The following is a 256,747-nucleotide window of genomic DNA, read 5'->3' on the forward strand; positions in this document are numbered from 1 at the left end:
GGGAGCGGCGCCGCTGCCCCGGCTTGGAGGGGGTAGGAGGGCGCGGCGTCGCTCCCTTTAAAACGCATCGGTGTCCGCCCGCGGGAGCGCGCCCAGGGGCGCGGTCGGGCGCGCGTCCCACCGCCAGGGCTGGTCCAGCTGTCTGTCCGTCCCCGCACCCGGGCAGCGGCGGAGAATCCCCGGGGCTGCCCCGGGCCTCGGCCGCGCACGAGCTGCTCTCCCGGCGGTGGCGGTGAACCGGCGGTTAAGATGTCCGCGGGAACGCCCGCGGCGATGGCGAGCCGTGAAGCGCCGCGAGGAGAGGGTGCCCTCAGGGCTGAACAGCAGGGCCGGCCAGCGGATGGGCCTGAGGAGGAACAGAGCAGCTGGACCCGGGGGCACGGCGAGATGAAGCCAAAAGGAAGGCGAGACCTCCGACTGTTTCTTTCCTCGAAACACTTGGGAACTCCGAGCAGGCTACAGGAGCAAGGCAGAAATCCCCTTCAGTCCCACTGCACCTCTCCAGGCCAATGCAGCAAAAGGAGGAACCTCGTCGGCCAGAAACTGCAAGTGGTGGCTGTCATGGGCAAAAGCCTTTTGTGACCTGGAGACCATGCCCAGAGCTTCAACAGCTGAGAAGGCGTTGCAGATTAGAAAGCATGTGCAGAGCAGAGCATCCCTAGGACAGAGCTGAGGACACACCTGTGACACTGCAGCTGAACAAGTGCACTCTGTTCTGGTAGAAAGCACGAAAGTTCCCCAGTGTACCTTGCCTCCAGCAGAAGTATCTGTCTGAAATGGCTCAGAGAAATCACATAATCAAAGTAGGGTGGTAGGGTTGAGGGCTTCTGAAAGGAAGCAGAGGTGATCTGAGAGCTGCACTGAAAACTATGTGAAAGAAACAGGCAACTCAATAGTGGTCAAACCAGAAAACAAAGAAAAGCCAGCAGCTTCTGCAGGGACCTGTGCTCCTAAATGCATTTAGCAGTGACAGAGTTTTCCATGGATGCAGTGTTATTCCAGGCAGACTGTATAACATGGCTTATGCCAGTGGAGGAATTAGACTCGAAAAAGTGGCATCAGCAAAATCTTGCAAAGCAGCCTAAAACATCCATGGTTTCTACTGTCAATATTGAGTACTGTGTTTTCAAAACATTACCAGCAAACATTCTGGGGGCACCTTCCTAATACTGAATACTGATGTATCATTTGTAGTCTGTCCCTTGCACCTCTTCTTACTTGCATTTGTCAGGTCTGCTGTTGGGGTTCAGGTTGGTCAGTAACATGCTGGTAATTCACATCAGATTCCAGTTTGACTAGATGGATAATCTGAACCATCATCTAACTTTTACTTTTTGTTCTCTGCCCACCTTCCAGGCCCACTTCTGCATCTGATAAATGGCATGGGTCTCAGCAGAGTTGCCCAGACCTCCTGACTTGCTCACAAAACAGCTTCATTGCTGCTTTAATGCATTTGCTTTCATTTAAGTAAGTCATTAATGCACAAGAGGACCTTTGCTTTCACCCTTGACAGCCTTTGTTCTCTAAGAACATTTTCTAGGGGATCTTAGCAGAGGCCTTTGTGTAAGACCAGCTGGACCAAGGATGAGCTGCATTTTCATAGCATTCTGCCAATTGATGTGGAAACCTGGGCTTTGCAGCCAAAGAGAGTCACACAATGGTCATGGCCTTATTCTCAGCATTTTCACTTATCATTGTTTGACCTCAGCTAGACATCGCCACTGCCTTTCCCCAAAGCAGCTGCTGGCTTCAGAGGAGCTTGCTAAATCTAGGGTCTTGATTTACCCTGAGAAAACCCACTGCAGTCCCTCCCCAGCTGTTTGCTTTTATCCATTTGCTTTCTAGTCTGAGTCACCATTCCTGGCTATTTGTGTGATACTTTAATAGCATTGAGTGCTCTAGGTTTTCAGCAATGCCTGCTCACTTCCAGATCAGAGGCACCTTCCTTCTGAGCCCAGGGCAGCCTGCTGAGGTGACTGCCTTCCAGACACTTCCCAAGGGCTGGCAGTCCTGCTGCTCCCCCTTTCCCCCACCTTTCTGAAGGATGCCCATCACTTCCAGCCACCTCTGCTCTGCCCTGGGACTGTCATGGTTTACAATCTGTGATGCTTTCTCAGAGCTGTTGGAGCTCAGGGCACAGTCCCCAGGTCATAAATGGTATTTCCCTGTTGCAACCACCACTTGCAGTTTCTGGTTGATGAGGTTGCTCTTTTTTGCTGTTTTCCCTGGAAGGATGTTCAGTAGGACTGAGGTGCATTTCTCTGCCTCTTTCCCTCCAGCCAGTTCCCTTCAAGTACTTCTTGCAGCTCACTTGGGTTTTTTTTGCCTTCTGGCTTTTTTTTGCAGATGAATTTGTGCATTTGTTCTGAGGTTGTTTCAATATGCTTTATTTATTTTGGGGTTTGTCTACATAGCCCACTCTTCCCTTTTTTCCTGTCTTCATGTTTTATTGACTTTGTGCCTACAACATGACCTACCCACAGCTGTGTTCTTCCACACATGGTGGATTTCCCCATTCTTTTAGGTCAAAATTTTTGTGTGTTTTTCACTGCAAGTTATCTTCCAGCTTAAACAGAGGCTGATAGAGTTGTCATCACATTCAGCTGCTTTCCCAGCTCCTCTTATGCTGAGACCTTTCTGTGTGCCAGCCACCCACTGAGGTCTGCTTCGTTGTGGATAAGATCCTTGAGGACATCAGGGAAATGCTCTTCAGCATCCAGGTAACCCATTTGAAATGTGCCTTCATAAAAGCCTTTTACTTATTTTCTTTTATGTGTCACAGTTTGAAGCTCTCAGCACGGTCCCCAGGCTACTGCCAGCCTTTCTCCATTACAGCCACTGCTTGTTGTTCCTTGCTGACAAACTTCCTCTGCTTCCCGCAGCGCCCCTTTGAGGATGTTAACGTGACTGATGGATTTCTCCATCTGTCTCCCAACAGCCTTTGAGTGCATTGCTGTCGCTGCCCAAAGGGACTTTTTAGCGCCAGTGATGGGGTGAAGGTGTCATGGACAGAACAGGGCTAAGCTGAAGATACTTCTCCACCCAGGTCTGGAGCTGGCAGCAGCCAGAGAGCAGCTATGTGCCTGGGAACCCTGGTGTACCCTCTGTGGTTCCTTTACATTTTATCCATGATACAGTTGCATCCACATACCAACACTCTGGCAACCCGGTTCCAGCACTGTTTTAGAGAAGCACAAAATAATCTGTTCTTGTTCTGGCTCCTTATTTTCATGTGCCTTGTTAAAGCAGTTCTGTACTGCTTCCCACGCAAATGTTGTCACCTCTCGTCCTAGTCTCTAGTGGAGACTCAGGGGTTTTATGATTCCAGCTCATGGATGAATCATCTTGTCTTTAGCCCTATTGCTTGGTAGGTTCCTTCAGCACCTCTGTCCTGCCTCTATCATGTGGATACCTCTGTGGTGTCCCCCTCCATGGGCAGAGGCCTTTTGCCCCTCCCTGCATCCTGCAAGAGACTGCTCAGATAGTGAGAGCCAGTGCTTCTGTGTCCTGGAGGAAAGAAGTAGATTTTTGCAGTGTTGGCTTGCCCTCTTGTGCCTCATGTTGCTCTCCACTCGAGTTGCAAGGTCTCCTTTCATTTTTGGAGGTAGTTTGCTTTGGCTGCTTTATTCCGCTGCTCTTTCAGCCCTTCTGGGGATTGCTGTTTATTCCTGGGTTAGGAGAATGCTCCCACAGCCAAACTCCTTACCTTGTTGCACCTGGCTAACCCAGAGCTCTGCTCCTTTTACACAGGACCTCCACCTGCCTCCATCAACCAGTCCACCTGTGGGACACGTGAGCTAAGCTTGGATGCTTAGCTAAGCACTGGTCCAGTGCCTCCATTTGCCAAGGACACCATAGGTTAGATTTATGTGTTACTGGTGGCAGCTGAGATTCCCCCAGGGCATTAGATCCAACAGGGACCTACAGCCACTCTGTCAGCAGCTGGATGCAAGGGTTGCACTTCCCTTGGCACTGTGAAACTTGCACTTGTCCTTGCTCTCAGATCTATGCCTGTTTTTGCTCATAGCCCATCTCCAGAGGTCTTAGAGCTTCCCTGTCTTCCAAAATGTATCTACAGTGAGCATTTCAGAGAGAAAATACACTGAAAAACCTTCCCTGTGTAGCTAAGACCTACATCACTCAGAAGAAAGTTTGGAGTTAAATGCAAGAAGCTGCTTAGGCTGATAGAAGAGCAGTTGCAGAGGGGTATGTCCACCAGGGTAATCGAAACCCTTTGCCTTCCCTGGCCCGCTCTATCTGGACACAAGCCTCTGGTGGTGCCAAGCCCACCGGTACCAGAGCCCGGCGAGGCTGGGGCTCTCCAGGACCCTGCAGACCGGCACGGCTGGGTGTCAGGTCATGAGTTCCCCTGCCTTCTCCGCCCAGCAAGGTCAGGTCGCGGCCCCAGTCCCTCCTGGAGGGCAGACATCCTTGTCAGGCCAGGCTTCCCAGGGCGCCGCTGGTTCGCCCGGGGCCTCTGCTGGGCGGCGGCCCGTGGGTCTGGCAGGGGCAGGACGGGGGCTGGACACGCGTGGGGATGCAGGCGGCGGCCCCGGGGCGGCAGCGGATGGGGACAGGCGGGCGGCGGGAGCGAGCCCGGGCAGGGGCAGCGGACCCGGCGGGGCGGCGGGCGGCGCCGGGCCCGCGGGTGAGGCGGGGGCCGCCGCAGTCCCCGCCCGCCGCCCGCCGGGAGGGGCCGAGCGCCGCCGCCGCAGAGCCGCCGCCGCCGGGCCGCGCCGGGCGATGCCGCGCCGGGCCCGGGGCCGCCGCCGCCGCCGCCCTGCGCCCCGGGGAGCCGCCCGAGGTAAGCGGGGCCCGGGGGGGACGGCAGGCCGGGCGCCCGCGGCCGGCGGGCAGCGCCTGCCCCCGGCAGGCCCGGCCGCTGTGGGCGGGGGGCTCGGGACGGGCGGGGCCGGGGCGCCCCGGCGCTCGCAGGGACGGAGCTCGGCGGGGCGGCCCGGGGCGGGCGCCCGTCCGGCAGGGCCGTGCCGAGCCGGGGCCTGGGATACCCCCAGCCCCCGCGGAGGCTCGGCTAGGCCGTGGGGTGCCAGGCGGGTGAGCCCCCGGCCGTGCGGCGTGCTCCAGATGTGCCACATCCACGGGTCCCCCATGCCCGCCGGCCTCTGATCCCTCCCCCTGAGAGGCACCTGTGTCTGACAGGTTCAGGCTTCGCTGCCTCCCGCAACGTGCCAGGATGCTGCTGGGCCCAGGGATGCACGACTGCGCCGGACGCCTGCTCCCTCAGCCAAAAAGCAGGAGTTCAGGTAGCTTGTGCCCAGGGCCCTGTGCCATCAATGTCAGCACCAGGAGCAGCCATGTGCAGGGTGACCATTAACTGTGCAGCCGCCATCCCGCTCCCAGGCATTTGCTCCGTGGTCAAGTGCCACCTGTTCGCTGCTCCCTGGACGAGCAGGATGGTGTCCCGGGCGTGCACAGCCCAGGCGTGGCAGAGGCGGGCTCCGCGTGGGCAGCCCTCGTGCAGCACTGTGCCACACAGTCATCAGCCCAGTTTCATCCTCCATTTCATCCGGGGGACTGGCTCCCCTCCAGAGCAGCTGCCAAGTTCTGCCTGGTGAGGCCCCAGCTCTGTCCTCCCTCCTTGCCTCTGAAGGCAGCAGCCTGCAGCTGTGCTTGCTCAGGGGGAGGGAGTCTGACAGCCCTGGTGCCACGCAAGACAGGCAGGGTGCTTCTGGGGACAGTGCCTTGCTCTGCCTCAGCCCAGGAAATCTGAGCATCCCACAGAACTTCAGGGCCTATTGCAGAGCTCCTTGTGTCCAGGAGCTTTGGGCTTGTGCTGCTTTTTCTTGCTTTTGGTTTACGGTATTGGGGCAGGGTGGGCCTTGGCAAATAGCTCTAGGCAAAGCTCTTGTGGGGTGTGAACCTGAAGGAAACTGAATATTGGGCCGATTTTTTCCCTCCTATCCAAGACAGCCAGGCTAAAAAAAAGCCAGGCTTCATCTTGTGCTGTGCATGAAAATAGAAAGACTAAAAAGAGCAGTCCTGGATCATAGCATTTAAGGGTCTGCTTGGGTTAAACACGTAAGTCTAGTCTTGGCTTGCCTTGTGGGGGGAAAATATAAGGAGTACCACTGGCTGGGAAATCCCACAGAAAATAAGGCATGTACCCTTCATGGTGGCAGAGGCTAGTCAGTGTCATGAGCTACCAGAAGAGGCAGTGGGATCCCAAGTGCTTAGTGTCCCAGGTGTCCAGCCTGCCTGACCATGTGCTTCCTAGGAGCTGGGTTTTAGCCAGCACATGCCACCAGGATGGCCTGGTCTGTCTCAGCTCTTTGGCTAGAAATCTGCATGTTTGGGACAAACCAGGCACATAGGATGGGAGAAATTTATGAATGGCTCCCTCCTTTCTTTCAGCCACCCACAGCTGTTGAGGAGAGGGTGGCAGAAGGGGGCCCAAGGGTGGGAAAAGGAAATCTCAGCAACTCCCTGATGACCCTGCCTGTTCCTCTGTGCAGGATGGTTCCCCCACCACCTGTCAGCAAGCCCCATGTGTGCCTCTCCACAGTGCTCATCATGACCAGCCTCGTCCTCATGGATGCCTACCTGGTGGAGCAGAGCCAGGGCTCCAGGAAGTTGGGCATCTGTGTCATGGTGGCAGTGGGTGACATATGCTTCCTGCTGGTCCTCCGCTATGTGGCTATCTGGGTTGGGGCAGAGGTAAAGACAGCTAAGCGAGGATATGCCATGATCCTCTGGTTCCTGTACGTCTTTGTTCTGGAGATCAAAGTCTACTTTGTATACCAGAATTACAAAGCTGACCGGAAAAGCTTGGATCTCATAGCCCGCAAAGCGTTGACCTTGCTGCTCTCCATCTGCATCCCGGCTCTCTATGTGTTGTTGGTGGCCACAGAGCACATGGAGTATGTCAGAACATTCAAGAAGAAGGAAGATCTCCGCAACCGCCTTTTCTGGGTCATTGTGGACATGCTGGACGTGCTGGACATCCAGGCCAACCTGTGGGAGCCTCAGAAGAAAGGGCTGCCGCTCTGGGCTGAGGGCATCATGTTTTTCTACTGCTACATTTTGCTTCTGGTCCTGCCGTGCGTGTCCCTGTGCGAGATCAGCATGCAGGGGATCGGCATCGTGCCGCACCGGATGATGCTGTACCCCATGCTGAGCATGCTCACCGTCAACATTGCCACCATCTTCATCCGAGGCAGCAACATGATCTTCTTCAGGGATGCCCGGGTCTCCAGCATCTTCATGGGCAAGAACATGCTGGCCATTGGGATGAAGGTCTGTATGTTTGTGCAGTACCAGCGGCACCAGCACCACGCTCCCCCAGGGCCGGACCCACAGCACAGCACCCCGGCCCAGCCGCCCACGGGGCTGCGCAAGGCCCAGGACCAACCTGCCTGCCCCGAGGAGCTGGCCCAGGACAACACGTGACAAGTCAGCAGGAGCTAGAGCCTGGGCATCCCCATGCCTGGCCATACCTACAAACCTGGGGTAGTCTGCACAATGCCCCGCCTGGACAGAGGGCAACGACCCTGCTCCCTCCTTCCCTGGGCAAAAGGGCTCAGGGCCCTGAGGGGCGCATGGCGAGCACCCCCACAGCAGCCTCCGTAAGGCTGCAGAGCCATTTGGAACCTCAGCACCCCAGCAGGTAAAACAGCAGAGCAGGGGACAAGGCTAGGGCTGCCTGCCATGAGTTGTGTCTGGGTGAGGCCAGGCAGCCCTACCTGGTGCCAGGCTCCCCATGCAGCACTGCTCTCTGGCCAGCCAGGGTACCACATGGGGACAGTGGGTCACCCACTTTTCTGTTGTGGGGCCCTGGCTCCAGTGTGGTCCTTGGCAGCAGCCTGCTCCTCACTGTGTGAGCCGAGGTCTCCATGCAGGGGGAGCAAGGCCTGGGCCTTTCCCTGCTGTCACCCCTCTCAGCCAGCTGCAGGCCTGGGGGGACCCAAAAAGGGGTGACTGTCCTTTTTTTGTATCTCCCTCTTTGCAATAAAAGACCTGAGCCCTGCAGCCTTTTCATGTCTGTGTCCCCGCCAGCAGGCAGATCCCCCCCACTCTTCTGGGGGCCTTGTGTGACCTGGGTGTCTGTTCAGCTGTAGAGTGTGTGGAGAGGCTCACTTGGTGACCACCTAGGGCTGGGGACAGCATCCCAGGCCACTGGGTCTGGAGCCATTCGTCCTGGCCCACAGATCCCACAAAAGCAGCCCTGGGCAACCAGATCCTGTGAGCATCTGATGGGCTCTGAGGGTGTCACTGACAGGGTGCATGTGGCAGCATTGTCAGCCACCACCGCCTGTGCAACCGGTGTAGTTACATCAACTGGGACCAGTCACGCCCAGAAACACCTACAGCAAGTCCTCACACTCCAGCTGGAGGGACACCAGTGCAGGTCTGCCCAAATTGCCTTGAAAACAAGGAAAATAAGCCAAGAGCAGACCCCAGCAGTAGAAAGCTCTCTGGAGATGTTGGAAGCATCTGCTTCCCTTGGAGCTGGTGCTGTTGATGCTGCCTCCTTCCCAATACCCTGAGTGACATCTCAGCCTGGCTGAGCTGGGAAACACCTCAGGGCTTCCCCTGCTGAGGCTGCTGGGCCCAGGAGCTGGCAGGCACACGGGCCACAGGCTCACTGCTGACCACCACCGTGCTGAGCAGAAGCAGGCGACATTGCAGGCAGGCACAGGCTGCAGCAGGAAGACCTTTCATTCCAGAGGGGCAGGAGGGGAAAGCAGGACCATTCTGGGGGTGCACCAGCCTTGCATCTGCTGCACCAAACCTACAAGCAGCAGGGGATGGGGACACACCGACTCAGGAATGCTGAGGAGTGCCATATGACCCCTCAGCAAGGCCCTGGCAGCAGATCTCTAGCTAGGCTGGCACATCCCAGGTCTACTGCCTTCCCCCAGTTCCACTAAGTCCTCTCACCAGAGCAGAACTTGCGTCACCCACAGGAACTACAGTGGAGGTAAGTGGTTCAGCAACACCCTCAGGCCAGCTGAACTGCTCCTTGCTCCATGTTTTGTTCCCAGCAAGGTCTGTCCCCCAAACACCTGTGGCCATCCACACAGCACAGCTGTGCCCAGGCACTCTCCCAGCACACTCTGACCTGACCTGTCACACTGGGATTATCTGAGCCATCCCCTTGTCAGCACAGCCATGGCAGACAGGGGCAAAAAGGAAAAAAGCAAGAGGGCTGATGGGATATTAGAGAGAGGCATTGACTCCCCTAAGGTCAAACACCTTTGTAACAGGCTTATAGTGGGAATAAAGGAAAACAGGTACATATTTAATCAGTTTCCTAGAAGCTCAACCCTGTGGAGATGACCCTGAGAAACCAAGCTGCTCTAAAGGAGAGATGTGAAGCAGCAATACCTGAGCAGTCAGAGCATGCCCCTTGTATGAGGAAGGCCAGTCACACCTAGATCTGCCTCACCAGGAGCAGCCCACATGGAGTAATCCTCTCACCTTTACTCCTCTCTTGCGAGATACTGATCCATGCTGGGCCACCAAAATATAGCTGTTGGTTGTCTGGGCTGACTCCAATTGAGTATGTGAAAGGTGTCAGAGGCTGGAGCACTGCTAGGAAAGGCTGAGGAAACAGGATTCATTCACCCTTAGGAAGAAAAGACTTTGGGGAGACCTTACAGCATCCCTTTCACATCCACCCCTCAGACCTGAGAGAAAGCTGCTGAGAAGACAGAGCCAGGCACTTCACTGAGAACAAGACAATGATTATGGACTAACACCAGGCAGTTTTCCTGGATGAGGAAACAAAAAGTTCCATCTTGAGAACCTGAAGCAGTAAAGCAGAGGCCCAGAGAGGTAAAGGTATCTGTCCTTAGACATTATCAGATCCCACCAAAGCAGCCCTGGGCAACCTGATCTGAAGTCAGGGTTGCTGCTCTGAGCAGGGATTGTGCCACATCCTTTTCTGCCTCAGTGGAAGTCTGAAAGAACCTAGAGTAGAGTCAGCAGTGCAGTCACGCTTTCCTTGCTAGAGTTAGAAACGAGCAGGGCAAGGGCACAGACAGCTGTCATCATCATCAGCATCTGCATGACACACTTGTCACCACCCAGGCATGATCTAAACCACAAGCAAAGCTGATACTTCAGCTACAAAAAAAAAAAAAAAAAAAAAAAAAAAAAAAAAAAAAAAAAATTAGTTCCTTCAGACCCTGCTCTGCTGCCTTACAGCACCACTGTACAGTGGAAGGCAGATCCTGGGAAGAGGGATAACCATCCTCCAAGCCTGGCCAAGGCAGAATGAGCCAGTGCCAGACAAGAGCATGACTGTCCAACAGTCACAAGTTCTTTTGTGAGGGCAGATGGCGCTTGTCTTTTATGGCATTCCTCTTCCTCTTCTTGTTCAAGAAGCTCTCCAGCTTTCCACTCCTCTTCAGCTCTGCATACTTCTCGGCTAGTTCCAATTTCCGCTTCTCAGCTGTAGAGGAGAGAGAAGTCAAGTTTTAAACTGAAGCCCAAAACATCTCTACAGAGCAGCCCCTTCTCACCTCTCCCTCCCTGGTCCAGGCTTAGCTTGTCCTTTGAGTACCAGCACTAGAACAATTCCCCCACAGCTGTGTGGAATAGTATGGACACCTTGCTCCCAGTGCTTGAAATTCCTGCCAGCAGTACTCCCTCTAGATCTTGCTGCAGCATGCTCACACCAAGTACTTACATTTCTTTAGGAAGAAGGGTTTCTTTCCCTGCTTGGCCAATTCCCTCTGTTGTCTTTTCAAAGACAGCTCTCTCTCTCTCAACTTCTGCTGTTTTTTCTGTGCCTGTTCCTGCTGTGTCTGTACAAAAAGGATGGTCTGTGTCAGCATCAAGGCAGACCTTGGGTCACACATCCTCTCTCCTGGTGCCTCTCAGAGAGGAGATGCTGCACAGAACTCACCATACGGTTCAGGAGCCGCTGAAGTTTCTCCTTCTGTTCCATGTTCCGGCATTTCTTCAGCTGCTTCTGAACCATCTGAAGAAGATAGCAGAAAGCTGCATGACTGCCTGCCTGCCACCTCCACTGTGAAAAGCCTTTGAAGAAGTAGCCCCTGCCAAGCAAGGTTCTCCCATGCAAGGACAGGCACAGAGCATCACCTCTTTCTCCTGCTTCTTGATGCTGTCCAGGAAGCTGTATGTCTTCATAAATATTTCAGGCTTATACTCTCCAGACAAGTCATCAAATCGAGGGTCTCTCTGGACCTGTCAGCAGGGAAGGCAAGAGCTGTAACCAGTGTTACCCTGTTAACAGCCTGCTCACTCTCCCTTTGTGTATCAGCCAATTTTTTTCTCCAGCAATGTTATGCTCCCACCACTGAAATACCTGCAGCTGGCAAAGATTGAGTACAACAGTCAAGGTGGCATCCCCAAAGTCATGCCTGCATCAAGTTTATCATGCAACAGACATCTCCATATGCAAGTCTGTAACCCAGGAGTGCTGCTGTCAAACACCTGCAACTCCCAGACCAAAAGCTGGCTGAATATCTGTTGTCAAGGTGATGGATTTGGGAACTCAAACCTACCTAGATTTTCACAGATTAACTGGGTCAAGTCATGCAAAAAGGGTGGGACAAAAAGGTCTCTAACTGTGAAAATTACCGTATTCTGATGATCCTGCAATGCTAAGTCAAAAGTTACATTCAGATTGGAAAGCAGATGGACATCTGAACTTCTGGAATTAGTACTGAACAATGACCATGGTTTGCAGTGGAACTGTCATTGGTGGCTGTGACTGCACCTTCTAGAAACATCTGGGTCACAAACTCTCAAGTTAACCTGCAGCTGCTCCAACCCACCCATTGTTCTCCCCAGGGAAACACTGTCACTGTCTGCACTCCCCGGTGGTCCTCCAGAAGTAGCCTGTGCCATCTGCAGTAACCCCATTCCCAAGCGTGTGCCCTGTCAGCAGTGCTAAGGCAAGTCCTGAACTGGAAAGGGGCAGCACCCACCTTCTTCCTAACAGGGACGACTTGTCGCAGGAAAGGTACAGGCTTCTTGGCTGACATCTCCAATGGCCTGAAAACAAGAAAAATGTATTTAAGATGAGCAAATGTCGGAATAAGGCCCAAGCTAATATGCTGGGAGGTCATTTGGACCCTCAGAAGAATATTACTGCACAACAGACTCTCCCAGCTCAATCCTCACCATGATACCTATAGAAAGCAAAGAGGTGACTCAGTCGAAAGCCACAGAAGGCTACAATAACCAAATATATCAATATGTAGTTAAAACAACTCTATAAAGAACCTGGAACAGCTCCACTATATCAAGTGAAAACCCACCACCTGCATCAATAAATGTGTTGTACTGATTATTCCTCTCATGAAGTCACAGAATGGCTGGGGGTGGAAGGAACCTTTCCTAAAGCAAAGTTACCTAGGAGCAGATTGCACAGGATTGCCTCCAGGTGGGCTTTAAATATCTCCAGAGAAGGAGACTCCACAACCTAACTAGTAGCTTGTTCCAGTGCTCAGTCACCCTCACAGTAAAGAAGTTTTTCCTCATATTCAGGTGAAACTCCCTGTGTTTCAGTACTGCCCCTTGTCTTGTCACTCGATGCCACTGAAAAGAGCCTGGCCCCATCCTCATGACACCTGCCCTTTACATATTTCCAGTGATAAAGTCCCCTCAGTCATCTTTTCTCCGGGCTAAACAGTCCCAGCTACCTCAACCTGTTGTCATAGGAGAGATGCTCCAATCCCCTAATCTTTTTTGGGTTTTTTTTTGTTTGTTTGTTTTTTTCTCTCTCTCTACTGGACCCACCCTCTCCAGGAGCTCCATGTCTCTCTTGTCCTGAGGATCCCAGAACTGGGCACAGCACTCCAGACTGGCCTCACCAGGGCTGAGTAGAGTGGCAGGATCACCTCCCTGACCTGCTGGCACTGCAGTTCCCAGTGCACCCCAGGATCCATTGGCCTTCTTGTCCCTCAGGGCACTGCTGGCCATGGACAGCACCCCCAGTCCTTCTCTGCAGAGCTGCTGCCCAGCAGGTCACCCCAGCCTGTGCTGGTGCCTGGGGTTGTTCCTCCCCACGTGCAGGACCCTGCACTTGTCGTTGCTGAATTCCAGGAGGTTCTTTGCTGCCCAGTTTGTCCAGGTCTCATGAAATGGCAGCACAGCCCTCTGTGGACCAGCTACTCCTCCCAACTTTATGCTCTCAGCATAAATTTGCTGAGGGACGCCCTACCCCCTTCACCCACTGATGAAAGAGTTGAACAGTAGTGGACCAGTACTGACCCCCAGGGACACCACCAGTGACAGGCCTCCAACTGGATCTTGTGCCACTGATGATGACCCTCTGAGTTCTGCCATTCAGCCAGTTCTCAATCCACCTCACTGTCATTCATCTAATCCACACTTCCTGAGCCTTCCATACTTGCCTAAGAGGATGTTAAGGGAGTTGGTGTCAAAAGCTTTGCTAAAGTCAGGGCACATAACATCCACTGCATCCATACATACCACTTCCAAGAACCTTCTTTTCTTCTACATGCTTAAAGATGGCCTCCAGAATTAAGTGCTCTATCACCTTTCCAGGACTAGTTTGTAGTTTCCCAAGTTCTCCCTTCTTGCCCTTTCTAAAGACTGAAATGACACTGGCTTCCCTCCAGACCTTAGGCACGTCTCCAGCTCTCCATGCCCTTTCACAGATGACAGAGAGAAGCTGAGCAATAACACCTGCTAAGAGCACCCACAGGCAGCCACAACTGACACTGGGGCAGAAGCACAAACCCCACAGGCACAAATTTCCAAATCCCTCTTAGAGCAGCATTCAGTGTATTCTCACATCCCCTGAACTACAACCCTGCACAATGCTCTGGAGTCACTGCTGAAGCCAGCTCACTGCCAGAGGATTTTCCTGAAGCCCTTTCTTTAAGAAGCTCACTTCCATAACAAAAACATGAGAGAAAAAGCATGTGGGATTTACAGCAATACATTACTTAAAGGATTAGAGGAATTAAACAAAAGCAGAATTATGCAAACTGTGTGGCAGAAATAGACACTGAGAAAAGATGTTGCACTACACAAAATCCCCCAGAGTTTTGGGTAAAAAGTAAAGCAGAAACGTTATCCTAACCAACCCTTTACGGCAGGAGAAATGTATTTTGTGTTCTGTGCTTGTGCATTGAGCAGAGATTCAGAAATAAGATAGGGAGTACCAGTGTAACAGAGGAAACCGGTTCAAATCACTTGAGTGCCACTGTGAGGACTGAAAACTAGCTAAATACTGCAAATAAGGGGTAAGGGTATTGCTGTTACCAGTGGGGGCCTGTGGAGAAGTGTAAAAAGGTATGATAGCTTTTGTTGTGTTGAATACAGGGAAAAGTCTGTGATGGTGTACTGTAGAGAGGGAAAAAAGGAAAATGAACACAGACAAGCCACAGATGAGACAGCAGCAGAAGGATGAATGGAATTCCAGAACAATGGCCTGTGACTGTAACTCCAGCCAGTGAGAGCCAGGCAGAAAATACTGATAAGCTGGAAGGAGTTTAGGAACCAGCAGGGCAACTATTTCAGGTCACAGTGGACACTGTCATAGAGCTTGAGAGCCACACCATGCCAAGGGTTACAAGTGCCTTAATACAGTGTATAAAGGCATTGAGTGCTAATTTAACTGTCAAGTGACAGGTGGCTGCTGGGGATTTGGAGAGAACAGGATATTAAGAGCTCTGAAAACAGCACCAGACCATTCTCAAATGAAACTATAATGACAGGCATTATTTTCCAGTACATTAAAGGAGATCTATGCCAGCTCCAAGGCAACATCACTGCTGTGAGGAGCTCCCAGTGTAATTTCTGGAATGCAGAGAGCACATATACACATTTTTCTGATCACAGAAGAACCTCTTTACCCCTTTTTGCCCTGTTGATGTTTCAGTGTAGCTTTGGTAGGCTTCACAGTTTTCTTCCCACCAGGCACCTTCTTGCTCACTCTCATCCTTGCATCACTCTGCACCCGCAGGAGTTCCTCAAAAGACATGTCAGATTGATCTGGAAGAGAGCACAGGGTACATCTGAACTGAACAGCTTCTCAAGGCACTTCTCATGCCCAAACTCCACCAAGAGGGATGTCTCAGAGCTTGACACAGTGACACAAGCATAGTGGTGCTATCCCTGTACAACTGCATGGCAGAAAGAAAGCACTGCATCTCTCAGCCTCTGATTCCTCTCCCATTGATCACTTCAGTCTTTACCACTAGAACAGAGCAGCCTCCCCCTCTCCTCAGAGTGCTTTGCTTCTCTTTCTGCTCAACAGCACACACAAGACCAGTGCAAAGTTTTTACCTACTACAAAGAGCAGTATGAGCTCTACACTGGGCACTGCGAATTCTGAGGGATCACCTTTCAGTCCTGACTTTACCACGTTAATGTTTCTTTAATAATCCTTAATGTCAGTAACCTTTAATGCTTCTCATAACCAGAATGCAAAACTATTATAATCTCTATTATCATACTATTCTTTATTCTAGATTTATAATTCTAGGCATTCAGAACCAACAACTGGAAGTATTTCTTCAGTCAGTACTTGGATATACTCATTCCACTCTTGTGTGAGGGCAAGAAAGGGTTTGCACTGTGTCCCTTTTGGAAGGAAAAGCCTTGGCAAACTGACTTAGGTGGTGTTTGCCTGCTCAGCACCTCTGAGCAGTGACAGGCACATGGTCTTTCTGAGCCTTTGCGATACAAAACACACCAGCTGTGGCCCAGCAGGGACCATCACAGCCTGTCTGTGATACCTTGGCTGCATGCCAGGTGCCCTCCAAGCTTCTCTTGTAGCCCACTCACTCCCAAACCTTTCCTGCAGAAACACAAAACACTGTCCTGTGAGCAAGGTTTGTGTGTGCTCTGCCAATTCCAGAAAGCAACATGAGGTCAGTCACACTGGCTCAGAGCATGGATTCATCCCAAGCACTCTCATCCTGGCAATAACCAAGACTTTCAGAAACTATTTTCATCATCCAGAAAATATAATGGGTACAGCCAAGAGCTGCCTCAGTAAATGTTTTCATTTTGCTTGTTCTGAATGCTCAGGAACTCTGCTCTGATGATGCTCATTAGTGCTCTGAGGTGGGATACAGGAACAGTGACTATCCAGTCTGCTGCACAAGGGACAAAGGAAATGTGAATGCAGCATGATTTCACTGCACTGCTTCCCCTAAGCAGCCCCCCTTATCCAAATTCTGAACAAGGACAGAGAAAGGACAAAGAAAGCATTAAAAGAAAGGAAGAAAAAACCGTGGAAGATACTCTCAACACTTGATGAAGACAAGGCACCATCACTTGCACTCCAATATTCCATTTGGTTGAAATTCCAAAACAATACTGTTTAAATAGCAAAAACTTCAATGAAAATGAGATAAAGACACCATACAAAATGATGCTAAAAGGAGATTTGGTATAAATCAGACAAAGCAAAAGCATGCAGAGTTTCCATTATAAAGTATTTCATTACTGGTACAGGAGACCAAACCTGACTACTTGAAACCTAACAGGGAAATGATTTCCACATGGTAGCATCAGTCCACAAAATATATCCTACTGCCTATTTGAAGGAGACTGAATTAACCACTCACAGTGATAAAAACATCACTATAAAAAAAGAGGCACTCACTGCTGGGCAGCAGATTTGACAACTGTGCGTGTGAAAAGGCTCTGGTTAAAAAGGTAGGATTAGCTTATTTTCCTTGTTCCTTGCAATCTTTCTTGAGGGCTTAATTTCCCCATTTTTTCATTCCTTTTTCTCCCCTTAGAATATAACTTACATGTTTTCTGCTGTCTCTGTCGTCCATTTAATTTTCTCTCTTGACATTTTTCCCTTCGTCCATTATTCTGTGGATTGTTTCCTTCTTTTTGCACCTCTTGATAAGCTACTCTTACCTGCTGATAACAGGGGCATTTCCTGCTCTCAAGCACAGCCTCCTCGTGCTTCCTCTCCTCCCACAGACTCCTGTGACACATGGACCCCTTATGCCATCCTCAGCTGAACCTGCAGGGAGCTATACAACCTGCAGAGCACATCAGTGTCCAGAATGCAAGAACAGATGGTCTAAATAAATACCTGATATCTGCCCAGTTGTTCCCTGCTGGGAAAAAGTCAGTGCTGGACTCCAATATAACTACTCCTGCTCCAGAAAAAAGACCACAGAGGGCCTTGACAGATGGCAAAAGCAAAACTGCTGTTCCATTCCCATCCAGCTGTGGGAAGGATAGAGTACTTGTCAGTGATCCTCTCTCTGAGCTTTGCTCACCATTTCATCACCAGAGGAAAACAAAATGCCTACAAAAGATGGTGAGGCACCTTGCCCACCTCTGAATCCTACTGCCAAAAGCTCATCTCTAGAGATGTGCTTCGCCCATGGCCCCACACAGACACACCCTGGAGACCCTTTCACAAGGCAGTGACTCCTCACACCTGTGACAAGCTGTGTTGTGCCCTGCAGCTGACACCAATGTCCACTCCCTCACAATTCCCTTAAAGGAATTTCCTTAAAGGGAATTGTATTGTATTTTTTGTAAGGTTTTCATTCTCACTTGGATTGTTCTGAGATGAGGAAACAAAACTGTGTTTGCTGCTGTGGATGAGAACCCCCAATCTGCGACCCTCAGCCCGGCCTGTGCCCACAGCCATGCACCGCCTGCTTCTTGCACCCTCATGTCCTGCACGTCTGGCCTGGCCCAGAGCATGGTCCCGGAGATGTGTGACACCTCCCGCAGCAGCCCGGCCTAGTGCGAGGCGTGTCCCGGCCACGGCACGGGGGTGGAACTGGGTAATGCCTAAAGTCAATGCAACCCATTTTATGGTTCTGTGATTGCACGCACAGGGAAGGAGACTGGGGACAAGAGACCCTTACACGTGTTTGTCCCAGGGCCCTCTCACCCAGCTCCAGCGCAAACCCTGCTGCCGATCCTCAGCTGCTCAGCCGGGCAGGGATGCGCGAGCTGCAATACGAGAGGGCACCGGGCCGCTCGGCAGCTCCTTCCACCGAGCGAGCGCCGGGAGCCGCGCCCCGAGCTGAGGCCGCCGCCTTTCCCGGAGCCGTTCCCGCCGGGCCCCCTCACCTCTCCCGCCAGCCCCGGCCACGCTCCCGCCGTCGTCGCTCTCGTCACTGGAGCCAGAGCTGTCCTCCGCCGGCTCCAGCCTCCCGAGCGGCTGCTCCGCGGCCGCCTCTTCCTCGCTCTCTGTGGCGGCGGCGGCGGCTCGTCCCCGTCCCTGCGTCCATCCCCGTCCCGGCGTCCGTCCCCGTCCCGGCGCCCGTCCCCGTCCCGGCGCCATCGGCCCCGGGACCGGCTCCGCCCCGGAACGGCCCGCGCGCGCCCGCGGAACCGGAAGCGGGGCACGCGCAGGCAGAGGCAGTCACGTGGGAGAGCGGCGTTTATTGTTTGTTTCGGTTTTTTTTTTTTTATTTTTGGGAGGGGGGGTGTTTGGGGTTTTTGCCTTTTTTTTTTTTTTTTTTTTTTAACAAAAATCCTTCCTTTCTGAGGAATGGCTCGAGTACACAAAGGTCCTGGTAATATCCAACTAAATCGTCAATAAGTGTTTTTAAGTGCAAGCTCTGGATCTCTTTGCCCCGCTAGACTGAGCCGTCCTGATGCCGGATCTATCGCAGCCTAGACTAAGTTCCTAATACAAGCACCAAGTGTATGAAACGAAGGTTTGCCATGGCTTCCAACTGGATCAGCTGCAGCTGTTAGAAGTGACCAGCAGACTGAAAGGAGATGTGGATACATACAGGGGCCTGTATTAGGAAAGGTACAGCCGGCAGACCAAGGGGTGTCAGCATCTCTGAACACTTGACACCTGTGAAAGCACACTTGGAATGTTGCATCCTATTTTCTGTTCGAAAGGAAACCGAAGGAACTGGGGAGGGTGCAGCAGAGAGTTCCCAAGGCAGATAGAGGCATCGTCTTCGGCTTCCTCGGGATGAGGCCAGCGGCGGGGCGCGGCGGGCGGCGAGAGGCTGTCGGCCAGGGCGCGGAGCTGCTCGGCCAGCCGGCCGAGATCCCGGCCCGCGGGCGGGGCGGCGGCGCGGGGCTGCCGGGCGCGCAGGTGGGCCGCCTCCTCCTCCCTGCGGCGGACACGGGGTAAGAGACAGCCTGGGGGCCCTGGCTGAGCGGCAGGTGCCGGTGATGCAGCCGCCACCCCCCGGGACCCCGCTCACCTGAGGCAGCGGCAGGTGCAGGTGATGCAGCCGCCACCCCCGGGACCCCGCTCACCTGAGGCAGCGGCAGGTGCCGGTGATGCAGCCGCCGCCCCCCGGGACCCCGCTCACCTGAGGCAGCGGCAGGTGCCGGTGATGCAGCCGCCGCCCCCCGGGACCCCGCTCACCTGAGGCAGCGGCAGGTGCAGGTGATGCAGCCGCCACCCCCGGGACCCCGCTCACCTGAGGCAGCGGCAGGTGCAGGTGATGCAGCCGCCACCCCCGGGACCCCGCTCACCTGAGGCAGCGGCAGGTGCAGGTGATGCAGCCGCCGTCCCGCCGCGCCCACACGCGCAGCCAGGTCCAGGCGCGGTCCCTGCGCAGCACTCGCAGCACGGCGGTCCCCGCTGCCGGCCCGGCCCCGGCCCCCAGCGCTGCGGGCAAAGGAAGGGACTGCGTGAGCCGGCAGCAGGGCATGGCCTCGGGCTGCCTCATGGACTGCCGCCGGTCACTAGTCTAGCACCAGCGGGACAGAAGCAACACAGAGCAGTCAGGTCCGTAGCAGTCCTGCCCTCCCAAAGAGATAGGGTTCAGGTGGGCTTGTGCCTCTTCTGTATTCTGTGACAAAGCAGGATGCCCATCCCCAGCTTGGAAACTACTTATAGACAGTGTATGAGCTGTGCAACTACTTCCCTGCCTCATCCTTTTTGGAGGAGGGAGTCACAACAGGGAGGGCTGAATTCCCTTTGTCGCTGCTGTCCTGGATAGCCACGTTTCAGGCAGACCATGGAGCCAGGGGACAGCAGGCACATTCCTGCATATGACACTCACCCACGGCCCTGTGCTGGGCAGCTGCCAGGTCAGCATCCTCAGGGTGCAGGAGGCTGTACCACGACTGGCCGACCAACTCCTCCCGGTGGTAGCCTAGGTGGTAGGTGACACTGGGGAAGACAAGGGGAGTGGGGACTGAGTGCTGTATGGAGCCTGCACCATGTCAGGAAGGAGCAGCTGCTGCATGATGGAGGATGAAACAACAGGGGTACAGAAATAAGTTGTAAATGCGGGGAGAGGTTTGGGAGGCGTTTGTGAGAGTCTCAGTGCTCATGCAGTGTCTAGCCTGCATCCCACACACAGGCTTGGTGAAGGGAAATTATTCTTGCCAGCTGAGATGTACAGCTGGGTCTGTGGTGCAAGCAGGCACCCCTCACCTCTCCGTGACATCAATAAACGTCATGTCCAGGAGATGCATGCTCTGGAATATGTCATCCTGGGAAGCAGCTTCGCCATCGGTGGGGGACTGCACAATGGGTGTGCAGAGGGCCAGGAAGGCTGTGGTGGAGGGGGAGGGTGGCCAGTGCAGGGCCACAAAGCGCCCACACACTGCCACGACCCGATTCCCCCCATGCTGCAGCCGGAACGCCTTGGACGTGCGCATCTCACTGACAAAAGTGACTTCTGCAGGGAAACACACCATTCAGAGTGGGTCAGGAGCTCTCTTGCTCTGCTCCCAGCAGGGCTGGCCCTGGCTGTCTAATCACAGCCAAAGACCACAGCAGGGTGGCAAGATCCATGAGATTCCAGCCGAGGCCTCCCTTACCCCTGCCAGGCTCCTCCCGAGCAAGGAGGAGCTTCTTGTGCACATCCTCCCCTGCTCGCCCATCCAGGATGTCAAAGACCGTGTCCCCCTGGGCAAGCAGCTCCACCTGGCAAAGAGGGGGCTGCCCTCAGAGACTGTGTGTCTGTCTCAGTGGGCCCTGACGGGCACTGTGGGTGCATAACCTGCTGGAGCCACAGCCCAGCATCTGCTGAGGCAGCATGCTGTGCAGGCAATAAAGGCACCAGGATGGGTACAGGGACAGTGACTGCAAATGCCCAGTAAGCAGGCCTTACCACGGAGAGGCCCAGGACCTGAGCCACGTTCTCTGAGATGTAGACCAGCTTGCTGTCTGCTGAGAGCACAAGCAGAAATCCCGGGAGCAGGGAGAGTAGTTCTGTGCCAAGGGCCGGTCCCACAGGAGGAGCCAAGCCTGCAGGGAGGGGGATGAGGGTGAAGTGCTGTCTTGGATGAGGCAGGGGCAGTGCCCCCACACAGAGCCAAGCAAGTGTGGAGTACAGCAGTGCTGAGGGTACCTGGAGGGAACAGCTGAGCCCCTCGCAGCCGGAGGCACACCAGGGCCATGGTGTGGAGGTAGGAGAGCCGCTCCTTCTCCTGTGCAGAGATGGGCAGCAGGGAGCGCAGTGCCTGCAGCTCTGCATTGATCTGGTCTCGGCGAGCCTTGGAAGCACTCTTGGTTGACCTGCAAAGCCAGGCACCTGGGACATGTGTCCAGGGAGGGGAAGGGACAGCATTCCCTGCCTGTCATTGTGGGAAGAATTGTGAATTGTGAGCTTGGGGATATGGAGTGGAGATGCTCAGCACCCATGCCAGCTGCTGCCTCTAGGAGAGCAAACCTTGTGGGCACAGGCAGAGGCGCTCAAGCCTATCTGGGGCACACGCTGCTAGTATGGCTGGTGCCTCCCTGCTGGGCACTAGGTTGGATAATGACCTGTGCTTTGGTGGGGTGCCCATGTGACACAACCTCCCACCAAACCCCAACAGGATGGAAACTGCATCCAGTGCTGGAATGTACGCCCCAGCCCAGTAAAAGATACCTTTCCTCCTAAACCACCTAAAATACCTCTGCCCCTCCTCCCCATGCGCCAGCTGGCAGTTCCGCTGTGCCAGACCGGTGTCAGCACCTTGCAAGTGCCATCAGACCCTACACCAGCTATCCCGGGGTTCTGGGAGGCCATCCCAGCCCTGAGGGAAGTGGGAGAGAGCTCACCTGAACGGCCTTGAGGCGCTGGGCGCCTGCTTGGCCCTCGTGGGCAGGCAGCTCATCTCTGCCTGCAGTGGCCGGTGGCAGTGGCTGCAGAAGATGGTCATGCTGCTGGGGCTGGGATGGCCTGGAGCTGGCAGGGAACCGCTGTCTCCTTCGCCTCTGGCTGTAGCTGAACCTGCTGACCCTGCTGCTCCTGGCCTCCTTTTGTACCCTCCCGGGGTGCAGAGGCCAAGCCACTCACGGCGAGAATTACCTCTTGTGACGCAACTCCAAACAGCTCAGTGCTATTTTTAGAAGGCAGGCTGCTAAAAATAGCCCTTGCAACCAGCTGAAATTTGAGAGGGGAAGTAATAAAACGAAGCCAGGGTCTTTAAAGCAAGCCTGCCGCTCAGGAGGGGGCAGTGACAAAGGCAGCAGGGATCTCCATGTGGGGCACACATCTGCCACCAGCTCCTGCCAGCCCTACAGAACATCCTGTGTCGAGTCTGCTTGACTGGGAGCTGCTCTCCAGCATCACTGATGACTGACCTGGGTGCTGGGAGAAGGAGCTGATAAGCCAGGAAAATACACTGGAGACACCTGGACTGAGGTGGTGAGCAGTGTCCCACACCCAGGCCTGCAGTAGGTTCCTGACAGAGGCAGGTTAGAGCCACAGCACCCCTGAACCCAAGCGAACCCTTTAAGAGGAGTGGGGTGTCAGTGACCCCTCTCCCTGATGAGCCCCTTTTCTTCCCAGAGAAGACTTCTCCCCCACAAAGGTTTGCTCTCCTAGAGGCAGCTGGCATGGGGTGCTGAGCCTTTCTGGGGTCTGTTGTCTCCACTCCATGCCCCAGAGACTGTGATTCCTCTCAGTGACAGCCATTCATGGACAGAATGGAGGAGCCTCTGTGCTCAGCACCACATAACCCAGCACAGGGACTCTGGGTGCTCAGGGGGCACTTCCCAGTGCCTGGCACCCTGCAAGGAGAGTAAGCTTGGTGCTTCAGTGCACAGCAAAAAAACTCCACCATTTATTTCACAGCTTGAGAGGGTGCCTGTGGCTGAGGCAGTGATAGAGGAAGGGAGTTAGAGCTGCTGGACAACACATGGTAGATGTTCACCTAAGTCCTCTTGGTAACCTGCAGGTGCCAAGGACCACAAAGGATGAGCTGAGGCTGGGGCTGCTCCTCCTCAGCCAGATGTGCTGTCACAGCACACCCTATTTCCCTCCAGGCCACTGATGCTCATCACGGGGAGGTGCTGCCAGTGTGTGAAGAACAAGCTCTTGTCACAATTGTGGGGTCTTTTGTTCTCTTGCCACGGGGATTTCACTGCTCTCATGCCACTCCAGACTTCTCCATTGTGCTTGCATTGGCCACCTCCTGAAGGATGAGGAGCCCAGGCACCTCTGCAACCTTGTGCTGCTGGATGAGCACTTGACCCTGGCTATGTGCCAGCCCTCAGGGCAGGGCAGACAGCCTGGGCCCTCTGCCACTCAGGCTCCTGGCATGTAGCCACCACCATCTCGGCTGCCCCTGTGACTTTACATCCCAGGAAACACCCTGTGTGCTTCCTTAGCTTTCTCTGCATCAGCCCCACTACAGTTGCCACTGGAGCTCCTCTTCACATCAGACGCCTCACGTTGGTGGGGAAGGGCTTGAGCACAGTCCTCTGTGCCACCCAGGAAGGCTGTCCCAGGCATCCCTCCACCTCTAGCCCTGAAGCAGGAAGCTACAGAGCATCCACCTACCTGAGGCAGCACAGCTCAGAAGACATACACCATTTTCCTTCTGTCTTCTTGCAGGACAGCATATCTCTGGGCAGGAGAAAGGTACCCCGTGGCAGTGCTGCTGGGGGGAGCTCAGCTTCCCTTCCCCACCCCAGGCAGGGCTGTGTCTCACATCAGCCACTGCTTCCTGCTGCCACAAGCCACCAGTGGCCTGCAGCTTCAGGGAAAAGCACCTGGTTCAGTTCCCACCCACCCACCCCCCCCCTTTCTGACTTTTCTCCCTCAGTTCATCTGCTAGGACACACAGAAACCACGTCTGCCTCACCATTTATAAAATTTCTCCCAGTTGCTGTTTTACAATGGGAGCTGGGCAGTGTCCAGCTGGGCCCAGGCCCCCACACAGGGCTCAGCATGGAGCTGGGGCCTGCCATTGAGTGCCAGGAAGCTGCCAGTGCTGGCAGGAGCAGGTGTAAACATTCCTGCTCTCTTGAAGCAATGCAGGAACAGTTCAGGTTGACCGTGACATCAACCCCAGGGCCATGGCTGGTGGTAAGAGTTGATTCAGGCCCTTGGAAAGTGGCTGGACACCGGACAGCACAGCTGCAGTTCCACAGGCAAAGGGAAAGGAAGCTCTAGAGCCACCAGCAAGGAGAGGGGTCACAGATGTGCTGCTGGGGCCAGACAGTTTTTCCCTCAGTGGCCAGCTCTGCCTGTCCACTTGTGCTGCCCAAAGCATGACAAGGGCAGAGGGAGGCCTAGCTAGGGCAAGACAAACCGAGCTCACACATTCCTTGCTTGAAAGGGCTAAAAATTCATGCAGGCAGTGGAGCAAGAGGTCAGTATGTGGAGGGGTGAGGACAGGGTGGTAGAAGGGTGAGTTGTCTTCAGCCCTGGTTGGAGACAATGGGGCGGCTGATGGTGCTGTTCGTTGTCATGGCTGAGAGCTCCCATCTGTAACACACCAAGAGGATACACTGAGAGAAAGCACAAACACAGTGCCCAGGGCTAGAGCAGCTTTGAAGCAGACTTTAGCTACAGCCTCCAGCCCAGCCCACCTTAAAGGTGCACAGTGCCAAGGGCCCCAGGCAACCCTCAGCCAGGGCTGGAACACCTCAAGGTCAGGGAGCATCCAGAGTGACCTTCCAGCAAGGCACACCATACCTGATGTCGTGGGGAAGACAGGACTGGTCCAGGCTGTACTGAATCACTGCTAGCTTACACAGCGTCTTCAGACTGGGGCCTGTGAAAAGAAAGCAGTTTAGCTACAGCAGGCCTTGACTGGACACCATGGATGCTCCAGCATCATGCAATCAGTGCCACAGGAAACAGGGCAGAGCCTTGTCTGAAAGACAAGGCAGAGTGCACACCAGGGACAGGCTGGGGTGCCTTCTGTGCTCCCACAAGAGGGCTTGCGTGCAGGAGTGCACAAAGCATGGCTGCACCTCTGGCTGCTCTGCCTTAAGCCAAGCACACTGGTCAGATACAGCTGTCTGGCTCCAGGACATGGCACCTGGAGCCACAGAGGGCACAGTTAGGTGCTTCACAGCAGGGCCTGCTCACAGGGCACCTTGTGGTAAGAGGTACAGGCTGGGCAGAAAGTGCTTACGTACTGAAGTCAAGGATGTAGAGATCTGAGTGATCCATCAGGTCGAATTCATCACCCATTCCTTCCTCCGGAGATGGGCTGCAGAAACCAAGCACAGTGTGTCACTCAGGGCCAAAATTCTTATACACCAACTCGCCAAGGGCTGAGCAATCCAGTAATGTTCCTGGCCTGCCTGTCCTATGCAAGAGCCCTGTGATCCCTCCTGCCCCTCTGATGCCCCAAGCAGCACCCAAACCCTTCACTTTCTCAGCTCCTTGCAGCATAGGCAGAGCTGCACAGGGAGCAGAGACCCACACCATTTCTTCTGCAGGACAGGGGAGACGTGCCTCTTTATAATGGATGATCATGATGACTCCAGTCATGAGCCTCTCCCTCACCTCACCTGTCCATCACTCCTGTTCTCATGTAGTTAAGATCTACTGCATTTATTTCAGCTTGGCCACTGAGATACTGTAAGAGGAGTGTAGAGAAAGCAGCTAGAAAACTGCATGGCAGGGCAGTCACAGACATCTCTCAAGTCTGACTTAGGAATCACTTTGGACTCCAGCCACAGCTGGAGTAGTTGTGCCAAAATGGGGATGGCATTTCAGAAGACTGTAGCTGAGCACTGAGCAGTGTAGCAGTCATTTAAAACCTATTCCAATTTGCTGATACTCCCATTTGATGCTGGTCCTGAAATGCTAATGAGGAGCTACAACAACAGGCATTTCTAGGGAACAGACACCCTCACCTATGGTTTCCTTCCACAGTGGTCTTGATAGAACAACCAAAGCACCTGAGAGACTGGACACTACATCTCCTTGCACAGACAGATCAGCCTGTTCTGAAACAGGGGAAAACATTCCCATGGCTGTGGGTTGTTTGGAGAATTTGAAAGAAAGGAAAAGTGTTTTAAGTCCTGCTTTGGTCTGTGACAAACCAACTTAGCGTGCCCCCACTTCTTAGCTGGGACCGACCTCATGCAGTGACTCCTCGCCCCAGTGTCACTTGTTTCTCCACCCATGAGCCACCAAGCTTTACACTTCACAGGACATGAGGCAGTAACTGCTCCCCCAGGTCCCCACAACCTCAGGCCAAGCTGCAGAGCACAGCTCATTGCTGGCAAAGAAGACTTGTTGTTGATGGGACCCATCTGCCCGGATACAGGCAAGAGCCCCTTTAACTCCACCTCATGTGCTCACCACATCACAATCTAATCTCACATCCACGTCACAGGAAAACCTAGACCATCCCTTATCTATCAAAGGGAAGCCAGCAGGCACCACGTCTGTGGCTTTAATCACCAAAAGAAAGTAGCAGGGTGAGCCTGGAGTTCAAGACCAGGCAGCCCCCTGCAACTCCCAGGCAGCAGGGTGCAAGGCACACCTTTGCCAGCCAGTGCTCAGCAAAACTGCTACTTCCAGCTGCAAAACAACTCACCCTGCTTTCAGTGACAGCCCCTATCTTCTCACCAGAGCCAGGATTCCTAAGCCTTGTCAGGGAAACCACAGCCTCAAGCCAAATCTGGATCAGCATCTCTTCAGCTAAACTGTTTATAGTATTCCTTCTCCCCGCTTTCTTCCTTGTGGATGGTCTCTGCACACTGAATTGCTGGTGGGTTTGGGAGGAAACCAGACCAGGGCCTCAACTGTGACACAGCTAATGGGAACACCAAGCTTCCTGGTCCCTTAAACAGGACACAAGTGAGGGATTGCTCTTAGCCACAGTGAGGGACTGCAGCTGGGGCAAAAAGACCAAGCTCTGGCAAGAACTACCAAAGAAACAAAGCTTTTGGGTGTCACAGGAGCAAGCAGCCTGAAGAAGTGCCTCTTCAGCAGTCTACAGGATGTGTGAATCCTGGAAGGGCAGACACAAAGGGGTTTTGCCTGCCCATCCCCCAGTGCCTTCCCTAGAAAGCTGAGCTTGCTGGCTCATCCTCTGAGAATCCTTGCTGGACAGCCCATGCTGTGCGACCCCTCCCCCTTCCCAGCCAGCAGAGCACAGGTCAGGAGGCAGACCACTGGGAGTTCTCCATTACAACGACTTCCTGGAAAACTTCTTATCTCGCCAGGCAGCTCCAGAATACACCTGATAACTGCTACAGGAAGCGAGCACGGCCCACCCCCACCCCCCACTTCCCCAGCCTCCAAGACCCTTCCTCCAGCTCAAGCAGGCTGCATTCCTGGCTGCCAGCAGCTCTTCCGAGCCCACACTAGTGCTGGTCAACGTGCCTGTACTGGGGTTGAGCCTGACTTAAGAAACAAGCTGAATTCTGAAGTGGTTCATGGAGAAAACAAGGCACTGCTGCATTGCCCAGCAAAGGTGAACCAAACTCCAAAAAGCTGGTGTCAAATTTGTTGTGGTTTGCTAGCATTTCCTAGGAGTGCCAAGGTTTAACATCAAAATTCAGCTGCTGCTGTAAGACAATCTACACACAGCACAGCATCTGGGACCACCCAAAACTCCCATAAAGCCCTACCAAGCCTTCTGCTTTACTGAGCAGTACGCAGGATCTTTTGAGGAGACTGGATAAACTCAGCACCTCTGCATACCTCATCTGCACTAAGCACTCCCTCACAGTCACATGGACATCCTACAGCTAAGCACACCCCTCCTGAACACCTGGAACCTGAAGGCCCTTCACCCCATCACACACTGGTTTGGTCAGGTCACCAGCAGAACCTGTCCTGCTTGGTTCTCTGCCCCAGGTTGGCTTCAGAAGCATCCCCAAAAAACTATTGTCAAGATCCTAGAGAGAGCCCCAAAGCTTTCCAAACCATGTGGAGAGCTGAAAACATTTAAGATGTCTCTACAAGGTAGATACTGGCGAGCAGGACTGTGCTCCAGAGCTGCAATTTGTCACTCCAGACAGCACAGAGTGTGTCCTGGTGATAGGCCACTTCCTTTCTTTTAGCAGCTGTTAAGGCTCTTGGCCACATCCAGCTGCCCTGCACCCTGACAGTATCACTTCCAGTGTCTGACAGCTAAATCCATAACACCACGTCCCTGTTGTGAATGGAAATGTTGCTAAGGAACACTGGTGCAGGAGGCAACATTGACTTGTCATGTGTGTAGGCTCCTCAAACAGCTCTCAGCTGAGCTGGCATCCCACTGCAGCTTGGCAGCAGAACACACACTTGCCAGTGGAAGAAAGAAGCTGTGGTGGGAGAAGCAGGGCAGCACACAGGTGAAGATAAGTCAGTTTGAGGTCTGCTCTGGCACAGCATGTCCTTCTGACAGCAGAATCTCCTCTCTTATCCACACGAACTTTTTACCAGAAAGCTTGAGCACTGCACAGCTCCTCCTGAGCAGCCTGTTACACTCATCTGTCTCTGCATGTACAAGATGGCTTGTCACCAGCTGCTTTACAAGCTTACATGACACCTTCAGTCTCTTCCAGGGCCTTATTCCAGGGGAGCCCTGATTTACATGATTACCTACACTTGTCAGATAGGCTGACACTTGCCAAGTGCCTCTGAAGTCCATCTGATACAGCGTGGGTCAGAGCGTGAAGGGACACTGTGCAGAAGGGACTGGCAAAGCCTCTCAGGGAGCCACCTCACACAACTCACCTGGTACCTCCAAAGAGGATAATTTTGTCCCCCACTCTGCAGCAGCACTGCCGGCGGCGAGGACACGGCCCTTTTCCCTTGGGTTCAATCTTCCTCCAAGAAAGAGAAACTAACAGGAGGAAAAGAGTGCACCAGCTTGTCACAAGAGCCTGGCCAAGACCAGCTATAAGCAGGTTATGAATTTAAGCAGGTCACAAGAAAAGCAGAGGCCCACTACCCCAGACACCAACTAGCCAATATCCACCCTCCCCCTTGACCTCTTCACTAATGGCTAATGATGCACTTCTGTGAGGTTGTTACTGAAATGTCGCTTAGATGCCAGTCCTGGAGCTCTGCCTGCTGAGACAGGATTTGCAGGTCATATCATAGAATGGTTTGGGTTGGAAGGGACCTTAAAGACCATCTTGCTCCAACTCCCTGCCATGGGCAGGGACATCTTGCACTAAACCAGGTTGCTCAGTGACCCATCAAGGCCTTTCACTTGCAAAGCCTGAGCACCAAGACCCACAGACTGCCATGGCAGCAGGTCCGATATCACAAGGAGCTGTACTAGGCAGAGCTGCAGGAACAGACTTCCCTTCCCCAGAGCCTCCTGCGGTCGGGATTTGGAGGAGGGAGATCCAGGAACCAGCTCCATCTGCTGGCAGGCTGCGATCGCAGAGCACCCTGGCAGAGGTGCATCAGCTGCTGGGACAGCTCAGCTGCGGGAGGAGGGCATGGAGAACTGGACCAGGAAACAGCAGCCTTTGTTGTTCTTGCTGCTCTCTGTGGCAAGGATGCTTGGGGGCGACAATGCACAGGACTGAAACCTGCAGGAGCTCTCACACCAGCTCACAATCAGCTTGGGGAGCAGCTGGCTGGCTGCTCTCAGGTAACTTTACTATGCAAAGCAATTAGCAAACAAAATGAGTCTGGAAATGAAATGTGCCGGAGGACCCCAAATCAGCTCACATCTGACTGGTATTCAGGGTATCAGCTGAAGAACCACCCCTTGTGCTGCACAGTTTGAGCTGGAACCAAGAGATGGTGATCCTGCAGCTCAAGTTGAATGGTTTCTCCAGCTGTAGTCTCTCTTCCCTAACCCTATTGCTTCTTCATACCTTCTCTTCTGTCAGTACTTTTGCACATTTAAGAACAAGACAAAGTTTTTACAATGAAATATGCCTTTCAGCAATACCTCATTTTCTATTTTCTAACTGAGATTTGGAAACATCTCGAAGAGGAACAGGTACAGTAGCAAGTTGCTGTCAGAAGAGCCAAGAGCCATTCTCCCCCAAGCAGTACTTCCTTGGACAGTATGTTCCTCTGAGCACTCACATGCCTGAGAGCCTGGAGCACTATCACTGCAGCAAGTTAAAAGCATAAATACCTGGATTGAATTTCCAGAGGTCATGGAAGTGTCTGTTCAGGCGTGCATTGTAGCCACCAAATACATATAGTTCCCCATTGTAGCTGACTGTAGGGAGTAAGCACAGACATCAGAGAGCCACCCAGAAGGTCCCTGACCCAACACCAAACACAAAGCAATGTGGTGCTGGCTGTCCACCTCTCCTTACACCACCTTCATGTGCAGTGGATTGCAAGGCTTTCTGGGGGGCAGCAGCTTTCCACAGAAACTGGGCTTTGTGCAACCCTTTGTAACTCACAGCCCCACCCAGCAAAGCAGACACCCCTTCTAAAGCAGGCAGAAACTTCCTTCCACCATCCTCCACCCTCAGCAGACCCACACTCACAGGCTGAATGGCTCCGCCGGCCCTCCGGGAGCACGGGGGTGTGAGGGGAGTCTAGCCAGGAGTTGGTTTCTGTATCGAACACTTTAATGCGGTTACAGTAGATCTCGTTGTTAGAGTGAAATGGCCCAAAACGATCAGCTCTGCCACCAAACACATACATCTTTGTTCCAATGATGGTAGCTGAATGAAAGTCTCTCCAGCGAGCTGGAGTACCCTGAAGGACAGAGCAAAAAACAAAGACAAAAGAAAGAGTGCAGATTAGCCAGGAAAATAACACATCTTGATGGGGAAGTTGGGTGGCTGCCTTCTCCTGGAGAACTTCCCATCCTGTAGATCCCAGCCACATCAGCCAGAAGCTGTGAGACAAGTGTGGGCAGCTACCCCAGAGAATAGCAGATGCGAAACTTCTCCACAAACCAGAGGGAAAAACAGACACTGACCTTGGCAGAGATTAAGGTCCACGTCATGTTTGTGGTGTCCAGTTTATGGATATCATTTGAAAAGCAGTCAGCCTGGAAGACACATGAGCAGCTTGGTCACAAAGGGACTGAGAAGCCTGGTCGCATCCAGCCCCAGAAAGGATGCTGCCCTGCAGACCTGGAGCATCCCTTTGGATTCAGTACTTCCTAAGAGACAAGGTGCTTGCTCAGGCAGCACTTATCATTTAACAAGAGGAAAGCAAAGCCCGTTTCTTCCCAAAGGTGTCTTGTCTCTTCCTGCACATTTCCCATTTATTTGGTGCTCAGTTCCTCCCCCAAAGTCTGTCCTGCACACGATACATTCATAGTAGGAGCCTGCCTCCTCTCTATGTAGAAGCAGAAAAAAGAGGCATTAGCAGGACAAACTAGCTCTGCTAAGGCTGCCTAACGAGACACAGAGGCTAAGGTTACTTCTGGGAAGCTTATCCTGGGAACATCCAGGAGCAAATACACTCCAGGTTCTGAGGTCCCACAAAACCCATGTACAGCTGGTTGCCTGGAAGAGATTGCATTCACATAAACAATGTGGACTCCTGCTCTTCCAGACAAGGTCTTCCAGACAAGGTAGAGAGCAGCAAGACAGCCAGAGGTTTATTTGATCTTGGTTAAAAAAAAGACACATCTGAACCCCTCCTGCTGCTGTAATCAATATAATGGATTTGGCCTGTTATCACCCTCAGAAAAGAGGGAATAACCCAGAGACTTCTGTAACAGAGCCCTACCTTTCTTCCAAAAAAAATGGACGTGACTTTGCACATCTTTTCTGGAATCTGGTGATAGGCTGAAATTATATTTACCCACTTCTTAAGATTAGAGCATAAGAATTTGCTAAAAAGAGCATTAGGTACACTGACAGCTATTGCAGGATGAACTTTGGCTCAAGGTATTCTTAATGGGAAGGCACCAAGTGTTTGCTGAAAGGGATCAGCAAGATGTCAGAGCAGGAAGAGACTACAAGGAACATACACCAGACTAGGACAAAACCTCACAGCAACACTGCAGAAAGTTATTTTTCTGGCTCACTTCTGAGCCAAATTAAAATAAATGTAGATCAGTATATACTTATTTAAAAATATTGTGTATTTATGTATCTACATTTGGCTGAGAAATGCACCAGAAAAAAAATATTTTTACCTCTTTGTGGTAAATATGTTTTGTTAAAAAAAAGTTTAAAAAATCCAACATTTTTTTTTACTTGCTTTTCCAGTTATCTTCTCCACAAAACAATTAGCATAACCTGGGTCCTAATGCCATAACTTTGCTAAGTTACAAAATGACAGTGGCTAGGAAAACAAACACGCCCCCATGTCCTGCCTCTATCAGTGTCCTGGGTATCAACACCCTCTTGCCCAAGGGCTCACCAATTAACAGTCACAGAGACTACTCACCAGCTGTTCATAGCCTCCAAAGATAAACATGCTCTTGGCCAGGACACAAGCTGAATGCCCATCTCTTGCCCCTGGGACCATTCCAGACACCTTTGGCGTGAACCACCTGTGTGTGTCTGAAACAAAACAAGAGGCAATGCTGAGAAAACACAGTAGGTGTTGGAGTGGGATAGTTCTATTACCACTGTTCTTAATTTCTAAGGCAAAAATCATTCTCGTTTTCTCACACAGCACCTGCTCTGCCAGAGAGGCTGCAAGCTTTGGGCAAGGCTACCTGCCTGAGCCCCCAGAGGGACACATGACAGAAGCCTCAGCCTCTGGGCATGGCCACCAACTGCCAGACCTGACAAAGAGCTCACATTTTAAGTGTGAGTAGCACAGCACGGCTTGAACAATGTTACTTTTACTGAATCTCTCGCAGAGTGTACTTGTGAGTCACTTATCAACACAGCATTCACACTTTCTATTACAATGAAGCAATAATGCTAAGTGGCTCAATTGACCTCATGGTGTGGAGATGCTCAGTAACTGAGCATGACTGAGGAAAAACAGCTCTCAAACCCAGATAGAAATCACTTAACCACAAGCTCTCCATGTTAGCTGTTGTGCTTATCTTCACCTCTGCAGTGCAGCTCTCCCTGTCTTATCTGCTCCACTTGTTACATTCTCATCCCCTCTTCCTCACTTTCAACCCTTCACGATGCTCCCCGTGAGCCTGTACCAGACACATTCAGCCCCTTAGCCAGCACACTCTTGGGGCTGGCTTGATTTAGAAGATGACTTAAAATCCTGCCAGAGATGTTGTTCTCCATGCCAGGGCAACACAGAGCCAAGCCAGCAACTTACTGCCAAGCGCAAACAGGCACCTGCCCCAAGAGCTCCGAGAAGCACAGATAAGCCTCGAGGCTGCAGGAGACATACCCCCACCCTCCCTGACGGCCCTTGGCTGCCAAGAACAGTGCTTGTTTCAGAGAGTTGTAACACTGGAGCCAAAGCATGAGGATGACTTCCCTGAATTTGACCTGCGGACACAACTGTCCACCTATGCTCCATTTGGCACCACACAAAGGGTCTTGTAAGGTCAGCAGAATCCCTGGGGAGCCTCTACTGAGACAGCTCAGGGCTATCGAGTTCCTTTTCTCCCTGGGGCTGCTTCCAAACTCAGTCACACTGTATCAGCAACAGCTCACCCAAGTGCAGCATGTTAAATTAGAGATGGAAAAGACCTCAATTTGTGATCTGCTCAACACTGCAGGGACAAAACTGCACTCAGGCCTTTGTTTAGCCTGATATGACTCCTACAGTGGAGCTTACATTACAGACATGGGGCTGTGACTGCCAGCCTTACTTTCCAGGAATGGCAGGCCTGTGTATACAGACAGCTCCAGATGGTTTGGAGCAGGACCTTCTGTTAATTTTCACTTAATACTAAAGCACTGGAGCTGCCAGGGAGACTAGGCAGGTCCCACTACAAAGGCAGAAGTTTACTGGTGGCTTCTCAGCTGCATATGGTAGGGGAAGATAGGGGAAAACCCTGTGCCACAAGCTGTAGGACATTTCCTGGTAAAGAAGAGATCCCTTGACCAAGCAGAGCAAGCAGTTTCCTTGCAAGTTCAGCAAGACAGTTACTGGCCACTATTTAGAGGGACTTGCATCCAGAATCCAGATATACTCCTTTTCTTTCCTGACATCTGTGTCCATGCAGTTCCTTATGGCGCCTTTTTTCCAGAGGTGTTCCAGTAGTGCTGTGGAGAAGCCTACAAAAAGGCTCCAAAGGAGTTTATTTTTCAGGTTTATCTAACTTGATTCATGTCTCCCCTGATTTTGCCATCCTGTCCTGGACTACTCCTGTGCTTTATTCCTCCCTCTCCTTCATGCCTTCGGAAAGAAGGACCACAATCCTGAAGAGCCCAGCCCTTTCTTGCTTCAACTTTCAGCCACAATTAAGGAATACTACATTACACAGAGAGAACACTTCAATTATAGTTACTATCAGAGAGAGCACACAAAGCCGATAGAAAAATTAAAACCATTTTAATTGTTAGAAAAGATCAGCAATCACTGCCCAAAGCCTTTTACAGAGATTTAAGCATGCAGACACAACGGCCACCATACTCCACTTCTAAAACTGCTGAAAGAGATAATGACACCATTTCCTCCAGACTGTCACCGAGGGACAAGAAAACAAGCTGGGGAGCAGTGTGGGGGACAGAGAGGTCTGTTCAAGAACAGCTGTGACAAGGAACAGTGAGAAGCTGGAACTTACTGACATCGAAAGCATAGAGCACGTTGCAGGCTCCCTCTGTGTCGTTGCGACCACCCCAAATGTAGACGGTGTCGTCGATGAGCACTGCTGAGTGTCCATACCTCATGTAGGGCACCTCCCTCACGTGGTCCCGGCTGTTTGTCCACACTGGAGGCAACTTGATCCAGCGCAGAGACACTGGAAACACAAGTTCGAGCCCATGTCAAATGCTAAGCCTGCTAAATTGCTCACAGTTCATAACCCATCCTGCACGGTGCTTTTTACCCCATGACAGAGTGCAGAAGCAGTCAAGTAAACAAGAGAGAGCTGTGTCTGACCCTGAGCAGTAACTAGTTAAGAAATACAGTAGCTAGTTAAGAAATACAGCTCTGGAGGCCCAGAGGACAAAAACAGGCACTGTTCTACAACAATTCATTGAAAAGGTTTCCACTCTGGCTCATCCTAGACTGTAAATGAAGGATACAGCACACACACAAACAAATAGGGAAAGAAAAATGAGAAAGTACAGAGGTGACCATGAATGCAGACACTCCTTCAAGCTGGTGAGATTGCTGAAGATACTCAAAGCTAGAAGAATGGGCAGCACAGGAATATGCAAGGGAACACCTGAAGACATCACTTGGACTTGCAGAAGCACAGTTTAATTGAAACAACCCAGCAGCTTTGTAGGAACGGGGTTTGTTTGCTTTTGTTGTAGTTTTCAAGCTATAGAGGTGGCCATCTGCCTCCTTTACCCCATCTGTATTCAAGTTCTCCCTGCTAACCTTGCACTACTAACAGGAGTTCTTTGTGATTACAGGTTCCCCTTCCTGTGTGTCATATCCAGCAGCAGCCAGAACAGTCAACAGGTATTACAGGGTTTAATGACAGTGCAAGAGTCACAGCAAGTGTTACACAGCCATTACATAACAGGACCTGTCACCTTCCTTGTACCACATACAGCCTCCAGGTTTGTTTTCTACATGGAGCTGATACAAAATATAGCAGAAAACAGTCTGCAATTTGTCTGAAATACGAACATAGGGAAAGGGAAAAGTCAGGCATCTCAAAAGGTGGGCATCTACCCCACAGGCAGAAAGGGCACTGAGGAAACACATCCAATGCTTAAGTCAAGCTAGACTGGATGCTTCCTACCTAAAACATAGTCTTCATCTTTGGAAGACTGACAAGATCTGGTATTCTTGACTTTAGCACTGCCACCTGACAATGCTAGTTGAGCAAGGGCTTTGGAAGCTACTGTCACTTCCCATGTGGTGGCTGCAGCATTCTGACACTTTAATATTTGGGAGTGGTGAGAGGGAAAGACAACACAAGAGCATTCCTTTGGGCACAGTCATTATGCTTCCCCAGAAGAGTGCTCTACTTGGCACGTTCTACAACATTCAGCTGTGTTGACTGTGAAAGCCCAGTCCCTCTAGACAGAGGTGAATGTCACTGTTCACAGGATCCTGAGCTAAACCCCCTCTACACTGTGAGCAGGTCACCTTGGCAGCCCTCTGTAACCAATGCTTTTATCCCGGCTGCACATCAGTCTTAAAGGAGTGAGTTCACTGCATCTTACAAATTAGGTTTGTCTACATGTGGGTGTTTGCAGAGCATTCAGCATGCTGTCCAGTCTCCAAAACTGGTCATTGGTTCTCTGTTCTTGGATTTATTTAACTGGAGCCACCCAAGCACCAGTGCAGTTTTTTAATCACCTGCCTAATTACAGGGAAATACTTAATGGACCAGCTCAGTAACCTCTTCAGTTCAAGGAGCACTAAATCAAGAAATACACCCTGTGCCAGCACAGCCATGACTCCAACTCAGCCTCATGACAGGTACTGGCTACCCTACACAAATGGCTCTCGTTGCAGATGCTTTTCTAAGCTATGTTGTGAATCTGCACGATAGCTGTTACCAAAATGGGAAGGCCTCCCTCCTAGCCACATGCCCCTACTTACTCCATCATGCTGGCACCCGTTGTCAGCTGTCCCCACAGGGAAACAGCTCAGATGTCTACACCTGGAATCTTAACTGAGTGCACTGCTTCACACCCTTCTCCTTCCATGCTATGGGCAACTGAACATGGACATGTTGCAAACTGGAAGGGTGACTTGAGCCAGCTCAAAACCACCTCTTTGCACCTGGCTGAGTTCACAGAGAACAAGGACAAACCAAGTCATTGACTATGTGACTACTTCAGTGAGTCCTTATCCTAGCAGTCAGATGAACTACAGCCCCTCTGTATTCTGCCCCTGAAGCTGAAAATGCAAGGCTGCACAAAGAAAGAGGCTCCTACCTACTCTGATAACGTTTTAACATTTTCTGGAAATTAAAAGCCGGACAGCATGTTACAGGGCATAACATGCCAGGCAGCAGCAGACAAGAAGAGCAATAACTGAGCCCAGCAAGGAAGTCTTTGTGCCCCACAAGGCCACCTTTACCTGCGTTGAAAACGTGGACGTCGATCTGCCGCAGGGTCTCATAGTCCTCTCCAGAGCAGTACCCACCAAAGGAATAGACCTTGTGCCCGACAGCCACGGCCGCGTGGTTCACCCTCCGTGGCCCACCTTCCAAGTGCACTGCCCACCGTAGCATTCCTCCCTGCAAGCCAGGCGGTCTTCAGGGCCCCCAGTGCCACAGCCACATGCTTCCGAGGCCACCGCAATGTCACCTGGCTCTGCAACACAGACACAATGCCAAAAGAACAAGATCCATCCTGCACCTCTTCCTATCTTTCCTGAATGCCTGCTACAAAGGTTACCTTAATGTACCCTCATTCACCCGCCTCCCAACTGGAAACATTCCTCTTGGGAAGGGGACACAGAGTAGGGCTCAGAGGAGCAAGCAGAGATGCCCTTGCACACAAAATCCCCCAGGGTGGCTGCACAGGCAGCCCCAGCCAAACACCTTCAGCCTGGCCACACACACGTCACGTACATGTCACAGCCATTTGTCTGCATGAATGAAAACACACAGCGAGAGCCAACAGTGAAGGTGAAAAGAACAAACCCAGAGGGAAGAGTGTGCTCATTGGACCAGTTCTGAGAAACAGCAGAGGAAAAGATTAGAACAAAACACTCAACAAAAAACCTCCAAAGGACCACCCCTACATAAAGAAACCAACTTCCTGTTTTGGGGGTGGGTGACAACATTAGCATTTGAACTCATTGACTTGAGCTCTAGGGTTCAATCTAAATAGACAGAAGAGAGCAGAAACCCTCTAATCTAGGGAGAAAGCTCTTTGCTAATGCTCAGAAAAGGTCTTTTCCTCCCACAGCAAACCCAGGCATAACTATGAAAATTCTGTAGCATCACATCTTGTTAGGCAACTGATATTCTTCATTCCTCAAACAGATGGCTTAGATCATATCTTAGAGAAGTCACCACAGCTGATTCTTGCAGAGATTCTCCTTTGAATCTAAGAATCTAGAGCAGAGTCCTGCCTGGGTGCTCCTGAAACAGCAGGTCAGTTTGATTTTTAACAGTTTTCTCCTAGCTGAAAAACGGCCATTAGAAGAGATGTCAGTGTTTCAGACAGCACAAATAAAATTCTTATTTTATTTCTTGGTTCTAGGTTATTGAAAGATTCAGTCAGCATGTTCCCATCCCACAGTCAGTTTTAGCCTTTGCAGAATCGAAAGAAATTTGGGGATGCCTTTGAACAAGGGCTAAATCCCTACACATAAAATTCCTACGCTCTGCCCCGTTTAATTTTGGAAAGTAGTTAGTTTTGGCAAGGGGGATTTCCCTCCTGTTTCAGGTTTCTGAAAAAGCTAGAGGGCAGCAAGAGGGGCTGTGCCATGCTGCTCTGCTCCAGTTGGCCACCCCCAGCCCTTCAGTCAAATGGAATCACTGCTCACAACGGGGCCATCAGCAGCCTGACCGCCCAGTGCCCAGCCCACCCACACACTCACATTTTATCCCCTCCTGCGGGAAGAATAAGAGATGCCACCAACAGGGAGCTCCCGGTATGAAGCACAGCTTAGCCTTCCAGCTTCATCCACTGACTCCATGGACAGTTCAAAACCATTCAGTAACCAGTCACCTCATTCCAGAACTCCCAGATGTCATAAAAATTTGAGTAGCTTCTCTTTAAAATTATTTATTTTTTGAGTTGTCTTCATGCTCTGTACATGAATGTTACAGTGACAGGACATGTGCAAAGCCCAAACAGAGACCATCCTGCAGCCTTATTGTAACAGGAGTCTCTCCTGCAAACCTGCCTGTTCCTGAAGCAACCACCCTAACCTAAACTGCAGTCAGTAATCCAGAAAGTTGCAGCAAGCTTTGCTCCAGCAGGCGTGCTCCAGAAGGGCCCAGGAATAGCCCCCATCTTCTACAGACCGTGCTTAAATTTCAGATCTAGCAGGTTTTTTTCCTTAAGCACCTATTTTTTTTTTTTTTTTAAGCCAGGCAGCACTCTTGTATAAGTCCTCTGCAAATCTACAGAACAGATGAGTTTCCATGGAACCCACCAAAGTCACCTTCCAAGCTATTTTGAAGACTTCACATATCTAAATCTGTTTCCTGCCTCAGTCACAAGTTATTCCTGAAAAATCTAACCCATGTTTTCCTCACAATCTCTTCTTGTTTAAGTGATTCTGTAAAAGACTCCTCAAGGAGCTTAACTGGTCTTTATCACCAGCATCAATATGTTCAACACTCTTCAGACTGAGCCCAGTCCAGGAGGACCAAGAGGATGAATCTTACTTCCTAGTTCTCTGCTTGGTTCGTACTGAGGTAGAGGAGCACAGCTGCTTGGCACAGCAGGGAGGCATTGTACCAATGCCCCTGCCTTTTTTGTCAGAAAGGCTGGGAAGACTCTTCCTCACCCTTGGGACTTCCCTGAGCCAGGTGCAAGGATGCTGGTCCTGTCACTGCCACAGGAGCTGGCTACCCTGCCCCAGCAGTTCTGCTGTTTCCATCAGAAGGCACCTCATTCCAAGAAGTTAAGTGTGGTCCACAGCAGCTCCAGGCCCAATCCCTGGCACTGCAAGAAAGATACTGAGGTCGAAGCAACAATGTTGAAATGCTGTTTCCTACAATTATGGGGAAATTTCTTCCCCAAATGAATGCTTTCCAGGTGATTGGCAGGTTTGGAGTGGTGGCAAGGGCAATGGGATGGAAGTTGGCTGTGCTTTGCCTTGGCTCTGTCCGGGGATACCCCTTTAGAGCAAACACAGAGCTTTGCCAGCACAGCCTCCTGCCGTCCCTCCTCAGAGCCAAGAAAAGCAAACACTCATCTGAACACTTCATGAAGAGAGAATGACCAGAAGCATGAAGTAATCTTTACAGGGTCACGGGAAAACACAGGGTTTAACAAGCTGTCGGGGATTTTCCAAACCCAAGTGCTCTTCTCTACGCTGTAATAAAAGCATCCATGCAAACTCCCATCTTCCTCTTCTGCCACTGGCCACAACCCTACTCTGGAACTATGACATCTTCCTGCCATCACCAGGCATTTGTCTGCCCCTTTTCAGACACACACAGACCTAGCCTCCCCTCTTCCCTGCACAGCCTTGTCTCCTGAGGCTGCCTCCTCTACTCTGCCCCATGCTTTCTATGCCTGGCTCCAGATTCTCCTCACCTGCCTTATTTGCAATTGTTTCCTTAGACCAATCTTCTGTCCCAAAGCATTTTCCTCCTCTGAGCCCCCTCTGTGCATTACCTACAAATAGGAGCTAGACACACATTTTGGGAAAAAACAGTATTTTCTGCCCTACAACTATGGATACAGTTGAATTCAAGTTTGATTTCAACCAATGATTTTTTAATTTCAAGTTTGATTTCCAGTGATAATTTTTATTATATAAATGAGGACATAAATAAACCACTTTTCAGTCTCATTCCTATGAGGATTTCTTAGTAGGAGAAGTGCATTTGACATTAAGCTACAGCTTAGATTTCTTTACAGATCACAGAGGACACAGCCAAGGAGAGAGGGAAACACAAAATTGCTAAGATACAATTTACTAACAATTTCCTCCAACTGTACCATATTAGATTATGCAAAATACATTCTGTGGTTTCTCATTTAGGACACCAACAACAGTGATAAAACACAAAAATATTGATAAGACAGAGGCAAAAAGAACTGGGAGGGCACTGCAAGATTGAGGCACACAGAATCACAGCTTCTGTTCAAGCCACCACTTGCTTCCACTGCCTCATGTTAGATCCTCACTTCCACTCTCCAAAAACTAATAGATCTCTTACTTCCAATCATGCAGCCTTCACAACTCCCCATTTCCCTGGTCTGCCATGATCTATCCAGAAATACAGTAAAGCACAGGGGATGCAGAGAAATTTTGAAACCCTGGTAAGTCCTGTCATTAACCAGGAATAAGTGCATTTCTAAAAATCAGGACATGCTTCACTTACTGGTGAAGTACCTGATGTTGGTGATGCTGGAAATTAAGTGAGAACAACAGTGCATTGTTCCTCTGCCACAAAACATTTCACTGCTAAGCCAGGGAACAATCAGATTTAATTCAGCTCTGCATTCTTCCAATACAGCACCTGTAGACAGCACCCCCATATCTCTAGTTGTGCTCTTGCCTGAAGATGCACTTAATGCCTGCAACAACCTTCATCCCAACTGCTCCAGTTTACACCTAACAAGAGCCTAACAGCACCGCATACGGACATCTGAGATCAACAAAAATATCACTCAATCTCTCACTAGCATATCTTCCAAAACTGTTGTGGTGACTTGAGCACTGTGACACAGATAGAAAAACATCCCCAAAACAACAACAACAAAAAAAAACAAACCAGATTTTTCACTTTGTTCTATTTGCTTTAGGCTTAGTATTTTCAAACCTTACAATTAGTTATGAAAATACTTCATTCGAGATAGAAAGCTACTGAGCATCTCCAACTACAGTAGCCAGGTGATGATCTTAAAACAAACCCATATGTTATAAATGAAAGTTTATTTTAGCCAGATTAAAAAAAAAAATAATAATTTTATTAGCGGTCAAATTCTATCTGGCCAGCCACACAGAAAAGACAGAGCCGAGCCCGGGGTCGACCCTGGGTGTGCAACAAGGAGTCAGCCTCAGCAGAGGTTTTCCCCTATGCCCACACACCTCCATCCTGGCACAGGCGGTTTTTATAGGGAAAATTCTGCCTGAGGCCAAGATTTTAGCAATCAGTCCTTTCTTCTATTCGGAGTCCATATGTTAATAAGGATTTCTTTTTGGTGATGAGGAGAAAAAATTCAATGTTGAGCGTTTACGGGAAGGCTTCATTCACATGGATCTGTCTGAGTATTTCCATGATATCCATCTTGGACGATCAGCACAGATGATCAGCACAGACAATGACCCATCTCCTGGCCGAGCCACATCTGTTTACTTGTAAATCAGTTTCCAATATACACTCAGTCTCGCCCGCAAAGGGGGGGGGGGGGGGGGAGGAACTAATACAACGGGCATGATTTAACAAGCATCCCATATTACATATTTCATACAAGGAATGGCGCAAATTATATTTACTATACATAACACATATATCCTTGGATCCACTTCTTTGCTCAAAGGGAGCTCAGTGGGTTCTCTCACTTCTCTCTGCACACAAAAGGAAACCTAGAGCCATTTCTAAAAGCTGCTCAGAGTAGCCTTGCTGTATCCGATTCTCAAAGCAAGGGGGAGAAACCCATCAGCAAGTGGCCCGGATTTTCAAGGACTCATTCTGTCACCCCCAGACTTACAGCAGCACCCCAAGAAGAGCAGCCTACTCTGCAAAGCTGCTCCAGAGAGCAAATCCTACCGTGTGGCTGCCTCAGTCCCGTCTCCCAAAAGACACCAGCCACAAGGTTTAGTAACCCTTAAAATAGCCCAGCCAGTTCACAGCAGTCCATATAGACCGTTCTATTTCAAGCACATCCAACATACTGTTAGAGATAACATGAGAACAACCTGCTTTCTTCACTTGTGCTTGACATTTATCTAATGCTTGGAGCATTTGTGCTAAGGCAGTGTGAAACTGCAAGCTTGCACATTCAATAGCTCACAGATGCTCACAATGCAATTCCAGCCCCAGTAAATTAGATGGTGCTAGAACAGTCCTCGAGCTCGTGAACTGAGCCTGCTCTGGAAGCTCATGTTAGCCACGGGAATCACAGACCACGCTGCTCAGGCACAAATTTATCCCAGTGGTCCCCCTACAACCAGCCTCACCATCTCCTTATTTTTCACCAAATATTTTACCCATTGCTGACTTACTTCTGCCTAAAGCCTAGCTGAGATTCTGCACCTACTGAGCTGGCTTCTATTCTTCACCTTGTTTCCCAAACCCCAGCTTCTCTATGGAGTGTGCCTAAGCTTTGGAGATACTGCTTGACCCCTACTTCCCCATCAGGAATTTGTCTCAGCCTGTTAAGCTGTTTCCAAGGGCTGCCGCCAAGGGCAGCCCTTGGGCTGGGAAGCAGGCTCAGGAAAGCTGAGCTGACAGCCAGCAGGGCATTTCTCGCTTTACACAGGGCTACATCAGTTTGTTCTTCTGCCCCCCTGTTGCACTGACACTGATCCCCAGGCTGAGTGGTCTGCTGGGCTTGGCCACACATGGGGCAGGCTCACAGGTGCCAACCCCAGGCATGCAGCCCCACAGCAGCCACAACTGGGTGAGAGAATAAATGGTGTGAAACCACAGGAGCCCACAGGATGGAGAGAGAAGGTGCAGCAGAAGTCATGCCAGGGCAGAAGGTCAGCCTCCCTGACACAGACCTATTGGGGAGGATAGGGATATGTGGGGTCACAGAATCCTTTAAGGATGGAGACCACCAAGATCACAGAGCCCAGCCATTAGCCCAACACTGCCAGGCCCACCACTAACCCATGTCCTGAAAGTGCCACATTTACAGATTTTTTTTAACACTTCCAGGGACGGTGATTCGACCATCTCCCTGAGCAGCCTGTTCCAATGCCAAACTACCCTTTTCGTGAAGAATTTTTTCCTAATATCCAATCTAAACTTTCCCTGGTGCAGCTTGAAGCTATTTCCTCTTGACCTGCCTGTCACTTGTTACCTGGGAGAAGAGGCTGGCCCACACCTGGCAACAATCTCCTTTCAGGCAGTTGTAGAGAGTAACAGGGTCTCTCCTGAGCTTCCTTTTCTCCAAGCTGAAGACCCCCAGCTCTCTCAGCCGCCCCTCACAGGACTGGCTCTCTGGACCCTTCAGCACCTCCTCTGCCCAGCTCTGGACACGCTCCAGCACCGTTGGCCGCCGCTCCCGCCCGAGCCCCTCTGTGCCGCCCCGCGCCCCCACCCGCTGCCCGCGGGCCCGGCCGAGGGCAGCCGGGCAGGGCGGCGGCCCCGCGCCCCCGGCCCTCACGGAGGGGCTCGGCGGTGCCTACCAGCCTCGCCCTCCCCCAGCCGCGGCACGGCTCCGCCGGCTGCCCTCGCCCCTGCGGCCCCAGCCCCGTACCTGTGCCCGTACAAGGAGCTCCGACAGCCCCGCTCCGACGGGAGCTCCCGCCGCTCCCTGGGACTTGTAGTGCGGCGTGGCCCCGCCCGGGTCCGTGGCCCCCCCCCCCCCCGCGCCGGAGTAGCGCGGCCCCGACAGGCCCTTGCGAGGCGCCGGGCCCCGGCCTCCCTCAGGGAGGGCTCCGTGGGTTCCCCGCCCCGCCCGGGCCCGGCCCCGGCGCGCCGCTCGGGCCCAGACCGAGATGGCAACACTCGATGGCGACACTCGATGGCACCGGCGGCGCGTGCCGGCGGCGCCGCCCGCCGCGCCCGGGGCCCGCTTCGGGACTACAACACCCACAGTGCCCCGCGGCGGCCGCGGAGGTTCCGGGCGGCGGCGGCGGCACCTCCTCGGCGCCGCGCCCGGTGTATGGCGGTGGTGCGGAGCATGGGCCCCGAGCGCGTCTGTCCCCGGGAGCCCGGGCCGCCGGAGGGCCCTGACGGCGCGGCGGGGTGGAGCGGCGATGAGGAGGAGGAGGAGGAGGAAGAGGAGGAAGGCGGCGGGTACTTGTATCAGCCCTTGAGCCAGGAACCGGAGCAGGGCCTCGGCGACGCGGGCCCCGGCCTGCAGGAGCGGCTGCAGGTACCGCCCAGCGCCTCCCGCCGGGCCGGGGCTGGGGGCACCCGCGGCCCCGACCCCCGCTGCCCCGACCCCCGCTGCCCCGACCCCCGCTGCCCGCCTTTCTCCGCAGATGCTGAGGCTGCACCTGCCCGACCCGCCGGTGGACAGCGAGGAGGAGAATGAGGAGGAAGCAGCGGAGGGCGCCACGGCTCAGAGCAGCCACAGCTCCATCCCCATGGATGCAGGTAACCGCGTCTCCGGCAGGACGCTCCCGGGGCTCCGCCGCGGTCTCACGGCCTCTCTGTTCCCAGAGCATGTGGAGCTGGTGAAGAGGACGATGGCCAGCGTGAAGCTGCCCACCCTGGGCATCCCAGCCTGGGCTAGCCAGATCTCGGAGGAGCAGTGGAAGGACGTGGTGCAGCGCACGCTGCAGGCCCGGCAGAGCCTCGGCGGCCCCCGGCCTCAGTGGAACTGAGTGCTGGGCTGTGGCACAGGGGCTGCAAACCCCAGCCCTCCCTCCACCCTGGAAGTACCCACTGCCTCCGAGCCAGGTGCTGACAGGACTTGCCAGTATCAACCTTCCAGTTTGTCCCACTGACATTGTCTGATTTTCCTTCCCCCTCCTTTTTCTGGGTTCTGGTTGGTGAATAAGTCAATGTGATGACCTTGTGCTGGCTTCCTCTACCTCTGAGGAAGATTGCTTTCCATGCCTGGATGCATATGCGGCGATGGGGCTTGGCTGGCTTTGCCCATGGACTTGGCCCCATGCTGACAGTACCAGAGAAGTCACTCTCCAGGCTAGGGCCCCTCCTCTCAGGATAGGGTCTGTGTGTTGGAATATCACAGGTGGAGCAAGATGTGTCATTCCAAGAGATTGGTTTTATTTAGTTCTGTACATACAGGGACATCTGTACAAAATCCAACACTTTCATACTATGTAATGCTCTACTGAAAATAAAGTACACCATATGTACATATGAACTGTAAGCAGCTTAATACTTGTGTCCAGGGTGTGAATGCAGTAGTTTTGCTTTTTCCCTTGGGAGGAGCAAGCCAGGTGGAGTGGAAGAGGCAGCTCCAGTTCTGTCCATTTGGCTGATGTGGGGAAAGGCATAGGCAGAAATGAGCAGCACTAATGCTAGAAACCAAGTATTGAGCAGGGGGTAGCCGTAGCGTGGCAGATGCAGGTCTGCCTATGAGCAGTACATGTAGTGAGAGGGTGAGCACACTCCCCCTTGTCTCACATGGTCCCCTTCTGAGGTGTCCAGGACACTGGAATGAATAGGCAGCAAACAAAGGATAATGTGAAGGTACTAAGCCTAAGTTCCCTGACCCAAAACAAGACACAAAAAGCTATGGGAACATCAAAGCTGTACAGCACATAATCATGATGTGTTACAATCCTGCCCCTGCACATGGCACAACCCCAGCAGCATTCCTCTGGCCAGGGTCAGGGGCTGCCAGCAGAGACAGATCATCTGCAGGACAGTGCCAGCCCCTGCACACCACAAGATTCTGTTCCCTCCACAGGCAGAGCAGCCCACAGCGGGGAAAGGCAGCCACTGCGCAGCAGCAAGCAGGCTCAAGTGAGGGCACACCATGCTGTAGCAATCTAAAAATGAGGTCTTGGCTTACAGCGCAATGCAAGCAGCCAGTTGGAGAGCCTGTGCTCCAACAGGAAGGAGCCTCCTGCCCAGCCTGAGCCTGGCAGCCTTCATTTCCGCTGTGCTGCTCTGGCACCACCCGGTGCATGTCCACATGCTGTGCCAGGCGTGAGGTAATTGATTGGCAGCTGATCATGAGCTCAGACTAATGTTCAAAATAAGCAATAACCTCCCTGAGGTGTTTCGGAAGTCTCCTGATGAACTGGCCCGTTGTGTGAGGCGGAGGGGAGGTGGGGCCCTGTGTGACTGGGGGGATCTCACACATGCACCTGCCAGCTCCTCCCAAGAGATGGTGGCATTCCTGATAAGGGCTGAGCTGGGAGAGAGCTACACGGGGCAGGGATGCAGGATACACAGGTCAAAACAGCCTCACTGGGGTTGGAGGAAAGATGTGCTGCACACCAGCAGAAAGATTAGAGGGGGTGATCCTCTGACCTGTAAATGGTTTACTGGTGAGGACAGGCAGATACACCAGAACCTTCTACAACATCCCGTGCCATTGCAAAGCAGTGTCAGGCCAGCCCCAACCCCACAGGCTCCCTGCACTGCTGCAAACCCACTTAAGCTTATGTGTCAAGAAAGCAGGTGCAGCAGGTAAGAAGCAAGGACTCCCCCTCTATGACACCCAGCCTCTGAGGTGGCACCTTGGCCTGGCACTAAATCTGCACCACAAACAACAGGGGTGAAAGCTGGATCACAGTAGCACCCAAGTGCTGCGCAAGCCCCTGGGCTATCAGCAAGTGTTTCTAAATGCTAAGTTAGCACCCCGATGCACCATGTGACATCTAACAAGGGCCTCGGGCCACAGCAGGTGCACACGTAACAGGACAGGTGAACTTTGCTCAGAGCACCCACAGAAGCGATTCAGCAGAAGTGCTTAGCCATTGATAATAATGAGGAGACAACTGAACAATCAAACTCAGCCACACCCCATGAGGTGTAGCCACTGCTTCCACTGGCTTGCGGAAATGACTAGCAGCACAAGCTTCCTAGAAACCCTGGCCCTGAAGAGCTAAGGATGGGATACAGAGACAAAGGGAGAGCTGAAGGAGTATTTTAATTGAGCAGGTAGAGGAAGAAGGTGGAAGTCAGTGGCTGACACCTGCTACACAGCGAGAAGTTAATTCTGGGCCCACAATTAACCCGAGACATCGGGAAGGAAATGAGTCTGCACGAACCAACACAAACAGCAGAAGTAATTCACTTTCTCACAAGAGAGCTTCTAAGGATGCTCTAAAGGGAGGACTGCAATAGTATGTAGTGCTTGCACCCAGCTTAACTGGGGGTGGCAAAGCACTGAACCCCCACTCCACTGACAGGGGAATAAAACAAGGAGCTTGTAGCAAAAGAAAGGTGTAAGTAAACATTTCCTCTGCTGTACATTAAGACCCTTCAGCTGTGGAGCTGCACCCCAAGGCAGGCTGGAGAGGCAGCAGAGCCTTCACAAACTCTGCTTTTCCCCAAAGCTCAGCCTGGCCTCTGACCATGCCAGGGCTCAGCTGCACATGCAGCACAGGGGCAGAGATGGGCACTTGGAGTTTGGAGCAGCACGCTGAGCCATGCATGGAAGGCTCTGCCCAACACAGAGCCTGAGCAAGGCTCTGGCTTCCTGGCAGAGTAAGAATCAGGTGGCATCTCACACTGAAGTGAGTCCTGCCTGGACTGATAAAAGCAGAGGTCAGGCAGGCTCCCCTAATGCTTGCAGAGCCAGGTGGGAAAACAGGAGGACGGAGAAAAAGCAGGAGGACACAACAGTGGTGAGATACAAGTTATAACATAAAATCAGATCTACCCTGGAGGTATGCAGATGGAGTGGAGGACAGGCACAGCTCACCATGTTAATTCCTTACTTATACATGAGAACTGAGTGCACTTCCATGACCCCTGGAGGAAAGGGATGGGGCAGAGCTTCCTGGGCCAGCTCCTGAGCCCGTCAGAGAGCCTCCTGGCTTGAGGTGAGAAACTCTTCTGCTCTCTTGTGGGCCTCCAAGGCTTTTATAGTGTAGACGTCCTGCGGAAGCTCAGACTTCCGGCGCAGCAAAACTTTGTCCTTCTTAATGTCTTTCAGCATCTACAAACAAATCAAAGGAGTCAGGAATCAGTAGCAAACCCCTTCATGCCTTCAGCCTCTGACTCCAACTGCTCTAGGTTATGCTGAGTGGCACTGCAGCATGCTTCAGAACAGGCTGACAGCCAAATACAGACCAAAAGGACACAAGAAAGTCCCACTGGCACTTTTTCCAGAGTGAGAAGGTTAGATAAACTCCACTCTTCAGACTACAGGTTGATCTCTTAATGATGAGGGGTGAGAGTAGTGGCATTTACCTTCAGAACATTTGGAAAGAGCCAGCTCTGGCTATGCTGATGTCCTGGCTGGACTGGGAGCAACTGTGAAAGGACCTGAGTCACCTACACACCTGTACGGCCTCCGTCTCCACTGTTTTCTTCAGTAGCTGTATATCCTCTGCAGTTGGGGTCTCCGTTTCCATACAGCACACAGAAGGCAAGGGTAGAGGTGCATAATACATGGGGTACTGCAGACAACACAGACAGCTGGAGAGTCAGCACTCCATCCAACACCACACCTTCTCCCCCAGCATGCTAACACGGCACAGCACAAGTTCTCCCAGCTGCCTTCTCTGGCCCCCGGAAAGGCAGCAGTAGGGATACAGGCAGGTAACAGTATCCTCGCCTCCCCTGTCCCCTCTGACTCCCAGCACATTGCATGTGCAGCTGCAGTTCAGAGCGTGGTCCATGAACACATACATGCTCTCTATAAGGCAGTACTTAAGAGGTCAGTGCTATAGATGGCCAGCCTGATAAAACACTGCCAACATTTCTAGGACACTGGTTTTTGGGAGAGACACACCCCTGCTGCAGCAGTGTCCACAGGACTGAGATCAGAGGCCAAAACCTGCTCTCATGGGCTGAGGAAGCAGGTCAAGACCCTGCACATTCTTGCCTCATTCATTCTAGGTCCTATTGTCACTCACCTGGGGGTTCAGTCGAGCCAACTCCTCTATTTTCTGCCACATTTCTTCTCGTTCCTTCATCCTGAACCTTCCCCTGCACAGAGAGAGTGAGAGCAAGTGTGAACTCCTGAGGAAAGCGCAGCTTTCATTCACAGGATGATAAAAGCCAAGAGACAGCAGAAAAGTGCAGGCAAAGGGAAGAGCTGCTCTGTTATTCAGAGACCCCTAATTCTACCTAATTCTAAGACTACAGGTGAGATGAGGCAAGGAGAGGGGATACACTACACTAGCAGAGGGTAGGCAGGCATGCTCCTTGCTCACCTCAGAGCACAGGGTAGCAACACTGGGCTGCACAGGCACTTTTGGCCTGGCTTTGCGCTGCCAGGAGTAGAGCAGAGTGTCTGGTTTCTGGGGTAACACCATGACACCGGTCTGGATTTCAAACACACATTTTCCTGGTGCCCTCCAGATGCAGAGGGACAAACTATAATTTCCAACAGAACTGGGGTCCCACTGCCCACTGTTCCTTCTCTCTCTAACCATAACACACCAGAGAGCTGCCCTAACAGCCCAGGCACAGCTCTTGAACTTGGCACAGATTCTGGCACACATGTGAAGTGACTGTTCAGCAGGGCCACATAGAACAGTGAATGTTCACTGCAAACAGACGTAAGAATAACCCCTTGTTATTCTCTTCTACATTTTAAACATCTGCACTAAAATCATTGCTTTATTTATATTAACTACATGGTTTTCATCCCAGCTACTGGTTCTCTAGTGCCCTATGTATCCATGTTAAGGAAGTTCTTATACTCTGTAATTACATCACACTCTTTAAAGTCATGTAGGCTTAGAATGAGAATGAAGCTGCAAAGGTTTCAAGCAGCAGATTACTCCACCAGAAAACACAGGGTCACAAAAACACCTCCAACAAACCAACCCCAAAAAACCCCAAATTAATAACCCATTCAGGACAAGATACTATCTGCTCCAACTTCCTCACTGTTTTTCTAAAGGACTCTGACAATCCAAACAGTTTCAAGGTGTTTTGGACACTAGAAAGGTGCAGTCAGCTCGTTTACATTCAACAGCAGAGAGACAGCCTCACCACATGTCCCTGCAGAGTTTGTCCCTCATGACCACCCTGGCTGTGGCTGCACAGCTAGGGGTGCAGCAGTGACAGGCCTGAGCTGGCATGTCACTTGTAGGCATGTTACCTCATTAAAAATGAGGCTAAGCCATAATCAGACCTCTCAACATCTGGTTGCAGCCTACTAGTGAATATAGAACTCTCTCCTTTTCCCCATTTCCTTTTTACTGAGTTTGCACATGCAGTCCTTCCCACACATGCTGTTTTCTAGTTCACAGCACAAGGTTTTCTGAAGCCTAATTAGGCACAGAGGCACTAGACAAAAAAAAAAAATCATCTTAACATGAGCAGAAAACTGCAGCACTGCCCATCCTTTTATTGGACAGCACTGAGCTCTTTTGTTGAGCTTTTTCAGAACAATTCTCCATCAGTCACACACCAGTGCTGGGAACAGTCACCTTCAGCAGGTCAGCAGCTAAACAAGGAGAGAAAACTCCTGATGGAAACACTAGGTGGATCTTGTAGGAAATGTACTGTCACTGTGATTTAAAATATATGTGAAGTTATTGGTGGGCTTCACTAACACCCTAGAATGGGAAAAAAGAGCCTAAAAAATCCTTAATTTCTCCATAAGCAGGTTATCTATCTGAAGGTCTGATTGATAAATCAACTTATTACTTATTATCAAGTTATTTACTCCTATTTCATGAAACAACAGAATGTACCCCAGAGTTCTACACTCCCAACACAGATTAGCTCTGCTCTCCCCACCAGCAGCCCTGGCTCATCCAGAAATGAGGAGCATTTTTTTTTACTATCTTATTTCACTAAGTCAGCAGAAAATAGATCCCAAAAAAAAAAGAAGTTTCCTTCTCGCTTACTGGACTGACTCAGCTCACCAAGGCAAGCCATAGAAGCACCAAAATCAGCACAAGGCAGCAGAAAAGTGGAGTTCTTTCCTCTTTACAGCATCATGTCACAGGTACTTGCTGAGCTCAGATTTTATCCCCATCATTCACTCTTTGAAACTGCAGGAATTATTCCATCCTTATCACCGGAAAATTGAAAGCATCCTGTGGCATGAAAGATGCATTACGCCCACTGCAGCAAAGCTCTTCAGAAAAGCCCTTCTAAAGCAATAGGATTCTACTGACATCACTACAACATTTATGAACTGGTAAGTATTTCCAAGGCAGAACAAAGCTGAGTATTCTCTACCTGGCAATCTATTTCCTCATGACTCAGCAAACTCTGTCAACTTTTCTAGGCCACCTGCTTCAGCAGGACTGAAAGGGTTTTTATCAGGGCACACCTCACCCCTACTCATAGCTATGGGTAAGGAATCCTACTTTTTGACAGAACTACTTACCACCTTTCCACTTCCCCTCTGCCTACTGGCATCTACCATCTGTTACTGTACCCCAAGGAGACTTTAGGATGAGCTCAAGTTACTTGGCAAAAACCTCTTACTTCTGCTTCTCTGCCTTGTATTGCTGTGTGCAGTCATCAAAAAGCTTTTGGTTCATCTCCATGAAGAGCTTCAGTGCATTGTAGATCAGCCCGTGAATTGTCCTGCAAAGAATGAGAAAGGAGAACAAGTCATGGTGGGCAGGTTCTTACACCTGAGCTGGCACCAGCAGCACAGACAAGAGGTAACAGCAGCAGCAACTCATTCTACAGTGATGTGGCAAAAGACTCTCATACAATCCCAACTCTTACCAAGGCAAAATCCCTTCCATAAACACAGCAGAAACTGTGCAACAGGGAGAAAGAGATGGAGAAGAAAGAGAAGACCCTGGGACAGGCCTGCTGTTGTCAGATTAATGAGTGCAAAAATATACATTCATGTGTTCATTTCTTGCAGTTAGAAGTGGGAAATGAAAGATGCTAGGGGCCTGTTCAAGGCTGTTTTTGAGGGGGCTTTAGTGCCTCCCACTGTTCACACCACATACACACAATGACTTTTTTGGGCTGCCAGTATTTGTCATGAGCTTTTCCGCTGAGTTGCCCAAAACACAGGCAGGCAGCAGCCCTGAAGAGATGGGAACCAGCACATGGAATATCACAGAAGAAAAGTCAGCTCTGTGTCAGTGATTTATGGATAGCTTGCACAATGTGTGAACTCCCTATGGGACAAAGGCTCTCCTACAGAATGAAAACAAGTGTTGAAGCTGTCTCTGAAATACCTGACCCAAAGGCAAAAGATGAGATTCAGCAGACTAAGCTCTGTGTCTCTACCAGCTCTGCAAATGGATACTGAAGAGAGATGCAACCCTCCTGGACTTAAGCAGGCTGTCTGACCAAAAAGATGAAATATGTGAAGGAAGGGGAGAATCTGAGGTACTCAACCTTCCCTGAGAAGATATGGCTGTTGCTCAAAGACAAGGAGAAATAAGAGGAAAAGACTTTCAGAACTTCTTCTGAAATACCACTGGGAAGCAGACCAGAAAATACAGGAACAGCAGAATCATGAATCTTGGCTGCTGCAGGGACACGGAACTGGTGAAGAGTTTCAGACAAGAACACAAAGTCCTTTTCTGAGCTCTGGACTTGTCCAGCCTCCCTAGAATTAATTTTTAGCTAATTCACTAAAGTTAGTATGTTAAATCAAATTAATGAAACTTGAATTAACTAGATAAGGAATTAAATTAAGACGTCAGAAGAAAGGAAGTTGATAGGAGAACCATAAAACAGAGTAGCATCTACAAATCAGACACAGGGGACAATATTTGACATGGACAGCTGCCCAGCTAGTTCTCCTTTTTCTGTTTTTCCTGTACTCAAGGAGTCAAGCACTGTATTAGCCAAATTCTCTGGTCATAGAGCACATAAGGGTGGGACATTAGTTAACAAGCAGCCAGAAGTCAGATGGAAAATCTACCGCACACTTCTCAGAGACTGGCAACATTAGTGATAGGCAAGTATCAAACTCTATGCAGACTCAATGGCCCCAAGGCTGGTAAATGCAGGTTGCTCAACCCTTGCAGAAGCAAGCCATTCTGGTTTGCTGTGGCCCTTTTCCATCCTGTGGAGAGATGGCTGGGGGCAAAATTAGAGGACTCTGAAGTTATATTCACATCCTAACAGAAGCTGCAACAGTACAGGATTGACAGGGTAAAATGCAGCTACTGCTCCCTGGATGGAATGCTGTTGGTGCGCTCAAAGCCTGCTCCAGGATGGTTCCCCACAGACACAACCTGCAGCCACAGCCCCTGCTGAGGGAGATGGAACAGAGGGTGGAGTAGAGTGGAAAAACTCCAAGCTCCCTTGGAGTCCTGGCAGGGAGGGATCTTGAAGGTGCTTTGCAGCTGATAAACTGCACAGGGCCTGTCAGCCACGGGAGATAGGAGGTGCCCTGTGGCCGAGCCAAGAACTGTGGAGAAATCACTCTCCTTGGGTGAGCTTGGTTCACTACCACACAAGTAGTTGAGCAACACAAAGTTGGGGATGTCCATTAATGTGTATTAATGCACATCCCCAAGGCAAAATCACCCTCCTCAGGTGAGCTCAGTTCACTACAACACAATTGTATTAACACATATCCCCTTCCCAAAATCACCTACCCCGGAGTGTGACCACCCCTCACAGGGCACATGCTCTGTGTTTTATTGACTACACCTCTGAGCAAAGCAAGAAACTTTTACACCAATCAATAACAAAGGCATGTACAACTAAGAGTCACTTGAGCTTCACCTAAACATAAAGAAATAGTATAAAAGTAAGCTGAGAATAGGAGTAAGTTAGGGAAGACTCCATTGTAACTACTGGCATCAGTCAACAGGTTGAACCCATGTTCTTCCCCTGCGGGTAAGAAATGTACTCTACATGCTGGGTACTTTTACTGGGAATTAGAGCTTCTCTGAATTGCTTTGAATATGTTTTTGCAGTCAGATACTTTCACTGGCAGACCTTGAACCTTAACCTGTCACAATTTTATGTTCATGAGGAATGTTATTCCATGAACTGTCAGTGCAAGTCCTTCCCAGGCACTGGCAGCCACCAGCAACAGGGAACATAATCAAATAAAATGGATGATCTGCTGAGTGGTTTCTCTTATGCTGTTGGCATATTTCCCTGAATAAGTCAGTTGAACTGACACAGCAGGACTGTTCAATGAAGGGTCCCCCTAATAGGACACTGGCAGACTGGCTGGGCACAAGGCTCTTGGTTTTCCTGGGGTGCTGACAGAAAACTCAGAGGGTTCAGGAAATCTCCTTTTTTCAGGATACACATTGATACCACCACCAACCCCCTGTCTCAGCAGCTGCTGTCACAAAGCACCATGCATTGCGGCACTGCAGCAGTGTGCCCCAAGACTGCCAGTGGGTCAAACAATCCAGTAAGTGTCAGAGCATGGGGGGAAAGACCTACTTGTTCCAGTGACTCTTGGAGTTCTTGTAGAGCGCTGGAAACATGATTGGGAGGATTTTGGCTGCATTATCGCTGATCAGGCTCATGATATATTCATTGTTCCAATAGTACAGCGCTCGCTCTGCCACCTGCAGCGGGAGAGAAAGGCATCCTTGAAGAGGCTCCTACCAGTAACACCTGTGGTGCACAGGGAAGCCACCACCCAGCCAAGGAGCCCAAATGCTTCCCCACAGCACAGGGCTGACCTTCATGAACTTCTATTCATCCTTCCTTTACCTTAGCCTCTGCCAGACACTTCTCACTTTTCTGAGACAAACCTCATGTTCTTGAATAGACAAGCCTACTGTCAATATACCGATGATTCCAACATCCTTTACACAACTCTTAAGGACAGTAATGTCATTTACTCCAGGTCCCAATTCAGATTAGCTCCAAGCCTTCTTCATTTCCTCAGACTGTCCTCTGTAAAGTTTAATTCCTTCCTGGCTTTCCCACAACAAAGTCTCTCAGGGCTTTGAAGCATGCTTCAGTTACCAGTCCCACAATTCAACCCCCTGATTTAGTAAAAGTGAAAATATGGAAAATCTTGGGGCAGCCATCCTGCTCTAACAAGACAAACAAGTCTAACAAGTTTCTACAGTGACAGACAACGCAGATAATTTCTGCATTTAGTGGTAGCTTGAAAACCTAAAAAAAGAGACATCCAGACTCAGTTTTACATTTCAGATAATGCAAAACTTGCTACATTCCCTTAACATACTGTACCACACAAGTAAATGAAATTAAACTCACTTTGTGTTCACTTACTTTTAGTTTTCAAGATCTGGTTAAGTCTTTTTCGCTAGTTTAACACACAATCCACTCAGAGAAAACTCATTCCCACCAAGGTGCTCAGACTCACCAAGAAGTCAATTCCTAATCTTGCTCTTCAGACAAGCTGTAGACTGTTCAGCTTGACTGTATGGGACACCTCTGGGGTTAATTCTCTTAGGTTTTAAAGTTTTTACACCTTCTCCAGGTTTCTCAGTACTGCTCTTCAGAGTTTGGCAAAAGATGAGGGCTGCTCTCAAGTACAGGATGCCTCTCCTCCAGCCTTTACCCTATTTTATTCAAGCTCCTTAGTTCCTTCTGGTAGCTGCCTCCACACCCAAAGGTCACATTAGTCCTTTGGTTCCCACCACCACACTAGTAATCCATGTCCAGCTGTTTTCCATCATACTCCCCTAGTCCTTCACAAAAAAAAAAAAAAAAATTACATATATGTGTGACCTAGACTGACTTTATTTTTGGCTTGTAAACACATTATTTTGTACCTCTCTATACCAAAAGACTAACTGAAGCAGCCTGCCTCACTGTAGAGTCACTCTCACTGGGAAATGGCTGAGTCATTTCTTCTTTAACACTCCACCTATATGTGGGTCAACCAGTGTTTTATCAGCAAGCTGTCTTCTTCCTGGGCATGCTTCATGGCAGTCTAAAACAGTGAGCCAAGAACACCTGCTAGGAGCTACTAGCAGGTCCCACCACCCTGTACATTTTAAACCTAAGACAACCATCCACAGAGATGATAAAAGCCAGCTACTACAACCAGTTTCCCTTCAGTGCAAACAAGGAAGAAACAGACTCCAGCACTTCTCCACTGAACCTCTTTACTACCTGTGCCAGAATAAAACAGAGGACTTTCCCAGCACAGTGTCTTTGGTTGGCCTCTCTCCAATACTGCAGAGTGCTTGGTTTCACTTCAACGAGGTGACCCTGGATCGATCTCCTTTGTCCTTGCTAGCCAGAACAGGAGGTAGCAGATCACCTGTGCCCCAGCCTGCTGCAGTACACAGTGCTGAACAGCACTGAGCAGCAGGAGAAGCTCCACAGATCCACACTGTTTTCTCTTTGGATGAGCTCACACTGTGGTTGTGCTGAGGATTCTTCACTGCTTCCCACCATGTGTCACCCCAATACTCACCCTGGTCACAACTCCACATGCCAAATACAAGCCCAAAACTGGGGTGTCACTCTCACATGCCAAGTGGATTACAAGTCAATACTGTATCTCCTCCCTGAGCTGCAACCTACCTGGAAGTGTGGGCTGGAGACGCATTTGGCCAACTGCCTGAACAAGGGCTCCATAACTTTCACAAACTCAGATGGCTCGATCACGTCCAGGATCTCCTCCAGCTCATTTAAAAACATCACCTCTTTGGGACTGTGAGTTTTTGGCCAGAACTTCAGCAAGCCAACAATCACCTGACCAGGAAGAGTACAGAGACAGTTAGAAGCTCAAAGTCAACACCAGCTGCAAAATAAATTTTTAAGTGTCTGGTCACAACAGCAAGAGGGGAGGAGGAAGTAACAGAACAGACTTTCTCAGTAAGTCAGGGTGGGTGACCAGCTAAGAAAGAAGAAAAAAGCCCAAACCCTGTAAAGTTACACTCATGGCAGCAGCTCTACCTAGGCTGCTATGATTTCTTATTACAAGCACACAACTTACAATAATTTCTTATCCCCATCACAGAAGGGTGAAACTGGAGTGGGCAGCAGCTGGCAGACAATGCAAAGTAACCATAGAAGTTCAACTAATAAAACTGGAAATGCTATAGAAAAGGTCTCTGAAGAGTCATTATTCAAAACACTACAGAGCTTGAATACTGGGGAGCACCAAATAAATAAAGCCATGGATAGGTTTGGGACAAGGAAAGGAAATACTACTTCACAGAAAAGCAACTGGATTATGGAACTCATTCTTGCAAGACTTTGTAGAGACTCAAAATTGAAACAGACTCCAGAATGTAACACACAAGTTTATGGAGTTTGCACCTAATGGTTATAATTAAATATGACAATGCAGATGCAACTTCTAGCTGAGTAAAATGATTGCTTACAGGAATAGGGAAGGGCTACATCTCACTAGATTTTATTTATTTAGTTTTAATACTGCTTCCTGTCCTACCCATCTGCTTCTAGACAAGCTAAAGGCAAGATACACGATGCTGCAGACCTACACTCTGTTGAAAGAAGAGATGCTTACTCTGTCACACACAGCTGGCCATAGGAGCTGCCCTTTCAAACCTCTGTACTTCAGCTACTTGATCCTGAAGCCAGCACTCGAGAGGAAGTTCAGAGCAGCAGAGGGACAATAGTGGGCAATGCAACAACAGGATTGGAGATATTCGAACATTATGTTTCTGCCAACTCAAGGCTTGAGAAACCAGCAGTCCATTATCCCCAATGTTTGTCATTATTCATGTCTGCCATTCAGGCAAGAGTTAGCTTCAGTGACTCAGAAGTCATTTCACCTACAACTAAGGTGGTGTGAGGTGTGTGGAGTCTGTGTTTGCTATTACTGAGCACATCTGAGCCTTGCTCACTTGGCAGTCTTTCAGACTGCTGTTGAGGCAAGAGCTACCATGTCAAGCCCTGCTGAGCAAGCTTCTGGGAAGCCCATTTGAGGCAAGTGTGGACCCGTGGAGTAATGTGGCCTCTTTCCAGCACTGCTGGTGACATCTCAATGTGCATTCAGATTCTTGCTGATGCACAAGCCCTGTAATTCTTCCAGACTTCAGTAACACCAGTCATCTTGGGGGTCTATTCAAAACTTTCCCAAGCAAGGCACTTCAACAGAACTCAAGTTGTGGCAGTATGGTCTTGGTGTGTCTGGTTGAAACACAACACAACATCCACTGGAGGTAGTGAAATTGGGTCATTCCACTGTTTTCCACAAGCACCAAGCCAGACCTCGGTCTGTAATCTAGGGGCAACTAAACAGTTATCCAGAAAAGCATGATGAGCTATGGCGCTTTACTGTCTGAATAAGTTGCAAAGTGAAGCCTAGGAATATCAACAGATTTCTATTTCTCTCTTCTCCCTCAACCTTTGAGGTGCTTTGGCAGGAGGCTGTAGGACTGGATGTCAGCCACAGGAAGTACTCAGCATGATCAGGAAGCTACTTTATGCGGTTTGTTTCAGAGCAGGCTTCTGGGAACAAAGGAAATGGAGGACCCAGGTTTAAAGGGAAAGCTAGGAAGTCTGCTTCAGCACTGCTGGTGTCAGAGCTATGGAGCCAGAAAGCTGACAACAGCTGACCAGCTTCTACCCAGTACAGGCAGGCTCACCATGAGCACACACATTTGAGCCAGAGAACAGAACGACCTCAGCCAGCATTACTCATTAAAACACTCACACTTTTGGTGCTCCCTGCTACAGTGACAGAAGTGTGTGTTCTCTGCCCATCTGCTGTTTTGAGCCTGTGAAGCTCAGCTCTGTAGAAGACATTTCCTGGCCTGTAGTGGGTGGAGAAACACTTGTCTCCTTCTTGCACCCTCTGCCAAGCTGGCATTTAGCCTGGTTAACACTGCAGGTTCATCAGCCAGTAACTAGAATATGTGAGGTCACCATTTACACTGCTCACGTTTTAGAACCTGCTGTTTCCCAGCAATGTATCCTGAAGGTAAATGTATCTACAATGTGACTTACCTCTACAAAGTAGCAAACTGATGCTAAAGCTGGAAGGGAATACTTTCATGAAGGAACAGTGGCATGCCTAAGTAGATGTTGTGTCCCAGGTTCCTAATTTCATCCCCACAATTCTGCAGCCAACTCCAGCAGCTCTGGAGGAGCTATTACTATTTCAGGCCCCCACAAGCCCTGGTTCATCAGATGGTCATGTATTTTGTCTCTGCAATATCTCTCATTAGCCAGAAGCTCTGCCCTGGAAGAACAGCTTGGTATCCTGCTCCTTCTGCTACACCAAGATCTGAAGCATAAATGAAGATTATAGCTCGTCCTGAAGCTTTCAGGAGAGAATGTTAAAGGCTTGCACATGAGCAGTACAGCCCCTTCTACCCCCAGGGAGCCAGGCAAATGCAGTAAACAATCCCACTGACTCCCAGCCTCTTTACAGCAAGGGTGAAAAAAGGCTGCTCTAAGGAAGCTGTGAAGCTTTTTGGGATTTGACTGTCACACAGAAGTGAAGCAAGATTATTACTCACTGGCTCTGTCAAGCTGCTGTCTTTCTCCAAGAACTGTACAACACAGTATGCCAGCTGTAGGAAAGAAACATAGCAAGATTAGAGCTTCCTCAAGTTACCCAAGACTATGTGCTATCACCTCCTAGGCTGGAAGTAACACCATGACCATTATATTGCAGCTCTAAACAAATCCAGTTTACTGATGGCAAGTGAAGACTTTAAGACTAAGAAGACAGGGCCTGAGCTCAGGACATTAATGCAATTTAAAGGACAAAACTTCAGTCACCCAGAGCAGTTCACAGCCAATGCATTCAGATGAAAGCACAGCTGCACACAATGGGGAGGAACAAACCTGAGTGACACAAAGCCCTGCCCCACAGAAACAGGGCTGAGAGCACAGATATCTCTACTTAGTACCCGTATTTTTTCACTTCCTATCCCAAGTTCTCATCTTCTCTATTCTTCTGTTATGTACTCAAAATTGGAAGAAATTAATCTCTAAACCAATCTAGCAGACTAACGAGCCAACATCTCCACATATCTCAGTGGTGACTAATAGCTGATACACCACATGCACAAAGCTGATGACTGCAGCTAGGAAATTTACCTCTCTGGTTTCAGCAGGCTCCCAATATTTCACAAGCTTCCAGCACAGAAAGACAAAGCAAGCCACAGCATTAAGACACTGGGAAATGTCAGGATACTCTCCTGTCATCCAGTGGCACAGGCCCAGACACCACAAGAATAGAACAACTCTTATAGTATGGGACTAGCAGAGCCCAGAACATCTCACAGCAAGAACTTTGTACAATGTGGCCTGGTAGATAGCTATAAACTAATACAGATATATAGAGCTTTTAATAGCTATAAGCTTTTGCCAAATCCCAATCTACCCTGGGAAGTTGAAGCACTTCTCACCTGTGGATGGTACACACTGAGAGACTTCACTTTGTGCAGTGGTAACAAGACTCTGATGAGGAACATCTTGTGCTCTTCCTTCAGAGGCAAAGCAAACCCATTGATTATGCTGAGAAGAAACAAGAGCCTAGTTAAAATTTTGACCCAGCAGAAATACAGTATCTCTCACCTCACAAGACACACTAGCTCTCAACAGCCCCTTGAGGAAGCACCCACCAAAAGTGTGGTCACTGCAGCCCAGCCTGCGCACTGAGCTCAGCAAGAGTGTTCTTGGCAGGCACTACAGGGAAATGCCTCTGATGAAGCCTGGACTCTGCTCTGCCCCTGCCAGGCTGAGCCCACACACACTTAGGCAGAACCTCTGGGGAAGGCCAGCTCAAGCAGCTTAGTGCTTGAGTCTTGTGCTTTACAGAACAGAGGATGGCAGCACAACAGGGACACAAACAAAAGGGAAGCTGAAACCTGGCAGAAGGCTGTCTATTACTAAGGCTTCTCAGAGCTGTGAGGAGCTCTTTTCTTTCACTGCCTGCTGAGGGAAGATAACAAGTGTGACTGGACTCATAAGAACAGGAGACAGATCTGGGGAAGAGAAGGCTACCACTGTATTTATCAGCATGCTGGGGAGTACTTTATGCTCTGTCAGACAGATTCCCTGGAAGAGGTGCCTCCTGCAAGGACTGCTGAAAGAAGGCACTGCCTTTTCACACAGCACATTGGGCTGGGAGGCCACTCTCACTATGGGTGCTCGGGTTCTCCCAAAAGTGGCCCTACCTTCCCAGGATCTCCAGTAGCTCTGCAATCCCATTGTGGTGCTCTGTTTCATAGATGAACCTAAAGAGAAGGATGAGAAGTCATTGCCAAATGCTGGATACAGTTTGATAAGCAAGAGGAAGGAAAAATGCTGGAGACAGGGAGTCTAAATGGTACTAAGAAAGACCTCACCTGTAAAATATATTATTGATCTGCCTCCTCACATATGCTCTCAGACCCAGGAACTTCCCATAGATCCTGTGCAGAATAGTTTTTAGGAAGTCTCGTTCTCTGGGGTCTTCACTGTCAAAGAGATCCAGCAGCTGTGGGGAGAGAAATTCAGTCAGTTCCTGCATACTGCCTGTCTGGGCAAAGCTACCAGCAACACCAGGCACTGCTCCTGTTTGGCCAAAAACAGCTCTTTCAGTTGAGTGATGCTTCAGCACCCTGAGCAGAGAGGTCATTTCCCTGAAACACGTGAACTCCTAATCACAAGCTGGAACCATCATCATTTCTTTCACCTTCAGAAGCACAGTGAAGACCTGCACATTCTAAAAAGCTGCACTTCCCCAGATTTCCCCTGTGAGACCTCTGTGCCCCTTTCCACCTGTACAATGAGTTATGAGTTCCAGTGACTACAGCTTGCACACAGTCTTGTCCTGCACAGAAAATTCTGTTTACTCATTCAGGACAAATAAAGAAAAGTCACATCATTAAGTACCAAAATCTGCTGCATGTCCTTCATAAAGGTGATGCACACTGGCAGGGGCAACAATTACTTACAGATAGCACAAACTTCTGGTCAATGTATTTCTTGGCTACATTTGGTTGAAAGTCAGGCGACTCCAGGAACCTGAGGAAGAACTCATACACCAGCTGTTGGGGGAAAATGAGAAATTACTTAGAAATCCCCCTGTCCTCTCACCAATGTTTACTTCAGATTTTATGTTTTCCTCCTCCTTAATGATACAGGGGAAGGCTGGGAAGCCCAAACAGGAGTATAAAACCCAGTGTTTCCTTACCCAGTAGGATCAACTCAGCTGCCCTTGCTTTAATGTGCAGAGGTCTCTGGTGGCACATAGCTGCCCAAATCTGCATGAGATCTTATCATCTCAGGTCCTCCCAAAAGTAACATCCACCTACTCAGATTAAGACATTACACCTGGGAAATTCTTCTACTCTTCTCCTATCTTCAGCACATATCCCTACAGAGATCAGAAATCTCCAGAGACGGCAAAGGCTTAGACTCACTGGATGCCCTTGAGACACTCCAACGAATAACGGAAGAGCAGAGAAATAAAACAGACCCCAGAAAAATAAGAAGTGTCCTCTGCCTCCTGGGTACTGACTCAAGGTTGGCTTGGTCTCACTGAGCCAGGGTAGCTGCATGCTGTGTCCCACTTGGAAAACAAAGGGCAGCTTGCTTTAGGAAGGCTGAAACATCAGTGCTGAAACATCAGCTTCTGGTCCTGCTGTTCTCTGAGAGGACTGAGCCCACTCTCATCCCTCCTAGTGGTTCTGAGGGGCCACTAGGCCAAACAAGATCAATGCATTTGAAAGGTCTGACTTGGAATGGATAGGACCATGCATCTACAGGTAGGGCCTAGCTGCCAAGGACAGCAGTAAAGAAAAAACTGAGGTGCTGACCAAAAGGCTCAGCATTCAATTGCCACAAATCCATTTGTTTCTCAATTCTGAAAAACAAATGCTGCCTAGCATTCACAGCACTCTGGTGCTGAGGACACGTTATTTCTGTCAATGCTCACATCCCTATGTCAACTGCAGCAGTAAGAAGTGATTAACCACTGCTGCAGAATGACACCTTATTTCTCCTCTGTATTTTCTGCTTCATTCTGCAGTACCTGCCTCTTCTTCTGCCTTTGTCTGCTTGACAACATACCCCTGAGCAAGTGTCTCGAGCTTTCCTCCTGAATTCCATTGCTGAGCTCTGCTAAACCACGCTCACTGTAACTTTCTTAACCGTTTTTACCTAGTCTGTCTAAAGCCATCTGCAGATGAACGTTGCATACAGGCATCAGCCAGTTCCCAGGACATCCTTGCTTCCTGCACTACATAAGAGCCACCACTGACCCCTGGGTGGCAGGCCTGGTCTTTCCCCAGCAACCCTCGCAGGCTGATGAAACAGCAGTGGCAGGGCTGGCAGCCTCCAGATCTACATGGACTCTCAACTTTCCGGAGATAAATTCACCAGATCTATATCCCCCACCTCTCCTCACCTGAAGGTGTGGCCAGGCAGCCTCTAATGTAGGCTCATCTTCTTCAGGATCAAATTCTGCTCCTGTGGGATTGGACGATGGTGGGAGTGTCCGGAAGAGGTTCACTGAAAACTGAGGCAAGTGAAAAAGTTGTGTGAATGACATTCTGACACCTCATGATGGTCCTCCACACAGCAAATCCTTCACTGCAGTGCTACACACTGTGATTTGTCACAGCTGTGCCCACACGCTGATCCCCTCCGTCAGGCTGTAGGGCAACAGTCTGCACAGGACCTCCCCAACTGCAGTCTGTGCCAGAGACAAGAGCTTCCACCTCTCCCCACAGCAGGCACTGTCACTACCACCACCCCCACACACACTTCTCTTTCTGCAGTTTGGTAGATAAGGAATGGGTAGGACTGGGGTCACACTCCTTTCTGACAAATCCTCATCCCCTCCTCCTCCCACATTTCCCTACTTCTTTGGCACACAAGCCACACAAACACTGGCTCCATGCCCTACCATGATAACAGCTTCAGGATAGATGGCCTCGGTGACAACATCACGGTTGTGTGTGATGTATTCCACCATCTCATTGAGACCTGCTCGCTTCACCTCCTTGAACTTCAGGTCACTGAGGGGGTCAGAGATGAAGTCAAAAAGAACGCAGCACTGCCGTAGCTTCTGGATGAAAAGCTCTTCTCGTTCGTGTGGAGGAGCATCTGTCAGAGAAAGCAGGGACATCTGTCCTTGGAGACAGGCAGATCATCTTCCTGGTTTACCCAGGGAGCACTGTGATTTACTCCCCGTGTTTTCTCCCTCCCCTGCCACATTGCCCTTGAATTGTTGGAGGGGAAGAGGGAGAGGTAGTGTTATCCGTGCTATGGACATGGGGCAAGGAAGACAGAGAGGCTGCCAGGCCTCTGAAGCAACTGTGCCATGAGGGGATTTAAAACGTGGTAGCAGTTTCTAACTTGATAAATATTGATCTCTTCCATGTACAGAGTACACTGAAAAAGGAACTCAACCAGCTCCCATCACAGGCCGGTGACAGCCATGTCCTGCACCCCAGAGACACAAAGGGAGCTGGGCAGCACACACTGTAGCCTAACCCTCCTGCCAGAGAACAGGGTGGAAGAGAGGGGTGAGGATGGCAGGAGCTGTACATTAACAGATTCTCTTTTTGATACAACTGGAAACTACACAGTGCCTCCCTTCCCCAAAGGCTTGTCTGTGTCTGTGAGCAACACTAAGCAATGGCTCTGCCTTAATGACTGCTGAAAATGCTTTCTCCTTGTCCATACTCATGTTTAATTGCAACATAATGTACACTAAGTGATAATACCATGCTGCCCTAACATTGACAGGTTCATTTGCACTATCATAATTAACATTGAAACAAAAATAGGAGGAAGCTTGGTCCTTCCCCAGGAATGGGTGGATGTAGGAACCAAGGACAGTCTGCACCAAGGTCTCTGCACAACCTCCTGAAGAATCTGAGGTAATCCTCAGTACACAGAAGGAGGTTTAAATACCTCAACTGGGAAGGTAAGTATGAAGTTTGCATTGAGAATACTCTGATTATTTTAGACCATCCATCAATTCTCTACCAGCTAACAAGCCAAGCACCTTTCCCAGAACCATCCTTGCTGCACTGTCCATGTAACTAGCTGGACACTGGAAGGGTTGCTTTGGGAAGAGCCTGTACACCACTCCATTCTGTCTGGAGAAACTTCAGCTTGTCATGCAGGTCACTTCCACCCCATGGCCTCTTTACCTTTGAGGGCTGGGAGTTTTTGCAGTTCCCGGTTTTTGCTCAGATTGAAACGGGAAGAGCTGTGCCGGCGCTCCTTCTTCACAATCTGGGGTCCCCCTGAGTACTTGATTTTATTCAGCTGGGTTGGGGGGGGAGCGCTGTTACTGGGCCGCTTATTTGATGTAGGCTGCTGTTGTGTCTGCTGCTGTGGCTGCTGCAGCTGCTGTTGAGGCTGCTGGGCCTGCTGCAGGAGAAAAGAATAAAACAACTCAGAAGCTTTTGCCTACAAGCCTCATAAGCAGATGCCATCAGCATCTTCTTGGCATGAAGAAACCAGGCAGGTTTTTCACTGTTGCACTTGCAGTTGAGTGCGTCTCACCAGCTCTAGAGCTGATGGTTGCCTTTGCAGCATACCTGCAAAGTAAACATCAGTTTTACTCATGTCTGCAAAGTAGCACAAAGATACCAGAGCCTCTTGGCACAGCCATTGCTATGGATATGGAAAGCAAAGTCACATCTTGTGACAAATTACAAGAAGCAGAAATAAGAACTTTCTGTGGTCCAAACAGAAATCTCAGCATGCTGCTGTCTCTGCAGTACTCTGTACAACACACAACAAGCAAGCTTAGAAAACCAGCAATTTGCTTCCTTGTCCTTGTGCAGGAACTCACCTGTGAAAAAGCAAAGCATGCAGTACAGAGCAGACATAAAGGCCTTGGAAAGAAAATAGGGAAGACCACTACAATCATTGCTGCATTCATGGTCCAGGAGCACAAACCACATAGACCATACATACAAACATACATAACCTTAGATCCCAGCCTGTGGGCTCTACCAGCCTATCCTGGCTGCCCTCTCCCATCTCTGCCTCACTGCTGTCTGGACTTCTGTAGATGGGCTTTTCCCACATCACTCCTTTTAGCCACACAAACTCTTTGCCTGCATTCTCCTCTCCCACTGCACTCTAGTTAAACTGAACTAACAAAAGCACTTTCTCATGTTCAGCATGTGACCAGAAAACTCAAGCCAGTGTTTGCTCAGCTCAGCTCTCTTCTGACCCTGCTGAATCTCACCTGGTTCAAGTCCCACTTGGACCATAATGACTCAATAAATGACCCTTTAATGGAAAACTCAGCACAAAAGAGGGCAACATCCTGCCAGGAAGCAGAGAGATTAGCTGGAGCCAGCACACAGCCTACCCTGGCTGTGCTGTATGAGCCACCTCCTTCCTGCTGGTACATGAAGCCAAGGAGCTGCAGGATGAATCTGTTTAGGATACAGCAAGAATAGCACATTGGATGGGGAGCAGAGGTGAGTGAAATTCTTGGACATCACCTCCTTCTTTCCCCTTAATTCTCAGCTGTCACATAGAGCACAGTGCTGGTCACCAGAACAGCGACCAGCAGTGTTTTAAAGGAGTGCAGGAGCTCAGCTCTCCATCCTCCACATGGCCGATCTCTTCCTGGCTGGGCTGCACCTACTCTGCACAGTCCTTTCTTTACCTGAATTGGTTTCCAAAGAGGTGCAGCACACTACTGCACTGCAAAAGCAAGAGTTACTGCACCTGCAGCATGTGGGAAGGCAGCAAAGTAGGAACAGGGAAAGATGTCCACAAGGAGATGCTGCTGTACAGATCGGGATCTGTAGAGCAAGTGTAAAGACTCCCCGTGGACAACAGGGCCCAACACACAACATAAATTTTTTTGCCAAGCCATTACTTTGAATGAGAAATCAGAAAAATGTTGGTTCTGGTCTGTCTCTGTTTGAAGGAATCTTGAGTGATTCTGTTTCAAGCTCAGCTACAAGCCAAGGTGGGGGGAAGACAACAAGATTTGAACTCCCTACAGTTTATGTTTGTTTTGATTCCCTTCATGGAGCAGCATTGTCCCATGATGAGAGGAGGGAGCCAGATGAGCTTGTGATAAAAACAGCAGTGTCTGTCAAACAAAGTGGGCCCAGACTACAAACTGCAGGCAACTTGTCCTAAAGAGTAGTCTCTGCTCAGTTAAGCTAGGACAAAGCCTTGCTGGACAGCCTCCAAGACTGAAAAGTTAATTCCTCACCCTGAATACTTAGGTATCAGGGCAGTGTGAGCCACTCAAAATATTGTCCAGATGCCTTTAGGAATCCTCAACTCTGCATCACTCTTCTTCCATGGGGAAGAATGGAAAAATGTGAATGCTGAGCCACTACAGAGCAAAGATGGTAGAGAAGCAGAAGATGCACTGGTGGCATCCCAGGTAACACTGAAGGAAGCAGGACACATGAGCCCTCCTAGCTGAGAGGACATGCCTGTGTACTCCTCCCCCACCCAAAAACACCACAGGCAAATGTTCAGAGCATGGTGTGTTTACTGCATGTGAACAGGCTGCACCAGGGGGCTGGAAAAGTCCACCACTCTTCAACAGTCCACAGTCTTCAACATCTTGCATAGAGACAAAAGATAGTTTCAGGTTTAGCTGCCAGCTATTTAATAAACGGTCGTGCACATGCCAAAGTCTCACTTTTGATTACTAGAGAAAATTTGATGGTTGGAGAGGTCAGATACATGCTGCAGTGCTCAGAGGGTTTATGATGGGCTGCTTATACAGGCACTTTCTGGGATCAAGTTGAATCCCTGCTTTCAGGAGGTGCTTCCTGTGGCAGGCCTGCTGTCCTGCTGCCTTCAACACCTCCTACCTTGGTCACATGAATCAGTAGAGGCTTATTTTAAGTTTCCTAACACCTTCTTCTCCGAAGTTTCCATCCCTGAAAGCAGAGCAGACTACTGAACCTGAAAGCTTTTCTCTTCACATACAGACTCTTTCCCTGACACCAACACCAGCCAACTGCTCCATGGCTGCAGGCATCTCTCCATCTGAACAGGTTCAGCCCCCTCATAACAAGCAAGGCTCACACACCATGACAAAGCCAACAGCTTGGGGGACACTGTTTGCTGTGGCTGTTACATGGCTCACACTGAAGTGACCAGAAAATAGCACAAAGGTGTTTGCACCAAGCACAGTGGGGTAGCTCCACTTTCCCCACTGCAGTGGAGCAGCTCCTTGTGCCAACAGGACAGGCCACCCCTGTAGATATTCTCAGTTCAGTCAGAGAGAAAACGAAGGTTTCTAACCAGGCAGAAGCCTGGGAAACAGTTGAGAAAGAATGTAAATTCTTTATCTCTCGTATTGTTCACATTGTTTATAGGTAGGTTCTGCCACTGTGCATCATTCACTGCACACCAATGGTGTGATATGGTTTTACTTTAGGATCAACAGAACTGGGCTGGACAATATTCTCTATAAAACGAGCAATGTATTTCAAATAAATCAGAGTTCTACTCTCAAGTCTTCTGAAGTGAAGTCCTTTCATATCATCCTGCCCCAACAGCGTCACACCCCTAAATGAAAATGAATTAGAACTCCTGCACACAGGCTCCCTGCCTCCAGAGCACTTCCTCCACACTGGTTCCCACCACCTCTCCTCCTAGTTAGGAACTTGCCCGCGCAAGCCAATGAGCCCCAGGCCCTGAGCTTGCTCTGTGCCATTCCTCTTCACCCCAGAGAACAGAGATCCTCTTTCCCCTGCCACTCTGAGCTGCGCTAGCTCCTCCTGCTCTCCCCTACCCATGCATGACCTCACCTCTGCAGGCACTGCTACTGCAGCTGGGTGCATCGCCACTCGGGAAAACCTTTCTGCCTCACTGGTCCCTTGAGCATCCCCTGCTCACTACGCTTCCCAGCCCAGATCTGCTCTCAGCTCCTCCTCCTCAGATGACTTTTCCCTTCCCATCCCTCAAGTCAGTACCTGCTCTCTTTGTCTGCTGTTACACAGCTTCCCTATTAAAATGAGGCTCTCTGCCTCAGAAGTAACATGAACACACTGTAATGCCTGTCTCTGAATAATGAAGTCCAGGTACTGCAGTAGCAAGCCCCATGGAGATATGTGCAAAACATGAAAATACAGCAGCTCACTGAAAAGGTACACCCTCTCCCAGAGCTGCAAATCTCATCAGCAAGGCTCCAAGCTGCCCTTGAGGCTGCAGAGCAACTCCCATCTTTACTGCTGCTAATGCCTGCTCCCACTTCCAGGTCATTAACTCTTTTCCCCACCCAGCTGCCTCTCCCAGTCTTTCTGGCCAGGAGGAGTAACTCTTTCTCATCCTCTCATTCAATGCTGCCTTGTTCTCTGACATTATTTATTTTTTCTCCTTAAATAGCTACACATAAATTCTCTGCATTCACATACTCATTATGTTCCAGAGAGACTGAATTAAACATACCTTTCATTTCCCACTCCCTGCTCTCATGTTTTAGTCCACTGCTCCTTGTCTCTTCCACAGCAAACTGCCCCCCCAAAAGCCAGGGGCTGGCCAAGCTCTGCTGGCTTGGAGTAAAACTAAGAGCACTGCAGTACCCCTGTACTTAAGAGAGAATCGAACACCTTCCTTCCCTTGTGGATATGCCTGCTTTTCAACATATCTGCCCTTCCAGATCAGCTCCACTAAGAGCTCCTTTACTGCAGAGAACAAAGCACTTTGCTTAGGGGGTTCTGGACTGGCTCCTACCCTCTTAGTCTCCTCCACAGAGATCCCCATAGGAGCTCTCTGTCCACTGCATTTGCCCAGATCCATCAAAACAGAGCTGCTCTGCAACAAGGTTTACTCATCCCACCAGCCAGACAAGCTGCCTGCAAAACAAATCACAACTTTCTGGTACCAGGATAAATTAAAGTTGATTCTTCCCTCTGCTCCATGGAGCATGGTGTGAGAGAGAAAAGCACAAACTGGAAGAGGGCTGCCCACATGCTGCGAGCCCATTAAGCATCTACTGAGATATGAAGAAAAATGAAAGATCTCTTTAGTGCACCCAATTTTCACCCTAGAACAGGCAACCAACCAACCATAACTCCAAAAGGGAATTCACAGGGCATGAAACTCTGACAGCAGAGGTATCCATGCTGGGCTCAGCCCATCAACCCCACCAGACAACACCACTCCCAGTGTTTCACAAGTCAAACCACCTCTTGCTTCTGACATAAAGAAGGAGTTTTGCTCCCAGCACATATTACCTAATTCTTCACACATTGTGAAAGTCAAAATACCTTTTTGTGTTTCCTGAAGAGCAAGAAAATCGCATTCAAACTGGTATACATTTCTTCTTATCAAGCAAAGAGCTCTCTTCCATTCTGCAGCAGAGCACTCCAGAGATAGGAAAACACTAAGAGGGAACAAACTTCACTGCAGACTCAACAGAGAAAGGAAGAAGAGATTGTGGCAGTACACACTGCAGAAGTGTCTCCTTTCTGCCCTGCTCTCTGTTCCTATGATCAAAGGAGACACAGCTTTCCATCTAAAAGGAGGGCTGGATTTTGTCTGGAGTATGAGGAAGTGGCTGGGTATGTTTTGTGGGAGGGAATTTTAGACACATCACTTCTAAGTTTCTCCTGCACCCAGGTAAATATTACATGCCATTTCAGGTCACAAAAGGAAGCTTGTCACCTGTGACATTCTTTCCTTCTTACTGCACCACTTGTAACCAGGAGAGCAGTGCCATAGCCCACTGCTGATTTGGATGGGCACATCAGAGTGACCTGCTTTGCTGGCTATCCATTGCAAGACCCAGACTTTCCTACACCTTTCCAGAGCTGTGAACTCAGCAAAGAGTTCCACATAAATAAAAGGTCTGACCCCATAATGCCAATGCAGGAGCTCTCTCACTTCCCTGGAGTCTGCAGGCAGCTCTCCCACCAAGCTATTTTCAGCTGTATACACAGAACAAAATGGATAGAAGCAAAGGCCATGATGGAGCATCTACAAAACTGCTCCCTGCTCCAAGGCACACAAAGTAAGACTCTGACTCCTTGCTGGCCACATGGCAGGTCAGGCATGAGCACAAAACTGAGTGGCTTGAAGTAGGCTGATTTTCTGAGGCTCTGCAATGCAGATCTATGCTTTGGAGAAGACTCTAAAATAACATTGACTACAACCACACCACTGTACTACACATTTCTTCCTAGCCCTGATTAGGCCTACATCTCTCCCATGCCCAACCCTCCAAATTACAAGTGCAATGTGTTCCAGACAAGACCAGAGCACACAAGCTTCTATGAATGTAGAAGTGGCACAGCTTGTTTGCTAAATTGCAGCTTTAAAATAAATAAACCACACATACATGCATGCATGCTTCCTCAGACATGTATAACATTCTTCTGAGACAAATTCTCAAATTCCACAACCACTGCCTGAATGACAGACAAAATCAGGACTATGAGAAAAGTTCCACTGAACACAAATTTGCACTAATTCTAAGGACAGCTTATCATACTATCATATTCTGCTAAGGCCATTCTAATGTATCTACCCTGGAAACATCCAAAATGAGAGTGAGACTGCACATCTGGGAATACAGACTGTGCCTTCTTGTGAGGAATGCTGCATTCAGCAACAAGGCTGTTATACCAAAGGAGAGACATTGAATCTCTAGCAGTTTATTCTTTCAAGTGTTCCTATCCATTACTTCCTAATCTCACTCCTCCAGAAAATGCCTCAGAAGAAGAGATCTTTTCCTATTGCTTCTCACTACTCTACCACTCTGACACAAAGTGACAACAGAGTTGATTGCACTTTGCTCTGACAAGAGCATAGAAGCTGCTCCCATCTGTCAGGCTTCCACCTTCTTGATAATCATGTCATGTTCCTTTCTGCAGCCAACTTTGCCATGCCCTGCCCACCTCTGTGAGCACCACTCGCCCTCCGCTTTGTGCCAAATGTCTTTTTGCAGGTCTGCAGGGTATGAGACTCAACCAGTCTCATCCATAGTCATTGCTCCCTTTAGGCCAATTTTCTGCTCTGACTTCTTAAGATCCTGGTGACATGTGTTATCTGGTGGAAGAGCTTGAAACAGCTAAAATGAAAGATTTAATTCCTCCCCAAAAATGAGTTTGCACATGCACACTGCTGTACCCAAGGTGAAAGCCTTACCTCTTCTGAATTCTCTGCCCCACCATCCTTCCCGCTACTGCTGCTGCTGCTGCTGCTGCTGCTGCTGCCACCAGGCTTTGTGGTGCTTTTGGTAGACTTTGGAGACTCCTGAAAGGATGAGAACACATTCAGAGAAAACTTCACCTTGTTCTGAATTTTAGCATCTCTCTGCACAGAGATGTGTGCTGCCATAGACCACTCCTGCAGCACGCCCTGCTCCGGACATCCACTCCCAGCCCTTTCTCCCTGGAAAAGGCATCCTCAGCGGCTCCCGCTGACGCCCAGGACGAGGCCAAGCTCCCGAGCCCAGGAGCAATGCTGGCATCTCCCGTCCCGGTCACCGCAAGCTGACCCCGTCGGGTCACCTGCGGGTGACAGGGCCCAGTGCCCACACAGCCCTTCCCCGGGGCGCGGCCTCATCGCAGATACGCGGTGCCGGGGCACCCACGGCCCCGGCCCGGCCGCCCTGGGCGGCGGCAGAGGCGGATCCGGGCCCTCAGCCCGGCGGCAGAGGGAGCAGCGGGGCCAGGAGGTGGGTGCGGCCGTACCTCCCCCACCGGGAGCATCCCCGCGGCCGGCGGAGCGCAGGGCAGGGCGGGCCGGGCCGGGCTCGCACCGCGGCACCGCCGGCCGCCCCTCGCGCCCGCCCGCCTCCCCGGGCCCGCGCGCGCCCCCGCCGCCCTCCTGCGCCACCCGACCCGCCCGCCGCGGGAGCGCGCCCGCGCCCCCGCCCCCTGCCGGCCACAGCCCCGTGCGCGCCCCCGCCCGAGGGCCGAGCCGAGGGAAGGCCGCGCCGGGGAGGGGCGGCGGGAGCGAGCTGTCGGCCGCGGCGCCGCGCGCGGGAGCTCCCCCGGCACCGCCGCCGCCCCCAGGGCCGCACCTTCTCCTTCTTCAGCTTGTAGGGCATGGTGAGCGCCGGCCCCCAACCGCTCCGCGCCCGCCGCCGCCGCCGCCGCCTGCGCCCGGGCCCGGCCGCAGCGCCCCGCTCCCATTGGGCCAGGCGCGCCGGCCTGCCTAGCAACAGCCTCCGCCGCCGCCGCGTGCCGCTGACGCAGGGCGGCTGATTTTTCTGATTGGTTACAGGGCGCGCGGGCGCCGGGCACGCCCTCGGGGGTGGGGCTGCGGGAGCGGCTCTTCCGGGGCAGCGGCCTGGGCGCGGGTTCGGGCTCGGCTTCTTCCCGCGGGAGGGACCCGGGCGTGCGGGGCTCCCCGGGACATGGCAGGCGCCTGCCCGGGGTTCTCGGGTCCCCGCTGCGTGTTTTCCTCCTCGAGAGCGGGAGGAAAAGTGACTAGGTTCCTTGTTCTGCCCAGCTCTCCTCTGCCTCGCTCGAGCAGGAGGAGCCCGAACAGCTTGAGCTGGCCCCAGGGTCTGCACTCCCGCCTTGCGAGGTGCTTATTAGTGCTCCGATACACAGTTTTGGGGAGGCTGCCCGTGGGAATAAGGGAAGCTGGTGGATCTAAGGGTGAATGGAAACGTGCGTGTGAGCACTGCGAGGCCCAGCATAGCCAGAGCTTTGTGGCTGCTGATAAGAAGGCTGTTACTGGGACATGGGGTCAGGACACTTCCCTGCTCACATGGGGCAAGGCAGCTCGATTAGCTCATTAGCAGCTGGTCCTACATCCTTACAGTGGGATGATGGTGTCCCAACAGCCTCCATGTGTCACCTTCAAGCCCACCTGTTTGTTGGTCCAGGTGGGCAAAAAGCAACCAGCAGGTAGCAAGCTGTCCTTGATTTCATGGACTTAAGCAGGACCTGCTGGCAAAGGGGCACCTCATTAGGGTTCATGATGTCTCAAAGGTCTAATGTCAGTCCTTCCTATCATTGTCCTTAAGGTGTGTCTGCTGGTTTGTTGCTAGAGGTGCAAGAGCTCCCATTCACTGCAGCCAGGCCAGTGGTAAGGATCTCATGGAATGTGGCACATGAATGGGGAGAGAAGCAGGGGACTGGGTGGTATCAGAGGTGCTTCAGCAGGAGCACAGTCTTTTCAGCTAACCTGGTGTGGCATGTGGGGAAGAAATTCCCTAAGCGTGTTTTGAAAGAGCAGTGCATCAGCCTGTTGTTAGTGTGGTTATCATCTTCATTGACCTGAGTCACTGGCACTCCATAGGATACCCAGGAGCAGAGCAAGGTCCTGGTTTCTGTTCTTCCTCTGTCATGCACAAGTGACCCTGGCCACAGCCCCAGCACAACCATCTTGTGAGCAGGAAACTGCCTGTGTGAGCAGGTAAAAGCCACTTAGTTGAATAGTTTGTAGTTATCATCATTCCTTGTCATAAGCTGTCACATGGAATTCTGGATTGGCTTTCCTTGGTCCTGGAGGTTGGTGAAACTCAGCTTCAGTGAACTGGTATTTAGCCCCTGACTTTGTCCAGGTGTCAAATGACTGATGTTTGGGCCTAACTTCCGTCTAACACCGTAGCACAAGGTGGCCATCAAGGTCATCTCCAAAAAATTCCTGCCCCACTGGATGCAGGCAGGGTAAGAAGGTGGCATTATCAGGGGCAGCAGGAGAAGCCCCTGAGCATCACAAAGTTCTGCAGGGAAGGGGGTGTATCTGAGGGTCCTCAGGGCATCAGGGGCTAAGGGGGAAATGGGAGCACCTTTGGGTTGCTTCGTGGGCAGCAGTGCTACTGGATGGCTCAATGTGGCAAGGGTTTTTTGAGGTTCAAAGGAGCAGGGAGTGGTTGGGGAATTCCTGGGCACTGGGGGCACTGTGAGGCAAAGGGCAGGGATTCTGAGGGGCAGGGAACTCTTGGGAGCTTCAGGAGGATGGAGGCATGGTGGGCACTTTGTGGGGGACTGACAAGGGTTAGGGGAGCAGCAGTGGGCAAAGGGGATGGGGGTGCAAGGCAAAGGGGAGCCAGTGGAGGGCAGGGCCATCTGATGCCAAGCCCATGTGTCCACGGATCCTGAAGGGCTCATCCCGCTGAGCCAAGGCATGGAGACAGCTTTCATCTCCTCATGGACCGGCCCCCTTGGGGAGAATCCCAGAGCAGGTGCTTGGGGTACCCAGCCCAGGTAATGAAGAACTTCCTGGAAGCCTCTTTTCGTGTCCACACCTGACTGCAGCACTGCATCCTTACCTATTCTGCCTCCACACTACTGCTTACCGTCCAAGCTCTCCTCCCTGCCCTGGCCTCCCATTTACCCACAGCTCCTTTCTTGCCTCCTGACCTCCCTGGCCCAGCATCTGCCCACCTTCCATCTGCCCCTGCCTGCCCACAGCACATGCTACCTATTCTTGGCAGAAGCTTAAACCTGGAAAACATCTTCCTGGACAGAAAAAAAACATGAGGGTCCCCATCTCCAAATTTTCCAGAAGGGTGATATGGCATGATGTCAGTGGGGAGTCCCTCAGGGTCTCCCCACATCAGGGACTGCCCACCAAGGCAGCAATGAGCCAGAGCTTCTGCCAATCCTATGCTTCTGCTTGTACTGATATCCAGCAGGAGAAGCCCTGTGACCTCTTCCTGGCAAACACATGGAGTCCTGAGGTCATCTTCTGCACCCTGCTCTGGGGCCACAAGCCTTGTTATGCCACCAACCTGCAGCACCTGCTGGGCCAGACCCAGCAGTCTTGTCTTGCCACAAGTCAGCCCCTGACCTAGGACTGCAAGGCAGGGGACTGGGAGCAGCTTGGGATGGGGGGCATGTGAATTCTCCTGCCTTCAGGAAGGATGCATTCAGCATGGAAGTATGGCTCCACTTTCTATCTGAGCTCTTCATAATTTTCTCTACATGGTCCAGCTAGGAAACAGTTGGGTGTCCCAGGCACATTCTTTTCTCTTTCAAGACTTTTCATAGAGGAACACAGAAGAAAGAAACAGAAAACAATTTATATTTCTGCTCCTTATTTTCCCCATGTAGAATGTGTTTAGAGAATTGTTTACCTAGGGTAATTGCTTAATTAGATTCTGGTGTGAATTGATTGAGCCTGATGGCTAATCCAATCCACTTGTGTCTAAACTGTCAAGAGAGGATCACAAGTTGTGAGTTAGATAGAGTAGTTAGAAAAAGTAAATATATAGTTTTAGTATATCCTTTAAATAGTATATTAATGTATTATAGTATAATTAAAAATTAAAAAAAAATCATTCAACCTTCTAAACTAGGGTCAAACATCATCATTTCTTTCCACTAAATTCACCTACATTTACAATAGTTGGGCAAGCAGATGAAGAAGCCCATGGTGCTGAGGAACAGAAAGCTGTCCTCCTAGCAGGCCTCTCTGCATTGCCAGAGGCTGCCTTTAGCACTTGCAGTGTCTGTTCTGCCTTGAATTACCTCACCTTGGCTTTTGTTCCCCTTTCAAGTACCATCTCAAAGAAGATGGCTCTGCCCCTTTTCTGATTTCTCTGCTGCTTTGAATATCTTTGTGCTCTCCAGAGACTTTTCTCACAGTGGTTTCCTAACCAAAACTTTCTCCTGGTCTTTCCATGTCCCTTCAGTATCTCCTGCTCTGGTTTCTGTCTTTTGAGATTTGTTTGAGCTCATCCACAGCCAAAAACAGCTCTCATTCCTTCTTTTGAAAGTGTTACTAAGGATCAGTACTCATTTGCTGCCCTTTTCTTTCCATCAGTCTTCCTCTTCTCCAGATCAGGCTGGTGAATCCAGGTGCAGCTGCCTCTGAAGAATACAGGATGGGAAGGAGGTTGACACTGGTGTAGTCCAGCAGGCTGTGTCCTTGCCCCATGGTGTCTCCAGACCTATTTGGGATCACTCCACACATACAAAAACTCTTTGGAATGTGTCCTTGCCCATAGCAATAGTTTCTACTATTGCTCTATTGTAATCTTTGTTCATGCCTTGAGCTAAGAAATCCCAGATTCTTTCCCAACCTTTACTCTGACTCGATTTTCCTGTTCTTCCTGTACATGTTTTGTAGAACTACATGAAATTACTGACTGGTAAGAAATCCTGTGTCAGCACATTTCCTCAGCTGTTTTGCATTGTTCAGATACAATATTTGTTGACCACAGATGGCAGAATTTCACCCTGGGTTGCTTATACCAGCAGCAGAAGTAAGGTTTGTAGAGGACTATTGCCTCAACAATCTCTCAAGTTGACCAGAATTCCACCACGAGGGTTAACTTGGAATTCAGAATGGATCTTGTGCATTGATTCCTGGGGATGTGTGTGTGGTAATATCTGAGGATAATTCACAGAAAGGCCCACTACTCTCTTTTAGTTCATCAGAAGGGCAAGTACTGATCCCAAATGGAAGAACCTCTTTGTACTGGTGGGATGACTCACACAGCTGGAGTGCTGCAAGGGGTGACTAGAAACTCTTCAGCCTGGAGAAAAGGAGGAGATCTTGCTCCTCTCTACATGTTCCTGAAAGGAGATTGTAGTGAGATGGGGGTTGGCCTCTTCTCCCAGGTCACAAGTGATAGGACAAGAAGTAAGAACCTCAAGTGCCATTTTCCCAAGGGAGGTTGGGAGTAGGAAAAATTTGTCACTGAAAGGGTCAGACTCTGCCCAGGGTGGAGTCACTGTCCTGGAAGTGTTCAGAGAATGTCTAAACGTGGCCTCTGGGGACATGGTTTAGTGGTGAACACGGCAATGCTGAGCTAAGGGTTGGACTCAATGATCCTGAGGGTCTTTTCCAACCCTAATGATTGTATGGTTCTACAACTCAGTATTCTGTGCATCAGCAGAACAGAGAACATTACACTAAAAAAAAAAAAGAAGTGGTGATTCCTTAATCTTAAATATCTCCTATGATGGGAGAGCCCAAGCAAGCACCTGTTTATACACCTGTGTAGTTAAGGAAGGGAAGCATTTAGAAACGGTGAGGTTAGCTTAAGGGGTCCACAAGAAAATACTTGTTTCTTTCTAACACAGAGAAAAAGCCAACTGGTAGTAAGACTCACCCCACAAAGATTCACTTGCAAGTAGTTTTCCTTAGTTGTCCTCAGTGGTAAACTTCACTCTGAGGCATTTCAGAGGATTTATGGCAGCTGAGTCTATTCTCCCTGTTTCACAGCCTGTGGAGCAGCTTGTAAATCCCTCCTCACAGCACTGCTGCTCCCAAGCCCCATACAACCTTTGCTTTTGAAGTGACCACCACTCATGATGTTGTCACCAGACAAAGCTCCTGACAATGCTCAGTTGCAGAACTCAGTCTTCCCAATGAGACCTAGAAAATGGAACAAAATCAAATAGACAAGAACATACCTCTTGCTGCTCAAAGCATGCAAAAGTACAACCAGTCTCTCTGAAATCCTGGCTGAAAGTTTTCGCAATTATGATCTTATCAAGAGAAAGTTTCTGAAAATCTCAACTGTTAGAAGCTTGTAGAAACAAGATAAAACACATATCAGTTCATTATACATTACTTTCTGCTAGTTATCTGTAACTGCTAGATACTACAGGCTGGTATTAGAACAATTGCTTCCTCCTTCTTGGTTAAGTACCTCCTGGGATTATTTAATTTATGTATTTCGCTGGAATCTGGGGTACAGGATCACTTGGCAACAATTCAGAAGAAATGCTTCTCATGCTAACTAGCTTGTACACCCACTCTTCTTATGGATGTCTGTCTTTCTTGAGCTCGTGGTGGCCACAGATGTAATTCCCTGACAGAATTACATTTTACCCAGTTGCAGTTGATCACAGGACAATTGCTAAGTTTGCTTCATTAATTTCTTCCTTACTTCCTTTGGGAGTTCTACCAGGTGTCTTTGTGGCCCATAAATTGTGTCCATTATCAGTGGGTATTCTTTTTCCAAATCTTTGTTAACCTCTCCCTAGGTCTGAGATCACTGAAGCACCTCAAGACCTAAACTTTAACAAAGCAGCTAATTTGTTTTTCTAACACATGGAAAATTGTCTTTCTTGCTGACTAGGCTTAAAAGTATACAAAGATCAAATATCTAAGAACTTCCTTTCTTAAGAAAAATTTGACATATTCCACACTTTGCAACACCCACGCAGAGCCAGGGAAGCTCTGTAACTTCCTTGCCCTGCCTATGTGGCGCCTCTTTAGGCATAAGTCAAATGAGGACCTACTCTCCAATATGGTATCAACACTTCTGCGCCACAGAGGGCTTCCTCCCTGTCTCTTCCCACCGCCGAGTCTATCAGTAGGCCTGCGCTGACTCTCCCCATCCCAGAACCAGCCGTGCCCAGGTGCGCACGGACGCTCGAAGCCAGTCTCGGGCCCTTCACACGCGGGCAGCCCCGGCGGGGCCCCTTCTCGGGCTCCCCGAGCTCCCGGGCTCCCCGGGCTTCCCGGGCTCCCCGAGCTCCCGGGCTCCCCGGGCTCAGCAGCGCCGCCCCCTCCGCCGCGCGGGGCCCCGCCCCGGCCCACAGCGAAATGGCGGCCGGGCTCCTGCCCGCAGTAGAGATGGCGCCGCGGCCGCTCCGAGGCGCTGGCGGGCGGGCCGGCGTCGGAGGCGGGGATTGGTGGGGGCGGTGGAGGGGCGGGGCGAGGGGCGCGGCGGGGGGCGGGGATTGGCGGGCGCGCCGGCGGGGCGGGGCGCAGGGCGGGGCCGGGCAGTGCCGGGCAGGGCGCGCGGCGAGCGAGCGCGGCCCCGCTCCGCTGCCGCCGTCTTCGCCGCCGCCGCTGCCGCCCCCGCCCCGGCATGAGGAAACGCAACGAGTCGGTCACGGTGGAGCATGAGCGCGCCGCCTCTGCCGCCGTGCCCGGGCCCCTCGACAAGGGCTGCAGCCTGAGGCGAAGCCTGCGCCTGCCTGCCTCCGCCGCCGCCGAGGGCATGAAGCGTCCGCTGGGCAGGTGAGCGCCCCGTCGCTTTGTTATCCCTGTGCCGCCGTCTCGGGGGCACCGGGAGCCTGCCGGGGAGCGGGACGGCCGCGGGGCTGGGTTTTGCGGGCAGAGGGGAAGGGCCGCCGCCGGCCGGCCGAGGAGCCCGCGGGACGGACAGGTACGCGGGCCGGGATGTTCCCCAGCTCAGCCTGCGCCCCCGGCTTGCCCCGTGTGCCGGGAGGGCAGCGCCGGCCCCGCCGTGCCCGCCGCTCTCGGGGCACAGAGCTGGTCGGGGAACGGGGACCGGCGGAGCCAGCCCTGGCCAGCCAAGGGTGGGAGGGGTTTGGTGTTCGTACCTGGGCGCTGCTGCCTGCAGCTCCCTTTGGAACAGGCAGGCGTTCTCCCGAACAAAAATGGCTAGCACGGAATCCTTCCATCAGAGAGCGTATGTGGAGCAGCAGGGCCCTGCAGGTAGGATGTCTTCTGCGTTTTTGGAAGAAGCTGGTGGCTGTCAAAGTGATCTCTTTCCCATAAATGAATCAGATTTAGGGGTCAGTAGGAGAAGCTGACATGTGTGACTGTTGGAAGGAGTTTAGCACTGGCTTTTTGCCAGCTGTGTTAGCGTTTATTAAACGTTTTGTGTATATTTATAGTGGGGAAATGTTTGTGTACCTTTCTAAAAAGACCGTAACAATAGACGGTGCTTATCACCTGGACCCCTCATATCGTGCAAGGTTTTGGGAGGCTGCAATACACGATGAAGACTTGCCTCCCTGGCCCTCTGCAACTGTGAGTCAAGATACAACCTTTTAATTTCACCTAAACCAGTATGGTGTTGTTCTTTGTGTATTGAAAATGTGAAGAATGTGTAATGATCAAAATAGTTGTATGATTTGGGCAGTGAAACCAAATTGCTGTGCTTCAGGAATACATCAGCCAAATTAAAAAAAAAGAAAGGTGCTTATCAGTGCATTTCTAGTAAATGAGCTATTGTGGATGTTTCTCTGCTATATTTTCTGAGATTTTTTTCCTGTTCTCATAGATAAAATTAGCATCTGAAAAGAGCTGTGGATACTTGCCATTTCAAAGACAGAGTCTTTAAAATGTGATTTCTCACATTGGGTAATAGCTATTTAATTTTGTGCCCTGGAGGTAAATCTTTGGGATGCTGTCACTGCTCTGTACATGTTATGACAAGCTTTTGGTAATTGAAAATGGCGCTGAGTTGGTCTCTCAGTTTCCATGACTGTGCAGTGGATCAAACTGCGACAGTGCCCTGCTTTTATAACATTTTAAAATTTGGCATCTCTATTCTCTTTGTCCAAGTGGATGTCTCCTAGACCAATGGCACTCGAATGATGGCTTGCTGGCTTCTTCAGCCTTATGAATGGCACTCAAGTACCTTTTACTCAAGTGGAAATGCTGTCGGTGGTGAGCATTGAGTAAGCCCTAAGAGCACTGAGTGCAGGCTGTTGGCTTGGTCTGGCAGGCAGGTGCTTTGTGGATCCCAGACACAGCACAGCTGTATTGCAAGGGCCAAGCTAAAAATAAAGAAAGCACATCCTGTCTGTGAAAAATGTAGTTGCATTTATTTCTCCATTTACACATTTAAAAGTGATCAGCAGTCAAGCTTTCCTTGTTTTTCTCCATATTCTGCTTTTGAAGCCTGTTTCAGAAATTCCTGAAGTCCTAAATGGATTCTGGCCCTTATCCCTGGCTTTCTACCCGCCACCTCCCCCTGTCCTTTTTGGGTCAGGTACGGTATTTCACACAGCAGTGTTTCTCAGACTCGTGACATTGTAGGGGAACCTTGTTTGAAGCTGACTTTTTCCCATTTTGAAATATCTGTATTTCTATGATTTTTTTTTTCTTTCATGCTGTCCTGTGTTATCTGGCTTTCTTACTGACTTTCAGTGGACCTTCTCTGACTTCCTCACCTTGTGAGCCTTCAGACTGTGCTTTGCAGGCTAAGTATCTGTCTGCCAATATCTTCCAGCAGTGTTACAGGATAGCAAACGTGCTGCTGAACTGTGAATCTGAGGGTGCAGGAAGGGGAAGTCCAGGCAGAAGAAGGTATGATGTCCAAAGATAAGGTTCTTGTCCAGAACAATCACCCTGAGTCGGGTCAGACAGCCTTCTAGCTCCATGTCCCACCTTTGGTGGACAGCAGGGAGTGTTTAAGGAACAACATGAGGGTACGCATGCAGTGACCTCCCCAGGGCAGTTACCCTGGCTGTGGTCAGTTATGTGGCCAACAAGTTGCTGTTAACACCATCTAGATCATCATATTTTAATATTCAAGGTCATGCTGTTATTGCAGCATTCCTTATACTGCTGGAAATAAAAATAGTGTTTGATTGTTGTTTTCAATGGGTTACATCAGTTTTACTCCCCAGCTTGCCAAAGCTGTAAGGTGAAAATTCAGCTGCAAGGTTTCTGGGATGCTGGAGATGACATCTGAAATTGGAGATTTATACCACAGCAGACTATTCTTATCTTTCTCCTTGATGAAACAGTTAAAATCAACACGTGAATGCTGTGTTAAAGGGGAAGTTGGGCTGTCTGCATTTCATGCTGCTGTTCTTCAGCCTCTGCAGGCTTGGGGAAGCAGCACATGTGTTTGACTTAACCGTGTGGGTTTCCATCTCTTATTTGTAAATTATACAAGCCACTGGCTGGGAAGGCAAACCAATCCCCAGTAGTGTGGAGTGGCTGTCTAGTTGTGCAGCCAAGGGCTGATCATGTGGCATATTCCGTGGGTCAGGAGCACGGGGTGGGGGGGGCTGCAGAGGCAGCTGGGTCTAACTGCAGTGACCAGGAAGCTGTGGAGCAGCAGCAGGGCTGGTGTGTGCCCTTCTCCAGCACAGCTTTTCCTGCTCACATCCAGCTCATCAGCAAAGGCTAAATAGCACCGTAGATGATGTTTATGGAATATAGTGCTGGCTTACTATAGGCAGCAGTTTGTTCCTGCAGCAGTATTTTTGAATTTTACCAGCACTGTGTTTGCCCCTCAGTTTTTGTTCAGTCATACCATCACAATGTGCTCATTCATCCATGAGCTGAAACTCATTCTAAAGAGGTGGCTGTGCATTTTGACTGGCAACTCCTCTGTTACAGAAAGTGCGTGCATGTTCTTCAAAGTGTAATGGAGATGGATATCTGATAAATAAGATTTATGCGGCTTTGGTTAGTCAGTGTGGCTTTTCTTAAGTAGTTTACAGACAGAAATGAACAAATATAGGTATTTCCATTTTCTTCCATAGATAGCAGTAATGCCTACTACAATGGTTACCTAAGCACTTTACAAGTTGCTCATTTAAAAGTGCGTGATTTTTTTAAAGGAGTTGTTTTGTCTGAAAATATTAAATGCAATAATGCAGTAAATGAAGAAATAATGAGTGCTTGCTTTTCCTGGTATGTGTGTTTTGTGTGGATAGCCATTCTTCTAATATTTCTGTTGTGAGGTATTTTCCAGGTGACAATGTTGGAAGTGCTAGATAGATATTAGGGTAGCATTGTGTTTTGGGTACTTGCCATGACTCAGTTTTGTGGTCGGTGGCTGTGATGTTCTGAGGAAATGTGTTTGAGCAGCCATAGATCTGGAAAACCTTTATGTGGGAGTACAGAGAATAGAGAAAATCAAATGAGCTTAATACTGGCATTAGATACCAGAGCAAATTCTCCTATCTCATTTCTACTGAACCTGGATCCTGGTGATAAAAGGTCATGTGCACGTTACCCTCACTTCTGTGACCTCATGGTTATATGATCTTCATTTAATCCCAATCAATAGTCAGACTATAGATGTGAAGTGTGAATTTTGCCATTCTCCAGTTCTCCTTCAAATACTTGTTTGCTGCAAATGTTAGAACTTGTTGTTGTTTCTCTCTGTGTTGTGGAGCAGTGAAGCTCTTCAAATCCCATGTGTGTGAGCTTTGTTCTTGATACTTCTTCTGCCTTGCTGGAGAATCTTCTGTCCCTTCAGCTGTCCCTGGTATCTTTGCTGCTGGGGACCCCCAGCTGCTGGCACAAGTCCCTGCAAAGGGTAGTTTTGGGACCCTCTCACTGGCTGTCCAGCCTGTGCACCCCACAAGCTGGATAGTTTTGGGCTGACACTACAATATGGTCTAGTTTCAGTTCCACTGTAGTCAGCCTTGTTCTTGTTTGTTGTGGTGCAGCTTGCTCTTGGGAGGCAGAAGGTTGCTTTTACAGCATTTCCTGGGTGTTTTATGAAAATGCACAGAGGTGCTGAAGGGAAGAGGGTGCAGCAGCCTGCTCGTGTCTTCCCCTCTGATGCAGCTGAATCTTCCTGGAACAGTAAGCATGTCAAATGCAATGTGTGGTGACCCTTGGTGCCATCCTGCCCAGCAGCTGAAGTGCTTCATGCCTTCTCATGTCTCTTTGGATTTAACCAGGGGTATCTTCCCTCTGACAGAAAACTTGGCTGTCTCTATTATCTGCCCCTCTGTCCTCTCAGTGCCCCATCCTTATATCGCTAGACCTAGCCCCCTTTCTTCTCATGTTACTTTTTTAGAAGCATTTTCAGAGTCTTATATGATTATTCCAGTTTGTTCCATTGTAGCAGAGATGACAAATACTTGAATTGTTCTCCTGCAAGTCTTCATCAATATATTTAAGGTTTTTTTTTTTCTTCAAGTGAGTTTTATGCTATTGTCTGTCTTAATTGCTGTCTTCAGGTTAAACCAATTACTTGTCAGGGCTTTCAAAAGAGGAAAGAGGTTGCCTGCATAGAGATATTTCATCAATCATGCTGCTTTTTCACCAATTCCACCTTCCTTCTGGATAACTGCCTCTATTTCTGTTGTTCTTGAGCAGAATTCACAAAGGAACTGTGAAATGGTTTCCAGTTGCTTGCCTGTTCTTTTTTTCATAGTAAATACAGGTTGAATCACAGTCCCTCCAATGGGTAAAATATGAAAAAAAACCAGTTTCCTTTGTTTGAGGACTTTTTTTTAGTGTGTGAGGCTCTTTTTTGTTGGTTGTGTTGGGTTTTTTGTTTGGGTTTTTTTGGTTGCAATTCTCTTGAAGAGCATGCACAGTAATATTTTGCTCAGATATGTCAAAAATGGGGTTGTGTAACTTTTTCCACGTGTATGTCTGCCTTTTTTTTTTTTAATTATTTATTTGAATGGTATCACAGTAACTCTGCCTCCTGTTTTGTCCTTTGCATTGTCAGCCATTCTGGCAGCCTATGGCTGGGGAATGCTTCTGAATTGCTCTCAGGTTACCAATATGGGGCATTAGGTATTTGTTCTCTGAGCATCTTCCCAGTTTGTTCTTTTCCAGACATTATAATTCTCTTTCCTTGTGCTCATCTTCTCCCCACTCTTTCTCAATGACACATTAGTCATTTGGCAAAAATAGCAATATTGCCTGCAATGTGGGGAACTATTAGTTTTCTTATTGTGGATTGCTTTAATTTTGTAATTTTTGGTTTTTAGGATTTAAAGATTTGTGAAGCCATACTGTTGACATGTAGCAGTTCTGTGCCTCAGTGTGTTATTGTTACAGTCTATATTTTTTCACCATTTTCATCACTGACTTTGGGGTTTTTTTTGGTGTTAACTAGGTATGGTTTACTCTCTTGAGCATCCCTTGAGACTCATAGCATCCTCCTGCAGGACTAAAATTTCTTTCTTTGGATCCAGTGTACCCATGAGCCTCTCTGGATTTTCTGTAATAGAGCACAGCACTTTTTTCTGCTGCAACTGCTATGTTGTGTTTTTTAATCTCTGACCAGTTTCCTCAAGTCCCCACATTTCTCACAGAGGCTTCTGCTCAAGCAGGTGTGTTCAGGCTGAAGAGAATTTGCCTCTGGTTGTGTGTTGGTCTCCTTGAGCTGCTGATTTCCTTGTAGTGCCATATTTCTGATATCATACTTGCCCCTGGGTTTAGTTGCTCTGCTTTGATGGCTTATGTTTGAATTAATAATTACCATGGCATTGCTAATTGCTGCTGCTTTACAATATTTTCTACTTGGGACCTGTATGAATTGCCTCTGCTTGTTAAGTATACCTAAACTTCCTTTGGGTTTGGTAAGTCCTGGGACCACCAAGGCTTCATCTGTTAGTCATCTCTGGAGTGAAGGTGCCTGTGGAGATCAGGGTCTTCACAGCATTGTCACGTTCTGTCCTTTCTGGCATGTGGTTGCTGAGCCAGAAATCAAGTTCTCTGCAGATGCAGTCACAGGCCACTGCAGTGAATCTGTAGTTTTCTCCAGGATGCAACGTAGGTGCATTTCTTTTTGGTGAAAACAACATTGTGGTGTTTTTATGAAAACTAATTATGGTGACATCATTTCCTCTCCAGAATACCCTTTCTCTGCTGCATGTTCAAGAGTCCTGGTGTACCCCAGCAGGACTCCTGCTGTAGTTGAAGAGTGTGGCCTGCTGAGTCTGGGCCCTTTGAAAGGAGCAGTGGTGGCTGCTTAGGAGGCTGCAGCCAAGTTACTTTATCCTCCTAGGCCTGAAGGGCAGGTCAGATTATTTTGGTAATTGTGTCAGGATGTGAAATTAGTGAATAGGCTTCTGCAGCAATTCTCCTATAAAACCTGGGGTTTTGTAAGCTTAGTGGGTAGCTGTGCTGTGTCCTGTTGTTGGAGCTCCAGCAGCGGCTGGCTTCTGACATTGGGAGTGAGTGACTCTAAGCAAGGGAAGTTTACTAAGGGTGTAATGTGAGAGCTCTATGTTAATGTAGCCGTGACTGAATCAGTACCACAAGAAGATTAAAAGAAAGTGCTTCAGCTGCATTAAAAGGGTAACAGGAGACCTAGGAGACTTTAAAGCCATTAGTTTGAGGTGGAGTCTGTGCAATTAAAATTGCAAGAGTTAATTTGAAATTCAGTGGAAGAAGATTTAACAGCTAAATATATATACTAATGAAAGTAGATTTGTCCTGTAGAAGGACACTGTAAAATGTGACAGGTTTGACAGATTACAGCGTGGTTGATCAAAGTATTAGCAGTAAAATTGTTTCTCCAAAGCACTTGATTTTGTACTGTAGTTTTATTGACATTGCTTTCACTGCTAATGGAAAGCATGATATCTCTATTGAAAATTGGCTCAATGACGAGAGAAACAACTGGGAAATTAGAGTGGGATTGATGCTTGGATTCAGAGGTGTGTAATTTTGTATATCAGTCATACCAAGGATGAGTTGGTTATCAGTTACTATTGATAAACATGGGAGCAGGAGAGGATTGATAAGGGTTGATGGATAGAGGAGTCAGCAGTTCAGAGCAGATGGCCAAATAGTGAAAAGGTCAGCAGGACACAAGTAAAGCTGGCAGGATGGTTTGGGAGAGAGGGTAGGGGTTGTAACAGGGATAGGAATGGTGACAGTGTGTGAAGCTGTTCCAGGTGAGTCACCTCTGTAAGCTGTCATGTGTCCCTGAATATCCCTTATCCAGACAGTGAGGCTGCTGTCTAGGCTGTGGACTTTTGCCTTGCTGGCACGCATCTCTTCCCTTCTCTTTCTCTCCCTCTAAGCAGCTGGTGAAACTAGTGCAACACTTGGCTTCAGAAAGCTGCATCTTTCTTATTGAAGGCAATTCAAACTTTAAAGCAGAATTTCCTAATTTTAGACTCTATCAAGTGTCTTGATCATTCACTGAGCTAACAGGAACCATGACTATTTACTTTCCAAATCAAAGTGTTTATTTAACCCAGATTTATGTCAAGATTGTAACTCTTACTGAGGAATAGAGCAATAGAAAAGACTGTTAGACTAGAAGATTAACTTCTAAAGCACAAACACTTGGAAACCTTAGAGATAAGTCTCACGGCTGCCCTTGTTCAAAACTATCTGTCCAATTTGTACCCACTTAAGATGATTGTTAATTCCTCTTGAAAAAGAGATTAGTGTTGAGTAATAAGGACCAAAAGATCATGTGAAACCTCGTCTCCCTTTTTACTTAAAGTGTGCAGAATAAAGGATTTCATGTGGCATAACGGAAGAAATGAATAAACTGAAGAATGCGTGAATAACTGAAGAAACCCTTTCGGAAGGGTACTCTTCAGTGGCATTGTGCAGGCTCAGAACAGAGAACAGAAAATGCATTTACCCTATCCAGAGCCTCCTGGTTTCCCTTCCCCTGGCAGTAAAGCTTCCCCTGGGATGACTATTCTGAGATAGAGGAGCCTACCCTAATGAGGATGATGTAAACTGGAAACTTGGAGTCAGGACTTCCAGGCTGCAGCATCCTTGCTTGTGGAGGAAAGTGTGTTCAAGGTGTTTAAGAACTGAATAGATGTTAAGATTTCTTACAATGCTCAGGAAGGGAAGCCTGGCACTTTTTTCTCCCCTAAAGCAGTCCTGCTTCACTTTTTGTAAAGTTTTGATTGGTTTCAGAGCAGCTTCAGGAAGCAGGAATAAAGCTGACAATACAAGTCTTATACTGCTGAATGTGAAAACTGTGAATTGCACACAGTCATTGGAAATAGCCCATTCTCTTGTTCTTGCAAATCCAGCAGAAATGCAGTGACTGACCTTTGCTTTTAGTTTCCGATAGCCTTGTGCTGTCTCGCATAAAGCAGTATTTTCCCCTTTCACTACCAAAGAAGGGACCACAATTTGTTTTAAACTTGGCAGGCTGATGTACAAGTGCTGCTTAGCACAGTTGGTCAGAGCATGGGCTAATGACACCAAGGTTGTGTGTTCAGTCCCTGTATGGGCCATTTGCTCAGGAGTTGGACTCAATGGTCCTTGTGGGTCCCTTCCAACTCAGAATATTCTATGGATCTGTTTTATTTCCCTGCAATTAAGTAAAAACTCCAACACCTGCCTTTCACCTTGGAGTTTGTGTTTTCTGGGTTGGTTCTTGAAGTTTTGTAGTGGTAGCATTTGCTTTGGTTTTAATTGCACTTAATTTTTTTTAAGCCTTTGTAATTTTGGAGTTCTTTCCTCCACAAGACGATAGCTAGAGCTGGAATCCCTGAATAAAACACAGATGAACATAGAAATAGATTAATCTGCCTGGCTATATGCAAAATGACCCCCTGTTCAAAGTATGTCAGGGCCAACAGCAGTTCTGTATCTGCTCATACATCTGTTCTTTAACTATGGCTGTTGTTTTATGGCCATGCACTGTTTGTTAAGCCTCCCTTTTTAAACGGGTCACAATTACAGGGGACACAGTGACTGCCAGCTGAATGTAACTGTGCTGGGCTGACAGTCAGCATATGTAATGTTTTGGCATTGTTTAATGTTCTTGTTTGCTTGTATGCTTCCAACGGGGAACAGTTGGCCTATTGTAATCAAAATGTATTGCTAACGATGTGTTCTGAATCTAAAAGGTGGCAGTATCACTGCTAACACAGAAACATTCTTTTACTTCAGGCTTCTGAGAAGGAATCGCTTCTGATCTCTGCCAGCAAACGTAGAGCTTTTTCAGCTGGAAAGTATAAGATGTCCATTTTCATGTATTTGGAAGGAAAAATGTCTACAATACACAAATTAATCTTTTGCTCAGATGATTTAGACAAAAGCCAGAGCCACGAAGCCTGCTACTAGGGGTAATTCTTGGACTGCCTCACAAGAACTGCTATGTGAAAAGAGGATTTCATGCTTACAGAGTTGTGCTGCTTGGAAATACAGATCTGCTTCCTCACATGTATCCACAAGAGCAAAGAGTGAATCTGGATTCTTGTTCTCACTACAAGGTTAACTCACGCATGCGGGTCTGTCGGGCTTACAGCACGTTAACAAGTGGTAATTGGTGGTGGGGGAATTGGCTTGGCTGTACTGTGTGCTGCCTCAGATATGGTATGCATTCAGCAGGAAAGTGGCTTTAAATGCAGGTTAGGATCTGTGGTGGAGCATTATGTGTCTGAACTAGTTCTGCTCTTGAACCTCTGCACCTTGATACTCCTCCCCATGAAGGTGAGTGTGGTTGGGAGAAATGAGAATTTCCTGCTCCAGTAAAAACCAGACTTGGCTGGTCTCAAGCTTCTGTTTTGCACTTACAGTGCTGTTTCAGTCTTTTGTTGTTTATATTCTGTTTTTTCCTCTTTCATTAGCAGACAGCTAATGTGTTCTCCAGCTCACAGAGTAGCGAGAGTGCTGTGCCTTTAATATAAACCAGCTGTCAGCTGTGAAATGATTAAAAAACTTAAGAATTCGGTAAACACTGTGGAGGGAATGTACTTGCCACTGCAGTTGTATCCCAATGCCAAGCTCGGCTAAAATCTAATGTGGGTGACTTCAGATTTGATTAGTGTCAGCAGCATTGCTGGTGAGCTCTGGAGAAAGTGTGTTCTTAGAATTTAAACAAGGGCTTGTACCAAAAAGGTTTGGGCACAAACTAAGAGGGTGTTGCAGAAGATGCATTCAGGAAAAGTCAACAGCCTTAAAACCCTAATCCCCAAGCCTAGTCTTCTGTCCCAAAAGTCAATTGTTCAGTTGCTGAGGGTTTAATTATTTGTTGTTTACTACATACTTAAAATGACAGTAGCATCTGCCCCTTCCTTTTTAAAATGTAGCTTTCAGGTTAATCTTGTCACATGCAGTTCACACTAATGCTAATAACCAGTGTACCCAAAACATTGAGAAATAACATAGTTGCTACTTAGGCCATGCTGTCAGCATACATTTTATATAAATAGGTGCTGTGTTGCCAAATGTTCAAACATTCTTGTCTCCTGGTCTGTGAAACATGTAGATTTCATGCAATTGGAATGTTAAGTTATCAAGACTAATGTTCCAAGCTCCTGTCCTTCAAAGGATGAGCCAATGCATAGTGATTTAATCAGAAAAACTGTGTTATTGCTGCATTTAGCGTAGTCAGCTTAGAGAGTGATTGTGAAGAGGAGAGCCCAAGCCATGGCATTGGGAAGGAATGGGGTGGTGATGGGGGAAAAGTCAGATGATCTATGTCCCTGTTCTGTGACATGCTTGTGAGAGCCTTTCTTGCTTAATTTGTTCTGCTTTTTTGAAAGTGTGTTCAATGGACAAAGACCCATACATTACCTGCAAGCTGCTCTGTTATTTCTGCTCATTAATGCTGTACACTGACTTGCCTTTCTCTCCCTTCATGGGCTTGTTTTTGTTTTTTCCTGCAGCACTCTGAGTCCTGGCATAACCTTTGCTGGCATTTCAGTGCTATCGACCTGATCAGCAGTGCTTTCCTCTTACCCTGAGTGTTGATGCCACATTTCCCCCTCTTGATACATCAGGATCTTGATTCTTTCAGTTCTTACCCATGATCTTTACTTCTTCTCCAAGCTGTAATGTGTTTATGGGTCTCAATAGCTGGAGCTTGATGGCCCCTCCTGAAAAACTCAATTAATTGAGTTTACTTTACTTTGCAGTTAAATCTCTTGGAGGGACTGAGCTAAATTCTTGACTGGCTAGATGGCTTCCTTCTTGCTGTTTACTGTTTTAAATTAATGCTTAATCACTTGCTATTAATCTGAAGGAGGCACAGAAGCAGGCTGGGCTGTAAGAGGGGAATGAGGTAGTGAAGTGGGGCACTGTGGAGGAATTTAGGAGCTTGAAGTTTCAAACCTCACCTGCATTCAGGTAGGTGGAACAACACTGAAGCTCTTACCCCAGCCAAAAGGAGATGCTTTGTAGCTTTGTGGGAATAGATAGTTTGCAATAAAGGGAGGGAAAGGAATGTGTCCAAGGCAGCAGTTGTACAATCTCTGTAAGATGATGCCATGGCCAAAATGAAAAGGTCCTGGGGGCTCCTTCTTTGGAACCTTCTTAGGTGTTTCTACTACAGCTACTAAACCATCTCCACAAACGTACCTATTTGAAAAGCTAATTTTATGTGTATTTGCATGTGTCTGTTACAATGCAGATACAGGGTTGGGTCTTTACTACAGTGAACTCCATGTTGTGGCCCCACTAACCAGTGCTAGCTTCAGGCTGCATAGGTGTGGGAGTGAGTGGAAGGTGGGATAAACTGCATAGTTTACTCATGGAGAGCTTGTCAAAAGAACTGAGGTACCTTCTCTGACTTCTGCAAGTGATGTGGGGGGATTTTTAAAGATGATAGAAGTCCAGGGGGTCTAACTGAAAGCAGCATCAGTAGTAATTTGATTGATGTTAGATGGGGTGTTTTAAATGGAAAGTAAGGGGTGAGGTGCTTAAAGTGCTGGTTAGCATATAGACCAAGTATTGTGGTTCTGTTTTCTAGCATGCAACACTTCTTTGGAGCTGTGTATGAAGCTTTCATGGTGTGTCTGTGATACTGCTATAAACAGAGAAATAAGTTAGTGCTTATGATAGCTTTCTGCTGTGCTTTAGACATACAACATCCTAATCAGAAAAAAAAAAAAGTCTATAATAGTAGCAAAGAATAATGAATTTCAGTAGCCAGCGGTGTTTTTTGTTGTTAGAACTTTCATTAGCACTTGGCAGGAAATTTAAAGTTTTATGGGTGTATTGACATCTTGTAATTTCTGGGTTTTGAATTTTTTCCTCTGTTGAGACACCTTCCCTTTCCATCACTGATGGTGGTGTGTCTGTTTAAAAAATAAGTTGTCATAATATTCTGAGAAACCTGAAGGTAGAGCTTGCATGTCTAAAAAGATTATCAAAAAGTTCAGCTTGTTTTTCTTTTGTCTTTTTGGTTATTTTTTAATGAAAACCCATAGGCTTTAAATTTGTTGCCTTTTCCCCACCTTATTAAGCCCATTATTTCTGTTAATTTGTCTTTTAATTTAAATAGAAATAGCAGAACGTCCCAAATCTTTGCTTCTGGGTACAGTCAGACTATGGAGTGCTGTAGCTTTTCTGGGGCTGGGTCTCTGGTGATGGAGGCTTGAATACCTTGCTTCATCCTAGTTTTTATAGTGAATATTTAAGAAGGTTTACTTACTGTTTTATTCACCTGTCTCTCCCACTTTTCCGTTGATACAAATAGGAACATTTAGTAGCTTTATCCAGATTTTGAGATTTGGGTAGCTTTTTCTGTTTCTGCTTTGTGGGCAAATTATTCAGCTTTCTATGTATTCTGGTAGCCTTTTTTTTTTTTTTTTTTTGCTGTGAAAAATCACTGTTCAGTGAGAATGCAGCTAGTCTGATTTGTGGCATGAACCTGGCAAGCTTTAGCCCATTCAGCTCAGCTCTGGGTCAGCAGAGGGAGTTTGTGAAGTGTGGGCTGTCACAGTTTGCCAAGTGTTTGTGGCAGGAATTAAGCAGACAGCTGTGTAAGGTAATGTGTTTTTCTAGGATGAGGAGAACGGACTTCTTGGGATCTCATGTAGCCTTTCTGCTGTTCATGTATCTGGGACATGACTAAAACAGTCCCTGACTTAAAATGCTTATTTTAAGTTAAGTGATGAACATTTTGGTTGCTACAGTGATGACAGCAGTAGCATCAGGTATTAACTTGCCTGTTACATCTTCTGTACCTTTGATGGCATAGAATAATAGTATACCTTGTATTAATTGACTGATACTTCTACACAACAGATCCAACAGCCCCTAATGCTTGGATTTACATGCAGATGGATTAGTACTTTAATTATAGAAGCTATCAAAGAACAAATAAGGTACCTGGACTTCCCTACCTCATCCCAATAGCTGGAAAATCAGATTGTCTTTTGAAACATCAAAAAGCAAATTGTGTCTTTCACAGACATGGTATGTGTCAGTAACAATTCCACTGCTGGATGCCTGAAAAATTGCTGAGTCCTTTATCCTTATAAAAATATGTTCTAAAATATGGCTATATGCAATAGAGTACCTTCATTATTTTGAATGAGATACTTGTGTTTTAGCCCCAGCTGTTGACTCAGCACCATACAGCTGCTTGGAATAATCACATTTTAAGACTAATAGTTGTCTTCTTGAGCAATCCAGTGATTATTTAGGAAAATAAGCACTTTGAATATCCCTCCTTTCCTACTTCTTTCCCCAGCTGTGTATGCTGATCCATGATGCCATATGGTCTGGAATATCCCTTTGGTCAGTTGAGGTCAGCTATTCCAGCTGTGTCCCCTCCCATCTTCTTGTGCACCCCCAGCCTCCTTTCTGCTCGGGTAGTGCTATACTGCAGTTTAGTTTTTGAAAGGGAGACTAGAATATTTCTTCAGAAAGAGCAAAGGTTCAATATTTTAAAGAACTTCTTGTAAGAGATGGCAAAGGAATCCAGTAGAGCTAATTTTCTTTTTATTTTCCAGATCTTTCCAGGATCAAAAGTTTTCAGGAACTGGTTGAAACTAAAATTCTCTGATAGTGCAGTTTACCATGCAGTTTTTGTACATGATATTTTATTTGTTTTATGAGATCAATGCCTTTATACTTGTGTCTTATTTCCAGGATTTTTTTTTTGTTGTTGTTTTGGTTTTTTTGTTTTGTTTTTATGTTGTGAGGGTTTTTTTAGGTGTTTGCTTAATCCTTAGAATAGGAAGATGTGTTTGGAAGATTTTATTTTTTACTTTGTGTTGTTTTGCAGTGACTTCATCCTCTTAAAGGGATCTTCAAGCCAAAGGGGAGGGATCAGTCACTCAGATGCTAAGAGTTCTGGCAAATACTACTGTTTCCACTGGCTTTCATGGATTCAGGGAAGATCTGTTTTCAGGATTGGATGAATTTTCTATAATTCAAGCTCCCTTTTCTCTATACAGTACCTACAATGAAGCAGAATTAAGAGTTGGCTGCAGCTTTCATTGAGAATTCCATATAGCAGTGCCCAAATTAGCCCAAAGTAAGTCATGTGATTGCCTGTTTGCCCATGCAGGTTTGTTCACTGTGCACAAAAACCAGGAGAGGGTAAACCTCTGGACATGAGCATCTTTTCAGTTTGCATTGAGCTGCACATAAAGCAGGTTTTGCAGCAAACCCGTAGGGTAAAGAACTCATATTAATCTTGTAGTGGAAAATGATGTTGTTGAGTGTTGCTGCTCAAGCTGTTCAAAAGCTGCTGGTACCAAGTTCAGATGGAGAGGGGAGACACTGCCTGTGAACTCAAATTCAGGAGCTGAGAGGCTGTCTCTGTGTGCAGCTGAAAGGCTGATGGTTTCTTCCTTTTCTTTTTTAACTTTTTGACAAGGAATAAGTGAAATAAAATGAAAGCTTAATTGGATTGGGTGGGTCAGGTGGTAGAGGGAAAGGAGACTGGATGATCCTTCAAGACCTGCAAGAGGGCCTGTGCAACACCACTGTCCAGGCTTTCTTCAGAAAAGGAAGTTGAGTGTTCTTAAGGATCCTACCTGGGCAGAAACTATTTCTTGTTCAGAACAAGGCTAGCAAGGAAAGCTGAAGGCTTGCCAAGGACCTGATCTGTGGACTATCCTGCCTTTTGCATGGCTGCTGTATTACTTCTTTGTGACCCTCTATGTCATGGGACTCGGTTGCAGTTTCCAAGTTGTAGAATAAATTGTTTAGGGTGCAACTCTGTTTACCCCCAAAAAATCATCACATTCCTTTAAATTTCCTTTGGCCCACATTTTTTAGACTCTTTTGCTCATTTTTGCCTGATTTTATGCTCTTGATCCTCGTCTGAGGAAACAAATGTATTGATTTAAAAAAAAGAAATCTGTTAGGAAAGTGGGGGGATATGTTCTTGTTATGCCATATATTTGTTTTTTTTCCTTCCATCACCCATAAAGTCACTTCTGTCACCTGGTGATCAGGAGATACCTTGCATGATCAAGGTCTTGGCTTTCTACATCCTGTGCTCTGAGTTCCTGCTGGGAGAGCTCTGCTGGTTTGCAGTTTGGAGAGCTGGGGACATGAGGGACTCCAGGGCGAGCTGGAGTGACAGCTGTGAAAAACAGAATCTCATGCTCTGCAGGCGTTTCACTCTTGCCCCAGGCAGATCACAAAGGGCACATGGGCTGTGGGTGTGTTTGCCTATAGATCCTTTAGGGACTGCGAGCACAGCCTGTGTGTGCTTCTGATAAATGTTGTCCTTGCTTTGCTGCAGCTTTGACAGCATCAGTTTTAGTCTCTTGTTTCACCCTTGGCCTGCCCTTTCACCCTGCTAACACATCTGATCAGATGCTAATTGAAACACTCCTGATGTAGAAATGATTCAGATGATCTGCAGGAGAAATTATTTTAATCTGAATCTGGATGCAAGAGCATGCCACAGGTTTGTGGTGGTTGGACATTGTTCGTGAAACCTCCCAAGTTTGCTGGAGAGGAGGGAGCTGCATTCAGGAGAAGCTGTCACAAGAGGACCCCCAGCTCCTCCTCACCAGCCAGATACTCACACTGTACCCAAATGCAAAATGTTCTTGTTCTGGGTGAATGTGGGACCTTCATCCAGGTGTAAGCTATGAGGAAAGCCACCTGCTTCTGATGTCACACTTCCAGGAAAGACTTCCTTCTGTCTGTATGTCTGGGGAGGGAATGTACTTTTCCATGTTCACTTCAAGAAAGTGCATGTAGCAAAAACTACTTCATGTTTTGCCTGTCTTTGGACAGAACCCAGTTGTTGGGAAAAAGCCTTTAGTAAATGCAGGGGGGGAAATGTGATGTTGGGGATTTTGTTTTATTTTGGGCTGACTTGGGGTTGAGTGTTCTGTGTTGTGTGAAATGCTATGTTGTTGTGGGGTTTTTTTAAACATTGCTTTTATTGTTCCAGGAAATAAATTTCTGATATTCTTAAATATCTTCAGTTTGCAGCTGCTTATTTTCTAGTTACTTGTATTTTCCAACTAAGACCTGCTGAGTTTTCTGGATGAAAGGTGGTGACAAGTATGTTCCTTTCATCTGAGCACACTAAAATTTCCTCTTGCAGGGCATATATTTCCTGAAATAGCTTTTTCTACCAAGCAATAGGAGTTTAATTTAGCAAAATTACTCACTGAAGGTTTACCTGATAATTTCATGATGTCTGTACTTTAGCATATATTCTTTGATTTATCAGGAGAAAAGCTGTCTAGTGGATAGAAGCTTTGCCCTGGTTACATTGTAAGTAGACATCTCCCTGGAGATGAGGTGTAAATGTCATGTTGCTGATTAGCATCTGACATGGGGCATGGGAGCAAAGAAAGGGATGCCTCAGTTTAGTCTCCAAAAAGGAGAAATGAATAATTCCTGAGCTCTGACAGCATTACTTGGCCAATGTCCTCCTCAGTGTTTTCTGTTCCTGGTTCCAGCTTGTGGCTGGGCTGTGAGAAGTGCTTTGCCACCCAGATCTGTGAAGAGCCCGTTTTTATGTGCTCTGGTTGTGCCTGGAGGAGTTAAGACCTGGTTCTGTTGTCTTCCTAAGTGAGTGGGGTTTTTGTTCTGTAGGAGTGAAATCCTGGCATATGCACAATTCCCCTGGGAGAGCTCTTGTTGGCTGCAGCAGGATCAAGGCCCCAGGCAGGAAAACTTGCTGGGAATCCCCGTCCTACCTGGGTGCTCACCTGTACTCTGGTTCTTACTGGGAAGGCAGTGAGGACAGAGTGTCTTGGTTTAAGACAATTGTAGGCATGGACACTCCAAAATTAATTACCTTCTCTTTTAGCTTTAACCCCCCCCCCCCCCCTTTTTGCCAATAAGGAGAGATGAATGGGAGTAGATCTAAGTGAAAAAATAACTATACAAAGTGTTCTAACAAAACCACACACTTTTCTCATTGAAGAGAGCTAAGTTACATTTCAATTGCTCGGCAGTTAAATGTCAGCTATCCTTTAGTGATGTCCCTTTGTCTTCCACAAATCCATTGCAGCTGTGAAAACAGGTGTTAGGTGCTGATGCAGGGGTGCCTGTGGGAAACTGGGTTTAATCTGAGAGTAGGGAGCAATGATCAGCTCAGTGATTAGCCCAAACAAAATGTTGTGTGGTTTTTTCCCCCAAAGTTGTGGTCATAGGTGGGTTGGTCTGAGGCTTTGGTACTCACTAATGTTCTTCTAAAGCCTCTGTTTTGTATCATTTCCTCTGCTAGCTCTTGGTTGTTTCTGCTGTTCTTACTTTAGGAAACTGGGCTTAAGTTGTGGAAATGTCACTGGGAGCCTTGGAGTTCTTTACCTCTTCATTATCAAATTTGCTGTGGGAGGTATAAAAATCTGTTGATCCTTTCAATGTGGGCTTGTTGCAGCCACAGCTAGGTGACAGTGTCTTAGTAATACATTTTTCCCCTTCTTGGAAAATGACAGTTACTTTAGCCTGTGAAAAAAAGGGCTTTAATTTTGGTAGTACATGTTTCTGAAGTCCAAAATGTAGTTCCAGGGTGAGAGGAGGCAGACAGGCACTTGTAGGCATGTAGTAGTGTGGCGAAAGCATGTTTTGGATGAATAAGGGGATAGCTTCTTCCATGTGAGCACCTTAGCAATCATGCCAAAAACTTAGGGGGAGTGGGGGAGATTGGAATGTCTCCTTTTTTTGCTGTGCTGAAAAAGTGTTCCTGAGAATTTTGGCTTTTGGACCACAAAAGCTATTGAGATTTCTAAAATTTTGGTCCATGATTAATCTATTTCTATCCAAGTTCTGTGTGTACACTCATTTTTCTTGTACAAATGTGTAAAAAACCAGATCTTTAGGCTCTCTATTTGACAATTTCAACTAGCTGACAATGGCTAAACCCTCTTAGCTCTAGTCTAGAGCAAGTTTAGTGTTTCAGCTCCAAGAATTGCCAAATGGGAGATTAATAATTTCATGTCTTTTGGAAAAATTGTTCTCTGATTTCAGCTGCCTGCAGTTCCCAACCCTGAGAACTGTTTGCTCACTGGCATGGAACATGATTCTTGCTCAAGACTGTCTGCTGAAAAGGAACAGAAATTGAGTTGCCTGGAGGCTTTCCATGGATTTTAGTTCTTGATTGCAGGGCTGGTTGAGAAACCTCAGTGCACATGAAATGTTGGCCAACTAAATAATTATACCTACACCTTTATGTAAACATATGTGCTTACATAGACCCACATATGAGTGTGTATTTGGTAGTTATTCTGATACAATAAAGGGAATTTTGAGATACATTGCTTAACTACCTGCTGTGTATTACTTTTTTGCTTGGTTTTTTTTTTTTGCTGTTGGTTAGGATTTTTTTTTTTTTGGGTAGCTTATTCTTCCTAATCAGAATGTTCAAGAGAAAATCGAGATACAGTGTTGGGGCAATTCTTAGAGAATAATGCAGCAGATGATGAAATTTATTGTATTTTATAACTTAGACTTGCTTTTCAGGGCATTGAGAGGTAATCCTTTCATCTGGACAAGGCAGAATGTCTGCTCCAGTCTGTGCATGAGATCATGTGTAACTTAGTCAATCTCATTACACATAGTTCCTCAAAATTCATGTGTAACTTAGTCAATCTCATTACACATAGTTCCTCAAAATATGTGAAAATCTAACTGACCAAAATCTGATCTAAATGGGAAGTATGGTTGGGCTACTTTTTGGAGATGAGCATGTGATATGCATTCTAGAGATTCTGAAATCTGTTAAGTTAGCAGGAAAAAAAAGCTCTTGTTATAGAGTCTTTTAAAATGTAATCAGTAGGGAGTTTCTCTTCCCTTTTTCTAAGCTGTATGTCATCAGCTGGTATTTTGGTTACTTCTACTTCTCTCAAACAGCTGAGGCTACACAAACTGTTTGAAATTAGGTTTTGTTTAAAGTGTAAATCACCAGATTTTCAAAACCACCAAGCATGCAGATCATTGTGAAAATTGTTCCATAAAAATTCTGCTGTATTCAGCTCTGTATTTCTATTTTTTTTTTTTTTCTTTTATACAGGCGATATGGATTATGGTTTCGATTGAGGAAGTTAATACTCTGGTTGCTGGGAATGTACATAGCCATTCCATTTCTAGTAAAACTTTGCCCTGCTATTCAGGCAAAGCTGGTCTTCCTAAACTTTGGTAAGTGACTCAGTGGGTGGGTGAGGGGACGAGGGGAGGGGTGTCTTCAGTTTGATTGCCTTCACTTTCACCCTGCATGTGAACAGCTTGTGAAGGACATGAACTTTCACAAGTTGTAAACTGCCCCAGACTGTGGTTTGGAAAGCATTCTGTGTGGCCCTGGTAGATGCTGTAGCATGTCTTTACAATAAACAGAGTGACCAAACTGAAGCAAATTTTCAGCCAAAAGAATTTTCCTTCAGGAAAACTGCAATATGTCAGATGTATTTTTCTGAGGGGTTCCACACAGTTGCGTGAATAGACAGCAAGCAAATGAAATTAAACCCAGCAATCTAAATTTGCATTTAAACCTCACTTGCATTTATAATAAAATTTTGAAAAATATTTTCATCTCTGTCGAAGCTAGAAGGACCAACTATGGATACATTGTTTTTTATATAACTTGTCTAATTTTGATTGCATGCTTTGCATGTTCTCACACCTTGGATCACAGTTGCTGTGAAGTGCAGGGCAGCTCCTGTGTTTTGATATTGAGAATTGACAGCCACGTAACCTGAATAGTGCAGGTTTCAGTGATTTTGCTTTTGCAGAACTTTGTTAGGTCTCACTGAAGTTCCTGCCTCTGCTCGCTGACAAGTGACCAAAATAATTGTCCTGTAGCATGTTCTTGTTACTGTGTTCACCAGGTTTCCTCAGTATGGTCTACACCATGTTTAGAGTCAGGAGAGAGATTTCTAGGGAAATTGTCCAGAAACCTGCCTGTGGATAGTCATGGGTAGCATGGAGAGTGGGAGAAAATGGGCTAACTTTTAAAGGAGTATTCTACTCCAGTGGTTTTGGAAGTTCACCCATGAACAAATACAAGGCCTTGGTAAAGTAGCAGAAAATTTGGAAGAAAATCACCATGGCAGTTCCAAAGAGGGGGAATTTGCTGCAATTTGTTGGGCCCTGGCTGCTAATTGTTGGACACTGCTCATTACTGGACATCACCCTCGGGGTGGGGGAAGGAAAGCAGGGCAGCAGGCACTGTGGCTGCTCAAACTGCAGCTGAACCAGAGCTGAATCTGTGCCAGGAGCAGTCAGCCCTGCACAGAACAAGAAATCCAAGACCAAATCAATTTGTGTAGTCAGTGATAAAGATGAAGCAGGGCCCTCACAACCAAAGGAAGAGGCAGGGCCAAAGATAATCACCTGGTCCCTACTCCCAGGTGAGCTGGGAGGTGAATCCCTGGTTACCTGGCTGCTCCAAGGAAGCCAAGCAATTAGGCTTCCAGGCACTGGTTGGGGATTGGGAAAAGACCAGAAACTCTCAGCATCTGGAAGTGGCTCCTGTCAAATACGAGGGAAAGATATCTGCAAGGATGACCTTTTAGTGCACTGAGACAAGTGGGACACCATGGAGCAAGGTATCCAGTACCTGAGAGAATCAGCTGTGCTGGAGGTGATCTGTAAGGATTCAAAGAGGGAGCAGCTCCCTGGAAACCCAGATGATATCCAGTGTGCACAAACCATGTGTTGGAAGTTCCTGTGGAGCACACCAGTGTCATGTGTCAGCTCATAGGCACTGTTGTCATGGAAAAGAGGAGACCAAAAGGTGGACAATATGGTTCCCACACTCTGGCTGTATGAAGAAACCATCTCCTCCCTGGTATGGGCCTGAGTGTCATCCATGGAAAGACTGTCCAAGGAATTAAAAAGTTTAAATTAAAGAAGAAATTTAAGAGGATCAAATTAAAGAGGACCACTGGCAATTCAAGGAGGAAATGTCCCATGTCCTGCCAATACAGACCAGAGTCTTTGCTATTTGGAGCAGACACTTTCCTGCTTGGGAGAGAGGGTTCACACCACAAGGCACACTGTGGTTTGACCTGCCATGGTGGTAAAATATCAGTGATGCCACCATAATGCAGGTTTCTTAATTTCTTCAGCAGAAGAGTGCAGGCTACAGTTTGCCTTTACCTGGAGAGGTGTACACCTGGAATTGACTGCCCCAGGGGTAGAAACACAGTCTCACCATGTGCTATGGACTGATCCAAACTGCACTGGAAAAGGATGAGGCTCCAGAACACTTGCAGTGCATTGATGACATGATCATTTGGGACAATACAGCAGAGGAAGTTTTTGAGAAAAGGGAAAAAATAATCCAGATCCTCCTGAAGGCCAGCTTTGCCACAAAATGAAGTAAGGTCAGGGGACCTGCCCAGAAAATTCTGGTTTTAGGTGGCAAGATGAACATAATCAGATTCCAATGGACATGGTCAACAGAATAGCAGCCATGTCCCCACCAACCAGCGAGAAGGAAACACAGCTTTCCTAGGAGCTCTGGGTTTTTGGAAGATGTATATCCTAGAGGACAGCCGGACTCTAAGCTCTTTCTATCTTGTGACATGGAAATAGAATGGTTCTAAGGAAGGCCTTGAACAACAATAAGCACAGACTGCCCATGCAGTGGCTCTTGGGCCAGTCAGGACAGGACAGGATGTAAAAACTGTGCTCTGCTGCTGGGGAGAATGGTCCCTCCTGGAGTCTCTAGCAAAAGGTACCTGGAGAGACTCAAGGACAAACCCTGGGGTTCTGGAGCTGGGGATGCAAAGGATCTGAGGCCTGAATTTCTGGCTGATGTTAGACCACTGCAAAGGCACAGAGAAGTTGCATGATTTTCCCAGAGAACTGGTAGAAAAGACCTGTGTGCCTGTCCAGACTCAGCTGCAGAACCTGCTGTCCTCTTGGAGGATCCAGGGCCCTCCTGAGATGCAGCAGGTTGTGGTGCCATGCATGGCTTGTCTGGAACTCTCCCATATGCTTTTGCATAAGAGCAGACACTTGCACAGATAAAGATGTGCAGTCTGGGGGCCCACATTTGTCAGGTTAACATTGGCTGTTGTCTGCATTGGTTTTTATGTCTGTGTGAAGTTTAACAGTTTTTTAGGGGGTAAGTGAAATGGGATTTGGCTGTCACCATTATCAGGATTTCTTTTTGTGTCAATAGCACAAAAACTTTGGTGTGTTAATTGCTGTACTGCTAAATCTCAAGGAGACAAATTTCCTGGTTCTGCTGTAGTGGAGTTCCATTTTATGCTAAAAGACTGAATCCCAATCAGCTAACCCATGCCACTGATGTGCAGAGATTTATAAAGCAGACCAGACAGAGATGGTTAAGTGTTTGTCAAAGGAGGCTTTGTCCATCTTCCCACCTTCTCTTTAATTTTAGCCTGTTCCCTGTTTTTTTTGGTGGTTGCCTCTGTCTTCTCACCTTGCTTTCTTTGCTGTTCATGTTTTAAATCACAGCTGTAGTGAATTCATCCTTCTACACAAAAACGTCTTCCCAGCACAGTGGACCAGCTAGTACAACCCTCCAGTGCTTTCGTTAAGCAGTTTTGTAAGAAAATAAATTAAAATGCTTTTTTTTTCTTTCTGTCTTTTCATTTCAGTGAGAGTCCCATATTTCATTGACTTGAAAAGACCACAGGATCAAGGTTTAAACCACACCTGTAATTATTACTTGCAGCCAGAGGAGGATGTAACCATTGGAGTCTGGTAAGGAATCCAGTTTTGTGCAGTATGTGCCATGCATCTTTATCCTTCTCTTTGTTCTAGATGTTGCCTATTCAGTCTTTTTGCTGTGCATGCTCTCATTTGTGGATGTTTGTATTTTCCTCTGCCAAGTGACTGAGTTGAAAAGTATGCAAATCTCTGGGGCTCATCTGAGCTAGGTTCAGTAATGCACAAAACACAATCAGACAACCTGTGCATTTAGAGAAATATCAAAATTTGGAATGATAAAGTTTACAGGTCTGCATCACTACAAAGATCCTGCCTCCAGATCAGACCAGACTCATGGAGTTAGATGTTTTGTCATTCAACTCTGATTTGTATTTTGTTTTGCAAAATACATGTGGGGGAAGATAGGAAAACAGATCAAAGTGTTCAGTAGGAGGAAGAAAATTCTGTTCATAAAACATATGTAAGATTTGGAGAGTGGGTGAGAACGGAACACACAGTTTACACTCTTCACAAAACAAGTGACAGTGTCAGAGCTCATTTGTCATTTCTTTCTCACAAAGATGATTTTCTGGTCACAGGTAGGGACAATTCATTTTAGCTCCTTGTTACCCAGGATGGTGTCAGGCATGGAGGGAAGGGGGTGTTCCTTTAATACAGGCAGTGATGTTCAGTCTGTGAAGTGCAGGATTTGGAGTTTTCAGTTGTGTGTGTAACTTAGATGTGTCCTTTAATGCAGTAGAGATTTTCTCTTCACTGGGTACGTAACCTTTAAATGGGATAGAGATATTCTTATAACTATGATTAGGACACTTTATTTCCTTTAGGCAAATTTTAGTGAATGATCCATTTAGAAACTTGAAAACTTCAGTCTTTCCAGGATAGGCTGATAAAATAGTGGTTTGATTCTTCACTTGAACAATTAAAATTCTACCTATTAATTTGTTAAAATAAGTTTTTTTGCAGTCTTGAGATTTGTATTTTGTTTCCCTTGCAAATGTACTGTGTATCTTTGCTAAAGCAGAACTTCCAGCTTGTGGTGGCAATTCAGAGGCTGTCATTTGTCTTGATATTTGTGGAAGATTTTCACAAAACTTTGGAACCTTGCTTTTAAAAGCCAGTGTAAGGTGTTATGTTTGGTACATTTGTGAAACAAAGTCCTCAGCCTGCTTTGTTCATAAGTTTGCAAAAGTCTTGGGGCAGAACAGTTGAATTTTTGAGTCTTAGTTACTGAGGCTTTTTACCTCTTCAAGACCTTGGTGTCTGCTGGCTGCACACAAGTAGACTTTCTACATTGCTTTCCCCCTGTTAGTTTGTCCTTTGAGCTTTACATCTGGGGAGGATTGGTGTGGTAGGTGCAAGCTTGTCTGCCTTTCAGGTAAAAAGACATGTGAGTACTTAAGCTACTTCTGATGGCTGTAAGCCATCCTCTTTCTCAACAACTCAGATGGTTATGGGCATGTGCTTGCTTTGTGTTTGTATTCTAATTATCCAGTTTAATTGAGTACCTTCTGTTCAGTCTGTCATTCCTCTTTCTGTTCCACCAGTGTTGAATTCTTCCTTGCAGGCCACCTAGGTACATTATCTGCAGAAGAACTGCTGCTAGTTAAAAATTTCTGCCTCTTGTAGATTTTAACTTTTTCAGCTAAAATGTTACACCTTCAAGAACCTTGTGCCTGAAAACAAAACATACTATCTTCTCCTCGGTGCCTGGGCTCATCCTTTCCCTCAGATTGGCTGTAAAGTCAGATATGCCTCTTAATCACTGAACATTCTTTCCAAGCCCAACTGCCTTTGATTGTTCTATACATCTGCTGACCTAGCAGTGAATCTTGTTTATGGTATATAAGTATGTTAATTGAAGTAATTAAGTGCCATAAAAGCTGAGGAACTGTGATTATTTTGCCAGAGCAGCAGGAAGTTCAGTAATTGTGCCTTTGAAGTTCGGTGCCTTGCACAGACAGCCCTAAGTTTTGAAGGCAGTGGTGTTGGAGGTGAAAATGTAGAAATGAGTCTAGCCACTGCCTTTACAATTTGCCCATTTGTCAGCTAATCAGGACAGATTTATAAAAAGTGTGTGTGAGGTGTGTAATCCTGATGAAGGAGTCGAACAGAAAATCTCAGAGTTCGAGTGGCAGACACTTGAGTGTTGAATAGCAGCAGGACAGTGTAATTTTTTCTTCTGTTCTTAGGCACACGGTCCCTGCAGCCTTATGGAAGAATGCCCGAGGAAAGGACCAGCTGTGGTTTGAAGAGGCTTTGGGCTCCAGCCACCCTGTAATCCTTTACCTGCACGGCAATGCAGGAACAAGGTGAGGCACAAAACACTAATGGCTTTGTTTCAGGATGTGTTTTCCTGGCTTGTCACAGCTTTAGCACATTAAGAAAGGCAAGAAAAACTCCTTAGGGGCTGTAGTGATAGGACAAGGGGCAATGGTTTTCAACTAAAAGAGAGTTGATTTAGATTAGATACAGGGAAGAAATTTTTTACAATGAGGGTGGTGGTCAAACACTGGAACAGGCTGTCCAGGAAGGTGGCAGAGGCCCCACCCCTGGAAACATTCAAGGTCAGGCTGGATGGGGGTCTGAGCAAAGTGATTTGGTTGAAGATGTCCTTGCTTGTTGCAGGGGATTTAGACTAGATGGCTTTGAAGGTCTCTTCCAGCCCAAACTATTCTATGATTAAACGAAAATAAAATCTAAAATTAGTTTAGTGCTTCTCCTTTTAAAAGAAGGCACATATATTTTATGGAATGATCCCTCTCCATTATTGAATGTGGGAATAGATTTATTGCAGTTATCAGAGATATCTGATATTATAGTTTACCTTGTATCCTCTGCTAGAAGCCAGGAGGCTGTGACCCTTCCTGAATCAGGTGATGAGAAATATTTCTTTACCGTATAGTAGTCTCTGAGTTGAGACATGGGATGGTATTAGTGCTTCTGTATATGTGACTCACAGGCATTAAATAAACCTTCCAGTTTCTTTTGTGAGGTTATTTTGGTAATTAACACATTCTGAGGAAGGAAAATCAGAAGGAAAGAGGAAGCTTATATGCTGATCTTGTTTCATTATTGCATCTGTCCAGGACATTTGTCTGGACCAGGAGCACTTCTAAACATTGTAATTTTATAGTTGACTGTTTATTGGCTAAAGTAGTAGATTACTTCTCCGTACTTTGTTGCTGGATGCTAAAAACCATTAATGCAGTGTGAAGATATTTCTCAGGATCATGTTCTTCCTTGCCACCTCTCCCCATGCTACAGTGCTTTTGTTTGCTTATTAGAACATGATCTTTTCTCTTAAAAATATACATTTTACAAAAGAGTGTTTCCCCTGCTGAGTTCTGAGTGCCAGTTCTTGGGATGTTTTTTCTTGATGGCATGTTCTTTTGAAGCTGATATCTGCCCATAGATACTCTGCAAGAGCAGGAACATTGCAGGAAAACAAGCTCCATGACGTAAAGAAAAGAAACTGTTTTAGGTTTGCTAGCTTCTACATCACAAGAACATTTTTCACACCAATTCTTGTCTCAGCAGTGTGCTTTTCTTGGTACAAGGGCACTGTGCAGAAGGTGTGTGCTGCAACCCAAGAAATGCATGAACAGATGGGTTTTTTGCAAATTGCCCTTGCCTTCTTGTGCTGATGCATTGCAAGGTTTAATCAAATTGTTGCATTGTTTTTCAAATACTTCACTTTTTTTTTTTGCCTTGATTTGGTGTAGCAAATGATACTAAGGGAAGCTGTTCTGCAGCTTAATAGTGGCTGTTTGGGGCCAATATCTCTGCTGTGTGTGTATTGATTAGATTTCCTTTTCAACTCCCCCAAGTGCTGCTGAGATAAAGGATTGAACTAGGGATCAGTTACATATTTCCTGTTTCTCTGTGCTGTGGAGGAGCTGGAGGTGTCCTGGCTTTGCCATTTCAGATTTAATGTGTGTTGATGTATGTTTGTTTCTATGCTGCACATTCAGTTGTTTGTACAAGGGCTGCTTTACTGCTGCAGGCTGCATTAACTATGAGTATAAGGCACTACCTTGGCTTCCTGGTTTGACTTGAGTGATCTGGGGCTGAGGCAAAAATGTTGTGTACTCAATCCCCTTAGAAAAAATTCCTCTGTTACACTTCAAGGAAAGCAAGAAAAAGCACAAACATGTGCATATGAATGGTGACTTTTCAAGCAAGTGGATCATCATCTTCAGGCCTGTATGATTCAAAATGACTTACAAGCAATCCCTTGCATTTTGCCTGGAGTGTTTTTGTGACTGGATTAGGTATTTTGTAGCATGGTTAGAGCTGACAGCTTTTGACTGGCAAGTGCATGTGTTCTTAGAGGGAGGTCTGGTATTTTGCTTTAGAGACTGCACTGACAAAGCCAGTCATAGTATGAAAGTTTCAGAGTTTTTGTAAGTGCAAGAGTACCTTTACTGTAATTTCAATACTAGACTGAAGTTTGAGTATGGATTAACCATGTCATGTTGTGTATATATTTTAAGGTATGTAATAGCACACTCATATTCCTTTCCATTGTCTAGGTTTCATTTTATATTTACAATTAAAAGCATAATTCTTTCCCTGGGCTTATTTACAGTGTTCAGTTCTGCTTTTCTCTGCTCATGTTTTTGCACATGTCCTTACTTTCCCTGTGCTTGGAGCCAGGTGGGAAAATCTAAGGGCCACCTACTTGGCTTAATGTCATTATTTCTGCTGGGAGCATCAAAGTTTTGAGAGTCGGGACTACTGGCTGGGGCAGCACTTGTGGCAAGAGATCAGGGTAGGCAGAGCAAAAAGGGACAGGCTGTTCTGGATGTATTACAGGCTTTGGAAAAGGCAGACAGCAGGGTGTATTGAAAAGTTCTTTTTTACCTGCTGTGAGGCAAGATATACATGGAGAAGTTGACTTCAAAATTATGTCCTGCATAGCTCCACAAAGCCTGACTGTCTCCTTGAAGCCTGTGACAAAGCATTTATGGTGTTTCTTATGTCTGGGATGTTTTTGTTAGATTGCCTGAGGCAATTGGGAAATATGTTTCTGGAAACTTAAATGCTCAAATGTGGTTGGTTTGGGGATTTTTGGTGTTTGTTTCTTTTTTGTTTATGTTTTCCTTTTTTTCCTCTCCTTTTTGCTTCATCTGTTGCCAGAGGAGGGGATCACCGGGTGGAGCTTTACAAGGTAAGTGGTTGCCTGTGTTGTCCAAACAGCTGCATTAACACCTCAGGTGTGCACAGAGTTGAGAAGACAGCTCAAACAGCCCACAGCCAACAGGCACAGCCCTTGGGGCTCTTAGTGGCCTTCCAATAGGAAGCCTGTGCATGGGAAAAGGCTCTGTAAGCTGTGAGCAAGCACACTTCTCCCATTTTCAAAGATGTTTGAAAGGCTTTTATTTGCTGTTGTTAACGGCCAGCTCCAGCTGAGCCAACTAATACTTTCTGGGGAAAATCAAAAGTTTTATTTAATTACAGCCCAAATTTGATTGATTAATGTGCTAATTTAAGGTACCATTTAAGAGTATTCAGTCTGGATTTCCCCTTTACTCAAGGTACAGTGCATTTGTATGAGTGGTGGCATCCCAAATGCAGAAGGTTTTGTAGAAAACCCAATGAATTCCCCAGGTGTAGCACTATGGTGTGAGTTATGTGAGAACACAGCTGCTTTGAGTGTTTCGTCTAATGATTTTTGGAGTAATTTATTTTATTAAACTCTCTTTTGGTTGAAATTCCCACACATAATTTCTTGGTCTCATGTCACATGTTTCTAAAAGAGACATAATTGGTTTTGCTGGTTCATTTCAGAGAGGTCTGAGTCTGTTCTCTTTATTTGTGTTAGTGTTGGCACTCCTAAAGCTTTATTGCAATTCAATGCAAGATCCTCTGCTGCAAAATCTTTTAAATTCAGATTGCTTAGAAAGTAGTGTTTAGCAACCCCAAGGAGGCAGGTGATACTTCATTTCCTTTAAGAAAAGAAAGATGAAATAAGTTGCAGAAAACTGGTTGAGGAGACTGTTGTGTATAGTAATCTGTTTTTTCATTTTTCTTGGAACCAGCCTGTACTGTGATGCATTTTGTGCTGGCCAAGACAGGCAGAGGAGTTGGTTTTGATTTGATGGACAAGAGTAGCAGTGCTTCAGGCTATACAGACTTGGTGTGTTCCTGTGTGTACAAACACAGAGAACACAGTTTACCAAAACCCAAGGTTTCTGTTCCTGGGTCTGGTGTTCTTTGCTTCTGAGAACATCCAGACAAGATGCTTAGTTTGCCTTTTTCAGTCAATGTGAGCACACACATGGGCTTAGCAGAACCACTCCAGAAACTCCAGGTTTGTGTTTATTCCAGCAGAACGAACCAGTTTGGGATACTGTCCTTTTTGCTGGTGCTTTTAATAGGCCTTCAACGCAGCCAACACATGAAACATTTTTGGAACACAGGTGAACTCTCAACAGATTAAATAATTTTTACTGGCCTGGAAAAGGTGAGATTGTGTATGATATCTTAGCAGTAAAATAACATTGTAAAGCTAAAACCCAAACTTTTCAGGAAGAAACTTCATCTTTTGCATGTCCAGTCAGGGAAATCAGTGTGTGAGTGAACATCTAAAAATATCATATAGTGCTTCCATTGGAAACAGCTGTCCTGCAGCATCTAATTTGTCTGGTGGGACAATGGAAGTGCTCTCTCCCTTTCCAGTCAGGTGCCAGTTGACTGTGTGAGCTCCACTTGATACTGTGTGCCTCAAAATTGTTTTGAAATGTTTAATTGTTTATAAATATACCCAGTATAAGTAATCTCTTAAAATTGTGCTACAAGTAATGCTCAATTGACAGGTGTCATTTCACTTGTAGACTACAATTGTCCCAGTACCACTAGGAAGGGTGTTGGTTTTGTATTTCCTCTTTAGAGTATAGTGTAATACTAATATTGCTTTTTTTAAAAATCATGTATCATACATTACAAGAGAAACATTTTAATCCTTTTGTAACTTTTTCTTGATTTTTGTTTACCACAGAGCTGTTAGATTCTTATCGAGCAATGGTACCTTAGAATGCTTGTGTTGGTTTTGCCAAGGCACTTTTTCTAAGCAAGTTGGTCTAATGTGGTTTGGTTTTACATACTTATTACATATTTTGTTAGGATTACTGTTGGCTATAACATGAATATTTCTAGTAGTGCTACTGCACATTTTTGAGCTATACATTTAAGCCTTCTGTCATGGTCTCCTATATGTTATTCTTACATTTATGCCAATTTGAGTAATATAATTTGAAGCAGTTGTACTCTTTCACTAGAAAACATGAAAGTCTTTGTAGGGGAAACAGTAGGATATTTGCAGATCTTAAGGTCAAAGCTGTTAAAGAGATAATCAAGACCTTAGGTAGCCTGATACGTGGTTCAGGAAACAAAAGGAGCAAAACCAGTGGGCTGAGATTAGTGTTTGGAAAGCTCTGTGCCTGCTATATTGAAAAGCTGTAAATTGGCTATTTAACATGTCAATAATTTTATAAAATGAATCCCTGCATCTTGGCCTGATGCAAGAACATGGCTGGTATGCAAGACTCTAATGGGTTTCTGAGTGTTTCTCTGCTTCCAGGTTCTCAGCTCCCTTGGGTACCATGTGGTGACGTTTGACTATCGAGGTATGTGGGCTTCTTTTACAAACCCTTGCTGCCAGCTAATTAGGTGTGATTATTGCTTCTCTTTTTTTCTCCTCATGGGTATCTAGAGAATTTCCAGAAATTTCTTTCCAGTGCCTTCCTGGGTAGCAGTGCTTCCTGATGTCCAGTTGGGTGGGCTCTGGCTCCTGTCTGTCCTCATGCACAGGGCTTGTTGATTTTATCAGAACTGAGGAACAGAGAGTGAGTCAGGCACACAGTTCTATCACAGCATCCACTTAAGGCACCCCCAGGTGCACATAAGGAAGCTGGTGGGCTTGCCTAGGTGTAGTCCTTTTGGATAAGATCTAGTTGACTTTCCTAAGGTCACACATGGAACTGAACTTGCACTTACTTCCTTCTAAAAGCTCATAGGTGAGATATGACAGAGTAAATTATTTGCTAACAATACTTGCCAGAAGCCATGACTCCTTTGCACCTCTGCACCCACAGTCAGGCATCTGCTGCTTCTTTTTTACCTTCTTAGTATTTAAGCCATGGCTGCAGTGTAATGCCACTGCTGATAAAGGAAAGAAATTAATCCATTGCATTTTTGTCAAGAAGACACCTGGGAGAAGTTTATTTGTAGGAGCTTGCCCTGTTTTTTCAGTCCTGCTGGCAGCTGCTTCTCTGGCTGCCTATTGGGTATCAGAAGGGATGAGGGGTGCTGGCTGCTAAGAGCATACAATGTGTGGATGTGCTGCAAGAGTGATGGAGCCAGAACAGTCAGGAGGGTGGAAAATTGCTGGCGGGCACTGATTGAACAGCACAGACAAATTGATGTTGCAACAGCTCTGTGAGACACGGTTGGATTTTGGCCCTAAGCATCCAATCCTGTGCTGTCAGAGACTCCTACAAATTGGTTACATGCATGCAGAAGCAGGGAAGGTTTGGGAGCTGAGCTGTTGCAGGTGGGTACATGCGAGAATGCTGTTGTATCAGTGTTTGAGATCCAATCTTTGTTTTGTTGTTGACTAAATCCACAAAAACTCCTTGGCAGACAGCAGTCACCTGGATTAAATGACTGAGTCAATCAGGGCTTTCAACCCCAAATCATAGAGGTGCACAGTGAAGTGAACAGGAAGTATCCATGTCCCAGGCCCCTTTGGAGTCGCAGATGGGCTGCATGGGAGGAGCTGGCTGGTTCTGCTGAGCAGTTGGAGCGATTCTCAGCAGGACTCTTTGTGTTCCAGGCTGGGGTGATTCAATAGGCAGCCCTTCAGAGAGGGGAATGACCTACGATGCCCTTCATGTCTTCGACTGGATAAAAGCACGGAGTGGAGACAACCCTGTCTATATATGGGGACACTCCCTGGGCACAGGGTAAGCATCTAATCTTAGTGGCACTTCTAAAGAAGCAGCTTCTGAAGAACATTAAGCACTGACCTTGGATGAAGGTGCTGTTTTGCAATAATCCCTGGGCTGGCTTGGCATCTGTGGCATAATTTCTGGAGGGTGGCTTCCCCCTTTATACTGTACAGAGTGAGAAGGGCTACAGTGAATGACTGCAGCAATGGATCTTGAACCTTCATTGTCCAGAGGGTTCACACTAGAAAGACACTTAGAATAATAGATTGCAGGTTGTCTTTCAGAGCAGAACATCAGGCTTCTCTGGTATTCTAAAATACCACACTTGTGTTTGCCTTGTCCTTTCAAAAGGTTTTCCTCCTGTCCTGATGAACATGCTGTATGTAATCAGTGTTTGGGCAGATGCTTGCATGACTACACTGCTGGCCACCTCTGACATTTGCATGGTCAAGCCTGACACAGGCAAGTTCAAGGTGTCAAGTGCCTTTGCCTTCATGTTTTTAACTTTTATTTCCTGCTTCCTCTCTTTCCATGGCTGTCTGGAGGCAAGTCATGTTCAGCACCACATGCTCTTACCCTTGTGATTGGTGGAGGAGGAGCAGTGGGCAAACACAAGAGTTACCTTTGAGTTGAGCTGTGTACAGATAAACTGTAAGACCACAAAGACCGTGAAACACATGCTGGGATAGGGAGGTATTTCAGTGAAGTGGGTCTTCATTGCTGTGGCACTAAACACCCTGCTTTGTTTGAGAGAAGACAAAGACTTTTTCTTGGCTTGTCCTCTATATTTTTTGCCCTGTTCAGAATCCCTTTCTGCGTCAGAGCATACTTGTGATGTTTCCCAACACTGCAGTCAAGAGTGTCCTGAGACTAGTCCCCAGCTGAGTTCTGTAGTGACCACAGCCAGTCTGGAGTTCAATGTTTGTGAAATGTGCTGTGCTTGGAGAACTTGGCAACTTTGGAAATATCTCTGTCCCCTTAGGGTGATGCATAAGGGAGACCTTGCTGCTTTCTGTCCCAGTTAGGGAAGCTCCTTGCACTGTAGCCCTGGGATGCTGCACTCCAGCTGCCTGGAACACAGCACCCCTCTGCCTATACCCCTGCCTTCCCCTCTTGCTCAACCCTTGTGGTCTTGGAGGTAGGAGGCTGTGTCACACTGCATGGATGTGTTGGGAGCCTGAGAGCCACCCAAAAGGAGTCCAGCCGAGGGGCTGCCTGGTGTGTTTCTTCCTTGGACTTGTTCACTTGAACACAGGCCCCTGATGTCACCTGGGGCAGTTGGGTACGTGAGGCTGATGGGGACACAGGTCACTGTGGGCCAGCAGCCTGGACCTCGAGCAGTGTGCGGGATCGACCTCGCGGTAGTTGAGTTGTACCTGTGCCACCTGTGGAGCTGCTGCTCTGCAGAGGGCCTGTGCCCATTCAATGCTCCTTCTTCTTTCCAGAGTCGCAACAAATCTGGTGCGGCGTCTCTGCGAGAGAGGTAAGTGTGACACATGGATGTGCTTCCCAGCAGCCTGCTGCTGTCCCAGATTCCTGCAGATGTTTGGGGCAGTGTCAGAGCTGTCCTTGGCGCACTGGTGGCAGCTGCTCTCATGAGGCAGACCCTGACCTTGCTGGCTGTCTGCACCTTTGACTTTTCAGAAACGCCCCCGGATGCCCTGATCCTGGAATCTCCATTCACCAACATACGGGAGGAGGCGCGGAGTCATCCCTTCTCTGTGGCAAGTACACAGTGACACTCACACCGGTGGCATGGAATTGTGTACATGGAAATGAACCTTCAGAAGTGCTGGAGCTGAGCTAACTGCACGACTTGTGGGGCAGTGCTGGTATCTGTAAACATTGGGGGATAAAGAATAGACTTGAGACAGCTGCTGGGAACACACAATAAGCAGTGCCAGAGCCATGTGCATGGGAATGAACTGGCTCTGAACTGAGCACACACCCAGTCCAAGCTGGTGAGGTGCCCTGGAATAAAGCTCTTCCAGGAATAACTGCCAACAGTCCTTATGATACCTGGACACTTTGACCATGCAAGCACCCACAGGGCCTGTTCCTGAGTAGGGTGGTAAGATAGACCTGAAGCAGGGGAGAATATTCATGCTGGTGGAAACAGGGGCAGTCTTACTGCAAGGAGCATGGTCAGCAGCCAGGGGATGTTATGGGATGGCAGTGGCCTGCCCTGTTAGTGCTTTTTGTATCAGTGGCCTGCTGGTGCCTGCCACTAACACACATTTTCCCTTTCAGATATACAGATACTTCCCTGGATTTGACTGGTTCTTCCTGGACCCCATCACAACAAGTGGAATTAAATTTGCAAACGATGAGAAGTGAGTTCCCTCTTTGCTGGGGTTTCAGCTGTGGCTGCACTAAGCCACGGCAAGCATCAATGAGGATAGACATGAGACTGCACAGTCTGGCTTCTTTTCTTGCTGCATTGCTCTCACTGGAATGATTTCAATTAATCTCCATAGGCCTGAGAGCAGCACAGTGGAGCTCTGTCTTTTTTAATTGTTCATATTAAGAACAGATGCAACAGAGGAAACAAAGATTACTCAGGGATATGCTGATTTGGTCATGCCATTTATGCTTTTCAAGTGTACCTTGCATGTTAAACCAGTAGCACTGGAACATGGAAGGAAGGTTTGAGAAGATTTCTTTGCTGTGTATTTGCCTAAGCCAACCTTGCCTGCAATCACATGTCTCCTTTCACTGAGTCGTTCATTGAAGAGCCTGAGCATTTGTGAGTTTCCAGTATTGAAACCAAAACAGACCTGGGGGGAGGGGGATTGATGATTTACAGTGGAGTGAGCCACATTTCTCTGGTCTAAGCAGTAAGAAAAATTTATAAGCGTGTCTTTCACTGGTAAATTTTCTATAGATCAAATGAATGGTGCCCAGATCAGGTTTTAAATTGTAGTTAATAACCCACAGGACATGCTTGTCATTCCAATTTTCTTTAAAATGTACATGTGTTGGTGTTAGAGAATGATGGGATTGCTCTGAGCCTTTGTGATATTGTTTTCTGTTTTACAGTGTGAAATACATTTCTTGCTCCCTGCTCATCCTTCATGCTGAGGATGATCCAGTGGTACCATTTCATCTGGGAAAAAAGGTACACATGTGGCTTTGCAAACTTATCTGGTGGGAGGAGCTGGTGTGGACAGAACAACATCTCAGCCAGGCAAGAAGTTAGTAATGGGAAGGTGTAAAACTCCATAGGCCAGAGGGACTACTGCAGATTCTGTAGTGTTGGAGGTGGCAAATCAGTAGTGAAATGAGGCAGGAGCTACCAAAGCTGCTCAAGCCAGGGCCCTTCACCCATGCCTGAGGGGGCTGCAGGTTTGGCAGGGGGAGCTGGGTTGGAGTAACACGAGTGTCTCACCTGCTTCCCCTTGGGTTCAGCTTTACAACATCGCAGCAACGTCGCGGAGTTTCCGGGACTACAAGGTGCAGTTTGTGCCCTTCCACACAGACCTCGGCTACCGGCACAAGTACATCTACAGGAGTCCAGAGCTACCTCGGATACTGCGGTAACTGTGTGCGCTCGCTGGGCAGGGCTGGGCACCTGGGCACCCTGTGCTCTCCACACCGGTGGAGAGCCAGGGCTGGCTTAGCACAGGAGTCAGAGCTCTCCACCTCCTTGAACAGCAGGTTTTGGGAAGGGGAACCACACTGGGAAATCTGGGAGCACTTTCTGGCTCATCTCTGCTGTGAGCTGGATGCTCTGGAGGAGCTGTTTGCAGAGTGGGAACCTCTGATGGGTGTGAGAGCAAAGCTCAGTGCTGTTCCCTGTAGCTGCAAATGCTTGAGCCATAGTATTTGCCAGGGAAATGGGAAGACTTGCAGGCTATAGCATGCACCAGAGTATAGGAGAGCCAAATGTCAGTGCTTTGTCATTTCCTTTTCTAGGGAATTCCTGGGAAAATCTGAACATGAGCATCATCACTGAAGACTGCTTGTCAGCACAGAGAATTTAATTTCCTTCCTCTCTCTTTTTCCTCCCCGCTCCCTGTGGGTCAGTCTGCCGTTCTTCCATCCCTGGCACTAGAGGGGGTCAGGGATTCCCATTCCAGTCCTGATGTGTACCCTTGGCAACTCCAGCTTCTGGCATCAGCATCTGTGATGGCAGAAGGAAGAAGTTGTTGGCTTCTTTTTGGACTTGGACAAAGGGGTGGTAACAGCCCAGGAGCCAGTACCAAACTGTGAAAAATGTAAGTGCAGCAAAGTCTCACCCGTCCCTCATGGTACTGCTGAGGACAGATGTTGCTAGGACACTGTGTCATGACCAAGGATGTTTCTTTCATTTTTAAACACTGCTGCTGTTTTTGGATCATGTAGAGATACATTTGTAGGCAACTGGCTTTTGCCACATTTCCTTACCGCAGGTGTCTTGCTTGAGTTTGAGGTGTTCTCTTTCTAGAAAATACATGTTTGCCTTTCCTTTTCAATCAATGGCTGTAATTACAAATACATGGAGGATCCAGGTAGTGAGAGGTATTTTTATTTAGCTCTTCAGTCATAGTGTGCTGCAAGTGTTGGCGTAATTACACACATTTGGAAATAAAGTGAAAGATTTTTTTTGTTCTTCCTTTTGAAACATCTATTTAATGGGAAAGGCTAGTGCTCTTTTATCTTTCCTGTACCTTTTTCCTTCTGAACATAATTTTTTACTCCATTCCCTGCTATCCTCTGTGGACCTCCTGCCCTTCTTCACAAGTACTTCCTATTAGGATGGGAATGACACACGTGTATAAACTGCAGACATGGGCATTTCAGCCAGAAACTATGAGATTACGTTTTTTTGCTTGATCTCCTCTTCCATGAACAGTGTGTACCCATGCTGCTAGAATGGATGTCTTTAATTACCCCTGTACAAACCCAGACAGCCATGTGCTGCTTTTTGGTAAGAAGAGCAAGAGGTTTTTTTCCTCAATTACTTTTTAACTCCCTGGGTCAGGTTTTCCTGTTCCTGGTGGCAGTACTGTTCCACTGTAGTTGAAAGCAGGCAGTGATACAGTTTTTGATGCAAAAACAAGTATGGGGTGTCATTCCCCATCTTTGCCCCCCTGCCTTCTGTGCACTTCCAGTAACACATCTTAGCCCCTCTGACAGCCATTATTCAGGAGGCAGAAGTGGAAATGAGCTTTTCCCACAGGAAGAGGTTATGGAGATGTCCTTGCCCTGCTTGGGGCTAGAAGGGAGTCTGGTTTATGCCATTGAAGAACTCTGCACTGTAAGAGGAGTCAGTCACACACTGCCTCACTGGGGTCCTGCCCCTTGTCAGTCCATACAGACAGTACCAGGTGCTGTAGGTTTAGTCACTAGTGCTCAAAGGGAATTATGCTGCCCCAAGGGTCTGGTCAGGGGTGCACAGCAATAGTAATAAACTGCTCAGCATGCATCAGAGTTACAGCTGCAGGCTCATACTAGTTGCAAAAGAGACAGTAGCTTGTTCTTGTACCAAGATTCTTCTGCCATTAGCACAGTTGTCCCTGAGGTTTCTGACCCCTGATACTCATAAAGTAGCTGTGCCACTTCGATACAAGTGCGTCAACCTTAAGTTATCGTACTGACAGATGAGAAATACTTACCTGGCCCTGAAGAGTAACACATTCCAGTCAATGCTGCTGCTGGCAGCTGGCTTGGGGCAACGTGCAGCCTGAGCTGGAGCCTGGCTGGCTGCCTTCCTCCTGCTGGGACAGAGCTGGGAGTCCAGCACGAGAACTGCTGCTGTTGGTGGTCCCACCACCACCATTCCTGTTAGCAGCCCAGTGATACGCTTGGAAATTTAAACTGAAATGTTTATCTAAAAGTGATGTAGTTTTAATAAAGGCATTGACTGCTGATCACTTTAACTTTACCAGTCTTACCTGGCAGTTTTTGGGACATTTTCCCCACACTGAGCAAGTCAGCTGGGTGTGGGGTTGGGCTGCACTAGGGTTGTGTGGGAGGTGAGCTTGCAGCTGGAACTAGGCAAATCTTTGTGGCTGCTGCCAGTTCTAGGGGAGCAACTCTTGTGGAACCCGGAGGGTCTGTGCCTGTAGCTTGGCAGCAGCTGAGGCTATACTTCTCCCCTGGGAATGCAGGAGATGGGAATTGCTTGTGTGACTTCTAGTTCAGGAGCCCTGTGTGCCATTTGCAGGGCAAACCCAACACTAACCCCTACCCCAATGCATAGATCCAGCCTGTCATGGGCATGTTGCCCCCCCCCCCCCCCCCCACGGTGGTGCCAGCACCCTGCCAGCTGCAAGGGACTACAAACCACAGCTGGGGAAGGACAGCAGTGATTCAGGCATTGTGGCCTGAACTTGTTGCAACCTGAACCCAGAGGCATGGAGTAGTCACAAGTCAGTCCAAATCAAACCAGCAGATGTTTGGGTTGTTTTAATGAGTTGGTGTCAAACAGGGCAGTACTGGTGCACTACACAGCACTATGGATGTTAAACTGTGACGCCAGCACTGGGAGGCACATGTGGAGCAGCATGACCCTGCTATGGAAGAGTGCCAGGGATGTGATCCATGTTCACCCCCTGAGTAGCACCGGCACACAGCTGTGTCTGCAGAGCCAAGAGCCAACAGGCTCAGCTACCCAGCTGGCAGTGGCAGGTACTGCCCTCCCTATGCAGAGATGGAGGCTAAAAATCCCTGGAGTGGCTTGGTTACTGGGCCTTTAGTTAGGTAAGAGGTGTGGTAGGAGGCTACAGTGAGCTCTGTGGCAAGGAAGTGGCTGATCCCAGGCTCTCCTGCCTGTGGCACAGTGTTTGACACTGGTGGCTGCCCTGGGGCCAGCTGCTCTCACAGCCAGCCCCCCCTTCTTTAGGTGATACGGGAAGGGGATGGGCAGGGATTGGCCTCTCTCTCTCCCAGCTTTGGGCCTGGAAGACCCCTGCAGGAGAAAGACACACTCTGTGGTGGCTAATCCTACTTGTGGGGCAGGATCAAGGAGGCCAGGCCCTTGCACACAGTGGGAGGGGAGGGTTTACTTGGAAAGCCCTTGTTAAGCATGGAGCACAGCCATGGAAGACTTATCCATGGTCATCTCACTAAAAGCACTATGCAGCACATGCAGGCTAGGTAGGTGCAAACACAAGGTCCTTTCTCCTGCCCCCAGCTCTTGTTCCTTAGTCAGGGCTCCTCCTCAGAGCATCCTTCTACCCCTCTGAGGGAAAGGCCTTAGTTCTGCAGAGCTGAGCCCATCTGACTGGTGGTGAAATGCAGGTGAGGCCTCCTGCAATGGGAGCATATTCCTCCTTCCTTCCCTTGGTGCTTGCATCAATTTCGGGGCAGGTTGGGTGGGGGGATTGCTGTGGCAGAAGGCTCCACCCCCCAGATCTCCCGGGCGTACTCCGTGATGGTTCTATCACTGGAGAACTTGCCCGAGCACGCAATGTTCCTGATGACTTTCCTTGTCCATTCACGGGGATCCTGGCAAGAGGAGAGGCAGTGTCAGTAATCAGTTGCTCACCCAGCTCCATCCTGGTTTGCAGCCTTGCAGGGCACTGGCTAGTTTAAAACACCATGGTGTGGGGCTGCTGAAGCTGCCAAACCTGCCTCACCCTGCCCCCAGGGCACCCACATGCTGTGGTGTCCATAAGAAGGGCTCCACTGGAGCACACTCATCCCAGTCACCCCCAGTCTTCCCACTCAGCAGTGGGCAAGTCTTACCATGAACAGCTGGTCCACTTGCCCTTGGCACTTAATGTAGGCCTCATAGTCTGCAAACACCTTAAACCTGAAACCCAAAGCAGAGCCTGGCTGGGGTTTGCCTTCCAGGCAGGACAGACATCTTCCCATGAGCAGGCACGGCTCCCCTCTGCACAGGGATACTTCCCAGGACTCACCTGTCGTGGTACATGAGCATGTTCACAACATCCTTGAAGCAGCCAGGGTCTCGAGGGGAAAAGAAGCCGCTGGCGATCTGGTCGATGGCCTGGCGCAGCTCGGGCAGGCTCTCGTAGTACTCCCGGGCGTTGTACCTGTGCCAGCAGAGACAGCCTCTAGGCACTGCTGCTCCTCCTGGGCCCTCGTGTCTGGGGCAGGGAGGGCAGGCAAGGATGTGGTACAGCTCCTGAGTGAGGGGCCTGGCTCCCAGGGCTCTCATCAGAGCACCCTGCTCGTGGCTCAGACCAGCAGCAGTGTCTGATACACTTTGTATGATGTCCCACTCACAGCTACTGTGCTTGGGCGAGCTGAATGCTTGCAGCCCAAGGCAGAGACAGCCTCTAGCCCCCTGCTTTTTCCTGCTCCAGAGCTGCCCAGAGAGGAAGGTGTCCCTCCCAGAGAACATGGTTCTCCCGGCCAGAGCTGAGAGCCAGAGCTCTCTCCCTGCAGCCTCATCTGACAAGCCCTGGCATTCACCAACCCTTTCCGATCCAGGGCCTCCACGTCCTCCACCCGCATGCCAAATATGAAGAGATTTTCTTCGCCTGCCTCCTCAGCCATCTCCACGTTGGCCCCGTCCATGGTACCAATGGTGAGGGCCCCGTTCACCATGAACTTCATGTTGCCAGTACCTGAGGCCTCTGTGCCAGCTGTGGAGATCTGCTGGGAGAGATCCGCTGCTGGGATCACTGCCAGGTGCAAGAGAGGTAGGGGTTAATCCTTGGCACATTGCAGCTCCCCACAACCAGGACTGGCATTTGCCAGTGGCCCTTCTGACCTTGCCCTCAGCACAACTCTGGGGCCAGGTTCAGCTTTGCCATGCCCCCAGGCAGATGCTGCCACTCCTGCATGAAGCTGGATTCCCTGTGTGGAGCCTTCAGGCTCTTCCTAGGGGACAGCCAAGTGTCTTGCCACAACTGCCTCTTAGGCCAGCCCATTCCTGGGCTCAGGTGGGACCTGCCCAACTTCTGACACGTGCTTACAGAAGACCAGACATACCCTTCTCAGCCAAGGATACCCGGTAGTTCTCCAGGAAGATGACCTTGAGCTTGTCCCCCACAAAGGGGTCGTTGTTGATGACCTCACCAATGGATGTGATGAGTTTGATGATCATCTTGGCCATGTGGTAGCCAGGGGCTGCCTGAAGAAGAACAGTCCAGAAATGGGGAAGGCTTTTAAGGAAGGTAGAGCAGTGTGGGGTTCTCACTGCAGTGAGTCTGAGCTTCCCCTCTGCTGTTCACATGAAATCACAGCATGGTTTGGGTTGGAAAGGACCTTTGAAAGACATCTAGTCCAACCCCCCTGCAATAAGCAGGGACATCTTCAACTAGACCAGGTTAGTGTGAGCCCCATCCAACCTATCTTGAATGTTTCCAGAGATGGAACATGTATCATCTCAGGGCAACCTGTTCCTCTGGGTCACCACACTGATTGAAAAAATGTCCACCTTAGATCTAATTTAAATTAACCCTTCTTCAATTTAAAACCACAATCGCTTGTCCTATCACAGCAGGTCCTGCTAAAACATTTGTCCCCATCTTTCTTAAAAGGCCCACTTCAAGCACTGAAAGACTACAATGAAGTCTCCCCAGAACCTGAACAATTCTAATTCTCCCAGCCATGAATTAAAAACACCCTATTGGGAGGAGAAATCCTGAGCCATGTGGTAATAGTGATGGAGCCTTGCTCAGTCCAGTTAGTCCATGGAGGTGTTCCCTGCTGCTGGCTAATCTACAGCAAGCGCAGCAAAGCCACAGAAAGGAGACAGGCCCTTCCCCACCCACCCCTCAGCCATGCATGCACTGAGTCTAGAATGCAGGTTACCTTTCCTCCAATCATAATGGTCCTGGGCACAAAGGATTTGGATGGATTACATCTGATGCCTGAAAGAGCAGGGATCTTTCTTCAAAATTTTTTCAAATTTGAAAGCTCAAATTTTGATCTTAAAAAAAAATTTTAAATCTTCAGAACTGAAGATAAACTGGGCAGAGTTTACTGCCTGTTCAGAGGCAGGCTGGGATCTCAGCCCATGTCACAAGGACCCATCAACCTTGCAGGACCCTGAAGCCCAACCAGACATCTGCTGCAGCTGTGGTGGGCAAAAAACAGCCACAGAATCCTTGGGGATTCAGATCCTTGGAGAATCACTCAAGCCAGAACTATGCAGAGCTCCAATCACTTGCCTCCCTTTGGGAATGGGCAGGGGCCCCAAGTATACAAGGGGAAATGGGCTCTTAACTTGCACCACGTCAGTCTCGACAGCTGCAGAACAGATGTGGAGGTCACCCGGGCTGGAGATTTGGGCTGTGCACTTTTACCCAGAGCTCTGTATGAGCCTTCAGACACTCTGTCTTCCCTCCTGGAGAGAAGCCCTGGCAGCGAGAGGCTGGGGGACTTACGGTTGTAGAGAGTGATGGCGTGCAGGCAGTTCAGCAGTTGCCGCTTGTACTCATGGATTCGCTTCACCTGGACATCAAACATAGACATAGGGTTGATCTTCACCTTGTACTGCTCCTCCAAGTAGGTTGCAAACTTCAGCTTGTTCTCCTGACAGAAAAATTTGAGGAACAGGCATGAGTTAGCAGGGCTTGCATCAGAAGTGAGTATTTGCTGCTGGGATGTTCCTGGCAGCATGGTGCTTTCAGCCTTCTTCCCCCAGGCCACCTCCAGTGCACGTTACCTGCTTGACTTTTGCCACATCCCTGATAAAAGTCTCATTATCGATGAACTCCAGTAGCTTCTTCAGCTGGCTCAGATCTGTAATAAAGCCTTCCCCAATTTTCTAAAACAAAAATTCAGGAATGTCATGAGACACTTCACCCACTCCACAACTGCCCTTTCCCAGCAGAGGTGCCACAGTCCCCTTGGGAACTGGAAGAGGCAGTGTGGCCAGGAAAGGAGGCACAGTTTCTTATTGTGAGATTATTTCTCTGCATCACAAAGAAGCCAAATGGAAACAGGGCACTTGCAAAAATGCAGACAAGCCCCCCTTTCTCAAGGACTTTTAGCAGGAAGAGGGAGGATGTGTGCACATGTGCCATGGCCTCCTGGCAGCTGGAGAAACCAATGGGCAGGATATGAAGATACATTTAACTGCAGGATGATATTCAGCCATGGCATGTTGCAGTGTGATGTAAACCTGTCCTAAAGGGCCTGGGAAATACAAGGGACAGAACTGGGGCTGGGCCTCCATGGGAGAAGCTCATTTGTGCCTATGAAGCTGAACACTTGTCCAGACACCCTGTGGTTGTGCCTGTGTGCAGTCCCCATGAAGGCAGGGACCAGATCCAGATTTCTGCAGCTTTTTTTGCCCAACTCTTCATGATCAACTTTAGATCCCAGCCAATCTCACACCTACATGTACCACAGCATAGTCCTTGCAGGCTGTCCCCACAGAGCTGCCAGGTGTCACCCTCAGGGCTGACCAGACCACGAGAAGTGACCAAAGGGATCACACTCAGCCCCTCACTTCACATGCTCACCACTCACCTCAGCAATAATGTCAGCCAGCCCTGGGTTGCACAGCAGGAGCCAGCGCCTCGGCGTGATCCCATTGGTCTTGTTCTGAAACTTTTCTGGCTCCAGCTCATAGAAATCCTTGAACCTGGAACACCAGGGAGCTCTGAGCCACCCACCACCACCCAAGCTACACTGGGCCCTTCCCAGTGTGTGCTCCTGACTCAGGGCAGGCTATGTCAATCTCCCTGTAACAGCTGTGAACTCTTTGCTGCATCTCACCCCCTTCCTCAGCTGTACTGCCAAGAGTTTCACCAGCTCCAAAGGGAGTCTCCCCAGCAAGGCAACCAAAGCAGACCTGGACACCCAGCTGCCCCAGCTAACCCTTCCCAGCAGGCAAGCAAAGCCCAGTGAGCAGAGACGGTGCATGCCTGGGTGTGTCCCAACTCACACCGAGTTCTTCACGATGTCGGAGTGGATGCGGGCCACGCCGTTGATGGCGTGGGAGCCAATGACGCAGAGATGAGCCATGTTGATCCGCTTGCAGTCTCCCTCCTCGATCACCGACATCCTCCGCAGACGGTCGATGTCCCCTGGGTACAGAGCGGCCACACGCTGCAGGCAGGGAGAGGGACACGAGTGACACAGCCACAGGACCTAGGAGTATCCTAAAGGTGGTCACACTAAGATCCCCAGAGTTCCCACAGCCTGGGACCAGTCCCTTACATCGAGGTGCATTTGGTTAAGGGCATAAATGATCTCCAGGTGCCGCGGCAGCAGCTTCTCAAACATGGAGACTGGCCAGCGCTCCAGGGCTTCAGGCAGCACAGTGTGGTTGGTGTAGGCACAGGTCCTTTTTGTGATCTCCCAGGCCTGCATTACAGACAGCAGGTTAATGCACGTGCACCCAGGCCAGGAGGAATAGGAAACCTCACAGGTCATTCCCCTGCAAGGTTCAGCACGGTCCTCCCAGCTCTGCTCACCTTGTCCCAGTCCACTTTCTCCACATCCACCAGGATCCGCATGAGCTCCGGTATGGACAGGGCAGGGTGGGTGTCATTTAGCTGAATAGCCACCTGCAACAGACTTGCTGGTCTCAGCTGTGGCAGTGACAGGACTGTGACAGTGCCCTGCATTGCATGGGGTTGGGGTAAGGGTCAGCCCCAAGGCTCTTCTCATTACTCACAACCCAGAAACAGACAGACCTCTCCCAAATGGAGCTATTCTGACTTTTCAAGTTTTGCTCCAAATTACAATTTTTTCCCTAGGAAAACAGGCCTGGAGATCATCTGTTTTATAACCCAAATTGCCAGGCTGTTTGTATAAATGCCCCCATTTAGTCCTGAGCGTCCCGCTCTCCCTCATGAGAGGCTGGTCTGGCTGAAATTTCCCAGTGCCTCTGCCCATGGACTCACCTTGTCTGGGAAGGTTTCAAAACATGTTCTCACAGGGTCTCGGCAGCCGAATTTGGAGGACTTGAAGCGGCGGATGATGTCCTGGAGGGTGGCAGCCACCACAAAGTACTCCTGCTTCAGCCGCAGCTCCTTGCCTTCAAAGAACTGCATGTGGGGACACCACATCCATCAGAGCTGCAGCTGCCATCCCCACCTGGCAGCCAAAGCCCGGGAGATGCTCCTCTCCACCCCCAGGGGCTTCCCAACAGGTTTCACATGTTTGGCTCTTCACCAGAGCAAATGTGGATGCTTCTCATATGTCTCTGATGTGGACAGCAGCTGTAGGGACTCACAAGGGGCTTGGCATCCCAAACAGCTGCTTCCAAAGACAGCAACAGAGCCTGCCCCATCCATGCTACTCCTTCAGAGGCAGCACAGTTCCCTCCCTCATGGCAAAATGCTTTGCAGGGTCTCCGGACAAAGGATTTTGGGCTTCCTGCAATAGCCAGGGGTGTCTCTGGACACACCAGCTGCCTCACACACACACCGTGCTTTCTGCTGGTCTATTTTAAAACACCAGCAGGTTTAATAGGGCATGGGGATTTGCTTTTCCAGAACAGATGCCAGATATGAGGGTTCTTCCTTGGACCCAGAGCCCAGTGAGTGCTTGGCCTGGGACAGCACTTGCAGTGAGAAATCCCTTGAACTGGGGAAGGAAATGAGTCCCCACTGTGCAAACTGGCAACTACCTTGAAGCTGAAGGAGTAATGTCTTCCCCGCCCTGTAGCAAGGAATAGAGCAGCTACATCATATGGGCCGGACTCTTAACTGCCAATCAGCCAGCAAAGACCCTCTGGAGCTGGCAGAGCCATACCTGTTCACTGGGAGTTATAGGGACAACCTACTGTATTAAAGCAGAGCAAGAAGCATCAGATGGCCATGACCTTCCAGTGTTTGCAAACAAGGAAATACAACTGCATGAAGGATAATTCTGAGCAACAGGGAAGAGAGGCAAGCAAGTCACTCACGTTATCATTTGGGTACAGGACTCTGGATATGTTTTCTGCCAGGTTTCTGTCCAACACTGCCTCGATGTAGTCACCCATATTGACTGCAGGGAAAGAAGTACACACAGCACTGCAGCAGCTGTAGAGATTCAGGCAGATCCCTGACACCACACTTACCCATCTTCTCTTGTAGAGAGGTTTTGTAACAGGAATATATTCAGGCTAGTATTAATGGAACAGGATGGGAATGTACATGTGTGAAAGGCACTAGACTGACAGGAGGAGATGGGTGGGTGTCCTGCTGTATGAGGGCTCTGGAAGCAGCTGGGGAGTAGTGTGAACCATGGATGTGCACATAGTGCTTTGCTTTGGAGATAGCTATGAGATAAACACAAAGCAGGCCAGATGTGAAGTGCTGTGCCAGGTGCCATGCACAAAGGGACAACTGTGTCCCAGCCTGGCCAGAGGAGAGGCAGTGGAGGGACAGCACTTACACTCCTGGAGGTTGAAGTCATTTGGTGCCTTGGCAGACCAGAGTCTCATGGTATTCACGGTGTTGTTCTTGTATCCAGGCACTGGGGTGTCGTAAGGCATGGCAAGGACAACCTGAAAAGGACAGTATTCCCCCTTAGTTATAGCACAGTGACCTCAGAGAATGTGGGACAGTGGCTGAAACCTCTGCAAGAAGAATCCAGAGGACAAAGACAAGTCCTGTCTGTGGAAGAAATCTCACTTCACTAAAATACACCTGCTGAGCTTCACAGGCTTCCCTGCTGTCATGGGCACTTCCACCACCTACTGAGAAAGCATTCATAGAAGAACCAGAGCTGTCTGGAGCTTTACTGACCAACTTGATTTTCAACCCCATCAATGACATGCACGAGAGAGTTGCAATAAACCTGCTGACCTTCCTGTACCAACTGGGGTACCTATCAGAGCACTGGAAGCACTCTCAGCTGCCCACTGTGATTCTGTCTGTGCTGGGGTAGAGCCAGGGCAGCTTGGACTTTTGTGTTTCCATCTGGAATTAACTCCACAGCCTGAATCCTGCCCATTAGCCTTCTGCAACCTGCCAGGACCAAACCCTACAACTGTAGCACCATTTCCAGAGCCATCCACCCAATATGCAGGGTTTGTTGAACCTGCCTGGATAACTCCACTGAGATCTCCAGCACCTGAACTGAACATGAGTGTGAAACTCCTTGTGCAGTTTGCAGATGATGCTTAAGCCACAGGAGGCTGTACACATGGCTACAGGGAGTAACCCTAGACCTCCCAGTTCACACGGCAGGGAAAACCTGAGCAGATCAGCATGTTGGTCCTGAACAGCCTCTTTGTGATGGCATCAGCAACAGCTCCCCTCTGGGGAGAATCTGCAAGAGCTCAGGCTCTCCAAGCTGCTGTTACCAGCTCCGAACATGGAAGCAGGCAGGGAGCCTGCCCAGGGACTGGGGCACACATCACATGAACTCAGCCATGCTATATTTGGAGACCGCATCTTTGGATTTTTTGAACCTTTCCAACTTGTTTCCTCAGCAGCACTATTTGAAAACTCACCTCCTTGTAGGAAGCAGTGTTTGGGATCCCTGAAACCCCAGACTACCAGCAGGATCAGAAGAGAGACATGTTGAAATGCAATAGCACTTGTCCCCCTAATGGATGCCTGCTGCACTTGGGGGCCAGAGAGCTCTGGCACAGTGCTTCCAAGATGTTCACTGTGTTGGGGCTGTGGTGTTGAACCTGCACTGTTATCCTGGCAATGGCCTAGGTCACTGCACTGCCTCTGACAACCAGAAAAAAAATAGTTATTTCTCCTCTGAGCAGGCCTAGGTGACTCTGTAACTGAGCTTCAGCTCTTGGTGCTGAAGAGAATGGCTGGGCTTTGGGACTGTGAGGTCCTCAGATTAACTGAGCTGGTTCATCAGGCTGAGAGACCACTGAACATTATGGGAACAAGGATAGGTCATCTCCCTGAGTCACAGAGAAATTAATTGTCCTTCCTTCCTCCACCCTGAGCAGTGCTTACAGAGGAAAGGCTGAAGCATCTTCAATCCTTTTAATAAACCTGTGCCTTCGTTAGCAGTGAAATGAGAATGCACCTACAATGCAGTAGCCTGAACAAGCACGAGCTCCTGAAGTACAGCATTACCTCCTCAACTGTGGGAGAGGTTGAAGGAGTATTTGTACTCCATGATGCCACAAAACAAGGCCTCCAGGCAGACTGGAATCCACAACTCCAGCTTCCTCTGACAGCACTCTGCCCATTGGGCTGCTCTGGGAAAGAGGAACTTACTCTCACAACAAGAGCTGAACACCCACAGGATTGCTCCATGCCTCTGCACAGCAGCAGCACCAGAACCAGCTGAAAATCCATAGGGTGTGAGTGAGCAGTGGCCAGGAGCAGTGTGCAAGGAGCCTACAGTTCTCTTCCAACATAAATCCATATCCTTGGAGATAAATAGATCACTCTTTTTTCTCAAATCCTGCTGCAACAATTCAACAAAAGCTTTTATCTCCTCCAACCACATAAGTCACCTTCGTAACTGCAAGGGTAGCAGAGGAAGGCCTGGGAGAGCAGCAAAGCCTGAAGACCTCAGGCAGCCCAGGGTTGCCCTGCCTGGCCCTCCCCAGCCCAGCAGGGAGACTGACGGTGGTACCTGGGTGTCGATCCACTTCACGCCCTCGGCAGTGTGCTCCACACGGCCGTAGAAGTGCACCGGGAGCATGTACTCGGGGCGGGCCTTCTCCCAGGGATTGCCGTAGCGCAGCCAGTCATCCGCCTCCTCCACCTGCAGGAGGCACACGGGATCAAGGAGTGCCTTGTGGCTCCACGGGAAGGCTGAACATGCTTCTTTGAAGGGAGATCCATTTAAAAGCACAGCTTCAGCAAGCTGGCTTTAAAAATGGATATGCAGAGGCCTCTAGAGGATAGCTGGGCTTTCCAAAACTTGGATGACTGCATCCCAGTTGGTATAAATAAATCAGCCTCTATGGACCTTTGTTAATGTTTAAGCCATGCAAACTGCACAGACCACTGCGCTCGGTCTGTCTCCAGGCCTTTACATCCAGTTTGACTGTGGATATTGTGGAATATGTGGGATGTGGCACGCCGTGGCGATGTTCCTGGTCACAAGCTGCACCCTGTAAGCCAGGTCTTGTTAACTGCTCTGCCCTCTGCCAGAGGGGGTTTCTCCTCTCACCTCACAACTGTGGCAATGGGAGCAAAGTGAATCCATCAGAGCCACCCAGGCTGGTGTTATCCAGAGATGCTTTGTGCCTCCACGCATTTCTCTGCTGTAGGGGAAGGGACTTAAAGGAAGGGGGAGATAGTGGGACAAGGAGAGGCAAGGCAGGGGGAAGGGCCACAGCCCAGCATGCCACCACCCCTGTTCTTTTTTAAGAAACATGAAGTCAAATACAGGGGAAGCTTTCCCCTCCCTGTTTTCACCATTTATGGGGCCTATCATTGCAGCTTCTTTGTGGAGAAGCAGGAAAAAACAACCTTCAAGACTCTTACCATCCCTGACTTATGGAGTGGTATTTCAAGGGGAAAAAGATACTTTATACTCCAAAGCAAGGTGAGTCACCTAATGAAAACCATTTCCAGACACACACTAAGGAAAACTGCCAGCTAAGGCAGTTTTTTAGCCTATTTTCACTGGAAAATAGTATGATTACTCATGCTATAGGAAAATTCCTGTTTAAGCCCTGTCTGCCACTGACCAGGGAACCCACAGGAGCAGCAATCACCCCAGACACTTGCCTGTGCTCCATAACAATCAAACACATCCTTTGCCAGACACCTTCCTGAGGTATTTAGGCACATCTCCATCCTTAGTCTGACTGTTTTGCTGACTCACTGCCAAGTTGTTGCAAGCACTGTGGAGACCCAGGCAGGCAGACCTCTGGTCTCAGCCATGCCCTGTGGTTCAGCTCCCACATCAGCTTGCCCAGTGAAAGACTCAAATGCCCAGTTTAAGAGCAGCTCAAGGCACTGCAGTGGCTTTTACATCCAGGCCTTATCCACAGTGTGAAAGAGAGGGAGAAAGAAGGACCTGAATTTTCCAAGTACCTGCCAGCCGTCGACAATCTTCTGGTTGAAGATCCCAAACTCGTAGCGGATGCCATAACCATACGCTGCCAGCCCCAGTGTGGCCATGGAGTCCAGGAAACAGGCTGTAAGGGTGAAGGAAACAGGCTGTAAGGGTGAAGGAAACAAGCTGTAGGAGCAGAGTATGGGCACTCTGCAAGGAACCTCACTCCTTGCTTGCTGCATGTGCTACAGCATGCTATGCATGGAGATGAGGAGCTGCCACAAGAGTGCTGCTGGAAATGTTTATTGCTCAGAGGAAATCTATGTGCAGAAGGGAGACAAGGAGACAGTCTGCAGCAGGACTCTATGCATGTCCTGCTGAGTGACCACAAACCCCCAAAATTGTTTGTGACAAGGAGAGGTCACCCAAACCCTACATCTAGCTTTGTTGCAGTGAGAGCTCTTCTAAACTTGCCTTGCTCTAAGGCTGTTTGCCCAGTAAAGCAGAGATTCTGACCCCGACTTGCTGCACCACCAGCTACTTAACTATTATTGCTTCCAAAGGAAACCCTTCCAGCCCTCAATCCAGGCAGTTCTGGTAAAGATCAGCCCCAGCATTACTCGATGCTGGGGAGTTCTCGTCTCCAGCTGTCCCACCGGACAGGCAGACTAAAATAGCAGCCAACAATCTGCCTGTGTGAGAGCTGTTGAGTGCCTCTGAGAAGTGAGAGATTTCACGGGGAGGTGAGGAGAAAGGCTCCAGACAGCCTCTTCCAGCCGCAGCCCTGCCTGCTGCACTGCGGAACACACACCTACAGCTCTGGGATGCTCTCACTGGGAAGGGGATGATTCTGGCCAGTCAGGAGCAGGCAGGAGGGTCCCACATTGCTGAACCCTATGAGGCAGATGCCAGTGGTGAGTGTGTGACAGCCACGCCACCCTCAGTCCCCATGCACTCTGCATGAGGAGGGAATCCCCTCCCCATGTATTACCTGCCAGGCGGCCCAGGCCTCCATTTCCCAGTCCAGCATCTTCTTCAATTTCTTCCAGCTCCTCCAAATCCAAACCCAGCTATTGGGGAAGAGCCACAGCAGAACATGTCACCAAACAAACCCCATGTCCTGAGCTGCTCTCCAAGGAGGACAAACACATTCCAAAACCACCCACACTGAGGGAAATGAAACCCACAAGGTCTCTACATTCTCCCCCACAGAGCATCTCACCAAGCCCTAGTCCTTGGGCAGCCAAATTGATTTAGCTTTAATTTTAATTTAGCTTTACAGTTTTTTGATTTAGCATTGCCAAATGTCACTTTCCCATGAAGAAGGTTTCCTTAGAGAGTTCAGACAAAACTCTCATGCCCTAGCAGCCACTCAGGTCAGGATGCCCTTTGACCAAACTTGACACTGAAGAGAGTATTGGGTAATGGTCAAGCCAGTGTGCAAGGGACCCCTGAGTCCTGCCTGGGCAGGGGAGGTCATCCCTCTGCTCCTACACTGAGTCCTTGAGGAAGGGCATGGACAGGCTGGCAGCAGTGACTGCAGCATTCACCATCACTCTCTGTGCTTCCCACATCCTGCCCAGCCTGACACTGAGCTCCTTGGCTGCAGTCCATGGCTGGAAGTGGTTGTCTGCATCTCCTGAGCCGTTTGTTCTATGGCCTGGGGGCCCCTGCCAGATGAAGGCTAAGGCTGCCAGCAGCAAGGACTCTCCAAGAGTCCAGAGGTGCAGACTCTCAGGGGGCAGCAGTATCTCACCCTACTGCCAGGGGGGACAGCAGGGTGTCAAGCCAACAGCATGGCTGCTCCCCAGACTGTTTTCCCAGCATATCAATGGTCTGGAACCACAAGATGGGAAAGCCCCATGCACAGAGTGATGGGACACAAAAACTGAGATGAATTCTTCCAGCGACAGAGCCACGTTAGATACAAGACCTTCAAAGCAACCTGGCCATGGGCCATGATGAGCTCCACAGGCTGGAAGCTACAGCAAGGGAAACCTTGGCATGTCAGGCCAAATCTGCACTTGGAAAGTGTCTTGCAAAGGAACTTAGAGGATGCTCCTGAAAAAAGCCAGCCTGCTCTCTGAGGCACAATACCTCAGAGAGGAAACAGGTGTCTCCCTGGAAATCCCTTCAGGTCTCTTGACGGGGACAGTGCTTGCCAGGATGTTTCAGCAGCAACTGTAGCACCTCATTTAGAGAGACAGTGAAGTGCCCAACTTCTGCTACCAAGTGTAACATGTATCAATCTGGTAGGGCAGAGGGTGGGGAGAGGGGAAGCTGGGAGAAATAAAGGGTTTGGGTGAGAAAGTCAAAAACCTCATTCTGTCAAAAAAGGTCACTATGCTCTTGCAGAGGTGTCTGCAAATAACCATGTAAGTAAGTAACAATGACCTCACATTAGTGATTGCCTTGGTGACACCCAGCTAGATTTTTTTTTCAAGATGGAAATCATCTGAAGACACTTTATTTCCAGCAAATTATTTCCCTCCTTTCTCCTTTCCCACCAATTAACTTCTATCTGCCAGCACTGCTGCTGTGCCTTGTGTACCTCAATATATGAACTGTAATTTGAGGTTTTGCTGCTCTAGTCCCAGTCTCTCCTGTGATAAACCATCATCTCCCCCACTAATGGAAAGCTCTTTGCGGCCTGTGGCTCTCATGTAATTTTTGATACCGGGTGTTGATTTCAGTATACACTTCTGGGTTCTCCCATTCACTACAGGGAAATGATGGTTTGGAAAAAAATGTACTCAAGGCCTCCCCATTGTCTTCTTTAGGGAATGAAAAACACTAAGAAAGAGCCAAGCTTCATTTTGTGTAGTCCAAATAACACAACTTTCTCAGGCGAAGCCCTGAGAAATGAAGATACTCAGGTATCTGAGTGGAAAGCTTTAGCCTCAGGGGGACCCTGGTATCCCCAAGACTTTACCTGGTAAATGGCTTCATCACAAGCATTCTGCAGGCCCAGGTTCACCATGGTGTTCTGCAGAGTGCGACCCATGTAGAACTCCAGGGACAGGTAGTAAATGCGCTGGGGAGGCAAACAAGATGCTTACACACAGCACAGCACTTTGCTTTCACCAAAGCTGCTTAAAATCAAGAGCAGACCCAAGCATTTTCCAGAGTAGGGATGTCTTCCAGACTGGCTTTTGGCGCCTGCTTCTGAACACCACGCACCAGAGTTGTTTGTCAGAAGAATTTCATGTGGGACGCTGGCCAAGCCTCTACCACGCATCTCCCTGCCAACAGCCTTCTATAGAAAAATCTCACTGCCTGTTAAGTGTTTCCCTAATTAACTCAGGCAACTATTATCTAGGATGCTGAATGATATATTTATACACTGTCAGGCTCAGCTGAGGTGATGTTTACGCTGGGCTTTTAAAGTTTTCCTAGGCTGAACTGATCCAGTCTCCCAAAAGCCAGAGCAAGCCCCCTGCCCCATGCAGGCCAGCTGGGCTGAGGGCCAGCACCTTCCTGTGAGTAATTTTCCAGCACTCCCATCTCATGGGTCCTCCTGCTCACCCCACACTGAGTTTCGCTCCCATTTCACCCTGTTGAAGAAGTAAATTGTCCCATAGGTGGCAGGGTTCCTGGCACAACTGTGCAGTGACCTTCCAAGTTTGAGAGGAGCCGTGTATGTGCTGCAAATGCAAACGAAAGTTTGTGGGATGAGAAACAGGCTGTGCAAACTTTTGCCCTTACTCAGATTCATCACTATGGATATTTTTATAAATAAACCAGAATTATTAATGGAGCAATTACCTGACTTCAAATTGTGCTTTCCTCTTTCCACTGTAGTGTGGATCTTTCCCTGCTAAGCAGCAGGATTCCCCAGTCTGCCACCTCTGCTGGGAGTCTGAAAGGCTCAGGACTCATCAGAAGGATCAAAATCATCACACACAAAGGCTCTGCTCCTTTCAGCCTCCCACATGGGAACATTTCTATTGAAAATGTAAGTGTAGAGGACAGTAAACAAACTCACTCCAGGCTCCTCTGAGCCTTTATGGGATCTGTGCAATCCCTTCTGTTGGTGCTGCAATACAGATCAGGGCACATTTGTGTGAGTTGGGACAAAAGGCAGAGTCCCATGCACCAGTGTAACTCTCAGTGCACATGCAGCCATTCTGTCGTGAAAGTGTACCTTGTTTCTTGTGTCAAGGCAATATTCATCATCTTAGGAAAAGAGCTGACTCAGGGAGGTGGTTGCCTCCTGCACCCTGGGAAGGTATGTGCCTTTCTCAGTACATACCTGCTTTATACGGCTCTCTAGTCAAGTGCCGGATTTGGGCTTAATTCAAAAGGATCAAGTCTGAGTTATATCTTGCAGTCCGCAACACCTCCAGCATCACTGTCCTGACTTGGGAAGTGGGGAGGAACCCTGGGGTTTGGTGACCTGGGAGAGCTTATCTGGTTTTCACAAGGCAAGAAACTCCTCTCCAGCCTTAAAGCTGAGCTGACTGCATGCTCTGCAGGAGTTAAGTCAGGACACAGCTGTGCTGAGCCATGGAGGTGATGATGCCCACAGGGCACACCACCTCAGCAGAGTGAGGGCAGGATGTCACCGTGGTGGAGCGTGCAGAGGAGATGGCAGCAGCAAGTACCTGCTCTGAGTGGGACCACAGGGGATATGGCTGTGACAAGGTGCAGGGGGACACAGTTATGAGGGTGTCTGACGGGGGACAACGCTGCAGCAAGGTTCAGTGGAACAGGACTGCAGAAGTTTGTGGAGACACAGTCATGGCAAACTGCACAAGGGACATGGCTGTGGTGATGTCCGTGGGGACACAGGCATGGCAGGATGTGTGTGAGGAACACAGCTGAGGCAAGGCTCATGGGGACACAGCCACACCCAGGTGTGTACAAGGGACACGGCCATGGTAATGCCCCCGGGGACACAGCAACAGCAGGGTTCGTGTGAGAGCTACAGGTGTCATGATGCCCTCAGGGAAGAAATCGCGGTGGGATGCTGGCACGGCCATGGCAAGGCGCCCCACAGCCAGGTGCATGCAGGGGACAAGCCCACGGGTCACAGCCACAGTGATACCTGCCAGGTAGACACGGAGACACCCTTGGTGAAGGCACAGCCGCCCAGCCCCAGTCCCTGGTCCCGCCGGGGCTCACCTTGGGGTCCCGCTCGTAGTAGTGCTGCTGGGTGCGGATCCAGCGGCCCACCAGGTGGTCGCGCACCGTGTGGGCCAGCGCGAAGTAGTAGTCGCGGGGGGTGGCGACGTTGCGGTCCTTGACGAGGGTGAAGTGGAGGTGGCGATTGAAGCTCTTGCGCACCTCGGCCACGTCCCCCAGCCCCGCGATGCCCCGCACGCTGATCTGCTTCCGACGGTCCCCATCGCTCAGCGGCGCCGCCATCCCGCCGCCGCCGCCTCCGCCGCAGCCGGGGCCGGGGCCGGGGCTGGGGCAGGGCCGGGGCCGCCGCGCCTGCGCCTCCTCCGCCCGCGGCGAGGCGGGGCCGGCGCCGCTGCCGGGGCGGGCCGAGGGGAGCGGGAGGGCGGCTGCGGAGTGCGGCGGTGTAGGGGGCCGGGATGGCACCGCAGGGCTGGGATGGCGGAGTGACTGATGGCACGAGGGGTCAGGGATGGCGTCAGGCCAGTGATTCCTCACCCCACCCCCCGTGCTAAAAGCGTCCTAGTCACCACGTTCTGTTTCAAATTGGGAGTTTATTGTCGGCACAGCGAGGTTCAAGTGTCCCTACGCAGAACACCACCATCTCATGTACTGCTGCCCTGAGCCCATGAGTCAGGATTCTCAGGAAGCTGTGCTCTTTTGCACCCCCAAAGGACCACTTGGGTCTTCTCTATACATTCATTAAATGCATCACAAATCCACAATTAGATTACAAATAGCACAGCATATCCCCTCCAGCCCCTGTGATCACTTTGTGCTCACATACCAGGCACTGTTAGAGCGGAACATCTCAGCTACCCTGCCCTGGCTCATTGCAACCACAATACATTCATTTAGCACAGATGTGTTTGCAGGAAAAGACATCCAAAATACCATGCAAATGCATTCATCCCCAGCCCTGCACAAACCTTGCCAGGGTGCAAAAGTCTGCAATGTCCAGTAAGCAATACTCATGGTCTATTTTTGTGGCTGCACCTTATTCATTTATCTTCCTCTGACCAGCTCTAGAACTGTCCCTGTACCCAACTCCCAGGCCTTGCTCATTCAGCATATCTGATGTTGCCTTCCATCATCCACTTCCCAACAGCCAGGGAATCAACATTAGGCTTTAACCTACAGGGCACACAGGTTCCAACTCATGCCTCCAAGCCTGTATCCAGTTCTAGAGTCTTCCTCAGCTTTTCTCCTTCAGCAACTGGAACACGGAGCTGTGACTTCCATGCTGCATTTCAAAGCTGCTGCCTGTCAGCAGCATAATGTGTAAATGCACCATTTTTGCACACACACAAGTTTACCTTCAAACACAGGAGTAGTAAAATAAAAATCATCACTGAAAACTGCTAACAAACAGGAAAAAAACACCCTGAAATCAGGACAGTAAAGAGTTCCTTCTGGAGTGACCATTCAGCAACTTCAGCACACTGTGAGCACATAGAACAGGCATATTCCAAGAAAGGTGTGTTTTTCTCATAGAGATCATAGATGTCGTGCAGAGTCCTGGTTTTCCTTCCAAAAGGATCAATTTTTACATTAAGCTGACAGCACATGCTGTCAAATCCAGGGTTTTCCTCTACACTCTGCACTGTAAAAAGGAGCTAGTGATGGTGGGGACTTGGCAGTGGGTGGGAGGAAAGTAGTATAGTTCACTGTGATCTTCTAAAGGACTCTGGAAGCCAAAAGCACACCCTTCAATAGGGTCTCCCATGCTGGGCTTCCAAAAAAATGGGAATTCGAAGAGGTCACCTTCTAGAAGCATTAGTACTGCAGTCTATTCAGTGAGTCAATGTAATGGAAAGTGGCTCCCAATGCCCAGCTCGTTTCAACATTGTCAATTTTCCGGGCAAGCTGGACAAAAAAAAAAAACAAGCAGAAAAGTTAAAACACAATTTTTTGGGAGAATCTGAAGCATGCAAGGTGGGTACAGTGCTGAAGATTATGACAAACAGTTACCACTGTTGTGGGAAGAGTGTTGCTGCACCCAGATTGCAGACCATGTGTTGTAGCAAGAAGGTAAATCAAGAACCAAGCTCCTGGCAGGATGACTCCTGCCTTGGCACCCTCCTGCCCACTCTCCCCACAAATCCACTTTGAGCTTCACCTTAAAGCCTTGGCTCTTCGGGAAGCCCAGTTCCTGCAGCAGGAAGGTGATGTATGTGAGGTCCATGCAGAGAAAAGGGTTGTTTCCAGGGCTGATTTCCATGGTCTTACAAACTGAGAAGAAAGAAAGCAGTGTGTGAATGCACCTGTGGGCTCAGGTCTAACAACAGCCCCGCTGTGAAAAATCTCAAATGAATCCACAAAACAGCTCTTGTCGGTGACAGAACCTGTTATAATGGGGCTGAAATGACATATACACATTAGGATAAGCACATAAGCTTTGTAAGGAAGTCAAGACATTCTGTCTCTCCCCTGAGACAACAGTTTCTTATACCTCTCCAGGAAAAGAGCCTTTTTTCTATCTACTTCAAGTCTTTGAATATCTGAGCAACCTCAGCTGTGTTATCTTTCTTGAGCACCAGCATTTAACAAATGTTGACAAAACCAAATTAAAAAAAGCCCAACAACACAAAAGAAAAAGAAAAGAAACTCAAAATAAAACCCACTGCAAAAGCAGAAGTTAATATAAAAATAGGTGATATTTTCAGAAATAAGCAGAAATGTTGGTTAGATGCTATTTAGAGGGACTCAATATTTACTTAAAAGCATCAGACTTCTTAGTGTGTCTCACATTTGCCACCTAGGATGAATTTACACACAATTTCTAGTGTATGTTTGTATTTTACTCACCATATTTAGCTGCAATTTCAAAGTCACTGACAGTTAAGCTTCCTCCTTTTTCTTTATCTAAAATAAAAATCCACTTTTTTACGATCTTTGTAGAAAGGCAATTGTAGACTCAAATCATAAAAGTTGTTTGGAAATCAAACCTGGAGCCACTAAAATCAATCTCAAAATTCAGACTGCTTTTAAAGGTAAAAGAACCTTCAAAAGATTCTCAATATAAGTCCAAAAATCTTGGTTTATGAAGAACCTTTAGACTTGTTTCCTACAGAAACAGAGCTTACAGACCATCTCAGCTGACCCCCATTTCTGCACTGCCCTGTCCTGTGGTGCCTGGACAGTGAACACCTGTGGCCAGATCTGACAGGGCAGTGCTCTGCAACACATTAAATCTGAAATTATTTGTAAAAAGAGAATAGCTGAGAAGGGGGGTGGGTTTGTCCAGACTAACTTGAGATCTCATTATCTGCTTTTTACCACTGAATATGACAGCCTTTTGTACACAAGCACACTACTGGAAAAGAGATGTGACGCATTCTAAATGCATGTGGAAATATCTGAAAATCTTCATTCCATCAAAAGGTCAGTGAAGCAAACACACAGCCCAAGTAATTTTTACTGCTTTACTGCCCAAGAAATTTATCATCATGAAGTTTTTTCTATTTCAGATTGTAGAGCTAATTAGGCATTTCTGAAAGGCAAACAGTTTGTTTAAAAACTATTACCAAAGGGTGTAGATCCTATTTCACAGCCCCAGTATTTTCTCTACAGAAATTAATATCAAGTCAAGATAAATGCTGCACAGCAGTGTAACAACAGACTAATTTCCATGACAGCTTAACAAAGCATCATGATGTTTGCAAGTGTTCCCACTGCTTCTATAACTTGCCATTTAAAATGAAACCAACTCAGAAGCAGACATACCTATGAGACCAGCCTCTGCTGCACAATCATAGTAGTAGGAGAAAATGTAAAAATCCAGGTCCTTCACTTCCCCAGCTCTATGCACTTTTTTGTAGAGCATCTTTGCCACTTTATTAGAACAAGACTCATACAGAGGTTCACCTAAAAGAAGACCAAAAAAACCCACCATATTACAAGCTGAGAATTATATATATATAGAATTTATTTAGGATCTACCAGGAAACAAGAACCTTTTTGCAAAATAGCAAAACTCTTCACAGAGAACTGAAATCTGAAGCTTCTTCTAGAGGCAGACACCTACCATCCTCAGGTTGGGACTGTGTGATAGATCAGAGATGGACAACATCATTTGAGGCAGAAGGGAGTTGAAAGACCCATTCAAGGACTGGTCAACTCCATCTGCATCAATTCTAGCAGCTTTACTGACTGGACAGATACACCATGGCACAAGACAAAGGAACTGCAGGATCTCTTTGACAGCACATCAAGAGAAGCCAGACAGAACAGTAAACAGAGACTGGTGTCTTTGAAAGAGAATGAGAGTGTATCATCCTAGAAAAGCAAGAGTGATAAATCACTATACCTGCCTTCTGTCCTTTAATTTTGTACACTATCTCAGCATGTTGCCATTCGGATTTGAAGCCAGGTGATAAACAAGGGCTGATCAATTCCTCCCCTTCTCCTACTGCAGAAGTAAAACAAAGCCACATTAGGAAAAAACATAACGAGTAAATTCAGATCCTTCACCTCCAGTCCTGCTCCATACTGTCCTGCAGCCTCAGCAAGGCCCCTCCAGAGCCCACCCACAACCTAAGGCTGGCAAGAATCCAGGTCTCCTGTGACCTGTCAGTGCCACCTCCTGCATTAGTCTCAAATACACCCAGCCAGGGTGACAGGAGCCCATATGTCACTCAGGAACCTTGAGCCTGGTGGGAAGGGGATACACAGCTCCTCACCCCACCACAGGACTACACATCCTGAGCTCAGAACCAGGATCTGAGGACTGCCCATAACTTACATGGTTTTCCCTCAACTCCTCCCAAAATGGCAAGCCTTGCTGACATCAGCCCAAGTCCCAGGTAACTGCAAAGGGAGAAAATCCTCTGTGAGCAACAGACATCCTTCCTCTGATACTCCACTGACAACCTAGCTGGGACATGCCAGTCTCCTCCAGACAGCCATGGCAAAGTGTCTCAAGTCAGCAGCTCATGCATATAAGTGGAAGAGTGTGCCAGCCTGCTCTCATATTACCTTATCCAGAAGGATAATTTCTCTTTGAAAAAGCTCAGGCAATAGCTGTCAGTTGTAATCTGGCTCTTGGATAACTGGCAATGCCATTTCTCTAACTCTACTCCTAGTACCTCACTAGGTACTCCTACCCTCTTCAAAGGCAGCACAGACACTTGCATACAGAACTGACTTTCTGAGCCCAACCACATCCTACAGCTGTGTGGGAAGAAGCTGCTAGCCCAAAACACTGGGAGCAGAGAAGACAGTGACGAAGAAGAAATAACAGAGACAAAGCATTATGAACTGACTGCAACTCCCATTCTCCATCTTCCTGTGCTGTTCAGTGGTGAGAAAGTATAAAAGTTGGAAGTGAAGCTGAGCCTGGGAAGGAGAGAGAGGTGGAGGGAAAGCATTTTTGATTTTGTTCTTATTTCTCATTATCTTACTGTTTAATTTGCAATAAATTAAATACTAAATAAATTAAATTAAAGTCAAGTCTGTTTCACCCATGACAATAACTGGTGACTTCCCTGGCCTTATCTTGACCCATGAGCTTTTTGTCATATTTTCTTTCCCCTGTCCTGTTAATAGAATGGGAGTGATAGAGGGACTTGGTGGGCAGCCAAGGTTAATCCACCAAAATCATGTGGCTCAAGTTTCTCTGTTTCTTCATGGTATTAATTTGCAAGGACCCCACTCCAGCAAAACATCTCAGTCTCCCTGGCTTCACAGAAAGCTTCCATCTGAGCACTTTGCTATCTTTTCCACAACTAACCTGTAGGAATACAGCTTGTAGGTGTGGTTAAACATCTGAAATGAAGTTGTGTGGCCAGATGGTGATGTCTGGAGAGTTGCCTGGAGGGAGAAAAAGATGTCACTGGCAGGTTTCTGCCAGCCAGCAGCAAACATTAACAAGGTAATCTTCCAACACACTAGGAAAAACGTGAAACAATCCTAGCATGATTCAAAGAAATATTATGAATTTGCAAGGATTTCAATCTGACTGCTGATGCACAAAAAAGCCACAAAACCTGGAGCTAAGAGTGTCTTCACATGACAGGATTCAAACTGGTTATGTATGTGCCCACACCAACATGCTGTATAAAAGAATTACTTTCATTAAAAAGGAATCCTTATTCCAGCTCTTAACTGCTTTTGTCCAGAGGCTCCAGCAACTGCCTCTTCACATGATCCCTACTACAGGAACTGTGTGCAAACTAATAGGAAGGCCAGGCACGCATTAACTTCCTACTCAAGTGAATTCATCTATGAACTTGCACAAGCCAGAGGAAAAGCACATCCCTGTGCTTGCCAAGGAACAGAGCAAGGATCAGCCTGTAGTCTGAAGGAATGAAAGGGTAGTCTGTTCCCCAAGTTCATCAGCACAGCTAGAGTGTTTGTGAGGAGCAAAGCTCTGGCCACAATGCTGCTCGTATCTTAGCTCCTTCTCTATATCCAGAAGGATATATTCTCTATTTCCACATCCTGGACCCTTTACATCCCTTGCCATTTTGCTGAAACAGTGCAATGTGTTGATCATCCCAGGCTGGGATGCTCCCTCTGCTTTTGTGCAGCTTTACTATGAGCACTATCTCTGCTCAGGCCAGAGCCTTACAATAACCAGAACCACGGGGCTTCACAGAACAGCTGTAAAAATGCCAGATCAGAAAGCTAAAATGGCATTCATTTGCAACTGAGTTAACTTGGGACAATCGGAAAAAAGGATTGAGAAGGCACCTCTCTGTGTTCTTAAACCCCAGTATAGGCCATATGCTGGATTTGATTTCATTAATAGCCTTGGTTTTTGTGTTCTTTGTTATAAACTGTACAAACTGAAAGTTAAGGATTAAGATATTCAGAATGTGGTGTCCTCCACAAGACAAAGCAGCCCTGGCAAACTCACCACAAATACCCCTGACCCATGGAGCTGGATGAAGAGGATGGACAAAGAGTTGTGAATGCCTCTGGGACTGACTATAAAAAGGCACATATGACCAAGTCACAGGGGTGGCTTCATGTCACACTGACAAAACTCTTGCTCTGTTTCCAAGGGAAAGAAATCTGAGCAGTTACAATTCTGGCAGCAGTATTTCCCAACAGTGCACGCTCACGTTACCTTGGTACGTGGAAGGAAGGTGATCTGTGTTGATCCACCACCCAAATCCAGCATCCCTACACTTCTCCTCTGTGGGTCATCTAGCCTGCCTGAAATGTGTGACAGAACAGAGAAAGCCATGGTTGGCACTGTGAAAAACTGACTAGGAACAAAACCAGAAGTACAGTAGTACAGTCTCAGCTTTTGCACACTACTAAATTACACTGTTATCTACTGGGCACTGATTTTGGCTTTATCAAACCTGAAAATCTTAAAGTGACAAGAGTCTTATTTCTTCAGTGGCTGTTCTTGCCCTAATCATAGCAGCTCTGGTTATTGCTTTCCTAAACATTTCGGATGCAAAGACCTTTTGCAAACTCTGCTCTGGTAACCACTTTGTAACACAGAGGAATGTGGTTGTCTTGGCCACCTCTCCCTGATCCCTTAGCAATATTTTGCAGATTCCTATGGCCAAAGGGATGACAGACTGAAAAGAGCTGGCCTAAGAGACTCAGCTGTCTTGGAATTCTTCCTGCTGCCAGCCAAGACCTCTGCTCTCATTTAGATCTAGTTCTTTTCAGTTAGATCCTTCAAATGCACCCTTCTGACAAGGACAGTTTGTGCCAAGTACCTCAGTATACATCACAATAGCTGATGTTTGAAGATCGCTGACCCTTCTGCTATTTCTTGGGAGCATAAAAAGCCCCAGAGCACATTACCCCACACACTGGGTGCTCAACAGAGCACTTGGATGGCAGAGTGCTTTATGTATTGTCAGAGAGTCTTCAGCTTCGTTTTCTCTTTACTCTTCAGCTACCCTTTTCTCACTCAGCAGTATAAACACCCATGGCATTTCTGTGTTATAAATCTGTAAGGAAGTAGCATAGCACTTTCTTTTATTCTCTGCAGCTGCCAAGCACATCTAGAATACTCACACAAAAAATTTAGCCAGAGTCACAGCAGGCTCTAAAAAGGAATAAAATGCTCTGGTACCCTACAGGGAACTGAAAGAAAAGCTACATTAAACATCTAGGAAAAGGGATTAAACTCCTCACTCCATCAAGTAAATGGACAAAATCCTAATGACTTAAATAGGCCACGCCAAAAACAAACTGCTGACTTATTCTCAGAGCCTTCTTTCTCCCATTCCACCCCAATGAATGAGCAAATTCCACATAGGAGCAGAAAAAAGCAGGAATTTCACAGCATTGGTCATATTTTTATACACATGCTCATGTACACATACCTGTTAAAAAATTGATTGTGATCCAGGCTGAAATACCTAATAAGAAAAAGATTCAGAAGACACATGTTTAGATCATAACATTTAATTTTATCTAACAGCAGCAACAAATAAGTCAAGCCATATTACAAGGTTTCCAGAACTATCAATGTCTGACAAACTCAAGATTAGGCTATTTGAACAAAGAGAATGACCTCTATCAGAGCTTATGTGATATTTGGGAGAGAAGCCCCATGTATGAAATGCCTGGAGAACTCTTTATTTCTCAGGTAAAAACTTAGGCAGGAAGTCACAAAGGCTTCAGTCCTTAGCTAAAAGACAAAGAGATGACTAAAATTCCCATTGTTCATTTTCTAGGAAAACATCCACTGTTCACTTTTGTTTGATGTCAGGCACTCCACTTTTATTTATGAATACTAAGAATTTTCATCTTTCGTCTTTCAGTGTTATAATTTTGCCTGTTTTCCTCGAAGCAATTTTGTGAGCTATGCTGTTTTTGTCCTCTTCTTGTTTTATAAACTGTTCCCCATAAATTAGGTGAATCAGTGGCTTTATGTTAACAAATTCAAATATTTATTCATGTGGTTAAAACTCAATGCATGCCAAAGAGCATGGCCTACTTCAATCCTTGGCTGAACCTAGGCTATTACTGCTATTACTGATTTTAAAACAAAAGAAAATCTTTCCTCCATTAAGTGACAAGAACAGAAACTCATAAACAGCTTCAGCTATTTTAAAGCTTGGTTTCTGAGCAGATTTAAAACACATTTCAATACTCAATTACTTAGTATTTTGACATTCTGTCCTCAGCATTTTTGGATGAACATGAACTTACTTCAGAATGTATTTTCTTCCCTATACAACCTTTTTTGCCCAGATGGAACCCACATTCCCACACGTTAGATAAGTTATAATTAACATTATGATCAATAACTTCCAGAGCTCTGATAAGCATTGTCAAGAGCAGTGGGCTAACCCAATTGTTGAAGACCATTTCAATAAGCAAATATTCAGAAACTTCTCCAAAAGTGTTGACTGCACAGTGGCTTTCTGATAATCCTACAGGAACTGCTCAACATTAAGAACTTTCAAGATCAGGACAGAGCTCAAGACTTCAAATTGGAAAACACTGCACAAGATTTCTTTGGCAGGCACTGCCTATGGCCACATAAAAACTCTGCTTCTATCAAACCTGCTGCTTATGGGTTCTCACTACAGCAGGCACAGACTTGTCACAGTGCAGAGGAATTTCCAGGACTGCAGAAAGAGTCTCCATAAAGTTGCTTATCATTATTATTATCATCAGATTAGTATTATTATTATCATCATATTATAAAGTTACCTTCATCAGTTCCATTCATTATCGACACACAATTGTCCCTCACAAAGAAGGGGGAAGCCTGAAAAATCTCCTTCACCTGTAGTCAAATAAAAGCTACATTCAGAGAAACATTTTTCAGCTGGAAAACAAGCTTTTTAAAACCCCAATTTTACACTACTCCTCCTCTTCTTGGGCCAGATCCTGACTGCTGCTCACCACTTTGTTTGAAGTTCAAGAGTCCAACACACAGCAGCCTTATATGTGCTGGCCCTACAGTTTGGTGCAGAAACAGGGATGGATGTGATGGGATTTCAAGCATGAAGACTGCTCAGAAATGCCATTAACAAGGAATGGACATGGGTAGGAAAGGGAAATCGTTTGCTCTGTTGATATTGGTGACCCTCAAGGTATTACAGATACATGGGAAAAGCAGGAGATGGACACCCTAGCTTGCAGGAATGTCCCAGGGTGCTGCATTTTTAACAAGAGCATGTTTTCTAGAAAGCAAACAGAAAGACAAGAGATAATACCTTTTCCAGCAACTTCTGAGCTTTCTCTCCTGGCAGCAACCGTAGGCCAGCTGTGGCTTTCAGGACCAGAGGAGTAAACTTCCACAGCTCCATAGGAACTTCCTTCTTTGCCACCTCCAGGAGCTCTTTTATTCCCTGGCCACTCTGAGCAAAGAACAATAAAAGACATCTTAAAAACTCTTTTGAAAGATCAAAAGGGTCATCAGAGCTATGAATCACTGTAAATGTGAAACAGAGACAAATTAATATCAAAAGGAATCAAGAGAAGGTGCACGATCCAGTATCTCACTACAGCAAAAAGCCTATTAATATAATTACATTATATTACATATTATATTTCCCACAATATAATGGGAAATATTGAGCAACAGGTGCAAAACAGAGTCACTTTCTCAAACAGTGACAGAGAACTCTGCTACCAAATTTTTTTGGCTACAAAAGGCTAAAAAGGCAGTATGACAAATTCTCAGAAAGCAAAGGCTTTTGTAAAACACTATGAGCTGGGTCTAAGTCTGGCTTTTAGGAGTCCCTAAATCTCTGCAAACCAGAAGGTAAGGGAGACAGGAAAGAAGTAACTTAAATTACCTTTTCAACATCATCAGCATATGCAGACAGACCTGGTTTCAGTGCTTTAAACGTCTCATGGGTTAATCTGGGAGTCTCTGTTCAAAAGCAGCATTCCAAAATAAGTAATGGTACAAATAAATTTGCATGCAAAAATGAAAACCATTTTAAAAATTCCATTATTATGTGCTAATAGGAGTCAATTAAAGCCTCTGTCTAATTATCAGCCACCTGACCTTTAAGTACAGCCCTGGCTGTGGAATTAGAACCCGAGAAAACTAATTTTAAAGCCATCACTGGTTGTCAGGTGCTGCTGTCCATTATACACATCAGTCACCAAGTTGGGTGCAAGCTGTCTTTGAGGCCTTACACCTTCCATGTGCAGCTTTTCAAACTACATCTGCAAGAAAAAAATCTCTTGTTTCAGCCTACCCTGTTTTGGCTAAACTTGATTCCAGCAAAACCCTGTGGAAGCTTTTTTACTATTTTCAATGGCAACAGAGGCATGCAGACTTCAGTACTTTGGAAAGCTGCTGTACCTTGTATAAACCAGCAGTCCAGGCAACACTTACACTCCATGAATTCTGCTGTGATACATTCTGAAATTGTGTTTCAAATGAAGCAAGCAAGGAAGAAGCAAAAACTTGGAGGTCCAGGAAAAGAAGGAAATCCATTGACTGCTTTTTAACACCTTCATTGGCTGAGCCTTACTCCAACCCATTACGTAAACCTAAGGCAAATCCCAGCATACACCACACTGCTAACTTCAACAGAGCCTTTAGATCACCTACCAACAGCACCCACCCAGGTTCTCTGATCTTTAAGAGTTTCACAAAAGGGAGTTGACAACATACAAACAAATGAAGCTCACTACTGCAGAGGAAAGCTGGAGCTTTTTTGTACACTTTGTCTCAATTTTCAGAAGCAGTTTCTGCAATTTTAATCAAACTATTTGCAAGTTTTGTCTTGTTTTGCAGCTTAAACCTAACACTGAAGCCAAGGATGCACTGAACCAGACACTGTAGAGAGGAGCAGCTCACTGCCAGGATCTGGAGACGCCAAACAACCTAAAACATTTGGGGAAATAAGGCAGTTTGAATTTATAATTGTCTCTTCCACCAGTGTGATGAAAAACTGCCTTTCTTCAAGACACTACTCTAAAAGTACAGCTGCTATTTACTTCATATTGTGACGTTACAGCATCTTCTCCTTGTTGAATATTTTCATAATTTCATCCAAATACTCATGCCTGAACCATTTCATACCTCCTGATGGCACTCTGGAAAGACCTGAAGCATGTATGTTCAAGTAGACCCTAAGAAAATGTCATCAATAATCTCCTCCACAGTTTATGGAAGACTTAATCTGTCATGCAATGAGCAGGACATACCTCTTGGCTGCTGAGCAAATTTAAATATATGGATGCGAGTTCCTGTGCTTCCTGCGTCAAACATAATTCCATAAAAGACAGAGAGATCTGTGGTCACTGCCTGATGGGTCAGTTTATCTCCCCTGCTTTCAGCAACTCCTTCTGTGGTTCCCACGAATGGTTTGGAGCCCAAGTGCCATTTTACGTATGCAACATAAACAGCTATGCAGGTCAAAATCCCAAAAGCGAAGAACCGCTTTGATATCTTCATGGCTTCCATTTAATGGGATGTTTTGTTTCTTCCTTTTATCAAGTGGTCTGTTCCTTGTCCTTCAGGCAGTACAGGAGGCTCCCACATCACTCCTACATTCAACAGAAGAGAAAGAATCTGTTTTATTTTTCCAACATGATCAAGGGTCTAAAAGTATGATGCCCACAACACTGGAAACTAGTTTCCCAATGAACAGAAGGAAAGCAACCTCCTTTAGCACCTCTTCCAGTCCCACAGCATGCTTTGAGGCATGGAGCAGCACAAATCTTCTTTTCCCCCATTTCTACTGAGGCCTAATAAGGCACAAAATAAGGAGGGTTCAGAGAAGCTATGTACAGTGACTAAGGTGGGAGGGGACCACATCCAACATCCTGCTCACAGCAGGGGCAGCTGTTGGGACCCTCCATGTGGCCAAGGGCTATATCAAAGAGCACTTTGAAAAACTCTGAGGATGAAGATCCCACAGCTTCTCTGGGCAGTTATCTTTGTTAGTTTCTGGATGGTGAGGGAGGTCCCAGAAGATTGGACAAGGACAATTTAAAATTAACGTTTTGAAAGGCAAGATGCAAGATCCAGAGAACTGAGTGCCCTCCTCCCCTATCTCCAACACCAGGAAAGAAACCACAGCAAAGTACAACACACAAAATCTACAAGGCCTCACATATCATCATTCACATGATTAAAAAGCAGTCAGTGGTAATTTATGGGAAGAAAAATTACATGCAATTTTTCCTTTTTTTATGGAGTAATGAAGAGAAAGGAAACCAATTTATGAAGTTGAGTTAAACAAGGTTTTTTACACATATGTAACCTCTTGATGTGAATTCAGGAAGCATACAGAAGGTGTGAGGGGAAGGAATTTAAAATCAGGGTGATTACAGAGTATTTCCAAAACCAGGCAAGACAACATTGCATAAAAATGGAAGAAAACAAAATCACAGGCACGTATACACATAAAGAATGGATCAGCCTAAGAGAAAGGGAACCGTAGACTGTCATGACACAGAAATCAGGAAGATGGTATTGCAACTAAATTAAAAATCTTCCTGGCTTCTACCAGCAGGCAGAGGCGTGCAGGTGGCAATCGCTGCAGGTCTGTGGGGTGACCCCTCCGATCCTCCAGGCGCCGGGAAGGCCTCAGCTGCAGCTACACCAGAGCTGGCTGTCACAAGAGGGAGGAAAGCCGCAGGGACCGGGGGATCGCTGCAGGAGACGAGCTCCGCCGCAGGAGAGCGGAGGCTGGAAGCAGCAGCCTGGAAGCGCTAAACCCCTGTCGCCACTGGCCCTTCCCCGCCTTTGTCAGGGGGCGCCAAGATTTGCTGCAAGGCACAGGCTTTCCGCTGGCGCCCCGGAGCCGGGAGCCCGGCACAGCCCGCGGGGTGTCCCTGGCTCACACACAGACCACTGTCCCGCCGCCCGCACTTCCTTCTCCTCCCCCCGTCTCCCTCTTCCCTCACGCCCCAACTCACGCCGGCCCCGCCGGCCCCGCCATGGCGCCGCCGCCGCCGCCCGGCTCGCGGGCGGCTCCGCCCCACGGCGCAGGCGCGAGGCGGGCGCGCGGCTCCGTGAGGGGAGGGGCGGGCGGTCCCGCCAGCGGCGCGCGGTGCGGGAGCTCCGCGGAAATGGCCTTAAAAATAAAAGTTTTATATATATATATATATATATATAAAGGTGAAATGCCGCAACGTCAGAAAGGTGTGGAGAAACAGTGTGGAATGTGTCAAAATTATCTCGAATCAGGTGGTAGCTAACGTCACGTAGCTAAGGACACCGTGGAGCTAACAAGCTCTAAGGATGAGGTACATCAAGCTGTTGATGCATCCATTGCCAGCTTGGTGAAACACTCAAGATCCATGTATACTTAGTTGAAATATATTCATTATAATACTAAAAAGTCATGCCTGTAGGTGAAAAAGGTGCTGGCTGTCCAGGTGAAGACCCTTCCCCATAGTATGTATGGAAATGATGTGGGTCACATAGTTTGTGTGATAATTACTAACCAGTCCTAATAGAGGGGCTGTACTGTCTTGGTTTAAGACAATTTAAGAGGTGGATGCTCTAAATGAGTTATCTCCCTTTAGTTTTAATCAATCTCCTTCAACCAATAAGGAATACAAATAGATGTAAGTGAAAAAATAAGTTTATCAACCAGTGAAACAGCAACAGGTAAAAACAAACAAACAAACAAAAAACACAGTAAATAACCACTGGAAACAGAATTGCTAAATCTCTCTAACCCCTGGTGAACAAAGTCTTTAAAAGGCCTGTGACACCTCCCACTCTGGCTCTCTTCTCCGGCTGCAGGGTCTTAGACATAATAACAATTTGGGGCACAGATAGATATGGAATACAGTAACATGTTGGGTTGTCATCTACACCTACTTGGGAGGTTACTAGTACTAAATAACTATGTATAAATAATGGCCTGGAAGTCCTGAGGGACATCCTTGGTTTGTAGAATACCACCAATCACCCGGGCTTGTGCAACCATGAAACAAATAATCAGATCTCTCTCTTGAGTGTGCAACTGTTGGCTTGTTGCACACTTGGGTAATGAATCTGATTTTTATGGACAATAACAGGAGAGGTGCTCAAGGTCAGGGGGCAGAGCAGAGCAAGGCCTGTGCGGGTGGTGGCAGAGGCCCATGGCCCAGGGATAATCCCACCAGGATATGGCTGGCAGGACTGCTGGGCACCCTCTGCACCCCAGTGCGAACCAGCCCTCCCAGAAACTCTTGATCTGCAAGTTTGGGCTGGGTCTGTGGCAGGGAGCATGAGTAGATGTGAGCCAAGGATGCCCTTGGGTAGTTGCTTCTTACCTTTCTCCATACCTCATGTACAAATAATTACATTTTTTTAAGATTTGTGGCTCTTCTGTGATGTGATTGCAACAGAATCTATGTTAAGTTTCTCTGGTGGTTTGTAAGCAAGACCCTGCTGGTGTGGTTTCACCACAGAAACATGAGTCTGCCAGCTGCTGGAGAAAAAAAAAGACATGCAAGAATATTCTGCTAATTCCCATAGTTGTTAATCCCAAAGTTGCTGCTGTGGCATTCCTGTCAGTCACGGCATCTCAGGAGCTGCAAAGCTGTCAGGGAGAAGATAGACAGGAAAACCTCAGGAACAATGAGGCCTGACTGCTGGGTGAATGACCTTTATCTCTCAGACTGAGGGAAGACATGGTCATGGTCATAGCTGGGCATGGTCACTGGTCTTAATGAGCCTGCAGCATGGCATCACCTTGCTCTGCCCCAAAATATAAGATGTTGACAGACTAAAAATGACTTTTTATGGTTCTTTTTTTTATGGTCCATGACAGATGTAGCTCAGTGATATCTAGTGGCAGTGTGAAGGTAAATTCAGTGCAAATAATCTGGTTTTCAGTTAGCTTTGTTCTGATCCCCTTTTGGTAAAACAGCAAAAAATGAGGATAAGAAGTTAAGATACTACTCAGAGTTGTATCTGAATTGTATCTGATCTGGAGTTATCCTTTGAATTAAAAGACTAGTGAGCCTCATCTCAAATTCTGTGGTTGTCACTGGGATTTTGGGCTGCTGTGAAAATGCCCATGTAGAAGAAAAAGTTTCCTGAAACTGAGAACAGAACTTGAGTCCCTTCTGTTTAGAAACACAGTCATTTGAAGTCATCACAACAGAGATCCTGCTACATCAACAGCCTGTTTCTTCTTCTTCCAGGTTTCAAGAAAACAGGAATACTTCTGGAGAGTTACTTGGGGTGAAGGACTACTTGCATTTTTTTCTTCAAAACAGAATATTTCGGTGATACCAGTATGGTTTTCCTTAGCAAAATAATTTTTTCTCAATCCTAAATAAAGAAGTGCTCCTGTCACCGATTACTAGGTAAGCAAAAGATTTTTTATTCCCTTTTCACGAGGGAAGGCAGAACTCAGGAGGTGAGGCCCTTGAGGAAAAGCAGGTCAAGGCCAGCAGAGAGCAGTATTTTGTCAGGAACGCCATTTCCCCAGGGACAGGGGCAAAATAGTACAGTATTTATTTCTCTTAGTTGAAACTGAACTATCTTATGTTAATAAAGAGTGCTGCAGTTAGGATTAGAGATTCCAAAGAAATAGGAATGTAATACTGAGTTGGTCTTTTCTTTCCCTCTGTCCTCTGAAAAACATTACTTATGTGCATGGGAACAATTCTCAGGCTGTTTGTAGAAACCCTCTTTCCTCAGCTGTGGACCTGGGATGGAGTGTAGGTGGTTTAAAGAGTTTTGGATCCATTCCTGAAACTGTCACACGTTGTACTGTGGTCATTCTTAGAATTAAGCCACACAGTTTGAGATTTGTAATGAATTTTCAAGTATGACGTCTACATTGTGATTGTAGATATTACTTATACTTGAACATGATTGTAGATACTACTTACACCTGAACATTTAGATTCATAGCTTGGTGTATTATATATATCAAACCTGAAGTAAAATGCAGATTATTGGAAACCAGTTTAGGAACAGTTTGGGAAATTTTCTCTGCCACTCTCGTATTATAAGAATCATTGTTTTGGATGTCAGAATGAGAAATAATAAACAGAGATCAAAGACAAATTGTACAGATAGGAGAATCTGTATAATTAAAAGGTTATTTCACCAATTTGGTCACAACTCTTGTGAACAGTAACAAGATTATGTTGTACTGTAAGTATAAAGTCAGTATTTTTGTCACAGTGTGCCCATGAATTGCATGTGATTGGCATGTTGTGCAAGCAGTTAGCAACATGGGCCAAATCCCACTGAATAATCCATGTCCCTACATCCTCAGAGAGGCACATGGGTGTTCAACCAGCTGACGTGTGCCCAGCAAGAGAGTTGGTCTGCTGCAGTACTTGGAAATACTAAGGAGAAGGAACAGCAACTAAACCTATAGCTCAATTTTCCATTCAGGTTCCATCTTCTCTCTTCATCTCAAAGAACAAATTATACTTGTGCTGACCTGTAGCAGAAAAGTGTGATGTTCATTGAACCCTGAATGTTAAATTTGTCTCCTTGCTGCAAACCATTCATGTGTAGCTTTTTCTGTGGCCACCTATCACTGCATCCTCCCCATATTCCTGAGAAGCACAGGTAGTTCTGAGGCCCTGTATCTTACCTGAAACCCCACACAGCACCTGCTGCTCTCTGATGCCCTCCACTGTGGTTCTTCATCATTCCTTCCCCAAACTCCTAGCAAGGCAGAGCTTGGCATGTACTGCAACTTCTCTGCAGCTGCATCTGTCCCTGTTCAAGAGGGCCATGATCAAACATACCAGATAAATGCTGAATTACCATTTCCTTTCCATTGGAGGAAGCATAAATAGCATATTTCTCTATCTCCCCTCTGGATACCCATCAATTTTTGACAAAATCATAGAAATTAAATACCGTTGAGACATTTATGCTTCTGGCAATTTTGGCTGAAAGTAGTAACTGGTCTAATATTTTGGAGGGGCAGTTCTGTGCTTGTATCATAGGGGGTGTCTCCCAGGGGATGTGGCTGTTATTTTCCTTGATGGTTGCGGCTACAGTACCACAAACCAGAAAAACAGAGGAGGTCTCTGCTGTTCCTCACTGCTGCTCACAAACCATGTGCAAAAATGAACTGTAACTTTGGAAATGCTGCCTCAATGTGGTCTTTTAGGTGCCCTACAGGCTGAAGTTCTTCATAAATTTATCATGACCTACATAATTGACCTATATTATGTGTCTGTTTGTTAAATAGATTGCACTAATTATAAACATGAATGGGGATGGCTTAGCGGTTATTTATTTATTCTGAGGTGTGTGCCTGCTGTCTGAAATGATGTACAGGAGGATCATTGACAGATTTTCCTCCTTGGTCCCTCCGTATTTAACATGTACCATGGATTGTTGTAATAAAACATGAATAGATTCTGCTTTCAGAGGGGGGAAAAAAAGGAAACTTGTTTTTGTTACTTTTCTAAGTAAGGGGATGTATGCAAGATTCTCCAACAGGTCTGTATGCAAGAAAATTAAGCATGAGGGAGAAAACGCCACCCAACAAAATTTTCAAGCCCTTGATTTGTAGGGCAGTGTTTAGGGGCTGAGTCTACTTTGCACTTTGGTCAATTTTTTGAGACCTTTCTAGGCTGGGAAGCAGCATTACAACACCTTGCTAATAGGTGAGTGTTTTATAATGAATGGCTCTATTTCTCCTTGCAGTCTGCTGGAGCTGTTTGAAATCCAGGGTGCTGTTGAAATGTGGTGAGTTGAGTGGACCTGCACCTGCTCCCAGCAAGTATGAATTTTGCTTTTAATGTTTCAAACCTATGTCCAAAGCCTGGCTGATTTGCCTCTAGGGGCAGATTTGGATCAGGGTTTTAAAACAGATGTCTGTTGCCACAGACCCCCTCGGTTGTATTAGCGACGCTGTCAGGCGGTTTCCACTGCCGTGTCCTCATTCAGATGACAGGGTTCGCTGAGTGTAATCTAATTAAGGAGAATTCCCCAGATTTTTGTTTTGTGTCTGCTATCACTGTGTTTTTAACTTCTCTAAATTCATTATAAATGCACCTTTCTGTGGGCTGTCACATAGCACTGACTCCAAGTACTTGGTTTTGGAGAAAAAATTAGGTGGGGAGAATGAAAAAAGTGAAAACAAATTGCTGCCATTTTTAACTGTTTGCAACCTCAGAAATTGTCCCATGTGTTTCATGTTCATATATTTTTGACTGCCTGACTTCCAGGCAGTCAAAAATATATGTTTAACCAGCGGGTTGGTGGGTAAAATGTTTATTCAAATATACATATTATTAATTTTGTAGGCTGTTTGCTGAGTGGCACAGGTTTGTCTGTTGGAATAGACATGCCTTTAACAAGCTTTTGTTAAGAAAGATTTTTATGATCTTGTCATAATCTTGGAGTGAATTGTGAGTATTCTGAGGGAGAAGGAAATAATTTCTTGCCTTATCATTCTGCTTCCTCTTCAAAAGATTGATCCCAACCTCTTCTATAGAGCTTTTAAAAGCTATTACTGGCTTATGTGTGATGTTAAGGTTCAGCTTTTGATAAAAATGCTGTGATTAAAAATAACAAACGTTTTTGAACATGATATTTGAAACCCAGAATAATTTCGCTTTGAGTGGACCTCTTGAGGTTCCCATGCTCCAACCAGGGGCATATTTGATGTTTGATTGGATTGCTAAAAGCCTTGTCCAGCTGAGTGTTTAGTACCTCCAAGAATGGAGACTCCTGGGGCCCTGTCCCTGGAGTAAACCACCTATAAGGTGAAACATGTTGTGTGATACTGAACAGGAACTTGCCATTTTCCAGTTTGTGACCTTCACTTCTTGTGCTGTCACTGAAGATCTCTGGGAAAAGCCTCCCTTATTATTCAGCTGCCAGTTAGATTATGACTACAGACAGTAGTCCTGGGATTTTGGAAATTATTTGCATCTTCAGATGATTACTTGTTTTCACACTGTTTAGTTTCATGATGAATTCTCTGTGTGAGTCTTGTGATGTTTTCAATGACTATTATGTAAAGCATGTCAGAAGCAATTTGAAGTTATTATGAAAACCAGAAAACTGAAAGTGTCTGTCTTTCCTTAATACTCATAATATTCCTTTGCTTGATATGTATAGAAATGGAAATAGGGTAGGGAAATACAGCTGACTGACAATTCTCTGTTGTGTATATTTTCTTCTTTGTTGAATGTTGCTTCTTGTGTCCTAAGGGAGTGAGTCTCCTGCCTTGAGAGCCATTTTTGAAGCTGCTCTGCTGTCCCAGTGCCCCTTGAGGAAGAGTTCACTGGTCTCAGTCCTCCATGTGGAATTACACTGTATATTAACAATGGATGCTTAGAGTCTCATAAGGGGCAATGATCCTAAGAGTTATTTTTTGCTCTGGAAAGATATGTACCTCTCATTTGTTAGGAGGTGTCTAAAGTTTTGTGTGTGAAGTAATCATTGTATACCTTGGCGAGAAAAGAAATATTCTCCATTAGTTTCTCCATGTCTTGCACCAGCTACTGACAAATAAATATTAGTGGTAGCCTCTTGTTAATCTTCAATCATCTATGCTTCAGGAGCTGCAGGACTCTTCTCCAGTACTTCTAAACTTCCTTGAAGAAGCAAGCTAATATTTAGTAGCTCAATTCCTATAAATGAATGCATTTTCTAGTGCTCCAGTGATAAATTCACTGTTGCTTATAAAGCAACAGTGATGATGCTCAGAGAAGGAAACATTGGAAATGTCTAACCTTCAACCTGAGGCATTTTAAGACTTTGCAATACCAGTCTCTCTGCTCTTTAAGAACTGCACTTTTAGGAGCACTCACCCTGTGCACGCAGAAAAGCAGACACCAAAATCCATTAATTGCTTTTGACTATAAAGTGTAGTCTATTGTGCTATGTTCATTTTTTCAGGAAATAGGGTCACCTATCTGTCTTCTAACATAACTTAACAAAATAAGTCACATCTTTCAAAATGTTACCTTAGTCTCTCTGATGAGCTCAGTTAATTTGATACTGTGATGCAGAAAAATGATACTGCAAGATTTCTATTTCTTTCCAGAAGGAAAAGAATTTGATATTAGGCACCTATGTGCTGGTTTGGGCCATCTTCATGCTCAACATGAAGCAGAAACTGTGCATGTTTTTTAAAATTAATAACTGAAACAATCTCTGTTTTTTAGTAGAGTGTATAACCACAGTTGTCTGGAAAGGTAATGTTTTAACAAGTTAAAACATTTTAATTGCATATCTCTGTGAATTTGTAAAAGCTATTCTTTGATTCAGCTAACAAATTGAAAATCTCATCTGTTGTGGAATAGTAGTTGAAATGCCCTAGAGGGACCCATTTCTGAAATTTTCATAGTATTGTCTTTGGTGAATGGTTGGGTCATGGTTTTCAGGCAGTCTGTACATTGAGTCGTGGTGCAGAAAGCAGTTGCAGGGAAGATGGCCCAGCAGAGCAGGCAGGTGTCCTGTGTGCAACCACAGAGCTGGTCTGGAGAGGACTGCTCAGCCCCAGGGAGATGGGAGAGGTTGGCTTACAGCAAAGTTTGTGAGAACAGAGAGAGCTAATCATTTCCACACTTGGTTTGCAATCAAAACCAGACGCTGGAGAGTGGGGTGGGAAACAAGGCCTTCTTCCCTGCCAGTGTGGGCTTGAGGGCTGGGTCACATCAGAGCTACCAGGGAAGCAGAGCACAGCAAAACTGAGGACTTTCCCAGAAGCAGCAGAGGTTGCTTATGTTAGAGACCACTGCCAGAGGAGATCAGCAGAAATCTGCTCAGTAAATGTACTGGCTAGCCTTCTGCAGTCAGAGGGGCAAGCCCTTCTTGGGGACAATTCAGCTGTTTGAAGAGCACAGCATCCCCGAGGGATGGTGGAATCAAGTGCTATATTTCCCCTTGTGCTCCTGGAGTAAAGAGGAAAAAAAACCACATTGGAGTTGACCTGGGGCCAGCCGTTTGCCCACCAGCCATGAAAACCACTCGCTTATCCTATCCTCATGAATAACAGGGGTTTGAATTTACCAAGCGAAGTGATGGACCCTCCAGCCTGCTATTCATTACTCCAATTAACAATCAGTTGCCTGAAAAATGGGCCAATCTGTTTCTTGGGGAGCCACATAGAAAATCCACAAGGCAAGCCAATTAGCATACCAGTCCTCACCGTCTAGGGAATCTAATTTAGTTATTTGGTTGATCTAAGTACCAAAATATTGTTGTTTTGTTGTGGAGCATATAATGTTTGTTAAATGGCTGAAATCCCCTGGGACCCATATGCTGCTGATACTCCCTGCGTCCTCCCAAGCTGGCAGAGGCAATAAGGCAAAACTGTTTTGTCCCGCACATGGCCCCTGTATTTTCCTGGCACAACGCGGCAGCTGGACGAAGGCAGAACAAACCTTCGCCACCCAGGGTGGGCGGGATAGCTTCCCTCCGAAATAGTTGCACACTTGAGCAAGCCCATTGTCTGCCCAGAAAGTATTTCAACCGCCTCTTACCAGGCAGCCGCGGCTACAAATAGTGCGCAGAGCCAGTGTTTGGACAACCTGTCTGCACAGCGCATTGTGCAGGAGCAATTAGTTTGCAAATTGCCCATTTGCACATCCGCGCATGAATTAGTTACATTGCTCCCACAGGATTTATTATTCTTATCATTGCTGTTAAGGAAGGCCCATGAATAAAAAAAGGTAATTTGGATGAGCGCCTTTCTCCCTACCGGCGCGAAGTTGGAGCCTCTTTCTTGGTGTGGACAGGCAGAGGGTGGAGCCCCTTAGCAGGAAAAGACTGATTCTGTGGGATATTGTTCTTCGTGTTTCTAATTCTCTAGGTTGATGCTAAGTTTTTTGCTCATTTTGTAGCTTTTTTTTTTGTGAAAGAAAACACATGACAGCTGTAAGCTTGTCCTGCCATTCCTGGTGCACCTGCTCTGTCCTTGGAGATGTGGCCCCAGTCCTGTAACTGAACTGCTCCTTCATTTCTGGAGAAATCCCACGGTGGGATTTTAGCAGCCAAAGAAACACCAGAGTTACCTATATACTCTAACTGATTTAGTGGCATTACTTTTATTCTGTTCTGAATTTGCTGGAGCTGGTGGAGAGTGACACTGGAAGGAAAGGAATCTAACTGAATGGACAGTCCTCAGTGTTTACACCACATTTAGTTCTCCAATTCAAAAAACCAAACTGCAGATCACTGCAACCTAATCAGCAGAAGGACAGTATAGGGGAGGGGTGACTCTATGTGTCATACATGGGCATTTTGGTCAGACACTCCAGTTAATCTGTGCCTGCTGAAGAGGTTGTGCTCTCACCAGCTTTGTTCATTTGTGCAGGTGTCTTCGGGTTCTGCTGCCTGCTTTGAATATGCTGATGTTTCTTCACCATCCTCTCACTGTCCTGAGCTGGGTTTTAGCTCAGCTGCTCACCTTGCAGTATTGCTGCTCACCTTGCAGGCCCTAATACAAGTATTCAGATGCTGCTATATGATCACCTTTTGGACCACTGCATTCCTGCTAGATGTCCTGAGCCTTCGTAGTCCAGTGGCTACTGCCAAGGCTGAGAAAAGTTACAGAGAAGTAAGTTGTGGTCAGGTGATGTGAAAGTCCTGCATGGACATCTGCTTTTCTTCTGGGAAATCTCAGAAGCTGATGTGGTAGACTTCAAGTTGCCAGAGGCCACATAATAGCAGCACCCCCAAAAAATGAAAATAATAAAAGGAAATCCATCTCTGCCTCATATCTATATGCGGTAGGTTCTGAAAATGTCTTTTCTGAGGGTGAATAGTGTCACTCTACCCCATGTGCACATGACATTATGTATTAACAGTCAAGTTCATAGTTGGCACAGTTAAGAACAGGACATTTTTTTGTCTGCTGTAAATAAAATTGGGGAATCCATGGTGAAAAGTATGCCCCTTCTTTTTTTACCTAAATTCATCTTGCTTCTGGGAGGCAATGTTTGCCAACCAAGGCATTCTATTCTACATTTTCTTATCTATTTTAGGTACCATCCCAAAGGACTGTCTCCAGTTACCATCTTTTCCATGGAGAGATATATTTGTTTTTTGGAAGCAAAAATCTATTTCTGCAAGTGGTTCAATTTGCTGGCACATCTGACCTATGCTATTTAGTGTTGATTTATCACCTTTGCAAATGTGGCGGAAATCAGTAACATTTAATATTTCTTTGCAGCTCAGTGGTTGACCAAACTTCTCTGGGTTGAGAAAAGGCTGATGCTGATTTGAGGATTTAGCAGTCAAATAGATTGAAAACTTGCCAATATGGGAACAGCCAATTTTGTATTACACTCAGTTCTATTTAAATCAGAATGAAATAAAATTCCTTTGAGAAGCTGTAGTAGTATTTTATCAGCATGTTTGCAATCTTTGAGCCCATTTATAATCTCACGGAAAAGGGTCATTTGTCTGTTCTGAAACCATAAAAAGCAGGACTTCCTGATGCTGTGTTAGATCTCCAAAATTCTTTACACATTGAGTTACCTACTTTTCCTCCTTGTAAAGGTAAGCAGCAGGTAGTCAACCTGCAGCTTTCTCTAAAATATGTGACCACTTCTTCTTTCCTTGTTTGAAACTGCAGTTTATTGGCTTAAAGAAAATTGTTCTGAACTGTGAATGGCAGTTCAACAGTCAGCATCTTGTAGAAAGGCCAGCTAACAAACAGAAGATAAGTTTGCTGCTGATAAAAGTAGGAACTTCCTTCTTACTTTCTTTGATTCTATTAGTCACAGTCTATTTCAGTGCTGCCTTTTTATTTCAGTGCCTCTCCTTGCCAATTCTTCCATCCTAGTCGGTACCCATAGGTGTGATGATTTCCCTGGAGCTGCTGCAGTATAAAGCAGTTGTGCCTGTGATCCTAAGTCTCACCCTCTGATGGTCCTGAGATTTGAGGAGCTCAGGTTATGCATGGGGTAAAAAAGGATCAGGATGCAGCTTTCCTGCTACAGGCCACTGCTCTTTGATCATAACTGTGGTCCAAATGCTTTGGGGAATGGATGACTGCTGCATTTTATTAAAGACATGCAACTGAAATAATAATCGGATAAAAGGATCATTTATTGTCAAACGATTATGGAGCTGCATTATGTGATTTCATATCTTTTCCTACAAAATCTCTGCATTTCAAACCAGCTTGTGGTTTTACTCTGTGCCATTAACACTTTGGTATTACACAGGAGTATATTTCACATGGCAGTTCAGTGGGATATGGATTATTTTATCAGGAAATAAATAAAATTTTCTCAAGTTGGCCTTGGCTCTGCTGGTGGTAATCATGAAATTGTTTGTCCTTAAGCTATGGCAGAGGAATGGATTCTTAAAAACTGGATAGAGAAAAATGCTTTTAGAGTGATTTCTTTACAATAAAAACATGATAGTCTTAAAGCTAACTGATAATCTTTGTGAGTCCATTCCATGTGAAGCAGGAGAGCAAACAGATTCCCAGCTGATGTAATTCAACATAGTCCCATTTGCTGAGAAAGCTGGGTCAGTCCACACCAGCTGAGGATCCAGCCCTGTGACTAAAAGAATCCTCATCTTGCTGGAAAAACAAGGGAAAAGACTGTAACAGGATTTTGTGAGGACAAAAATTATTACAGAGCAAATAAGATGGGCTGGGGACCAAACAAGGGTGATGGTTTCATTTGTCATTTCTCAAGACTTTTTTTTTTCTTTAACTGGAATATGCACCAATAGGGACAAGTTGTCTCGTGGAGCCACTGAGGGCTGTTAACCTCTTTTAGTACTGTTTAGTGTCTACCGCTGTAGTGGAGTTAGGCTCATGAATGGTACACCTTTAATAACAAAACTCCTGAGTTAATCTCCTCTAGAGGTCTGCGTGACACTACTAGCTGTAATCTAACCCTTCCAGGTTATTGTCGATGCACTTATGGGCATAAAACCTTCTTTGGGAGAATTAGGTATTTTCTCATTATGCGTGCCAGTAGCTTTTCACTGAATATCACTCCATTTCCATGAAAATCTGAGTTACTCTGGCAAGTTGCAGTTTACCTATTCTATAAAAAAGGATCTTCAGAATTTTGTACTGATCTGTCCTTTACCTACCTCTACATTAGTCAGGTGAGATACTCTCAGATGGACTGCTGGAAAGTGAAAGCAGTTTGTTTTCAGAACAGGCAGATGCAGGATGTGAGTGGGGAAGGAAACGCTGCAAGCAGATGAGTCCCTGCTGTATATGGAGTCATTTCAGGACAACAGCCTGGTGGTTGAAGCATCCATCCATTTCTGTTCCTTCCTCTGCCTGCAGGACCTCGTTGCCATGTGTCCTGGGAAAATGTGCAGCTGCTTGGGCTTACCACTGACCAGCTGCTCAAAAGGTGTTTAACGTTTCCAGGGCTGCATGTAGACACCAAAAGTCTGAGCCCCAGGCAGCCATGGACTATATTGGATCTCAGCTCCTGTGGGGAAAGTAATGCTTAATTTCCCTGCCCTTGTACATCCAGGTTTAGCAAACTCTCCAAGAAAGGGACCTTCTCTTGCTTTGCTTGTCATGTTAATAATAAACAAGCACAGCACAGAGACTGGAGTAAGCACAGCAAGGGGAGCTGCGATTGCATCGCTGTGTCACCCCTCTTTGTGCCACAGATGTTTCACTAACCTTGTCCTCACCTGGGATGTCCAGGAATGCACAGCAGCAGGGCTGTACCAGGGGTGAGTATCCAGGTGCCTGCCCTCTGCCTTGGGAGTCAGGAGATGACCAGTGCCAGCTCTCACATGCCTTGCAAGGTGGAGCAGGGAAATCAGGTCACAGCAGAGAGGGGTTGCAGTTTTGTCATCTGCAGAAGAGTTTGTGGGAGTTTGACGTGCTGGGTCAGTGGCAGGTGTCCAAGGCACTGGGAATATTGGAGAGTCTTGTCCCTACTGGGTTATGAAAGGCAAGGAGAACTTTGCTGGCAGATGACGTCTCCAGTCAGGTATCTCCTGCACCCAGCTACAGCTGCAAACCAGTGTTGGTCTTGTGCTGCCCAGATTTTGTATTGCTGACATGTTTGTGTGTATAGAAACCTTTGTGGAGACTATTGCTGAGATGTGATCATGTGCCAAACTCTGCAACATAGAAATGAAACAAGCTGATGCATTCCCATTTCCCACCATGGCTTGAGCACGGGAGAGAAGCAAGGTGGGAGATGTTGTAGTGTTTAGTACTGTGGCTGTATTGCAAATAAACCCTCTCTGTTCCAATGCACAGGAACCCAGGACAGACCTGGAAGGGGTCTCCATGTCCTCCATGTCCTAGAGACCTGGTTGTCTGGGAGATCACTGAGAGCTCATGGATAAACTGGAAATTAAATTGAAGCCTCAGGTGCTCGAGACAAGTCATCTCCACCTTCTCTTTCTAATTAGCTCATCTCAAGTCCTGTGTGCCATTCAGCTTAGGGGGCTGCCCAATACTGGAGAAATCCCAGACTGATCTGTGTTAGTTTTGCCAGCTACTTTTGTTTTGCTTTAAATTCATTGCTTTTTCTTTTCAGAGACTTGTTCAGTGGGGCTTGGCTTGAAGAGGGGGTGAAATGCCATCACACATTCTGTACCTTATGAGAGGAAGTGTAATTGAGCCACCTACCTCTTAAACAGACTGCCCACCTTTGAATAATCAGGGAAAGCCACCACAAGGGTTAAACACTTTATTTAGATGGCTTTGTTTGTTACGTGTGTGCTTTGCTTGTTCTGAGAATTAACAGAAGATAAGCTAAAAGTTCATTTATAAGAGTATTAAAGGATAATTATGATGGAGTAAATGCAGCAGGTCAAAAGGCATTATGATGAACAGAATCATAATATAGGGCTTGGGAAAAATAAGCTAAAATGTACAATGCCTAACATCACTCACTGAATGCCACAAAAAGTGTTCCTCCTCGCAGTTTCCCTCTGCTTCTTCATTTCCACTCTAAATTAAAGTACCTCCATCAGCACTCTGCTGTTTGAGCATGAATATGTCATGATAATCAATTGCAGTAACTTAAATTAAACTTTTGGGCAGGCATAAATATGTGACCTTTTAATATCAACGAAATGATAAAAAAGATTTGGTAGGAAATCTGTTTCAATCAGATTAGAGGAGAAGTGGGTAAAGCTGATTACAAGCCCACTAAACACAGTATTTGGGCAGTATTTGTTCAGAAACAATAGCGTTAATTCTACTTTAACAAGTATTATCTGGAAAATCAATAATTAATGGTAACCCATTATCAACTTGTAATTTAGCACAGAGATTAAGTTAGGGGAGAAGTGAAAGCGAGTGGGCAACCTGCTTTTACTTGACCTGTCAGGCTGATGGATTAACAAGTGACAGCAGAGTTTAATATTTTTTTGTAAAGGAGAGGTGGTAGAAATAAGTCAATTTGGGCCTCTTGCTGTTTGGCATCACCTTGCCCTCCTGCCTCCTCAAGCTTTGCAGAAGAACTTCCTTCTGCAGCCAGGTCACTGCAGCCAGAGGGATGACATCTTCAGTGGCACTTAGTCCTTGGACAAAGTGGGGGAACACCATCCCCAAATCCACGGAATGCAAGGAGACAGGTGAACAGAGGAGGGGGGAAGGTTCTGTTTGTAGGTGGTGTGAGTATGTGTAGCAGCATCACCTTGGCTGGGCTTCCTACAGGGGCATCCCCCTCTTCGACATCTTCATGCAACTCCCAGCTTGCCAAAGTGCTCCCTACCATGCTTCCTTCCTTGACTGACAGGACTTGTAGCAACATGTGGGAATGCATGTGAGCAGCCAGATTTTCCTCTGCCAGCTCCTCCCTTGCCCTCACCACATCAGCTCTGTTTGGGGAAACAACCTTATTTGTCATCTGTGCGGTGCTGGGACTTAAATGCCACCTGTGTGTGTGTGGGTTGGAAGCGGTGTGCACAATTTGTCTCTGCATCTGGTCATTGCAACAGATGCCAAACAGATGATGGTTTTGTGAAGACAGCATTCTTCCAGAGGATACAGATGTCCTCATCAAGGATCTATGTGTGTGCATGTGTGCATGATTCTCTCAGGGTGTCTCTGTGTGTTTGCTGAGGCCAGAGCATGCTTTTAGAAGAGGAACATCACTAAATTTCAGGTGGACAGCAGTGAGCCAATACTTCTGCCTCACTGCTGGTCTGCCCATCTTCTTTTTCTGGGCAGAGGCTCTTTCTTCCCAGAGCTGAGTTACCTGTTGCTGTTGAGGCAGGACGGGAACAGAAGGACTCCAGTTAGAAGGCTAGATGAATAGAACTCAACTGATTTATTTCAAATACATCACTCTTTTTATAGAGAACATCGAGAAGACTAATTTCGTTGGTCTTAAAGTAAAAACATCTGACACCATTGGTACGCTCTGAATGACTCACAGTGGCAGAACATACCCATAAACTATGTGAACAAGAGAGATAGAGAATTATTTACATTCCTTTGCAACTCTTTCCCAGGCCCTAGCCTGGCAGAAACCTCTCTTTTCTCTCTGACTGAACTGAGAATACCCATAGTTGCCTACCTGGTTTTGGGCAGAGTGGGATGCAGTCTGTAGGCTATACTGGTTTATGAGAGTAAGTGGGTAAAAGGAGGTGGGTTGAGGACAATGGAAAGCAAGAAAGTCAGTTCTAGGGGCTTGTGGAGGCCCTGCTGCAGCTGGACATGGCTCTGCAGCCACCTGCTCTCTGCCTTGCTCAAAGGACACTGGTCACAGACAACAAGCAGTGGTCTTTGTATAGAAGAGAGGCAAGTGTGCAGGAATATATCACCTCTTTTAATGGAGTTAGAGCTGGAAAAAGCGACCACTTGGGCTGGTCTCATATTTCCCACTGAACTTGCCCTCACTGTTGATGTGGGTGAGGAACACCATGGCAAGATGAGAAGCCCAAGAGTTGCACTTGTCTCTCCATTTCCACTGGCTGTATCCTCTGTTTCTGAGCTGCCCTGACAGGGAACTGGAAGGTTGATGTCCCAACTCTGGCTGGACACAGTTGGCTCTGGGGCACAGCGTGTAGCAGGGTGGTGGTGGGGGTTTCATGACAGTCAGCAGGGCGGGATGCTCTCAGCAAAGGGAACAGATTGAAGGCAGATTGTGTGGGTGAAGTAGCACCGTGCTACACAGATAGGGAGTGGCTTCAGAAATGGCATTTAATCATTCAACATTAACACAAGACATCTGTCACCACCCTTGGCAGTGATGGTGCTACACAGCAAAACAATATGTTCTGGTGCTCCTAATCACAGGAAAAACACTACTTTTTTGCAGAGAGTTCTTTTAGTGCCCGGCACAAATCCTTCTATTTTATTATAGCAATCCCAGCCAAATCCTCCAATAAATGGAGTTTTTATTAATGTGCAGCTGTTGAATGAGAAAAAAAAAACAAAATTCAGAAATAAAAATGAATCCCTGAATAATCAGGCTGATCCCATGCAGTAAGAAGAAACAGGCCAACCACATACTTACAGCTTTTTTGTATTATTTAAAAATATGGTCAGGGCTTTTCTTTCCTGCTATATTTTTTTTTAACACAGACCTGATTAAATTTTGCTCAGGAAGATCCAAGCCACTTCTGTGAGCTGGAAATGCAGCAAGGAGTTGGAGGATCTAGGATGAGGTTACATTCTGTATGTGTTCCTCATATTTGCCTGCTGCCACGGTCAGGAATTTTCTTAGGCCAGGGAAGAGAGTGACAGTGGCATGGTGCCCAGGGCAGCTGGGGTTTGGCTTTGCAATGAGGGATGTGCTTGCAAAAGACAACAGAAAAAAGTGTCAAAAAAAGCAGGGTTGAAAAAGTTAAGCAACATAAGTCCTCTGACCATGGCTGCTCTCAGCAGAGGATGTTGTGGTTTCCTTTAACTAGCTGCAGTTTGGTGCTCTTTGCCTTGACTTTGAGCTTGCCAGGTGAAATGCCAATCAAAAGTGCTATTTTGCAGCTAAAAATTAAGCAGGAGTGATCCCATGGTGATGTGGTGGTGAGGCAGGTGCTAAGTTGGGGGAAAGAGCAATGCCCACCCTGCATTTAGTTCCAGGTCTTTTCCCTGTGCACATGTCCTGCCCTGCCGAAGCATCTGCAAGCTCTGTGTGATGGGTGGAAAGGTCTGCCAGGAACAGAATAAATCTCCTTCCTTTATGATCACTCTTGCTGCTGGGAGATCTGGTCCAACCCTGGTCCACCCACGGCCCAGCCATGAGACTGCACGCGCGATGGAAGCTGGGCTAAAGCATGTCCCAGGCTCCAGTCCAGCTGGCAATACAGCAACCATCCAGGGCTGTTCCCTGATGGCTCTGTCCCAAAGGAGAGTGCTGAGTGAGCAGAGATGGAGGAGAATTCCTGGAGCTGCCATTGGATGTGTGCAGGTGTATCCAGGTGGCTGAGACCCATGGGGGCTCATCTAGAGTTCAACCTCCAGCAGGAGGGCAAAGCCAGCCTGGGAAGCACCCCCAGAGCCAACAGGGCTTTCATGCTACCCGAGCTACCCCGAGGTCAGCTGTGGCCATTTGGACAGTGCCTGTCACCAGAGCCAGACCCCGATCACCCAGGGGTGCAGCCTGGCTAGTATGAGACAGGAGGGAATGTCCTGAGCAGATAGCACCCTGCCTACAAAATGGCACGACCATCTCTGCTATTCATTCTGATTAAATTTGAGCCAAAGTAAAGCCCTAATTCTTCTGATTAAAGCTTAGAAGTTAAGCTCTTCGGACAGGATGTGTGCCTTGCCCTGTGCTCTCCTAAACCACTTTGTCCATTCCATGACAAGATGCTAATAACACACTCCTATATGTTTCTTCTCAGACACTCATGATGCCCAGTCCAGAGTGTGTATGATAAGCCTGGGACAGCCCATCACTTCTGTCTGAGTAGTGGTATTTATATGAGCTCACCTGGCTATTTTGGAAGCAGGCAAGTAGAAGGAACTGCTCCAAGCAAAACAGAGGTCCATGTCTGCCAGGGTTCATCCTTTATGGATTAGGTTTTTCCTAGAGGAATTGCCCTGGGAGAGATGCCCCAGGCGAGTCATGTGTTGGGATGTTACAGAAATGCTCTAAAGTGTTACTTCAGGTGCTCTACAAGTGTGGGATCAACCTGCTGTCACTGCCCTGCAAGGAGTAGTTAAAAGGCAACTAGCATGGGGAGTTAGGGTGTCAGGGACAGGAGTGGATTTGCCACTGTCTTAGCCTCCATTAATAGGTAGCTTACCCAGGGTAGCTCTGTTATGAAGCTTTACTTGAGTGCTTTGTACCCTGCTTGTCTGCTCTGCAGGGCTTTCTGAGGATGTGAGATAGGGCTGTGGATGAGGCTCACCTGCATCACACTTGTCTTTAAGGAGAAGCTCCTGGCACCTGCTGGGAAGTGTGCCCTGGGCAAGACCTGGGCTGCTGTGGTTTCAGCAGGGTCTGGGGACACATCCTAAGGGACTCGTCCTCCACAGACTTTCAGCTTCGTGCAGAGAATCTAGGAAACTTGTGTCTCGAACATCTGGCATGGGGAAGCTCTCCCATCATTTCCTCCTCAGCACCACAGCCAGAGGCACAGCCTGGTATTGTTTGTCACAGATCAATGCATTTACCCATGTGGAAAAATGTCATTACCACCAGGGCTCGTCTTTTCTTTCCCCTTGAACCGCCCCTGCTGTGCTGGTGAGGGGCTGGCTAATTGCCTCTTTTCTCAGGTTGCCCCTGGGGATGGCTGTCCCACAGCCTGCCTGCCACACAGCTCAGCTGCACTCTCAGGTCTTCCCCCAGCCAAAAGGGCTGCTTTGCCAAACAAATGAACACTCAGCCACTGTGCAGGACCATGGGGCTCTTTGTTACATCTCCTCCTGTGAGCTAAAGAAACGAAGGGGGAGTCACTTAAAAAGAGAGGGAAGGATGGATGATGGGCTCCCAGCAGGAATGGAGATGCAGGTAACCTGATTGTCTGTGCATCCTGCTGGGATGGCCCCCAAAATGGGACTAGAGGCACAGATTTCCTGCCCGGGGAAGACAAGAGCAGAGGAAAGGGTATTGCCCATGGTTTCTGCTGTCACTGCTGTGTTCACTTCTCAGGAGTCTGAGGAGTGCCTTGGCTGGGAGCTCTGCAAGAGCTGCAAAGGAGACTGAGCTGGGGGATGTTGAAGGAAACTGGTGGCCAGGCATCTTTTCCCTGTAGAAACTGGAAACTTTCAGGTATCAAACAACAGGAACTAAGAACAATTTCACTGCGATTCACTGCAATTTCCAAATAGGAAGAAAATCCATTTGTTTTACTTTCAAAATCCATTGTAACCTCAAGCCAAAAGGGAATACTGCAGACGATAATCCCACAAAGGAGAGGTTTATTTCTTCCTCTTATTACTTTTCTTCCTCCTCTTTTTTCCCAGAGTGTGACAATACCAATAAGTCCTGTTTAAGATGATTAAATAATTATTCATTGTCAGCAACATTCAATCTGTTCATTTTGTACAGTATGTTCCCTTTTGGCATCAAGGCCCACCTTGACTATGTTAAAGGAATCCCGTCAAAGCAAAACTCAGGAGCTGGCAAGTCCTCTGTAATAAAATATGTCCTTTACTGTAGAAAAAAGATTAGTCCCACAAGAAAATTTTACAAGTTTTACAACTCAGTGCTGCCAGCGTAAGAGAATAGAGGAGAAGATGGTGTAGGAGTGACATTGGTGAGAGCAAGGCTGAGCTCTAAAGGGAGAATCAGGAAGGGGAAGTCGCCACGTGTTGAAAGATGCCCTTTCTGCATACCAAAAGAAAAGTGCAGAATGCAGTGTCAGAGCACAGAAAACACGTCCCTGGGTGTGTGGGAGGAAAGCTGGGCAGGAGCAGTTTTCCTGCAGGGTCAAGTAAAATGAGTGCAGTGAATTACAGGAATGCTATTCCTCACAACAAATAATGTCATTGCCTACAAAGATGAGAGAGGCAAACACGTGTGCCTTCACTCTTCTGGGAAGGAGGATCCATGCACATGAAGATATTTTTGTTATTTTTCTCTTATTTCTATAGGTCCTTTAGATTATCTGTTTGGGACAACATAGCTTGTTTCATTTGCTTGTGTAATGTCTGATGGGATTTGTGAGACTGCCACATCAGTCTTCAGCTAAAAGACCCCAGTGTAGGTCTCTTAGGAATCCAGTTGTTAATGGGGGAGAGGGACGACACTGTGAAACTCATTAATGATTTACCTGGTCTGAAAAGAAATGGTTTGTGTTGGGAAGCCATGCTTCAAAACTTCTCTGCTCAGCTGCAGAGTGGAGATAGCTGGGAAAGCCCAGGTGCCATTTGTCACAGCAAGCTCAGGCCAGTGCTGAGAAGGGGAACTGGACCTCTTTGCACATCCGAGGCCTCTGAATTCACCTGCAAGTAGAGGTGCCTCATTTCAGCACCTGTTCGCACTCAGGAGAGCCCCTCTAGAAAGCCGTATTATGGGTAAGAGTGAGAGTAGTTGCCTGTGTGCTGGTGTCCCCTGCTTTAATTAGGTTAGTTTCTTTCATGGCAAGTGCTGTCATACCAAGCTGAAAAATCAATACCATATGGCACAGCACTCAGATAGCAAACTTGGAGATTAATTAAAGGAGAAGTGCTTCTGTTAGGTCTCAGAGCACAGCGCCTGTGATTAGGCATGGCTGAACTGGTTTGGAAATGCAAAGGCTGAGCTGGACACTCTGCCACTCTGGGGTCAGAATAAACTGTGATCTCCCTTTCTTTACTTGCTGAAATCACTGGTTAGCATGTTTTCCTGGATTTTCCCGTGTCTTGCTTCCAGGCCAGAGGAGGGAGGTGTGAAGGGAAGCATTGTTCTGGAAGGCTTCTTCTTGGTGAGGTGCTGAGTATGAACATGGAGAAGGTGCTGCCTGGGGGCTCACTTTACTCCTGGGCTGGGAGCAGGGAAAGCCATGGGAAGCAGAGAGAAGAGGAGAGGAGAGGAGAGGAGAGGAGAGGAGAGGAGAGGAGAGGAGAGGAGAGGAGAGGAGAGGAGAGGAGAGGAGAGGAGAGGAGAGGAGAGGAGAGGAGAGGAGAGGAGAGGAGAGGAGAGGAGAGGAGAGGAGAGGAGAGGAGAGGAGAGGAGAGGAGAGGAGAGGAGAGGAGAGGAGAGGAGAGGAGAGGAGAGGAGAGGAGAGGAGAGGAGAGGAGAGGAGAGGAGAGGAGAGGAGAGGAGAGGAGAGGAGAGGAGAGGAGAGGAGAGGAGAGGAGAGGAATCTGACTCCACTGCTTGGGAAGTTTCATTTCCAGGGCACAGACCAGAGTGGTACAGTGTCTAGCCCTCTTTTGGGAGTTGCTGATTTAATGAATATGGCAGCTATTGTGTGTGTTTGGGACCCTCACAGCCGTTTTTCTTCTGCCGATATTTTCTTTTCGGCTTTAATGAGTGCTTCTCTAATTGACTTGATGATTTCTGTTTAATTAGCACATTTTGGAGAAATGATCAAAAAATAATAAGATAAAGTAATCAGACAAGCATAGTGCAAAGGAATAATAGCTCCTTTGTGGGGCTAATTGGAGTGGACAGTCCATCGGCTAGTTTGGGGCTCCTCACAGTTGGATATTCCCAGTCTAGTTGTGCCTTGTGCCCAGAGCTTCCAAACACCCACATAGACCCAGCTTAGGTAGTCATTTCAATTAGCTTTAATGAGCTGTGAATGAACACCAAGGAGAACCGAGTCTGGGCCTGACCTGTTTTGCCATTGCTCAGATTTTGCTTAAGGCTGTGGCAGCAGAGTTCACCCAGAACCTGCATCAGGTGCCAGGCCCTGGTTAGCACCAGGCAGAGCATCTCCAGGGATGGATGTGTCCCAGCTCACGCATCCTGTATAGGAGAGGGAGTTGTCCACAGGGATGTCAAATGGGCAGATAAACGGTACTAGAAAGCAACAAGTTCGGCAGAAGCAAGAAGGAGGGGAAGCAAAAAGCAGCAGCTGAAGGAGCAACCAGAAATCAGAGCTACCGCTGTTGTTCCTACTCCATCTGGGTTTCTTCCTGAACACTCTGTCCCTCTTGTTCCCATACACACACCTCTGGAACAAACACCAGTCTCCTTCCCAGGAGCAGGAAGAGTGCTTTCCATGGGCTACATCACCTATAGCTCCTTGGAGATACACAGGGTGAGCTCTGCTTGCTCACCCACTGCCAGCCACACAGTTGATGCTGTAGGTGTAGCACCTTGATGGCCATTTGTTTGCCCTGTGTTGGCTAGGAATTAATTAGGAGATGGGCTCCAGGCTGCTGTGACAGCTGTCTGCGTGCGGCACTTCCCAGCAGTTTGATTAAATCTGTGACACTCCAGATGTGAGCACCCTGTGCAGCGGCACATGATTTGCTCTTAAACTCCACTTAAACCGTGACTGCTCTTCTGGTTTTAATCAAAGGCAAATGCCTTAAGACAGAAATCTGTGCAGAGGAATTAGTAGGGATGTCTCTGGGGCATTTCCTTGAGTGGGACAAGGAAAGGGACCCCCCCTCCCGTGCCAAATTAGAGCTGACAACACTTGCAGTAAACTGGGCTGGCGATGTTACAGCACTGAGCAGGTGGTGCATGGCCAGCTGTGGCTGCGCTCACCCTGCAAACCCTCTGCTTCACCAACATCCTGTCGAGCTCCAAACGAAGCACTTCCCACAGCCTGACAGTGCAGGGAGCACAGGTTCCCTGATTAATTTAACCTGTTCATGCTGCCTGCCTCTGCAAATCCATCACCCTGAAATGGTCGGTACTTGGCCACTACATATACCTGTTCCTAACTGGCCAGGAGTGCACACACAATCCACCACTGAGCCCTGCTGCAGCCTGAGGAAAGTCTCATTGCCTGCATTTCAAGGAAGAGGCATGTCTGTAACTTATTCGAGGTGGGGATTTAGCCTTGTAAAACACAGATGGGACTGCCTGCAAACCTACCTCTTTGCTGCCTTCTCCCCTAGGCTGTTTCTTGGTTCCATTTCACCCACGTGTCAGAGACAATGCTTTCACAATAGCCATCACTTCCCCATATTCCCAGAAGGATGTGGGGGAGGCAAAAGAAAAACCTTTTTCTTCCGTCCATGCATATTGAAGTTCCCACCCTTGCCAAATTTCTTGTGTTAGTCATCAGCTGGCTGCTCACCCTGCTGCACTCTGGGTCATCCTGCACCTTTGCAAGGCCCACCATGGCCACCAACAGGCTGGCTGAGCTTGCCCTACACAGCAGGCGTCCAAGGGCTGTGGTGCCAGCACCATCCCTGGGGAGCAGGCTCCAACCTGCTCCCGTGCTGGTGTGCCAGGAGCTGATGCAGGTGCGGGGTGTGGAGCTGGGGAGAACCACTGGGCTGTGACTGCTGGTGCAGGTACCGTGGATGGGTGTGCGGTAAGAGCTGGGCTTTTGGAGATGGGTTCTCTATCCAGCCTGGGGCACAGGAGCCTTTTCCACCCTGAGCTGCCTGAAACTGTCAGATGGTCCTTTATTATTGACCTGATTCATATCTAAACCAGGGAGGTGAAAGCTGTCTTATCCCATTACTAATCCCCTAAACCAGGCCCTTCAATACCTTCTCCTTGCTGCCCCCTCCTCATTGCTACAACAGGTGGTTGCAGGCTGAGTGCACATCCTTCTGGGGCTTTCCCTGAGCCCATGGTGAAGACAGGGACTCCAAAACCCACCAAATGCTGTCTCTGGAGTTATCATCAGCCAAGGGGGTCTACCAAAATGTTGCATGTGTCTGTAATCCCCTAAGGACTTGTAAGGCTTGTTTCTGGGCTCTGAGTGGGACAGATCCAGGCATCCATCCCATCCTGTGTGCCCTACATCCTATAGGTCATGGCAGGTGTCTGACATGGTAGTGGAGCAGCCATGGGAGGAAGGGACAATGTGGGGACTGTCCCACCTTGCTGTGTGCCTAGTCCTGCAAAGTGCAGCAGGGATGGGGGTGCTCCAGCATCAGCTGCAGGCAGCACTCACCCCCTGGGACAAGGGACTGCACTGAGGCTGGGGTCCTGTGGCCTGGGGCTGCTGCGGTAGAGCCCCATGGAGATTCTGGCTGCTGGGGCACCTTGAGGCTGCTGGGCCGGCTGGCACAGGCACCCTGCCCATGGAGAGGGGGGGCAAACCCCAGGGAAATTAGAGCAAGGGGCGATGTTTGATGTTCTGCTCTTTAAGCGATTAATAATCTTTCGGCGTCGGAGAATCAGCTGAAAATCTTCCTTAGAAAATAATGAGCAGAGAAACATTTACTGATTAGTCTAATCCCAGCTAATCCTATCTGATGAGCATATATCAAGATATCCTTTAACTGATTTATTGTCCAAAGGACCGGTGGAGGTGCCCATCTTCACCATGGCTGGGGGATCTGGGGGTGCAGCAGGAGTATCCCCACCCCACATCCCGCTGTCCTGTCCCGGGAGCAGGTGTGTCCCCATCCCCCAGGGCATGGCCTCGGTCACCCTCGCCCTGCGCAGCAGCGCCATATCCAGGCCACCTTGCCAGCATGGGGAGATTTAATCGCTATTTCCATTTCTGCATCTATCGGCTTTCTCTTGGGTTTGAGCTTTTATGTTTCATAAACTGATTAGGAGCAATTATACGTGCTTTATCCCCAAACTTTCCAAATGCCTAGGCCATATGCATATTTAAGGCTTCATCATCTCTCCCAACAGCTCAGCTTCAATGTAAACTGCTGAAATCAAGCTGATTCTGGGACAACATCAAAAATTAGGGTTTTAACCACTAATATCTGCTCGAACAGGAAATTTGTTGTGGGTGGTGGCCGGATTATGACTTCTAATTACTGTGGCAGATCCTCCCTGCCTAGCAGTGAAAGTCTCCTATTCCAGCAAAACTGCAGCAAAACCATTCTGGAGAAGCGAAGATGCCCAAGGGGATCCTGGTGTGCTCAGTGTCGGTGCAGGGGGCAATCCTGGCTGGGGTGCCCCAAGCATCCCTTCATCCTGAGAACATGAGTACCCCAAATTGGTGGTTTGGGAAGTGTGACCACACTCCCACACCTCTCATTCCCCTCACACCTATTTGCCTTTCTTGGTGAGAAGCACGATGGTCCAGAGGGTCCCCCCCGCCAGCCCCCAGTGCCGGCCACGGCAATTATCCTAAATGAAAGTTATTGTTCTGCTAATCCTGGGAACAGCTTGCGATGGGAGATTTGGGTCTTTCTTTAATAATGCAAAGTTAATGCGGAGTCCCCTTGTAATTATCTTTATCAGAAGGACCCTCGGTTAATCTGACCGTCCAATGAAGGCCTGGATCAGGCGGCCCATGTAAGCCGGTTGTAAATCATTTCCATCAACAGATGAAGGGAAGAGGGAAAAAAATTGCAGCCCAGGTGCAAGAATCTGGGAGCAAAAGGGAGCGTAGAGGCCAGGCACCTCAAAGTGACCCTAGCCCTGGGGACAAGACACCTGGGGTCAGGGAGGTTCCTGCCCAACAGCCCCTGCCTGTTCTTATCCCTGTCTCTAGGGTGCTGAGCCCAGTGGGATGTCCCATCTGGGATGTGGGGCTGAAGGGTCTTGGGCTGGAATGGGGGTGCTGGGGAGTGCACTGCCAGGCAATGGAAGAGAGGATATGGGGACATAGGGACACAGCAGGGGGTTCCTGGGAGGAAACCCGGAGAGGGAGCCCAAGGGGATGTGAGGGGGATTTATGGGGCATGGGGGGGAACAGGTTGACCGGGCCGGGGCGGGACAGGTACTGAGAGGGGGTCCTGGAGAGGGTTTGAGCGAAACCGCAGGGGACCCGGCGGGGGGTGATGAGGACCGAGGGGCGGGGACCGAGGGGGACGGAGGGAGGGACGGCGAGAGGGGGCGCCGGGGGCAGGGCGGTGGCCTGGGAGGGCCGGGGGAGGGGCGCGGGACCCGTGCGGGCGGGAGGGGGGACAGAGGCTGCTAATCCGGGGATTGGGAGCGCCCCCCCGCCGGCCTGGAGTGTGATTGGAGCCGAGACCGGCGGCGGGACGATAAAAAGGGCGGCGGGCGGTGGTGGCCGGGCCAGGCGGCGGCGGCGGCGATGCCGGGCCGGGCGGAGCCGTCGGGGGGACGCGCGGCGGCGGGGCCGGTGGCGGTGCCCGTACCGGTGACACCCGGCGCGGCGGCGCGGCCGGGAGGCGCGGGGCTGCGGGCTAAGGGCTTCGCCATCACCGACCTGCTGGGGCTGGAAGCCGAGCTGCAGCCGCCCCCCGGGCCCCCCCCGGCCGCCACTGCCGGTGGCTACGAGGGCGGCGGGGCGCTGGGGCTGGGGCTGGGGCTGCTGTGCAGCCTGGGGGCCCCGGGCGCCCCGTGCCTGCTGCCCGCCCCGCTGCCGCTCCTGCCCGCCCGCGGCCCCCGCCCGCCTCCCGGGCCACCTCCCGCCGCCCGCCGCCACAAGGAGAACATCTCCGGTGAGCGGGGTCGGGGTCGAGGGTGGCCGCTCAGGCGCGCACGGGGACCCCCGTCCGGAGCCACTGCCGGGGCTGCCTCGCACCTTCGGCCGCGGCCGGCATCCTCCCGGCGGTGCGCGATCGGCTCCCGTGCCGCCCGTCCCGCCGGGATGCCGCTCCTTTGGCCCTCCGGCAAGTGTGGGCTCCCACTCCCTGCCCCGGGATGGCATCACCGGAGCGGCACCGAGGGCTCAGCTGTGGGAGGGGACCCCTCCGTGCCCCGCGCCTGCTCCCCGCGGGCGGCTGGAACCGTGTTTGGGGAGCTGCGCTCGGTTGCCCCGCTCTCGACGGGAACGTGACTCTTCCCCTCCCGCATGCTGCTGCCAGATGAAGACAGCCTGTCCGGGGACGCCAGCGACCTGAAGATGACTACCTCCCAGATCAAGAGGAAGAAACGCCGGCACAGGTAGCGCCCGGGAGCCAGGCTGTCCCCGTTCTCACCTCCTCGCTGCTGCCACCATCCTCTCGCTGTTCCTCCGATCCCCAGGCTGGGGCGGTCAATATCCCCAAGGGGGATAAAGGGAGGAAAAGGAGGAAAGAGGAGGGCTGCAGCTGGGGTAGGGGGAGGATTTTCCGGAGGAAAACCTCAGCGTGGGGGGGGCTGCCAGCCTCGCTGTTTGCCCAAGGGTCCGGACAGTGTGACAGGATGCTCTGTCCTCTCGGCAGGACTGTATTCACAGCTCACCAGCTGGAGGAGCTGGAGAAGGCTTTCAATGAAGCACACTACCCCGACGTCTATGCCCGGGAGATGCTGGCTGTGAAGACGGAACTGCCGGAGGACAGAATACAGGTAGGTGGCTGCAGCGGTCCTCTCTCTTCCGAGGAGTCTGTGGGCCGCCAGCATCTGGCTGTCTCCTCTGCTCTGTGACAGCGGGTGCAGATGGTGGGAATGTGGTGGCACTGAAACACTGCAGGGCGCCTGGGGGGAGGCTCAGCTTCTGCCTGCTAGCATGGAACAGCCTCCAAATGGACATGCAGAACAAGGGGACTGAACTGGCCCCAGCAGTCGCTTATTACTGGCAACTTGGCTCTGTTCTCCCATTCAGGCAGGAGCTGGGAGCAATTTGGAGCTGCTGGGCCAAGCTGTCACACATGAGCTTGCTCACTAGCTTGCCCCTTTGAGGAACACATGGCATTTTAGGGCCTGATCCTGCTCCCCTATGGAACAGCTCAGAGGCTTAAGAATGAGGTGGTGGTCTGGGCAGCAGCCTGCTTATATCTACTCCCTTGAACCTTCAAACAGAGGAGTGGGGTGGGAAGAGGGACCTGAGCACCTTCTGTCATCATTGGTCACTGCATTATGGAGCCCTTTTTCTGGACAGGTTGGTGATTTGTGGATCAGGCAGGGAGGCCCTGTGGGCTGGCGGAGCAGCGTAGGGTGACTTTGGCTGGGATCACCCTCCTGTATCACGATCAGCCTCATGTTAATGTGTGCTCCCTCTCCCCCCCTTCCTCCCCTCTCTGACACCCACGTGTGTGTCCTCCCTCACACCCCTCCCCACACGCCGCCCCGGCTGCCGTCCCGGTGCCACCTGCGTGTCCACACCCTGTGTCTGCACCACCCAACCCCTCCGCTCACCCCACGGCTGACTTTTGGCTCTGGGTGGTCATTCCCCCATTCCCAATGGGCCCTGCACACCCGGTCACGGGGCTGTCTCCTCCCCAACCCCACCCCTCCGTGCTCTCCTGGCTGTTACCCCTGAAGGTTTGGTTTCAGAACCGAAGAGCCAAGTGGCGGAAGCGGGAGAAGTGCTGGGGCCGGAGCAGCGTGATGGCTGAGTACGGCCTCTATGGGGCCATGGTGAGGCATTCCATCCCCCTGCCCGAGTCCATCATCAACTCTGCCAAGAGTGGCCTGGTGGGATCCTGCGCCCCATGGCTGCTGGGTGAGTGGGAACTTGGGGTGCTGCTGGGGGGATCAGGGCTCAGCTTCTTCTTTCATATGGCTGCCCTTGCCTTTTTCCAGAAATGAATGGGGCCTCCCTGGCCCTGAGCTGTATACAGACTGCCAAGTACCCTCGGTTTTCCACTTCCTCCTTGCAAAGTACTGCTAGGAAAAGGAAAACCTTTTACTGCTGTGTCAGACAGGTGCCCGCACCTGGGTGGGTATCACTCTGCAGTGCTAGCAGGCAGCATGGGAGTTGCAAGGCATCTAAGAAGTCACTACCACCCGCCCTTAAACTGAAGATATCTCAGAGCTACCTCAGAGCTACCCTCTGCTCATACAAACTCAAAATCCAGATTGGAATGGGTCATTACAGCACACCTCTCCCTGTAAGCCTTCCCTGCTACAGGGAAGGTACAGACTAATTTTTCCACAAGCCATCTCCCCAGGTGGCAGAGAGCAGGTGGCAGGGCTCTGGGATGGGAAAGGCTAGTAGTTAGAGAGAGCTTTCCTTGGGATGCAGGCAAGAACTGAGGGAAGCAGCAGTAATTCAGGAGGTGATTCTGAGCCGTCCCAAGCAGAAATAAGCAACCTTGGCTTTGCTCTCTCCCCTCTGCAAGGTATGCACAAAAAGTCCATGGAGGTAAGCAGGAAGGCAGAGAGCCAAGAGAAGCTGGCTGATGGCTGGCGAATGGAGCAGGAGGAGGAGGAACTCAAAGGGACACAGGCCAGTTCCCAGAAGGGCTCTGACAAGCTTGGGCCTGCAAAAGACTTGGAGGACACAGCCATCGACCTCTCCAGGACAGCCAAGCATGAGAAGAGGGGTGTGCTGAGGCAGTACATCAACGGGGACACCCCTACAGAGCAGAACGACAGGGACCACTGAGCTTGGGCTGCCCCGGAGGAGGCCAGACCTCACAGCGTCCTGGCGAGACCACAATATTTATTGATATATATTTTTTTCTTAAATAATGGAACTTTTATCTGAATTCAGGGCATTTTAAAACTGGGCACACATATCCCCTCACTTTCAAGCTGTTCACTTTTCATCAGAGCTAGGGTGGAGGGTGGCAGAGGGGCCAAGAGCAGTGCGAGGGTGGGAGCACATTGTGATCAGCACCAATTGCTGCTGGGGAGGAGCCCCCTTCTCCTCCATGCTGGGACCACTTCCCCAGCTATTCAGAAGCACAAAGACAAGCAACACACTGGGAGTTGCTCCCTCCTCCAACACAAGGTGCAAGGATGGTGCAGGAGTTTACAGGAGTTTACAGACGCCTTCTCCAAGCACCTCCACCCCGGCGCACCGCCTGTGTGTGAGTCCTTCCATGCTGAACACACAAATCTTCCACCTCGAGGAGCAGCAGGGTTTTTAAACATGGTATGGTTCATCCTCAAGCTGGTGTAACCTGACAGAGAGGCAGGTTTATACTCCCTGAGGATCTAGCCTGCCAGTGCAGCCTTATCACTGGATTTACACTGTGTATCTTCCTTAACTCGTATTTGGGAGAAGGGGGTAAGGACGTTTTTGTTTATGCAATGATTTTGTACACTCTTGAATGTCACTTGCCACACTATGCATGATAGAACAGACCTTCTTGAAAAGCAAGCCATAGTACCCTGGAGCAATTAAACAATTTTGTGAAGTGACATAAGATCTTTTGTAATTGTCTGTAAAAAGTGTTAATGTCAGAGCTGTTTCTTGGTCACCCTATATTTATGTCTAAAAGCACTTTAGTAATCTGGATTTTTGAATGTGGCTCTTCCTGTATTGTCCACCATTTATTTATTACACATCCATAAATAAAATTGTGTTGTATCTTTGGTTTTCATGCTCTGTATTGCAATTTATACCTTTCTTTGACACATCTCATGGCAGTTGCTGAACCAGCCCATGCACATGCCTTGACAGCTCGCCTGGAATATCTCCAGTTTCATCTACCAACCAAAACATAACGGAAAATTATCAAAGGGTTTTATTAAAATATTAGTAATTCTAGTTTGGAAAGTGTCTTATTGCAGCTCAGGGGGTGTGTGGCCAGGTACTGATGCTGTCACCTGGTCCTGCCTCTGCTGCTTGGCCTGGCTGCTCTCACGGATGCAGTCACAGACTGTGCTGGATAGGGGGAGAGTGTGGGGACAGTTCCTGGGAAGAGCAGAGCAGTAAGTGGCACGTGCAGATTTCCTGCTTTTCCCCTCCTTTGCTTGGCCAGACCCCACCAGGCGGCTTGGGGGAGGGGTAACATATGCATCGCAAATACAAGCTTTGCTGGGGGAAAAAAAAGTTTGCTGGGGGGGCTATGGAGAGCACGGTTCAGGAAAGGACCAGCCAGGGCTTATTGCAGCAGCAATTAGGCTCACTGAGAGCCGAGACTTAGCACATTGGAGGCCTAATCCTGCCTGAGCAGCATCTGCAAACCTTTTATTTGGGCTGTGCCACGCTGGCACTGGATGCTTGCAATCCTTTTTTTTTTCCCCCTTTGCTCTGCCTGCGTGCAGATGGCCTGGCTCTTTGCCTTGTGCTGGCTGCGGTGCTGTGAGAGCAAGCACGTCACCACCACGAGTGCTACAAGGGGAGACACTGTAGTTCCAGCATGCACAGGGTGCAGACCACTCAAGCTCCTGGTAGTGCCTGGTGGGCTCCCAGCTCTCACCACATGCTGGGAAGGAGGAGCCAAGAGGAGGGCTACTGGCCCGAGGCACTTCCCACGTGCTGGGCTGTGGGGTACAGATGCTGGTGGATGGCAGTGACTGCCCAGACTCAGCTCCTGGTGACAGGGTCTGGTGCCCTCCTCGGAGCAGGGAGTCACTGTTTGCTGCCTGAACTAACCCTGGCAGGGAAGTGCCCACTGTCCTCCAATGTCACTGCTGGGAGCAGCAATAGGAGTAGGGCAGAACATTCTTGTTGTTGCTTTAGGTTTGATCCATCCTGAGATCAGTGGCAGCCAGACCCAGCCATGGCTCGGCCAGTGGTGGTTCAGGCTTGGGCCAGTGACAAGAGTGTGACCCTGACATAAGGTAATGCTGCCACTTGCACACATCTCCACTGCTGCCCATGTGAGACCCCACAGCCGTCCTGGTGACCGCATGAGGGCCTGGTGCCATGAGCTTGCCTTTATAAGGAGCCTCAGGCATCCCTCAGCCACAAGTGCTGGGCTTGCTCAAGCAGAAGATCCCTTCCCAGTGGCCCAGGCAAGAAAAGACAGTAAATTCAAAGCCAGTGTTCTGCACATGCAGATCTCTTCACTGACTGGAAGCTGACTGCCAGGCACCCGCGGGGTGCAAGGCAGTGATGGGAGTGTCCCACTCCCTTTGCTTGATTTCCCTTATTTTAAAACAGAGATAAAACGGTAGTCAAATTTTTCTTATGTCCCAGTGATGGGCCCAGAGCAGAGAAGGCTGCAGGGCTGCATTTGCAGAAGCATCTTCATGGTGCCATTTCTGCATAACATAAACAATATTAATATCTGTGCCTCTTTGTTTTGGCCAATCCTCCCAAGCTGTAGGTTGGATTTTCAGACTGGGAGCTCAGAGGCAGCGAGTCCGAACGCTTTGTAAGCACTCCCTCGTGTGGAGCTGCGCGATGGGACACGGCGAACAGCCCAGGAAAGGAAGAGGCTGGCTGGAGCCCAGAGGCGGCTGGAAGCCTCACTCCTTCCCCTCATTCCCACAGACCCCTGCAGGGGCGCGTCTGGACGTCTCCTGTGGATGCAGAATTAAAGAATCCTGCGAGGTTTGTGTTTCATTACCCTCGTCTTGCATCCTCAACAGGCACTGGGTACAACGAGCAGCCTCTGGCAGAGGGCACAGGCGCTGATCAGAGCCTCTGACTTTCTCCAGACTGCTTCAGGTGCGGGCCAACCCTGTCCTGGGTGCATCAGGCACAGCATCGCCTGCTGGATGAGAAAGGGGACTGTCCCCTCTGCTCTGCACTGGGGCAACCTCACCTCGAGTGCTGGGGGCAGTTTTGGGCACTGCAATGTAAAACAGACATTAAAATGATTAGAGAGTTTCCAAAGGAGGGCTACAAAGATGGTGAAGGGTCTGGAGGGGAAGCCATGTGAGGAGCAGCTGAGGCAACTTGGGTCTGTTCAGCCTGGGCAAGAGAGGCCCCATAGCGGTCTGCAGCTTCCTCACGATTAAATCAGTGGGGGAGACACTGATCTGATCTTTTGTCTGTGGTGACCAGTGACAGGACCCCAGAGAATGGTTCTAAAGCTGTATCAAGGGAGCTTTAGGTTGGATATTAGGAAAACTTTCTTCACTCAAGAGGGTGGTGGGGCACTGGAACAGGCTCCCCGGGGAAGCGGCCACAGCACCAAGCCCGACAGAGTTCAACGAGTGTTTGACAATACTCTGGGGCTGTCCTGTGCAGGGACTGAAGTTGGGCTTTGATGATTCTATGTGTCCCTTCCAACTTAGACTATGCTATGATTTCGTAGGTTAATTCAGCACTAACACCAATACAAGTCCGTTCTTTTAAACCAGGTGCAGGTGTTCAGCCCGCAAAATCGCAGGCTGCCACTGGCGAGGGCTCCGGTTCTGCTCCGAGTGCCCTTTCCCTGCGATTCCACACTGTGCGGCCGTGAGGCTCGCGTGGGGCACGGAACAGCAAAAGCACCGCCCGCATTTTGGCCACATTTCCCCTCTGTCCCACTTTCCGCAGGCTCTGGCTGCAGACTGCTGGAGCCGGGGAGGACGGGGCCGGCATCGCCGGGTGTCGCTGCGGCCGGCACGGCCCGGAACGAGCGCCGGAGCGCAATCTCCGCAGCACGGTCCGGGGCCGCTCTGCGCCGCCGCTCTGCGGCCTCGGCGGGGCGGGGCGGCCGCCGCGCTCCGCCCCGGGCCGCCCCCGCTGCCTGTGCGGGCGGCGCGATGGCGGTGGCCGTGCTGCGGCCGCTGGACGCGCCGCCGGCCGAGCTGTCGCCGGCCACGGCGCTGCTGCTGGCGCCGGCGGGGCTGTGCGCGGCGCTGCGCGGGCGGGGCGGCGCGCTGGTGCTGGCGGTGCGGCCGGCGGGGCGCGGCGGGGCGCAGCCGGTGCTGCTGAGCGCGGTGGCGCTGGAGGCGGGCGGGCGGCGCGGCGCGGAGCTGTGGCTGCGCGGGGCGCTGCTGCGGCGGCTGGGGCTGGCGGCCGGCCGGAGGGTGACCGTGTGGCCCGTGCGGCGCCCGCCGGCGCTCGCCTGGGTGCTGCTGGGGGCGGCGGGGCGGGCGGGGAGGCTGGCGGGAGGCGCGGTGCTGGCGCGGCGGGGCGAGGCGCTGCCGGGGCCGGGCCCCGGGCCGGGCCCGCTGGTGCTGGAGGCGCGCCCGGCGCTCCAGGGGTTGCTGGGCACCGGGACGCGCACCGCCCTCGCGCCGCCGCCCGCCCCGCCGGGCTCCGCCCGCGGCCGCCCGCCGCCCGCCGCCGCGCCGCCCCTCGTCTCCCGCTTCGCCGCCGCCGCCGCCGGGCCGCGGCTGCGGGCGGTGCCCGGCGGGGCGGGCGGCGGCGGGGCGGAGGTGTGGGTGAGCCGGCGCGGGCTGCTGGCGCTGGGGCTGTTCCAGGGCGAGTGGGTGCGGGTGGGCGCGGAGGGGGCGGCCCGCGAGCACCTGGCGGCGCTGCTGGCGCGGCCGCCGCCCTGGGAGTACCCGCGGGCCGCCCGGCGCGGCCTGGCCGACGGCACCGCGCTGCTGGCCCCGGCCCTGGCCTTCAACCTGGGCTGCGACCCCGCCGCCCCCGCGCAGCTCCGCCTGCAGGTGAGCCGGGGCCGGGCAGCCCGGGGAGCGGGCCCGCGGCGGCCGCGGCTCACGGTGCGCCCCGGCCCCTCCGCAGAGGTACGAAAGGACCGGCGCCGCGGATGGGAAGGGCAGCCGGTCCGTGCTGTCTGTGCCCCCGTTCGCCAAGGAGCTGCAGCTGGAGATCGTCTGCTCGCCGGCCTACAGCACCCGGGGAAGCTACGACTGCGTGCTCTACAGGCACTTCGAGACGCCGCGGTGAGCTCTGCGGGGCGGACTGTGACATGCACAGTGTGCGTGTGCCACACACCGGGGATGTGCACGTCGACGCCCCTGGGGCAGGTGCTGTGTAGTTTTAGAATATCCCCTCGCATTGTCTTATGACGAGTATGCTCAGCTTGGACACAACACTTCTTGTCCTGTCCTTCAGAAGTCATCTTCAAGTTTCCTGCCTCATAATTCACCATGCAGTGGTGAGGGCTTGCAAGTGCAGCCCACAAACCTCCCCTGTGGGCCGTGTTTATGATCTCAGTTTTCAGCTGAGTAGTCTGGAAACTGGATGTGTTGTCACCTTCTCTTTTGATGCCTGCGCTGAGTATCTTTCATATGGCTTCTAAGGTTATCTGTTGGAATGATCCCCAGCTATTCCAGAGATAAGGTGGAGATTTTGTCTGAATGAGACACTATAAAGACACTAATTTTCTTTGCCATTCCCACAAGCCTTCCCCTAGCAGTCTGGGTATGCCTGCTTCCATCCAGTGTGTGCTAAATCTTTCAGTGGCTATTGAAAGTTTTATTTACAGACAAGGAATGAGTCAGTATGAATAGTTAAATTATTTTCTGTAAAAACACTTGCGACGGAGGGCAGGGAGGGCACACAACCAGAAGGATTTACTCTCTTTCACTGGTGAAACTCTCTGGGTTTTTTGTAGGCTGGTCCAGGAGGGAGACATCCTGTGTGTTCCAACATTTGGAAATGCTGAGTTTATAGAACTAAATGCAGACAAGTTCCTAAGGTAGGTCAACGAACTGTGACTCTATTACTTGGTACCAGAAGAGCAGAGATACTTTTCCACGATTGACTCTCTTGAAATCAGACAGTTTATTCCATTCTGACATGTCCCTGGATTTTAGTGTTTTATCTGTCAATATACTGGGAAGAAGGATATGTTTTTGTTGGATTGTGGAGGGCTGAAGCTAAGAGGGAGGCCTCTGTTAGCTCATTCGAATAGTCAGGAAGGGAAGAAAGGAAAACAAGAGGTAGAGCCACTGATAGGAATAAAGAGTGAAGAGGAAGGAGTGGCCTGAGGGCAGTCAGAGCCACATAAAGAAAGCAGAGTGGGAGCTGGGCTCCTCAGTTTGTGACAAACAACAAAATATAAGCCCTAGGAGCTCATGTTAGAAAACCTTTCTGTTTGGCCACCAGTTCTGCCTTTCTTGGTTTTGCTCATGTGGCTTTAGAACAGTTGTGCTAAATGGGAGAATGTCCCCTTTGTATCAGGATGCTCCCAGTGGCATTCCCAACATTCACATTGGATGATCCTTGTGCATATTGCAAGAGGACAAGAGTTTCTCTGCTTACCTGTGCTTATCAGCTATCTTCTTGTTGACATTTGTATTGTTCCTTCCTTCAAGATCTTGGCTAAGCAGTTTAGAGTGCTTGTTTTTTTCCCCTTAGGTGGCCAGAGCTTTATTTCAAGGTGAAGAAGGTCATAGGCATGGTGGAAGACGAGCAGTCCGAGGGTTACCTGGTGGACACCCAGAATACGTCTGTCTATCTGGTGAGATGTTAGTAGAGAGCAGAGAGAGGAAATCTGAGGCTGAGCTTGCACTGTGGATGACAAATGTACCTGTGGAGGCTTGTGCCTCCTGCCATTGGAAAATGACATTTCAGGACAGATTTTGCCACTTGGCACCTGTCTTTACTTGGGTGCTTTTGCATTCTTGCAGGTGGGTTCAACAAATAGCACTGTGCCATCTGCCCCAGCCTATAACAGCAATGAGTTCTGGAGCAGTTTGTCTCCTGCGGGACTTTCTGATGTCGTGAAACAGCTCTGCGATGCTCTTCGGCCTCACCTGAACCGTCGGTGAGTGAGAATTCCATGGAGTGAGCCCTGGCAGACGGGGGGGACCATGGCCACAGGGAAACCTGACAGGGGTCTGTTACAGGGCCAGTGCACTGAGCGGCGTGGGCAGCGTTCTCCTCTCGGGGCCGAGCGGCAGCGGGAAGCTGCTGGCTGTCAGAGCTGTGTGTAGCTGCCTCAACCTCCACCTCTTCAAGGTAATTCTTCCTGTGGCCGGTGGATTGGTGGATTTACAGAGAATTATGGAAATGTTTTTTTAAGTCGGCCCTGCCAAAAGCCCTGCTGCAGCCATGACACGAATCTATCCAGGAGCTGCTTCCATGTGCAGATGCAGACAAGTGAGGCGCAAATGATGCTGAGATCTTCTTTAGCTGAGAGGGAAAAGAAAAGCAGCTCTTGGTTTCACGTACCAGACCCGGCTCAAAATCTTTTGGCATGTAAAACAGCTGCTGTGTAACTGTGTTCACATTCACCACATCCCCCTGCCAAGAACAGTGAAGTGGCAGGTGAAATTCACTGGAGTTGGTTTTATGTGGAATATGATATAGTTCCAGCTGACTGACAGTATTAAGGATTTCGTTTTATGGCAATGGCCCCATGGAAACTTGTGCTCTGCTCTTCATATGTGTAAAAAATCAGATCACATTTTATGAACAAACTCAGGAGTGGATGCTGTTGCTGTGCAAATCCATGTCTTGACAGAGATTGAACATCATGCACAGTTCTGGTCTCCCCATCACAAAAACATAAAACTGAACTGGAAACATTTGGAGAAGGACACTGGGTAAGATCAGGGGTCTAGGCCAGTTTCTTTGTGGGGAGAAGCTGAATAAATTCTTCAGCTTGAAAAATAAAGAATTTAGAGATAGTTTGATACAAGTTTTTACGAGATCTTTTTGAAAGAGATTTTTCACAAGAGCTTGAGAGGTCAGCAGAGCATGGAAGGTGTTTCCTTTTCTCTGTGTCAGCACAAGGCCTATGACTGTCAGATGAAGCCAGTCGTAGCAAGCAAGCTAAAGGAGATGTTTCTCTGTGTAGGTCAGAGTATTTGGATGAGAAATCTACTGTTACAAAACCACTTCTGACTGGGAAAAGCCATTTTGATGGGAATGGTATGTGCCTGGATGGCCAAAATGAGGTCTAGCACCTGCCTCTGTCCAACACAAAAGGTTCTGGAACCAACAGTCTTCAGTGATTTGTTAAAATTTCTATTTTCCTGCAGCATACCTTTTTTGTTCACTCTGACAATCTGGGATTATCTCCCAAATGCTTTCATTTCTTTGAATCTGTAGAGATACATTTGCAAAAATGAGAGGAAGTCACGTAGTGACTTTTCTAGGAGGCTTTTTGAAATTCTGGAAGGATGTGGAAGAAGAAGAAAAACGGAAAGAATAGGGCTGGAAGATTCCTCTTTTTGTGGAGGGAAATTGTGGGCTTGCTCCTTCTTTTGGTGGATATTTTTAGAGTATACTCTCTTTCTGTTATTTTCTCTCCAAGTAAAGCTGTAACACTGCAGTGGAGCAGCTAGATAGTGCCTTGGCCCGCTGCTGTGCAGCTCATCTGGACATGATCCTTTGTGGTGCAGAGCTCTGACTTTTCGGAAGATGTGCCAGTGCTCTTGGGATCCAATGCAGGATTGCAGGGATTTCACAGGACCTTCAGATCCATGTTTAGGATGTGCTTGGGAGCACTCTGTCACTGCCATGTCCTGTCAGGTGGCCTCAGGTTCTAGTGGGGTGTGTGTGCAAGGCTACAGCTCTGGTTTCAGGGTTGTGTGCTGCTTTTAAAGACTAACACAGTTACTGTTAAAGACAGAAACATTTTCTGAGCATCTTACTCTCCTACGCCAGCTTTTACAATCTCCCCTCCCTTTCTCACTGATTGCAGTGCTTACACTGCCATTCCCCTGCTCTTCCCTTTCTCTGACTGTTGTGTCTAACAGCCCACCAAGACACAGTAATTCTTCCTCACTCTAATGTCCACCACTTGATGATAAACAATTTTTTGTCCTTTCTCTCTGCCTTTCAGTTCTTGCATACAGACACTGCTGCCATTAGGCCTGTCACAGCCCTAACTCCTGGGTTTTTTCTATAGTACATGGAGCACAGGAGTTCCTCTGCTCTGTGTCCCTCTCCTTACCCTTTAGGGAGTTGTTGACCCTGCTTCAGGCTGCCTTTTGTGAAGATGAAACTCAGGGAATCCTGGAGATGGTTTGGGTCTCCCTGGACAACCTCGCAGCACCAGGAGGCAGCACTGCCTGTTCCCAGGCTGCTGTTCAAGGCTCACCAGTCACCTCTTCCCTTGGATGACTTCATCAAGTGTTTGCTTTGTAAACAGTGTCTGGGCCTCTGGCCATCTATAACTTCCCCCCAAACACCCGTCACCCTTGCCTTCCTCCTGCATACTGGTTGAGCAGTTTCCTGGGCCTCCTTCTCTACTAATTGCACTATTCTGCAAGGTGCTTTGTTCTCCCTGTCTTCCACAGCTCTCACCTCCCTTCTGCCTTAGGTTGCTGAGCTGTGATATCCACTGTATCGATTTCTGTGGTCCCTTTGCCTCACTTTTTTCAGATAAGACCCTCCTGTCTACCTCACCTCTTGTAGAGAAGGAAGAAACAGCCATTTGTCCATGCTAAGGCATCCAGAATGTGCCTATTTTGAATATGACCTGAATGTGTCTCTGGAAAATACCGAGTTTGATCTCCTCTGAGCCCTGAATTGTCTGTGGAAAGCTTTGTGGAATGTTGTCCTAGGCCCCCCAGCCGTGCATGTTGCAATTGCCTTGTGTGGTGTGTCTGGCAGGTCGATTGCGTCAGTTTGTGCAGTGACACCAGTGCAGCCACAGAGGAGAAAGTACAGGTGGCCTTCAACCAGGCCCAGCAGTACCAGCCCTGTGTGCTGCTGCTGAAAGACATCGAGGTGCTTGGCAGAGACCGAGATGGGCTCGGGGAGGACGCCAGGGTCATTGCTACTCTGAGGCAACTGCTCCTGGACACAGACCCAGCACTGAGGTATGGACCTTGCACGTTTGCTATGGGCATCCCAGGTAATTGCTTCTGCCGAGGGAGAGTGAGTTGGCATATGTGATGATAATGTAAGAGGATATTTCCACAGAGCTGAGACCATGCACTGTCTCGTTTCTCCCCACAGCTACCCTGTCCTGGTGATTGGCACAACCTGCAAGCCCCAGAATGTTCCCACAGATGTGCAGACTGCTTTCCTTCATGAGGTGAAGATTGAAGCCCCTTCAGAGGAGCAGAGGAGGTTGATGCTGAGCATGCTGACTGCCAGCCTGCCTCTGGGCAAAGAAGTGAGCCTGTCCAAGCTGGCCCGCAGGACTGCTGTGAGTAAAACCACAGCAGCATGTGGGGATGGGCCGGCTGGGAGTGCTGGGCCAATCTCCTCTAGCTGGCCTTGGAGAAAGGGGTAATGCCCACAGCCCAGACAACTTCTTCAGTGGTTAAAGACATCAGCTTTTTAGTGCAGATTTCTAGTGCCTACAGACTCCACCTTTTGCAGAGGTGTTGGCTGATGTTCAGCTCTGCTACAAAAGAAATAAATGAAGCTAGAGCCTTTAAGCAAGGAGCAGCTCTGCAAGGAATTTTCCCCCATACTTTTAATGGCCTAGGTGTAGCTGTGGTGAAGGACTGAACTGATGCTCTTTGTTTCCACATTCACAGGGATTTGTGCTGGGAGACTTCTGTGCCTTGTTGTCCCACAGCAGCCGGGCTGCTTGCACCCGCATCCAGGCCTTGAGGTAGCACAGGCAGCAGGCCAGGGAGTGGGGAGGGCAGGGGCTGCAGTCAGTAGTGGGGCAGAGCCCGACTCCTTTCCCTTTCTTTCCTCACCAGTTTTCCAGGCGGACTGAGTGAAGAAGTGGAGAGGGATTTTTGCACTGCAGGGTTCCCGGTGCTTGAGGAGGATTTTAGTGCTGCACTGGACCAGCTGCATGACGCTCACTCACAGGCAGTGGGAGCCCCAAAGGTGAGATGTTGGGGCATAAGGGGGGCGGTTCTGCAGAGCTCTTGGCTCAAGATGCCCGTCACAGATCTTGCAGGGCTGTGTTCTAACATACTGCTTCCTGCTCTGTCCTTCCATGTATTCCCTCAGCTTTCAGTGGGAAACAGTCCTCTGGACTTCCTCCCATCAATTTTTACCCTCTTGGCTTGGAATTTTCCAGGAAAGCTCTTGCAGTGCTAATTGCAGATGACTTAATTGGCTGGTGCTGGAGGGGTGCCAGCTGTGCAGCTCAGCCTCTTGGGGGCAAAGGCTGCCTCCCTGAGATCTCCCCAGCCACCTGGCCTGAGGGAACAGAGAGGCTGTGGCACAGGCTGCTGAGGGAGTTTCTCCACATGTGTGATAAGTCTTAGACTTGATCTCTGGCCTTGGATGCTGCTTGAGCTGGCATGGACTTTTTTGACAGACAGGCAATTTGAACAACTTGGGGTTTCTTCTGGGAAAGTGATACAGAGAGTCTGAGAAAACCAGCAGTCAACTTCTCAGAAGGGGTCTGATCTTTCTCTGGCAGGTCGGCACCCAGGGAAGCAGCATTTGGGGTAACTGGTTTGGCTGGGTAATGTGGTGTTAGGACCAAACAAAGTGATCAGAACTTCTTTTCCATGCCCATGAGTGCCAACAGCTGAGTTCAGTACAGGACAGGAAGCCTTGGCCTTGGAGCAGTTCCTCTGGCACCTTCTTCAGCTGCCCACTTAATTAATGCAGTGAGCTCTGTAAGACAAATAACCACAGAGCATGCTCAGCAGTGAGCTGTGTGAATGGGAGCTAATTTTGTTTGTATTTTACATTCCTTTATTGATTTCTTAGTAATTGGTTGAGGTCAGGAAGCCCATTAGCAGACCTGGATACTCTCAACATACGTTGCTTTCAGTTCCCTGCTTGCACTTTCTGGTTTGTCACACATTTGTCTGCACTTACACCTGAGCCTTCTGGAGAGAACTGATTCCAAACCTCCACTTGTTAACAGTGCCTGCACCATGTCTTAGACCTACAATGTGCTTCCCTGAAAACAGTCTTGCTGCATTTTTCCAGCTCCTGTGCTCATGTCTGTAGAGCTCTTTCTAGCAAGGCAGAATGAGCAAAAGTGCAGAGGAGGGGGGCAGGTTTTCCATTCATTGTCACTGCAGAAGGGCCTGTGATCTTTTGCTTTTAAAGTTGGGGTTTTTTTCAGAAATTCCTTGTTTTGTGTGACCTAATTTTCCTGGTGGACAGCTAAAGGAATAAAATAACATAATTTCCAGTAGTGAAGGAAGGAGATGCAAATTGGCTGAGGGGGGAAGAAGTTTGCCCTAAGCTATTTTTAAACTCCCCACTTGTGCTGGCACTAACAGCCAGCAGGTTGGGGGGGAAGTGTGGTGCTTTCCCAGGAGAGCTGCTGTGACTCTCAGGAGGATGCATATATGCTGTGGTATTCTAACTATTCCTAAAGTGATGAGCAGAGCAGCATTGTGCTCTGGGATAGTTTTGCTCAGCATTGTATAACCCAAGAGGCTTTGGCTCACCCATCTCAGGTTTGGTTTCTTCTCTCTTGTTCTCTGTGACCCCTCACATGTCACATAGACCCCATCCCTATCTATTTCTCATGAGCATACATGGACTTTGTTCTTGCATCCCCCCCACTTTCAAGAGCAATGAGTGTTCCATACACTGTCCTGCAGGATGTCTCTCCCTCACATCCTCCTTGCCATCACAGAGGTCCTGGCAGCCCAGGTTCTGTCCCTCTGCAAGGTGTGAAGCCCTTGCACAGTCTCACCCCTGTGGGGGACAAGGTGTCCTGAGAACATGTCACTTGTTGCAAGATCCAGATTCCTTTTTTAATTTTTTTTATTATTATTTTACCTTTCCTCATGCATCCCAAAGGCTGTCTGCAGCAAGACTCTCTCCCCTCAAAGCTGCAGGCACCCCTGGCAGATTCTTTCCCTGGGGTATTCTTGCTGATAGATGATACAAGGGGCAGTGGAGGATTGGAGATGGAGTGCACTCTGCGAGTGCAGTGTGCCTGGGGACGTGTTTGTACAGTTTGGTTTCTCTCTTGCAAAGCTCAGAAGAGGGGAAATGTGGATACTGGAGCTGCCCAGGAGTGCTCGGGGCTCAGGAGTAAGTGCTGACAAGGATTCTCCCTCTCTTGGCAGATCCCCTCAGTGTCCTGGCAGGATGTTGGTGGGCTGCAGGAGGTGAAGAAGGAGATCCTGGACACTATCCAGTTGCCCTTGGAGCACCCAGAGCTGCTGTCGTTGGGTCTGTGCCGCTCTGGTCTGCTGCTGTATGGGCCACCAGGGACAGGAAAGACCTTGCTGGCAAAAGCTGTGGCAACCACATGCACCATGACATTCCTTAGGTGAGAAATGTGAAGGGGGTTCACACAATGGATCTGACTTCTTCCTGGCAGGGGATGTGTGTCCTCTAATTGACATTTTCTTCTCCCTGCCCCACAGCGTGAAAGGGCCAGAGCTCATCAACATGTACGTTGGGCAGAGCGAGGAGAATGTGCGCAGTGGTGAGGATGTGCATCCTGCTCCTGCACAGGGGGAGATGGGGCTTTTCTGTAGTGCTGCAGGGAAGGAAGCAGTGCTTAAACCCCCCTTCCCAACTCCCACCCACAGCTCTCAGCAAGGCCTTGAACCCAGCTGTCTCCTACAGTCCGTTCCCTGCTCCCTGCAGCTTCCCCTCCTGCTCTCTCTGCTCCTGTTGCTCCTGTCCCTGGTGTTGCTGACAAGACAGCAGCTCCTTAGAGACACAGCTGAGCCTCAGGGCCCATCCTGCTTATCCTGCTGCCTGTCCACAGCCTATTGAGCCACTCAGGTGGGAGCAGTTGGTGGTGGTGATACAGTGGACATCAGGTTTCCATCCACAGCTCTTCCCTGCTGGGAATGTAGCAGATCCTATTGCTGTTGACTGCTTCTCCATGTCGTTTTCACCTTTTGTGCTGTCTCCTCAGTGTTTGCCAGAGCCAGGGCAGCTGCTCCCTGCATTATCTTCTTTGATGAACTGGATTCCCTGGCCCCCAGTCGTGGGCGAAGTGGAGATTCAGGGGGTGTCATGGACAGGTGAGTGAGCATCGGGTGTCCTTGGGAGAGCAGGATTCCTGCCTCAGTTGCAGGCAGTGCATGAGATTGCCCTGAAAGGCAGAGTCCATTCCACCCCTCTTTCTGTTTTTTCCCCTCTCTTCTCTCTTCAGCTCTCAGCATGGCCTGTCTCTTCTCTCTGAACATTAGTACTGCTGTTTGCATTGCCTCAGGTTCCCGATTGCCCAAGCTAGTTGTGCAAACATTTGGTTAAGACAGTCTCCTCCATCTGCTTCTGTGGCTGCCAAGTGCTCCCTTTGGCCTCTCCAAGGTCATCCTTCACACCCCTGCTGTTCTGTCCTCCTATTAGCTGCTGTTTCCCTGTGGTGGGAAACCTTGCAGCTGTTTATGGTGGAAGCAAAGAGTGTACAGCTTAGAGATACCCAGAAACAGGGTTATTTTCTCTAGGCCTCCTCTGCTTTTCTGCTAAGCTGGCAGTCCCCATCCAGTCTTCTGTACTGAAGGACTGTCTGGGATTTATTCTACTTTGCAGTGAGCTCACGTGCTTAGTGGCTGTGCTAATGGAGAAGTCTGGATGGCCCATGTAAGGGCTCTTCAGGGAAGAGAAATAGGAACTGAAGTCCAAGAAATGGACCTGCCAGTGGCCTCACTTCTTCCTTTTCCATTGATGGCTGAGGGAGACACTGGGTGACTTGCCAAGGCCTAGTTCTAAGTATCCTGTCTTGCTCCCTGCAGAGTTGTCTCACAGCTCCTTGCAGAGCTTGATGGCCTTCATTCCACCAGAGAGGTGTTTGTCATTGGAGCTACGAACAGGCCTGACCTCTTGGACCCAGCTCTTCTACGGCCAGGCAGGTATGTCACATCCTGCCCTGCCTCACTCCAGGGGGGTTCCCCTGAGCTCCTCAGGCCATGGTGAGCAGGACTGTGTCCCCACCATGTTCCCTCTACAGAGATTGTTTGTGAAGGCCCCTGGCTCACAGGAAGCCAAGAGGAGGCTGGTGCCTGTGGCTGTAGAAGTAGCATAAGATACCATGGCTTGTTGCCCCCACCATATTCTGGTTACCGCCCCAGCAGCACAGCAGGGCAATGAGGGACCTGCTGTTGCACCAAACAATGGCAGGAATTGGTGCCCCAGGGCTCTTTCTGCACAGCTGCCCCCCACAGTCCTCAAGCCTGTGACTTGCTTGTCCTGGGGCAGCACTTTGTATCTGCTGTTGTTGGACCCTGTGTGGTTCCTGTCAGTCCATTTCCCCAGCCTGCTGCTGTCCCTCCAAGCAGCCCTGCCCTCCAGCACATGGACTGCTTCAGGCTCTGTATCATCCATGAACTGGACAGCAAAAGGAGCTGTCCCAGGGCCACCCTTCAGCTCCTGGTGCACAGGGTTGAGCACTTGTGTCAGGTTTGCTTTGGCCTGTTCCCAGCTGCCTTCTCTCTTCTGACAGGTTTGACAAGCTGGTCTACGTGGGCATCAGTGAGGACCGGGAGTCGCAGCTGCAGGTGCTGAGCGCCGTCACCAGGAAGTGAGTGACCCTATGCAGTGTCCTCCCACCACCCTCCAGGAGGTCACAGCCCTCCTGGGGCTGATGCCTAGCATGCTCCATCTTGCCTTCATGTCTGAGCCCTGGGGAGCACCTGAGGTCACTGAGCCACAGCCAGTGGGTAGGGCAGGAGGACAGAGCAATTTCCAGAAACTGAGCTGAGACTTTTTTCTACAAGATGGGTGAAGCTCAGCCTCCCTGTCCAAGTGGAGGGATTGGTAGACTTTTCCAGCCACTGTGGTCTTCTTAAGGAGTTCAGCCAGATCCTGATGGTGTAGTTGAGATTGCAGTGCAGCTGCAGGACAAGAAGCTCCCATTTGATTCCTGAAAGAGTTCTGCTGTTTTCCAATCCAGTGTGAAGGCAGCTCCGTTCAGTTCATTGCCTATACTCCTGTGGTGCTCAGGGGTGTTCAGATGATGATCTATGTGTCTTCCCAATCACTGGTTGTGTAGGATCGCTGAGCAGTAGGGTTTGGCTGCTTTTAGAGCTGCTCTGAGCTTCTGAGAGCATCTCTGGAGGGAGAAAAGCAAGCCCTGCAATTCAGATGCCACCCACCACAGCTGGGTGAGTGGTTGTGACTGCCTCTGCATGGACTCTATCCTGGATAGCTGTGATCACCTCTGCCTGTCACCCTAAGTTAGTAGGAGAGGTGAAGAGTGTGGGCTGGCTGCAAGCAGCTTGTCACACCCTGTGTCTTGGCCACCATATGCCTTCCAGCAGCTGCTGGTCATGCTGAAGGAGGCTCACTGTCTGCAGTGTGGATCTGATGGGGTGGTTTGGTGTTACAGTGGTTTGTACTCTGTCATTAAGCATGTTCTCTTCCAGCCCTGACTGGAGGTTGTTCCCAGGCATGTGGAGCACTTAATTTATTTAGGTGAGAAGTCAAGCACCAGTGGCATAAGCAGATGGTGTTCTAGAGAGTTCAGCCTGCATCCTTTGTGCTTCCTAGCCTGGAACCAGAGAGACCTAGAGAAGTTGTAGATGCTCCATCCCTGGACATGTTCAAACCCAGGCTAGATGGGGCTTGGAGCATCCTTGTCTAGTGGAAGGTGTCCCTGCCTATGGCAGGGGAGTTGGAGCTGGATGATCTTTAAGATCCCTTCCAGCTCAGACCATGCTGTGCTGTGGTGCTGTGATTCAAAGTTTCCTTTGATCCTGCTTAGCAGGAGAGAGGACCTTGCTGCAGGGATGTTTCAAAGAGAGGTGACTGAAAAAAACCAGTAAAGCAAACTTTTTTTTTTTGAGCATGCACAGCACATTCTGGAAGTGGCTAAACATGGATACTCTGCTTGTTCTCGCCCAATCACATTGGTCTGTTTTTTCTTGGCCTTTACACCTCCATTTTCTCTCTTGGCAGGTTTAAACTGGATCCTTCTGTGAATCTTACCACCATCCTAGAAAAATGCCCAGCTCAGCTGACAGGAGCAGACATCTACGCCCTGTGTTCAGATGCCATGATGTGTGCTGTCAAACGCAAGGTGGAGTGGATTGAGGAAGGTAGGAGCCCTGCCCTTAGCTGTCCCAGTTGTTGGAGCAGCCCAGCATGGGGTAGGGAGGAGGGTTACCACTGCTGGTAGCTGGGCTGTGTGAAAAGATCCTCAGCAGCTTTGGGACTACAGTGCTGGGCTCTGGGTTATTGCCAGGCAGGCAGTTTCTGCACATGTGGTCATCTCCTATTCCAGTGCTTGGCCCCAGGGGGAAGGAGAGAGACACAGGTTTTCCTTGCTGTCTTTGATGGCTGGAGAGTGGGCTTTTGGATCTTGCCAGCTGCCCCCGTTCTCAGCCCTTTCATGTTGTTTCTGTCATGCAGGACTAGATACCGAGAAGTCTGCTCTGATCCTGACCATGGAAGACTTTCTGCAGGCTGCTGCCAAGTTGCAGCCATCAGTGTCTGAGCAGGAGCTGCTCAGGTACAGACTTATCCAGCAGAAGTTTGCGGCCTCCTAATGCTCAGCAGAGCTGGGACTGGAGAACAGGCACAAAGATGCACCTGCCTGCTCTTCTCTGATGCCTCCTGGGCCCCCTTCTTTTGAGCTTGGGTGGAAATAGTGTCTGTGCAGTTTCCCAAGCCAAGGCCTGGTGGAAGTGCTACTCTGGTCATCCAGGAGGGTGGTGGCTTCTGTAAGAGTCCCTCACATATCAGCGGTGTGCTGTGGCTGCTGGGAACATAGCAGGGTGACTTCCTTGCTGGGAAAAAGCTGTGGGCAGTGTAGTGGTGTCTTCATGGGTGACAGACCATTCATTGGTGGTGGAGCAAGGCTCAAACTGCACCTGGTTTGGCAGCAAGTGTAGGGCTGGAGGCAGCTGCTTCTTGGGCTGTCAGCCCCCGGTGAGAGGTGCTGGCCAGAGGGGCAGCAGGACCCAGGGCACTGCTGCTTCAGCTGGCTTGGACTTGACATAGTCTCTGAATAAATACAGGTTTTTTAGCACTAAGTGCTCATTGCCTGACCTCAAGCTATTGCTTCTGATGGTGTCTGTAGGCTCAGGAAAATCCCTGCAAAATTTTGGGTGGGCTGGGTGGTGCAGAGAGATCATTGTCCTGTAAGTAGAGAGGGAAGCACACCTGTGAACTAAACTGGGGCCACTCTCATCCTGCCAGAATGGCTGGAGCCCGTGGTGGATGAGGAAGGCGTGAGGGAGAGGAACTTGCCTGGCTCTGAGCTGAGCTCCCTCTGCAGAAGGAGCCCAGTTCTTGCTGGAGACACTGGGTGACAGGACATGAAGCAATGGGAGCAAGTGGCAGCAAAGGAATTCCCATTGGATGAGAGGAAAATCATGTCACAGGAAGAAGGGGAGCTTCAGCCTTGGAAATACTCAAACCTTGTTTGGAACAGCCTGGAGCTTCCCATTCTGCATAATTTGTGCTGAGTACCACTTGGCCCAGACCCCCTAAGGTCCTGTCTCACCTCCCTCTGCAGCCTCACAGCAGCTGCTGGTGGCATTGCATATCCCCTGCTTCCCAGCCTTTCCCAAGGGTGCTGAACAAATGGCACCAGAACTGTGTTTGGCAGCTGCTGTGGCCAGGTGCTTGCAGCTGCCCTCAGCTTTGTGCAGCCCAAGGGGTTGTTGGTGCTAGGTTTTGCCCCATCTGCTGTAGGCGCTGATCCTTCTGACAGCTGGATCCCTGAGCCAGGCATAACTGTGAGGGCCTGCTCCCCCTGGAGCTCCTCTGCTAAAGGTTGGTTCCACAGCAGCTTCTGGCATTCCATGTGTGAGTTTGCAGCTGGTGCATGCCTGAAGCCCTGTGGCTCTGGCTCTGGCGCCTGAGCGTGTTCAGGCAGGGCAGTCCCTGACCACACTGCTCTGTGCTGCTGGATTCTGGGCACCACTTCTTCCCCAGGGTGGAAGGGAGGGAGCTGCAGCCACAGCAGAAGCACTGGCGGAGGCTTCAGTGTAGAGCCTCCCCACTCTGGGAGCTCAAGTGGGGGAATGAGTATCCCTATATGGGACTGAGGAGTGTCAAGAAAACTGTTTGGGAGGTGCACATGAGAAAACAGGTTCCAGCACACTCCTGTGAGCAGTGCTGCAGAGACTCAGCTGGGATGTGCAACCACCTGGGAGCAGCTCACCCCTCCTTCCGCTTCAAGGGGGCCCTCAAGCCCCACACTGCTGGCACCTGCAGCCGGGGACTTGGCAGGGCAGCTGTGCCTGCACCCATCCTGTGCCACCCCTGGGCTGAGCACCTCCTTCCACAGAGTCCTGAGGAGTCAGTAGCCGTCCCCCTTGCCCCGTACCCTGCCCATACAGGGACACACGGACCATGATCTCAGGTAGCTCTCACAAGTGTTCTTAATTAAGGGGAGGGGTCTCCCAGGTGGCTCTCAGCCAAGTCCCCACCCCCTGCTTGGACCCACAGCTGCTTGGAGCTCTCAGCCACCACAGTCCCATCTCTGTAGGCCCCTCAGCCTGTCTTCTTCACGACATGGATGAAGTAGCAGGGCACGTGGGCCTGTCCCGGTGTGTAGGGCTGGAAGTCGCCCAGGACGCTGTGCTGGCACTTTCCCTGGAAGGCACCTTTCAGCAGAGCTGTGAAGGCCTCCAGCCGGTGTGGGTAGTACGAGAGCCGAAACTTGCTGCAAGGAGGCAGTGCTGGTGAGGCAGGGGGACAGTGGGGCACAGTGCCAGCCACCCCCCCACGCCAGGAGCCACCTCCGCATCCCTCCTCACCTCAGCTCCGGGTCTGCCCCCACCTCAGTGGGGGGGACCTGCACTGTGTAGTCCAGGGTCACCATGTGTGCCTTGTTGTTCACCAGTAGCACTGAGGTGGTGATGTCCTTGGTCAAGTCACTCTGGGAGACCACAGGAGGACATATGTATCCTGTGGGGACTTGGTGACCCCCAGCCTGGGCACAGTCCTGCTGCCTGCCCTGCCTGGCCCCCTTTGGGACAATGGGGATGGGGCAGAGGGGATTGGGATGGGCAGGGTCTGCCAGCCACCGACCTTGTAGTAGATGTTCTTGCCGGGTGGTGCGCAGCCCGTGGCCAGGATGTGATCGTAGTTGCGGTGGTCAATGACCAAGACACCCCCGGGCCGCACCATGCTGGCGATGTTTCTCAGAGCCAACTTGTGGTCACTCTGGTCCCCTGGAGAGGAATCTATGGTGTCTCCAAGCACTGGCTGTACCCCGTGGCACAGCCCATGTGCCCTCATTTTACCCATACACACATACACATGCACACACAGATACCTGACCCTACCATCTTGCCCCAAATCTCAGCTTGGAGAACCCACAGCCCCACCCATGGCATGAGCTCAGGCACGTTCTCAGCCTCACTGGACCAGAGCAAGTCACGTGGGAAACCCACCACCCACCTTTGTGGCACAAATCTGGGTGTGCCTCCAGCTGATGCACAAACCTCCACCATGACCATGGAACCCAGTGGGTGCATTCATGTCACAGTCTGGGGCAGTGGGGCCTCGGCTCCACCCTCCCTGGAGATGCAACGTGAAACAGCAGCTCCACTGGGTGTAATCCCATCCCACTAATGCCATGACTTAGGACACGTTCTCACCTTGGTGGAAGGCACTGTGCACGCATAGGTGCTCCCCCTTCTCTCCCCTGCCCCAACTCACCTTTGAAATCAGGCAGGTGTGCAAAAGAGTTCCCGAGGCAGATGACTGCATCAAACCCATCCCCTGGCTTCTCCAGGTCCTTCTCCAGCGTGAGCCAGTTGGCCTCCTCGATGACTGCAGCACAAGGAAATGGATGAAGGTAGGGACACCCAACTGCCTCCCCTGCCTGCAAGACACCTTCCCAGCATTACCCAGCCTTTCCCAAACCCTTGAGGGTGTTGGCTGTGGCCTCTGGCCAGCAGCCAGACAAGCAAGGACCGTGGCTTGTCTGCTGAGCATCTGGCACTGTCAGGTCCCTGCAGCAAGGCCACCCGGCCAGCGGCAGTCCCAGATGACTGGCCCGAGCACTGCGAGGGGCCATTGACATTGCTCTGGGGGACAGTGTCAGTGTCCTCAGGCCCCTCCCGACCCCCAGAGCCCCCGCACCCCATCGGTCGAAGGGCTCCTCCTTGCGCCGCTCCCAGCGCTCCTTCAGCGCGTACTTGAGCATCTTGTCGCTGGCATCGACGCTGGTCACCTGGAAGCCCTCCTCGAGCAGCATGATGGAGTCCACCCTGGGGACATGGCTGTCAGCGGGGCCGGGGGCAGCCGGAGGGGCGGGGAGGGGGCTTGGAGGGAGGGGGGCACTGGGGATGGCCGGGCAGGGGGAAGGAACACCTGGGAGGTGGGCGGGAGCGGGGCGCAGGGCCTCACCCGGTGCCGCAGGCCACGTCCAGGACGGAGCGGCAGCGGTGCTGGCGGAGCAGCGCCAGGAGCCAGCTACGGTACTCGGCCGTGCGGCTCCGCGTGTCCCCGATGTACAGCTGCCACACGCGGGCCGCCTGCCCGTCCGCGTACTGGTCCGGCAGCCCCTCCGCCGCCACTCCCAGCGACCGCGTCCGGTACACGCTGTCCACCATGCCGCCGCCGCCACGGACCCGGACACCGACAGCGCCGCGGCCCCTCAGCCTCGCTGCGCCGCGCCCCGCGCGCCCCGCCCCCGCGCGCCCGCCAATCCGCGCCGCGTCCGCCCCCGCCGCGCCGCCAATCGCCGCTCGCGCCGCGCCCCTCCCGGGCCACGCCCCCCGGGCCGCGGCCCCGCCAATCCGCGCCGCCCGGCGGCGCTCGCGCCGCGCCCCTCACGGCCCCGACCTTTGGCTCAGCGGGGCCCGGGCCCGGCGCGGCCCGCCCGCCCCTCGCCGGCCTCCCGGGCAGGCAGCCTGAGCCCGCACCCAGCAGCAGCAGAAGCAGGGCCGGCAGTGCCGGCGGCGACTCTGGGGAAAACGTCTTTATTTACAGTCCCGGCGGCGTGCGAGGAGCCGGCGGTGGGCAGCACTCGTGGCCTCCCGGAGCTGGAGCCTCCGGCAGGGATGCGGCAGGGCTGGGTCCGCGGCTCCGGGCCGCCTAATCGCGGGATAGCACCCAGGCTGGCAAGGCGGGGCCCGGCGCTCCGGTCCGCCCCGGGTCACAAGTCCCTTTTCCTTTGGTACCCATAGGCACAGCGGGGTGAAACCCCGGAGTGGGCGGCCCCGGGGGCAGGGGCTGCGTGCCTACAGCTCATCAGCTGGGCTGTGGGTGAGCGGAGCCTGCTCCTGGACCCCCTCCAGGGCCTCCCCTGTGTCCGGAAGGCTGGCAGCTCCCTCGCGCTCATCCTTCTGGCCCTTTTTCTTCTTTTTCCCGCTCTTTTTTTTGCTCTGCTTCTCCCCCACGCGTGCCAAATCACCCTTCTTGCCAGTCCACTTTTCTGCCAGGCAGCCTAGGGAAAAGAAGAGAAGAGAGGGACAGAGTGGGCTCTGGTGGAGAGGCAGGACTCCCCATGCTGTAGCAAGGTGCCCCTGCCCTCCTGATCATTCCTGTGTTATTTCAGCCCCTGGCAGCAGCCAGGACTTACTTGTGTCCTTTCCTTTTAGCACGTGGTTGGCACAGAGAAACTGGGAGAGATCCTCCGTCTGGTGGTGCCTGTACCAATCTTCAATCACATCTTCATACTCTTCTACCAGCACATCGCACTAGGGCAGAGAGGAGAGCCCAGCTCCAGACAGGTGCTGGTGTGGCAGGACCAGGGCCAGGCTCCTGCCACAGGTCCTGCCAACATCCTGCTCCCAGCAGCATGGCCCAGGATGCTCTCCCCACTTCCACTCCTTCCAGTCCTTGTAGGCTATGACCAGCCTACAAGGTCATAGCAGCCACTGAGGGCCAATCCCAGAGGGTGGGGTACCTGCTTTTTGAGGTCAGCCACCTCAGCGGAGGTCTCATTCCAGAGCTCGTAGGGGATGTCCATCACCACCTTGACACCCTTGTGCACCAGATTGTGCAGGGTCTCGAATGTCTCTGACATGCCCTGTGAGGGAGGGAGCAGCACTGCATGGTGAGATGGTGCTCCTCCTGCAAAGCCCCCACTCTCCCCTCCCAGTGTCAGCCACACAGCCCTGCCCAGCCAGCCATGCAGGAACATATGCAAAACAGATCCGCGGGGCATCAGTGTTACCAGGGGGAGTTCAAGTGGCAGCTGGTTCCTCTCTGCAAACCTGGTCCCAAACCCAAGAGGAAGACAGCCCCACATTCCCTCCATGCAGGCAGGAGCCTGCCCAACAAAGACAGCACCCCACATCTGACTTGGGGGGTAGTGTGGCCTTGCATGCCAGGCACTATCAGGGGATCCAGAGGATGGGAACAATGGACCTGGTTTGTCACTTTGGCAGTGAAGGGATGGGTGAGGCACATTTGGGAGCAGGAACTGAAGGAACGGCCCTCACCTTTGCAAATCTGTTACTGCCACTCCTCTCCTTGTGCAGGTTGTAATCCAACAGCCGCTTGCAGATGTTCTCTGTCACCTCAATTAACCGAATGTCCCTGCATGGAGAGAAGGAAGGGCTCAGGCTTGGTGTGGGCCCCCAGCAACAGCCAGGGTGAGCCTCCCAAAGCCCCCAACTCCCAAACTCCCATCCCATTCCCACTTACGACTGTGTGTACTTGACAGCAGAGCCTTTCCCGTCCAGGAAGCCATACTTGGTGTCGATCACCTCCTTGGTCTTGCCAGTCTCCTCAAAGGCAGATTTCAGCTCCACAGCTACGTACTTGCACACTGTGGGAAGGAGAGAGCACAAGGGGTTTAGGGGGTGTCACTGTTCAGACAGGCAGCATGACAGAAAACCTGGGACAGCAGCAAGAACCAGCCCAGGAACTGGGCACACCAAAGCTGCTGTAAGCACAAAACACATTTTGGCTGTCCAAAGAAATAACCAGGAATGGCTCAGCTGCTTCCACAGGAGAATGCTTGAAGCAGGAGCACACAACCAATGTTTCAATGTCAACCAAATGCTGTGGCACAGCTGGAAGGCACATGGGTTCAGTTTGGCCTGCAGCTTTCCCCCCAAAAGCCTCTGCCTCCCTGCCACTCTGCTCTACTCCTTTTGGAAGAGCAAGGGGTCTTTTCGCAATGCAAGGGTCTTTTCGCAATGCAAGTCCAGTGTGGCTCAGAGCTTCTCCTCATGATGACAACACGAGGGGATGGGGGACAGCCCACCTGGTTCTGTGCTCTTAGTGCTGTGGGGACACTGGGGCTGTTCTGGGGACTGAGCAGCTGGCAGGGCTTGGTGGTGACAGGACAAGGTGCTGGCCATGACTTCCAGCAACACAACCTGGGGCTCTGCCTGCAGCAGAGACCACATAATCAACAGATTTAGAACACAGTGTATGGTTATTTTTATAAAACTAAAAAAAAGGCTTTATTTCTTCTGTGAAGAGCCCAACAGAGCTATAGAAACAGACAGCAGGAGAAATATCTCAGGGGTTTACAAGTGGGAATGGGGAGGGATGGAAGCCAGGTATGGTATGGCCATTCCTCCCCCAAAGATAGGGCCTCAGGAAGCTGGAGAAAACTTTTTCCACTGCTGTGGGGTCCTGCTTGTCAGGAGCTACCTCTTCTTTGAGCTCCACTTTAGGAAAAGTGCCAAGCTCCAGCAGGAATGGTCTGACAGCAATGAACCAGTGTCTTCTCCCAGGCAGTTATGTGAGTTGAGAGATGACCCAGGCAGGAAGAGAGCGAGGTGGCTTCTCCAGAGCTGCCATGCATGCACTGAGAAGCCCTGTGCACACCTCCTGCACAATCCTTTCTCTTTGGCACAAGGGGCTGGAGGCAACTGTGGCCATTTCTCAAATGGGATGATCTTTCCTTCCTGCAGACCCTTGGAGCTCAGATCTCAAGGATGTCCCCCTCCACACCACACCTGCTGCAGTGTCCCCACACATGCCAGGAGTGCCCAGTGCTGAGTCCAGTTATCCAAATGCTTCCTGCAGCTTTTGCTGTGCACTGACACAGGTTCGAAGCCTGGGCAGGAAGAGGAGCAGTGTGGTCAGTGCTTGCTCTGATGCTTCTCTGAGGTTACGCTGGTGCCACAGCAGAACTCGGACATCAGCATCTCCAGAGGTGCTTCCCCGGCAGGGAAAGCTTTGTAAAGAAGTCCCTAATTTTTTCACTTTCTCTTTGCTGTCCAGCTCCACGTGTGCCTGCACAACAAAGACAGAGAAAACCGCACCAGGCAGAAAATGTGCATCATGCCCTACCCTGGACTGTCTGTGAACCGAAGGAAGCATCACGGAGACCAAGCCGTAAGCAGCACACACGACCAGTGCCAGCTACGAACCGGCAGGCGATCAAGTGACTGCCGGGAACAGCGATGCCCGCGGGCAGGAGGCGGGCAGAGGGACAGCCCGCGGAGGCGCAGCCCCGCACCAGTAACCCCGGCAGACAGCGGGCGGCGGCCGATCAGCCCGGTCCCCCGAGGCCCCGCTTACCCTCGCACTTGCTGGGCAGTCGCACCCAGTCCGAGTCGTCGCCCCGCGCCAGCGCCGCCATCATCAGCAGCATCAGCAACGCTGCCCCCGCCGCCGCCGCCATGACTCCGCTTCCGGGGCGCGCTCCCGCCCCGCCACGCCCCGTTACCAAGGCGACCCCGCCGCGCCGGCCAATGGCGGGGGCGCGCGTGACCCGCGCGACCAATCCCCGCCGGCCGCCGCCAGCCAATCGCGGCGGCGCGCGGCCCCCGCCGCACCGCCCCCGGGCGGTCCCGCCGAGCGCCCGCGTGGGACGGGGCGCGCACGCGGCCGCGCCGCCCCTCGGGTACCCCGCAGCCCTGCGGGGGCCTCCCTGCCAATGGAACTCCGGAAACTTTCCCCCGCGAGGTACCTTGGGGCCCCTTCCCTACCTCTGGATAATTTGGGATCCCTTCCCATCCTCCAGGTAATTCCGGGGCCTTGCCAGCCACAGAAATGTGTCAGCTCCTCTCTTGTCCACCCAAACCAAGATTCCCATCCTGTACGTCTCCCAGCCAACACTGGGTCTCCTCTCTCCTCCCTTTGGGGGTCCCCTCTCTAGTCTCCAGAACATTTCCAGTGACTTCCACACCCCTACACCAAGCCAGGACTTACCCTTGAGGCGTGGGCAGTTGCCCATGCCCTCAGCTCTGGGCGAGGAGAAGGGAAGTGAGAACAGCATCAGAGAGCAAGACTTTCAGCAACACCACACGGACAGCCATAAGCAGCACTGCCAAGGCAGGGGCTGGTGACACTGCAATGGAAGGGTGGGGTGATGCCTGCCACAGGCACCCCACTGCACCCACATCCTTTCCAGGCCTGCCATGGCACCACGTTTGGGCAAACCCGGGATCTTTACACATTCCAGAGACACTTCATGTCATCCTCATTCTGTTCCCGAGGGCAGGTTGGCTCTGACCCAGTTTCCCTATTCTTCCCACCAAGGTGAAGATTCCCTCCCTCTTCCTCAATCTCGCAACACTGGGAAAACCCATCCCAACCACCACATAGCCCCAGCCAAGCCACTGCCAGGGCTTTCTCCCTGGCAGCTGACATTCCCACCAGGCAGGGGCCAGAGACTCACCAGCTGTGCTACACAGCTCTGCTGCCTCCTCGTTGCCTGTGGGATGAAAGAGCAGCTGGGGAGGTGCTGGCAGCCCAGCACCAGGTGCATGGCAGGGCTAGCCACAAACCCCTTCCTGTGATTGGGACAGCAACGTTTGCCCCTAGGGCCTCACACCTGCTCCCTGCTGTCTCCAGAGGCCCTGCCGACCTCTGTCCTCGGGGGCCACCAATGCACCCACCAGGCTGGGCAGCAGAGGCCAAGGCAGGCAGAGAGGGTGGCAGCAGGGTCATCATACCCGTGATGCGGATGGGGCTGGAGCTGTGGGATGGGGAGGTCCTGTTGGCCCCCACATGGCAGGCAAGTTCCCTCTCACGCTGGGGGTCACTGGAAAGGAGGGAGACGGAGCAGACGGTGCCGCCATCCTCCCGGGAGGCCCCATAGGCAAAGGACTGCAGGATGCTACCATTCCCACCAGAGATCCAAACAGCATGGCCAGAACTGGGAGCCAGGTCTCTCACCACACACACCACCAGCTGCCGGCGCTGTCCAGCCACCACCATGCTCAATGGCTGGGTCAGTGTAGGCAGTGGTACAGCTGCCCTGCCAACTGAGAGAGACAAGGTTTGGGGCACTGCTTCCCTCACACATCCCACCCAGCACGGCTGCCAGCTCGGCAGAGCTCAGCCTTTGCATCCAGGCTGGGTGGCACCCGGCCTTTCTGCCTCCTGGGTTTGTCCCGGGAGTACTCACGGGGCAGGAGCGGGAGCAGAGCGGCAGCCAGCAGCACCCGGAGCAGCTCCATGGCAGCTGCAGCGCATGGGGCCACCAAGGGCTCAGCCCCCACCCGCAGCTCCAGCTGCACCGCCCACCGGCGCGGCGCCCCGCTGCCGGCGGTACAGCTCCGCTCCGCCCCGCCGGGGCCGCCGCTCCTTCCCGGCCGCGCCACCGAGCGAGTCCCGGCCCCGGGGGCGCTGCGGCCCGTGCGGGAACCGCCGGGCGTGCGGCACATCCGCACCTCTTCCCCGGGCACACCCCCACCGCCTCCCGCCTGCCGAGCCCCCAGAGCACCCCCCGGCCCAGCCGGCAGGTGAGGAAGAAACTGCACAAGAACTCTGGGCCGTACCGCAGGGTACGGCTGTGCCCGGGACACACGCTCGGCCCTGCGGTGGCTGGGGCAGGCAGAGGGGAACGGACGACACCTGGGACAGGCTAGGGTGGCAGCTGCTGTGGACTTAAGGGGAGGACGAGCTTCAGTCCTACAATATCCATGCTGCACAAGCATGAGCCAGACTGGAAACGCATCTGCTTTATTCTTCCTCAACCAAACACACCAAAACAAACTCCAAACCCCAGCACCGCTGGGCTTGGTGACACCAAGCACTTCCAGAACGCACCTGGCAGAACCAAATGCACCAAAACAAACTCCAAACCCCAGCACCGCTGGGCTTGGGTGACACCAAACACTTCCAGGACGCACCTGGCAGGACAACCTTGATTACTTGCAGTCAAGGCTGTGTCTTCATGCAGCAGAACTTCGTGCCACCTTCTTTATGACTCAAGGCACATTAATTGAAATAAAGAAAAAACGTACAATAATTTCAACACAAACCCATCATTAAGGCATACGTTTTCCAAAGATTTTTCTTGAAAAAAACGAGGAAATTTTTTTGGTGATGATTTCCAGCATTCACTTCATGCTGTTTTATGACCTCCTCATACCTACAGTTCAGCCTGAATTCAAAGAACCCAGTCACTCTCAACCCAGGAGCTTGGGTGGAGCAGCAATATTGCCTGATTTTCATACCCATCTGAATAGCTGGTGATCCTTTGGGAAGTCCAAACAAACCAACAGAGCCACCTTTCCTTGCCCTACAACTTGGCAAGCACCATATCGCAATACAAACATCAAAATAATCTTGAATTCTTTTGAAGAACCTGAGAACTAACTTAATACCCGAAACTCAGGGAAAAGGACAACTTCGTATGTGCCTTCTCCCCGCAACTATTCATCATACCAAGGACCAAGCTACTCCACGTTGAGCTTTGTTTTTATGTTCATGGCTGCCAGCTCAGCCACGAAGTAGCGGAAGACATGGGGCACAGGGACAACCTCGATGGTGTCCACCTCACTGCAGATGGAGCAGGAATACCTCCTGCTGCTGGTCACAGAGGAGCGGGACAGTTTCTCCAGCACAGGGGATGTCATGCTGCCGCAGCTTGTGCACACGTAGGCTACGGAGCCGTCGGAGCAGTTGAACAGGCGATCCTGCAGCAGGAAGGACGTGCCATGGGCCAGCAGAGCATCCCGTTCCATCTCGCCGAAGCGGATCCCACCTTCCACGTTCCTGCCCTTGACAGGCTGGTTGGTGACAGCATCTCGGGGCCCCGTGGTCCTCACCTGGAACTTGTCAGAGACCATGTGGCGCAGACGCTGGTAGTACACCACCCCCACAAAGATGTCAGCCTCCAGCTCCACCCCGCTGATGCCGCTGTACATCTTTTCTGTGCCAAAGAAGTTGTAACCTGCGCTTGCTAAAGTCTCACCAAAGTATTTCAGAGCAGACTTCTTCTCGGTGAAGGTGAAGGGAGTGGCATCATAGGAGACCCCATGTAGGGCTGCTGACTTCCCTGCCATGCTCTCAATTAACATCCCAATGGTCATGCGGGAGGGAAAGCCGTGAGGGTTGAAGAGGATGTCTGGAACCATCCCATTCTCTGTGAAGGGCATGTCCTCGACGGGCCAGAGCTGGCTCAGGATACCTTTCTGTCCGTGACGGCTGGCAAATTTGTCTCCAATAGTGGGATTTCGGGGAACCCTCACAGTGATGCAAACCTTCTTGAACTTCCCAGTGCCACGGTCATTGCTGCACAATCTAACGTTGTCCACAATGCCCACTTCCTTACTCCTGTGTAAGTGGAGGAACAATCATAGCAAAGGTGTCAGGCTTGATAATAATATCAATAATATTATAATATACTATAATAATAATAATGCATCCCACTGCCATTTCTATTGTGTTAAGGCAGCAGCCCCTCTCCCTACCACCAATAAACTCACACCATACTGATGGGATCCCAAAATAAAGAACTTGATGCTGTTCTTCAGTAGAGAGGGAAGTTCAGAACAGAAAGGGCAAAGTGTGAGCTTTGACAAGTGTCTTGCTCAGGGTTGTGCTTCTTCTATAGATGAGCCCTCAGCCTGATATTCCATGTGCCAGGGGTCTGCTGCAGGCTTGTTTAACTGTTATCATGTCCACATACAACCAGCACAGGCAAATCACAAAAAAAAAAAAAAAAATTCTCCTGGGACAAGCCAGCTCTGCAGAACACACTGGCTTAGAGAAAAGATGTGATATATGTCTGGGAGTCACCTACAGCATGAACTTTATGCTCTCTGTCATGCCATGGACACTATTATGTGAGGAGAAAAGGGAACATCTGTAGGGGAAGGGCCAACTGCTCTCCCCACGGGGTGAGCAGAGCCAGGAGCGACAGGCTGTACTTACGGATAGTACACAGTGAAGGTCTCCCCTGTGTTGAGGTTCATGAAGCTGTAGAAGGGATCCCCAGGCTGCAGGATAGACCCAACAAAAGGCAGTCCATCAGCATCCAGCTTCTCCCCAATGTTTGGATCGCCAGGCTTGATGCCAAATACTAAATTATCTCCTGCCCTGCTGGCTTTAAGGGAAAGGTCAATGCTCTCCGCCTTGATAACACTTCCATAAGCAAATCCTCTCTGCCAGGAAGATTTATTTACAATCTAAAAGGGAGAAACAAAAGCCTGTTAAAGACTTGCTGATAACTTCAAAAAAGAAAACATTTACAAAGGTAAGCATCAGATCAAAATGGGAACATTGCCTTTTTAAAGTTTCCCAGTAAGTCACCATTCCAAAAAGCTCAAGCCTCATGTAACCCCAGTATTTTAAAAAGCTGGAAGACCATGGCCTTGGACAAACGAAGCTCTGCTCTACTCCCAGAACACCCAGCTGTAACAACACAACCACTGTGCTGCTGAATCTGCTCAAAAGGTGTGAGGACCAGCAGAGAAAGAAAGTGGGGTTTTTCTAGCTGAGTGTCACCCCTACTCCCAGTGCCCCACATCAAATTCCTTCACAGGACAGCAGGATTTTTTCCCTTCTGGTGGCTTACCATTGCATCTTCCATGTCATAGCCACTGTAGGAGATGACAGCCACGATGGAATTGGTGCCAACAGGATAGCTGTCCATCCCATAATAGTCATACATGCTGGGCCTCACCAGAGGGCTCTGAGGGGTGTGCAGGTGGTACAGCTTGTTATCTGAGCGATCCTTGTAGTTGTAAACAGGAAACCCCATAGTCTGCTTTCCTGGAGGGAAGGAGGGAAACTTGGATTTATTCCTCTGTGTATCTTGTTAAGAAAAAAAGCTGGAAATACATACAAATTTAGAGGGATTATCAATCTTAACTCCCTTGGAATTTAATAATTGCCCTAAGCCCAGCTCTAATTTTTCTATGAACCACAATACACAATGCCTTTCACAGCATTTCATAAGGACTACATCTACTTTTATTTTCTCTTCTGCAATTTCAAAATTCCCATTAAGGTTACTGTGGTCTTTCTGGTTTTGCTTACTTGATTTTTTTTTTTTTTTTTGTGTGTGTTTACTTGTTTTGGAGGGAGATGTATATATGTATATGTGTTTTCTCCCCAGAGTTTCCCAGAGTGAGGCCTATGTTGTGTATTTCCAGGCCAAAAAGCATTTGCTTCTGCAGCATCAATATCCTGCCAAGGGAACTGAGTTTTGAACAGTCATATTGCTAATTGCAGAAAAGTATGAGAAAGAGGCAGTGCTTTAAGGACATCTTTCTGATAATACTGTCAGAAATTCAATATACTAGAGGTGTTATTGAGGTGTCAATCCCTCTGCCCAGTGTCTTGCAGCACTGGGTACTTCAGCACTTACCCATCTGGCACTGGTACATGTTCCGTGGACTTTGGTTGTGGTCAGAAAAGGGAATGAGATTGGCCACCACACTCAAAATGCTGTGAGGGAAGAGTTCCTGGTGAGTGGTCACTCCAGGCACCACCTCTGACTCCAGAGTGGCTACATTCATGAAGATCTGCAAACATCAAATTGGATAATGCTTGTTCACTGCCTTTTTTTAAAGGGAAGGAAACAAAACAAAGCTGTCTCTGATGGCTTTCTGTCCATTTCAGTTTCAGCTGTGGCTGTCGCCTGCACTGCACTGTAGTGTATTAGCAAGAGAAATCAGACAGCAGCTGATAAACTACCTAGCACAGATTAGCTGTAAGGGAAGGAAGCCCGCAAACTTACAAGCCTGAAATATAAAACCGAAGTAATGTATCCTCTTTTCTGTCTCCCACTTTAATAGTTCCAAGTGGATGAGCTCCCCAGCAATCCACTTGGCTGCCCAGGAGCCACTTGGCAAACACAAAGTAACACAAGATGACATAGTACACACAACACAGCAATCCTTTACCTCAAATCTTCACAAAGGTAATACTGAGAGCAGATTTGAAGAGCTCAAAAAGATCTCTACAGTCCAGCTATGACATTTACCAGAAATCAATTTGCAGGAGTGAAAAACCGTCTTTCATCACCTATTCTAGCTCTTCAACACAAGCCTCATCCTCAGCTCCTTTCATAAATATTTACCAAACCCATTTTTGATGCCAGCTATCTCTGCAACATGGGAATATGCAAACCCCACCTGCTCCAGAGTCCCAATCCATTCATTCCTTCCATAGGACAGGTTCCTGACAGGCCGCACCATCCTACAAGGGTTAGTGAAAATGAAGAGTCCAGGATACAGGCTGGGTTTTCCTGTCATTGGGATAAGGACCACTTCTGCCCGTGCAGGAAATCTCTTCTCTTGTGTTATCTGTTGGTGCAAAGAAATAACAATCTAGAAACACTAAATTTAACTAAACTGCATCCACCTGGTCACTCAATGAAAATGTCAACCACAGTTGCAGCCATTAATAAAAAACTATAGAGAAGAGTTTTTAGAAATACATTTTAGAAAAAAACTCCACCAAAAAAATAAAGACAGAATATGTCTTATCTTGCCTTTTCCAAGAAAATGTTCTTTCAAAATCTGTAACTTCATAAACCACCAGATGAAACATATGGATCAATAAAAAAAAGTAACACAAAAGCATACTCCAATACTAATATGCAGCCAAAGACAACTTACTGGGTTAAAAAAAAAAAAAAAAAAGAAGCCTAAGAAGTTCAAAACATTCCTATTTTTGACCACTGTATGTTGAAGACGTTTAGCTAAGAAACATTTCAAACAAGACAACAAACCTTGAAACGACGGAGAGTTTGTGCAATCTCGGGAGCCAGTTCCTGCTCTACCCAGCCCACCATGGAACCATCCAGCACAACTCTGTAGCATTCTGAGTAAGGCCGGCTTGGAGCTGCATCAATGGGGGTGACACCTGTGGCAAGAGGGGGTTGATGGACGGAACGGCCAAAAACAAGCAAACAAAACACAGAAGTTACTGCATGTCTCAGTTCACACCTAGACATCAAAAAATTCTTGGCAAAACCATAGACAGGTTCAATGGAAAATGAAAAACATTTACAACTTAGAATGTCACTCCCCTATCCCTTTTTCTTACTGAAATAAGGATTCTTATTATTGTGGTAATCGTAAATGAACTTCAGTTCAAGTCAAGTCATTACAAAGTTACTACTTAGTCCAGTTTTTCAGAGCTGTAAGAAATTCCTTGTGCAATTCCTTGTGCTTCAGTGAACATCCTCACACTACAACACACAGCCGAGAGACACTGACATTGAATTTTGACACTGACATTGACAGGCTGATGTGCCTGTACAAGCAATGTGTTATTTACCACTAAGCAGAAGCCTAGTAAGTACAGGTCAAACTTGATTTCACTTCTCAACTGGGCAGTGTGCTGTGATGCTGTGTGAAAAAGCCTTCCCAGGCACGGGGCTGCAGGGCAGGGAGGTAAAAAAGGAGAACACAAACCATCAGGTCAGTGAAACATACCCAGGGAACATAACAAAGGTGGAATGTCTCTCACGGGCACCATCTCAGTGACAATTTCACACAGAGCTGTCATGTGGTTCATCAGCCCACAGGGCTCTCCGTCCGGGGTGTCCACAGGGCACAGGAAGCCCCAGGATTCGGGCAGCAGCTTGCGGACAGTCGTGGTTCTCATCTGGGAAAACGCTGCCCCTCTGTGTATGCAGCGGAAGTGGGAGAGGTAGCGGATGAAATTCAGCTTGTCCCCCACCACACAGAGACCACTGGCCTGCAACATGCCCAGCCCTAGGGAACAAAGGGAAGATTTATGTCAGGAACTCATCCAGCTTTAAGAAACACAGGATGATGTTACAAGACAGTTTCTTATTTTTCACAACCCCTAAAGATGCTCACATTGGATCCCAACAAGACAGGACCATGTGCACAGGCAACTCAGTGACCTGTAAGAGACCTAGAGACTTTAAATTCCAAGCTATTCCTTAAAATCTAGTTCCTTTTACAAATATGTGGAAGTAATTGCCAGTGAAGCAAACAGGAATTTGCAGCTGGTATGTTTTACCAAAATTCTGCAGGTCTTTAACCTAACTTCATTTCCTAGTATGACACACTGTCATACTGGACACTTCAGAGAAGCATCAAGTAAGTCTGAATATACATCAGCAAACCAGTTTCTCATCATTTAAGCTCATATGACTAAAGGAGAAATAATCTTTGGGAAAGCAAATCTAATTATTATCACTGTTTTGAACAATGGTAAATTTCATTTCAACTGTTCATCTGGGTAGAGGCTTTGCTCTCATAACTAACCTGTTCTATACCATGCACAATGCCTACGCTTGTGCATAAATCTTGTCTTTTTCCTTAACTATCCCTTTCTTCAAATCCCTTTTAGCAATTCAGTTACAGTGTATAATGTCTGCCTACAAGCAGTTGTTTCCAGTTGTTTCCAAAGAGCTCAATTTCACATTGTTCCTCATTCTGTTTTATGGGAAAAAAAGGAAAAAAAGACACCTTAAGCCTGCAGATTTACCTGTTTTAGACCTCAGGTTACCAGTTGCAAGCAGATACTCAAATGGCTTGGTAAAGTCTGGTGCCAGGCTGAATGCCTTCACCAGGCTGTCTGTATTTAGGGTGACATCTGCCTTTTCTGCTCTTTTCTCCAAAACAAACCTAACAGACTGCAGCCAGGTTTCAAGCCTCTCCTACGGTTTAAAATGAGAGATTTAAAATTAATACAGAACAGGAAAGGCTCAAATTAGAACATCAGTTCTAATCTAGCACATCAGCTGCACATGCTACAGAACTCCTCTGAAATTAGCATGATTGACAACTTTTAAGGAACTGACAGTTTTCCAGACTTATTTCCAGCACTGACTTCATTCTGTCGAGATGCTGATGGTATATGTCAACATAGAACTAAAAGGAAAACACCCACCCAACAGCTTGGCAATCACTTCCACCCAGAATGGTGATGAGTCTGGCAAATGAAGTACAATAAGAGAATTTCATAAATTCATAAAGCACAGACAATCCAAAGCATAAATAGTACCTATAATCTGACCACAAAGACAACTCTGTATGCAGTGTACACTGTGTCTACTGTATGTTTTAGACTATTTAGGATCTTAGGATTGAAAAAAAAGGGGCTGTTAACTTTCCTGCTGATCTGACAGCAAGGGCTAGGCAGGAAAACAGTTTTTTCTGGTTCCTAGTAGATGTTTTTTATAGCACAAAAATGCCTCTCCAAGTTAATTTTCAAATCACTCAAGTAGTAGAGACATTTTTATAGTCTTTGTACAAAACTAAAGAAATGCTAAAGAAAATTCTGACTAAAGGGGAAAAAATATTAAGAATTATGTAATAACTCAGGGGAGCATCTTATCAGGGGATGAGAACTACTATTCCACAGTGAATTTCTTGGGACATTCAAGCTTCTGAACACCACTACTCTCCTCCCAGAATCCTAAAATTTGTTATCCCTATAAAATGAATTGGAATAGATTAGTAGTAAGTTACCTGTTTAAATCAGAAGCATGTTACCAACTTTCTGATCCGTAAAGAAATGTAAAGACATGGGAGCCATGACCTTACCTTTAAGAACATAAGGAAGAGCTGTCCTGGGGTAAGCACCTCGTGATTCATAAGACTGTCTGGATTATCTTCCATGCATTCCCCTTTGGCAAAAGCATAGAGCTTCTGGGTCATCATACAGAGCAGGTAGAACTTTTCAGTTCTATTGGTCAGGTGAATACAGATACAATTGCTGAAGGGAGAGAAAGAAGAAGGACAACTACCATAATCTCTTCATGCTAGCTTCATGTTCTTCAAGTGTCTCCTAAATAATTGTAAACCAATTTTTTAAAAATAAAAGCCTAATAAGGCTAGTAGACGTAAACTACAAAACTTTTCTGTTAGCACTATCAGTGTCCTGCCACAGGAACTCCAAATCTCCACTGCTATTAAGCCATGTATGGAAAACTGTGGGCTGAGCAACAGTCCAGCACAAACGAAAAAAGGAAAACCACACCTAATTCCTAAAGCTGGAAGAAGAACAAACACCTACTTTACCAGAAAAATTAATTTTTTTAGTTGAATGCCTGCCACACTGACAGTCTCAAAGCCAATCTTTCCACTGCTTTCTAACTTATTTAATGAAAGAAGATTTTAAAGCATCTCTTTTCTGCCATTTCAGAAGATAAAAATTATTCAGAGTTGACAGAGATTGTGTAAAACTGATAATAAACTGCAGTATTTCTGTTCACCAAATGGATCCTCAAGCAGTCACAGAGCTAGCTTTAACCTTCTCTTCCTCAACCTTTGTTTTTCATCAATGACATGACAAAGATCTAAAAAAAACCTGCCACCCTCTTGTGAAATTGTTTTGGGAATACTTGTATCAGTCCATTAAAATACATATCATCATAATACTCTCACATATGCTTATAAATTCAACACAATGACACTGGATCACAGCCACATACAGACCTCAGAATGAAATCTGCAGCCTGTTCATTGCTGTACCACTCAGGCAGGTTGAGTTTCACTCTGAAGCTCTTTCCCAGGTAATCCAGGACGTTTTGCTGTGTCAAACAGCCAGCATCCACCACCGCTCTCATCATCTCAGTAACACAGTTCGCATAAAAGGTGTCATCTTCCCTTCCTTTCACCAACTCTTCAAAAATCTGGTAGTCTGGGAAATTAACCAATGCCTGAGAGACAGTTTATTAGATCATAAAAATGAGGCCCATAACATCATCTGTCGACAATATATGGCTAAAGAACTAAGGTGGTATACACTAACCCCTGATTTAGGTTTTCAGTGCTCTAGATATGCCCTTCCACAATGAAAACTGCAAAATGCTCTGGGTTTGAGATCCTTAGAGAGTAATGCAGGGGATATTCATGCACTGATAATGATCTCCATCCAGACCATACATTAGAAAAACCCCACAAAACCATGAGCGTGTGACTCTCCTCTCTTCTCTTGTCCCTACAGACACTTTCTCTGCTGCAGACTATTTGATTACAGTGTTACACAGTTTGGATGACCTTTCTCTAATGAGGATTAGAAGGCTGACTGAAAATACTCCAAGTGGAATTAGCTTTTTCTCGTTAACTTAAAATAAAAATGCTTTGCAAAACTTCTGCATTTATTCAATATAGAAATGACAAGCATTCATTGCTTACCTTCAGAGCAAATCCCAAGGGGAGGAAGAACAACTCTTTGCGAAAAATGAAATTCACCATGACACAGCCATTTTCCAAGTAGTGAAGGTTCATATTTATTGCAGTATGCTCATCCTTGACACAGTGCATCACCACCCCTGCAAAAGACACAACATCAGCATAAGCTGCACAAAACCAAGTGGCTGCTGTGTCATGTTCAAGGAGGTGCGAGACAATTCATGAGAGAAACTTTGGTACTTGATGGCTGAGAACATGAGGCAGATTGCTCACTTCACTGTCAGTGTGCCACTTCAAATAAATACATGACCTCAAGTCAGCTCTTAGCTAAAGAGGGCTGCGTCTCAGGACAGCCAGTACATTTGCTGAGAGGTCTGGAAGATGCACAGTTTGTAAAGAAAGATCCAGGCCTCAACTATCCTGTCTATAACCTTTGGTTGTAGGACAGAGTAACATACAAATAGTGCTCCTAATGGCACTCTTATCTCTGTGTTTGGGTGGCTGTGCAGCAGCAGTGTTTCCTGATCCAGCTCCACACTCCCATCTGCAGGACAAAGAAAAATAAAACAAAAAAAGGACCATCTAAACTGGCACTGACTTGAAATAAACCAGCATGGGACTACAGTGTGTGTTCAAGCAACATGGTCCAGTCAAATCAGCAACTGGCAATATGCTATTACATTTAAAATGCTATTTAACATTTGCTAGCTCAACTCAATTTTAAAGTGATTTTGCTGAGTATACATTGACAAAAGGAAGGTATAGTCATGAAGCTAGTTTACTCTGCCTCCTGAATATTAAATCTGCCACCATGAAGTCTGGACAAAATCAGTGAAATTATGTCACTGGATTACACAATGACTTGTACTGAAAGTGGGGTTTTAGTTACACCTTCCACACAACAAAAGGTGACAGGTACTGTAAAGCCTGGAATAAAATCTCCTTGCTTCCCATGGGTAGCTCAGACAGTTCCCACAAGGCAAGTCCCTGCTTCTTGCTTGTACCATCATGGTGGCGTGTTTACCCTTTATTCTTATGTGCAGCAAAAAATATTAACATTACACAAGAACTGTAACAAAACAAACTACCAAAATTCAACTACAGATGGTCAGTCCTGTTTGTCCTCAAGCAGTAGTTACTAGGATGCTGCAAGAAACTGCTGAGCTTACCATACTCTGTGAAACCAGGGCCTCTGTTTTTCCACTTTTGTCTTGTCATTGCAAGAGGGAAGTTTCGCCTGGGCATAATCAGCATCCTGATTACTTTTTCTAAGCCATTGATTATAAAGTAGCCTCCCATTTCCTAGCAGGAGAAGTAAAACCATGTTAATATACTTAGAAACTCAGAACTGGCATTGAAAGTGAAAGAAAAAAAATGCCTGTACTGTAGACAAAACCCAAACTTTTAATGGGAAATAGCAAGACATGATTCAGCACTACTTTTTGAAAGGCTACACTCCTTAGCAGGGGTCTATGAAGTATAAATGTAGCAGAATGCAAGGAAAAGGATGCACGTTCCACAATTTAGAGGAAGAAAAAACCTTTGCGATCAATGGAACAACTCTGAATAGCTGACACTAACTTTTTAAAGTAAGCCCTATGAAGTTCTCATTTTGAGTTTATAAACCAGAAGGATTTTCAGAGCAAAAGATATCTGTCTGGTCACATACAAGCTTACTTTTTCAATTTTCTTTTGTAGTTTTCTCTCTCTTTTTTTGTGAGTTCAAAATGCAGTGCTAAATAAGTATGTATTCAATTATACACAGCTAACATGCTACTGGGAAGACAGGGAAAAAGCTGCAGAAGACAACTGGGAATGGAAATGTCTCTTTCAATGCCTATTCTACAAATCTTTCCTCACAGTCCCCTTCACAGCACTCTCAGTTGCTGTGTAGCAGCTGAGAGGTTCTATAACAAAACTGTAGGTATTGACACCAAACAGATCCCTGTGTTCAAGAACAGCCATGGCTGCAACTTCTCAAGCTGCTTCATCAAGCCCCCATAAACAATCTGCTTTCAAGAGAAAATGGAAAGTCAAACTTGAAACAAAATATAAATGTTCAAGCCCTGCAAAGAGAAAGTGGCCTGACAGACTGCTCAGGTAAAACACAGACTTTCCTGACCCTCAAAATCCCCATTACCTCTTCTTCCTCACGATGCTGCATAAGGTCTTGTGGAGAAAAACCATAGAGGTTGCACAATTTGGACTTCACCATGATTGGAATATATCCTAGGGGCTGTTTGATAGTCCCTTGTGGCGTGTCATTCAATGACCAGCTGATGTCGGCCTAAAACAACACAACACCAACAGTAAGAAAGTAAAGTTGCCCTTTTAATATCTCCTGCTATATTAACTGCACCTTTCATACAACCACAAACAGTTGAACGGACTTGTATCACTGTAAAATGGTAACAATAATAAAAAAAGGAGCCAGTAGATACATGCATGAAGATTACACTCAGGGGAACAGTGAACATAGGTTTACAGAAGAAAATCATACAAGTCTAGAGTCAGGTAAAGAAGCTTCTGGGTGAGTAAACAAAGTTGGTCTAGCCTCCTTTGCCTTCCAGACCCTTCAGCAGAGCAGCCTAAATATAAACAAAACAAACAAAAGGCAGCCACAGGTAAGAAAAGTTCAGAAGGTTAACAGTTAAAAGTAGAAGACAGAAGTGTCGACTAAAAAGACATCCACACTACAGGCATGACAAAATCTTTCCTTTCTTCACCTAGCACATTTGTGAGTGATCTTAAAAGCAAGAAAGAAAAGCATGCAGGAAAAAAAAATTTATTAACAAGTTCTGGCAGTGGGTCTGCAGGAAGACTGTGGGAGCAAAGAATCCTAACTTTACATGCAGAATGATGGGCTTTGAAAGAGCTGCTGTCCTGCAGGAAAGAAACATTATTACTGCAACACAGGAACGTGAGTTCAGCATCTGGCAGCAGCAAACATGAATAACAGTCTCAGAAACTACTGGAAAAGGGAAGGGAAATGCTACTGTGCCTCTTTAAATCCACGGGGCAGCCTTACACAGGCACTGCTACAGCCTGGTCTACACCTGAAGTGATGACTAAGGGTCTACAGCTGCTCAGTAGACTGGGGCTCACATCCTACTCTGGGGCAGTGGGAACTGAGGGAGGGATATGGAGTTAAGGCAGCACAGTGGAAACAGGGAATGGTTACTGACTGTTTTCTGCTGTGCATGGGCAGGGAAGGGGAGATGTTAACCTCTCCCAGCACAAGATAATGCCTTTTCACTCAAGACACAGCAAACTGTTCTAACTGCTCCAAGCATTCAAAAAATAATTAGACAGACAATGAAAAAAAAAAAGGAAAATAATTCAGGTAAGAAAAATAAAACCAGCTGTAGCTCAGGAAAATCTAAGATCCACTGGGAATACAGCTATGAACAATCTGCACTGTCCCACTTTCATTTTCAGACAAGGTACTGCACTTAGAGTGACTTTCATCATGGCAAGGTATTCAGAGAAATTAAAGGCTGCAGAGAAATTAAAAAAACCAACACAAATGAAAGCAAGCAAAAAAGCTGAAGTTCCAAGCAAGCAGTCCCTTGCACCAGGTGCCTCACATATGCAATCAGTTCAGACACAAGTACATAATTTTAACAGAAAACAGCCACGTGCAATCCTTTCACACTGCAAAGGAAAATATTTGCTGGGGATGCTTCCTCTCCGCGCAAATTACAAAGCTTTTCACAAAAACCATGAACTTGTGAACAGGAGAGATTTATAGCTCTGGACTTCTGTATGGGACCAACGCTGCTTTTGAAACCTAGATTCCTGCAGAAACAAGATTTGGATTATGCTGCTCTCTGGGATGACACGGGTCTCCATCCAAGGACTTGCAAGCTAGCTGGCTGCTTGCAGGGAGAAACAGGAAAGAAGGGCAGCAGGGTCGGGACCGCGACAAGCTTGACGTGCGGGGGAAAAAGAGCGAGGCCGCACATCACCAACACCCCAGAGCCCACGGGGGCAGCGCTCCCTGAACCCCGCGGGAGATCGGAGAGCCGGGAAGGGCCTTTAAATCTACAGCGCAGGGGGATGGGAACACGCGTGTGCAGAGCTCTGCTGGGACAGGAACACGCGTGTGCGGGGATCAGCAGCCCCACAGGGCGGGGACACGCGTGTGCAGAGCTCTGCTGGGACAGGAACACGCGTGTGCGGGGATCAGCAGCCCCACAGGGCGGGGACACGCGTGTGCGGGGACACGCGGTGGGCGCGGGCACTTACGGTGATCCTGCCGCGGTAGGTGCTGCGGACCCCGCGGCACTCCGCTGGGAACACCCTCCTCTCCTGGCACACCGTCCCGGCCGGCACGGCGGGAGGGGTGATGGACACCCCGACCAGCGTCAGCGCCAGCCGGGTGTCCTTCAGCGCGAACTCCACCGAAGGCACCTCCTGCAATGGCACCGGGTTAGGGCGGCGGGGGCGGGAGCGGGCCCGGCGCCGCGCCCCCCGCCCCGCGCCCCCCGCACCTGCACGGCGCGATAGACGCCCTCGCTGACGGCGTAGTTGAAGGACTCGATGTGGGCGCTGGTGAGGTGGCGCTGGGCCGTGCCCCGCCGCGGCCGCCGCAGGCGGTGCGGGTCCGGGCGCGACCCCGTCCCGGCGCCCGCCATGCCGCGCGCTGCTCCTCACGGGAAGCGGCCCGCGGGAAGCGCCGCGTGCGCGCCTCGCGCCGCCTCCCGCGCGTGCGCGCCGCTTCCCGCCCGCTCCCGTCCCCGGAGCCCGCCCCGCCGCTCCGGCCCCCGCGCTGCGCTCCTCCCGACGCGCAGCCCCTGATCCCGGTCGCCCCGTGCATCCGTGTACGCCCCAGGAACGGGAGCCTGGCCACCCACCCATCCCCGTCACTCTCCGCCACTTCTTCCGCACGCCTGGAATTCCGAACAACCCCGCTGTTCCCCGGCTCCCACCGCTGCCGGGACAGCCCAGGGATTGAGGCCGGTTCCCGGGGTCCTGGGGCTTGGCACCGCAGGAACGCGCTGCCCCAAGGAAACACCAGAGGCGGTGGGGTTTGCATGTTTTAATGATGATTTAGGAGAGATGTGGACAGATGTGAGCTCACCGGAGAGCCGGGAGCTCAGGCATTCGCCAGCCCCACATGCACATGCTGGCGTGAGAACAGCTGGGCGCACGATCCCGAGCCCGCCGGGCGGCAGCGCCCCGCGTACCTCACACCGTCTCAACACCAGGGTTCCCCAGGGGCTGCCACAGCAGACACGGTCATGGAGCACGATTATGAACGGCACAGCCCTGCTCTCCGGGGGGAGAGCTGCGTGTGGAGAACAAGAAATGCTGCGAGCAGGGACATGCAAGCAGTCCTGAAGGGCACTGGTCACAGTCGCCTGGATGCAATCAGCGTTCGAGCCTTTCTTAGACTTCTCCGGCATTCTCCATGGACTGTGGGCAGCCACCAGATTTCAGCAGAAGCACAACATGACTAACTCGTATGGAACAAGCCACATGGGTGTTACCTGAAACCCAGAGTCCAGTGGGACCAGACCCTGCTGGACAACGCAGCCAGAACACCTGGGCCAGAAATTCTTCATGGATGACATGAAGGGATACAACTAAGACTAGAGACATTCTGTAGTATGGTAGGTGTCTTCTGGAAACCCAGAAGTATCCTGGGTAAAAGCTCAGGAAAGAGAGTAAGACCTTGTCTATTGACCTTTCAGCTGAAATAAACTAGAAAACATTTATTGTTGTATATTCCTAAAAAAAGAAACAAAAAAAAAAGTCTCACAGGGGCTTGTGAGCATCACTTGCAAGGTGCACCCATGGCTGCAATGCCAGGCCTCAGCCACATACACATCCTCTACTCCACCTCATAGCTAGTATTTTGGGCAAAACTTTAGGCACTGTGCTCTCTGTCCTTTATCATTTACCTTCTGTGCTTTACTTTGGGGGACACTTTGAGAGAAGGTGAAAAATACACATTTTACTCCAGAGAATGCTGCTTATTCCTGAAAAATTCAGCAGAGGATTCAAGTGTCCCTCAAACACTACCTCCCCCAAGCCCATCTGGAAAGGCAGAATAGCTGCATCATCTGTAGTTGTGGCTCTACTACCAAGCATTATCTAAATTTCCCTTTTGAGGGGAAGGATGGGTCTAGCACCCCAGAATATGAGGATTTCTTGGATTATTGTGATGGGGAAAATTTCCTGTTCTTGTCTGCCCTAGCATTTATGAGAGCTCAGCTGTCACTTCAGACACATCCTGGATGAAAGCAATTGCTGTGAGATCTTCCCACTGCAGAGCAGAAAACATGCAGTTTTTAAGCTCAGCTAAGCTAACATGAAAATGTCAGTGGAGATGTGGTGAACTTAATGAGTAACAACTCTTCACAGCCTACATTTTACCTCAGTGAGTTACCACCATTCTTCACCTGGACTGCAGTGAAGTTCTGACACCTCTGTGCGATCATAAAGTTAAAAACCCAACCAATCCTTCTCCCACATCCTTCTCCCTCCTTATCACCCAGCCCCTTCCTGTCAGGATTGTCTGCTGCATGAAGAACTCTGAAATCTCCATCACAAGCAGAGATGAGTACACCAAAATGCTAGGTTCTTCTGAGGAGGGCAGAAATTCCATTGCTTGATTCACTTCCCATTATACGCAGGCAACTTCTAATCTCCACAATGTCTTCTAGTTTGTTTGTTATGGGGAACAGGAACCTGTTTCTTTCCATGACCATCTCTCCCTCCCAGAGGGATGTGCTGGGCTCACACTGCAAATTCAGATACACTTCACAAGGGGAGAAACCTGACAGGCATTTAAGTTATACTTGAAGCAGATGCTAGCTCTGAAATACAGAGATCTCAAGAAATTTAACCCCTCCTTCCCCCCAGAGCACCTGATTTCCCAGATGTGTGGCAAACAGGAATGTCTCTCCTGGTCTACAAAATCTCACCCACCTTGCCCCTAGCTAAGATCAAGTTGTGGACTGTGTTCAGGGCAGAAGATTACAGTATTTGTCAAAGGGAGGAGAATAAAACCGGTTGGCTCAAATGGGATTAGGTAGAAATTTCAGGTTCAAGCCTCAAGTAAATCATGAAGGGAAAATCTGAGACAAGAGCCTAAGTTCACTGCAGTGCCTCAGAAGAAACTGGGATCAGGTTTCTGCTACTTGAAACACTCAGCACAAAAGTGATGCTAGAAATCCTACGGCCTGCTGGTGAGCTCCGAGGGGGTCTCTCTACCTCTTTTAAGCAGAATCCAACTGCCTCAGACTGGGACAGACACTGATTCAAATCTCAATAGGAAAAGGGATAGCTATAAATAAAGAAAATCACCTTTCTTGCCTGGGTTAATTCACCACCTGCAGTTCAGCACCCTTTTGCCAGCCATTGCCCAGGTGTTCAGCCAACCAGCTTGGAAAATGACCTAAGGAAACTGACTTCTTGGTGTTCCTGGTTTTAGGCACCAGGAGAGCTTGCTCCTTTCTATGTAACAGAGCAGGAACAAAGGAAAGGAGTCACCTATTTGGAGCCGAGCTAAGGCACTAATGATGCAGTAGGTGAGGAAAGAATAAACACAGCGGGAGGAGCACAACTCCACCGTTCTCTCCACTCAATTCCCTTAAAAAACCCAATGTTATCTCTATAGAAAAGGAGGAGCTAATACAGCATTACAGTATCCCTGCTGGGGTTTCATTTTAAGGTTGTTTTGTTGTACTCCCAGAGAGATTTGTTTCAGGTATCAAAGTCACAGAAGCTGTTTCTAAAGTGGATTTTGGTGAATGCAGGCAGAGTTATCTGAGCAGCTCTGGCTCATCACAGCTCTGTGAGGATGCCTGTTTTGTTGTTTTTCCCTGTGGTCTCCCGGAAAATATGAAGCCTGTCTCTATCACTTTTTGGCATGTTACTGAGATAAGCCACCGAACTGTGCTGACACGAGGGGTGCAGTCTCTCCCTGTTCACAGTGGTGGCAGTTGTGTCATCATCACAGCTTGATGAAGATTGATGATGACTGGTTCATCTTCTGCCCAGTGTCGCTGAGGGGGAAAACGCTGGAGATGGCTACATCCACAATTCCTTGGCAGAGCTCTGCATACAGCTTCCTAAGAAATGAGAGAGAGAGAATCAGATACCCAGGCAGGCCAAACCAGCAGAGGCCTGGCCAATTTTTATGGAGAAATCCATTTTCCCAGCAAGATCTACAAGATCCTATTCCCATTACAAGGAGTTTCAGGGTGGCAAATAGGAGGAGAGCAGTATCTCTTCCACCTCCTCCCTGTTTACACCAATATTTTCTTTTTCCATGGTGGTAATTCCCAATATTTCTCCCTTTCACAAAGAACCACAAAACCCATTATCTATGTTTACAGTCAGAGGCTGTGGACTCTCAGGCCCCAGACTTGAGTCTCCACAAATGCAAAGGAGCAGAAAACATCTCAGGGCTCCCTGTAGCAGCTTTCCAACTCAGGGAGTTGGGATTTACTGCTCCAGACATTGTTCACACAGGAATGTACCCCAGAGGGTCTGCTCTGATGCATTCCTGGTTTGATGAAATGCTGTGCTGGGGTGCAGCTGTACACATCAGCTTGTGACCAGGCACAGGGGCTTCACAGGACCCTCAGACATGTGGGATGCGTTTTACCATGGCACAGCTCATGCACAGCAGGATTAGGGAGAAGAGAGGTGTTTGAGTTAACAACAGCTTCATTTTCTGCTGGAGAAAACGCATGTGTGACGTTCCTAAATGTGCTGGCATCTGGGACGCATTTAGTACCAAACCTGTTTTTCCCAGGATTAACAATGTCTTTTAGTCCATGCCACTGGGGCTATGTGACAGTAAGATGGGATTTTTATTGCTTACAGCAGCCATTTTTTTTCCCTCTTTAAATCAGAGCTGTGTGATACAAGTGCTACAAATAAAAATAACCCTCAACAGAAGTCACAAATAGCCAAAACCTACCTCAGCTGCTTTTAATCTTCCAAGTGCCCAACACTTTTGCTCTTCCAAGAGGCACAAAACTAACAGGGCATTGCTGCAATCGAAATCCATCCAGCAACAGCCAAATTCTACCCATACAGCAAGACAAGGAGGTGCAAGGCAGTCATTGCACCATGATGCACATTGTGAACAGGGCATCCTGGACACAGAAAGCTCCCCAAGCTCTATCCCTAAAAAAGCTGCTGAACAGGCTGTCTGGTAGGCTTGACCTGCATTTTTTGTCTTCTGTTAGTGATGATCTAACCTAATTTAATCAACATCTAATTTGATCAAATTCTAATGCAGTGATGTACAGTCTGTTCTGTTTTTTTGTTGTTTTTTTTTTTTTTTTTTTTTTTAATATGATACAGATGCTCACTTAGTAAAAATTTCTGATCTCGTGCAGCTGTCTCAGTCATGTAATACAGCACCTCCTGCTGTGCCTACACAAAGATGTTCATGGCCAGGGCTACTTGGCTGTTCCAGCCTCTCTGCAGCTGCTGGAAGAAGCTATAACCAATCTCTGTGACACCAAAAGGGTTAATTCAATTTTTACTGTGCCTGTGAACTCTTAGCAGAGAAACAAGGCATGCAAAATCTGCTTTCCCATCAAGGATGTCTGGAAAGTAAGAAGACATCTGGCTCAGGAATGCAGGCACAGCCAAAATAAGGACTCAATCTAGGAACCTGGGGAGGGTTTCTTGGTAATGGGCAAATTGTAACATGGATGCAGTAATTGTATATAAGCAAGACACTTGTAAAATCACATGAACATATAAGGTTAGGAGTTATCCCCTGTGTGGTTTGAATAAATGATGCTCTTTTAACACTAAATTGGTGTTTAGTCTTTATTCCTTAGGTTTTCAGAGATTTGGTAACATCTGCAGCATCCACAGTCTGTGGTCCTGCTGCCTGCAAATTCAGCCACTCACTTCCAGCTGCTGCCCTTAATGCCACTCATTTAACATGTGTTCATATAAAGAGCAGCCACCAGCAGTGCCACAACCAGAGATTGAGAAACAATCTGACTCCCAAAATATTAAATCTGCAAACATAACTTCAACCCAAGTGTAATAAAAATGACCCCAGTTATATTCAAACCCATTTGTTCAAAAACACATATTAGTGTCCCATTTCTCATGGGAAAGAAGCTGGGGAATACCAAACATAGAGACAAGAGTAATGAACCCAAACTCACTGGCACTTGGAGCAGTGTCCAGTGTTAGCCTGGAAAACTCCCTTGCCATTCATTTTCTTTCATCTTTTTCACTTGGAGCTGGGACATAGCCATGTTTTGGGTGAGGCATGTGAATGGTGGCATCACAAAGGTGTTACAGAAACTGATTTACTCACTGGGCACATGCTGGGGCCCCATTGACTTCTATTAGCCAGACCTTCAGCTCCTCATCCACCATGAAGTCAAAGCCAAAGAGCTGGAAGCTCTGGTAGTGAAGATGCTTCGTGCTGATTGCAGGCTCTATACACATAAGGCAGCTTCTGTGAAGGGAGAAACAGAAACTCAGGGTTAAGGCTGCTGTGGACACGTTAAGTAAGAGGGGTTGCCCTGCAACTCTCCCAGATTACAAGTTATGTCCAACACATGCCATGGTAACCAGGTCCATGCAAGTGAGATCCCGTGTCCATGAAAATACATGTGGGGACGCACTGAGTTAACTCAAAGAGCTGGAGCGCATCCAGCATCCTCCCTCACCTCTGGGTCAGGCAAGCTGAAAAACATGATGTACAATGCCACAGAGGGCATTGCACATAATACAGCAAGTCCCCAGGGAACTGCCACTGGATGCTCATTTGCCTTCAAGTCCCTCAAAGGTTATGCCACATATTTTTAGTGCAATTAACAGCAATGGGGTACTGGCAAAGCAAATTCCTTCATGAAGGACTGCTTTGTCAAGACCTGGATTCTCTGCAGCACTGAGATTTCTCTCCAGGCACTTTCTATGCCCAGGAGGGAACTGGCTCTTGTGGCCTGAGTAAGATGACCTAGGCAACAGCCATGTGCTGCTGCTGGCTGATGGTGGTGGAAGCATCCAGAGTCTGTACACTTGAGTCCAGCTTCACTTCCCCTCTATCACCTGTATGCCTTTCTTAACCTCAGCCTCTCCCAGCTCTGTCTTTTGACCTGCTCTCTTCCCTTTTCACTCTACCCTTCACCAGCCACAGCTGGCAAAATGCAGAGACAGGCACATATAACATTGAGGCAACAGCACTTACAGAGGTGCCTTCTCATTGAGCAGTGACATGGGGGTATTTATGGCCTTATCCTGAATTTATGCAGTTGAAATCCCTCCCTTCATGCTCTGCTTCCCCAGCTGTGTCCATACACACTCCCTGTCCCTGAAGGGTCTTGCTCTCCACAGCAGCAGGCAGCTGGCTACCTTATTATGTGTTTGATTTGCAGTAAGATGCTATTCTCGAGTGTTGTGTTCAGGGCATCCATCAGATACTGGTTGAACTCCTCGAAGAACATTTCATTGCCTTCCTCATACCGCCCGTAGTTTTTGGAATATTCCTTCTGAATGCAGTGATTGGTCAAGTGGCAGGTTTTGTCCTGGAAATTAGCACTGTTATATGGTTCGGAAGAGGTCCGCAGGACACCCTCTCTGTAGAGGTAGATATTATATTGATGATCCACGAGAACCCAGCTCCTGGGGGACAGGAGAACAAACTCTAGTCTCAGTGGCTCCCAAAGACACAGCATGAACAAGAAAACTGGTATTACAAAGGCAAAAAAGGTTACCTGATGTCAAACTTGCGATGCCCTGGCTCTAAAAGTAGAGGATTCTCCAGGTATTTCTGAATCACATGCACTTGTCCCTGCTCATCTATGAAGTCCAGGAGCTCTGCAGCCTCTGAAGAAATCAGAATCCCTTCCCCTGGCACAGAAAGTTGAAGACAAAATTAGGTAGAGGATCCTACCTTTGCTGGAGCTTTTTCAGGCCCCAAGTGGCTCATTAGCCCAAAAATCAACATTCAAGAACCTGTCGCCCCAGGGTCAGCCAGTGCCCAAGCAATGCCACAGTCACTCCATGGGAATGAATCCATGGAGGGATCTCTTCCTTGCCATGCCATGGGCCTCTGGCTCCCCAGAAACCAGGCCTGATGGAAATGGGAATCAAGGGGATCTGACAGGGCACAGCCTGCCTGGGGCACATCTGCAGGGTGTGAGGAGATGCACAGCAGGCAGGGAGACCTGGGCAAGCAGTGAGGCAGCTGCTTGGGTTGGGGGCATTCTGGTTTCTTTTATGTCTTTTTTTTTTTTCTCTTCCTATCTAGGCTCGGCAGGGGTAGGAGGGTGTGGTGGTGCTTGTATTTGAGACTTGACAAATTTGGTTTTGTTTTTCCCTGAGTTTCAGCAGTTTAGAGAGAACAGGGAGATTGGCACATTTTCTGTAAAGATTTTTGCCTTTCTTTTTTATTTGGGGAGGGAGGTTTGTGGGGTTTTTTATCCCAGACTCAAGACTTTCCCTGTCTGGCTTCTCTGGCTGCCAGAGGCAGTCACACATGCACACTTGTGCAGTGTTGCCCTGCTCATTGAATTCACTTAAGTTATTATTAAAATCATTGCTGAATAAGGAAGAGTACTATTTTAAATTGTTCATCCATGTACTCAGTGTTCCTGCTGCTGAAGCTCTTCATTAAAAAAATGAACTGTGCCATTTAAACACTCCCACATTTTGGCTGAAGCTGTCACAGTTCATCTCTTGCAAGAGTCCAAATAGCAAACTTCTGTTGCAGAGCACTGAAGAGAGACCATTTTCCTTCTGGGATTTCATAAAGCAATGGCATGGTATCATAAGGGATAAGCCAGGTCAGGTGAAGTTACCAAACACTCCTCTGGCACTATGCCCGTTCTTAAGGCACTAGTTTTCTGGACTAAACCTGATTACTTAGTCTTAATTTTGTGCTCCGTGTTTTTGAGGAAATACTGTGCAAAAAGCCCCACTCTTCAAGGGGGCATCAAAGGAGTAATAGAGGTTTGAAGCACAGGCAGGGTTTGACAGGATCATCCACAGAAAAATGCTCCTAGCTGATTTCTGAAGGTCACTGTCAGCAGAGCCCTGCAGGTACTCTCACTGCTCCATCCTCTGCTCAGCTTTCCAGCCCTACTGTCCTCCCATTCATCCCAGCACTCTCCACTGAAAGGAAGTCTGAAATGAAAGTATCTTTCTCACCCATACTTTGTGCAGGGGGCAAGATTTTTTTAGTCTCCTGATCACAGTAGAGCAAGGCAGAACCTTGCACTGGTACAGCTTCAGGGTGTGCACTGGGGAAAGGAGGGAAACAACATCCCTAAGCCAGCAAAGCTGCTGCAGTGGGGAGATCAGCAGGCACCTGTTCCACACTGGACAGATGGCAAACCAAGGGGAGGGTCAGTTTGACTGTGCACCCAGGCAGCAACCCAGTGAGGCAGCAAAGGAGCTTATGTGGGACAGCTGTCAAAGAAAACACCAAAACCTCCAGCCATGGTTACAAACCCTTAAAACATCAGTCAGGGCATCCTAAACCTTGAATTTTACTGTTACTGATGGATGACTAAGCTTCTGTTAGGCCTGCCCCAAGACAGGGGTTGTGCCTGAGCTGTATCTTTCTTGGTAATTAGCATGAACAAGCTTTCTTCTTCAGAAGAAGAATCCCCATGCGTATCTTCCCCCTAGAAGATTACCATGAGACTCTGCTTTCCACTTTAATTTCCAGCAGCACAGTGATGAATACAAAAGGCTACTCTGCTTTAGTGCAGAAAAGATGGGATCACACGTGCATGAAGTATCTGAAGAGTCTGAACCTGCTCAGCCTGCAGCAGACTACAGCAACTGCCTTTCCAAATGCCCAGATGGATTTCTTTGCCAGTTTATTACTCAGAAACACATTCCTGCACTGGCATAACAAAAGGACTCATCTCCCCTTCATTCCTGATGAAAACAAGGATGCTCTTCCAATTCTTCTTGGTGACACAGCCAAGAGAGCAGAACAGTTATCAAAGCACTGCATTATAGCTGTGTCCAGCTATCTCATAGCTCATTATTTCTGTAGAGTCAGTGATGGAATGACCCTGGAACAAGGAAGACACATTATCACTTGGCTATCTGTTGTCCTATTCAGATTAAATGGACAGACAGACACTGCATTGATTGTCTTTGCTCTGGTACCTTCCCCTGAGGCTTGGGTGCAATTGTGACGTACTGAGCTCGTGGCTGCTCAGCCAGGCTCTCAGTGTGACCATGGGCAGGCCACTGGCACCAGGCATCTGTCTGGTTGAAAGACAAGTAGGATTTCCACCCAGGAGAAGGCAAGTTAAGCTGCAGCATGGGGAGCTGGGCTCCTTGCCCATGAAGGTTGCTGCCCTGCCTGCTGACTGCCTCCCTGTATCCTGTTCTTCTCCCTCTAACCTGCTGTCCACATTCCCCTCGCTTGCTGGTCCCTGCTGCCTTCTCCCCACAGCAAATTCTCACATTTTGAGGTGCATGTAAAGAAGTGAGGGCCCTTTCCCTGCCGTGCATGTCCTAGGCAGCACGTGCACACCACAGTGCTTGTCTGTCAGTGAAGCCCTTCATAGACAGACCACACATCAGCTTGGTTCAGCCAGACCCTGTGATTCTATAGATCATGTAAAGAGTGAGGAATAATGAGAAATAGCTCCTGGTGCTGGAGAATGAACCTTTGGCACCAGCTGAGGACTTGGCTATCCACACGTTGCCTTCTTTTCCTTCCCGCCGCCTGTTGTAAGCTGCCAGGAACACTTCCCGCTCATCTGTCCTTGAGTTGTTGATGAGATGGTGAATCCCATTCTGTGCTGGAGCCACAGGGGTCTTCAAGTTTGTTGGGTAAATCACGTATGACTCAGGGAACCATGTGCAGGACTCCGATAGCTCAGGACTTGTCTTGATTAGCCTGGGTGAAGAGGGACAGGCTGTTAATCTCTGGAGTGTCCCCACCTGCATAGGACTTAGTGAATAATGAAAAATCATCATTAACTGGGCTCTTTTGCTTGATGATGAATGGCAGCTTATGGATAGTCTGTGCTAAATTATCCTGTTTTCCTTAGACCCTTGGAGTTAGGGTTTTCCTGAAGATATCATGGCAACCCCAGCCCACAGCAAAGCACTACTCTTTGAATCAGAACTTGCATGCTTTCATTACACTTTACTGACACAGCTGAGAAATTTCCATGTAACTAAAGCTGGTGGTACATTCCCTGCATCATCTCTGCACAAGGGAACTGAGGAGGCATTTTTGCTGACACGACTCAGGGCAGGAAGTATGCTGTGATCACAGCTGGAAAAAGGAAAGCCAGAGCATTAATGCTCTCTGTGTTGGTGCTTAGCCCTTGATCCCATTCCCACTGAGATCAGATCAGGTGTCCCAGCTGTGTATGAATGCCACTGGGAAGCCACAGAAAGCAAGGGCACAGTTACATGTTTCACATCCCAAGGTGTCTGGGATCCTTCAAGCACATCTCCCTTACCAAGTAATGTCTGGAGACAGCAGCAAATTCCTGTTAGCAGAGCTCAGGCCTGTTTTCCTTCAAAGTCAGGGGAGCTGCCTGCCTCTCCAAATGCCTATGCTTTGCTTAAAGCCAAAACTAGAGTTCATGAGGTGTTGACTCTGTGCATTTGTGCCTCTCTGTTGAGATGGCAGTGGTCAGTGGCACTTTGGGAGCCCTGAGGAATGTAATTTATTGTCCTGTGGGTTCCTGCGTAGCCTGATGCATGGGTGACCCTACAGTTAAAAAGGTCAGCCAAGCTTCAGGATATTAAAATAGGTGTGCAAGTTCATTCAGCACTCTAGGTAATAGGCTAAAGAGAAATCCATCTGAGGAGTGCTCTAAGTGCTTGTTTAAAAATACTCTGCAACTGGAAGAGGCTCTTTGCAGAGGAAGGAGAGGCTCTGGATCAGCACACACAGTCTGCAGGACTGCATTAGTGAGAGGCAGCACAGACTGTAATGGGCAATCAAATTGTTGAAGGAGACCAAGAGCTCTGACATAAAGATACTCTAGTAGGAGCAGAGTTTGCATAGGGACAGGGTTATTTGCCATGAAAGTTCATCCACATTTCCCCAGGAGACCCTGGCATGGCAGTCATGCAGAAATAACTCCCAGAGCTCTTCCTGGAGATGTCTCCAAGCATTTGTTTGACCAACAAATCTGATTAGCTAAAGGCACATTAGCGTCTCTTCTCTGTATAAAACAGAGAATAAAAGGAGAAGATTTTAATTAAATGTCTACAAGGAAGAAGAGCAGATACCTTTGGGTTTCTTTTTCCTTTTGATTTGGGTCTAATCTGATTCAATACACTCTATGGTTTCAAGTAGATACAACTCAGTGGAAATGGCATTTCCCCTGAGGTTACAGAGAGGCCTTTGTGCACACAAACAGCTCTAGAAACCAGCCCAGGAGTCTAAAGACAGCACATGCTAGGACACTCCCAGGGCAGCTGTTGTGTGAAATACCCTCCAAACAGGTTCAACACTCAACAAGGGTTAGAAGAGAAGCTTCTGCCAAGCCCATCTAACATTTCAGTGAATTTCTTACTTCACCAGAGATGCTTTGCGGCACAGCTTGTCTGCTCCCCTGTAGTAATTCACCAGCTGCACAAGTCCAGGTTCATGGCCTAAGAAGGGGAAACAGAGGTCAGACAAACTCCTCAACAAATAAAGGCAAAATGCAAAGGATCTGTGCAGTAGGGGAAAAGAAGTGGAAGCTGTTTCCTTGCCCTGCATTACAGAAACAGGTTGTAAACTGGTATTGGTTCCTTTGGTTTCTTTCATCTAGTTACAAAAAACCATGCAGTTACCTACTTGTTTTTAATCTGACACATCCATCTTGCAAAGGAAAATAATTTTTTCCTAATTCACATTGGGAACAGTCAGGTGTTCTCCATCTTCTGGGGTAAGCTTTTAAGAATCAAGATTTCAGTCACTCTTAAATACAAGTGGAGAATGCAGGAAAACACACCTTGACATAAAGATCACAGCTTAGCTAACAGCTTTTTTTCTTTGTCATGTACAGCATGATTCCCTCTCGGGTCTGATACCACAAAACACTGGGAAACATTGAAAGACTTGGAGTCTTGCTTCTGTCTAGCAGCTTGCAACAAGACCTGTTGGATACCTGAGGTGAGAAGGGAACCTCTGGAAGTCTCTGGTCCAACCTCTTGTTCAAAGTCTGAGTATCTCTAAAGATAGATACTGACTTCTACAAGTCCTTGTCCCAGTTCTTGGCTGCCAACCTGTGTCCCCTTGACCATAGTGGTGGCTCTTCATATAGTAAATCCAGATGTTTAAGCCTTCCTTGCACTGGAAAATAACCAAACTGGCCCCAGTATCCAGCTGTGGCCTCAGCATCGACAAAGAGAGTGCTAAGCAGAGGGCACTTCCTTACCAACACTGGACTCCATACCACAACCTGCCTGCCTTCACCTTTTCTCAGGACAGAAACACTTGTGCTCAGCTGGAAGCTCTCTGGGAGGGACCAGAATCCTGAAAAAGGATTTAGGGTTTTACTTATCTTTCTTGGTGTTTGCCTGGGAAAAAAGGCCTGGAGCAAACATTACCTTAAACACCAGGCAGCTGCAAGATCACAGACAGTGAATATCTATTTTCAGCCTCAAAGTCACTTCCCTGACCTGGGTCACTTTTATTCACAAATCTTTAAATACAAGATAGCTGAAAACCATCCTGCAGAAAAAATCTGTAACTTCAGGCACTTCAGGGTACAGCCAGCACAGGCATATTGTTTTACTGAAAAGAAAATAATAGAAGCCCTCAAATTTTCTTCTGTTTCTAGTTTATCCTTATGAGCTGCATCCTTGCTGGGCTCCTGAGCAGTGCCACAGAGTAGGGGGCTGCAACATAGAGTTGGGTGGCCACCAAAGAGGGACCTCAAGGCAGGAGGGAAAACTTCTGGGGCATGTTGTGAGGTCTGTAGTATGCATTTAGTGGGATTAAAAAGCAGCCAAGGCACTGACCAAAGTGGCAATCATCTCCTGGCCAGCAGGGCATAGAGCCCACCATCCCCTGCTACATGAGGCCTCTGCAGCCTCTTCCTCCTTTCCATCCCCTTGGCACAAACTGCTTTTCTGCTAGATGAGGACACAGCTTAAGGGTACAATTCCCCAGGAATTAGGTTACCAGTGCAAGCTACAGAGGTCCCTGCAACTGAGCAGAAGCAGTGGTGCATGCTGAAAATCCCCACTTCTCTCCATGATCCAGCTTAGGCCCTGAGCAAAGCAAATCCCTACAGTTCCCCGAATTAATGTCTGCTTCCACCAAGTAGAGCCCTTAGGAAAACCAAGCCAGCTTTGATGCAACAGTTGCTCAGGAAGACAAACCAAAGAAGACAGAACTTTTTGGAAAATGCACCAAAATAACCATGTTATTTTTGGTCTGAATCTACTGATTTCAGACAACCAGTTCCTGCTACAGGAGGATGGTTTAAAGATGCCAGTGCCAAAGCATGGCCCCTCTCCACGGGTTATAGATATGTCTTGGCTCCCTCCACCTGGTCACCCCCCTGAGAAATGGTTTGAGTTTTTGGGCATCCCATGGCAACATATGCAGAAGGGCTCAGGGAAGCCCTTCTGTCACTCCAGGACACTTTGAGGATGGAAGGGGTTAGTTAGAGATGGTGGGCCACAAGCCCACCATAGCTGGATGTGCTGTGAATGCCCACTCTCAAGGAGCTGCACTTGTTCTGCAATGAGGTCTGATCCTCATAGGTCCTCCATGCTGAGCAGGTTAAAGCACAGGTCTGCCTGCTGCAGGCATGTGTGAGCATCCTCACTGCCTGAGCCTCTCCCGGTGTCTCCCTGCCCACTACAGACACCCTGACACCGGGAGGTGACCAGATGGCACTGCCATGTGATGGGGACTTTCCACTCACAACTGTGGAAGAGACAAGGGAGAGACGCTGGAACTGGTGACTTGCAAATTGCTAAGAGCAGTCAGAGATGGGTCTCAGATGCAAGAGAGAGGCTGCACCAGAGCTGCTGGAGTGAGGGGGCTCTGCCTGTTCTGATGTTTCTGCAGCCAGAAGCAGTGCTGCAAAATCACCTCAGAAATAAACCAGGGCCAAGATGACAGTGCAGCCCTGCTCCCTGCCACGCCCTGCAACACTGCCAGTGCCTGGCTTGGCTCTCCTGCTTGTGGGCACTATCCCTGCCTGCTTCTGGGCTCTGCACCATCCAACAGGGCAGAGGGCCAGGGTGGCTGTGCCATGGGACAGCAGCGAGCATGGCAGGCAGGGGACAAGCCTACACAGGGCAGCTCCCAGAGCTCTGCATGGTGACAGGGTGACAGTGGAGGTCAGGCAGCAGGGGAAAAGGTGGTGGGGCAGGGGTTGCAGCGGGCCCTACACACACAGAGCCTTTGGAATTACCCACACCCTGGTCCAGTGCTCCAGGCAGGGATAGTGCCGTTGCCCTCACCAAGCCCTGCAGAGCCACATCCCCGCCAGCCCCAGCTCTGAAGTGAAGGTTTGAACGGGCCTGACTCAGACCCCTTCTGCCTCCTGTCCCAAGCAGCAGAACACCCCCATACCACGTAGGCTCAGCACCGCAGTGTCCCTGCCCAGCACCAGGCAGGGGATAACACTGGAACCACCGCGACCCCACAAAGGCACGCTGCTCGTCCGAATGCCCCCGCAGAGGGGCAAACAGCCCCAAGGGCACTGCTGCAGGGCAAGGAAGGCAGTGCTGGGCTGCACCCAGAGCGGGGGCCGGGATCCTGAGATCTGCCGCATGTCACAGCAGCGTCTCCGGGAAACCCTTGTGTCACCCCCCGCCCTTCCCACTGCTTCAGCACAGCACAGGCCTCAGCTGGGGGGTGTTCTGGGGGGCCCGGGGAAATCACTCTCCGGGAGCCCGGGAAGAGGATCTTTGGGGCCCTGGCTGGCGGCAGCAGGGCCCGCAGAGAGCCCTGCCGGGGTCGGCTGCTCGGAGACCCCGCGGTGCCCGAGCTTTGTCTGGGCGCCGGAGGCCGGGGACAGCGGCGGGGACAGGGAGCAGAGCGGGGCTGGCGGCGCCGCCCCCGAGCCGCGGGGCTCAGCCGGGCAGCGCCCCGCCCGACCCGCAGCGGCGGCGGGAGGCTGCGGCGACCCGCGGGGACGCTGCCCTGCGGCGGGGACACCGGGCACCGGAGGGCACAGCGCGGCCACAGACCGAAGGGGAGCGGGGAGCGCCGGGCCCCGCTGCCGGCGGGGCGGGGAGGACCCTTACCCAGCCTGCCGAAGGGAAGCCGGTTCCTCTCGCCCAGCATCAGGTTGAAGCGGGGGTTGTCCCTGCGGAGGCGCCGCCACTGCCCGCTGGCCAGCAGCAGCCGGCTGACCTCGGTGTACACGCTGCTGCCCTCGTCCCGCACCACGAAGGTGTACATGGCGGCGGGCGGGGGAAGGGGCTCCCCGCCTACCCCCGGCGGCTCATGGGGCCCTGCCGCAGCCCAGGCGGGGCCCTGCGCGGCCGCCGCCGCCCGGGCCGGCTCCGCATGGCCGGGGCCGCCGCCCCCGCACACCGCCCCAGGGCCTGCCCGGGCGGGGACTGACCCGGAACCAGAACCGCCCTCCCGCTCCAGAGCCTGCTCCTGATCCTGATGCCGATCCCGATCCGACTCCTGCTCCTGCTCCTCCCCGCCCCGTTACGCCCTGCAACCGCCGGGGGCGGGGCCATAAGGCCGTTGGGGGCCGGGCCAGCGGGTCCGCGGTGTGACACCGGCCGGGATCTGTCACCGGCCGGGATCTGTCACTGACCCCACTGCTCCCCGGTGTGACACCGGCCGGGGTCTGTCACTGACCCCACTGCTCCCCGGTGTGACACCGGCCGGGATCTGTCACCGACCAGGATCTGTCACCGGCCGGGATCTGTCACTGACCCCACTGCTCTCCGGTGTGACACCGGCCGGGGTCTGTCACCGGCCGGGATCTGTCACTGACCCCGCTGCTCCCCGGTGTGACACCGGCCGGGATCTGTCACTGACCCCACTGCTACCCGGTGTGACACCGGCCGGGATCTGTCACTGACCCCACTGCTCCCCGGTGTGACACCGGCCGGGATCTGTCACCGACCAGGATCTGTCACTGACCCCACTGCTCCCCGGTGTGACACCGGCCGGGGTCTGTCACCGACCAGGATCTGTCACCGGCCGGGATCTTTCACCGGCTGGGATCTGTCACTGACCCCACTGCTCCCCGGTGTGACACCGGCTGGGGTCTGTCACCAGCCAGGATCTGTCACTGACCCCACTGCTCCCCGGTGTGACACCGGCTGGGGTCTGTCACCAGCCAGGATCTGTCACTGACCCCACTGCTCCCCGGTGTGACACCGGCCGGGGTCTGTCACCGGCCCCGCCGCTCCCCGGTGTGACCAGTGTGACACCGGCCAGGGTGTCCCCTGTCACCCAGCACTGGCTTGGTGCCTGCAATCTCCTTGCCCCTCCGGTGCTCAAGGCCTCTGGGGGAGGCTCGCCCCCAGCTGTGGGTGTCGGTGCTGTGTACGAGTCCCAGGGTTGCAGCTCAGCTCTGAGTCTGAAGATCTCCTCCTTCCTAACCCATTTGACTCTTCCAATCACCTCTTCTCCTACGTTACTGCCTAATTCAATCTTTCTGGTTATGGAAAGGTCGTCTTGTTTGTAACCATCACTTCTGTCTTCCTCACAAACAAACCTGCAGCAGACCAAAGATGTCTCACAAATTCAAAGCCTAGAAGTCAGATTTCCTCCCCAGCACAGATCTGGTTTGTCTTAACAAACCTATCAATAATGAAAATTCTGAGGTTTTGAGTTGGTTAATGTCCTGTTTTCCCTATAGACACTGTATGAGTAATGACATCAGCATTGCGTACTCTAGCTGGTTGCTATAAATCAGGATATATTTCCAAGAAATAAAGAACATTTTGCTGAAGGAAACACAGATAGGTCATGATCTGCACATTGTGTTTTCTTTTTTGACAGCACAAGGTAAGGTGTTAAGTGATTCATGGATGGATGGAAAAAAATTAAGTTAAAAAATAGCTGCTGTCATAGCAGCTAAAAAAAATTCTTCAGGCAGCTTATTTCTACTAGGAGGTGCTCTTGGACCTGGCATTGGATGTGCCTCTGCATCTGTTTTCAGATTTATCCTCAGTATGTGTTCTCTTAACAGTGTTGTGTGTGGTTTAGCTTGAAACACCTCACAGCCCACAGAATCACAGAGCACCTGGGACTCAGATCCTGAAGCCATTCCCTTTTCCCACTTTGGGTACGTGCTGTTTATCAGGATTCCAAAATTATAGGTAATTCCAACTGATAGATAATTTGGTGGCTCATCTCTGTTGTTTGCATAATCAAGTGCAAAAGACAAAGATATTCCATAAAGTTAAGATCAATGTGTTAGATCAATAAGCAGAATGAAGTCCTATAATGGACTACTCAATATTCCATGCAAAGTTTCCTGCAGCAAGGTGGATTTTGGGCTTGGGGTTTAGGATTTGTACTTATTTTGGCTGGTTTTTTTGGGTTTTTTTGGGGGGTTTGGTTTGGTTTGGTTTGGTTTGGTTTTGGTTTTTGTTTTCCTACAGCTCAAACTATAATTCTTGCATACACACTATATTTAAATGCAAAACATTTCTTCTTCTTTGTGTTTGTAGGAAAAATGCTTGCCATTCTCAGTGGGACTCTTGCAAGTACTTTTTTCTGGCTTTGAGCCTCAGTGTAAAAACTGTCCACACCATTTCTAAATACAAGAAATACTTGTAGCTACAGTTTATGGTTTAAAATAAACCATAAATTACCACCCAGTTGGATTTATTAGAGCTTATTTGGGTTTGCATGATTCACATTCAGTATTTTTCTCGCTGCATTGTTTCTCGAGGTGCATGAACCAGTGAACTGTAGTTTCTGGAAGGCTGTGCACAGATCTGAAAGGTCCACGTCCAACAAGGCCAAAGACTGGAAAAGCTTAGCACAAGGTGCCTTTATTTCCACACCCTGTTAGACCTGAGCATCCTTGCTGCTGGCCACACCACAGTGTGAGTTAGCTCCTGCCAGCTGGTGTCCTGATCTGCCTCCTTCCTCCAGAGCCCTCAGTTCCACTTCCCTCGGGAGTGAGATTGGTGGGCAGCAAAGGCTCTTTCCCTGGCAGATCAGAGCATGGCTCAAGTTTGTGTAGCCCTACACGGCGGCTGTCCCACGGGGTTCCTCACTTCAGGAGAGCCTGCAGTGGCACGCCCTCGGGAGCGCTTGCTTCTGGCGGCGCTTTTACTCTGGAAGGAAAAAAATCATGTTTGGGCTGATGGACAGAAAAGCGGGAAGGCCAACAGCTGGCCCCACTGGGTTGTCCCTTCTTCCCCTGCCACCCACAGACAGGGAATTGCAGGCAGCAGAGAGGGATGTCCCCTCTCCTCATCAGAATCCACGTGCAGGGCATGGGGCAGGATGGAGGTGACTCACTGTGGCTTCTCGACGTCCTCGATGCCCTCGGGAAGGCGCACGTTGAGCGTCTCCGGGAGCAGGAAGGCCACAGCACCGCTGCACACTGCGACACTGCAGTAGGTCACCTCGGGCAGGGACTGCCACACCTCGTCCAGCAGGAACACCAGCGGGGCCAGGGCCCCTCCCAGGCGTGCCATGAAGGAGGTGTACCCCATCCCATTCTGCCTGGAAAGGTGCATACCACAATGGGAAAGAGAGGGCTACTTGTGTCACGTCAGACCTCTGCCCTTTTCCCCTCAATTTTATCTAAGTGCTGAGGCTTTTTTCCCCCTGGCTTTTCCCTCTGCCATTTTTTCTTTTCTTTCTTCATATCTTCCTAAAATCATCATATTTTCTAGAGATCAACTGTAGCTGCTGTGAGAAATAGAATTATGTCTATTGTGAGAAAGAAGCTGCAGTTCCACACTAAGAATACCTGCTCTAAAGCTGTTTCCACTTTAAATGTCTAAAACCCTGACAGCATTTTCTAGTAGTAAGACTAGTGAGTTTTCTAACCTGCTTAGAGCAAATCCAAGTTCCTCCTTCTCCCAGGTACTTCAGATGGCAAACACTAGAGCTACCTGTTAGCAGTTTTGGTCCAAGGAAAGAGTCCTTGGAGAAGAGACCAGAAATAAGACCTAATTTTGAGGGGATGGGTGGTATTTCACACTCATGACAAGGATCTCGGGACCTGCTCGTGCATATATGGAACAATTACTGCAGAAGGAATCAACAATTTTGTCTTTGTCAATGTCTTTGAGCAGGAAAGATAAAACTGATCTGGGATAAGATGTAGCAGATCAGTGTGACCACTTTGGTTTAAATGTGAATCATTCCTTGCATGCAACAGACCCTTGAAAGCTAAAGGACTAAATGGCGGGGGAGGGTACTCTGGGCAGGAAGGGACAGAAGTGAAGTAAACCACAAGGCCTGCTGTGATTCATGAGGATTTTTTCAGACTTGCACAAAGAAATCAGTGAGGTGATTCCCTCCACCAGATTTAGCTATATCCCCACCTATGCAAGTGCTAAATCTGGCGTTATGTTACCATTACCTAGGTATGTCAAATAAACTCCATGTTTCCTCCTGAAAGTCTGGTTAATCCCTGCTTTAATATCATCCAGTGTCTAAAAGACTCTCAAACACGTGGTAGTATGTGTCCCTTGTAAAACTTTATATTTCAAGTTATTATTTTCAGGTCCTTTTAACAGTTCCTGACAGATTGTGACAGGGAGCGAAGACTTGACTAAACACAGGTGCTTTATGGAGTGCAAAGATCTTCCCACACAGAATACTCCTCACCTTTCCATTCATCTTCCTGTCAGCACAACCAAACCACCCACAACCCAGGTGAAAAAAAGGGTGGCTTTCTGCCTCTCTCTTGTGAGTATATTGAATCCCTGGAACCTGCAAGTTCCAGAGGCAAGGGACCAGTGCTGCAGCATAGTCAGTCACCAGCACATCCTACTGTGCTGATGGACAAGGCCAGAGGGCAGCACTGCAGCCAGGCCCTGGGGGTGTGCTCAGGTGGGTGCCATCTCTTACCTCAGAATGGTGGGGTAGAGCTCTGAGGTGTACAGGAAGACTGTGGTGAAGGCAGCCTCTGAGAAACCCTTGCCCACAGTGGCCACTACTGAACGTAGGGAGGTGAAGGCTGGGGGAAAGAAAAGGCATTTATGACAATGAGCTGCCTCTAGGAAGAAAGTTCCAGGTGTAAGAAGAGAGAAGGTTCAGTCCTCCCACACACAAAACAGGGAGCTTCATAGCCCTGGAATTACTGTCTCCAAAGGCTGTATCTGTAGGTTTAGTATGTATTAGCCCAAGTGGGAGCTGATGACAGGATAGGTCCTGACAGTTCCCATTGGACAAAGTCTATAATTAAAATAGGCAGTGTGCATTGCCATTGCTGGACCCTTTAGCAGTCACTTGACAGTGACTGGAAACAATCTGCTGTGACCAACGTTAGGGTTTTCCCACATTAGTGACCTTGTCTCATGGACACCCTTCATGTGGAGGATTTCTCTACACAGAATTGCCTGTGGACATATCCACGGCTCTCCTTCTCCAGCACTGCACAAAATGGACTCCTTCCCCCTTTAGCAGAAGAGCCTCTCACACTTGGGAATGGTGATGTTGGCTCCTATGCAGACTCCGGCCAGGATGAGTGTCCATGCTTGGCTCTGCCGCCGGCCCACTCGGTTCACCAGCCAGTACATGACTATCTTGGCTGGAATCTCAATGATGCCGAAGACAAACTGGGAGAGGTAGATGCTGAGCCCAAAGCCAGTCAGGTTCATGCTCATGCCGTAATAAGAGAAGGCAACACCAAACCTGCAAAGAGCGGGTGGAGATGGGACTGAGGGAAATCCCTCTGGGAACTGCAGGATGAATTCCCCTCCTCCTCTGTGAAGTGACACTGCTTACCACACCACACCAGAACACAGAGAGATCTTCCTCAGGACTGGGGTCCTGAACAAGCTGATGCAGGAGTAATTCCCTCCCATATTTTTGTCTGTTGCCATCCTTGTGAGGGCCTGGCAGAGATGGAAAGAAAGAAATAGCTCAGCTGCTGTACTGTTAGGATGTGGACCCCAGACAGGCTGGGGACTTTGACCTTCCCAGCTTCATATCCACCTTGGATTTTCTATACATTCCTTTGCAGAACCATTCTCTGAGCATACATTTTCAGAGGCATGTCATCCTACAACTTTACACATTGCCTACTATTTTAGACCTCTTTTTCTTCTCATGGTTTCTTCTTCCCTCTCACCTACATGCCCCATGTAGCAAAGAGGTCTGCAGAGAAATGGCAGATGGAAAAGTCAGCATTGGCCAGTTCCACCCTCTTCCCCATGTGGCTGCCTGCTGTTGTATGAAAAGCTAGCAATGAACTGCATGTTTTGTTCTTAGGAGTGCATTCATTTAAAGAGTAATTACCTATCCATCTACTTACATAAATACAGAATGCCTAAAAAGTCAGGCACTCAGAAGAAGTTCTTCTTCACTGCTTGTGAAGAAGAGACTATTTGTCCAAAAAGCTTTTTGGCAATTGATTGAGGAGTAAGTACCAGCAGAGTTAATAAGTTATACTCACTGTGTATTTACTCCAGTGTCCAGTCCACTGAGGCCTCTTGCCATGGCAAAAACATGTGGAAAGACACTCCACCTAATGGGCAGGATTTCTGGCCTTATGGGAGCTGAGCTGGTACTCTATCTTGAGGAGTGAATTTCTGTTTTCTAGAGAAAAATGCTCACAGTGCCCCATAGAACACGCTGCAGGCTAAGCATTGCTCCAGGTATCAAACAAGTAAACAGAGACAGACAAAGTGAGAAAGGAAGAACATGTGTCTGGTTCTCCAGCTCCTTACCTCCGTTGAGACAGCAAAGTCTTTCCTTCCATTCATTCTTGCACATGTGAGCAGGTGCCTGTGGGCTTGCTTCACTTTGCCCTTGGCTATGAGCCACCGGGCAGACTCTGGGACCCACCTGCAGGTGCAAGGAGAGGAGATTGCTCCTGTTGGAGCTGCCTGATTTCCACCCCATATCCATGGTTCTGGCATCTTCTCCATGAGACTTCCACCTCAGCTAAATATAACAACTGTGGTGCATGGGAAGTGTAGTGAGGCACCTTTTTGACAGGTACAGGCTCTTCTACCCCTAAAGGCTGAAGTTTCAAACTCTTACCAATTAAAACTGGCCCCAGTGAGTTTTTATTTACACATTTGTGCTTTCTGGGACTCTTTAAACGTTGAAATTGTCAGCTATTAAAAACCACAATATAGAAAGGATTCAGTGAGCTCTAGACATACTTTGTTACTTGCTAAAATGATTTGGTTTTCACAATAATCAAAGCCTTCTGCACATTGGATTCTTTCACTTGAATGGTCTGAGACCAGATCCCTACAACCCATTTTTTGTGATTCATGTGCTCTAAATCAGATCACAGTAAAACTAATGAGCAACTGTTGTCACTATTCGTGCAGGAATTGAAAAGTATGTGTAAAGCAAAAATGTTTGGAGAAAATGTTTGGTCTTGTTTAAAGTTTTCATCTCCTTCCAACAGGCTTACAACCTTGGGAAATATAAAGAAGGAAAGATGGCATTTTGCACTCATTGCCACTGTCTGTAGAGAGTAATACCATGTCTTTGGTTGTTTCATGTCTCCACTGAGTTCTGACATTGTGTCAATAATATCTACTGAGTGCTAAATTAGATTTTAATTCCATACTTCAGAGACTTTCAATTTTCTGCAATCACTGACCTTATGGGTGCTTGAAGACTAGAGTATAATTTGTTGGAGAACTAATCTCCATAAAAGATAGTAACATAAGAAGAAAAATCAAACAGTTATGATGAAAAGGGTGGGTCCAAATGCATCTGTGAATTTCAGACTTCCAAGGACTCAGTTTTTTTATGGCTGGTTGCCCTGGAAAGAGAGTAAAACAACTTGAACAAAAAAGTCAGCAGGACATGTATTTTAATTCTGTTGGACTTGATCAGTGAAATACCAGAAGTTAATCTTTAGACTGTCAATAAATCAACTCTATATTCTAATTTGTATTGCTACAGGGGAAAAACACAGGATGGAAAAATTAAAGTTTCTTTGATCAAATGAACCATCTCCCATTTTAAGGCTTAGGAGATGTCAGGTATTCTTAAATAAGGCTACAGGAGGGATATTGCCCATAGAAAGCAGGTGTATTTGGCCCATGAGGATGGTTACATACCTGAGAAAAGTCTTGGGAAGTGCAGAGATAAATGAATTTGACTTAGCCTGAAGGTGTCAGTAACTTTCATGGAAAATTTGGTGCCAAAAGTATCCTCCCCAGTGAGGTGAGGACAGAGAATGGATAAATGTTTTATCTTGAGTTTACCAACGGTTAAAGTCTGGATCTGGTTGAGTGTTCCTTTACTGGAATCTCTTTTCTTTACTCTGAGCCATGTGTGACAGAGCTGGCAGCACCAAATCCTGCTTCCACCTGTCATCCTAATGCCTCAGCCTCATTCCTGCCTCCTCCTTGTCCCCAGAACTGTGACATAACCTTGGCTCCTGGCCTTGCTGGAGAGGCAAAACCCAGGCCACTCCAGTTTTCCAGAGCTGCCACACTTGGGCAATCCAGGTACAGATGAGTTCTACTCGTCCTGAGGCTGCCGAGCAAATACTAGGATCCACAGAGGAGGCAAATCCCAGTGTGCTCCCTTTCTGGTGGCTGCACTCACCACAGGCAGATGATGCTCAGGAGACAAGGTCCTGTCACGGCCACCAGCAGCCAGTGCCATTCCCGCACCAAGTACGCTGCCAGGGCCAGCAGCATGTTCCCAACACTCCAGAAGATGCTGATCAGGATCCCGATGAAGGTGCGGTGCTGGATGTCCACCCACTCCATCCCTGGAAGAGGGAGGCAGCATCCAGCTGGGACATGCAGGACTTCTCCAGGAAGGAGGGCCTGCAGGGCTTTTTAACAAGGGCAAAGCGAGGGAACAGCCCTGGTCTTCTCCTTCACAAAGTTCCACTGTTTGGCTGATATTTGGAATATTTAAAATATTCAGCCACAGTACTTAAGCTGTTGCAAAGCTGTAAGCCACTAAAATAAAACCTTAGGAAAAGAAATACTGGACATGTGTTAAGGAACAGTGCTAAAACCACTCGTAGTGATAGAGATTTTTTTTATCTCATTCAATAGCATTCACTTGGTCTTCTTCATCAACCAGTTTTTTCCCACCCTAACCATCTTGCCTGCACAGTTTCCCATTTCTCTGTCCACTCATTATTTTAGATTAAAGAAATATATTGAGAAGAATTGTTGCTCACATGCTCCACCCAGAGCAGACAGTAGCAAAAGTGTACAGCCAGTCTTGTTTGTCTGTGTGAACTAAAAGCCAGTTTTCCTCTGAAGTTTGGACATCTTACTACAACATCTAACAATCAGAAATGGCCCTCCCAAGCTCTACTGTGACTTGTAGGAATCAACCTTCATAGCAGTAAACAAACACAGCAGGCCTTAGGATTTGTCTTTTGTGGGCTTTTCCAACACTGAGGCCATTTTAGCTTGGTTTTGACTAGATCTGCAAAAATCCTGGAAATTTCTGCTGCAACTGTTAATTGTTCTTGGGTACAAAACTTTTTGCCCAGTATGTCTCAATGCTATTTACAAAATTATCCAGTGGTTTACTGGATATCCTGAAATCTGGAGCTTGTTTTTATTACGTAATTACCTAAATTCTTCAGCTTCAGTTTTGCCTAGCTCTGTGTGATTTTTGAAAATTTTTTGGTAGTTCTTCTCATTGTAAAATCCAGATTTGCACCTTAGGAAAACTATAAGCAAACTCGAAACTGGGGAAGTAGAAACACCCTGTACATGACACACCATCATCTCATGCTGAGGACGGGGCAATGCTGCTGAATTGTCCTAACAGTGTGCACTTGAAAGGTGAGAACTTTGTACGAGTGGAAAGGGGCAGAGACTTTGGAGTATGGCTTTTATTGTGTTACTGATGATACTTGACAGGAATTGGGTAGCCTGTTGCAACAGAAGTACTAACAAGTGGTTGTTGTATTTTGAATAGACTGTTAAATATTAATTGGACTAACAGCAATTTGTGATTCTGGGATCCTTGCAAGAGGGAAATTGCACATGCAGCAATTTCCAGACCCCTGTTCCTACCAAGTCCGCCCTGCCTGGCAGACAAATCCCACCCCCTGCCTGCCAGGAGCCCCCCTGACAGCCACAGCCCCAACACACTCACCCAAAGGCAGGACAATCAGGGAGAGGCCACTCAGGGCCACCCCGGTGAGGGTCCGTGTGATGGCCAGCATTGTGTAGGACACGGAGGCGGCGCTCAGCATCCCAAAAACCATGGAGCACACCAGGGACAGCTGGAGCATGGACTTCCGTCCAAACCTGCCACAAGCACAGGCTGGGTTACAGTGGCTGGAAACCTGTCACGGGAGCAGGGTTTGAAATGGGCAAACCAGAGATTTTAGAAGAAAATTTAAGGATGCAGCATCCTGGAGAGGAGGAAATGTCTCTGGATCAAGCTGGTGCCACAGTAGTGCAATCCCATGCAGAGCCTGCCCCATAAACATTGGGAGTCTCCAGTGGAAAGACCAGCACTACTCAGAACAACCAATCTGGCTCTCCTGGGCAACACCACCACCAAAAGCAGTGATGCCAGCTTGAAATCCCATGTTGCTGTCACACCCTGCTCCCTCCAATGTCACTGTCAATGTCCTTCTCCCACGGCTAACTCAGGACTGGCCATTGCCACCACTCTCAAGGAGGAGACAGAGCCATGACACTTTCACCCTGCTCCTTGGAGGAAAAATGAAGGAATTAAATTGTCTGCCCTCGTGTGCAAACAGCCCTGAAATCCTAAGGGGTTTCTGAGGAATCTGCCAGGATGTTGCTTCCCCGGGGCTTCCTTACCCCATGGTCCAGAGTCCTGTGTAGAGATTGTGGAGAAATACAAAACATCAAATGCACACAAATGCAATATAAATGTATATAAACACACACACACACATACAGACACATAGACATACATTCAGACACACAGACACACACAGACAGACACACACACACACACACACACACGCTCTCACAGACAGAGAAATATGTCTGCACGTATTTCTACACAACTTATGAAAATCTAAAAATCAAAATGGAGCACAAGGTGTCGGTCTCCTGATGAACATCAGCACTGCTGCATGTTAGGAAAGCTTAGGCTCAAGCAGCAATAGTAGATTAAGCCTGCCAGGAGGTGATATTCAGCCCACAAGGACTGAAATCTTGCTCTGATTCCAGCATTAGGGCTCTCCCAGTGGCCACCTGAGGAGGATGGTGGCAGGAACGATTGCTCCAGGGGAAAAAGTGGCTGCCAGGACATAATGATACAGTAGCATTCCCAAAAATAATCAAAAATTACTTCATTCAGCAGCTGATAAATGAATCTACTAGCAAAACCCCCCATCTTGTGGCTTGGGTACAGGGAGTTTGCCAGATCTGCTTTGAAATTTAGGCTGAGATATTTTGTAAAAGACATCTTGATGCCCCTGGGTCAGAACAGGAAGCATCCAGAAACCCACCAGAGCTGAATCCAGCTTCCAATGGGTAACTGCCCAAGAAAGAAGATATATTTTGTAAATGAAGATTTTCCTGGAAAATACAGTAAGGAGGATATAAAACCATAATATTCCCTGCAGGAGGCAAGGCAGCTATTTAAGGAACCATTACTAGACTCTCAGCAAATGCATACTACTTGCTAGGAAAACCAGGACTGAGCTGTCAGGATTGAACTGCAGGATACAGGGAGGCTGCTAGAAATAATGCCATAAAAATTGTCTTCAAAGAGAGTGGTAGGAAAGCACAACCTCTGAAAGACTGTAAAAAATACAGTAAAAGAAGCAGACTGCATAAGCATAAAAATTAATAAAAAAGCCATTTTCATTAAAAAAACCAATCTGGAAGTCTGTCAAAACATCATTGAACCAATGACATGGACAAGGTACAAAAGGAGAAGACAGGCAATAACAGAAACTATATATGTGTATTTTTGCATACACTTGTTCACAGTGAAGGTTTTTGGAGGGTTTACCTGGGTAAAATTTGTCAATGGAGTAGTTCTCAAATCCAAATACCTGTAATGGCTTAGAAAAATACTGAACTTGAACAGGAGGAAAATGCTAGATGGTTTTCCCCCTGGAGCACCAGAGATGAAATCTCTGCCTCACTGTTAGCACAAAGAAGTGGGATCTCATCTCTGCCAGAGAAAAGGAAGCTTGCTAATGGGAGGTCAAATTTAAAGGGATGATAGGGGAGATGTGGGGGGTGACATCTGAGGTTTAACCTAATGATTCTTAATTTTCCTCTTAGTTCCCTAACCACTAGTCATTGCTGTGTGGATGTTTGCCTAGAGCAAAATTGTGTTTAGCTGTATAATGCTGAAATCTTCCTACTGAGTAGCTGTGGTCAGTTTAGAGCCTCCACTTAAATGAGATGTTTAAATTGTTTTTCTAATTTAGATTAATCTGCCCTGAAATTCTGTCTTCTGTTTCTCTCATCCAGTCACAGAGTTCTTTAGCTTCTGCAAAGCCTCCAAACTCTGACCTCATCTCTGCCAGACTCAGCATCACCTCCCCACTTGCTCCCTTCCCAGATTATTTATAAATTCACTGAAAAACACAAAAATCCAAGCACAGGCTGCTCCCTTATCATAATGGAGTACTTGCACCTCCTCTCTTCTTCCTGGCTTTTACTTATTTAGTCATGCTGAGACCTTCCTTCTTACCCTGGGGCAGCTTTCTTAAAGAGTGTTTGACAAAGAGACTGAGATGGTGTCTCCTCTGCTGACATGTCTATTAATTGATGCAAAGAAATAATGTACATTTGTAAGGCTTGGATCTTTTGGAAAACTCTGGCTGATTCTTCACTGGTGTGTCTCACCTCCCCCTGGGGCTCTGGCTCCACCTTTCAGAGGAGTTTCTGCCAATTTGCCTGGTGCAGACAGAGGTCAGGCAGCCTGGCACTCCTGAGATCTCATTTGGAGACCAGTTTAAAGCTTTTCTATCCCCAAGATGGAGTAGGGTTCCAGGACACCATTTCCCTGCTCCTGGCATTTAAATGGCATTCCTCTGGTGTATTTCTCTCTGCCTTCTTCTGTCAGCTTATTTCAAAGCTCTAGCTCCAGCACCTGCCTCTACACATTCTTCCATGAGCACAGACTCATTTATGTCTCACACTACAGTCTTTTTATTTCCAGATGCTCCTTTTATGCCTTGATCCTCTGCTGGTTCCTCCACCTCACAATCCATTTGTGAAACAAATTACTTTTCATTTTGTGCTACCTTGTGTTATCTTATTTTCTGCGCTATTTTGTCCTGTTCCTTTTCTCAGTTCTGAATTTCTCTCCCTCCAGCTGTGCTATAAAACTATTGTAGATACAAAGCCAAGGCACACAGTTTGAAAATCATGCAGCTGTCTTGAGTCTTTGTACAAGTATACCCATGTACCCATGGGTAAAGACATGGATGTAAAAACTCCCATCTGCAGCACTAAAGTCTCTGGGTCCTTCACACTTCAGGGTGCCCTCTGCAGTGATTTTGCAGCTTGCTGTACTCTAATTCCTTCCAGAGGAGGGAAATCATGAAGCAGTTTCCCAATAATGAATAGTGTACAGGGAATAGCACATCCCAACTGCATGCCTGGACTCTCTGTCCTCTGATGGGTTTCCTGGTTTTGCTGTTGACCAAAATATTTAGTTTCTTATCTGATGCCCTTTCTAGATTATTACTTGGATTTATTTTTCAGGTTTATATTGTCACATCCCAGCATTTAACCAGAGAGAGCAGATTTGTTTGCTTTCTTCATTGCTTCAGCTCCTCCTTGAGGAATAAATACCTCCCTGCTTGAAAAAAATCTCCTTTGCCCCAATTCTCTAGGAATGGCAGAGTCAGATTTTGCTTGCTGGAGACTCTTGAGCAATGGCAAGCATTTAATCCAAGCCACTCACTTGGGTGTCATTAGCCAGTTTGTGTATAATTTGCAAGGAGTTAACTCGTTTAGCCTTTTTGTTCAGCTTTGTATCAATCAGTTTACTCAATTTTTGGACTGAAACTGGTCTTGCAGACTGGATTTTTTTTTTGTTTGTTTTTTTATTGTTCCTGCAGCAATTGTGATCACAGTCAGCAGTGCATCTGACTCCTAACCAAGGCCAGAGCTGCTTCTCTGATCCGGGAAGCATTTACTGGCTCGCTGATCCAGGATCCCTGCGTGGCTTCCCACTACGGCTTGAATCCAATTTCCAAGTGAGAGGCTGGATTCTGCCTTTGCAATTGCCTTTTCTCCTTTCCCTGCCCCTGTGATCACCTATGGAAGGTCACACGTGTGTGGAATTCTTTCTGTGAAGCTGAGGCCCCGGAAGAGAAGCCTGGGAGGGGTCAAACCTGTCGGAAAGGTACCCGAACACCACGGCCCCAATCGTGACGCCGATGAAGAAGAAGGTTGCTGTTGCCTGGTTCAGCCCACGCTGCTCGCACACGAGGTCCCACTGAAACACAAGGCCAAAATGACACTTAGTGGTCAGCTCAGTCTCTGCTGCCTTCTCAGGCTCCTTCATTCCAGTGGTCAGACATTGTATCTTGCAGTTTGTATCTGATGAGTCTGATGGACGTTGGAATCCTGGACTGAACTGCCCATCAGACAGTGCCAGAGTCCTGGAAAATGGAAAGCTGCCACTTACAAAAGTCCCAGTTGATCAATCCCCACTGTGACAGCCTCTCTGTGAACACTTCATAGAATCACAGAATCGTAGAAGATGTTGAGTTGGAAGGGACCCATCAGGGTCATAGATTCCAACTCCTGGCCTTGCACAGGACACTCCAAAAATCACCCCAAGTGCCTGAGCTTGTTGTCCAAATGTTTCTGGAGCTCTGTCAGGCTGGTACTGTGACCACTGCTCTGGGGAGGCTGTTCCAGGGCCCAACCACCCTCTGGGTGAAAAACTTTTCTCTGGTATCCAAACTAAACCCTGACTCAACTTCAAGCCATTCCCATAAGTCCTGTCACTGGTCACTGTAGAGAAAAGATCAATGTCTGACCTTCCACTTAGCCTTGTGGGGATGTTGAAGACCCCAATGAAGCCTGCCCTCAGTCTACTCCAGACCAAGTGACCTCAGCCACTCCTCATATGGCTTCCTCTCCAGACCCTTCACCATCCTCGTGGCTCTCCTTTGAATGCTTTCCAATAGCTGAATGTCTCTTTTATACTGTGGTGCCCAAAACTGCCCCCAGGACTCGAGGTGAGGCTGCCCCAGTGCAGAGCAGAGCAGAGCAGAGCAGGACAATCCTCTCCTTTGAGTGGTTGGTGATGCACCTGATGCACCCCAGGACATGGTTGGGCATCAGAAAACTTTCCTGGGTACCATGCATGGAGAGTTCCCCATTTTCTTCTCCCAACCTCTGCAAGACCTGCCCAGGTGCAAGTCTCCCCCAGCTCCCTCTGTTGTGCCCCTGAGACTGCCATGGTGATCTGGGCATTGGCAGGGGGTCCCACTGCAGTGCTCTGCCACACCCCTCAGCCAACACTGGGGAATGTTGTGATGGTAACCAGTTCCTCTTGCCCTGACCAGTTTCCTTGGAAGTTGTCTGTGCAGGGAAGCAGGAGGCCAGAGAGAAGTAAGGTCAAATATTTACTCCTAGTACTAACCTATTGATTTCTTACTGAAGCGTTGGTTCGGACAGCCATCCTAATTAAGTTAATGAACATAATTTTACTTTCTTGGAAGTAAAAATAATTACCAATCTCTACAGAATGCTGTGATGAAGCCTCTGAGTTAATTTTCTCTGTGTGCAAATGTGGCAAAATTTAATTATCAAACCAGACTTGCAGCCTCTCTGATGAGGCCAGCTAGACCTTGAGCAACCTTTCCTGCTACGAAAGCAGAATTCCAGAGAAAGCCCTGGTCCCTTGAACAGGTCCCAAGGCTGCTGGCCCATGGGAGCAGCATCACAAGGCTCCATGCTGCCTTGTGTACCTCCTTCTACCCTTTCCCTCGGGACTGCTTCACATCTCTCTCCCCAGTTCAGTGTAGAAATGAGGTACAGACCCAGGGCACACACAACCCTCACTTCTGTGCCTGATGAAAGCAGGAGTGGTTGGGTGCTGGGAAGGAAACACCTGCTCTGGGCTGAGACTTGTCCCTGCTCCCACTGAGACAATCAGCACTATCTTTCCAACCCAACTGTGCCCCTTTTGCCTGACCAAATTTCCCCTTCCCTGAGACCTTTTGTGATTTGGACTTTTTCCCAATGAAAGTAAAGCATTAACACTGCTAGCCCTGGAAAAGTGTTTCAGAAGGTGGGTGGCTAATATTTGATGGGCAGGGACCTTTTGCAGGCTCAAGGCTATGGCTGGTTATGAGCTCCATCTCAGTGGAAGACCCACAGAGAGAACATTTAATTTGACAGAGATATATTGGTGGTAGGAGAAGAGAGGCAGCACAACACTGGGGAGAAGAGAAGGAAGGTGAAAGATCAGTGAGGAGGGGTGGCCAAGGGAATAGAAGTTATAAAGTGTTTGGAAAACCAAGAAAGGATATCAAGAGCTCATGTGAAACCCTGACAGGATGCAATCCTGTGCAAATGCCATGTGGCCCACACAGAGTAAATCCTATATCTGTGTCTTTCCTCTGCCATCTCGCCCCCTCTCAAACCTCTCAAACATCTGGAGAAATTAACATGATTATAATGAGTAATGTTGGCATCAATCTAAGCAAGATGAGATGCTCAGAAAAATAATATTAATAAATGTTAGCTCCTAATACTGAGCTTCAGAGAGCTTCCCCCTCCCAGAACATCTTCTCTGAACAGGCTGTGTCCACTGATTACAATGCACAGATTCCTCTCTCATTCCGTGCACTCAGAAAACACCTCTCCATCTTCTCCACAACGCACAGAGCTAATTTCAATTTTGGCTGGATCACAGGCCAGGAATTACCTGGGTGGAGATGGTGGAGGTGAACTGCGAGCGGTCATAGACCCATCCATGCTGGCAGGGCTGGACGATGGATTTGTTTTCTGGTTGCAAAGAGGAGTTGAGCAGCAGGTGAAACTGAGGCTGTGAGAACATCTCACAGGAGCTGAAAGTGCCATCAGGCTTCCGAGGGATGCTGATGAGCAGAACTTCCTCCACGGTGAGATTCACAAATGCCTCTTGGTGTGGAATTGCACAGTGATGAGAGGGGGTAGCAGCAAGAAAATTGTGCAGCAAGAAATGCATAGGAAGGTTGATTCTTGTGAGGCAGAGGGTAGCCAAAATCAAAATCTGGAATCTGCCAAAACCCCCAGTTTCCACCAAGAGATCTTCAAATTTCATCTTTCTTCTGGAGTTTGCTCATTCAGAGTAGCTATGTACCAAGGAGCAGCAACATGAGCTTGAAAAGCAGCCTCTGTTCTTGGAGCTTAACTTCCCGTGGCTTTTCATACAGCCACCTCTTTGGACTTTGAGACCTTGCTGAAAGGTGTCAAAAGTCACAGTGGAACTCTCCATTTAGGGTATAGCCAAAGAAATTATCCTGTGTGCCCACAGCACAACCCTTTCAAATGGATCCGGCACAGGGCACCTGATTTTGTGGAGTCCTTTCCTCCTGCTGTGGTTTTGGAGAGGGACATTAGGAAGGGAGGCTGTGGGGACAGTACAGTGAGAGCACTCTCATTTCTCATGTGAAGCTCCTGCAGCAAACTCTGCCTGGTGTGAGCTGGTCACCAGCCAGACCCGCCGGACTGTGACAGAGGCCTCTGGAAGAGTGGGGGTGTCCCACTGTGTCAGGGCATCCAAGGACACCAAGCCTGGCTGCTGAGCACCAGCTCAGTGTGTTTTGGTGTGGCTTGTGTCAAGCCATGCCCTTGGAGCATGGAGTGTAGAGAGACTGAGAGCCTGGAAGGGAGATGTGTCTCAGGGTGGATGCAAGCAGGGAGGTGTGCCCTTTGGGGTGAAAAGGTGGGAGAGGGCCACCTGCTCACCTGTGACCTGCAAAGAATGGAAAAAATGAAAATGTTTCCCCACAAAGTCCTTTTCTCCACCCTAGAAAGGTGTTTTCCCAGGACAAAGGCAAGGAGTTGATGAGAGCTGCAGTGCTGGCACAGAGAGGCTGCACCTGTCATGCTGGGGGCCATGACATATCTGCAGGGTCCAGCCCCGTGCTGGTGAGCTCTGGGGACTGATGTGCCAGCCAAAGGGGTGAATGTGCAACACCTGACAGGGCCACAGGTGCTGCTGCCTCCACTGCACAGACTGGGGATGAGACTGGGGCAGTGGGAGAAGGGGCTGACTCTGCCTGGGCTCCCTGCAGGACCTTCACACCCTTTTCACACCTGGGGACAAGACATGAGCCTGCTTCCCTTGCAGCAGGCGATCTGGGCAGACTGGGCACAGGGGATAACACATCCCAGAAGGTTGTGTCCTAAGCTCAGGGGGCAGAGCATCACACAGCAAGCAGGGCCAGCAGCCTGCAAAGGCTACAAAATGAAGAAGTACAGCAGTGGAGCTGCTGAGAGCTTGCTCTAAGTTATCTCCCACTGCATTTTCACCCTCTGTACCTCTCTCCTCGTTGTCTGTGCCATCCCTCCTCCACCAGCACTCTTGGGTGTTGGTAGGTGATGCACCATCTCCAACCTTTCTCCAAGCTGTTGCCCTGGGACATGCTCTGCTTTAAAGCAGCTCCAGTTGGCCATTCACCATGAATTGGCCATTCACCATGAAAACAGGGTCCTTTGGTGTAGGGATGCAGGCACAGCAAGAGTCTAGGCTCAGGGAATGTTGGAAATGGTGCTAACTGCCAGGAGCTGTCTGTCTGCACTGTCTTGCCCTGCAACCAAGGGCTGGGGACAAGGGGCTGTAGAGCAGCAGGACGGGATGAGCAGATCCAAAAGAGCTTTTCACAAGGCCCTTGCTGTGGCTGATGGCCCAGACTATGTGTCGCCCAGACAGTAAGTGCTGCTAGGGCACAGAGCAGAATAACATAATGATCTGTGACCTTAAGAGACCTTTTCCCTTTTCAGCAGCATACCTGGCCATCCGTGTTTCACTAATGTGCTGCCCCAGTGCCATGGTATGAGCCCTTTCAGTGCTCATCCTGGGACAGGCACAAAGGAAGCACACAGGAGTGAAACAGGGACACCTGACAGTGCCTCTAGGGTTACAGTTTAAGCTGAAGTCGAACTAAAGGACAAATTATTTTTTTCATCACCAGTCTTCTAAGAGCAAAGGGGAGAAACTCTAACTGATGTGCTGCTGAATATTTAAACTGCAAACAGATCCAGCCTCCCCATCAGAAATGAGATCACTGTTCTGCAGCTCCTGGGGCTCTACTGCTCGTACTGCATTGCTTAAAATGTGCATTGCTCTATTTCTTTAACCCAAATGTGCTCCTTTAACCAGTCACCAGCTTTAGTTAATGACCAACACATGTGCAAGGTCTGTGACTGGCTTGACTGAATTAGCAACCTGGTTAATTAGACCTGGCTCAAGCTTGAACATGCCTGGCGAGAGCAGTCAAGACTCCTCTGCTGCTGCTGTCACACATAATGCTGAAAGGAGGAGTTTGCTTTTTACTTCACACATGTAACACTTTCTTCTGCAATCTCTCTTTCTGCTCCTTTTCAGGATGCCAACTACATGTTGAGAGGGGTGGATTATTAAATTACTTGGTAACTAAGGTGTTAGCTCTTCTGTTTCCAGCAGTAATTTCCTATCACTTTCTCTGGAGCTGTAATAGCCTGGATGGTGCAAGAAGAAAAGGAGCTGATTTGCTCCTTTAGCAATTGGAGACACCTCTCAGGTGTCTCAGCTGCTGCAGAGTAGCTGGAGATCTGATCAGTGCTTGCAGGCTGGTGCTTAAATGATAATTTTCTCTGTTCTCTCCAAGTTACATCTAAATGCCGTGAAAATCTGGGTCCATCAGAGCCACTGAGCTGGACTGGCTGTTAGAGGGCAGAAGAGTCCCCTTCTCACTGCGGCTCAGTGCAGGCTCTGATGCCTGCAGGAGGGAGATGCGACACACAGGGAGGCTCCATTTTTTTTCTCTATTTTGTAAGGGCAGTTTAAACAGGGAGATGCCACAGAGCTGGCAGTGTCAGCTGAGGATTCTTGCAGTGTCAGTCTAAGGTGCACTGTGCTGCAGCAGCATGTCCAAATGCTCTTGGCAGGATGTGTGCACACCAGATTTTGCAGCTCACTCAGAGAAAGAGAAGGTGCAGCTAACAAAGAGGTCCTGGGGCTCCTGAAGGTCTTTGTTTGGTCATGGAAGAAAGAGAGTTGATGCCATTCTGACTTGGTGCCACATTAACAAGACTCTGCTGTGCATTGCTTGCAGCTGTCTTGTGTGCAGCTGTTTTACTCAACTGCACAAATGACAACTGTTTTGTAAGTGGACTGGGTCTGGCCAAAGCTGCTTTTCTTACCTGTAAAAAATACAACGTTGATTCTACCTTAGTGTGAAAGGACATGAGCCACTTTCATGTCTTCTGCTGTGTGTGATCATGGATCCACAGCCAGTGCTCGTGTGCTCCCTGTTTCCCAAACGGGTCCCCCAGACCTGCCTCATGCCCCTTCTTACCCCTTTCTCTATCTCATGGAATTAATTTCATGTAATTTTCCTCTAACTGGTACTATTGGGAAACTCTAGCAGGGCAGAGATTCAGCCCCAATTATTTGGCTGCATTTTACAGAGGAAAGGGCAAATCCAAACTTCTCCTTCAGTCAGGGAAAGAAAGACACAGCAGGAATAGGAAGTCCAGACAGGATCACATATTTTCAGGGGTGAGATTCCATGTGATTATCCTCTCACTTAGACAAGATAATCCTGTGTGAAGTAAAACATTGCCAGGGAACTCAAAACAAACCCACTGGTTCAGGGAGCAGCATGAGCAGGGAATGATGACCCAGGAGCTGGGAAGACTACAGGACCAGCCATGTCCACCTCAACTGGGCACAGACCCAGAGTCTCAGCATGGCTGGCAGAGCCAGGGTTGGCACAGAGCTGATTGAGAGCCCCAGAGAGGATGAACCAGAATCAGAGTCCCTCCAGAGAGCTTGGTGTGGAGCAGGAGACGGGCTGAAGACAAAGCAAGATCCATGCAGCACCCAGGGCAGGAGGAACACATCTGACACAGCTCAGATGGCTGGGAGACATAGTTCTGAGCAGAAATGAAGTCCTGGGCCATAAACAGAAGGTGCTTGGTGGCAGGTGCAGAACAGTAACAGCCATTTGTGCCCTTGGGGCCCTGATTCCCTGAAGAGCCAGGGCTTTACATCAGAAGCTCAGGGAATGCTGCAGGGGGAGCTCGGAGCAGGCTTTAGCATTGGCTGGAAGAGTGTTTTTGGAAAGCCTGTGTGGGCAGTAAAGGTGTGGGAGTGAAAATACACACAGACACACACTTGCACTGAAAGTACAGACGGGGAGATGGTGAGAGTGATTTGTAGGGAATTACTGAGAGGGTGAAGCAAGGCCCAGTGCTCACCTTGACAGTGTTTCTCTGCCAATGTGGCTGTGTGCTTGTCAGGTCCCAACAGCTCCACAGCTCTGTCCTGAATTTCCTCCCCTTCC

At 48.8% G+C, this 256,747-nt stretch overlaps 16 protein-coding genes and 1 long non-coding RNA gene across 25 annotated transcripts; 5 read left to right on the plus strand and 12 right to left on the minus strand.

Annotated features, from left to right (window-relative positions):
- The first annotated feature begins 4,739 nt into the window (after positions 1-4,739).
- On the plus strand, positions 4,740-7,986 carry TMEM121 (transmembrane protein 121). Of its 3 annotated transcripts, none has more exons than XM_021534878.2 (3): positions 4,775-4,804; positions 5,161-5,267; positions 6,474-7,986. In XM_021534878.2, exon 3 carries the CDS (start codon positions 6,475-6,477, stop codon positions 7,405-7,407), a length of 933 nt encoding a protein of 310 aa, XP_021390553.2. In that variant the 5' UTR covers positions 4,775-4,804; positions 5,161-5,267; position 6,474; the 3' UTR covers positions 7,408-7,986. The 3 variants fall into 3 exon arrangements, with proteins under 3 accessions (XP_021390554.2, XP_021390553.2, XP_021390555.2); XM_021534880.2 differs by having other exon boundaries at positions 5,161-5,264; XM_021534879.2 differs by lacking the exon at positions 5,161-5,267 and having other exon boundaries at positions 4,740-4,804.
- A 2,246-nt stretch (positions 7,987-10,232) lies between these two features.
- RRP36 (ribosomal RNA processing 36) lies at positions 10,233-18,274 on the minus strand. Its single transcript, XM_077781924.1, has 7 exons — positions 18,028-18,274; positions 14,820-14,958; positions 11,919-11,985; positions 11,068-11,172; positions 10,871-10,945; positions 10,652-10,769; positions 10,233-10,414 (listed from the first exon to the last, which is right to left on the minus strand). Exons 1-7 carry the CDS (start codon positions 18,239-18,241, stop codon positions 10,275-10,277), a joined length of 858 nt encoding a protein of 285 aa, XP_077638050.1. The 5' UTR covers positions 18,242-18,274; the 3' UTR covers positions 10,233-10,274.
- A 2,508-nt stretch (positions 18,275-20,782) lies between these two features.
- LOC144245990 (uncharacterized) lies at positions 20,783-21,369 on the minus strand. Its single transcript, XR_013339583.1, has 3 exons — positions 21,237-21,369; positions 20,997-21,133; positions 20,783-20,809 (listed from the first exon to the last, which is right to left on the minus strand). It is a non-coding gene; the product is annotated as an uncharacterized LOC144245990 (long non-coding RNA).
- A 2,577-nt stretch (positions 21,370-23,946) lies between these two features.
- On the minus strand, positions 23,947-44,201 carry KLHDC3 (kelch domain containing 3). 2 transcript variants are annotated; one of them, XM_021534846.3, is made up of 11 exons: positions 44,075-44,201; positions 37,086-37,321; positions 34,660-34,836; positions 32,394-32,509; positions 30,967-31,038; positions 30,527-30,740; positions 30,163-30,249; positions 28,794-28,902; positions 25,247-25,320; positions 24,798-24,876; positions 23,947-24,587 (listed from the first exon to the last, which is right to left on the minus strand). In XM_021534846.3, the coding sequence occupies exons 2-11, from the start codon at positions 37,237-37,239 to the stop codon at positions 24,521-24,523; spliced, it is 1,149 nt and encodes a 382-aa protein (XP_021390521.1). In that variant the 5' UTR covers positions 37,240-37,321; positions 44,075-44,201; the 3' UTR covers positions 23,947-24,520. The 2 variants fall into 2 exon arrangements, with proteins under 2 accessions (XP_021390521.1, XP_021390522.1); XM_021534847.3 differs by lacking the exon at positions 44,075-44,201 and adding an exon at positions 42,418-42,457.
- Positions 44,202-44,341: 140 nt separating this feature from the next.
- On the plus strand, positions 44,342-45,655 carry MEA1 (male-enhanced antigen 1). Its single transcript, XM_021534852.2, has 3 exons — positions 44,342-44,695; positions 44,805-44,919; positions 44,986-45,655. The coding sequence occupies exons 1-3, from the start codon at positions 44,342-44,344 to the stop codon at positions 45,147-45,149; spliced, it is 633 nt and encodes a 210-aa protein (XP_021390527.2). The 3' UTR covers positions 45,150-45,655.
- Positions 45,534-73,320, minus strand: PPP2R5D (protein phosphatase 2 regulatory subunit B'delta). 2 transcript variants are annotated; one of them, XM_021534849.2, is made up of 16 exons: positions 73,220-73,320; positions 72,340-72,447; positions 65,397-65,619; positions 64,142-64,341; positions 63,641-63,751; positions 62,187-62,279; positions 61,596-61,726; positions 61,425-61,484; positions 60,654-60,762; positions 59,757-59,810; positions 56,845-57,015; positions 54,772-54,899; positions 51,871-51,972; positions 49,332-49,404; positions 48,756-48,872; positions 45,534-48,409 (listed from the first exon to the last, which is right to left on the minus strand). In XM_021534849.2, the coding sequence occupies exons 1-16, from the start codon at positions 73,244-73,246 to the stop codon at positions 48,272-48,274; spliced, it is 1,845 nt and encodes a 614-aa protein (XP_021390524.1). In that variant the 5' UTR covers positions 73,247-73,320; the 3' UTR covers positions 45,534-48,271. The 2 variants fall into 2 exon arrangements, with proteins under 2 accessions (XP_021390524.1, XP_021390526.1); XM_021534851.2 differs by lacking the exon at positions 73,220-73,320 and adding an exon at positions 72,888-72,932.
- Positions 73,321-79,849: 6,529 nt separating this feature from the next.
- Positions 79,850-118,131, plus strand: ABHD12 (abhydrolase domain containing 12, lysophospholipase). Of its 2 annotated transcripts, none has more exons than XM_021534855.3 (13): positions 79,850-80,079; positions 99,686-99,810; positions 103,242-103,347; positions 105,504-105,623; positions 108,454-108,484; positions 110,897-110,942; positions 112,151-112,280; positions 113,711-113,748; positions 113,910-113,989; positions 114,516-114,598; positions 115,305-115,383; positions 115,674-115,801; positions 116,181-118,131. In XM_021534855.3, exons 1-13 carry the CDS (start codon positions 79,928-79,930, stop codon positions 116,218-116,220), a joined length of 1,158 nt encoding a protein of 385 aa, XP_021390530.1. In that variant the 5' UTR covers positions 79,850-79,927; the 3' UTR covers positions 116,221-118,131. The 2 variants fall into 2 exon arrangements, with proteins under 2 accessions (XP_021390530.1, XP_021390531.1); XM_021534856.3 differs by lacking the exon at positions 79,850-80,079 and adding an exon at positions 80,404-80,520.
- A 509-nt stretch (positions 118,132-118,640) lies between these two features.
- PYGB (glycogen phosphorylase B) lies at positions 118,641-135,463 on the minus strand. The gene is made up of 20 exons (XM_021534857.2): positions 135,168-135,463; positions 132,976-133,077; positions 131,035-131,113; positions 130,082-130,185; positions 128,667-128,798; positions 126,504-126,615; positions 126,031-126,113; positions 125,024-125,167; positions 124,592-124,684; positions 124,335-124,481; positions 124,060-124,223; positions 123,642-123,756; positions 122,833-122,934; positions 122,552-122,699; positions 121,977-122,035; positions 121,152-121,293; positions 120,634-120,841; positions 120,113-120,247; positions 119,937-120,003; positions 118,641-119,696 (listed from the first exon to the last, which is right to left on the minus strand). Exons 1-20 carry the CDS (start codon positions 135,408-135,410, stop codon positions 119,544-119,546), a joined length of 2,532 nt encoding a protein of 843 aa, XP_021390532.2. The 5' UTR covers positions 135,411-135,463; the 3' UTR covers positions 118,641-119,543.
- Positions 135,464-135,698: 235 nt separating this feature from the next.
- On the minus strand, positions 135,699-149,044 carry ENTPD6 (ectonucleoside triphosphate diphosphohydrolase 6). 3 transcript variants are annotated; one of them, XM_021534860.2, is made up of 14 exons: positions 148,983-149,044; positions 147,264-147,605; positions 145,895-145,971; positions 145,310-145,453; positions 144,801-144,876; positions 143,462-143,497; positions 142,237-142,325; positions 140,896-140,975; positions 139,909-139,973; positions 139,474-139,575; positions 138,891-139,031; positions 137,973-138,029; positions 137,284-137,396; positions 135,699-137,030 (listed from the first exon to the last, which is right to left on the minus strand). In XM_021534860.2, the coding sequence occupies exons 2-14, from the start codon at positions 147,520-147,522 to the stop codon at positions 136,941-136,943; spliced, it is 1,329 nt and encodes a 442-aa protein (XP_021390535.1). In that variant the 5' UTR covers positions 147,523-147,605; positions 148,983-149,044; the 3' UTR covers positions 135,699-136,940. The 3 variants fall into 3 exon arrangements, with proteins under 3 accessions (XP_021390535.1, XP_021390533.1, XP_021390534.1); XM_021534858.2 differs by having other exon boundaries at positions 140,896-141,008; XM_021534859.2 differs by lacking the exon at positions 148,983-149,044 and adding an exon at positions 148,571-148,898 and having other exon boundaries at positions 140,896-141,008.
- A 25,886-nt stretch (positions 149,045-174,930) lies between these two features.
- Positions 174,931-178,110, plus strand: VSX1 (visual system homeobox 1). The gene is made up of 5 exons (XM_021534881.2): positions 174,931-175,300; positions 175,667-175,745; positions 176,006-176,129; positions 177,045-177,225; positions 177,845-178,110. The coding sequence occupies exons 1-5, from the start codon at positions 174,931-174,933 to the stop codon at positions 178,108-178,110; spliced, it is 1,020 nt and encodes a 339-aa protein (XP_021390556.1).
- Positions 178,111-182,096: 3,986 nt separating this feature from the next.
- Positions 182,097-196,028, plus strand: PEX6 (peroxisomal biogenesis factor 6). Its single transcript, XM_031504272.2, has 17 exons — positions 182,097-182,951; positions 183,028-183,188; positions 183,863-183,946; positions 184,609-184,711; positions 184,881-185,017; positions 185,100-185,211; positions 187,816-188,024; positions 188,164-188,356; positions 188,694-188,770; positions 188,865-188,997; positions 191,163-191,368; positions 191,466-191,527; positions 191,969-192,077; positions 192,792-192,908; positions 193,499-193,576; positions 194,953-195,092; positions 195,406-196,028. The coding sequence occupies exons 1-17, from the start codon at positions 182,097-182,099 to the stop codon at positions 195,540-195,542; spliced, it is 2,913 nt and encodes a 970-aa protein (XP_031360132.2). The 3' UTR covers positions 195,543-196,028.
- Positions 196,029-197,361: 1,333 nt separating this feature from the next.
- Positions 197,362-199,635, minus strand: GNMT (glycine N-methyltransferase). 2 transcript variants are annotated; one of them, XM_021534861.2, is made up of 6 exons: positions 199,363-199,635; positions 199,096-199,223; positions 198,670-198,783; positions 198,037-198,179; positions 197,763-197,884; positions 197,362-197,668 (listed from the first exon to the last, which is right to left on the minus strand). In XM_021534861.2, the coding sequence occupies exons 1-6, from the start codon at positions 199,566-199,568 to the stop codon at positions 197,497-197,499; spliced, it is 885 nt and encodes a 294-aa protein (XP_021390536.1). In that variant the 5' UTR covers positions 199,569-199,635; the 3' UTR covers positions 197,362-197,496. The 2 variants fall into 2 exon arrangements, with proteins under 2 accessions (XP_021390536.1, XP_077638051.1); XM_077781925.1 differs by having other exon boundaries at positions 197,362-197,684.
- Positions 199,636-199,921: 286 nt separating this feature from the next.
- Positions 199,922-203,570, minus strand: CNPY3 (canopy FGF signaling regulator 3). Its single transcript, XM_021534862.2, has 6 exons — positions 203,446-203,570; positions 201,610-201,733; positions 201,405-201,501; positions 200,867-200,989; positions 200,540-200,657; positions 199,922-200,404 (listed from the first exon to the last, which is right to left on the minus strand). The coding sequence occupies exons 1-6, from the start codon at positions 203,546-203,548 to the stop codon at positions 200,199-200,201; spliced, it is 771 nt and encodes a 256-aa protein (XP_021390537.2). The 5' UTR covers positions 203,549-203,570; the 3' UTR covers positions 199,922-200,198.
- A 433-nt stretch (positions 203,571-204,003) lies between these two features.
- PTCRA (pre T cell antigen receptor alpha) lies at positions 204,004-205,331 on the minus strand. Its single transcript, XM_021534882.2, has 4 exons — positions 205,280-205,331; positions 204,825-205,136; positions 204,548-204,583; positions 204,004-204,217 (listed from the first exon to the last, which is right to left on the minus strand). Exons 1-4 carry the CDS (start codon positions 205,329-205,331, stop codon positions 204,108-204,110), a joined length of 510 nt encoding a protein of 169 aa, XP_021390557.2. The 3' UTR covers positions 204,004-204,107.
- Positions 205,332-205,820: 489 nt separating this feature from the next.
- Positions 205,821-219,868, minus strand: POLR1B (RNA polymerase I subunit B). The gene is made up of 15 exons (XM_021534863.3): positions 219,725-219,868; positions 219,480-219,647; positions 217,372-217,518; positions 216,401-216,533; positions 215,235-215,371; positions 214,533-214,756; positions 213,639-213,810; positions 212,578-212,749; positions 211,551-211,832; positions 210,842-210,975; positions 210,243-210,413; positions 209,474-209,630; positions 208,679-208,875; positions 208,036-208,289; positions 205,821-207,435 (listed from the first exon to the last, which is right to left on the minus strand). The coding sequence occupies exons 1-15, from the start codon at positions 219,866-219,868 to the stop codon at positions 206,556-206,558; spliced, it is 3,372 nt and encodes a 1,123-aa protein (XP_021390538.2). The 3' UTR covers positions 205,821-206,555.
- A 389-nt stretch (positions 219,869-220,257) lies between these two features.
- TTL (tubulin tyrosine ligase) lies at positions 220,258-235,639 on the minus strand. The gene is made up of 7 exons (XM_021534864.2): positions 235,422-235,639; positions 231,740-231,818; positions 229,865-230,097; positions 226,946-227,081; positions 226,584-226,853; positions 225,541-225,684; positions 220,258-223,312 (listed from the first exon to the last, which is right to left on the minus strand). The coding sequence occupies exons 1-7, from the start codon at positions 235,576-235,578 to the stop codon at positions 223,195-223,197; spliced, it is 1,137 nt and encodes a 378-aa protein (XP_021390539.1). The 5' UTR covers positions 235,579-235,639; the 3' UTR covers positions 220,258-223,194.
- Positions 235,640-238,372: 2,733 nt separating this feature from the next.
- SLC22A7 (solute carrier family 22 member 7) lies at positions 238,373-252,597 on the minus strand. Its single transcript, XM_021534883.2, has 10 exons — positions 252,139-252,597; positions 249,587-249,690; positions 245,392-245,546; positions 243,865-244,033; positions 242,013-242,130; positions 241,069-241,178; positions 240,761-240,975; positions 240,190-240,298; positions 238,624-238,830; positions 238,373-238,436 (listed from the first exon to the last, which is right to left on the minus strand). The coding sequence occupies exons 1-10, from the start codon at positions 252,514-252,516 to the stop codon at positions 238,373-238,375; spliced, it is 1,629 nt and encodes a 542-aa protein (XP_021390558.2). The 5' UTR covers positions 252,517-252,597.
- Positions 252,598-256,747: the final 4,150 nt, after the last annotated feature.

Source organism: Lonchura striata, chromosome 3 (genome assembly GCF_046129695.1).
Source record: "Lonchura striata isolate bLonStr1 chromosome 3, bLonStr1.mat, whole genome shotgun sequence".
NCBI classification, from domain to species: domain Eukaryota; kingdom Metazoa; phylum Chordata; class Aves; order Passeriformes; family Estrildidae; genus Lonchura; species Lonchura striata.

Bases quoted from the DNA above. Each gene is read 5' to 3' on its own strand.
- TMEM121 (XM_021534879.2), top strand. From the start codon at position 6,475: ATGGTTCCCCCACCACCTGTCAGCAAGCCCCATGTGTGCCTCTCCACA.
- RRP36 (XM_077781924.1), bottom strand. From the start codon at position 18,241: ATGGCGCCGGGACGGGGACGGGCGCCGGGACGGGGACGGACGCCGGGA. The intron at 10,946-11,067 runs GTGATGCTCTGT...TATCTTCTTCAG, and splicing joins TCAAGAAGCAGGAGAAAGAG to ATGGTTCAGAAGCAGCTGAA. The intron at 10,770-10,870 runs GTGAGTTCTGTG...CTTTTTGTACAG, and splicing joins AGCGGCTCCTGAACCGTATG to ACACAGCAGGAACAGGCACA.
- KLHDC3 (XM_021534846.3), bottom strand. From the start codon at position 37,239: ATGCTACGGTGGGCAGTGCACTTGGAAGGTGGGCCACGGAGGGTGAAC. The intron at 30,250-30,526 runs GTGAGTGTGGGT...TACTCCCTACAG, and splicing joins CCGGCGGAGCCATTCAGCCT to TCAGCTACAATGGGGAACTA. The intron at 28,903-30,162 runs GTATTTATGCTT...TCCTCCTGTTAG, and splicing joins CCTCTGGAAATTCAATCCAG to TTTCTCTTTCTTGGAGGAAG.
- MEA1 (XM_021534852.2), top strand. From the start codon at position 44,342: ATGGCACCGGCGGCGCGTGCCGGCGGCGCCGCCCGCCGCGCCCGGGGC. The intron at 44,696-44,804 runs GTACCGCCCAGC...CTTTCTCCGCAG, and splicing joins GCCTGCAGGAGCGGCTGCAG to ATGCTGAGGCTGCACCTGCC. The intron at 44,920-44,985 runs GTAACCGCGTCT...CTCTGTTCCCAG, and splicing joins CTCCATCCCCATGGATGCAG to AGCATGTGGAGCTGGTGAAG.
- PPP2R5D (XM_021534849.2), bottom strand. From the start codon at position 73,246: ATGCCCTACAAGCTGAAGAAGGAGAAG. The intron at 61,727-62,186 runs GTAAGTAATTGT...CTCTCCCCACAG, and splicing joins ACCAGAAGTTTGTGCTATCT to CTGCTGGATCTCTTTGACAG. The intron at 54,900-56,844 runs GTAGGTTGCAGC...CTCCCGCTGCAG, and splicing joins TCTCCAGCCCACACTTCCAG to GTGGCAGAGCGAGCGCTGTA.
- ABHD12 (XM_021534855.3), top strand. From the start codon at position 79,928: ATGAGGAAACGCAACGAGTCGGTCACGGTGGAGCATGAGCGCGCCGCC. The intron at 103,348-105,503 runs GTAAGGAATCCA...TTCTGTTCTTAG, and splicing joins GATGTAACCATTGGAGTCTG to GCACACGGTCCCTGCAGCCT. The intron at 113,990-114,515 runs GCAAGTACACAG...TTTCCCTTTCAG, and splicing joins GGAGTCATCCCTTCTCTGTG to ATATACAGATACTTCCCTGG.
- PYGB (XM_021534857.2), bottom strand. From the start codon at position 135,410: ATGGCGGCGCCGCTGAGCGATGGGGACCGTCGGAAGCAGATCAGCGTG. The intron at 124,224-124,334 runs GTAAGGGACTGG...CCCTGCCTGCAG, and splicing joins TTAACCAAATGCACCTCGAT to CGTGTGGCCGCTCTGTACCC. The intron at 120,248-120,633 runs GTTGGTGAATGC...CTGCTGGCACAG, and splicing joins GAGGCCCTGGATCGGAAAGG to GTACAACGCCCGGGAGTACT.
- ENTPD6 (XM_021534858.2), bottom strand. From the start codon at position 147,522: ATGGAAGCCATGAAGATATCAAAGCGGTTCTTCGCTTTTGGGATTTTG. The intron at 143,498-144,800 runs GTAACTTTATAA...TTTTCTTATTAG, and splicing joins AATGAATGGAACTGATGAAG to GTATTTCAGCCTGGATCACA. The intron at 137,031-137,283 runs GTGAAGCTCAAA...TTTTTTGTCCAG, and splicing joins CGAAGAGCCAAGGCTTTAAG to CTTGCCCGGAAAATTGACAA.
- VSX1 (XM_021534881.2), top strand. From the start codon at position 174,931: ATGCCGGGCCGGGCGGAGCCGTCGGGGGGACGCGCGGCGGCGGGGCCG. The intron at 175,301-175,666 runs GTGAGCGGGGTC...TGCTGCTGCCAG, and splicing joins CCACAAGGAGAACATCTCCG to ATGAAGACAGCCTGTCCGGG. The intron at 176,130-177,044 runs GTAGGTGGCTGC...TTACCCCTGAAG, and splicing joins TGCCGGAGGACAGAATACAG to GTTTGGTTTCAGAACCGAAG.
- PEX6 (XM_031504272.2), top strand. From the start codon at position 182,097: ATGGCGGTGGCCGTGCTGCGGCCGCTGGACGCGCCGCCGGCCGAGCTG. The intron at 188,998-191,162 runs GTGAGATGTTGG...CTCTCTTGGCAG, and splicing joins AGGCAGTGGGAGCCCCAAAG to ATCCCCTCAGTGTCCTGGCA. The intron at 192,909-193,498 runs GTATGTCACATC...CTCTTCTGACAG, and splicing joins GCTCTTCTACGGCCAGGCAG to GTTTGACAAGCTGGTCTACG.
- GNMT (XM_077781925.1), bottom strand. From the start codon at position 199,568: ATGGTGGACAGCGTGTACCGGACGCGGTCGCTGGGAGTGGCGGCGGAG. The intron at 198,180-198,669 runs GTGAGTTGGGGC...ATTCCTCTCCAG, and splicing joins ACACCTGCCTGATTTCAAAG to GGGACCAGAGTGACCACAAG. The intron at 197,885-198,036 runs GTCGGTGGCTGG...GTGGTCTCCCAG, and splicing joins GCAAGAACATCTACTACAAG to AGTGACTTGACCAAGGACAT.
- CNPY3 (XM_021534862.2), bottom strand. From the start codon at position 203,548: ATGGCGGCGGCGGCGGGGGCAGCGTTGCTGATGCTGCTGATGATGGCG. The intron at 201,502-201,609 runs GTAAGTGGGAAT...CTCTCCATGCAG, and splicing joins GCTGTCAAGTACACACAGTC to GGACATTCGGTTAATTGAGG. The intron at 200,405-200,539 runs GTAAGTCCTGGC...TCTTTTCCCTAG, and splicing joins GCTAAAAGGAAAGGACACAA to GCTGCCTGGCAGAAAAGTGG.
- PTCRA (XM_021534882.2), bottom strand. From the start codon at position 205,331: ATGGAGCTGCTCCGGGTGCTGCTGGCTGCCGCTCTGCTCCCGCTCCTG. The intron at 204,584-204,824 runs GTATGATGACCC...TTCATCCCACAG, and splicing joins CAGCCCCATCCGCATCACGG to GCAACGAGGAGGCAGCAGAG. The intron at 204,218-204,547 runs GTGAGTCTCTGG...CTTCCATTGCAG, and splicing joins AGAGCTGTGTAGCACAGCTG to TGTCACCAGCCCCTGCCTTG.
- POLR1B (XM_021534863.3), bottom strand. From the start codon at position 219,868: ATGGCGGGCGCCGGGACGGGGTCGCGCCCGGACCCGCACCGCCTGCGG. The intron at 212,750-213,638 runs GTAAGGTCATGG...TTTAAACCGTAG, and splicing joins TCTTCCTTATGTTCTTAAAG to GAGAGGCTTGAAACCTGGCT. The intron at 211,833-212,577 runs GTAAATCTGCAG...TTTGTTCCCTAG, and splicing joins TAACCTGAGGTCTAAAACAG to GGCTGGGCATGTTGCAGGCC.
- TTL (XM_021534864.2), bottom strand. From the start codon at position 235,578: ATGTACACCTTCGTGGTGCGGGACGAGGGCAGCAGCGTGTACACCGAG. The intron at 231,819-235,421 runs GTAAGGGTCCTC...TCCCCTTCTTAG, and splicing joins GCTTCCCTTCGGCAGGCTGG to GCCATGAACCTGGACTTGTG. The intron at 227,082-229,864 runs GTTCATTCTCCA...TTTCTGTGCCAG, and splicing joins GTCCTCAGCTGGTGCCAAAG to GGGAAGGGATTCTGATTTCT.
- SLC22A7 (XM_021534883.2), bottom strand. From the start codon at position 252,516: ATGAAATTTGAAGATCTCTTGGTGGAAACTGGGGGTTTTGGCAGATTC. The intron at 240,976-241,068 runs GTAAGCAGTGTC...CGCTCTTTGCAG, and splicing joins CTGTGTTCTGGTGTGGTGTG to GTTTGGTGTTGCCTTCTCTT. The intron at 238,437-238,623 runs GTGAGTCACCTC...TTTTCCTTCCAG, and splicing joins GAGGACGTCGAGAAGCCACA to AGTAAAAGCGCCGCCAGAAG.